General features: G+C 38.8%; 5 protein-coding genes and 1 non-coding gene across 10 annotated transcripts in view; 1 reads left to right on the top strand and 5 right to left on the bottom strand.

Moving 5' to 3' along the window:
• Positions 1-30,319: 30,319 nt before the first annotated feature.
• Positions 30,320-39,908, bottom strand: TAT (tyrosine aminotransferase). Its single transcript, XM_046683541.1, has 12 exons — positions 39,790-39,908; positions 38,926-39,172; positions 38,667-38,771; positions 36,966-37,033; positions 35,739-35,897; positions 35,400-35,538; positions 34,922-34,974; positions 33,972-34,124; positions 33,013-33,141; positions 32,594-32,677; positions 31,803-31,901; positions 30,320-31,371 (listed from the first exon to the last, which is right to left on the bottom strand). Exons 2-12 carry the CDS (start codon positions 39,158-39,160, stop codon positions 31,231-31,233), a joined length of 1,365 nt encoding a protein of 454 aa, XP_046539497.1. The 5' UTR covers positions 39,161-39,172; positions 39,790-39,908; the 3' UTR covers positions 30,320-31,230.
• Positions 39,909-84,722: 44,814 nt separating this feature from the next.
• Positions 84,723-98,918, top strand: MARVELD3 (MARVEL domain containing 3). Of its 2 annotated transcripts, none has more exons than XM_046681777.1 (3): positions 84,723-85,144; positions 87,577-87,704; positions 97,099-98,918. In XM_046681777.1, the coding sequence occupies exons 1-3, from the start codon at positions 84,759-84,761 to the stop codon at positions 97,734-97,736; spliced, it is 1,152 nt and encodes a 383-aa protein (XP_046537733.1). In that variant the 5' UTR covers positions 84,723-84,758; the 3' UTR covers positions 97,737-98,918. The 2 variants fall into 2 exon arrangements, with proteins under 2 accessions (XP_046537733.1, XP_046537734.1); XM_046681778.1 differs by lacking the exon at positions 97,099-98,918 and adding an exon at positions 92,315-93,901.
• Positions 98,919-99,082: 164 nt separating this feature from the next.
• Positions 99,083-172,120, bottom strand: PHLPP2 (PH domain and leucine rich repeat protein phosphatase 2). The gene is made up of 19 exons (XM_046681773.1): positions 171,998-172,120; positions 165,281-165,555; positions 155,829-155,962; positions 140,269-140,459; positions 133,218-133,343; positions 131,734-131,888; positions 129,795-129,941; positions 129,173-129,403; positions 127,822-128,024; positions 124,859-124,919; positions 122,222-122,317; positions 120,758-120,913; positions 118,824-119,024; positions 112,258-112,420; positions 111,931-112,061; positions 110,901-111,011; positions 109,862-110,056; positions 108,198-108,429; positions 99,083-105,672 (listed from the first exon to the last, which is right to left on the bottom strand). Exons 1-19 carry the CDS (start codon positions 172,094-172,096, stop codon positions 104,518-104,520), a joined length of 4,062 nt encoding a protein of 1,353 aa, XP_046537729.1. The 5' UTR covers positions 172,097-172,120; the 3' UTR covers positions 99,083-104,517.
• Positions 172,121-175,996: 3,876 nt separating this feature from the next.
• On the bottom strand, positions 175,997-247,654 carry AP1G1 (adaptor related protein complex 1 subunit gamma 1). Of its 3 annotated transcripts, none has more exons than XM_046681774.1 (24): positions 247,328-247,654; positions 226,674-226,877; positions 215,579-215,703; positions 210,502-210,643; positions 208,759-208,855; positions 207,509-207,585; positions 206,660-206,668; positions 204,238-204,333; positions 203,686-203,766; positions 203,386-203,484; positions 200,631-200,686; positions 199,382-199,495; positions 196,804-196,944; positions 196,014-196,068; positions 192,521-192,643; positions 192,245-192,334; positions 191,543-191,670; positions 190,190-190,294; positions 189,365-189,506; positions 189,044-189,170; positions 185,160-185,267; positions 184,881-185,041; positions 181,652-181,750; positions 175,997-180,205 (listed from the first exon to the last, which is right to left on the bottom strand). In XM_046681774.1, the coding sequence occupies exons 2-24, from the start codon at positions 226,872-226,874 to the stop codon at positions 180,104-180,106; spliced, it is 2,478 nt and encodes an 825-aa protein (XP_046537730.1). In that variant the 5' UTR covers positions 226,875-226,877; positions 247,328-247,654; the 3' UTR covers positions 175,997-180,103. The 3 variants fall into 3 exon arrangements, with proteins under 3 accessions (XP_046537730.1, XP_046537731.1, XP_046537732.1); XM_046681775.1 differs by lacking the exon at positions 247,328-247,654 and adding an exon at positions 234,346-234,366; XM_046681776.1 differs by lacking the exon at positions 206,660-206,668 and having other exon boundaries at positions 247,328-247,653.
• Positions 199,012-199,097, bottom strand: LOC124251645 (small nucleolar RNA SNORD71). Its single transcript, XR_006891836.1, has one exon. It is a non-coding gene; the product is annotated as a small nucleolar RNA SNORD71 (small nucleolar RNA).
• Positions 247,655-253,933: 6,279 nt separating the features above from the next.
• The window catches only part of LOC124251247 (IST1 homolog), a 14,492-nt gene continuing 5,584 nt past the window's right edge, over positions 253,934-262,841 (bottom strand). For both annotated transcript variants that reach the window (XM_046683874.1, XM_046683873.1), the window contains exons 4-10: positions 261,523-261,703; positions 260,898-260,985; positions 260,336-260,419; positions 258,906-259,016; positions 256,521-256,709; positions 255,045-255,090; positions 253,934-254,587 (exon numbers count right to left, since the gene is read on the bottom strand). In XM_046683874.1, coding sequence (XP_046539830.1) covers positions 254,397-254,587; positions 255,045-255,090; positions 256,521-256,709; positions 258,906-259,016; positions 260,336-260,419; positions 260,898-260,985; positions 261,523-261,703 — 890 coding nt within the window. In that variant the 3' untranslated portion in view covers positions 253,934-254,396. The remainder of the gene's footprint in view (positions 254,588-255,044; positions 255,091-256,520; positions 256,710-258,905; positions 259,017-260,335; positions 260,420-260,897; positions 260,986-261,522; positions 261,704-262,841) is intronic.

Raw genomic sequence — 262,841 nt, 5'->3', positions numbered from 1 at the left:
TAAGAATAGTAGTTATGGAGAGAAATTAGAAGGTAGAATCAACTTCTAATTATTTTTTGTGCAAAAATATGCCATTGTATTGTCTGTAAATATTTCTCAAAAAATAGTTTATAATTTACTATGTGATTTAAACCCAAGCTAACTATAAATTAATTTCACTATGTATATTATCATGATTCTATTGAACTACTTTCACAGACAAGCAAAGCAGAATTAAAAATGAATATATGTGAGTGACATAGGCCAGTTGATAAATCTTTGATAGGTATTAGTTAGGGATCCCAAATGCCCTAGCATTTCTGCTGGGGGCTATGCCTCTCTTCTGCATAAATATTCCTGGTCATTCCGAGTAAGGTTATTTTTTAAATGCAGTATTGAGAAAAAAGTAATGACAACCAGAGTAAGGAGATTTGAATAGAGCACTCAGTTAAAGAGTTTCTTCATTCATTCCATACATTTAATGGGCATCTACTATTTGCCAAGGAATGGTCTAGGTACTCTGGATACAGCAGCGAACATAGCAGGTAAAGCCCCTCCTTTCATGCAGCTTATATTTCAGTCTGTTGGGGAGAAGGGGACCAAACAGACATATGTCAGACGATGGTGAGTACTATGAGGAAGAATAAAGATGGGTAAGGAGCTGCAAGTGAAGGAGAGTGCTGTCTTAATGAGGGTGATAAGGGGCATCTTCGCTGTCCTCTATTTGGGCAAAGACTGTCGTGAAGAAGAGACCTGGGGCAAACCGCCCCAGTAAATGGCGACGTCAATACGAACAGAATCAATAAAGGGTCCAGCGAAAACCTGTTTTGTGCTCTGTACTATGCCGAGCATTGTGGAGGATAGAGAAGTACAGACATGACAGTAGGCACAGTACGACAGAGAGGTTGTGTGCTCATGAGCGGGTGGACTCTGGAAACGTGCTGCCTAGATGACTCTGCTATTACGAGCTGGGTGACCTCAGGCAAAGTCCTTAACATCACTTCCATTACATCAAATATGTCTAGTTCCCTCAACTGTAGAGTGGCTAGATAATAGCAGTACTGACTCCTGGGAGGTGCTGGGAGGGCTAAGGAGTTAATATATGGAGCATGCTTAGCAAGCGTCAAGTGCTGGCGTGTAAGCAAGCCCTCACTAAATGTTAGCTGTGAATATCTTGGTAACAACGCTGGTCTTGGCTCTCAAGGACTCTCTTTCATCATTTCTGGTAACATCCTCATTAAGGTGATTAACAGCAGATCATGAGTCCTTTATGGCATTTCTGATCATACTGATAGAATTAGAAGATTGATAACTTTCTGATCTTTTAGCTTTTCTACATCAGTAGTTCTCAACTGGGGGTGATTTTGCCACCCAGGGGACATTTGGCCTGGAGACATTTTTGGTTGTCACAACTTGGGGGAAGGGGTGCTACTGCCATCTGATGGGGAGCGGCAATGCTGCTACATCTACAACACACAGGAAAGCACCCCCTCAACGCACACACCCCCGACAAAGAATTCTCTGGTCCAAAATGTCAATAGTACAATTGTTGAGAAAGCCTCCTCGACATTAATCAAATGATTAATATGTGAAGGATGAAGAGCTGATGATTCAAATAGATTTCTCTTCCATCTCATTGGATCACGTTCAGTCTCACCCAAATGGTGCACCACCAGCCCAAGGCTCCTGGCTGGGGAGATGTCATAAGCAGGGCTCTTTTGGAACCCACTCAAGTGATCTCAAAGGGAGCAGTGGAGTAGACATAAAAATACACAGCAGCATCACAGGAGTCTGAGGAGAGGAAGCGAGCGCAGCCAGGCTTCCTGGGACCAGTCACTCACTGGCCGGTCTGTGCCTTAACTGCTCTTGGCTTATGTCTGCCCTAATTCAGTGAGCCGTGGCCAAAAGAGGAAAGTTTAAAGGGGCAAAATGTGGTCGTTTAGGGCCTCGGGGAAGGTGAGCAGGACAAATGAAGCCAGGCGCAGACACTCTGCTAGACAAATGAGTTGTCTAACGTATCTGGGAAGAGATGAATCTTTCATGAATGTCAGAAAGTTCCACAGGAATTGCAGGATTTAGACCCGTGTTCCTCAACTTCTTTTTCATTATCACCCCCTACCGTCAAAAAGCCTTTTTAGACTTTTTTTCCTAATTGCTCCTCACTGTCAAATATTAATACCACAAATATACTGCATATCTGTTTTTATACTGTGGCCCTTTGGAGGGTCACAAACCACTGTAATATCTAAGGTTTTTTTGCTCCCCAAGAGCCACTTTTTAGCCCTCGATGGTAATACCACATCTGTTGAGAATGCATGATTTAGACCACTGTCCCTAATTTTCTTTTAGCTCCTTTCCCAGCTCCTCTGTCTTCTTAAAGGTATCTTTTCATCTGTCACCCTCCCAAACTACATTCCTTGCTCTCACCAATGATAGTTGTGCCTTGCTCAACAAGAGTTAAATGTGATTATGTAAAGTAACACACGAGAGCAATTTGTAAAGACCTATGGAAACACTGGTTATTATTAGTAGTAAAATAGTAACACAACTAATTCCGATTGCCCCCCTCCCCGCCCACCCTACTCCTAACCATTTGAGATGGTCATTGGCCCTGCTTTCCTAGCCAAGTTTCAAGTTTGCTTCTGGTGGTCCTGAAAGAACAATAAGGAAGCTAGTTCATTGTTTGTTTTTTAAGTTTATGACAAGAATTACTAACAAGTGGAATAGGTACGTGGAGCTGCTGTTCATAAAGAATGAGGTACATTTCAGAAAAAGTTAGCTATTGCTCCACCCTAAATCGATGTGGATTTAAATGGCTAACTACAGACAATGCAAATACGTTGAAAGAAAAGGAAGAAAGGCTCCTGTCCTTTTATGTAGGGGTAAGATGAAAGGAGGGAACTCTCGATTATCTGATCCATCATAGACCCAAATATGAGACCTTACAGATGCAACACACATGTGTACGTGCACACGCGTACACACACACACACACACACAGTATCCTGGATGCAAATAAGCTTGAGAAAGTTGACTATATTAAATTTAACTGGGTTTTCAAATGTAAGAGCTTCCGAACTTCAAATATGTTCATGTGCCTGTTAAGAATGCAATAGTGTACACAGCAGTTCTCCCCAAATTCTTTTCCTTCAATATACCTATTAACCCCTGTCAGGAGACTGTTTTGAGAATGATCAGTCTGAGAAATGCTGAATTATCTTCAGCAATCATAACCCCGGAGGAACCCAATACTCTGGTTTCTCCTTGTCTTCTCCCCAGCCCAAACAAGCAAATATTGAATGGACAACATTATACGAGAGCAGCTTGGTTCGCAGAGAATTTATGATCACTTCAACACTCACCTGCAACCCTTTCCCCCTCTCCATAATAATTTTCCCTGACTGTCTTCTGACCACATACCTTCTCCTCCTTTCCAGAGAAAAGAAAAGCCATCAACACTGAACACTAACCCCATTAGCATTCTGTCCTCCTTCTTATACCGGTTTCCCCCGTTATCCGAAAGTAGAGTGTTCCTGTGAAAGCTTTGCTAAGCTGAAATGGTGTAAAGTGAAGAAGCAAGTACCATTACTTTATACGGGAAAGTTTTTTGAGCATTCTCAGACCCAAAAGATAACCTATCAAATCACGCCAAATAACACATGAAACCTAAAATAACACTAACAGATAGTGAAAGCAGGGATGTGATAAATACACAGCCTATATAAAGTGGAAATAATGGACCCACAGTGAAGTTCCACTTACCAGAATCAGGAAGACAGCAAGCACCCTGGAAGGCTGAGAGGTGGTGGTGGTGATGATGGGGTGTTAGGCTGAGTCGTCGGAGGTTGGGGTGGTGGGAGGGACAGGACACTGGGGTGTGGGAGAGAGAGGAAGAGGGTCATCTATTAACATCTCATCATCATCTAAATCCATCAGGGCAGGCAGGTCCCTAACGTCTACCCCTTCTTCTGTGTCTGCCTGCCTTGATGTTGAAAGCTGAGGTTGGTTGTCTGCTGTAGTTGATGTGGCAGGCTTGAAATATAACAGTTATGCCTGACTGCTTCGCCTCTATAATGGCTCACTGCAAAACAAATGCTAAATGCTATTTTCGTTTTTCACCTTTTTTTGTAAAAGCAAAAATCCTCCTCAGATTTCTTTCAGTTAGCAAAAACAGGTACTAATGTAGGACTTTTGTAAAAGCAAAGTGGTGTAAAGCAAACTTTTTGGGGGAAGCTGTATTGTATTACACTATAGATGTTGTTCTAGCTCCTGTTTAAGACCAGTCTCTTTATCAGAGCTTTGGGTCCCATCCCCTCTCGCCTTTTATAGAACTATACATTTTTATTATTCATCTCTCTCTTCTCAACTCAACTTCTCTTCAACTGAGCCCTTCTCTTTGGCTTTTTAACTTAATAAATTCTCCTCCTTCTTGAAAAAACACTCCCTCATTCCCATATCCTTATCCAATTGCTAAACTTCTCTCCTCACTTTGACAGCCAAAGCAATCTAAAGAGGTTCTACATTCATTGGCTTTATATCCTCACCTTCTGCTTCCTGCTCAACCTACTCTAAAACAGATTCCACCCCTTCTCTAAACAGTTCTAGCTAACAACAGAAATTAAATTCCATGTTGCTTACTCAGTCCAATGGACATTCTCCAATTCTCATTTTACCAAACTCTCAGCAACAGGTTGACTTTATTGAGCACTCACTTACCCCTTGAGACACTGTATCCTGGTTTTCCTCCTATTTCTCTGGCCCATTCTCAGATTTTGTGGAATCATTCTCTTCTACCTAGCTATCAAATGTTGGAGTTACTTAAAGCACAACATAGAGCTTTTTTTCACTGTATACTTTCTCTCTAGACTATCTCATCCATGTCCATGATTTTTTTTTTAAAGATTTTATTTTTTTCCTTTTTCTCCCCAAAGCCCCCCAGTACATAGTTGTATATTCTTCGTTGTGGGTCCTTCTAGTTGTGGCATGTGGGACGCTGCCTCAGCATGGTTTGATGAGCAGTGCCATGTCCGTGCCCAGGATTCGAACCAACGAAACACTGGGCCGCCTGCAGCGGAGCACACGAACTTAACCACTCGGCCACGGGGCCAGCCCCTATGCCCATGATTTTTAAAACTACCTACATGTAGATGACCCACAAAAGTATATATCCAGCCCAGACTTCTCTGAGCTCCAGATCTGTAAATCCAATCACTGATTTGACATATCTTGAACATATCAAAAGATGACTCAAACTCAGCATGTGCAAACACTGCATTACTGATTTCCCCTCCTCCACCCTAGATCATGCCAAACATCTGCATCCTTCCTGGGTCTCCTTCCCCGCTTCTCAACCTGTTGCCACATCAAAAACCTGGACTTTGCACTTGACTTCTTCCACCAATCAATCACCAGCAACTGTTGATTCCACCTCATCAACATTCCTTAAGTTCATCTACTTCTCTTTGTCCCCCCAATCTCCTCCCTCCTGCTTTGTTTGTGCCACCATCATCTCTTTCCTGAACCACTGACTTGTCTTCCTGCCGCCAAGCTATCCACTTCAATCCAGTATCTACAGTGTACTAAAAATCCAGTAAGTCCAAATTTCTAAATGTAGCTTAGAAAGCCCTTCTTGATCTGGCCCTTGCATTCACCTTTAATCACTCCCTTTTAGACTCTACTTTCCCCCCATCTCAAATTTGTAGTTCTACCAATGTGCCACATACACTTCTGGATCTTAGGTCATGCTATTTCTCCCACCTGGAATACCCGATTCTGCCCAATCCACCAACTTCTCTCACTAATTTTTTTGATTCCTCAGTTCTCAACTAAAACATCTCCTCTGGATGGCTTGACCCTCAAGCCTCTGTTGAGTACCACTTGTACAGGCTTTCTATTATCATAGCATTTACACACCATAATAAAAACATCCAATTTACATGTTCTTTGAACTCTTTGAGGTCAGAGACTTTCTTATTCACTGTGGTATAACCAATGCCTAGCACAGTTCCTGGCATATGGTAGGCATTTAATAAATATTTGTTTAATGATTGAGACCTTGATCTCATCTGCTTTATATGTAAAGGTCTCATTCTTTATATAATACCTAGAAAAAAGGCTACTCCCAGAACCTTCCATTCTGAGTAGGACTGACATGTTGAAAGATTATGATAAGAAAGAAACAAGATTTAAAAGTTTCCTGTTTGAGATAAATAAGGGAAGTTCCATCTTAAAGCCAACAGCTCAGAAGTGCTGGGTCAAGTGGGGTGGCAGGAGGAGGGGATAAAGCAGAGATTCAAAAATTAAGCTGATTTGAATTTCTAATAGTGATATTATCATGGCTAGAGAAGCTGCAAACTATGCTGGTTTTCTGACGAGTTGCACGTGCTCTTAGGGTGTAGCAGATGAACTAATCAATCGCCACCTGGAAGCACTTGACAAATACTCGCCTTTGCTTGCTTTACAGTTGGTGTTTAGCCAAATCTCCAAGCAAAAAGTTTCTGGCTTGTTTTTTATTGTCTCTCCATTCTCATAATAGTTAAAGGAATGGCTTGGGGGAATAGAGTCATCTTTGGTTCTTTCTTTTCTTTCACCTTCCACATCCTATCCGTCAGCAAATCCTGTCCAGCTCAGACTTCCAAAATATCCCCTGGATCAGCCCACCTCTCACCATCTCCACTGCTGCAGTGTTCATCCGAACCAACCTCAAATCTCAGATGAACTGCTGCAAGAAACTCCTAACGGGTCTCTTGTCTCTTCCTGCCGTGCCCTCATGGCTCACCCTCCATTTATTAGCCAGAATGACCTATCTAAAGGTTGAATTAGACGTCAATTCTCTCTCTAAAACCCTCCAGTAAATAGCTCAGGTAAATCAGAGAACAGATAAACAAATTAGTAAATTCCTGTCATGCAATACTATTCAGCAATAAAAAGGAATGAACTACTGATCCCTGCCTTATGGATGCCTCGCAACAGCATTAGGTTAAATGAAGGAAGTTTTATATGAAAGAGTTCATGCTGTATGATTCTTTTATATACAGTTCTAGAACAGGAAAAACTAATATATGGTGGGAAAAAATCATAACAGTGGTTGCCTCTTGGGGCAAGTGATTGACTGGGAGGAGGCATGAGGGAACTTTGTGGGGTGATAGAAATGTTTCCTCTCTTGATGGGGGTTTGGGTTACACAGTGCATGAATTTATCAAAACTTAATTATTGTACACTAAGATCTATGTGCTTCACTGTGTGCAAATTTTACCTCAAAAGAAAAAAACTGCAAACAAATATTGAATTCTAGTTAATGAAAAGCACGCCGTAGAATTTAGAAGTTACTGATGTCTTCAACTTACTTTGCAATGCATCCAAAAATACATCAGACTGAAGGATAGATAGATGGATAGATATATGATAAAACAACTATAACAAAATGTTAACAGTAGAATCTTGGTAAAGAGAATATTGGTATTCACTGTGAAATTCTTTCAAATTTGCTGTTTAAAAATTTTCATACTAAAATGATGGGGGGATTAAAAACCTCTAGGGTGACCACACCTCTGGAACGGCAGTGTGAGCGGCTCGTCTGACATTCTCCCCACTGAAACAAATATTTAACTAGTAAAAATTATGAAAAACAACGATTTAAGGTATCTGGATATTGTCGTAAGAGTATACAGCAGTGGAGAAGTGTTTACTGGAGAAAATTTAGTAAATCTTAATAAGAACAGTAAGAGTTTGTGGCATTTGAGCCACTATCTGATCCTATTTCCTCCTAGCTCAGTGTGACAGAAGTTCTACTCCCAGCAGGGTGGCCAGGAAGATAGGGCTCTCCCCCTCAGCTCTGAGCCTAGCACTATGGTTTCACTATAGCAGAGGCAGGTGGCCAGCAGCTCAGCTGTTTTCCAGGCAGGGAAATGGACTGGGGCTCCCTTCCAAAACCCAGTTCCCACTTGCAGGGTGGAAATTTTACCTACGTACAGAAAGCTGACAATATCAGGTCCCAATTTCCTCTGCCCCAGCTCACTCATAGCTTCCACGCCAGGAAGGGCAAACTAAAAAGACTAAGGGCTCTCATTCACATCCAGTGGCCCACTCATGGAGCAAGGCAAGGGTGTCATTTCAGAAGAAGTGGGCCACAGTCCCTCCCCCGACCTGCACTCAGGCACAGTGGCAGAGATTCTGTCCAGGTGGAAAGGGAGGCTGTAAGTACAGAGAGCTTAGCAGCTCTCCCTAAGAGAACATATTTTATTTGGGAGAAAATGTGGGGAAGTTCGTGTCTAAGAGCGTTGTCAAAAATAATGGATATTTTGGTGATAAACAATTAAGAGGAAGCTCTTAGCTCCATTGAACCAGAGGCAACAAACAAAATGGTAGACCAGCTAGAAGTTTAACAGAGTGAACCAGGGAAAGAGACAGCTAAGAAGAGCCCTTCTATGATCAGAATGAGTTCAAAGACTGCCTCTGCAATGGGGCTTGACTTTAGCTAGATCAGACTGTGGAGCAATTTATGTCCCAGACACTATGGAAGGCAATAGAGCAATCAGCTAGCAATTACTAGAGGCTAATAGCAGCTGTGTGTGTTACCAATAACATCAGACCAGCCAGAATTTTAACAGGGAGACCAGGGAAAGAAACAGACTACTGCTAAAACTACAATAATCCCTTGGGGCCAGCCTGGTGGCATAGTAGTTAAGTTTGAGTGCTCTGCTTCAGCAGCCTGGGGTTCACAGGTTCGGATCCTGGGTACAGACCTACACACCGCTGATCAAGCCATGCTGTGGCAGCACCCCACATACAAAATGAGGGAGGATTGACACAGATGTTAGCTCAGGGCCGATCTTCCTCACCAAAAACAAACAAAACTTACAATAATCCATAGTGGTCAGAGAAACTGTGCACATGGTCAAATGTTCACTCTTTGAGGAGCAACATCAGAGACTGCACATTGTGGGGGAAATAAGTTTCTGCAAACTAGTCCAGCTAAGTCACTGAAGAAATAAACAAGCAAAAATCAAGCCCCAGGTGTGAGAGGGATCAATATCCCAAATTGCTGCAATATATTATTGAAATGTCCAGTTTTCAACAAAAAATTATAAGACATGCAAAGAAACAGGAAACTGTGACCCATAAAAGAGAAAAAAAGAGAGAGAGAAGGCAATAGAAACTATCTTGGAGGGACCCAGACGTTGGACTTAACAGACAAAGACTTCAAAGCCCCTATTGTAAATCTGTTCAAAGAACTAAAGGATACTATGCTTAATGAATGAAAGGAAGGTATGTCAACAATGTTTCATCCAACAGAGAACATCAATAAGGAGATATAAAGTATTTTTTAAAAAGAATGAATAAAAATGAAGACACAACATACCAAAACTTATGGGATGGAGCTAAAACAGTGCTTAGAGGGAAACATTCTGCTATAAATGTCAAATTAAAAAAAAGGAAAGAATGAGGGAAACAATAGAAAGAATAAACAAATGGGACTTCATCAGACTAAAGAGCTTCTTCAAGGCAAGGGAAAACAAGATTGAAACAAAAAAACAGCCCACTAATTGGGAAAAAATATTTACAAGCTACTTATCCGACAAGTGGTCAATCTCCATAATATATAAAGAACTCACACAGCTCAACAACAAAAAATCAAACAACCCAATCAAAAAATGGGCAGAGGACATGAACAGACATTTCTCCAAAGAAGATATAAGGATGGCCAACAGACACATGAAAAGATGCTCATCATCGCTAATCATCAGGGAAATGCAAATCAAAACTACACTAAGTTATCACCTTACACCCGTTAGATTGGCAAAAATATCCAAACCCAAGAGTGACAAATGTTGGAGAGGTTGTGGAGAAAAAGGAACCCTCATACACTGTTGGTGGGAATGCAAACTGGCGCAGCCACTATGGAAAACAGTATGGAGATTTCTCAAAAAGTTAAAAATAGAAATACCTTATGACCCAGCCATCCCACTACTGGGTATCTATCCTAAGAACCTGAAATCAGCAATTCCAAGAGTCCCATGCACCCCTATGTTCATCGCAGCATTATTTACAATAGCCAAGACATGGAACTAACCTAAGTGCCCAGCAACTGATGACTGGATAAAGAAGATATGGTATATATACACAATGGAATACTACTCAGCCATAAAAAAGGACAAAATTGTCCCATTCACATCAACATGGATGGACCTTGAGGGCATTATGTTAAGTGAAACAAGCCAGACAGAGAAAGACGAACTCTGTATGACTCCACTCATAGGTGGAAGTTAACATATAGACAAGGAGAACTGATCAGTGGTTACCAGGGGAAAAGGGGTTGGGGGGGAAGGCACAAAGGGTGAAGTGGTGTACCCACAACATGACTAACAATAATGTACAACTGAAATTTCACAAGGTTGTAAACTATCATAATCTTAATTTTTAAAAAAAATTTAAAAAATAAAAAATAAATTTAAAAAAAGGAAAGAAAGATCTCAAACCAATCAACTAACTTTCTACCTTAAGAAACAGGAAAAAGAATAACAAACTAAGCCCAGAGCAACAAGAAAGAAGAAAACAATAAAAATTAGAGCAGAAATTAAGGAAACAGAGGACAGAAAAAAAATAAAAAAGAAAAGAAAAGAAATCAAGGAAACCAAATTTGACTCTTTGAAAAGATCAATAAAATTGACAAACTTTTAGCTACACTGACCAAGAAAAGAAGAGAGAAGACTAAAATTGCTAAAATCAGGAATGAAAGAGAGGTCACATTACTACTGACCTCACAGAAATAAAAAGGATTATTAAGGAATACTATGAACAACCATATGCAACAAATTAAATAACTTAGACAAAATGAACAAAGTCTAGAAAGACACAAACTACCAAAACCAATTCAAGAAGAAATAGAAAGTCTGAAAAGGCCTATAACAAGTAAAGAGATTTAATTAGTAATTTAATACTTCCCTCAAAGGAAATCCCAAGCCAAGATGGCTTTACTGGTTAATTCTACCAAACATTTAAAGAATTAATATGAATCCTCTCAAATTCTTCCAAAATATAGAAGAGGAGGAAACACTTCCCAATTTGTTCCATGAGGTCAGTATTACTCTGATACAAAAACCAGAAAAATATATCACACAAAAACACTATATTCCAATATCTCTTATGAACATAGATGCAAAAAGCTTAGCAAACACTAGTCAACTGAATTCAGTAACATACAAGGACTATACACCATGACCAAGTGGGAATTATCCCAGGAATGCAAGGTTGGTTTTACATTGTGTAATTTTACATAATTACAAATTAATGTAATACACATATTAATAGAATAAGGGACAGAAACCATTTTATCATCTCAACAGGTGCAGAAAAAGCACTTGACAAAATTCAAAAACCTTCATGATTAAAAACCCCGATAAACTAAGAATAGAAGGGAACTTCTTCAAGTTGCAAAAAAAAAAAAAAGCAACTATGAAAAACCCATAGCTAACATCGTACTTAACAGTAAAGGAATGAATGCTTTCTCCCCTGAAGTCAGGAATAAGACAAGGATGTCCACTCATCCTTTTATTCAATAATGTATTGGAGGTGCTATGTAGCACAATTGGGCAAGAAATAAAAGGCATCCAGATTGGAAGGGAAGAAGTCAAATGATCTCTATCTACAGATAATATGATCTTATATATAGAAAATCTTAAGGAAGTCACTAAAAAAAAATTAGAACTAATAAAAGAGTTTATCAAGGTTGTAGGAGATAAGATCAATAAACAAACACCAACTCAGTTTCTACACACTTGCAATGAACAATCCAAAAGTGAAATTTAAAACATAATTTCATTTACAATAGCATCAAAGAGAAAGGACTTAATAATAAATTTAACAAAAGAAGGGCAAAACTTGTACACTGAAAAATATAAAACTGTTGAAAAAATACAAAGTTCTAAATAACTGGAGAGATATCCTGTGACCATAGATCAGAAGACACAATATTGTTAAAATGGCAATACTCCCCAGGCTGATCTATAGAGTCAACATAATCCCTATCAAAATCCCAGCTGGCTTATTTGTAGAAATTGACAAACTGATCCTAAAATTCCTGTGGAAATGCAAGGGACTCAGAATATCCAAAATATTGTAAACAAACAAACAAACAAAAACCCCACAAAGTCCAGGTTTTAAGTTATATAAAGCTACAGTAATTAAGACAATGTGCTACTGGCATAAAGATAGACAAATAGATCAATGGAATAGAATAGAGAGCCCAAAAATAAATCTTTATGTATATGGTCAAATGATCTTTGACAAGGGTGCCAAGACCACTCAATGGGGAAAGAATCATCTTTTCAACAAGTGTTGCTGTGACAATTAGATATCCATATGCAAAAAAAATGAAGTTGGACCCCTACCTCACACTATATACAAAAAGTAACCCAAATGGATCATAGGCTTATATGTAAGAATTAAAACTCTTAGAAGAAAACAGAAGTAAATCTTAATGACCTTTAGGTGGGCAATGGTTTCTTAGATAAAACACCAAAAGCACAAGCAACTGAAGAAAATAGGTAAGTTGGACTTAATCAAAATTTAAAACTTTTGTCCTTCAAAGGATACCATCAAAACGTGAAAAGTTAGCCCACAGAATGGGAGAAAATATTTGCAAATCATATATTTGACAAGGAAATTGTTTCTGGAATATATGAAAAACTGTTACACTCCAACAATAAGAAGACAAATAACCCAATTTAAAAATGGGCAAAAGATATGAATAGACATTTCTTCAAAGAAGACATGCAAATAGCCAGTATGCATATGAAAAGATGCCCAAAATCATTAGTCATTAGGGAAATGCAAATCAAAACCACTATGAGATACCCACTAGGATGGCTAAAATAAAAAAGACAGATAATAAATGTTTGGCAGTTCCTCAAACATAGAGTCACCATATGACCTAGCAATTCCACTCCTAGGTATATTCCCAAGAAAAATGAAAACACGTACCCACAAAAAACTTGTACATGAATGTTTATAGCAACATTATTCATAATAGCCAAAAAATGGAAATAACCCAAATGTTTATTAACTGATGAATGGATAAACAAAAGCAGTGTATCTATACAGTGTAGTATTATCCTGCCACAAAAGGAATGAAGTACTGATACACGCTACAACATGCATGAACCTTGAAAACATTATGCTAAGTGAAAAAAGCCAGTCACAAAAGAACACATATTGCATGATTCCATTTACATGAAATGTCCAGAATAGGCAAATTCATACGGACAGAAAATATATTAGTGGTTGCCAAGGGCTGGGGATGAGAGTAGGGTGAGGGAGTAGAAAGTAAGTATTAACAGGTATAGGATTTCTTTTGGGGTTGATAATCTTCTAAAACTGATGGTGGTAATGGTTGCACCACTATGTGAATATACTGAAAACCATTGAATTGCACGTTTAAATGGGTGAATTGTATGGCATGTGAATTATGACTCAATAAAGCCATTAAAATAGAAAGAAACTTCCAAGGGTTTCCCAACCCACACGACCTTTCTTTCTCTCCTCATTCACTCACCTCTATCATGTTCTCTTCTTTCTACCACTTTCCTGGCCTTTGTTTGTGTGGTTCCTACTTAAAATGTTCCACCCTAAATTATCTGAAGGTGATCTCCTTCTCATTATTTAGTCTCAATTCAAACGAATCCTCCTCAGAGACATTTTTCTTGACCGTCCCAACTAAGGCAGACTCCCCCTCTTCAAACGGTGTCTTTTAAATTCTGTCAAGGAACACAAAATTGTTTGTTATTCAGATAGAGGTTACAGTGCCTCAGATATTCAGCTGATGCGTGTCAGGCAGCCCCTCAAAATCAGGTAACTTTCTGAGCTGAAGCAGGATTGGAGTTTTTATAGGGCAAGGAGAAGAGAGGGGTCTACGGCTATGGTATTGTCCGAAGTTGCAATTTTCTTTATCTGTAACTGCTACAAAACTTTGCAGTTGAAAGGGGGTGGGATATGTTGGAGTTTTCATGCTTCTTTCTCATGATTGTTGGTGCCATCTTATTTCAGTAGCTGTTGAAACATTTCCTTTGAGAGCTATCTTCGTAAGCCCTGTGGGTCATCTAACGCTAGCTAAGGTTCAGGGGGAAGGCAGATAGAAAGGGGGGGTGGGGGGGGGGGGGGGGGGGGGGAGGGGAAGGAAAGGACAGCAGAGAGAGAAAAAACGAAAGGAGGTAAAGATTGAAACAAGGAAAACCACAGTCCGTTTTAATTTTTACACCACTTCATAACACTTCTAAGTACCCAAAATTGTCTTAGTTGCTTGCATGTTTATTGCAAAAATTAATAAACAGAAACCTCATTTATAACGGAGTTGAGAGGCCAGAAGGGAGGGCTCTCGTGCCCCACGTGGGAGCAGAGACCAACAGGAACAGGAAAGACTTCCTCTTCTTAACCAGCAAGAAGCTCAGCCAATGAGAGACTGTCACAGCTCAGCCAATGAAAAGCCAGTACACCTCGGATTCTCAATTACTCCAATGGACTCTTTGCTTACAATAGCCCTCCCAACTACCTCCTCTCCCCTATAAAAGAGTTTCTCCTCCCCTTGCTGCTTGGGACTTGCTGGTGGCTTGCCGTGGTTGCAGACCATGAGTTGGAATTCTTTGCTGATCCCAAATAAACCCATGTTTGCTGGAGAAATAACTGTCTATTTGTTTAAGGTCAACATTTTTTTCTGTCTCACCTACTGCTAGGATGTTTCTGTCTTATTTGTCCATAGTAGATGCTTAATAAATATTTGATGGCTGACTGACCAAATACCACATGGCCATGAAAAATCTAAGATGAAAGCATGAGCAAATTGATTGTAAGTTTAGAATTCTCCCATTTCTCATGACTACAACTAAGCTCTAAGGCAGCTATGTGCCTAGTCTCTATCACCAGGTTGTTTATTAAAATTATAAATTCTACTGGCTGGCTGATGGCACAGCAGTTAAGTTCGCATGCTCTGCTCGGCAGCCCAGGTTTGCCAGTTAGGATCCCAGGTGCAGACCTGTCCACCACTTATCAAGCCATGCTGTGGCAGGCATCCCACTTATAAAGTAGAGGAAGATGGGCACAGATGTTAGCTCAGGGCCAATCTTCCTCAGCAAAATAAATAAAGAGAGAGGAGGAGTGGTGGCAGATGTTAGCTCAGGGCTAATCTTCCCCCAAAAATAAATAAAATAAAATAATAAATTCTTGGGCCACACCTCCATTGACTGATCTGTCTGTGCTTTTAACTACACATCTGTCTGCCTAGAGAAACAAATATAAAAAACAGATAAGAACAAAGTCTTCGTGACAGTCTGGGTAGTGCTTCCAGTGCATTGAATTAGACGCTAGGATCGTTGATTGTATAGGAGAAAACAGAACAAACCTACAGCAACTTTGTCAGGAGGTTTCAAGCTTTTTATTCAAGCTTGCTTTTCTTCTTCTCAGATGCTGCTGTGGAGTCATCGTGCTTAGTTACTTCCGCAACAGCTAGCTGTCAGAATTAGAGGCAAAGAATTTAAGTGCTGGAAGGGACTTCAGGCAATACTTAGCTTGTTTCCTTCTTATCAGATGTTTCCTTCTTATCATCTATATACAAAATATCGAGATTTCACCCTCCATGAACACTTTGCCACTCAAAGCATTTCCCATAGACCAGCATGGTCGGCGTTACCTAGAAGCTTGCTGACACAACTCCAGACCCCATTCCAGAGCTACAGAATTTGCAATTTCAGAGGACCCTCAAGTGATCTGTGTGCAGTCTGAGAAGCCCTGCAGCAGTTTCTGGATATAAGGAACCAGGACCTACATTCTCCATTAGCACTTACCTGCCAGACTGGAGCAATGGAACAAGAATTCACGGGTGAAATGTTTCCCCAAGTGGCCCCTGTAGAATTCAGGGACCTGTGTGTTAGGAAAACGAAGAGAAGCCCAAAGGTTAAAACTCAAAAGTAATTCCAAAACTTTGAATATGATTTGGTTTCTAGATAACATTAAGACATTATTTTTAACCTTGTTAGGTATTCTAATGGTATTATGGTTGTGCTGTATACATAAATAAATAGTCCCTATCTGTTAATGATGTACCATAATAAGTACTTATGGATGAATTTATTTGATACCTTGGATTTGCTTTAAAAGGCGGCAGCAAAAAAAAAGACAAAGAAACAAATTGGGATAATGATGATAATTTTTGGAACTGGGTGATGAATACATAGAGATTCATTACACTACTCCCTCTACTTTTGTGTATGTTTAAAAGTTTCGTAATAAATTTTTTTTTTTAAGTATTCTCAAGTTAGTGATAATTATCAGTTCCAAGAGGCATTTGTGGGAAAGTGTAGTCAGGAATGGTTTTGTTTTGTTTTGTTTTGTTTTGTTTTTTGCTCCAAAGTGAAGGTTGAAGGGGACTGGGCAAGAAGTAAGGTATGGGCCAGATGCCTTGCGTACATTCCTTCATTTAATCTCCCCGTCACAACGCTGTGAGGTTAACCCACTTTAACCAAGTGATTGAGTTTAGCATCACCAACCATGGGACAAACTGGTATTGTATGCCCCCTGGTGGAATGTGTGCAGAAGTACACATCGTCATTGATGTAGTCCTCTTGCTGAAATGTTTAACCTGAATCTAAACAGGAGGCAGCAGTCAAATGCTGAACATGGACATTCTACCTGACAACCAGCCTGGAATCTTCAAAACTGTCAATATCATGAAAGACAAAAACTTTTTGGAGCCACGTGTATGGCTTTAAATTAAAGAAGACTAAAGAGATAAGACATCTAAATGCAATGGGTGAACTTTGCATCCTAGATTTAAAAAAAAAGACTGGAGAAGCCTGTTTGTGGGAACAATTAGAAACTTTGAATATGGACAATGTATTAGACAATATTTTTGAAAAAATAGTACACATATGGAGTGTGACTTAAAAACCACCACCACCACCTTATGAGAGAAGTGATAACCCTCTTCTAGAAACTGGGAAACTGAGGTTCAGAGAGGTAAAGGGATCTGACCAAGAATCCACAGCTGGCAAATGGCAGCACCAAAATGGTGAGCATCAACCTCCAGAGCATGAAGTCCTGCCTGGTGGGTGCTTCTTCCTCCGCAGCATCCCCAAGAGGTAAGAGATAGGACTGTGACCTACAGTGTCTCCAAAGGCATCACCGTGGCTAAGGGTGGTAAAGGGGCACCCCTCATCGTTGTCATGGCGCCAGCAGTAATTCATTCAATCAAAATTTCATTGCTATGTGACAATGATGAGCAAAAACAAGCAGTCCCTGGACTCAAGTTGCTTACGGCCTAGTGAAGAAGACAGACGTTAATCAAATGTTGGAACCACTCAAAGTAGTATATAATAACAAAAGCAGATAAGAGCAGTGAAGAAAAGGAAGCTGGCTGAAACAGAGGGTCAGCAGGAGACTTCTATGAGTTGTGCTTTGAGAAATGAGTAGAAGTTAATGATACAGACAGAGGGAAGAGTGTGAGGAAAAGGCCTTTGGCAAGAGGGAGCAGGACCTTGCAGTAAGAAAGCCCCGAGAGCTAGCAGGCGCGCAGTACAAGATGAGAATGGAGGACAGCAGGCAGGCCCAGACTGTGCAGGACCTTGAAGACCTTGCTAGGGATTTTGCTCAATTTTAAAAACAATGGAAAGTTATTAAGGGTTTAAGCAGGTGAGAAAATCAGATTGCAAGTTCAAAAAAAAAAAAAAAGAAAAGAAAAACACTTCAGCTGCGATGTTGAGAGGACGGCTGGGCAGAACAGATGTTGTTAGACCAGTTAGGAGACCTCCAAGTGAATGGGAGAAAGCAGTGGATGTGCACGTCTGACGTTCAGAAGTCTAGACTAGAGATGTACATTTTGGAGTCATCAATTTATGATTGCTGATATAGATAAGATGGCCTCATAAATGGAGGATTTAGCCAATGGAAACCTCTGGGATTGGATGGTTCTTAAAGAGAAGGCAGCAGTTGATGCAGAAACATTGGAAGGGAACAGTGGGGGGTGTTGAGTGAGGAACCTCAGGGAGAAGTGGGCTGGGGGAGAGCCTTAGTGTCATTCTCACTGCTTCTAGAAGCACTGCATTCCCACCAGCAGTAGTGTCACATTTACTCATGTTGGAGGATGGCTCACGCTCTTCTCCACCTGGTGGGCACTACCACTCCAGGCAGGCCTCTGCCGGCAGCCTCCGCATCTGCTGCCATTGCTTCATGGCAAAGCACTCTGCCCCTGGGCTTCTCTCCTGGTGTCCTACAAATTATGCCATAATTTATGTATTTATTAAGCAATTAACTTATTTATTAACCAATCTCTTAGTGATGGGCAAAATTTATGAGCAAAAAATATGGTATAAGCAGACTATGGAATGCTATATAGCAGGAGACAGAGAGAGAAATTTCTGTGTGCATATATGGAAAGCTCCCCACTTCCCGATACATAAATAATGTTAAAGAAAAAAGCCAAGTCCAAAGCTGTGATTTCATGCTGTCTTTTGTATTAAGGGGGAATATAAATCTGTATTCAAATTTGCGGTGTATATGCCTAGAGAAACGGTGGAAGCATACACGAGACACTAAAAACAGTGACCCCATAGGGCATAAGGCAGGTTGGATTGGAGATGAGGAATAAAGACAAAAGAAGGACTTTTACTATATGAGTCTTCGTTCATACTTAAAATTTTCTGAACCTTGTGATTATATTACTATTCAAAAAATTAAATTAACAAATCTGAAAAAATGTTGTTTTTCCATGTGTTTCATGAGTTGCATATTTCATATTTTTTAATGAAACTGATTTTGCCTAGTGTGATATTTTTATAACTAATTTTTTAGATAATCGTAGATTCACAGGCAGTTGTAAGAAATAACACAGAGGGACAGTGTACGCTTCACCCAGTTCCCCCTCCCACAGTGAGAACATCTTGCAAAGTTACAGTACAACAGTACGACCAGGATATTAACATTGATACAGTCATGATACAAACAATTTCCATCACCACTGTGTGCTGCTTTTTAAATCTTGAAGATGTGTGATCTATTAAATAAAACAACATGTTTTACAACTCAGTTTGTCTAGTATAGTCTCACATTTAAAAAAAAAAAAAGCCTGGAAGGAAATCCTGCAAAATGGGAATAGTGGCCGTCTCTGGGCATGAGGGTTACAGGTGGTTTAACTTTTTCTCTTTTCCTTCTTAGTTTCATGGTTGTTTTTTTTTTTTCTTTCTTTTGAGGTGAAATTCACATAACATACAATTAACCACTTAAAACTGTACGGTTCAGTGGCCTTTATGTATCCACAATGTTGTGCAACCACCTCTCTTTAGTTTCAAAGCTTTTTCATTGCCCCCTAAGAATACATCATAGGGGCTGCTCCTGTGGCCGAGTGGTTAAGTTCACGCACTTGGCTTCAACAGCCTGGGGTTCGCTGGATGAGATCCTGGGTGCTGACCTATGCACCGTTCATCAGGCCATGCTGTGGTGGCATCCCACATAGAAGAACTAGGATGACTTATAACTAGGATGTACAACTATGTACTGGGGTTTGGGGAGGAAAAAAAAGGGGGGAATATTGGCAACAGATGTTAGTCAGGGCCAATCTTCCTCACCAAAAAAAGCATTAAAAAAAGAAATGACATTAAAATAATAATAATAATAATAATATTTTTTAAAAGGCCTAGTGATGGTCGTTTAATAAGAAAACAAGAATATGCCATATCCATTAAGTAATCATTCCCTAACCCTCCTCCCCCCATCCTCTGACAATCTCTAATCTGCTTTCTGTCTCTATAGATTTCCCTATTCTGGATATTCCATACGGAAGGAATCATACATTATGTGACCTTTTGCGTCTGGGTTCTTAGCATAATATTTCCAGGGTTCATTCAAGCTGTAGCATTTATCAATGTCTCATTCCTTTTTATGGCTAAATAATATTCCATTATATGTATATATCACAGTTTGTTTCTCTCTTCATCCATTGATGAACATTTGGGTTGTTTCCACCTTTTGGCTATTGTAAAAACTGCTGCCAAGCCTATCAATGAACAAGATTTTGTTTGGATTCCCGTTTTCAATCACTTTGGATATAAACCCAGAAGTAAAATTGCTAGTATTTCTATGTCTATCTTTTTGAGGAATCAACAAACTGTTTTCCACAGCTGCTAGACCATTTTATAGTCCCACCAGCAACGTACGAGGGTTCCTATTTCTCCACAGCCTTGCCAACATTTGTTACTTTAGCATTTGTTTGTTGTCTTATTACAGTCGTCTTAGTGGATGTGAAATGATGTCTTGCTGTGGTTTTGATTTGCATTTCCCCAATGACCAATGATGTCAAACATCTTTCCATGAGCTTGTTGGCCACTACATATCTTTTTTGGAGAAATGTCTAATCAAGTAAGTGCTGTTTTCAATTGTATCATTGATGATGTATTTTAAAACAAAGGGGTTAAATTTTATATTATTGTTTCTGAATAGAATTTTCTCTTATTACTTATGAAAATTAAAATTTCAAAATGGTATCTCATTGCATTAGTTAAGGTAATGGTAGCTGCTGTAATAAACAAATCTGCAGCTGTCTGATGGCTCCAACACAATTAAAGTTTCTTTCTTACTCAAAGCCCAACATGTTCAGTAACTGCCTCTTCTCCAGGTAGAAGCATATTCCTTCCATTATGTGGCTCTGCCATCGTTTGTTCGTTTTTTTAATTATTTTATTGAGATCATAATGGTTTATAACATTGTGTAATTTCAGGTGTACATTATTATTTACCAGTTTTTGTATAGACTGCATTGTCCTCACCACCTATAGTCTAATTTTGATCCATCACCATACATATGTGCCCCTTTACTGCTTTCACCAACTCTCTTTCAACCACCCCTCTCCCCTCTGGTAACCACTAATCTGTTCTCTTTATCCATGTGTTTGTTTATCTTCTACATATGAGTGAAATAATGTGGTGTTTGTCTTTCTCTGTCTGGCTTATTTTGTTTAACATCATACTCTCAAGGTCCATCCATGTTGTTGCAAATGGGACGATTTTGTCTTTTTTTATGCCTGAGTAGTATTCCATTTTATGTATATACCACAGAATCTTTATCCATTCATCAGTTGATGAGCACTTGGGTTGCTTCCGCATCTTGGCTATTGTGAATAATGCTGCAATGAACACAGGGGTGCATAAATTTCTTTGAATCATTGATTTCAAGTTCTTTGGATAAATACAAGAAATACCCAGTAGTAGGATAGCTGGATTGCATGGTATTTCTATTTTTAATTTTTTGAGAAATCTCCATACTGTTTTCCACAGTGGCCACACCAGTTTGCATTCCCACCAGCAGTGTATCAGGGTTCCCTTTTCTCCACATCCTCTCCAACATTTGCTATTTTTTGTCTTGGTAATTATAGCCATCCTTACTGGTGTAACGTGATATCTCATTGTAGTTTTGATTTGCATTTCCCTAATAATTAGTGATGTTGACCATCTTTTCATGTGCCTGTTTGCCATCTGTATATCTTCTTTGGAAAAATGTCTGTTCACATCTTCTGCCCATTTTTTGATTGGGTTGTTTTGTTGTTGCTGTTGTTGTTGAGTTGTATGAGTTCTTCATATATTTTGGAAATTAACTTTGTCAGATAAATGATTTGCAAATATTTTCTCCCAGCTGGTGGGTTGTATTTTTGTTTTGTTGATGGCTTCCTTTGTAGTGCAGAAAATTTTTAGTCTGATGTAGTCCCGTTTGTTTATTTTCTTCTTTTCTTTCCCTTACTTGAATAGACACGGTATACAAAAAGATGCTACTAAGACCAATGTTAAAGAGTGTATTGCCTATATTTTCTTCTAGAAGTTTTATGGTTTCAGCTCTTACCTTCAAGTCTTTAATCCATTTTGAGTTAATTTTTGTGTAAGGTGTAAGATAATGGTCTACTTTCATTCTTTTGCATGACTGTCCAGTTTTCCCAACACCATTTAGTGAAGAGAATTTCCTTTCTCTATTGTATATTCTTAGCTCCTTTGTCAAAGATTAGTTGTCCATAGATGTGTGGTTTTATTCCTGGGCTTTCAATTCTGTTCCTTTGATCTGTGTGTCTGTTGTTGTACCAGTACCATGCTATTTTGACTACTATAGCTTTGTAGTATATGTTGAAGTCAGGGATTGTGATGCCTCCAGCTTTGTTCTTTTTTCTCAGGATTGCTTTGACTATTTGGGGTCTTTTGTTGTTCCATATAAATTTTAGAATTCTTTGTTCTATTTCTGTGAAGCATGTCATTGGGACTCTGACTCAGATTGCATTGAATCTGTAGATTCACTAGGTAATATGGACATGTTAACTATGTTTATTCTTCCAATCCATGAGCATGAGTATCTTTCCATTTCTTTATGTCTCCTTCAATTTCTTTGAATAATGTCTTAAAGTTTTCAGTGTTTAGATCTTTCACCTCCTTGGTTAATTTTATTCCTAGATATTTTACCCTTTTTGTTGCAGTTGTAAATGGGATTTATTCTTGACTTCTCTTCTCTGGTGGTTCATTGTTAGTGTATAGAAATGCAACTGATTTTTGTAAGTTGATTTTGTACCCTGCTACTTTGCTGTAGTTGTAGATTATTTCTAATAGTTTTCTGGTAGATTCTTTAGGGTTTTCTATATATAGAATCATGTCACCCACAAACAGTGAGAGTTTCACTTCTTCCTTTCCAATTTGGATAACTTTTATTTCTTTTTCTTGCCTAATTGCTCTGGTGTGGTTCTGCCATCTTCAACTCAAGGCTCCTAAGGAGGGGCTGGGCTGGTGGCATACTGGTTAAGTTTGTGCACTCCACTTGGGCAGCCCCAAGTTTGCCAGTTCAGATCCCAGGTGCAGACCTATGCACTGTCCATCAAGCCATGCTATGGCAGGCATCCCACATACAAAATAGAGCGAGATTGGCACAGATGTCAGCTCAGTGCCAATCTTCCTGAGCAAAAAGAGGAGGATTGGCAGCGGATGTTGGCTCAGGGTTAATCTTCCTCAAAAAATAATAATAATAATTAAAAATAAGGAGGCACTGGTTCCATTTGCAAAAGGATTATCAAAGCAGTGCCGAGGGCCCAGTGAGGCTGGAGATCTTGCTACAATGGCACCAACTTACCTTACTTTTAAGTATAGAAATGGAAAAAGCTCAGTTCAGGATTAGATTAATCTCAGGTAGAGACTTTGCATGGTAGATGGTGTAGAAAGATAAGGAAGCTAGGAAGTTGAAGTGGCTGGCAAGAATCCTGGTGAGTATTGCACCACGGGGTATACATTGGAAATAAATGGAAGAGTAACAATGCAAGGGAGTTAATGAACTTAGGAAGAAGGTGTGGAGAGATTAGAGAGATGAACAATGTCAAGGAGGAAATTTGTCAGAGAGTTGGAGGGTGAGGAGGTTGTAGTGAGTAAATTATACATCAGGGCTTAAGATTCCTAAAATGTCTGGTTCAGAATGATGATAAAGAACAAAGGTGTGGCTGTGGGAGTGGGTGGCCATAATGGGCCCCAAGAAGGGCAAGAGACCTTGATGTTAGGGAGTGGGTTGGGTCATCCACAGAAATGTTGAACTTTCCCACATGTCAAGCCCTTAAGTAAACAAAGAAGACTGCATAGAGAGGGTATAAAGTAGTATAGCCTATGTTTTAAAAGAGGATAGTTATTGCATGACTCTGAGAGAGTAGAAATCCTGAAAGGTCAATAATTTAGAGTCTAGACTATGTAATAATAGTAAAAAAAAGGCAATTTCAAACTGGCTGTAGGAGTGGCAGTGTGTTAGGGTGAACGACCAAATTATAGTTAAGGCAAAGAGGTGAAGGAACTATTCTGAAGAGTGGGAATGGCAGGGAATTTCATCTGCCATGGAACAAGGATTCCACGGGGAAAGAATGGAAGGAGGAAGCATTAGGTTGGAGGGAGCTAAGAGAAGTGTGGAAATTTCTATAACAAGATCACAAATACATTACGTAAAAATGTTTGGGTTTCAAAACACCTAGTTATGCCAAATCAAATCTACCAAACGCATTTGCAGATTCAGAGGTAAACTTTCAAGAAACTAAGAGAATCTCCCAAGGAGCACAAATAAAGAGAGGACTGAAAATGAGAACTAGGACCATAAGAGTATGCTTATGTTAACACTGTCTCAGGGACCAAGGGGTTTGGATTTTAACACCAGGAGAGGAGGCCCCCGGCCCACAAAAGGCAGGAAATTGGAATGTAGACTCTGCCTGAAGTCAGGGCCCTCAAAATGCTAAGCTTGAATGAAAGGGTGGATTAAAAAGAAGTCTTCCTTGGTCTGGGCTCTGGGAAGGAAAAACTCCCCCATGACAATTTGTAACCACAGGCACTCCTTCACGTGGGTTTGGTGTTCAAATGTATTCCAGTCGAATGGTCTGGGACCTCAAGTTGAAAAATTCATATGAAAAATGGTCCTAGTGCAGGAGTTTTAATATTGGACAAGGGGAGGATGGGTATTGAGGAATATCTCGCAGTCTGCTGTATCAGTCCCTAATTTTGTTTCAGAGAAATATGATTATGTTTTTTTCACTATAGCCAAGCGGGTGGGTGTGAAGTGATTTTGATTTGTATTTTCTTATTGGCTAATGGTGTTGAGCAACTTTTCAAGTCTTTATTGATCATTTCCTTGCATCTCTTTGAAAGTAAACTTTCTAAACGCCTTTGTCTCTGAGTCTTCCTTCTACACTAGTAATATCTTCAGTTAAACTTAGTGTCTCCTTGTTTTGGTTCACTTAACAAGAAGATAAAAAGTAATGGCAATACATTAGTCTTTATGTTTTCTCATTCATTTATTCACTCATCAAATACGGACTGAGCGCCTCTTATGTGCCACAGGCTGTTCTGGGACCTAAGTATATAGAAGGAAACAAAACAAACAATAAAACTTTGTCCTCGAAGAGCTCACATTTTCTTGGCTTTTTAAATTTTTTCCAGTTTTTTTTTTGAGATATATAATTAACATCCAGCACTGTATATAAGTTTAAGGTGTACAGCATAATAAATTGACTTACATCTATTGTGAAATGATTACCATAATAAGTTTAGTTAACACCTATCATCTCACACAGACATCAAAAAAAAGAAAAAGTGGTTTTCTTCCTTGTGAGGAGAATTCTTCGGATCTATTCTTTTTTTTTATTGGATAAAAAGAAAATATAAAATAAAATTTATCTTAACCATTTTTAAGTGAACAGTTCAGTAGTGTTAAGTATATTCACATTGTTGTGAAATGAATCTTTAGAATTTTTTCATAAATATGAAACTCTATATCTGCTAAACAGTCCTTTTTTCCCCCTCTCCCCAGCCCCTGGTAACCACCATTCTCCTTTGTTTCTATGAATGTGACCACTTTATATACCTCAGATAAGTACATGCCTCAGATGGTATTTGTCATTTTGTGAGTGGCTTATTTCACTTAACATAATATCCTCAAGTTTCATCCATGTTACAGTATTTCCTTCCTTTTTAAAGTTGAATAGTATTCCATTATATGTATACACCACACTTTGTTTATCCATTCACCCATCAATGGACATTTGCATTGCTTCCATCTCTTGGCTTTTGTGAATAATGTTGCTATGAACATGAGTGTGCAAACACCTCTTTCAGATCCTGCTTTTAATTCTTTTGAATATATACCCAGTAGTATTGCTGGAACACGTGGCAGTTCAATTTTTAATTTTTTCAGGAACTGCTATGCTGCTTTCCATAGTGGCTGCACTGTTTTAATTCTCACCAACAGTGCACAAGGTCTCCAATTTCATCACATCCTCTCCAAAACTTATTTTTTGTTTTTTATAATAGCCATCCTAACAGGTATGAAGTGATACCTCTTTGTGGTTTTGATTTGCATTTCTCTGATGATTAGTGATACTGAGCATCTTTTCATATGCTTGTTGGCCATTTGTATATCTCTTTTGGAGAAATATTTATTCGAGTCCTTTTTTTTTTTTTCCTGAGGAAGATTCACCCTGAACTAACATTTGTGCCAATCTCCCTCTATTTTGTATGTGGGTTGCTGCCAAAGCATGGCCACCAATGAGTGGTGTAGGTCCATGCCCAGGAACCAAATCCAGGCCACCGAAGAGGAGGATGCTGAACTAAACCACTGGGCCATGGGGCTGGCCCCTCAAGTCCTTTTTAAAATAGAGTTGTTTGATTTTTTGTTGTTGTTGAGTTGTAGGAGTTTGTTATATATTCTGGATAGTAACCCTTTATCAGATATACAATTTGCAAATATTTTCTCCCATTCCATAGGTTTGTTGTTGCCTTTTTACCTTGCTGTGTTCTTTGATGCACAAAAGTTTTTAAGTTTGATGTAGTCCAATTAGTCTATTTTTTCTTTTGCTACCTGTGCTTTTGGCGTCATATCCAAGAAATCATTGCCAAAGCCAATGTCATGAAGCTTTTCTCTCATGTTTTCTTCTAGTTGTTTCATAGTTTTGGGTCTTATGTTTAGGTCTTTAATCCATTTTGAGTTAACTTTTGTACATGGCATAAGGTAAGGGTTCAATTTCATTCCTTTTACATGTGAGTATCAGTTTTCCCAACACCATCTGTTGAAGAGACTGTCCTTTCCCAGTTGAGTGGTCTTGGCACCCTTGTCAAAAATCACTTGACCATATATATGAGTGTTTACTTCTGGGCTCTCTATGATATTCCATTGGTCTACTTCTGCCTTTATGCCAGTACCATCCTATTATTACCATGGCTTTGTAAAATGTTTTGAAATTAGGAAGTGTAAGTCCTCCAACTTTGTTCTTTTTCAAAACTGGCTTGGCTATTTGGAGTTCCCTGAAATCCCATATATATTTTAGAACAATTTTTTTTCTCTATTTCTCCAAAAAATGCCATTGAGATTTTGGTAGGGATTGTGTTGAATCTGTAGATACCCTTGGGTAGTATGAACATTTTAACAATATTGAGTCTTCCAACCCATGAGTGCCAGATGTCTTTCCATTTACTTGTGTTGTCTTTAACTTCTTTCAGAAATGTTTTGTAGTTTTCACTGCACAAGTCTTTTGCTTCCTTGGTTAGGTTTATTCCCAAGTATTTTATTCTTTTTGACGCTATTGTAAATAGAATTGTCTCCTTAATTTCCTTTTCATATTGCTCATTGTTACCGTATAGAAACATAACTGATTTTTGTGTGCTGTTTTGTATCCTGCAACTTTGCTGAATTACTAGTTCTATTAGTTTTTTGTGTGTGTGGAATCTTTAGAGCTTTCTACATATAAGACGTCATCTAACAACAGAGATAATTTCACTTCTTCCTTTCTAATCTGTATGCCTTTTATCTCTTTTTCTTGCCTATTTGCTCTGGCCAGGACTTCCAATACTATGTTGAATAGAATTGGTGAGAGTGGGCATCCTTGAAAAAGCTTTCAGTCTTTCACCACCGAGTATGATGTTAACTATGGGATTTTCATAGACAGCCTTTATTACATTGAGGTAAACTTCCTTCTATTCCTAGTTTGAGTGTTTTTATTGTGAAAAGACATTGAATATCATCATAAGCTTTGCCTGCATCAATTGAGATGATCATATTGTTTTTGTCCTTTATTCTGGTATTATGGTGTATTACATTGACAGATTTTTCATTTGTTGAACGATTCTTTCATTCCAGGAATAAATCCCATTTGGTCATAGTATATAATCCCTTTAACGTGCTGTTGAATTCAGATTGCTAATGTGCATCTTCTCTGTACTGCTGCAATTTTAGCATATGTGCTGCCAAAGCAAGAACTCCCTGTGGCTTTATCTTTTAAATGGGGCATAATGTACTTTGAATTCCATAATGTACTTTGCATGTCTTATCAAATGAGTAAATGTCTCAAGGAACAAGAATTCTTTTCTATGTTTGAAATATTGACAGAAATTGAGACACACCTGTCATTATTTTCTTCGTGGAACTGGCATCACCCTCTACCTAAAATACCTCAACTGGAACGTCAGAGCAACTGCTTCTTTGGAAGGTGCTGTGCAACTACTTGACCCATGAGGAGCACCCAAATTTGCCGGTTCTATGACACCATATGAAACTCGTTTGTAACTACACCCAAATTGTTTAACATATACGAGAGTAAGAATAAGATGTACCTGGAATTCAATTCTTCTCCAACGGATTCAATAATTCAACCTTTAGGGTACTTAAAATATAGGCCCTCCTGCGCAGCGATGCGCAGTGTCCGGCCCGTAGCGGTGGATTCACTTTTCCGGCTGACTAGAGATCCGGACATAAATGCCAGGCACTGGGGACTGTGAAGAATACGACTTTTTGGGGAAAAGCAGCGGGGACCATACTTTTGGAAAAGTTTGGAGCACGCTTTTGGGAAGCTACAGGGAATTTCTGCTTCTGTTTTACAACTTATCTCGGACTTGCAGGCACTGGCCCAGAGCTGGGAAAAGATTAACAAGTGTTTATAATACCCAGGGACGATTTGTCTCCTTCCTGGAAGGCTCCCGCCAGACGCAGCCCAATTAGGGAGCAAAGGAGAGGGAGACTCTCTCGATGAGGCCCCGGTCCGGGAAAGAGGCTGCAAGACCAAACAAAAAAAAAACCCCGAGAAAAACCAGGACCCTCTTAAAGGTCCAGACCCTCGCCACCAGCTCCGGTTTGCGCCTGCGCCCTGAGCGGCGCAGCCTTGCTTCTCAAAAGCGCATGCGTCTTGAACTGCGCGGCACCCGCACTCGCATTTGCGCCGGCGCAGCCGTGCGTCGCCCAGGCTGTTGGGAATTGATGGCTGTTAGGGAGTAGGTAGAGATGCTTGGCGGCGCCGTTTCTGTGGCAGTCGCCAGTTACCCGGTAGGCGGTGCTCAGGCCTAGGAAGAAAGGTGAATGCACAGCTGAGCGCCCTTGTCTCTGACCTTTGTACACATTTGTTTGTTTTATCCCCAGACGCTCAGACGCCACCATCTCCAGCCGCCGCCATCCGTGAAGCAGCTGAAAATTGTCTCTCGGGGAATTTTAGTCTTGTTTGGAAGCAGCCCCGGCCAGGCAGTCCTCTTTTATTTAGAAACACCCAGGACGTGATGGACACCTCAGAAATGTCATCCCTCCTTTGACTTCCATAGGAAGCTGAATTATAAAATTGAATAATAGTTACTTTGAAGAAAGGAAAGAAAAAAGGAAAAATTCACACACATGTGTACATGTACACAAAATAATCTCGAGGATGGAACCAGCAACTGCTGTGATGACCTCAGTGGGGGAGAGACTGGGTGGCTGAAGGATGGGCATGGGGAGTGTTCTTTTTTGGGGTTTTTTTTTTTTTTTTTTTTGTGGAGGTTTTTTGCGTGGTTTGGAATTTGGTCAATGTGCGTGTATTATTTTTTAAATGTTCATTTGACTCCTTTATCAAGACGTAGATAGGAAGAAAATGTGGAAATTTAAAAAGTCTAAGTAGAATCCAGTAATACTGGGTAAAATTGGGTGTACGTGTGAAGATCAAACCTCTTGTGTAAACCACGAAGTCTTCCTGTTTATTTCTGGACGGAGATGTTTGGGGGTTGCGGCAGGAGGGTACAGGAAAAGAGGAGCTAGGCATTTTCGGAAAATTATGACAGTGGTGGCATACAGGAAGCAAGTCTTTATCATCTCAATCATTGTATATTCACTTTGGATTAGCTGAAGAAAACCGAACGGTAAATTTTAGTGTGAGCTCACTGAAGTCAAACGTGGATTGGAAGGGGACATTTGATGTTTATTTTTGTAAAGGAAATTAATTGGGTGTGACTGGCAGGGTTGAGACCTGAAGTTCCTCTTCTAGATAAGGAAAACTTCCCGTAGTGAGGAATCTCCAGACTGTTTATGGTAAATTCCTGTCTCCAGCCTTGCAAGATAATTTTAGACTCTCTCTAGAGGAAGTAGTGAGGAAAAAAGTAGGCAACTGTGCCCAAGAGGATTTGCAGACAAAAATCTCATACTGAAAGAAGATTCTGGACACTTCTCAGTCCCTAGGTCAACTGAATCAGTTCAACTTCATTCTCCAATCAGTGGTTAATGGATGTAGACAACTGTAGGAATTTGAGATGGGTTGGGAATCCAAAAAGTTGAAAGTGTGAAGTCAAAGGCCAGAAGTTTATAATGTTGCTTCTGAGTTTGCCTTGTTTGTAAATAGGAAACCAGAAGTTGAGCTCCCAAATAAAATATTTCAGGAATAGTGTTTCTTAAATAACTCCGAAAGTCACTACATCAACAAAGGAATAAATGGAACCTAGTGGGTAATGCTTCAATCAGACAGAGTAATGAGCAGTTCTTGGAGATAGAAATTCCCCATAGAGGAGAAAAAACACATCAGAGAAGAACATACTTAATAAAATTTATTTAAGAAAACAATAATTTATGCCCTTGGCAAAATAAAGGATCTTGTTAATATAAATGTTTCTTAGAAAACATATGAAAAGATAATATCATATATATATCAATAAATCAATATCAACATTACAGCAAAAGTAATGATTCTATAACAATAAGTGAGGATATTTCTGGCCCTTAGTGGTATTTCTGGAGGGTCCTCTGATTTCTCCCTTTTTTAGTACAGATGTGCCCTCATTTGAAGAAAAGCTGATACATACATATCTAAATTTAAAAAATTGATCAATTAAAGGATATTTTTTCACGTCACGAAATAATTGTTTCCCCAAAAAATCAACAAAAAGGCTTCTGTAAGGGATCCTTAAAATTAGCAAATTTTCTTAACACATTTAGAATATAATTAACCAAATACATGTGTCTCCAACTTCTTTTGTTATAGCTCTATTGCGTAAAGTGAGGTATACCCGAAGTAAGGCAGTAACAGGGTTGGGCTTCAGATCTGGCTGGGGAGAATGTGTTCTTATAGTATGAGGAAGCGGTTGGGGCACAAGTTCTCTCAATCTTTTGTTTCTCTCACCCTGAGCTCTTAATTGTCTTATCTCTACTGCTTTCTGGTAAACTTTGTTCACCTGGTACTCTCAAGAGAAAAAGAAGAAGTCATGTGGGAGGGGAGCAAATTATGACTTAGTGGGTCACTCCAGCAGAGCAGAGCGAGGAGAGAATCTGGGATTCAGAGTGTGCATGTGTGTATAGTTGGGGGACAGCAGGAGCAATCCTGAACCCTTGACGAAAAGTGTTTTTGAGCCGCCTCTCCCGGTAGGGGTGCCTGACTGCCTGAAGAGCAGCAGGGCCCGGTGCAGCCCTCCCCGGATGGGACATAGACTCAGGAGAATGGACTCGGGCCTATTTGTCACACTCCTCCTGGCTCCCTTCAGCACAGTGGTAGTGCTGCTCACAGAACTCCTGGATCCGGCTACAGGCCTCCAGCATCATCACTTTGGGGACTGTGATTACCACGCGGAAGAAATTCAAGTACTCGAAGCACTGCAAAAATAAGAGCCAGTTATTCTCAGAGCAATTGAATCTCATCCTGGACCACCCTAAAATGGCCTGGGCCCTAATCGACGAGAAGCAGAGAAGCCATGTACTCAGGGCTATCAATTTACTCAGTTCCCATCACTGGGGTGCTAAGCCGGTAACTGAGTCAATTCATCTTAAAAGGAACTTGTGGGACAAGCTTGATTTCCTCTCACCTAGAATGTCTGGCCACCACTTTTCTTCCTGGTATGGATAGGATAAGGATGGGGGAGAAGTAAATTTTAAGTAGAGGCCGTGAGACACGTCTGTTTGAATCTTATCAAATGAGAATACACTTTGTTGGGGGAGAAAAAAATCAGGCTAAAGACCAGCTCAGGGAGAGCTCCTGAGGCTCTAGAAACTGTTGAGAATGTTGTGAGGGAGACACAAGCACTCACCGTGCCCGGGAGGCAGTGGACGGATTGCTCAGCAACTAAGCGTTCTGTGAACTCCACATCATTCTCAAATTCTGGGAAATGTTCCATCTCAATTCCAACCTATGCCAGTAATAGGGAGAGGCGGACTTATCAGGAGGGAAAACAGGCCAACTCTGTATGCTAGAAATTAAGGTAGGGAATGCTCTAAATGATATCTTGGAACTCTACCACTGACAACTAAGAGGTCTAGCACTTAGGAACTCATGAAATTTTTCATAGGGAAGAGAGGACATATTTACATTAATATTGTAGTTTATTGAAGAGTTCCCTTCTGAATGCTGATAAATGAAAGCTGGAAATAGAATGCCAGTGTTTCTCCAAAAACAACTGTTAGCCTTATGGGCCAGGCAAGTCTTTATTGCATAGAACTATCCCACCTGTTGCAAGATACTTAGCATCCGTGGCCCACAAAATGCCAATAGCGCCCCCTAGTCATTCTGAAAACAAAATTCCCTTACGTTCCCGAACACTCCTAGGGAACCAGTATCACTCCCAGTTGAGAACTACAGTGGTATGGAAAGCCTCTATTTATGTCTTATATCTTTTCTGTATCTACTTATAAAATGATTCTCTGTATTGAGGAATTGTTATTTTAAGACTTTTTTTGTGAGGTTAAATCACATCAGTGGGACAATTCAGAAGAAGGCAATCCCTACACTGACTGGCTCAGAAGCCTACCTAGCTGTTTTTGGAAGCCCTGCAGACTGGTTTCCCTTTGCCCTAGAACAAGTGCCTGCCATCCACGTACTCACCATGAGGTACATGGCCCCAGAAGGGCGGACTGGCCGGAGTCCAGGGATGGCAGCCAGCGCACCATAGCAGAGATCCGCATTGGACTGCAAGAGAAGGCAGAGAGACGTCAAGGACCAAAATTTAAGTGAAAGAAAAACAAAGTCCTAAAAGTAGAGCCCACATTTAAGGTGAAGAACCTAAGTTTGCTCTGCTGGCATAAGGAGTCAACAAGAAAAAGCCCTGTTACTTGAGGCTTTGCGCCAGGAGCAGAGTGAATTGCCAGAAATGACAGAAATGCATGGGTAGATACTCCTTCTGCTTGATTTGGAAGCCCCATAATGGAACATTGCTCTGGAAATGAGGACTCGTTATTCCTCACCCCGCTGGTAACATTCCTTGACTCCCAAAGTCCAAGTAGAAGGCCACAGGCTGCCCTTACCTTGAGTAAGCTTAGAGTGTTGTGGTAGAACTCTTGAGGGGTGCGACGCAGGATATTTTTCAGAGCTCCCTGGACAATGGTGCAGGGTCCCAGGATCCGCTGACTCAGCTTCACCAGCCCATCTCGGATCTAAAAGCCCCCCAGCAAACACATTATTTACCCTTTCTGAAGCATCTCAGTTTTGGGGATTCTTGTTCTGACCATTCTTTCTATCAAGTTTTTTTTTTTAAGATTTTTTTTTTTAATTTTTCCTTTCTCTCCCCAAATCCCCCCAGTACATAGTTGTGTATTTTAGTTGTGGGTCCTTGTAGTTGTGGCATGTGGGATGCCACCTCAACATGGCCCGATGAGCAGTGCCATGTCCGCGCCCAGGATCCGAACTGGTGAAACCCTGGGCCGCCTAAGTGGAGTCCACAAACTTAACCATTCGACCATGGGGCCGGCCCTCAAGTTTTTAATCTTTGGGGAAATGATGGTGCCTAGTGGCATTCTTTGATCAGACCACCGGGGTTTGTAGCCCAACTCTGTCACATAGCTGCTGTGTGACTCTGGGAAAATTATGCAGCTTCTCTGTGCCTCATTTTTCTCAACTGTAAAATGGAGATAATATTAGTACTGGCCTTATTGGGTTGTTGAGAGGATTAAATTAAAATAAGTTATATAAAACACTGGGACATCGTAAACCTACAAACAATATCAGGTGTCATTACTGCTATTGTTTCCTTTTTTTGTGTTCCTAAAATTGGAGGCAGATGGAACTTGTTCACAGAGCCACGTACAGAAAAACTGAGCTTCGGAGAGCAATAACTAGTCCTATCTTTAACCAGCATCTTTCCAGTTACCCAGAACTATAGGGCCAAGAATAAAGAGAGAAAAAAACTCACCTCCTCATTACTGTGCATGCGCAGTAAACACGTATAGCCCAAATTACGCATTCGATTTCACAACATTGCTCTTACCTCGTTGCCAAAAATGTCTCTTCGGTCATGGATGAGGATCCAGCCCAACCTCCAGCCGGGAACCAGCCAGCGCTTGGCTAACCCTCCACAGGACAGGATGGGAACGTTGCTGCTGAGAGTGGCCAAAGGCTCAAATTTGGCATCTGAAAACACCTGAGGGGAAGAGGTGCTTGTCATAGTTGTCTTCTTGCTTCCCCTCCTCCAAATTCTATGCCTGCCACCCTCCTCCTTCTATCACTAGGGACAGGGCCTCGGATTTCCGGGTTCACGGCTACCTTGAAGCATGATTGGGATCCCAAGAGGCTCCAAAGGGGACTGTCTAAAGATATTGAGCCAGATGTCTGGTCTGGATTAAAGGAAGCCTAAAACGAGGAAACTGACTGGGAAATAGCCCCGTAATAGGTACAACCTCTAGGGAATGAGTGACTGTTGGAGTTATCGATTTAAAAAGAAAATATGGGTCCACAACCCCTTTTCTGAAATTCCTGGGCCCAGATATGTTGCAGAATGCAGAATCGTTTGGATTTTAGAAAAGTTATGTGGCACATATAACATATATTATGTAACACCCCCAGAGCAGTCTGGGACAGCACTCCTAATCAAACATATTAACATTTCTGCCCCTTTCCCTACACTTTTGACAAATACAGAGAGAGAGATCCATAAATGGGATCAATAAAAATCTACAAGTATCTTTATATCAGGTCAAGTCAGGTTTTTCCACCAAGCGAATTCCAAAAATCTTCAGATTTTCATAGCTTTTTGGATTCCAGGAAACTGGCTAAGGGGTGGTAGATCTAAGTATTTGTTAAGAGGGCTGGGGTGCTGATTTTCTATACTGAAATGATTAGGAGTATCTTCTGAGTATTCTAGATGCCCCTATTCCGAAGATCCCATGAAATAATTTGTAATTGAGATTATCATAGTGATATATCCTGCCCAAAACTCACCATGTCTCCATAGATCTCATCAGCTATGATGGGGACACACTGCCTTGCGGCCACTGAAAATAGGAGAAGCATGCTGAAATCATTTTGAATGTGAATTGCCTTAGCACTTAATATTCACCTGGACTTATTTTACTTTGCGTTTCATGTTTGTGTGTTTCATCTTCCTCTTTAAGAACTATAAATTCTTCTTATACTCTGCCAGGGTACAGAGCCTAAACTTGCCATTTAATTAACTAGGTATTTCTAACCATCTCTTCCACATAGGGGAGTGGTGAAGAGGCAAGTGTTGCCTTTTTCTCCTTCTTTTAGGCAAATCCTACAATTCCAGCGGTGCACTATTCATTAGAGACCCCAGTGGAGCTCCCACAACTCCATCCTAGGCTTGGAACTTAGTGAAGGACTCTTTCTCATTACAGGAAAGAGTTAAAGGGTTCCATCCCCAGCTCCTCCCTTGTCAAATGAAGTCTGCTGGACTCACCTGCCAGAATTTTCTGGAGATGACTTTTACTGAACACTGACCCACAGGGGTTTGATGGATTGTTGACAATGAGACAAGCTGTCTTTTCATCAACCAGAGATTCTACTTGTTTCAGGTCAATTTCCCAAGACTTCTCTGGCTGGGGAGGAAGAAAGGGTGAGACTAAGATGATTCTGGAAAATTTGGGGGGAATACTCACTCAAAGGTGTTACGTAAATAATAAAATGTGTCTGTGGCCTCAACCATGCACTTCGAGATCTTTCTCTGCTAAGGTAGTAGTCATATGTTTTCATGAAGTAATAACTGAGCACTTCAGTCTAAGATTAAAAAGTCATTTACCAATAAATTGTAGCATTTGACCTCAATTCCCATGGATTCAGCCAAAGTCCTGTAGAGAGCAAACCCGGGTCTCGGAACTAGGATGTTTTGCCCTGGGTTGGCCAACACAGCTAAACAAAGTTCAATAGCCTGACTGCAGCCACTTGTCAGAATGACATCCTGTGAAGAAAATGAAAATTTCATTTTGTTAGGGGTTCCCACAGCAATGGGAGAAAAGAGATTGTCAGAAGGGTGAGTGGCAGGGGGACGGCCTGGCTGCATAGTGATTAAGTTCGCGGGCTGCCCTTCGGAGGCCCAGGGCTCGCATGCCCAGACCCAGGCACGGACCCAGCACCCCTCATCAAGCCACGCTGTGGCGGCATCCCAGATAAAACAGAGGAAGACTGGCACAGCTGTGAGCTCAGGGCCAATCTTCCTCACAAAAAACAACAAAAAAAGAAGAGCGAGTGGGGAGCAATAATAAACTTACAAGTTCTAAGTAAATCAGTAGGGACTGTACTAAGCCAAAACTTAAAGAAATTCATATGTTTATGTGTGTCCTGTATCTAAATGTTGTTGAAAATGTTGACCACTTAAAAGAAAGAAATCACTTATAAAAGGACAGTTTGGCTGTGACTGAGCAGACTTCCATGCGAGATCGTTATGACCTTGGACTTTTCCACCTGGTTATTTATTTACTTTTGACCTGAGATTTGAAGCCTGACTCTTCTGTAAAATACAAAGAGCACCTCTTACGTTAAGAAATGTTGACCCCACACAGTGGACAAAATAAGGAAGGGTTGCATTTCAACTTGGTACTGCCCGTGAATTCTATATGCCACAGTACCTCAATCCTCCCACCTGAGTGACCGCAAGGTGAATGGACGAAGCTACAAATTTTGAAAAGATCCTAGTGGTAAAATATAAAATGTTAATTATTTGGTGTTTGTGACATTGTTTTTCAATGATCTTTTGCAGAAAATCAACTATAGGGTGACCTCTGAGTCTTGAGCCTCCTTGAGATAAGACTGCATAAATTGTATGCAGTGGCGTTATTATACTGTAATAACATTAAATATAATCACTGATTAGTGGCCTCACTCTATAAGAAGGCCTCAAATTGCTAAAGGGAAGTTACCCACAGCTTTTGTTCCCCCTGAAACCCTTATTCCTTGTGGAACAGAAGCAAGGAAAAAGGTATAGTTTGCCCAATATTGCTTCAGAGCTGGTACCTTGCCTAAGGCTCACCTTAGCTTCCAGAGGTGCCTCGGGATGATGGTAATAAGAAGCGATCTCCTCCCGACTGGACAGGTAGCCTGAAAGAAAAGAGCAGAAGGAAGAAGGTGGAAATTTTCATCCCGCAACTGACAGCTGAGCTCTAGAGTCAACATGGCTTCACGCTACCTTCCCCGCCTGCTCAGATCCCCGCCACTGTAGATAAGGAGATTAACTTTATATTTATATTTCACAATTTTATAATAAGCACAAATGTGTAAATAATAAGAAAAGCCCCCCCAAACTATAAAATGCTCTGCGCCATCTTGGTTACTATGATTATGTTTTATTTTCTGTAAAATACAGGATTTTGAATATTCCTAAATCCCTTCCAGGGACTATATTTTTTGGAAAGTTGTAATCAATGTATTCAACACATTGGGTCCACTTTAATATTTTTATGTTATATACCCATTAGTGTTTTGGTACAGTATTTTTTCTTTCTAAGAAAGAAATTACATTCTTGTACAATATTTCCAAATGTTGGCTGACAAGCTTGAAGTATAGAGAGTATCATGCAAATTATCGTGTTTTGCAAGATTGCTTTCCAAAAAGATTGTCTTCAGTTAGAAAGGCCAGATGCAATATTTCATAATGTTTAACTTAACAGGTAGAGATGGGTCTCAAGGTTATATAAATCAGCACTTATTGAATTATTAATAAGAAAGAGCATTTTCGTAGATACATATTATTATTATCTGTATTTCCTTCGGCATGAAATGTTCATATCCTTTGGATATTTGTCAAATGGAGACTGGGTTTTGGTTTTTCAGGTTGAACCAGTTCCCTAATCCTTTGGATATAAAAGTCATTGTACAATTGTTTTATAATCTAATCTTTGGTCTTATTTTGTTTAATTGTTTTTTGTATGAAACTTTGTAAAATATAAACAATCTAAAAAAATCATGTCTCTGAGACCTCTTTGGAGTTTTTTTAAAATTCTATTTTGCATGAAACTGGATTTTTATTCTGCTTTAGGAATATGTTTCTATGTGCACATATACACAGGGGAAAAAATATGCAACACCAAAACAAGGTGAAAGATTCACTTATTTTACCAAAATGTTTAGGTTAGAAATATTTAATAGATGGAGAGTATTAAACCGAAATAAGAATAATTTCTTTCTGTCAGAAACAACCTTCTTTTCTATTCAATAGGACAGCCCATTCTTTGTTATTCTTGTTTTGTTTTGTTTACTTTTTAAATCTGAAACAATTATAACTACATTTGAATGTGACCTGGACCATAATTAAAATAAGCCTTGAACATGTAGAGACGGAGAAATAAAGCCAAGGACCTATTTATATAGCTCAATAAGTAAATTAATTTAGGACCTAGAGGGCTCAGTAAACAAGTAGCTGCAGCCAAACTCAAGGCCTTGGTATTAGAATTAGTGATAATAGGATAGAAGCATTATTTGAGAAAAAGTATATGATGGGAGCCTAGAAGGGAGGTGCCAGTAGGCCAAAGGAAGCCAGGAAAGAGGTTGGACCTTGATGGCTTATGTTTAAGCATCCTGAGACCCCTTGCCCCAAACCCAAATGGCCATTTGCCTTAGCCTCTCCTTAGGAACTAGGCATCAGGAAAGCAAGGAGAATTGCTAGCAATTCATTCCTACTGGAAGAGCACTAAAGATCTGGAAGCCACCAGATAGAGTCTCAGGAGGAGCTTACCAATGGTGGGGGCATAGCCATTATACTTCCCCGAGTCCACGGCATCTTTCAGTGCTTGGGTAACTTCAGGATCTGTAGACAGGTTTCCAAACACAGTAGGGTCCCCTTTTCATGGGAGGAAATAAAAGAGCCACCAAGAGGTTACTCTTCCATGCCCAGTGCTCAGACTCACCCTCCACTCCCATCTTCTCCAACCAGCCTGTGAGGATGGGGATGAGGGCAACAACGACTGCCCCTCGGTCCAGTGTCCCCAACTCACCAATTGACAGAGCAATCATGGTTTTGTTTGGGTTTTGTTTCACCTTCATGTTGTCCACGATGGCCCGGATGGGATTGAAAGTTTTGTTGGACATGTCTGAGGGCCTCACGGACCATCTGGCCTTCCTGCCTTTCATTTTTCCTGGTGCAGAGCTTCTCCCACTGATGTTGACATGCATGTCCAGAACTGAGGGCGAGTTACCGCTGCCTGTCATCTGAATCACGTATGGGTCCATCACAAGCGAAGCCTATGGGGAAAAGAAAGAAGTTTCTGTGACACTAAGAACAGACCACCATCCTGAGGGGCTATATTTGGACCTAAACATCAGGGTGATTTCACTGGATGTCTCTTTCCAAAATTCTTTCTTTGTTTTGCTGCTTTCTCATGCAAAGTAGCTTTGTTGTGCACAAGGGGAGTTTTAAGACTTTTCACTGAGATGGAAAATAAAGCAAGAATGCATTCTACAATGTTATCAGAGCATTCCATTGAATACTTATCTCCTGTGAGATTTGCTATATGCAACTGTAATCCCCGTAAAAGTTTAACTAAACGCTCAGTGAAACCAAGGGGAAAGGACATGAATATCCTTTAAAAGTCAGAACTTCTGTGCTCCCTCCTTTCCTTGCAGAGCCTGTCCAAGAGAGTCCCCCTAACACTTCAACAGACTGTGTCTTGCATTCTGCAAAGAAGAACCAGGAAGAACCACTCCAAGTTATTAGAAATTTAGTGTTAATATTATCATTAGTAAAAATAAAGCCCCATCCCATAAGCATCTTACTGCCCTGTGGAAAAAGAAGTCAGTACAACACAAAGAGAAAAGCATACACCCCAGCCACCACCATTAGCTGAGTCTTAAGTCTTTACCTTCCAAGTAAAGAAGAAGCAGTCTGCAGGTAGCTGAGCGGGAAGCTCTCTCAGTTCTTTGGCAAGTTACAGTGACAGTGGAATCAGATGCAATTCCTGGCTCCTGAAATACTTCCCATAAATGGGCGTTGGGCTTGAAACTTTTATGCTATTGGTTAGAGTGAGAAGTGGGCAGCAAGTCCTCCTTTTTCCTCCCCTCCCTATTTTTTTTGCTGCTTCTCACCTCTAACCCTACTCCCACCCCCACTGCCAAATCAGGAATTTGTCCTCACTTCAAACATCTGGAATTCTCTGTGTTAACTCTTTCTGGGAACTTCGTGAGATGTGTGAGAGGGCTTTCAGAGGGGTAGTTATGATTATAATTGGTAATTTTTATTAAATCTTTTTGTTACAAAATGAGCTTTTAAAATTTTAACAGTACAGAAATGTGTAAAGTAAAAAGTGAGAGTTCTCCCTTGTACCTTGCTGTCTGTACACTCCATTCTGACTCCCAGAAGCAGGCAGTGGTAGTGATTTGGCCATTTCTATCTATTCATCAAGATAGGTGATAGATAAATAGATACATACATACATACATATATAACTTACTTCCTTCACCTTGGACTCCTTTCCTTGTCAGTCCACAAAGTTCTACTCCAGTCGGAGCAAACAGGGCAATTGAAGTAAGTTAAGGCTCACTCAACAAAAACCTTAAAAGTCCGGGATCTCTAAGGCAACCAAAACCTGTGCAATTTCATCCTTATACTATGAATTCTCCTTCATTTACCTGCTATGGAGCTATTGGAAGATTAAGAGGCCAGGTGAGAACTAAAAGAAACTTTGCTAAGCAAGCACAGCAGAGAGCTCAGCATCCCATGAGTCTATGAAAAATGCCACCCACTCAAGGGTTAAGAGAAGCCTCGGTGACCCCATGGCTCTGATCTTATCTGTTTATTTACTGAGAGACAAAGTTCTTTCTTCTCCATTTACTTTTAGGTAATTCGAGTCTCCAGTGGGATTGAATAACCTTTGATTTTTCTGGACCTTCTATCTCTCAGTGCTTTGAAGGATTTAGTTAATGCATTCTCTTCCCCACTCCAGTGAAGCAAACATTCACCACCTCATCTTGCAAGTGGAGAAGCAAAAGTGCCAGGCAAGAGCAGAAAGCCAGCGAGGTCTAAGAAAATGTAGGTTCTGAAGCTGGAAGCCCTGAACCCCCTAGATAGATAACCTGGGCTGCTGTGTTTCAAAAGGCAGAATACACAGTCGTGTCTGTCCAACATCCAAAACCACAGGAGAGGAAGGGCTTGAGTCAGCTCTGCTAATGGGCACCCTATGGCAGAAGGCAAACTGCTTGTTTGCTAGACTAAATGCAGTTAAACATTATGTAGATAGGAATATCCTTCACAGGCTGGACAGGACTGCCCTTGTGTACTTGTCAACAGAGTGAGAACATGGAATTGTTTCCAAAACACATAGATCTTGTCAAGAGAGAAGACCACTTTTTTCGAAATACTTTTATTCCACCACCCCCCGTTTAAAATATAGTATATATGTGCTGGAGAAAATCAGGAAAAATGAAAAGCATTTCTAATTCCATCACCACTCTTAGACATTAGTCTTATTTTTCTACTGCAAAGTTGGGATTTTGTTCTATATATATATATATATTGTTTTTTAATTTAGATAAAATTCACATAATGTAAAATTCACCGTTTTCACAATTTCAAAGTGTAAGTAAGATTCAGTGATTTTTAGTTCACTCACAATATTGTGCAACCATCAACACCATCTAATTTCAAAACATTTTCTTGGCTCCAGAGAGAAGCTCCATACACATTAGATAGCCACTCCCATCCTCCCAACCCCTGGCAACCACTAATCTAATTTCTGTCCCTATGGATTTGCCAATTCCTGACATTTCATATAAATGGAATCATTCAATATGTGGCCTTTGGGGTGTGACTTTTTTCACCTAGCAAATGTTTTCAAGGTTCCTTCATATTGTAGCCTTATCAGTATTTCATTCTTTTTTATGGCTGAATAATACTCCACTATATGGATATACCACATTTATTTATCTATTCACCAGCTGATGGACATTTGAGTTGTTTCCACTTTTTGACTATTATGAACAATGCTGCTATTAACATTTGTATACAAATTTTTGTATGAACGTAGATTTTCAATTCTCTTGGGTATATACCTTGGAGGAGAGTCATTGGGCCATCATATAGATAGTTTCTGCATTGTGAATTTTAAAATTATTTCATGAATATTTTCCTGTGTTATGAAAAACATTCCATCATAGAGAAGTATCAGAATTTATTAAATAATTTTCCTCTTGTTGGACATGATATAGAATCTAGTTTTTATCACTGTAAGGACATCCTTTTACATAAATATTGGTTCCTATTTTTTGTCATTTCTTTAAGATAAGCTTTTCTATACATTGACTTACGGCATCGAAGAAAATAAACATTTTTCTTTTACTTTTTTAGTAATTAAAGTATAATATATCATCATATAGTAAATTCAAATTTAGATATTTATAAACTAAACCTTGAACATCTTCTTTCCCCATAATCCCACTCCATAGAGATAGCCACTTTAGCCATTTCTTGTTTATCTTTCCAAGTGTTTCCTATGTCTACACAATACTTACATAGCTGTTTTTGGAGTTGTTCAAAAATATATACTGTATGTTTCTTCTACAGCTGCACTCTCCCTTATTGTAGTCACTAGTCATAAGTGGCTATTGAGTACTTGAAATGTGGTTTGTCTGAATTGTGATGTGTTGTGGTGTAAAATACACATGAGGTCTTGAAGACATAGAAATAATGTAAAATATCTCAGCAGTAATTTCATATTGATTACGTGCTTAAATAATATTTTGGATAGATCGGGTGAAATAAAGTATAGTATTGAAATTAATTTCATCTATTTCTTTTTACACTTGAAAATATTTCTACTAGAAAATTTGAAATCAATACATGGTTTGCATTCTGCTTCTATTGGACAATGCTGTTCTATAGCTTGCTTTTAAAAAAATCTTAATTAAATGTGTGGACATTCTTTCTGTTTTCCTACATAGAGATCGACAATCCGTTTTAATGGGTACATAATGTTAACCATTTCACTCTTATTGGACGTGGGGCAGCTTCCAATTTTTTTTCTCTATTACAAATAAAGCATATTGAAAACGCCTGTTCTTTATGATTGGGAATTTTTATGAGTAGCGTGTAATTTGTCGGATAGTTTCCTGGAAGCAGAATCACATTTCAAATCCTGATAGACCTGCGAAATCAGTCAACTGATGGACTCTCGGAAGAAGAGACAACACAAATATGTCTTATTTTGACAACCTCTTGAGTTCAGACTACTTGCCAGGACAACATATTTTGCTTGACAGGTGACACAGGGAATCACCAAGTGTTACAGCAGGGGTTCTCCAGGTGGACGGAATCTCAGAGGTTAAGACCCTTCCTGTTGATCTTGGTCTTTGCAAGAGTCAAGTCAACCAAGGGTGGGATTTTCTTGATGTTAGAAGCTATTGCGACTGATTTCTACCACTCAAGGTTTAGGCATTCAAGGATCTCAACTCCATATGAGCCTCAGGTTCAAGTCGCCCTCCCACACACCCTTGATGTCCTGTCCCCACCTGAGCGTTAGAACAGGAGCCTTAGGTTGCTCAGATAATCCCCTCGAGGGTAGCAGCAGTGTCCGCCCACCTTTGTCTCGAGTTTTCAGTCCTTATTGTTTGGCCCCTGGAGAATTCTGTTTTTATCTTTGGAACTCTGAGGCATTTGGTTATATTTTATCCAACATTTCTAGATATTTTTGTAACTCGAAGTTTTCTAGGTCATCCTAACCTCAATATTGCCGGAAACGGAAGTCTCTCTCCTTATTAATTTGAAACGTCACCTTTACGTTGTACCAAATTCCTGTATCTTCCTGAACCTTTTATGGAATATTCTATTCTAGAAGGAACATTTTTACAGTTCTTGATACACATTGCCAGCTTGCTTTCAGAAAGACCAATTACCTTCCTGTCGGTAATTGTTTGCAAACCCTGACAATTATTTTCTAGAAAAATCTTTGCCAAATTGATAGGAAAAAAAATGGTATTAAAAAGTTGGTGTCATTTCCGTTCCTTTTTATTTTAGTGAGAGTGGTCATTTTTCATATATTTATTAGCTCTTCTCATTTTGTGAATTACCTGTTCACGTCCCTCACCTGTCTCGCGGTGGGGGGTGGGGGTGGGGGTGGGGAGGTGGTCTCGTCTTTTTCTTGGGTGAGACCTGGGCCTAGCATGTAACTGCAGGGCAGCAAAACAGCTGCTCTGAGATCACTGGCCCAGCCTCTTCTGTCTCAACTCAGCTGGCTCGCACTCAGGTTTACAGGTCAAAGAACAGCCAGCAGCACAGGATTTTGGAGGATGGTCCTGCAAATAGCGCAGCTGACGCAAAACCTTCAGGGCTGAGGGAGTGTGAAGGGGGCAGGAGCTGCCGTATCGCAAGGTCATCCCCATGGACACAGCCTCATTCGGTAGCTGACAGCTGAATCTAGATCAGAAGGAAAAACAGACAAAGCAAACAAGTTTCGTTAATTCCCCTCTTTTGTAGCTCATGTTTTCTCCCAGTGGAAAGCTGGTGGTTGGGGGGCGACAAATGAGAGGACCCAGCTCTGCCTAGGAAGCCTTCCTGTGCCACCAGGTAAACTTCACTGGGCAGCCAGGGCCCAATAAACTGTAGAAATACTCACAAAAACCTACGCCAACCAACCATAGGTAATACTTTCATTTAAAAATCAAACAGCTTTCAATGACCTTTTTCTTCTTAAGTTTAAAACTATTGTGTTTGCCATAGAAAAGTTTTTTTTTTTTTTTTATCATGGTTAAAATAAACATGTAACGTGGGGCTGGCCCAGTGGCGTAGCGATTAAGTTCACATGCTCTGCTTCGGCGGCCTGGGGTTCACCAGTTCAGATCCCGGGCCTGGACCTGCCCACTATTTATCAAGCCATGCTGCGGCAGGCGTCCCACATATAAAATAGGGGAAGGTGGGCACAGATGTCAGCTTAGGGCCAGTCTTCCTCAAAAAAAAAAAATTTAAATAAAACTCTGTTAAAAAAAAATGTAGCATTAAGTTTACCATCTTAATCCTTTTTAAGTGTTTAGTTCAGTCGTGTTAAGTATATTCACACTGTTGTGCAACACATCTCTAGGACTTTTTGATCTTGCAAAACCGAAACTCTATACCAGTTAAACACTAATTCCCGCCACACCCCCACGCCACCTCCCCAGCCCTTGGCAACCACCTTTCTACTTTCAACCTTTCTACTTTGTGATGGAAAACCATATTTTAAATAGTTCCACCACCCAGAGATAAGCACTGTTAACCATATTACCCCCTATAAACATTTTGAAATACATGTTTTTTTAGGTGTACATTCATGGGTTTTATATATCAGAATTTTGTATGCTATGAGTCTCATTTTAAAGGATATTGAACGTTTTCCTAAGACTGTAAAAGTTTTTGTAAACTTGCTTTTTTACTTTTTTCTGGTGAGGAAGATTGGCCCTGAGCTAACATCTTTGCCAATCTTCCTCTATTTTGTATGTGGGACGCCTCCATAGCATGACTTGATGAATGGTGTGTAGGTGTGCACCAGGAATCCCAACCCACAAACCCCAGGCCACTGAAGTGACACACACAAACTTAACCACTACACTGCCAAGCCAGCCCCTAGACTTGCTTTTTTCTTTTAATATCATATATTTTATTATATTACTTTCTGTCTATATTCCTGGCAGGCTATATTGGCTTTCTGGTTTGTTTTTGTTTTTTTTTTAAAGATTGGCCCCTGAGCTAACAACTGTTGCCAATCTTTTTTTTTTTTTTTTCTGTTTTATCTCCCCAAAGCCCCCCGGTACATAACATAGTTGTATATTTTAGTTGTGGGTCCTTCTAGTTGTGGCATATGGGATGCCTCCTCAGCATGGCTTGATGAGTGGTACCATGTCCGCACCCAGGATCCAAACTGGCAAACCCTGGGCCACCAAAGTGGAGCGTGTGAACTTAACCACTCGGCCACGGGGCCGGCCCCTAAACTTACTTTTTAATGATCACCTAAAACCCCAGGCCCTTCATTTCTATACACCTGTTTCCCACACCCTCCTTTCTCTCCCCATGCAGAGTGGCATGACAGCTCACGCTCGCTGGGTGTCCACCACATACCCTTTGACACACTCTCCCTGAGTCAGCTCATAGACCTCACGTCAGTCCCAGGAGCAGGGCCTGTTTCATCCCCGCTTTACAGATGTAAGGTAGTGAGTGGTGAGTTGGAGTTCCTGTCTCTCCATCTGGCTCCAGATCCCACTACACAGGTCTGCCTCACTTTAGAGGATAAAGCAAGTTGGGAAGTATAGTCCTTTCTTCCCTAAATAGAAAAAAAATTAAAGTAGGAAAAAAAACCTTTTAGAGCCAGCTGGAGATAACTTTAAGAAAATAATGAATTAACTATGTGGATTAAGCATGGGCTATTCACCTGCCTTTTATTACTCGTGTCCTTGTTAGTTACTTTGTGTCTTTTCATCCTGAACCATTACCGATGATCGCTCATCTATCGGGTACAGAGGAATGCATGTTTTAATCCCCCTGGTGGACCGTAAGCTCCCTGGGGAAATGCAAGGTAGGGAGCCTTCCTTATACTTCTGCACGTCCTCCTTTAAGTCTGGCATGGTGCTTTATACAAACCGTCCTCAATACTTGTTCACCAGCTGGCAATGAATAGTCCATAAACCAGAGGGAGAGAAATGGTAGAAGGAGGGGCAGATGAGGGGAACCAAAGCATTTGCTTAGTTAGCGAAGATCGGGGGAGGACCCTGCGAGTGATTAGAAGGCTGCACTGGACTTGGATGATTTGTAATGCCATCGTACATTTAGAGAGAGAGCTTTGTGCTTCATTCCCATGTAATTTCTACCAAAACAAAAACCCCACAAACCTGTGAGCTAGATAGAGACAAGGCTGTCAGAATAGAGAGGTGATCTTGATTGAGCTTTTTACATTTTAATTAAACTTCTTATTTTAGAATAGTTTTAGATTGACAGAAAAGTTGCAAAGATGACACAGAGAGTCCCCACATACCCTCACCCAGTTTTCCCCTAGTTTTGACATCTTATGATACCATGGAACATTCTTAGTCATGACTAAGAAATAAACATTGGCCCATTCACATTAACTCAACTCCATATTTTATTTGAATTTCACTAGCTTTTCCACTAACATACCTTTTCCTGTTCCAGGATCCCATCCAGGATATCACATTACATTTAGTGATGGTGTCTCCTGAATCTAATCTGATCTGTGACAGTTTCTCAGACTTGCCTTATTTTTCATAGCTTTGGCAGTTTTGATGAAGAATGTTCCTCAATTGGATTTGTCTGACATGTTTCTCCTGGTTAGAGGGGAAAACCCCTTGAACTTTTAATGTTATAGCCATCCACTTCATGTCAGGGCTCTAAAGGTAGACAAGGAAATAAAATTTTCATATGTTTGCTAACTGAAATGCCTGCTGGCCACTTTCATCTAGCAAATAACAGCATCCTATTTGTTTGTGCTTCGCGCAACCATATAGGCTACTAACTTGTTTATTTTTCTTTAGTCAGAACTTAGCGTTCCTTCATTTGTGCTTGGCTAGACCCTCAATTCCACTGCAATTCTTAGCATCCATCAAGAAAGAGTATCATTTGTACTTACAGAGGAACCACAAAGCAGATAAGCCTAGATTCTTGGAAATAATTCTCTGTTCTTGCCATTCTGATGTTCAGAATAATCTAAACCATGCTTCAATCTATCAGTCTATCTCTAGACCACAATTTCTCATTATTATTGTAATAATATATTATTGACTGTATTTTTTTAATTGAGATGCAATTCATACCATAAAATTCCTCTCTTCCAAATATACAATCATTGGTTTTTAGTATATTCACAGGGTTGTGTAATTATCACCACTAACTAATTCCACAACATTGTCCTCACTCCAAAAAGAAACCCTGTACTTACTGGCAGTCACTTCCCACTTCCTCCTCTCCCCATGCCCCAGCTTGCCCCTGGCAACCACTAATCTACTTTTTATCTCTATGGATTTGCCTATTCTGGACATTTCCTATAAATGGAATCGTACACCAGGTGGTCTTTTGCATCTGACTTCTTTCACTTAGCATAACGTCCTAAAGTTTCCTCCATGTTGTAGCATGTATCAACACTTCATTCCTTGTGCAGCTGAGTAATATTTCATTGTATGGATACAACACATTTTATTTCCCCATTCATCAGCTGATGAACATTGAGGTTGTCCTTAGTTGATTGTGGTTTGTTGCATGTTTGGTTTTTTTTTTTTTTGACTGAGGAAGATTAACCTTGAGCTAACATCTGTTGCCAATCCTCCTCTATTTTATATGTGGGCCGCTGCCACAGCACAGCTGATGAGTGGTATTGGTCTGCACTCAGGATCTGAACCCATGAACCTGGGCCACCAAAGTGGAGGGTACCGAACTTAACCACTAGGCCACGGGGCTGGCCCCAGTGGATTGTGTTTTGATAGCTGCTCAATATTTACTAATTGAACCAGTTCATGGCATCATACCTTGTCTTCCTAATTCTTAATTCCCATCAGGGAACTAGAGTCTAGTGACAGAGATAGACATCAAGCAAATCTTTATACAAATAGATATTTAAAGTCCCATTAGGATAAGTGCCACAGAGAAGAAGTACAAGGAAATTAGCTTGAGTAAGGATAGAGGGTGAAGGAGCCTTCCCTGAGGAAGTTGCATTTAAGTTGAATTGGGAAGATAAGGATTTAGCCAGAAGGGAGGGAGAGAGATTACAAACTGTGAAAATAGCACGCTGAAAGCCTTGATGGGCTAGGGGCTTGCAAGAAAGTGGTGGGGCACTGTGAGTAAGAGGGGAGTAGTAGACAATGAGGCTGGAGTAAGGAAGAGAGGTCTGGCCAGATTATGCTATGGATAAGGTGATCAGGAGCTGTGGCAGCATCTTCTCACCAATGGACAAGTTTTAAACTGTCTTTCAACTCACCATGGCATTTAGAATCCTTCAAGCCGCCCAAAATTAGGCAATTTTTCTTCTAGTCATGTGAGGAGCAATTCTGGTCCTTAATCTTGTTCTTGCACAGGGGTAACATATTCTGGATATTTTGCTATCCACTGGTATGCTGGATATCTTCCCTTTACCTCTTCAGATTCACTCTTTGCCCTTCGCACCCTTCTCTGTGCCCCAGGAGGCTGACCTCAGTGGACCCCATCCATGGGCTCTTTTGGTCATTGTGGGTCACTGGCAGGAGATTTGAATGAGGTGCACAAGGTTGGGTATCCTCTGGCTTCCTTCTGGTTGGGTTGCATCTTCTGAAGACCATAGCTACTATCAGGAGGCCATCTCCACACAGCTGCCCTCTCTGGGTTCTCGCCATCACTTCTCCCCCTTGCCCCTTCAGGTCTGTAGTGGGGACAGCTTCCCTATTGGTTTCTCTAATCCATACTCACAGCTTTTGTGGCAGACTGCCATCCCAAAAAATGGCTGCAACAATACTCCCATTCCACATGCTCTTCAGCAATGTGGCTTTGCTATTTCTCCATTGGCAGGTGGGGTCTATTTCTCCATCCTCCTGAATCTAGGCATACTCTTGACTGCTCTGATCAATGGAAGTTGGGGAAAATGTGCTGCACCAGTTCTGGAGATAGTCCTTAACTGGTCTAACAAGTTTCTACTTCCTGCTGTTGGGAACCTGAGCCTCCATGTAAGAAATTCAGCTTACTCTCTTGGAGAGAGAAAGCACCCAGGGAAGTACTGAGGTGCCATGCAGGTAACCGAGGAAGCCATCTTGGATGTCTAGCCCATCTGAGCCTTCAGATGACACCACACCAAGATCACTATGGCTGCAGGATAAATCGCAAGTGAGATCCACCCAACTATTCCCAGTCAACCCTCAGAACCACAAAAGATCCAAAATAAATTATTTTATGCCAGAACACCTTTGCATGTGATTCCTTTATTAAACTCTCTGCAAACTGCCTAGTTTGTGTGCACCATCTCTTTCCTGCTGGGACCACATAGACCACAATCAAAAGTGTCTGGCAACAGAAATCCCACCTCTAACTTCTAACCTGGATCACAGAATCCTGTGGGTGATACAGATTGGATTAATCCTGGAAAGCCATCAGCTTGAAGTCACCCTGCATACATGTGGCTCTATCTATCTTGTTTTAAACACAGGACCTCAGCCACCCACTTCAGGACTTTTCATGAGCTGCTTTCAAGAGCAGATATAGCAGAACGGGGCATTCTGCTACACAATGAATTATTCATATTCTCAAGAAAGCATCAATGTTTCCTTTTCCAAGCAAAACAAAATGGGTTTTTGTAGCTTCCTCAAGGGTCTTATAATTCATTGGCCAACCCTTGCATTTTATTTCTTGTCCTTCCTGGAAAAATTTCACAGGTGGTGGTGCTCAAAGCAGAGCTCACCATCTCTTGTAAAGGTCTAACTAGTTCTGTAAATAAGAAGAGGAGATAGATATAGATATAGATATAATGTGTATATAAAGAGAAAGAGTGAGAAATGGAAAGAGAGAGATGCTCTTCACATCAAGTCTGAACTCTAAGAAGTCAACTAAAGGGATAAGTTTAAATAATGATGTGAATTACATAACCTTTCTCTCTCTTGCTGACCTTTAATGGGATCCCTGGGCCTAGGAGATCCCTCCTCTAGCTTTTCATTCAGGCCTACATTTCTCCCTGCAGTGAGAGCTCGGAGCCGCAAGACAGGACTTTGCATGAGGAAGAGCATGTCCTGGTAGCACAGCACAAATTTATGCATCCCTTGTCCTGTGCGTTAGTGGGTAATACAGCTTTCCAGGCAAGGTAGGTGCTGAGCTTGGCTTCTGTGCAGCAGAAAGTCCTGAGTAGATCTCCATGGGTCTGCTGTTATGAAGAATTCTATCCGCCAAGAAGCACAGAATTTTCCAAAGGTTAAAGGATTTGCTGCTCATTCCCCAGCGAGGCCTCAAGGCCACCCCTTCACTATTCTGCCTGGAAACAAGTGCCAGAGATGATGCAACTTAGCAAACTTTATCCGAATTTGCTGTTGGGCTCCACGGAAGGGAGAGCACCATCGATGGGGGCCAAACCAACAGTGAATTACCCAAGCCTGGGAACATCAAGTTCCCGCAAGACCATGGGCTAAACAAAGATGCGACGCAATGGAGTGTAGTGTTTGAGAAGAGCGCTATGGGGTTCATATCTCTCTCAGTGGAAGGACTGGGAGAGAGAATAAAAAAGAACAAGACAGGACAATAGGATTTGGATTTGAACCAAGTCAGGCCTGGAGAGGTGGGGCACTGTGCCTACTTGTCACTTAAAGCTCTTCCACAGCAAGAGTTCTGCAATCGAGTTTCATTCATAAACTCATTCATCAATGTTTATGAGCCTGGCTCTGTTCTAAGTGCTGGGGGTACAGCCATAAAAGAAACAAACCAAGTCCCTATTTTCATGGAACTCCTTTGGAGGAAAAGAAGCAACGAGCAAAGACACATATGTTAGGAGACATCAGTGTCATAAAGAAAAGTAAAGCTGGGGGGCTGGCCCCGTGGCCGAGTGGTTAAGTTCGCGCGCTCCGCTGCAGGCAGCCCAGTGTTTCGTTGGTTCGAATCCTGGGCGTGGACATGGCACTGCTCATTAAACCACGCTGAGGCAGCATCCCACATGCCACAACTAAAAGGACCCACAACAAAGAATATACAACTATGTACTGAGGGGCTTTGGGGAGAAAAAGGAAAAAAATAAAATCTTAGAAAAAAAGAAAAGAAAAGTAAAGCCGGGTATGAGATTGGAAGGGGTTGTATTTTGTGTGTGACCATTATAACAGCCACCCCTGAGGTAGTGATGTTTGATGGGAGATGGGAATGAAGGGAGAGAATGAGTCCTGCAGATGATGGGGAGAACAAGTGTTCCAGGCAGAGAGAAGGGCAATGTCAAAGGCATTGAGGTGGAACTGCACTTGGCATGTTCAGGGCATAGCCAGGCGAATGGGCTGAAGTGAGCAAAGTGGAAGATGGCAAGAGATGGAGTAAGGTAATAGTACCAACTACATGGGGTTGCCGTGAGATTTGGTAAATTAACACACATAAGGCACTTAACACAACACGGGGCACTTTCTAAATGTTGGACAAATGTTAGCTGTTATTCTTGCTGGTTCAGGAAGCTCTTGTCTTTTGTACCCTTTGGTCTTGTGCTCCAGAACTGTGTGCACACGTGAGCGCACCTATTGGGTGAAATATCTCGCAAAGAAACTGTCCAAATGAGTCAGTGAGTGGCTTCAAGTACACTAATAACATTTTCTGTTCAACTTTGTATTTGGGGCTAACATTAGATACAGAATATAGGAAAGTTGTAAAGACAGTACAGAGGTTTCTGTACACCCTTCACGCAGCTTCTGCTAATGTTAATATCTTACATAACCATATTACAACTATCAAAACTAAGAAATTAACATTTGTGCATCACTTAACAATACTATAGATTTCATTCAGATTTCGCCACTTTTTCCATTAACGTCGTATTTCTGTTCCAGGATCCCATCTAGGGTATCACCTTGCATTTAGCACTAACAATGTTTTTAAATTACGATTTTATGAAATAATTGTGGTCTTTGACTTCTAAAATATGTAAATGCAAAAAGAAACAGGGCTAGACCATGTTTAAGTTGCGAACCTCCCTATGTTCCCCACCTCCCTTCCTGCCTTATTTTCTCCATCTCACTGATTCTATCTGACATGCTCTCACATTACATCAAATCTGAGATGTCACTGATTGAAAGATGTATCATCATTTTATATACAAAAGAAAAAATGCCAGCAATTATAATCGCAAAATGCTATCAGTTGTAAGATGTATTCCAATTTCTGAGGTATTAACACAGAAAAAATGTCTTGAAATCTATAAAATATGGTATGCATTTTACATGCTCTACTTATTGTCTATTTGCCTCATTAGAATGTTGATTCCACAAAAGCAACATTTTTGTCTTTTTTCTTCCCTGGTGCCTAGCATATAGTAGGTCTCAAAAAATATTTGTTAAATGAACAAGTGAATAATAATATAATACCAGCTAATATTTATTGAGCATTTGTGTCAGGTGCCGTTCAAAACTCTTTACTCTTCTAATTGTGTTGAATATTTTATCAGAATGGGTATTTGTTATAAATGAGCAATAACCCAGAGAGTGATACTTTCCAATACTTAGCCTAACTAGAACATAGAATTAAGCAACTGAAAGAAGGAAAAAAAAGAGTATCTAAGTATTATCTTTAACAATGAACTGAGAATTAAATAATAATAATAACTTTATCCATTAACAAATATTGATCGAGCATCTCTATATTCTCAGTACTCTTGCAAGTTCGAAATACTTTATAAATGTTAATTCATTTAATCCTCACAGCAACAACATGAGGTAGGTACTATTATAAGCTTTAAAAATGAGGAAACCCGGGCACAGAAAGGTTAAGGAACTTGCCCAAGGTCACACAGCTATGAAATGTCAGAGCCAAAACTCAGGTCAAGGCAGCCTACTCTAGTGTCTGTATTCTTAGCCACCAGGCTACACAGCCTTACAGCCACTAAAACATCCTGTCCTGTGTCAATGGTACTTAATTGGTAGTTAAGAAATTAATAAAACAATAAAAATCATTAACTTTTGTGACCAAAGTGACCCCCGTACCCCCTGGTTAATGAAGCCATCCTGTTTTCTGGCTGACCATTATCAGGCAGCAAAAGGAAAGCAGAGCCAACCTGCTCTGGTTGGGTTTTGTTCTACTGACGTTTGTTGAGTGTCCTTGATGTGACAGGCACTGTCCTAGGTGTTGGGGAATGACAGATAAGACACAGGCTGATAAACTGAGGTCTGTAGGAGGTTCAGAATGAGCCCAGAGGAAGAGAGGGGGCTCTGTCAACCCTTGAGCTGAAACCTGAAGGAGCAGGCAGTTTCTCAGGTGGCTGGGCAAAGGAAGGCTGGACCCACTGCCCCGTAAACCTCCTGCCCTCCAGAACCGAGGCTGGATGGGTGTGTTCCTGCTCTTGACAGAATGATTTTTGGTCGCCTGGAACAAGAGATCAGTCCTTGGTCCCTCTCTCCACCACAGCAAATATTGAGAAATGTCAGGCTTCATGACTTCAGTGTTGCATCTTATTGCGTGTGCCACGGTATGGACCTATTCTCCTGCCCCCGACACCCAAAATGAGAATCAGGTGGCCGAGGCAGGGCTAAATCCTGGTAAATGAGAGTGGGGATCAACTAGGGGCTGCCAGGGCACGCAGAAAGTGAGGAAAGAAGTGAAGAAGAATGACCGGAGACTGATCCTGCGAAGTTCCCTGCACACAAGGGCACAGGGCGTGTGGAGATGGTGACGGGAATATTGCCTGACGCCAGATCAATAATCCATAACTAAAGGGCTTGTAAATGCCAGCTGTGCTGGCGTCTCCCAGGAACCCCTGTCTCCTTTCTTTAAATTAATTCATTAATTAGTTAGTTATAAGTACACGCACATGTACGTATATCAGTGTTTTCTCAGATTTTCTATATGATCCATCTATCAAAATGACCAATAAATCTGCTCATGAAAGTTACTGATTTTTACTGCTCTATTGATTTTTTGACTACCACTAAGCTCCCACTTCGATGTCAATGAGCCCCAACATGAAAATTATTAACTGTAATGCTTATGTGTCTTGCAAATATTTGATCAACGTGTTCCAGGCTTGTGCTTTTGCCAAAGTGTGGACTCTGGGAAAGTGTATATATCTCTGCTTCATTTCTTGTTTGTGCATTTCTGAGGGCAGGGGCCATATTTGTTTTACTTGTTTTATAAAGTTTTAGGCAGTCCCACGCACAAGGGAGTACTTAATCTGATTTAATCAAGAGGTAGATGTCTATTTCCAAGAGGAGGTTAAAACATGAGCACATTTACACATCTCAATTTTTTTTAAACTCATAAGACAAACATGATTTACAAGTGCCCAAATAAATCAGACCAAAATATACATCCTAACTAATAGAAATGACAATTTGGGCAAGTTAATATATTTTGGCTTTTTGGCATTGAGTGACAGTTCTCAACTGGGACCCACAATTTGAGTCTGATGTAGGCAGAGTCAGAAGAAAATTCCGGCACAGCAGTAGAACTCCAATTTCCAAGTGCCCTTTATGCATCTTCAAGTCACGTCCCTCTCTTTAAAAACAAAAAATGTTTTTTGTCATGCTTGTGCTTTCCCTCCTGTGCAAAATATGGAAGGATTAAGGTGTAAAGTGACAAAACAGAAAATAAAAATGATAGCTAACACTTACCTAGAACTTACTATATGTCAGTTCCCATTGTAGATATTTTACACATATTAACTCATTTCATTCTTACAACTACCCTATGAAGTCAGTTCCATTATCACACACATTTTCAAGGGAGGAAAACTTTCCATTTCGCTGGAAGAAACTTAGGTCCAGAAAGATTACCTATCTTACTCAAATTCCCAATCTATCAGGTAGTGGATCGCGGATTCAAATCTAGGTAGCCTGGCTCCTGAATCTACCTTAACCACTAACATATACCAGAAAGCGCCCTTCAAGAATCTGCCAGTCACCTTTGTCTTTAACATGAGTAGTTTTGACCTAGGTGCCTAGTAAATGGTACGATAACTCTCAGACTTCTTAAAAGCCACAGCAAAACCACAGGCTGAAAAAGGAAACAGCAACCAAAATTCCAAAGTATTTCAAACTTCCTCTAAGTTATTGGATGTGTTGGTGTATACGTCATGTGCACTTTGGTAACATGATAGCTAAGAATGGAAGCTCCCAAAAGCCTGGGAACCTCTGATGATACTCAAGCTATCTCTCCAGCTTTTTCCAAGCCTCTGGTTCTTACAGTTGCCTCCTCCATATTTGACATCTCGGGGGTAACAAACTCAACATGTGGCTATTAGTCAGACCGGTTAGCACTAGCTGCCACAGCTATCTCTTGTCTCAGTGGCTTAATGCAATTAATGTTGATTTATCCATCACATAAAGTTTAAAGCACACGTTCATGATTCTCTTGGAAAGCTTTCTTCCAAGCAGTGATTCAGGGATCCAGCCTGTTTCCAGGCTGTGGTTCTGCCATTTTCAATGCATAGCCTCAATGATGCCCTGCTTTAGGGGGAGTGGAGGAAGAGAAGACAAAGCAAGTGAATGTAGAGAAGGCACAACCATTCTTAATGGTCTCAAACTGGAAGTGGCACATATCGTTTTCTCTTATATTCTATTGGCAAGAACTAGTTATATGGCCTTACCAAGGTACAAAGGGGCTGGGAAAAGTAGTTTGCAAAGGGCCCAAGAGGAGCATCCTACTAGTGTGTGCCACAGTGACCAAAACTATGTCCATTATGTTCTCCCCTGAAACTGGGTTTTCCCCGATGATTCACTTAGTCACTGAATAATATCCCCATTTGGGTCAGTTATCTATTAATGCAAAACAAATTACCTCAAAACTTAGAGGCTTAAAACAATGACAAACATTTCTTATCTCTCACTGAGATACTATTACTCAGACCAATTAGCACTAGCTGCTATAACAATCTGAGATTTATTATCTTAGTTTCTGTGGGTCAGGAATTCAGAAGCAGCTTAGCTGGGTGCATATGGCTTTTGGTCTCTCACAAAGTTGCACTCAAGGTGTCCTCTGGGACTTCAGTCATCTGAAGTTTGACTGAGGTGGGAAGATCCACTTCCAAGATGATTCACTCACATGGCTGTTGGCAGGAAGCTTCAATTCCTTGGCTGCTGGCAGAAGACCTAAATCCTTCTTCATGTAGACTTCTCCAGAGGGATGCTTGAGTGTCCTTACAATATGGCAGCTGGGTTCTCCAAGAGTGAGTGATCCAAGAGAAAGAGCAAGGCAGAACCCAGTGTCTTTTTTTTACCTAGCCTTATAAGCCACCCTGTCATTTTCACAGTATCCTTTTGGCTACATAGATCAGCTCTATTCAATAAGGGAAGGCATTAACACGAGGAGGCAAAAGTCATTGTGGGCAGTCGTGGATTATGGCTACCTCACCATTCATCAGGTTATATAAGCCAGATACCTAAGGTCATCCTTAACCCGTCTATCTCCCTCACCCTTGTATCTGTCATTGATATCTATTTCTTCTTTTCAATTCTATCAGTTTTGCTTCATATATTTTGAGGTTCTATTGTTAGCTGAGTATATACTTACAGTTTTTATATCTCCTTGACACTTTCATGATTATGAAATGTCCCTTTTTGTCTCTAGTAATATTTTTGTCTTAAAATCTGTTTTCTGACATTAGTTTAGCCACTTCAGCTCATGCAAACTTATTCCTTGCATATACATTTTTTTCACATTCTTTTACTTTCAACCCATTTGTGTCTTTGAATCTAAAATATCTCTCTAGTAGTTAGCATATAATTGGATCTTATTTTTTATTCAGTCTGACAGTCTCTGCCTTTTGATGGAAATGATTAATCCCATTACATTTAATATAATGATGGATGTGGTTGGATTTACTTTGCCATTTTACTGCTTGTTTTCTATGTCTCATGCCTTTTTCATTCCTCTGTTCTTCCTTTACTGCTTTCTTTTGGGTTAAATAGATATTTTCTAGTGTTCCATCTTAATTCCTTTTGGGATTTTTTTATATTGTATTTTTGGAGTTATTAGCAGTTTCTTTAGAGATTATAATATGTCTTAATTTATCACAATCTACCTCAGATTAATATTCACCTAATTCCAATGAAATGTAGAAACTTTGTTCAAACATAGCTCTATTTCTTTGCCATTTCTTTGTGCTGTTCTTGCATTAAATATGTTAAATTTTTATGAGTCCAGCAATACAGTTTGATAATTATTGTTTTATGCAGTTGTCCTTTAAATCACTTCAGAAAATGAAAGAAAAAATACGTTCTGTTGAGTCTTTTACGTTTACCTAGAGTTACCTTTTCCAATATTCTTTATTTCTTCCTGTGGATTCAAGTCACCATATGGGATAATTTCTTTCAGTGTGAAGAACTTTCTTTGGTATTTCTTGTAAGGAAGGATTGTTAGCAAAAAATTCTCTATCTTTGTTTATCTGTAAATATCTTTATTTCACTCTCATTTTTGAATGTTTGTTTTGCTAGATATAGATTTCTTGATTGACCTTTATTTTTCATTTAGCATTTTGAATATGGCATCCCACTGCCTTATGGTCGTCATTGTTTCTAATAAGAAGTCCGCTGATTAATCTTATTGTTTTTCCAGTATACTTGATAAGTCATTTTTCTCTAGCTGCTTTCAAGATTTTCTCGTTCTCTTTAACAGTTGACCATGATGTATCTGTTTACCTTACTTAAGCTTTGTTGAGATTCATGACTGTATAGATCACTTTTCATCAAATTTGAGATGTTTTTGTCCATTAATTCTTCAATTTTTTTCTACTTCTTTCTCTCTTTCCTCTCCTTCTAAGTCTCTCATTGACGATATATTGATATGCTTGATGATGTCTCAAATGTCCCTGAGACTCTGTTCATTTTTCCCATTCACTTTTCTTTCTGTTCCTTAGATTGGATAATTTCTAGTAATCTATCTTCAAGTTGCTTATTCTCTTACCATCTCAAATCTGCTGTTGAGTCCCTCCAGTGAATTTCTTATTTCCTTTGTACTTTTCAACTGCAGAATTTGCCCTTTGGTTCTTTGTTATCATTTCTAAGTCTTTATTGATTTTCTCTATTTGATGAATCATTGTGTTAATCAGGGTTCTCCAAAGAAATGGAACCAATAGTATATCTATGACTATATCTATATCTATACCTATACCTATCTATCTACCTACATATATATGGGGGAGGGATCTATTTCTATACCTATAGAGAGAGAGAGAGGGAGGGAGAGATTAATTTATTATAAGGAATTGTATCACGTGATTGTGAAAATACCTCTGGACAACATTACTCTGGCTGTAATATGGAGAACAGATTAGAATGAGGGTAGATTTCTGAGAAGGTGAGTACAAATAGTTCTGTCAAGAGATGAGGGTAGCTAGGGCTGGGAGGAGGTGGTGGAGATAAAGAGAAGGGAATGGATTCCAGATATATTTAGCAAGTAAATTTGCTAGAATTGGGTGGTTGGTTAGATTTAATCATGAAGGGAATAAGACTTCTGGTATGGCAGAGTGAAGAGCTTGGCAAATTCTCTTCCCAAAAAGCAATGATAAAACCAAATAAAATTGTCAAAGACAATCATGTACGGATTCTGGAAATTGATCAAAGGCAGACAACACATTGAGAAGTGTTTATTTAGGAAAAACTACTCAATATCAGATATGAGCAGTGAGAATATGTGGCATTCTTGTCTGGGGACTACTCCCACCTCTGTACCCAGTTTTTTTGACTGGTAATTCTGCCAGAGCAGGCCAAGTGGTAAAAACAGCAGCTACCCTGACAGAGGAGGCTGACATGATTTCAAGCAGAACATGGAGAAAACCCAATCCCCAGAGGTATGGTAAAAACGGCAGGGATCTTAGTGGCAAACAGATGAGGAAGGTAAGTGTCATAGCTATGTTGAGGGTTTGGGCAAGCAACAGATCAGCAGACTGGCCAGAAAGTTAGCAGGGAGATCAAGAAATGAGACAGTCATACTGGGTCTTGTGATATATATCTGCCATATATCGTCTAGCTAAATAACTCACTCTTATCCTTACGATCTCAGTGCAAACATCACTTCCTTGGTGCAACCTTCCCTGACAACACCTGACTATGTTGCATCCCACTATAGTTCACTTCTCGGCACTGAATGTAAGTGCAACTTCACATTTATGGTGTGATTATTTCTTTATTTTCCATTGTCTCCTCCACCAAATTGTAACCTCCATGAAGACAGAAACCATGTTTTCCCTCTGTACCTCCAGCACTTAACCCATAGTGTGTGCTCAAAATTGATGTGATGGGTGCCGACCCCGTGGCCAAGTGGTCAGGTTGATGTGCTCCACTTTGGTGGCCCAGGGTTTCGCCGGTTCGGATCCTGGGCACAGACATGGCACTGCTCATCAATCCATGCTGAGGAGGCATCCCACATGCCACAACTAGAAGGACCCACAACTAAAAAAAATACACAACTATGTACTGGGGGGCTTTGGGGAGAAAAAGGAAAAAATAAAATGTTTTTTAAAAAATTGATGCAATGAATAAATAAGGATGAATGCATGTATGCATCACCAAAATACACCACTTAATGACAATTAATTAATACTGATAATTAATTAATATTAATATCAAAGTAAGTATAAAAATAAAGTTCTAAACCTTACATTATTGAGAAAAAAAGATTAAAAATATATATTTTAAAGGAAACTTGTAGGGAAAAAAGGGCCTGGTGAACATGAAATTCAACTATTTTTATCACACAAAAGTCACTCCTGATATAGTAGACTATATTTTTTAGAGTTGTTCTGGGTTCACAGCAAAATTGAGCAGAAGGTACAGATATTTCCCAGATATCCTCTGCCCTTACACATGCATAGCTTCCTCCATTATCAACATCACTCCCCAGAGTGGTACATTTTTTTTCCAAGGATAAATGTACATTGACACATCATAATCACCAGAATTTACATCATGGTTCATTCTTGGTGTTAAACATTCTATGAGCTTGGATAAAAGTGACATGTATGCACCATTATAATATCATACAAATTAGTTTCACTGCCCTAAAAATCCTCTGTGCTTCACCTATTTACCTATCTCCCTTCTAAACCCTGGCAACCACTGATCTATTTACTGTCTCCACAGTTTTGCCTTTTCTAGAATGGCATAGAGTTGGAATCATACAGTAAGCAGCCTTTTCAGGCTGGTTTCTTTCACTTAGTGATGTGCATTGAAGGTTCCTGCCTGTCTTTCCATAGTTTGAGAGCTCATTTCTTTTTTTTTTTTTAAGATTTTATTTTTTTCCTTTTTCTCCCCAAAGTCCCCAGTACATAGTTGTATATTCTTCATTGTGGGTCTTTCTAGTTGTGGCATGTGGGACGCTGCCTCAGCGTGGCTTGATGAGCAGTGCCATGTCCACGCCCAGGATTCGAACGAACGAAACACTGGGCCACCTGCAGCAGAGCCTGCGAACCTAACCACTCGGCCACGGGGCCAGCCCCTGAGAGCTCATTTCTTTTTAGCACTTACTTAATATGCTATTGGCATATAGTGGGAAAGCATTGAGTTTCTCAGCATTTAAGTATAATATGAACTGTAGGGTTTTTTGTAGATCCTCTTTATCAAGTTGAGGAAGTTCCCTTCTACTCCTAGTTTACTGAGAATTTTTGTCATGAATGGGTATTAGAGTATCTCAAATGCTTTTTCTGCATCTATTTTATGATCATGTGGGTTTTCTTCTTTGGCATGTCAATGTGATGGGTTTTATTAATTGATTTTTGAATGTTGAACCAGGTTTACATATCTGGGATAAATCCCACTTGGTCATGGTATATAATTCTTTTTGTACATTGTCGGATTCAATTTGCTACCATTTTGTTGTTGATGATTTTGCATCTATGTTGGGGAGAGATATCGGTCTTTAGTTTTCTTTCTTAGTAATATCTTTTTCAGGTTTTGGTCTTAGAGTAATGCTGGCCTCATAGAATGAGTTAAGAAGTATTCCCTCTGTTTCTATCTACTGAAAGAGATTGGAGAGAATTGGTATAATTTTCTTCCTTAAATGTTTGGTAGAATTCACCAGTGAACCCATCTGGGCCTGGTGCTTTCTGTTTTGGGAGGTTATAAACTGCTTGAGTTAATTTCTTTAGTAGATATAGGCCTCTTCAGATTGTCTATCTCTTCTTGTGTGAGTTTTGGTACATTATGTCTTTCAAAGAATTGGTCCATTTCACCTAGGTTATCAAATTTATGGGCATAAAGTTGTTCATAGTACTCCTTTATTATTCTTTTGATGTCCATGGAATCTGGTAGTGATATCCCCTCTTTTATTTCTGATTTAAGTAACTTGTGTCCTCTCTCTTTCTTCTTAGTTATCCTGACTAGAGTTAGATCAATTTGATTTGTATTTTCAAAGAACTAGCTTTTGGGTTTGTTAATTTTTCTCTATTAATTTCCTATCTTAAATTTCATTGATTTCTGCTCTAATTTTTATTATTTCTTTCCTTCTGTTTTCTTTAAATTTAATTTGCTCTTCCTAAGGTGGAAGCCTACACAATTGATTTTAGATCTTTCTTTTTTCTAATATATGCATTCACTGCTATAAATTTTCCTCTAATCACTGCTTTCACTGCATCCACAAATTTTGATAAGTTGTGTTTTCACGTTAATTTAGTCTGAAATATTTTTTAAATCTCTTGAGATTTATCCTTTAATGTATGTGTTATTTAGAAATATTTTGTTTAATTTCCAAGTATTTTCAGATTTTCCAGCTATATTTCTGTTATTGATATTAAATTTAATTCCATTGTGGTCTGAGAGCAGATACTGTGTGATTTTTATTCTTTTAAATTTGTTAAGGTGTGTTTTATGGCCCAAAATGTGGTCTTTCTTGGTGAATGTTCCATGTGAGCTTTAGAGGAGTGTGTGCTCAAGGGGGAAGCTAGAATGACTAATGAGATTCCAAACTCTAGGGAGATCATTAATTTTCCAAGATTCTATGACTTCTCAAGGTGATACAAGCAGGAAGGTACTAGTTTCCTAGGGCTGTGGTACAAAGTACCAAAAACAGGACGGCTTAGACAACAGGAACTTATTGTTTCACAGTTCTGGAGGCCAGAAGTCCAAGATCAAGGTGTCCACAGGGTTGGTTCCTTCTGAGGGCCGTGAGGGAGAATCTGCTCCATGCCTCTCCCTAGCTTCTGGTGGTTTTCCGGCAATTTTTTGGCATCCTTTGGCTTATAGGTGCATCCTCTTGATCTCTGCCTTCTTCTTAACATGTCACTCTCCCTGCATGAATGTCTGTGTCCAATTTCCCTGTTTAATAAGGACACCAGTCATATCGGATTAGAGGCCCACTCTACTTCAGTAACTTAACTAATACAGCTGCAATGACCCTATTTCAAAATAAAGCCACATTCTGTGGTGCTGAGGGTTAGGACTTCAACATATGAACTTGGAGGGGGCATAATCCAACCTGTAACAGGGAGCAAACAGCAGTGTAGATGTGACAGAATGGAAAGATACAACAGCATTGGGCTCCAGTCTTAGTCTGTGGACGATGTGTTGTTGACCTTGGGCAAACTGGGCCTGTTTCTTCCCCTGCAAAATAAGAGAGTTCCTAGAGACATCACAGTTTCTCTCCTAGTCCTGTTGTTCTGAAAAGGCACTGCTGTGAGAAGGCTTAAAACATAACAATTTAAGTTAGGTTTTGGATTTTAAACAAACCATCAACTCAAAAGAGAGAGCTTTTGAAAGGATTGTAGTACGAAGAGGACCAGCACAGAAGGGGCAAGGTCTCTGGGGGTGGTTAGTGGGAAGGGTTGCCCCCACACGTACAGTATCACAGAACCATTGCCTTTGGGCTGTGATCACTCCTAGCCTCTTTGGAGTTGCAACACCCAACGTGTTATGGCTGTTTATTTGATTTTGTGACACAGCCTGTTACCCTCCACCTCCCCACAGCTTTCTTCTTCCCCAGCCCCAGCCCAGAGGAAATATCAAACGTGAACTTACTTTTAGAAATTAATTAGGTCTTGCAAATTTCATCACACCCTGAGAAAATCCTGTCCACTCTGTCAAGGATACAAACAAAAGCAGATGGCCACTGGGCACAGGAATGGCTGGAGGAGACAATACTCAGGACTACCCAAAGGACCATTTTCAGGAAATTACAAATTATTATTTTTTTAATGCCACTCTCACTGTTTTAAAGCACTTTCACAATAGCAAGTATATATGATTGGATGTCAAAGTTACTGGGAAAAAAATATAAAACAGCATTATTTGGAATAAGAGGTGGTAGATTTATGGGTGATTTTAATTTCTTTTCTACACTTTTATCTATTTTCAAATATTTCTACTATAAGTTAGTACTGCTAATAATCCAAAATAATAATAATGACTTTAAAAGATGAAGAAGTTTATTCTTCTGTTCAACAAATGTTTATCGAGTATTCACTACATGCCAGATACTGTCATAACAGTGAAAACGACAGCTCCTATGGAGCTTCCATTGGGGAAAGGGTGATGTTAGGAGGCACAGACCATTTGTCCCTCTGTGTTAAAGTTTGCTTCAAGCAGATTTTTTGGGTAAGTGATGTGGAGGGAGAGATTGCAGCCCGCTGAGGGTAACATGTGCTCCCAAAGAAGGAAGTGATGCTGAATGGAGAGGTTTGACGGTGGTGAGTATTATGCTTTATCTGTGTCTAGATTCTACTGGAAGCTGACTCTTAGTGGAGTCAGAGTTCCACCCTCCCTGGTCCAAGGCTGCCTCTTGCACTCAACTACCTTCCCTGGGACATCGTGAAACCCAAGTCGGGAATCACACACACCAGGATACTGCTGGTCCAGGTGGGGCTGAGAACAAGACAGGATATGCTGCTGCTGTCAGTGTGTGGAAAGCCACACTGGCCTCACTGATCAGCTGATGCAGGCACCATTCCTTGGCAGGACACTGAGTTCTCTCTGAGTCATCTTTTGAGGCAAGATGCTGGACATTTACTGAGATGAAAAGGCTGGAGGAACCTGTTTTTGGTTATTGTACATGTTTCTTTACTGACGTCCTAAGGTTTAGAGAACTGCTAGTTTTTGCTGGCACCTCCTGGACATCTTCACTGGGGGCCACCATGGAAACTATAATGATGCTCAGAGGGCACAACGAAGTGCCTGAAGTCCTGGAGAGGCTGGAATAGAGACTTAATTACACAAGACTTTGATTTGCCAGGGCCATGTTTCAGACCTGGGCCACTAGACTGGTCCTTGGAGAAAACAAAGTGGCAAGACACATTAAAACACAAAAAGATCCATATTCTTGGACCTCAGGAATCTGACTCCTGAGAATTTATCCTAAAGAAATGATTTGTTTCTGCATTCACTCTAATATTGAGGCATTGAAAACATTCCAAATGCCCATGATTGGGGAACAGCTAAATAAATTGTGGTAACACCAATTCCTACAATAAGTACACATCTAATACTTACCATAATCACAACTGGAAAGGTATATATACCATCACAGGAGAGCGTGTGCTATAACAAAGCATTGCAGACTGAGTGGCGTCAACTACAGAAATTTATTGTCTCACACTTCTGAAGGCTAGAAGATAAGGTGTCAATCAGATTCGTTCCTTCCTGGGGCTGTGAGGGAAGGGTCTGTTGCAGGTCTCTCTCTTCAGTTTGTAGATCACTATCTTGTCCTTATGTCTCTTTACATTGTCTTCCCTCTATGCAAATCTGTCACTGTGTCCAAATTTCCCTGTTTTATAAGGACATAAGCCATATTGGATTAGGGCCCATCCTAATGACCTTATTTTCAATTGAACGCCTCCGTAAAGACCTCTCTCTAAATAAAGCCACATTCTGAGGTACCAGAGATTAGAACTTCTGTATCTTTTTTTTGAGGGGAGACACAATTAAACCCATAACAGTGTTTTATCACATACTGCTAAGAGAAATAATAATAACAGCAAACTCTCATTTGGCACTTTCTATGGATCAGGTGGTGTTACAAATACTTTAAATATGTTAACTCGTTCAACCTCAACTAATTTGCTGATAAGAAATTTAAAGCACAGCAAAGTTCTTTTCTCAAGATCACATAGCTAATGAGTGGCAGAATCAGGCTTTGAACCCAGGCAATACGGCTCCAGAGACCAAAAACTTAACCTCCTCATCATACTGAAAAATTTTATGTATGTTATGATTACAATATTAAAATATGTAAAAAATATTTTTGCAAACAAAGCCTTAATAGAATAGGCAAAAATGAAAGTAGTTTATAAATAGGAGAGTGTACATCTTATGATGTTACATTACTCTTACAGTTAATATATACACATGCTTTTACAGACTTTTTATGAAAACAAAGAATGCTTTGACCAAGTCTCCCCAATCTGGGAAAATTCTTAAGGATAACAGACATCAAAAGATGAATGATAATAACCATCTGGGATAGCCAGTTGCCGAGATGGCTCCAGTGATCCTTGCCTTCTGGTGTTCACCCCCTTGTGTGGTCTTTCCACGTTCAATAAGGGCTGACTTGCATGAAAAATAGGACAATAGAACAATAGAATACTGCAGAAGTGATAGCATGTGACTGTCAAGGCAAAGTTCAAAAAAGGCATTGCAGCCTCCACCTTGGTCTCTTGGATCTCTTGCTCTGGGAAGAACCAGCTGCGATGTCTTGATGACACTCAAGCAGCCCCGTGGAGAGCCCCAGATGAAGAGGAATTGAGGCCTCCTGACAGCAGCAGCATCAACTTGCCCACCATGTGAGTGAACAACCTTTGGAGCTGATCCTCTTGCCCCATTAAAACCTAGATGACTACAGCCTCAAAGTCTTGGCTGCAACCTGGTGGGAGACCCACTAACCACTCAGCCCAGGCCCTACTGAATTTCTGGCCCACACTGTTATAAATAGAATAATGCCTCCAAAAATGTCCACATCCTACTGCCTGAAACCTGTGAATGTGTCACCTTACACGGCAAAAGCAACTTTGCAGATATGATTAAGGATCTCCAGATCAGCAAATTATCCTGGATTATCTGGGTGAGCCAAGTCCCCTGGGCCTGAGCTCTAACCTGCCTGGGCTCTAAACCCTCTGCAACCTTTGGAAATGGTGGATAGTGTATGAGGGACAATTCTAATTATGCAAGTGGACAGCTTACACCAAAAGGAGTCCCCCAGGCTCTGAAGACTGGGCCTGCCCTTGACAACTTTTCCTTCCTTTAGAGAAATGGGTGCTTGCGAATGAGGTATAGAAACTGCTTTTTGTTTTGTTTTTGTAGAGTGTTAAGAAAAATTTATTTGACACTTGGAAATGAGGCAAAAGATAACTGCATGTCTTCGATGTCATATGGGGTGTTGTCTCCCAGGCCCACCCCAAATTATGGATTCTCTAGGGGTGGTATGCCCTTATTTGACTCACTGTGTGCTCTTGATTCGGGCTCAGGCTCAAGCTGGATTTTCTTTTGATCAATTGCAAATACTTTTTGTGAAGTAAAGAGGCAAATGATTTCCTGTCTAGTAGAAAGAATAACTTCAAAGTTTGTAGTTCATTGCTGTGTAGACCGGGTGATCAGCTCTTCCCATCTGCCCAGGGGCTAAGGGGTCTCCTAGGATGAAGAATTTTTAGCACTAAACCGTCACTGTCCCAGGCAAACTGGGGCGCTTGGTGACCGTACCTGCAAGCATTAACCAGCCTTGGAGCCGCCTCAGCCGTCTCCTTCCAGCATTCTGCCTTTCATGGGCCAGAAACGCTCTCCCGTCTGCCTCTGAACCAGTTTTCTCATATTGCTCTTATGTCATTAATGAGCTAAATAAATCTTTGACACATCCTCGCTTTACATTTGCATGAGTCATACTTTTCAAGAGTTTTAAATCAGTGCTTTGGCAAGAGAAGGGCTTTCTCTGATGAGGGGGGTAGGGGTGGTCTTGCCAGGAAAGCAGGCCTGAGGATCCATACCGGAGAGGCTGTTTCTATTTTTCTTCCCTTTATTGATCCCCTTTCCCTTGAGCCTATAGATACGCTTAAGTCTCTTTCTCCTAGAAAAACAGCCTCTCTTCCTCCTGGCAACGGCCCTGTCCCTGTACATTCTTCTCATCCAAGAGTATGATCTGGTTCCTTCCTAGCAACCCTCTCATGATCTTTAGCCAAAATCACTGACACATCCAAGTACAACTAAACACTTTCCAATCTTGAATTCACTTAGCTTCTCTGTAGTAAAAAATGTTTATAGCTCCCAATATCTGACACTCACTGAGTACTGACGTTCAACCGAGGACTCACCGAATTTGTCTTTCATTGAGCATTTGCCATTCAGCGACTCACTGTCCGGCCACTTGGCATGATTTACTGATCACTTGCTCCTTCTTGTTTACGGAGCTACACTTCCTTAATATCACTCAAACCTACTTCCTTTCCAACCGCAATATCAAGACCTCGGCTTGGACCAGCTCTCCCTCCAAAATTCCCAGGATGTTATTTCTATACCAAATTTGACTAAGGTACTTCCCTGATGAAAAGCCATCTCTGGCGGTTCCCCACAGCCTACAGTCGCAAACCTAGCCATGCCATGCCAATACATGATTTATTTATAAATTATGTCCATATGCTACTGTACTAATCTATTTCTTACATTATAAATCAGATGTGGAAAACAGAAGTAACCAAAGGGATAGCATTTACAAATTAAATAGAAGTTCTAATTTTCTTCCTGACCCCTCAGTGGAGGTCGCCTGCCCTGGCTTGGAGTCCACAGGCCCACATTGGGAGGTCCAAAGACACATGGCTGACTTCCAAAGCTTCTACGATCTGGCCCTGCCTGTGTCTCCTGCCTCTTTTCCCTTTACTTTGGCCCTTCTCCTCATTCTCTGGTCCAAGTGGAAAGAATTTGAACTTGAAGCTCCCCAAACCCGCCTGCTTTCGACTTGCCGCCCTTTGTTTGGAACACTGTTCCCTGCCTTGGTTCCCTAAGCTGCAAGCCCCTTTGTCTTATTTGTTCCTAAAAGCCTTCCTTAAGTACTCATTCCCTGGGAAGCTGTTTTTGGGTTGCTTCGTCTTTCATACCCTATCCACACCCCACGCACACCTTTTTCTTTATGATATGACACCATGTTCACCTCTCTGCCTCTCTCATTGAGCTGTGAACTCTCTAAGCGGCTATCTTGTTCACTCAGGAGTCCCCAGTGCCTGATAAACAACAATGACAACAACCAATACTTCCATAGTGTTAATATATGCTGGTCACGGCTTCCAGGGTTTTATACATAGTTACTTTATTTAATCCCATGAGATGGGTACAATTATCCCTATTTTGCAAATGTGGACTCTTGGGCACAGAGAAGTTGAGTAACTTCCCCAGGTCACCCATGTAGTGTTCGAAGTTCAGGAAATACTGAACTAAACCGAGCTGTGTGCTTTCTGTCAGCCCTGTGATGAGGGAAGTACAGTCACCCACGCCCAGATGGGGAGGAAATGCTCAGGCTGAGGGAGCCGGGTGCGTGATGTGGGCTGCCCCAGCCAGAGCCTGCGCTGCCCCCTGCTGGCCAGCTCTGCCCTCGCTGCAGGCTTAGCCAGCCAGAAGTCCCCTCTGCCACCTGAGCTTGACTCTGGGGTCTGACATGCACAGGATATTCTGAGGGGGAAAGGGCCAGAAGACCATGGGAAGAACATGTAGGGATTTCCCCTTGATCTGCACACCCAAAGGACCATCTCCCTGACAGGGATGGCCAAATGAAACCCTCAGAGTTAGAACAGAATTGAGAAAGGAAACTCTTTGCCCCCAAATGCCATAGAATGTTCCCAAAACCATTAAAACCATTTGTTTTTTTTAAGAGAAAAATTTAGGAAAGTATTTGTATTATTCTTAGATTAGGCTCTCCTTTAGGATGGAAAATTAAGTGCTAACCTTTATTAACAGATTAGTTCTCAAATGGGGTGCCTCATGGAACTATTCAAAAATACAGATGCTCAGCTGCATTCCAAGCCTGCTGAGTCAGAACCCCCACCACTGCATATTATTTCCCCTCAGGGCTGGCTCCAGGCCACATTTTCCCAAACCCCCAAAGCTCTGAGACCCTATAGCACACCACTTTTCCAGTTTAAGCCAAGGCAATGCCTTTACATCTGGTCTTCAGTAGAAAACTGTGCTATTTTATACTCTGTGAATTGTAGGTAATTTATAACAACGCAAAAAACAAACAAACAACAACAAAAAAAAAAAACAAAGAAAACCGTTGTTTGTAGACATGTAAATTCTATCCTGTCTGGTAGTGGTTCCATTGATTTTCCTTTCCCTCTTTGGAAGAAATCACTTTTGCCTCCTTTGTACACTCATTTCATTATTCCTGATCTGTAAAGGGTCTGTTCTTCAGATTCTCTTTTGAACCAGTTGTAACATCTGCCTGATTCCCTCAGAGATTATTGAGTTAAATAAAGTCTTCAGCATGTGTTCATTTTATATCTGTGTGAGGAGTTGTGAGTCTATGTTTTTTGGAAAATTTTCTCTAACATACCAATGCTAAGTCCTTTTCTTCTCTGCTCTTTAGCCATCCGCTCCTTGCGCTCGCTGCTTTACTGGAAAGTTTAGGGGGGTTTCTCAGAAAAGGGCTCTTTCCCTTGTAACCTTTCACCATATGCATAATGGCTGCCCAAGGGTTCCTGGAAGAAAAGTAGCAGAGTGACCAAAAGATGTTATATTTTTAACTTAGGCAAAACAGAGGTCAAGGCATTGGTTTCTAAATTTCCCTTCCACAAAAACTGAAATAAAAGAACATAAACTAAAATTAAAGTCAAATAAACCCATCAGATTTCTTTTGGGCTCTAATTCTCAAATACCTTATTTGAGAATACTTACTTACTCCTCCCTTGCTCGTATAGTTGATTGATTTATCAAAAATTACACATATTATTGTGTCGGGAGCAAAATGGCGGGATGAGCTGACCCGGGATTCTCTCCTCTCCAAAATACAACAAAAGATTAGAAGAACTGAATTTCAGAGAATAAACATAATGCCAGCTCGTTAGAGACCTACAATACCAAGAAGGTGGAGATCATAACCTTGCTTACACCTTTGGAGGCGCTGGAACGGTAGGAGAGAACATCGCTCCCTCCCCTAGAGTCTGCTATCGCTGCGGCGGGGGTCCGGAAGGAGCGGGGGAGGGGCCGTGCAACCAGGGGATCATCCAGGACTCCTGCTCTGATTCAGTGGAAACCCGCTGACGCGGGGGGGAAGCTTCCGTCCACGGGGACCCTATAAATCAAGGGCCTTGGGAGACCAGAGAACAGAACTGATCTGAACCCAGACCAGCGCGTGTGAGTAACAGCCCCTCCCCCCCAAGCAAACCCAGTGGGCGCAGCCATCTTGCCCCAAGGCGGAGAGCTAACACGCCGCTCTCGACCCCCATCTAGTGGTGACAGGCTGTAACTGCAACTGAATTCTACCACCATGAGAAAAAACCGCTCCTCTACCATCCAGCAATTTATAAAAGCCCCAGACCAGAAGGAAAACAATAAAAACACAGAATTAAGTCCTGAGGACTTGGAATTAGGTAAACTAAGTGATAATGAATTCAGAGCAGCTATAATCAAAAAACTCAATGAGGTAGAGAGAAAGATAGAGAAACAAGCCGAGTTCTGGAGTTACTTTACAAAAGAGATTGAAATCATAAAGAAGAATCAAACAGAATTACTTGAGATGAAAAACACAATGGACCAGATAAAACAGAATACGGATTCCCTGAATGCCCGTGTAGACAACATAGAGGAGCAAATCAGCATAATCGAGGACAGACAGGCTGAATGGCGCCAGACAGAGGAAGAAAGAGAACTAAGAATTTAAAAAAATGAGGAAAATCTCCGAGAGATAATGGATTCAATGAGGAGTAAGAACATAAGGATCATAGGAATTCCCGAGAATATGGAAAAGGAAAATGGAGCAGAAAGTGTGCTTAACGAAATTATTGAAGAGAACTTCCCAAATCTAGGGATCAACGGAGAAATGTGTCTAGAGGAGGGTTTTAGATCTCCTAGATTTGTCAATGTAAAAAGACCCACCGCAAGGCACATAATAGTAAAGTTGGCAAATAGGAATGATAAGGAAAGAATACTCAGGGAAGTAAAGGAAAAAAAGAGAATAACCTATAAAGGAACCCCTATCAGACTGTCAGCGGATTTCTCTACAGAAACCCTACAATCTAGGAGAGAATGGAGTGGTATATTCAAAGCTTTAAAGGATAAAAACCTTCAGCCAAGAATACTCTATCCAGCAAGAATTTCCTTCAGATATGAGGGAGAAATTAAATCTTTTCCAGACAAACAAAAGTTAAGGGAATTTGTAACTAAAAGCCCTCCATTACAAGAAATCCTCAAGAAGGCTCTCATACTTGAAAAAAGAAAAAAGGGAGAAAGGCAACACAATCCACAGACTAGGGAGACCGATGGATAGAACCAGAACAGGATAGCAAATATTCAACTATAGCATTAGGATAAAAATAAGGAAACTACCAAAACAAGGACGATCTTAGCACTCTAACTACAAATTAATAAGACGAGTTGGAATAAAAAATGAAAATAATTATTTAGGAGGGGAAGCGCAAAGGGTCTAAATCAGTATTGATCGAGTAAGTAAGAGACCACCAGAGAATAGACTATATTATACACGAGATTCTAAATACAAACTTCAAGGTAGACACTAAAATAAAGTACAGAACAGAGTCACAAATCATAGATAAGGAAAAATCTAAGAAACCCAGCATAAGAAATTGCAGTATTAAATGGGTAGTCTAAAGCACACAGGAAAAGAAACACAGGAAAACAAGATAATGAGCGACAGATTGACAGCATTAAGTCCACATGCATCAATAATCACTCTCAATGTGAACGGATTGAACTCTCCAATAAAAAGACACAGAGTGGCAAAATGGATTAAAGAACAAGATCCAACAATTTGTTGCCTCCAGGAAACACACCTCAGCCCCAAGAACAAACACAGACTCAGGGTGAAGGGGTGGAGGACAATACTTCAAGCAAATAGCAAGGAAAAAAAGGCAGGTGTTGCAATTCTCATATCAGACCAAGTGGATTTCAAAATAAGACGAGTAAAGAGAGACACAGAGAGGGACAATATATAATGATCAAAGGGACACTTCATCAAGAAGAAATAACGCTTATAAATATCTATGCACCCTACACAGGAGCACCAAGATTCATAAAGCAACTATTAACAGACCTAAAGGAAGATGTTAAAAACAACACGATAATAGTAGGGGACCTCAACACCCCACTCACATCAATGGACAGATCATCCAGACAGAAAATCAACAAGGAAATAGTGGAGCTGAATGAAAAACTAAAACAATTGGACTTAATAGACATATATAGATCACTCCACCCTGAAGGAGCTGAATACACATTCTTCTCAAGTGCACATGGAACATTCTCTAGGATAGACCATATGTTGGGAAACAAGGCAAGCCTCTACAAATTTAAAAAAATTGAAATAATAACAAGCATCTTCTCAGATCATAGTGCTATAAGGCTAGAAATTAATTACAAGAAAAAAGCTGAGAAAGGCACAAAGATGTGGAGACTAAACAACACACTACTGAACAAGCAATGGATCATTGAAGAAATTAAAGAAGAAATAAAAAAATACCTGGAAACAAATGAAAATGATAGCATGCCATACCAACTCATATGGGATACAGCAAAAGCTGTATTAAGAGGAAAATTCATTGCAATACAGGCACATCTTAACAAACAAGAAAAATCCCAAATAAGCAACCTTAAAGCACACCTAACTGAACTAGAGAAAAAAGAACAAATGAAGCCCAAAGTCAGCAGAAGGAGAGAAATAATAAAAATCAGAGCAGAAATAAATACTATTGAAACGAAAAAGGCAGTAGAAAGGATCAATGAGACAAAGAGCTTGTTTTTTGAGAAGATAAATAAAATTGACAAACCACTAGCCAGACTTACAAAGAAAAAAAGGGAGAAAGCTCAAATAAACAAAATCAGAAATGAGCGAGGAGAAATAACAACAGACTCTGCAGAAATACAACAGATTATAAGAGACTACTACAAAAAACTATATGACAACAGAATGGATAACCTAGAGGAAATGGATAAATTCTTGGACTCCTACAATCTCCCAAAGCTCACTCAAGAAGAGGCAGACAATTTGAACAGACCAATCACAAGGAAAGAGATTGAAACAGCAATCAAAAACATCCCAAAGAATAAAACCCCAGGACCAGATGGCTTTCCTGGGGAATTCTACCAAACTTTCAGAGAGGATTTAATACCTATCCTTTTCAAGCTATTCCAAAAAATTAGGGACGATGGAACACTTCCTAACACATTCTATGAGGCCAACATTACGCTGATACCAAAACCTGACAAGAACACCACGAAAAAAGAGAACTACAGGCCAATATCACTGATGAACATAGATGCAAAAATTCTAAACAAAATTTTGGCAACCAGAATTCAGCAATTCATCAAAAGAATCATACATCAGGATCAGGTGGGATTCATACCAGGGACACAGGGATGGTTCAACATCCGCAAATCAATCAACGTGATACACCACATCAACAAACTGAGGAATAAAAGCCACATGATCATCTCAATAGATGCAGAGAAGGCATTTGACAAGATCCAACAGCCATTTATGATAAAAACTCTGAACAAAATGGGCATAGAAGGAAACTACCTCAACATAAGAAAGGCCATATACAACAAACCCATAGCCAACATCATACTCAATGGGCAAAAACTGAAGCCCATCCCCCTGAAAACAGGAACGAGACAAGGATGCCCCCTATCACCACTCTTATTTAACATAGTACTGGAGGTCCTGGCCAGAGCAATCAGGCAAGAAAAAGGAATAAAAGGAATCCAAATAGGGAGGGAAGAAGTGAAACTCTCGCTGTTTGCAGACGACATGATCTTATATATAGAAAACCCCAAAGAATCCATTGGAAAACTGTTAGAAGTAATCAACAACTACAGCAAAGTTGCAGGGTATAAAATCAATTTGCATAAATCAGTAGCATTTCTATACTCCAGTAATGAACCAACAGAAAAAGAACTCAAGAATACAATACCATTCACAATAGCAACAAAAAGAATAAAATACCTTGGGGTAAATTTAACTAAGGAAGTGAAGGACCTATATAATGAAAATTACAAGGCCTTTCTGAGAGAATTGGATGACGACATAAGGAGATGGAAAGACATTCCATGTACATGGATTGGAAGAATAAACATAGACAAAATGTCCATTCTACCTAAAGCAATCTACAGATTCAATGCCATCCCAATCAGAATCCCAATGACATTCTTTACAGAATTAGAACAAAGAATCCTAAAATTCATGTGGGGCAACAAAAGACCCCGAATTTCTAAAGCAATCCTGAGAAAAAAGAACAAAACGGGAGGCATCACAATCCCTGACTTCAAAACATACTACAAAGCTACAGTAATCAAAACAGCATGGTACTGGTACAAAAACAGGTGCACAGATCAATGGAACAGAATTGAAAGCCCAGAAATAAAACCACACATCTATGGACAGCTTATCTTTGACAAAGGAGCTGAGGGCATACAATGGAGAAAAGAAAGTCTTTTCAACAAATGGTGCTGGGAAAACTGGAAAGCCACATGTAAAAGAATGAAAATTGACCATTCTTTTTCACCATTCACCAAAATAAACTCAAAATGGATTAAAGACCTAAAGGTGAGACCTGAAACCATAAGGCTTCTGGAAGAAAACGTAGGCAGTACACTCTTGGACATCAGTATTAAAAGTATCTTTTCGGACACCATGCCTTCTCAGAGAAGGGAAACAATAGAAAGAATAAACAAATGGGACTTCATCAGATTAAAGAGCTTCTTCAAGGCAAATGAAAACAGGATTGAAACAAAAAAATAATCCACTAACTGGGAAAAAATATTTGCAAGTCATATATCTGACAAAGGCTTAATATCCTTAATATATAAAGAACTCTCGCAACTCAACCACAAAACATCAAACAACCCAATCAAAAAATGGGCTGGAGACATGAACAGACATTTCTCCAAAGAAGATATACTGATGGCCAATAGGCACATGAAAAGATGCTCATCATCGCTGATCATCAGGGAAATGCAAATCAAAACTACACTAAGATATCACCTTATACCCGTTAGAATGACAAAAATGTCTAAAACTAATAGCAACAAATGTTGGACAGGTTGCGGAGAAAAAGGAACCCTCATACACTGCTGGTGGGAATGCAAACTGGTGCAGCCACTATGGAAAACAGTATGGAGATTCCTCAAAAAACTAAAAATAGAACTACCATACGATCCAGCCATCCCACTACTGGGTATTTATCCAAAGAGCCTGAAGTCAGCAATCCCAAAAGCCCTGTGCACCCCAATGTTCATTGCAGCACTGTTTACAATAGCCAAGACGTGGAAGCAACCTAAGTGCCCATCAACAGACGAATGGATAAAGAAGATGTGGTACATATATACAATGGAATACTACTCAGCTGCAAAACAGAACAAAATCATTCCATTTGCAATAACATGGATGGACCTTGAGAGAATTATGTTAAGTGAAATAAGCCAGCGAGAGAAAGATAATCTGTGTATGACTCCACTCATATGAGGAATTTAAAACTATGGACCAAGAACAGTTTAGGGGATACCAGGGGAAAGGTGGGGTGGAGGGTGGGCACAAAGGGTGAAGTGGTGCACCTACAACATGACTGACAAACATTAATGTACAATTGAAATTTCACAAGATTGTAACCTATCAATAACTCAATAAAAAAAAATTACACATATTAGAATTGTTTTACTTTTAATGCACCTTATGCAAGATGCCATGGAAAATATAAGGTCCCTATCATCTCCCTGAGCACACAGATTCATCTCTAAGAACTAATGTCATTTATCCAACAGTTACTTATTGATCACCCTCTGTGTGCCATGCCATAATGGCAAACATATCGTCCCAGGGAGCTGACAGTCTAGAGAGAGGGACAGACTACACAAATAAATGCATAATTTCAAATTTTTGAGACAAACAGATGAAAGGCATGTTTTGAACCAAAACTGCAATCATTCAAAAAAGGAGAGGCCAATGTGGGCTACAGTCGTGGAAGGTATTTTGGTTATCTTTGTTGAGTAACGAATCACCCCGAAACTTAGAGACATAAGACAAACTTATTATGCTCACGGATTCTGTGGCCAGGACTTTGGGAAGGGTACAGCGGGGACAGCCTGTCTCTGCTCCACAATGGTAGGAACTGAACAGAAAGACTCAGAGGCTGGAGGTAATTCAATGGCTGGAGCTGGACTCATTGAGAGCTCATTCACTGATATCTGGCAGGTGATGCTGGCTTTCGACTGGGACCTTAGCTGGGGCTAACCACCAGAACACCTACACGTGGCTTTTACCTGTAGCTGGGGATTCCTCACATTATTGTGGTTGGGGTCCAAGGTGGTGCATCCTCAGAGACAGTCAGGTGGAAGCTGCATCGCCTTTTACGACAAGCCTCAGAAGATGTTCAGCGTCAGTTCTGCCACATTCTATTCAGGGCCAGCTTCATGGGCATGCAACCTGTGCAGTCACACAAGGCCCCATACTTAGAATAGCCTCAGCTTGGTTTAATGCTCTACTGTCACCATCTTGAAATTCTTAAAAATATTTGAACAAGGGGCCGCACATTTTCAGATTGCACTGGACTCCACAAATTTTGTAGCCAGTCCTGATTCTCTTTATCCAGGCAGTCACAAAGGCCTGTGCAGGCTCCCAGGGTGGGGATATAGACTCCCACTCTTGATGGGGCAGTAGCAAGAATCTGGAAGAGCATGTGGGACTGGAAAGATTATTGTGGCCTTTTTTAGAAAGTGCAAACTGCCACAGAAGATTTGTGGAAAAGACACAACGTGGACCTTGAAAAGACTTTCTTCCAATTTTGTAAACTTCCCAGCCTCCCACAAGGATATCTTCCAGTCCTTCTAGTTCCACAAAGCCATCCTAGGGAGATTAAAAAGGTGATATTTATCTACCCATCCGTCCATTCAACAAATCCCGATTGAGCATATATTAGAGGAGCGTTGACAGGTGACCTCTGGCCTCACTGGACTTGGTGTTCATAACGATGGGGTGAGTGACAGGAGAAGAGACGGCAAAGGATAAAGCACCAAGGAGCCTGCAGACAAAGTACAAGGATGTTCAAGAGAGCAAGAGACCACTTTCCACTGGGAGGCGTCACAGCTGGCTTCCTGGAGGCCTGCGTCCGGGTGACTCCCTCCACTCGTTCAACAGACTCATTCACTCACTGAACAGGTACCATTTGTCCCATTTGTGTTCCAGGCACTGGGGAGAACAGGGAGAACAAAGTCCCTGCTCTCTTGGAGCTTACCCAAGAGGAGGGCAGCCGAATAACAAATTAAGAAATAAATATGTAATGTTTATTGACTGCAAGAAGTCCTAAAGAGGAAGAAAACAAAAATAGACGAGAGGAGAGGGACATAGTCAGAAAGTCCTCTGTGACGTGGGAACATTTGGGCAAAGCTCTCTGAATGAAGGGAGAAAAAGAGCTGTGTTCCAGGTAATAATAGCAACGACAAAGGCCCTGAGACGGGCCCGGCGGCCCCGATCTCCTCAGCAGAAAGACGGCAGGAAGAAAAGTCTGGAGTCTGCTGCCCAATGCTGTTTCCATCTGCCCTGGCTGCTTGTCCCTCACGCACTTGGAGACAGGAGGCACTGACTGAGCACCATGGAGAGCTTTCCTGCCCACCACGCACGAACCCATCAGTTTCCTTTAAATGTGTAAATGTTTCACATTCCTTTAAATTTGACTCCTTAAGCATTTTGACTACTTGTTATCAAATTTTTAGACAATTACGGGGAAATATCCTTAAGTAGACAAAATAATTTTCTCAAGTGTTTAAACACAAGCAAAACATAACAACCTCGAAAGCTGTACTTTCCAAAGGTTCTCCGATGGGCATGTATTATTTTTATAATCAGAAAAAAAGTTCTTAAAACATTTTAAAGCGAAAACTCAAACATTTGCTAACACACACTGTTGGTGAAGTTACGGGGAAATAGGCACTCAAATATACCGATGGGAGCGTCAAGTCACACAGTCCCTATGGAGGACAATTCAGCAATCTGTATCAAAATTGTAAATGTATATACTTTTGACCTAGATATTCAATTTTTGTGAATTTATCCCATAGGTGTAAGTGCAAGCAGCCAAAATGATGGGCGCACAAGTTTGCTCATCCAGCTTGTTTGTAGTAGCAAAAGATTAGAATTAACCCAAATGTCCATCAAGAGAGGGCTAATTAAATGATACATCCACTCAATGGAGCACTATGCAGCTTGAAACAAGAAATGAAGATGCTCTTTGTTTACCAATATGAAACAATCTCCAAGATAAATTAAGTGAAAAAAGCAAGATCAGAACACAGTGCACTGTGTTATCTTTTGTGTGAATCGGAGAGAGGGTTATACATTTGTTCCACTTGCATTTACCAGAATGACTCACAAGACTATCATTACAACGATAATTTGTCGAGTGGGATCTGGATCCCCTTTACCTGCTGGTGCACCCCCCACCCCCAAGCTGCAATGATGCTGATTGACGGCAATCCACAGCTATCCCTTCTCTGGAGAATTGCCTTCTACCCAGTGGAGAGTCACCTTGCCTGGAAAGGCAACACCCTCAAACCCCACACTCAGGGCAGACCTCAGCCAATGACTGACTGACACAGTGTGCAAAAGACCAATTCTCTTGCCTCAATTGTGGACTAATTCAATGGTGCAATCTGTGTGCCAGGGCTTCCCCACGAGATCAGGCTTCCATAACTGGAAAGTCCAGAGGTTGGCTGACTTCAGTCACACTTTGATCCAGAGGTTCACGGTGTCATTAAGCCTCCAGCTCCATTCTCTCTGGTTCTCCCAGTCCTCATCCCTTCTGTATGCCACCGTTTATCTCAGATCAGGTCCCTCAGGGCACTCACAACGACTACTCGGCTACAGCAGTCTCATCTTGCACAGAGAAAGAGAGGGCTTCTCCTCTGGTAGCTCCCAAAGAGAGAGGACTCTTTATTCTAAAAAACCTCCAGCAAGGTCCATGTCCTCAAGTCGCCCCAGTCTGAATTTGGTCACATGCTCATCCCGGGAGGAGTATCCATGGTCAGAGACCAGGACACATGAGCAGCATTAGCTAAGAGCGGAGGGTGAGATTGGTCTCTCCAAACCACTTGACTGAGAATGGAGGAAGAAAAATCTGTGCACTGTGTTAGGGAGACAAGGGGAGATGGATACCGGAGAGGGAGCGAATAAATGACCACCATGGAGACTGAGGCTTTGGTTTTCAAAGCAAGAGGCAAAACTGTTTGCTGGGGGAGTGAAAAGAGAATTCTGTGGGAGGCTTGAGAGAGGGGGGCAGAAGTTTAGGAAGTTTGTTGAGGGAAATGGGAAAGGAAGAGGACCAAGAATAAGCAAAGAGTTTTGTGGGTGGCACTGGGGGCTCGATAGTGGTTGGGGTCAATGGTAGCCTCCCCTCTCTGCTTGGCTGTGCTTCCCCAGTGGTCCGCTGGCTGGATGTAAAGGTTAGAAAGGTGCATTGACGCACTGATCCAGGGGTGGGTATTCTGCTGAGCAGCTGGGCTGGAAGGACAGGGCGAGGAGGGAAACAAAGGTGTTGATGAGAAGGCAGCTCAGATGATCCATCAGGGATTCAGACTCAGGAGGAAGAGAAGAAAGAATAGGAAGTTCTGTTAGATGGGGAATAAATGGAACCTCTAGGCTCACAGAGCCCTAGTGATGTCAAAGAACAGGTGTGAGTGGATCGAAGGCAGATGTGAGCAGGAGCCAGCTCGCACCAGCTAATGAGAGCCTATTGTTAAATGTTCCGTAATTTGTGAGGTGGTTGTTAAACCATTGGTCCCTTGAACTTGGACACAGAGAGAGTACTTACATTGTGGAAACAAGGGATGTTGAGCTTAAGATTTCAGAGACGGGAAGTTCTCTGTGGTGATAATGTTCTACATTGGGATGGAGTAAGGCAGGGAAGTCTTCTGTGAAATGACGAAGAGTCCAGGAGGCCAGTTCATGATATCATCAAAGCAGAGCAGACACTGAATGAATAAACCCTGTGACAAAGACTTCTGACTCTCCCCCATCGTCCATTCTCTCCCTCACTCTCATGGCATAAAACCCCAAATTTTTAGCCGGTTACATGGCTATACTCGCCAGCTTCCTTTGCAGTTATATATGGCCGTGTGACTATCTCCTGGTCAAAAGGATGCGAGCAGAAGTGATGCCTGCAACTTGTGGGTTCCACTCTTAAAGGAATGAGGAGAGCCCTTCTTGGTCCTCAATTTTCCTTCCTTCCTGTGGGCTGGAATGTAGACACGGTGGTGAGCTATCTTAGACCATGCAGATGAGGGCAATATCTGAGAGTGTCAGAACAACAAGCTGGAAGGAGCCTGGACCTCTGAAAACTTCACAGAGCAGAGCCACCAGATCAGCCTGGACTTTTCCAAGACAGTAATACTTTCTACGGTGTTTAAGGTACTGTTATGTTGGGTCTCTGGCCCACCTAGCCAATCTTTAACCTAACCATGGCAAGACTCAAAGGAACAAAGAATCACTCTCAATATGGGAGTTAACAGAATGTTCCCGTGTGGGGCTTAGGAGTGAGCATTCTCCACCTGAGGGAGCATCAAGGGAAGAAGAATCTTCAGGGAAGAGGCAGGTTAGGCCAGGAGGCAAAGCATTTCAGGCAAGAAAGGTTGTGGGGGAACATATAGTCTCAAAGTTATTAAGTACAAGGAGGGGAAGGTGCCTTTAAAAAGGAGAATCTGAAGGACTCCACCTTATACACGTGATCGAATTTAATGTCATCAATAATAGGACAGACTGACATCTTGTGCCTCCTGATATGGTGTACTAAGAAGGATCCAATGTCTCCTATTTTATTATTCCTGCCAAAAATGTCGAACCTGAATTTAAGCATAAGGAAACAATCAGACAAACTCAAGTTGAGGGTAAGTTTGAAAAAACATTGGAGGCCAGCCTGGTGGCATAGTGGTTAAGTTTGCATGCTCTGCTTGGGCGGCCAGGGGTTTGCCAGTTCAGATCCCGGGCGTGGACCTATGCACCACTTCTCAAGCCATGCTGTGGCAGGCATCCCACGTATAAAATAGAGGAGGATAGGTATGGATGTTAGCTCAGGGCCAGTCTGCCTCAGCAAAAAGAGGAGGATTAGTGGTGGATGTTAGCTCAGGGCTAATCTTCCTCAAAAAAAAAAAAAAAATTGGACTGGACTCTCCTAAAGTGTCAGTGCTCTGAAAGAAGAAAAAGGAACGTTGAGAAACTGTTGTAGATTGAAGGAGACTAAACGGAGACTACAGAGACATGACAATGACATTATTCATATGCCAGGAATAATCCTTGATTGGATCCAGGATCTAAATGGGGGAGAAAAGTAGAGATAAAGCACATTATTGAGATAGTAGAAGAAATTTGGATATGGAGCATATATTTGATAAGAATATTATATTGATGCTAAATTTCTGGATTGTGATCATTGTAATGTGGTTACAAGAAGAACGTTGTTCTTTGGAGATACATGTTGAAGTGTTTAGGGGGGAGAGTCGCAAGTCTGGAACTTATACAAAAATGTTTCATCAAGAATAGTTTAGGGCTGGCCCGGTGGCTGAGTGGTTAATTTCATGCGCTCCACTTCAGTGGCCCAGGGTTTCACTGGTTCAGATCCTGGGTGCAGACCCAGCATCACTCATCAAGCCATGCTGAGGCGGCGTCCCACACAGCACAACCAGAGGCACTCACAACTAGAATATACAACTGTGTACTGGGGGGCTTTGGGGAGAAGAAGAAACAAACAACAAAGAAAGAAGATTGGCAATAGATGTTAGCTCAGGCGCCAATCTTTAAAAAAAAAAAAAGAACAGTTTATAACTATATGGAGAGATAGAACAAATGTGGCAAAACGATAATAATTAGTGTATCAAGGTAAAGACACAGCACAAAAACTAATGAAACAAAAAGGTGACCTGGTATGGGGGGTCTGTTTATTCAAAAAGAGGGTTCCAGAGGCCAGGATGGAAGGTCTGAGGCAGCAAGGATTTGGCCGCTTCACAAACTGTCCTGTGTCTGATTGTTCTCCAGTCTTCCTTGATAGCCATGGTTGTCCAGGCTCAGAACTGGGCTTTGCTTAAATGAAAACCGGTAAGAGGTCCAGGGATTTGGCCCCATCCTCTCTGCTCTGGGAAGAAAGGCTGGTGGAGCCCACAGCAGCACTTCTGTGGGACAGGCGTTGATGTCTGGGCAGATAGACCAACTGACTCCATCCTTCTGGGCTTCCTGCTACCTCACTCCACACTTTTTTTTTTTTTTTGAGGAAGATTAGCCCTGAGCTAACTACTGCCAATCCTCCTCTTTTTTTTGCTGAGGAAGACTGGCCCTGAGCCAACATCCATGCTCATCTTCCTCTACTTTAGATGTGGGACGCCTACCACAGCATGGCCTGCCAAGCAGTGCCATGTCTGCACCCGGCATCTGAACCGGCGAATCCCAGGCCACCAAGAAGTGGAATGTGCGAACTCAACTGCTGTGCCACCAGGCTGGCCCCCTCACTCCACACTTCTTAATCCTCTTGCATTTTAGCTCTAAATGTTAGATTTCCCTGGGGCTCTGCCCAAGGCCTTCTCCATTCCAACTCCTTCCCTCCTTAGGTGAGCCCCTTTACTCCCTCGGAGTGTCTCCAGCACCACCCTCCAGACTCATTCATACATCCAGTTGCAGCTGGACATCTACAGTTGGATGAAGCATAGCCATCTCAAATTTAACATGTCCAAATTCGAACTCTCCAATTTTCCCCAAGCCTGGTTCTCTCCAGTCTTCCCATCTCAGTAACAAGTACCACTATGCACTCAGTCACTTCTGGCTTCTCCTCATTCCCCCACATCCAATCCATCCGGTAAATTCTTCCTCCAAACTACAACCTGGGTCTGCTCACTACTCACCCCCTCCACGGGCCCCCTCACCTAGATGCTTCAGTTGCTCCCTAACTTATCTCTTGCCTTTCCTTTGGCTCCCTGGACTCCAGCCTCCTCGCAGAAGCCTGAGTAATCTTTAAAAAATGTAAATCAGAGCAAGTCACTCTCCTGCTCAAAACCCTTCAATGTTTTTCCATTGCTCTTAGAATGAAAATGCAGACTTGTCACCATGGAGACCATCTGCCTGCTCCACCTCTCAGCCTCATCTCATCCCAACTCCCTCCGCTCGCACTGCTGTTCTTGTCCAGCTCTCTGCATTACTCGAGCTTCTCTCTGGAACATTGTCTCAGCTATCTCCAAGGCTGCCTCCTTCTTATCCAGGACTCAACTCAAATGTCCTCTTCCCAGATCTCTATGAAGAAAACTGCCCTCCCAGTTAAATTTTAGACATTGTCTTCTGTCCTTGTTTATCACCTCTTCTCCCTTTTCCCACACAGGCTAGAACAGAGGCGTAAGTAGAGTTCACCACTGTATCTCCAGCGCCCGCTAGGCTGGGTGCTCACACATATTTCTTGAAAGAATTAATTTACAGGTGGCAATTTTATATGTTTTTAAACATCCTTAGTTGGCAAAAGAAAAAGCTGTCAATTCTGTGTGGTTCGTCATTTTTAAAAACGGTTGTCCAGGACTATTGCAATAGATGAACTGGCCTCAAGCTTCCTACGACACAGTTGTTCTAAGGATAGAGGAGAGGATGGGAGAGAGGGACAGTGGACGGGTGGATGGTTGGGTACATGGATGGATGGGTGGATAGCTGCGTGAGCGAGTGCATGGTAAACTGGGAAAGCAAACCAAAGGGCTAAGTCGAGCGCTCGCTTCCCTAGGCCGCCCGCCTTGCGGGGTCAGCGAGGGGATACTTCAGGGCAGACGGAGCACGGCGAGCGGATGGTCGTCCACTCTCCTGGGTGCAGAGCAGCAGGACCCCTTGGCCCCCTACCCAATACACGCACCCGTGCCGGGACCGGGGCCGCGCACAGCAGCGCCCCCTGCGCTCTCCGGGCCTCAGAGGGGCTAGTGCGCGTGCGCGCAGGTGAGCGTCCCGCCCCGCCCCGCCCCGCCCCGCCCCCGGGCTTGGCCACCTGCCCAGGAAAGTTGTGGATTGTTGCCCTCGGGTCGCTCCAGGGCGGGGAAACGGAACTGGGCCATGGAAGACACTTCGGGGACTCGCGAGCCCCGGGCCCGGCCAAGAGAGCGGGACCCAGACCGGCGCCCCCAGCCGGACCGAGACCGCCACCCCGAGCGACCGCGGGACAGAGCTGGGGACCCCCGCAGGGAGAGAAACGGGGGCGGACGGAGGGATGGCGACCGGGACAAGGGCAGGGACCGACATCCCCGCCAGGACAGACCCCGGCTCGGGGACCAGCGCGCTGGGGAACAAAGAGTTAGAGAAAAGTCCCGCCAAGGCCGGACGCCGGACTGTCCCCGGCGGACCACCTGGGAGGCAGCCCCGCCCCCCTGGCCCGCGCCCTGGGAAACCCCGCAGCCGCCGCCCCAGAGGAAGGAGGGCTTCGGGCGCCGCGGCCCGGAAAGGTGAGGTGGGCTGGGTGGACCCTGCGATCGCAGCACCGAGGACGCGTGGGTCTGAGGCCCCCCTGCGTGTTCTGGGGGCCCCCGGCTGCTTGTCCTAGGAAGCCGGTTTAAAGGAAGACAGTGCCATTCCTCCCTCGGGTGCTCTTAGAGGTGACCAGGGAGGGAAGGAAAACCTTACGGTGCCCCCACTGCTTGACCCGACCCCGAGTAGCAAAGCCGAAAATCCCCCTTGTTAGCAGTGGCGGGCCCGGGGGACCAGGTCAGGAGGAAGAGATCACTTCAGGCAGGAAAGGGAAGGGCTGGAAGGAGATTAGGTAGGTGGGGTTCACCTGAGGCTCCTCCCTGACCTCCCGCCCTCACGTGGTCACAGGACTGCCCGTTGCAGTTTCAGATCCTTGTCCTGTGTCCCAGAACCAGCCCTCCCCAAAGTCCCGTTCCCTGGAAGCCGGGGCCTAATCAAGTCAGCCCGATGACGTTAATAGTTGAATGTGTTGCCCCTTCCAGAGGTGTATGCTTCCCCAAAACAGCTGGGAGAAGCTATGCTTTTAAGCAAAGAACTAAATCTACCTAAAACTCCCCACTGAAGGTCGCAAGGACTGTCTGTCAGGGAGGGCAGCCTGCTCAGAGCCCATGCCTGTTTCAGACCCCACCCTCCTGAATGAACAGCTTTGCCATCCCTGCCTCGTAGAACACAGAGTTCCCAGGAGGCCTTGTGAGGTGACAGCATGGCGATGTCCTGGGAGACTTCGTGAGCTGGGAGAGGGTGAGGATGGAGGGAGGAGAGGAGGTGGTCCTAGGCCCCACACCCTAGGGAGTTGGTCTCTTTTGTCCATCCAACATTTCCATCCAACTCCACAAATATTACTGAATGCTCAGATTATGTGCCTGTCCAATAAGGAGACAGACAGGCCCTTGAGTGATGACTGCCTTCTGGGTTTTGACACCTGCCCTCTTCTCTGAGGAGGAGTCAGGTTCCTCTCTGCTGTGGGACCTGTGGGGCTACGCCCAGTGTCTCTCCCTGTTGTGTCCACACAGCGGGAAAGCCACTATCCCGAGTTTCTATTACATTATCTAAAACCAACTATCCAGACATGACAGAGGGTGTGCCCAGGTACAGTCACAGGCACTAGCTATTGTTTCCCCGACTAAAGTCACATTGCATTGCAACCGCATGACTGGCTTCCTTAGAAACCAGTGTCCCGGTCCCTCCACCCCCAATTCCAGCCCCGACGTGAGCGAAGGGAATACTTTGCTTCTTTTGCTAACAGCCACTTGGTGGTTTGAAACCAAAGGGCTATTTATTTCTGTCTCTGCTCCACGTAAGGAGCGTTTATTTAAGGGATGGATGTAGTGGTGGGGTCTACAGAGATCTCCTCCGAGTGTCTGCAGTCTGGTAGGAGACTGACAGGTAAATCGGCCAATTGCGGCGCAGTGTGAAACTCGCCCCTGCAGAGGAAGCAGAATCGGGAGAACCGAGCTCGGCCTCTGACTGGGCTCTGGAAAGTTTCTGGGAGGAGATAACCTCAAAGCTGAGTTCTGGAGAAGGAGCAAGAAGGGGAGACTGGGAGAGGAAGGTGAAAGGTGTTCCAAGCAGAGAAATAGCTCCCACAATGACGCAGAGGCCCGGGAGTGCAGGTTATCTTCTTTGGGAGCAGGGACAGTTCACGATGGCTGGGTCTGTGAAGGGGAAACTGGAGTGGAGACAGATGAGCAAGGGCCTCCTGTGCTGGGCTAGTCGTTTGGACTTTTTATCCAAAGCTACAAGAGTTTAAGGATTTCACACGCAAGAGATACATGATGAGATCTATGTTCTAGAAGGATCCCTGGAGCCTAGCGAGTAGAATGCAGCCCCCAGCATTGAATCTTGGACAAAGCCCAGGGTATGCTAGATAAGGGGGTGGAGAGGTGGAGGATAAGGAACAGAATGTGCCGAGGCTGCCAGAGGAAGAGGGAGAGATCCGAAGATGTCCAAAGTTGTCTGTATCTCCCAAAGCCTAGAGAATGATGGCCAATTCAGCTCTTTCCGAAGTCTCAAGGGAAGGAAGGGAATGCCAGCCTGGGCATCGGAGTGTTGTGAACACAAACTGGTTTTGAAGAGGGCCTGGTCCATGCTGAACTGAGAAGCTCACGAAGGTGGCTCCCCACCACCTGGTTAGACAGCTCCTGCAGGCTGACCGAGGGGGCCAAAGGCGGTGCTCAGAGCTGCGGGGGAAAGTGACGTGGTTAGTTAGCGGAGCTGGCCAAGTGTCTGGATGCCCTGTGGGGCCACTAAACCAGAGAAGTCTCGGGAGTATGAACAACTACGGCAAATTTTGTTTCTCTTCTGCAGATTCTTTCATGTCTGGGCCCAGCATGAGGGGTCCCGAGTTCTAATACTGAATAAGCTATGGAATTTGAGGCCGCCTAACGGCCATGTCTGTTTTTGGTTCTAGTGAATCGACCTCAGGGAGATACCTGCCCCCGAGCCCCAGGCCTGGACCAGAGGAAGTGGAATATTCCCAGTCAGAGGCTGCGGGACTCCTGGAATGCCACAAATGCAGATACTTGTGCACGGGGAGAGGTGAGCCATTTGGAAGGCAGTGTGGCCATTTGCTGTCGCTGGCGGTTCTGGAAGGAGTCTGAGCTGGTGAAACAAAAATTCAAGCAGACTTCCCTTTTGGGTTCCTGGCATTTTTGTCACCACACCTGTATGAGGTTCTCATTTTCTAAAAAAAAGGGCAGGAACAGCTGAAAGGTGCGGCTAGATTTCCCATGCTTCTCAAACATGCCCCAGGGTCTGCGGAGGCCTGCAGCCATGCCTGCAGTTTTCAGGCTCCAGGTGGAAGTGCAGCGGTCTGCAGGTAGAGCCAGCTGTGAGCTCCCAGCTGTTGGAGGGGGGCTCCTCTGGCAAGGCGGGGTGGGTTAGTGAGGGACAGACACCCAGAGGGGCAGCCGGGCTGCAGCTCATGTCACAGGACAGTGGATCTGATGCCCAAACACTGCATCATGGCTTTTAAACTTTGCGGACTGAGACCCACAGTGAGAAATATCTTTTACATCAAGACCAAGTTCACACACGCAAAAATTAACATCTTAATACTTGTCCTATTATGTACCAATATTTGTCCTATTATATACCAAATGCGCTGATAAGTTCTATTCTACTGTTTCATTGAAAACAAAAAAGATGACACTTACTGGAACCCATACTTAAGTAATATGAAAAATCACTTAAATAATACCTAAATAACTTAACACATAAATCACTTAAAAACACTTAAATAATATTATGCGTCAGCTCCAAGCGTGGTTTCCATTCCCATCCTAGCACCAGCCCTGCCCTGCCAACAATGGAGAAAATCTGGTTTGTCAGGGTGAGCTTTTCTGGCTCACACAATGTGGTGAGAAATTTCCCCGGGCGATTTTGACTAAGGGGGAAAAGTTCTCAGTCCAAGGGAAAGCAATCATGGAACTTATACCTGAAAATGTATCTTAGGATTATTACGATAATATATAGGATTATACAGAACTTTCATTAAAGAGCTTTAGGCAATTCAGCTACAACAGTCCTCACTCTAGTTTACGTATGTTGGTACAACCTTATTACTTTTAATTCTCTCAGCAACTCCTGTGGCTCAGAGAGGTAGAGTAAGTTACCCAAAGTCACATAGCTGTTAAGTGGAAGAGCTGGAATTGAAACTTGGAGCCTGCCTCTAAGACCTGAAGGGGTTTACTTGCTTGACCTTTCTTCTTTTCTTGATGATAAAAATAATAGGAATAGGCCAGAAGCTGGTTAACAGGTTTCTCTGTTGAGGGATGTTTTCCTCTGTAATTGATTTACCAAGAGGAGGGGGCAGAGCGGGAGGCCCCTGACTAGAACACACCTTGGTTTAGGCTTGATTGCTTCTGGCGGTTTGGCTTTGGGCCTAGAGCTTGTCTTTCTGAGTCAAGATCGTGAAACGATGGTTCATCGGTCAGAAGCTAACAAACGAGGGCTTATAAAGACCTCTGGGCGTGCAGAGACCCACATAAATATACAATACGATGCTGTGCAGAGACCCACATAAATACACAATACGATGCTGTGCAGAGACCCACCTAAATACACAATACGATGCTGTGCAGAGACCCACATAAATACACAATACGATGCTGTGCAGAGACCCACATAAATACACAATACGATACTGTGCAGAGACCCACATAAATACACGATACGATGCCGTGCTGGGAGCAACAGCCGTTAAACACCAGGAACTTGTCTCCAGCAGGAAATGCCCGCCGGCATAAAGGTCACCCAAGGATTTTCAGCCTCGTCTTAGAGTAGGTCTTTTGTGACTTCCTTATCGGTGAAATCACGTCCTCCTCCAGCAAACTGGCGAAAAGTGGGACAACTGTGGCCCTCTCTGACTTCCTAGGGAGACCCTGGAATTTGGGCTGTGAGACACCTTAGGAAGTTCAGTGTAACACTGAGGACAGTGACAGCAAGAGATAGGGGCCAGGACTCCTCAGATAGCGAAATCTTTCAGGGCTGAGAGGATAAAGATCAGATAAAAAGCAAGTGCAGATGTCACGTGTGTGTATCAGATCACCAGGAGTCCTGTGCGGGCGTAGGTTGTGCTCGTTTATTATTTGGGGGGACCCGTGAGGAGTTACACGGTCCCTGGGAAGAAGAGGGGCTTTTCCTGCTCCCCCCATTTGCGTTTGGAGCAGTTCCACTTTCCTCTCTTGTTCTTTCCCTCTCCCCTGACCCTTAGTGCTCAAATCATGACGGAGAAGATCATTGAAGGAAAGCTAGGTCAGGATCACAAGGAAGTTGTAACAAAAAACAAAACAAAACAAAAACAAGGTTTATCTCAATATATTTTTTAAAAAAAAATCATGATGTTGTTTGTAACCTTACCTGCAAAGCATCTTTAAAAGTTTAATTTCATTTTCTCCCAAGAAAGTGGTCGTCTCTGTAGTCAGTGGTGCCCGTTTGTCGCTCAGCCTGCAGGTTTAGTCTTGAGATGGCTTCCCACTGCCCATGGGACTTGTGATCATGCTGAAAAAGTTCAGGGGGGACAGTTTTGGGGTTTTTTCCCCTCCAGCTTACATTCTCAATCCGCCCTTTTGTGTACTTATTTAGTACCCTAACCCAGTACTTGTCTGGACTGAGCTTATGTCAAGATTACAAACCATGGTTGACTTTAAGAGTGTTAACTCATCAACAGATCCGAAGAATGAGCGGGAGTGGGAGGCAGGGGTGACCTGACATGAACCTCTGCTATTAGGAGAGAGAGAGGGGGAGAGGTCTGACTCAGAGAGCGAGGAAGGCCTGCAGAGCCTCTGAGCCTTCATTTTTAAAAACAGATACCACTGGACATCCCCCCGCCCCCGCCCCGCAGCCCTGGTGATTCTTTTCTGGTTCTGCTAAAGCTCAAACAGGAATAAGGGGCTTGTGGGGCTCTGGTCCTCCCCACTCTCTATTAGGAAATACGTAGCAGATATTTGCTCCCATATAGCACATACATTGGGAAAGCCCAAATGTCCTTTACATTGGAATTATTTAAACTTATTATGGTATTCTATATATCTTTTAAAAATATGAAGTAGATTTATATTTGCTGAGATAGAAAAAATGTGCACACTATATTCTTAAGTGAAAAAAATAGTAGATAGAGTAAGACCCTGTTCTTACCTAGAACCAAATAAACTAGAGTAAAAATTAGGCATATAGGGCAGAAAAGTCTAGAAGAAAAAATAATGGTGACAGTGGTTATTTTTGTTTTTTTGGATTTTAGATAATTTTTGCATGGTATGTTTCTGTTTTATCCATGTTTCCTTTTTTGTAAATAGGTATGTGTCACCTTTATAAGTGAAGGAGACAATAGTGCTGTTTGCATTTTGGGGGGGGCTGTTGGGAGGGGGGAACTGCGGAGTGTAGAGATAATCCTTGAGAGGCCATCATTTCCATGAGAGACTGTGTTAATGTGACACAGCTTCACACATAGGCCAGCTGGACCCAGGCACAGTATCTGATTCTCTAAATGGCCAGGAGAGGCTGTCAGCCTTATCCCAGAGTCAGCCGACCCCCTAGAACCCTTCCTGCCTGTACAATTCCCAGAATTCTCAGAAACACCCAGCTTTCTAGTCTGCTGAGAAAAATCAGCCACAAACAAAAGGGTCCATAACTGTATGATTCCATTTGCGCGAAATTCTAGAAAAGGCAAACCTAATTCCTAATGGCAGAAGGCAGATCAGTGGTGGCCTGAGGAGGAAGCTGAGGGATTGACCACAAAGGGTTACGAGGGGGACTTTCTGGGCAGATGAAAATGGTCTACATCTTGCTTATGATTGCATGGTAATACATTTGCCAAAATTCATCAAGCTGTGCGCTTAATATGCGTCACTCTGTTGCGTGTAAGTTATAGCTCAATAAAGTTGATTTTAAGGAAGCAGCCAGCTTGGTGGAGGAGCTGGAGCGCTTTCCTTGTGCAAGATAAAGAAGCCAAGGGCCCTGAAAGAATCCAGCTCTGAGAAAACATCCCAGCCCAGAGCTGCTCTTTAGGGAAACTAAAGAAAACAGAGTTACACTTTAAAACATATTTATTGAGTTAAAGTCTAACAACAATAAAACCAGTTATGTTTCTGCAATTCAGTAAACCTCATGAGTTAAATTAACTTAAACATTCCTACTTCTAATACATGAGAACCACGGTTAACATTTTGATGCATAACTTCCATGCTTTTTTCTAACTTCCTTATATGTTTAAGTTCTATATTAAAATTTCCTTCAAACTTGGAGAAGTCTCCTCTCTCGGACTGAAGATAACCACAACACATCTAAAGAGGAGATAACCACTTTTAGTCTTTCTGGCAGGGAAGGGCTGGGGCGGAGAATGTTCCTGACTTTCACGGGGGCTGCTTTTCTTTGTGCTGACTGATTTCTCCCACTGTCATCCTGCACCCGACCCCGGGCAGCTGCTTTGCTCTTTTGAGAATTACTCTTTCCGACCTAAGTACCTCTGACGTCATTTCTGGAAGACCACTGTTCCTTGCCGCCGTCTAATGCTAAACACGCAGCTTTGCCTGCTCCGGCCTCCAGGGGGCAGAATCAAGAGGCGGCTGCGTGGGAGCTGCCACGGGAAGGATAACGCTCAGGGTGCGAAGCCGCCTCTCTCAATATGGTAACCCGCCCTTCTTTTGCAGCCTGCTGCCAAATGCTGGAGGTTCTCCTGAACTTGCTGATCCTGGCCTGCAGCTCTGTGTCTTACAATTCCACGGGGGGCTACACGGGCATCACCAGCCTGGGGGGTATCTACTACTACCAGTTTGGAGGGGCTTACAGTGGTTTCGATGGTGCTGACGGGGAGAAAGCGCAGCAGCTGGACGTCCAGTTCTACCAGCTAAAGCTGCCCACGGTCACTGTGGCAATGGCCTACAGTGGAGCCCTCATGGCCTTCTGCTGCCTCCTCGTCGCCATGGGCGTCCTGCGGGTCCCCTGGCATTGCCCCCTGTTGCTGGTGATTGAAGGCTTGTTGGATGTGGTCATCGCCGGGGCGTACATCCCAGCTTTGTACTTCTACTTCCACTACCTCTCCGCCGCCTATTCCTCCCCGGTGTGCAAGGAGAGGGAGGCGCTGTACCACAGCAAAGGGTACAGCGGCTTCGGCTGCAGTTTCCATGGGGCAGATATAGGAGCTGGAATCTTCGCTGCCCTGGGCATTGGGGTCTTTGCCCTGGGGGCCGTGCTGGCCTTCAGGGGTTACCGAAAGGTCAGGAAGCTAAAAGAGAAGCCTGCAGAAATGTTAGAGTTTTAGGCTTTTTAAAACATTCTGTCAAATGTAAATGATGGCAGTTACTCTGGACCACTGCCTTTCTCAGAATACTTTACTGTGGAACTTGCCAAGGCTTGAAGAGTAACCGGCCAACTTTGGTATGCTGGGTGTAGCCCCAGGTTACGTGGAGCGGCATTCTCTGATGAAATAAGCCCTGGTTCTGGACTCTTCTGTTGGGGAGGGACTAACCAGAATTATTAAAACAAAGCAAAAAACCCAAAACTGAATCCCATGACCCACAAGGTAAAGGCATGTGCCGCAGCAAAGTGCACTTCTTGATTAAAAGGAGATAACCAAGTGAATTTGAAGAAACTTATCTTCAAAGTTCTTGAAAAGCCACATAGACACGAGATAGCATTTCAGCCTCAACTATTCGAAACACAGCTGTTGTAAGCAGGTTAGCCCCTGATTTTTTCCTCTGAACTCTGTGGTCCTTCATTTCCTTAATACTCTAGATGGAGGGGGTGGGGCGCAGGGGAGGCTGCTCCTGTAAGATTTAAGTGGGAGTTCAGCGTGGGCTGAGGAAAGAGGAATAAGATTAATTCACTGAGTTGCACAGAAGCTATTCTCATAAGCACCTTACAATGGCCTGGAAAGCTCAATAAGTGTTTTGTACCTCTTGTAAATGTACCATTGTATGAAGAATTAAACCCGACATCTGGAATTCAGGATCCATCCAGAATAAAAGAAAGAATGCTGCTTTTGGCCAGACAACTTCATGGGTTCTTATTGCCTGGTAAATGGTGGCTTATGGCACAATGCAATATATTCTTGGTACAAGTGAATATGTTTTTTGCTTTATGTGAATCCAATAAAAATCCAAAGAAAAATTTTAATTTGGAGGTGATGGTTCTCTTCACAATACTTTTATAATATTATTTCCTTACTTTACTTAATTGCATTTAAAAGGCGAGTTCCATTTAGGTTTAGAAAAGGGGAAATACATCTATTTGCTTGTATATGATTTTTTTTTTTTTTTGAGGAAGATTAGCCCTGAGCTAACATCTGCTGCCAATCTTCCTCTTTTTGCTGAGGAAGACTGGCCCTGAGCTAACATCCGTGCCCATCTTCCTCTACTTTATATGTGGGACACCTGCCACAACATGGCTTGCAATGGGCCATGGAAGCGGAATGGGCGAATTTAACTGCTGTGCCACTGGGCGGCCCCATAGAAAAGTTTTTTAAAAATTTGGTTTGTTCTCCTCAGTTTCTTCACATTTGCAGTGCAGAGGCAGAAGTAGGTGTATAATTAAGCAGAGTATTAAATGGTCAGCCACAAAAGCTGCCTCACCCAATAAGATTCACAACAAAAATTTGTAACAAAAATCTCACGCCTGTTTCAGAATCTCCACTTCCCTCTAGAGAGCCTTTTGCTGTCTCTCCAGAGACTTGTTCCACCCCACCAGAGAGAGAAACTGCCAGCTCTGGGCATCGCCGTTTTTCTTTTCTCCTGATGTCCGGGAATCTTTCTGCAGTAACAGCATGCTTGGAAACGCTCGAGCCTGTTTGATGTTGATAGCTAAGCTGGCTCAGGCCGGGATGGTACTGTGATAGTGTTCAGTGGCCGTATTCCTTCAACAGACCCAGTATCATTGGACCTGGCAAAAGATCATTATTCCTCTCAATTGTTGCTGTCAGTGAGGTGGTTGACAAGAGCTAGGCTTATTCCACTTCAGCCTAACAGATATGTGCTGCATGGATTATGACTCCACTGTTTTGGCAGACTCTGTCCCAGAAGGAAATGTTCAGTTGTCCACATCTTGTGGGACAGTATTCCTGTTTCCCCTCAGGGGGTGACATATTAACATGCATGCAGAAGGTAAAACCAGGGCAGAGAAAGGTGTTAGGTAGGGTGATGGATGCTTCCCCTGAGTTAGAATGATGTCCGGGTCAGTTCCCTCGCTCTGCTGGAGGGAGAGAGTGGCCAGCAGCTTACGGTGCCTAGTTGGAGAGTGGGCTGTTCTTGTCTGATGTTATTTTCCGATTTAACTTAGAGGAATGTAGCGTCTCAACTGTTGGAGCCCTTGACATCTGTGTCCCCCAGACTTCCTAGGAATTCGTGTGGGCCCAGCAGGAGATAGGATCAGCAAGCCCTGTAGCTGTTGCCTAAGTCCATTAGAGATGCTGCTCTTTAGCTACTCAGTTGATAAACATCATGGTACTCACTAGTGTATTAGAGGGTTTTCCTGGTTTCTGGGAAACATGCTTTCTGTAAATTCTTCCCATTTCTTCTTAAATCTCTCACTAATCCCCTTCCATTTTACAAACCTTACCAAGTAGCATTACCGTCCACTCGTATAACATTTTGTGATTTTCTGAGGATTTTCATACTTGCTTTCATCTGGGCCTCCCCACGGCCCTGTGAGAGAAGACAGGCAGGCATGATCTTCATTTGTCAGAGAGAGTGTCTGAGGCTTAGAGTCAAGGACTTGGGCAAGGTCACGAGGCGGTAAAGAGCGGGGATGTGAACCCGGTGTTTCCACTCTAGATTCATATGCTTTTCTCTTAGTTCTCATCCCAACCCTGAGAGAACGACAGGAGGCCTTCCCCTAGAAGTACACCTAGAAGAGGCTGGGGCCCCTGTGAGTGACAAATGAAAGTTGACCTTGGACAAGAAGACATTCACCTCCATTCACCTGTTGACTGCTGTTGCCTCATGGCATTCGTGGGTTCCTTAAACTTGCAAGAAACCCCTAAGTGAACATCCCAAGTAGCCATCAGTAGGATCCTGGTTGAATAGACTGGTCCATCCATGCAATGGAGTTGGGAGCCACACCACAAAGAATATGGTCGCTCTATTGGAGCTGATCTGAAAACGTCTTGAGGAATAATAAATGGAAAATACAAGATGCAGAACACTGTGTGTGGTATGTGAAAAAAGGCAGGGGAAGGCGGGAGGAAGTGCAGATTTGAGCACTTTTATTTGCATAAGGGAACACTGGAAAGTTATATTAGAAAATAATGAAAGTGGTTGGGGTAGAGGACAGAGTGGACAGGGACATGAGTGAAATTTCTCAGTTTATACCTTTTTAAGTTATTTTGAATTTTAAAAAATGTTAAATTTTTAAATAATTACAGATTCACAGGACATTGCAAAAAGAGTACAAAGGGATCCGGCTTAACCCGGTTTCCCCCAATGGTGACATCTTGCTTAACTATAGTACAATATCACAACCAGGAAACGGACGATCTACAGTTTTACACGCACTCATGTCTGTGCGTGTGTGTGGTTCTATGCCATTTTGTCACGTGTGTAAATTCGAGTGACCACCACCACCATCACCTACAGAACGGTTCCATCATCAGCCGTCCCTAGTGCTCCCCCTTTCCAGTCACACCCATTCCCCTCCCCCCATCCCCCGACAGCCACAGATCTGTTCCCCATCTCTATAATTCTGTCATTTTGAGACTGTTATGTAAACGGAATCATACAGTATGTAACCTTTTGAAATTGCCTTTTTTTGCCACTCATCATAATTCCCTTGAGATCCATCCAAGTTGTTGCATGTATCAACAGGTCATTCCTTTCTGCTGCTGAGTAGAGGGTTCCCCGGTATGGATATACCTGACTCGTTCACCATTCACCCATTGAAGGACATCTGGGTTGTTTCCAATACTTGGCTCTTACAAATAAAGCTGCTGTGAACGTTCCTGTACACGTTTTTGTGTAGATCCAAGTTTTCATTTTTTTTAGGATAAATGCTCAGGAGTACAGTTGCAGGGTCACATCGTTAAGTGTTTATGTTTAGTTTTTTAAGAAACTTCCGGAATGGCACTTTAATTTTTCAAACATATGACTATTAAAAAACACTGAGGAGTTAATGTTGAATCTGACCAGGTCCTTAAAATCAGGTCAGCATGGGGGCCGGCCTGTGGCCGAGTGGTCAAGTTCGTGTGCTCTGCTTCCGTGGTCTAGGGTTTCGCTGGTTCGAATCCTGGGTGCGGACATGGCACCGCTCATTTGGCCATGCTGAGGCGGTGTCCCACATGCCACAACTAGAAGGACCCACAACTAAAAAATATACAACTATGTGCTGGGGGGATTTGGGGAGAAAGGAAAAAAAAATCAGGTCAGCATGGTACTTCTCTAGTCTGACCTACAGTTTTCCTGGATGAGTGATGTCAGTGTTAAATCGCAAATCTCTCTCCTCCTAGGTGTGGTACAGATAGTGGAGGTGATGTTGAATGGGATGGTTCTCATGTGTATCGTGGCCTCCTACTTTGTCCTTGCTGGATTCAGTGCCAGCTTTCCCACCGCCGGCGGCTTTGGGAACAACTATTACTCACCATTTGAGGGCACCGAGCTGGAGCAGGTTCGACAGCTGGACCAGCAGTACACGGTCCTCCGGGCACCTCTGATATATGGCGGTGTGGCTGTTTCTCTGGGGCTGGGTGTCCTCACCATGGGTGTTCTACTCCGAGGAGCCAAGAATCTAACCAAACTGCCAGGGAAGTGGCTCCTTCTGGAGGCTGCCTTCAGTCTCCTAGCAGCAGTGGGCTACTGCATAGGCATTGGCATTTACCTCCACGTTGCCTTGCGGATCAATTCCACAGACACTTGCAAAACAAGAGAGAGGCTCTATGCCCGCAAGGGTCTCACCTGGATGAACTGCCAGCTGGCAGGCACTGATGGAGCAGCAGCCACCTTTGCTTGTCTTCTGGTGATTATGTATGGTGTTAGCGTGGTGCTGGCCCTACGGAGCTACCGAGAACAGAAGCGCTACAAAGATAACCGAGAACAGCACAGAAATTACAGTGATGCACCAGAATATCTGTGGTCTGGAACACTCTGAGATCATCTCGGAACCTAAATGTCAACCCACCTCCCTTGTTTCTCTCAAAAAGATGGGTCCTTTAAAATCACACACGAGCCAACTGTGGTTTTCACCTGCTTGACCTTATAAATGCTCCCTTTGGTACAAATGCAAAGCTAGATGATCGTTTCATTTGTCTGTGAATAAGTCTTTATTGGCTGTGAGCTTGAAAAAATATCTCCAACTTTGCTACAAAGAGCAACATCAGAAGTTTGGGTACACCCTTATGATGGCTCTCCTACCAAATGGCAAGGTAATAATGTTAATAAACAAGTAGCCAGAGAAATTCTGAGAGATGAGAACTACACATCAGGGGTAGCAGGCCCAGTATGATAGTAGAAATATCTTACCTGTCTTAACTAGTTAAACTCACCAAAAGAAACTTGCCATTTCCCCTCATATTTGGTCCCAGGGGAATGATTTTAAAGCAGTTGTGTGGCTGAATTCTAAATGAGTAATTACATCTGACCGTCTCCTAGAGGGAAGCTGTTCTGCCCATGCGGCAGTGTACTGTGACCACCTGGGTCCGCAGGAGCCTTCTCCCATTAGAGATGGGAGGCTGGATGTCTGAGAGGGGAAGAGAGATGCTTTTAGCATGCACATCCATTCTCAGGATTCCTGCAGTAGGGCTGAGAGAAAATGGTTTTTGCCAGCATTCCAAGTTAGTTTCTTTCTTGTTGCGCGTCATTCAATTGGAATTCACTTAATTTTCTTAAATATGAGGCTTCCAAATAGTGAGAAATAAAATTCATAAACTTCTTAAACATGCTCTTCAACTGATTTCAAAGACAAAGCAGTTCATTTTACTAGACTCTAAAGGCTTACAGAGGCGTCTTCCTCTCTGCATTCCCTGACAGCGCCCAGTGAGGAGGCTTCCAAAGGAAGACTGTCATCTCTCAGGACCCTGAATTGTCTTCATAACATAACAGCTCATTAACACGGAGTCTTAAAAACAAAATTCTTTCAATAATTTTAACCTAAAGTTTTACAGCTATTCCTATACTTTACAACTAGTCACAGATTTTCAGTTCGTGTCAAATGAAACTAGAAATATACACGTTCTTATTATATAGGTTTTTTTCTAATTGTCCTCTTGCTTTTCAATAGCTTTTTTCATAATATCATTGTTTTATCTTCATATTATAAATGAGATTAAACTAATAAATTCAAACCAAATTTTTAGTACATTTCTAAAAAGAATCTGATTTCCACAATGCAATTTTGACGTAAATCTGATTCTCTATACAGTTAGTAAGAAATCAGCAAACAAAAGCCCGTTTCAACACATACCAAAATGACTGTTAAAAAAATTTCACTTGTCATTTTCCTCTAACGTGTTGGTCATTTTCGCTGACTCTTCTCTCCCCCAGCCCACCTCCAAATCCCCTCCTCCCTGCAATATATTACCTTTCCTCTCTCCTCTCAAATCCTTCCGATAGCTAATTCTTATTGAACCTATCCAAAGGATCAAAACAAAACCTCATACAGAAATAGGAAACTAATTACACTTTTACAAAAAGTAAAGCTTGGAGGAAAATAATCAACTGCAAATATATATTGCTAGGTTAAAACACAAACACTTGTGACACAGGTGCGTGCACTCTATCACTCTTAGCCTTGAGGCAGTGGCTAGGTCCTACAGAGTTTTCACCGAGGGTAGAGACAAAGTTTAACAGCAGCAAAAATCAACCTATTCCCCACCTTCCCCCTCAAAAGAATACCCACACACACTATTCTCATCTAGCATTTATTCCCTGAAACATGCCCCTATTAGATCTTTGCCCATGTCTGGGTCTTGTGCTTGATAAAATGGGGACTTTGGCCTATCTGACCCCGATAATGTGCCCAGGCCCAGTGCAATACTGCTCCCGAGATCCAGCTCCACCCTAGTGATTGGAGCCCAGCCATCAGGGTAATCATAACACTCCATGTTTGTAGTTTCATAACATTCAAGATGCTTTAGCAAACCTTGTCTGATTTACTACCACTTGTCCAGTAGGCAGGTCAAGATGTATTATTTGCATCTTACAGTTGAGGAGACAAAGGTTCAAGAGGGTCAAGTGGCTCACTCAACAGTTGACATTTCATTGACTGCTCACTATGTGCCAAGTCCAGTACTAAGGCAGCATTGTTTGCATCATCTCATTTAAGCTCACAAGTAACTGATGAGAGAGAGAACTATTATTTCTGAGCCAAAAACTGAGCCTTGGAGGGGTTAAGTAACTTGCCTACAATCAAATCTTTTAAGTAGCAGAGGCAAAACTCAGACCCAATGAATTACACACTGGAACGTTCTGAGTGACTAATGTACTCTTGTGGCCATTGGCGTACCAGGGAATTAATATTACACAAAGAAGAGACACACTCAGAGAATTTCACTTCTGCCACCCTGGAATAGGGAGCTGTGTGTCTCATGGAACTGAGGTGTTAATGTGGATGGTGTCATTGAGCTCAGCACATGGAAGGTGCTCAATGAAGAGTTGGTGAACCAAGTGTTAAAATGTTCATTCCGCTAGATGAGGAGGAAACCTGCAAAATGATTTCAACTTGACCTTTATTTGGAGAGGTAAAATAAGCTTGCTTGGAAGTCCAGAGACTATGGGAGGCAACCAATGGGTGGAAGAGGGAGGAACCACCAGAGACTTAACTGGATTATAAACATTTTGTGAGCCAAAACTCACCACTATGTTTGAAGTTCTGACTCCAAAGCCATTATGGCAAACCTGATGGCCGGATGATCCACTTAGCTCCTTCCTCTGTGTCATCATCAGCTCTCCAACTTATTTGAGGAGCTGTAGGTTGTTTACAATTGAGTTTCCTCTAGTCAGTTAATAACCTGCATGCAAATAAGGACCGTTTCCTGTCGTTGGGATTTCTTTAAACATAAACCAAGTCAGAATATAATGTTTCTCAATGTAAAAAATCTTTATTGCTATTTTGATTTAAAAGGTGATCAAAAATATTTATTCTTGCCTTAACTCATAGCTTCATAGTGTTATGAAATGTGGTTTCATTTTTTATCTTCCTCTAAAGAAAAAGCAGAAAATTCCTAAAGGTGCTTTTGGATAAGAAACTAATTCTACATACAAGTTAGAGAAAATTACAGTTTCATGCTAAAATAAAGTACTTATAACATAAGAGGTGTTCCATTCTAAAACAAAGCCATGAAAGAGATTTCTTTTCATTTTATTTATTATTATTGTTATTATTTTTTACAAACAATAGATTTGCTGCAACATGCTCTGGCTCATATTATTGAATTAAAAAATTTAACACATTTCAAAAATATCAAAAATACACTATAATGAGTCTTAGGACTACAATACGACAATGATTGCACAAAACCATAGATATGAACTCACTGTTTGGATGACATCCATTGGCAACAGTGAGAGAAAACCCTATAGCATCTGGGAGAAGTGCATGGAATTTAGAATACAAGGAGCTTATGTGTGATTGAAGGATCACCAAATGAGGGAAACAGCAGGATTTACTGTAGCTGCTTTTCTCAATCTAGCAAGTGCTTACCCAATTATGGGGCAAAAGTCACTAACTGGAGAGAAAGATTAACTTGCCTCCATGATCGGGGGAGTCTGAAAGGCTCTACCCAGAGGGAAGTAAAAAGTGACACAAGACAGTTCTATAGTGATGCTGCAGACATCACTGAATGGCTTGGAGACTATTTAATAATTGGTACATTTATCAATAACAGCCAAGTGCTCCCTTATGGAGGTCTCTTCATTAATTATTGAGTAGATAGAGAAGGTGAGCCTGTGGCTTCCAAGTACCTGCTTTTGCTGAAGGTCTACATGGAAAGAAGAGCATCATTTGATATTCAGTAGATCAGCCAAACCTAACTGGCTCCATCTCCTGGAAAATAGCACTCGCTACAAACAATTATAATAGCACCCAATGATTACCAAGCTGCTCTTGTTGGCTCTTCTATACACCAGGAAAATGAACTCATCAACTTATTGCACACATAGACTCTACAGTAGTATAATAAAGCCCTCACTTGTATTAGGAGTGGTAATTCAATGACTCTATGGTAGCACTGTAGCTTTATGACATTCCTGCATTCAAATTTTCAAATACATTTCTAATCCATTAGGATACAAATAAGACTCATGTATTTTTCTTTCTTCCCTGGGATTCCCAAACTGCTCCCATAAGCAGGAATGATGTTCTTTCAGAAATTCTCTTCACTTCTCTATTAAATGGGAGGTACACACAGAGACCTGAGAATCCTGCAGAGGCCAGAATCTCTGGGCTAGAGATCATCGGTGCTGTCCTGGGATATTACCTTCACCTGGAGACAGATTACTGGATTTCACCACCTGACAACCTAATCAGATCACACAATGACTGTAAATGACCTCATAGGCCAAAAGAGTTCTCTATGTTATTTTTGGTAATGTGCTATGGCCTTGTTACCTTCTATTTGAACACAGAGCAATTACAGAGGGAAATGAATGAAAGGAAGTTACAAAAAAGAATAACCAGTTTTGGTATAGCCTATATTAAAGGTTTTCAATACAACCTAATGTTTCCTGAAAATAAATCTACCACAAGAACACTTGGAATTTTTAGAGTTCTTCTGACTAAAAAGTAAATACATTTACTTCTGGTAAAGTCATTTCAGAACTGGGTTTTGTGATGGTTCTAATAAGTAGGGTAGGAAACAATAAGAAAACAAGAAAAGGGTTCACAGATAAAGGACAATTTTTAAGAGATTATACTATTAAAGTGGTATATTCTCAAAATAACTTTCTTTTTTAGACAACATCACTATTTTGTAAACTCAAAGGTACTGTGGTCTGGGTAGGAAGATGTTTTACATCACCCATCACAATTATCTTGGGTTCTTCCTTCATTTCCATTTTTTCTATTTTCCCATATAAAAAAATAAGGCAGCAACACACTATTGTGCCCATCTTTCTAACAGCACTGAAACTTTGTATGAGCCACTATGTTCTCCACTTTGACTCAAGACCTGAGTTCTACAATTTTTTAGTAGCTGACACAGGGAAGTCAAGTGTTCCTGACAATCTGGGGACTCAAATTCAGATTCTCGAGGGGTTGAACATTAGACAGCCATTGGAATGGTATGGAATCCCCTTAGAGTGTACCTCACCGACACACGCACATGGGTAGGGGGCCTCTGAGAAGATGAAGATATGTAACCATTTGTGGACAGGTTCTCTGGTTTTCTACTATGGCTTCAACAAAAACTTCAATAAAACCCCCTATATTTATGTATATACCAACCCTATCTTTAACATTTTGTTTCTCATGAAACAAATTAAAAATGGTTCTACCCTATTTTCTTTTGATGAAAGTATTCTAAAAATTCAAAGCATATTCCCCATTGGGTAGAATCAAGCAATGTCAAAATTTTGTAGGAATAAATAGGAATTAATTTTCCTAAGTAAATCTTCTAAAGGAAAAGGCAATAGAAATATGGAAGGACTTGCATTTTGCTAGGGTTATGTGGAATGTGCAAAAAATATGGTAAACCAGGTTTTCTGTAAGTGTAGGACTTTCTCAATTAAGTCTTTCTTGTATTAGTAATTGAGGCCAGTACTCTGAAACCGTGTGAGACGGATAAGCAGTTTTCAGAGGAGTACTCTGTTAAACATTAAAAAGATGAACTCTCACCTCACTTCCAACATTTCAGAAAACTATCCCTCTGCTCTAGAATAAGAGAAGGAACTTGTCTGACTCTGAGCTCCATCCATCTGTTCTCATTCAGCCTCAGTCTGTTCAGTCATCTGCTATAACTCAAGGTTACTTGGATGCAGGCAGCATCAGCCTCGGCCCCACATCCTAGGAGGCTGACTGCCAACTCCATCACATGTTAGGGAAAGAGGCCAATCCCCAAATGCCTCCCTTGTGATCTGCTGGGAAAGTCCTAGCAGGTGTCACATTTATCAAGGAGTTATTCTGTTTGTGATGTCGGGGGACGTAGTCTCAGTCCTCACTCCTTGCCCATCTTCATCCCCAAAAGAAGATCCTACTCCAAGTTTCTCAGGAGCATTCAGAGTCTGATTATCTAATAGTAAAATCAATTCCCCAGGGTCCTTCCTAGTACCCACAAAGAAGGCTCCAAAACCCGATGATCATTCTGCCTATGGACAAAGGTGCTGGGCTGCCTCTAAGAAGATTGGCTCGAGTGCAGATTTGAAAATTAAAAGTTCACAGTCAACAAAAAGTGCTCTCATTACATTACATACATAAATTATCTGATTGGTTCTACATTTCCAATAAACGTCATTTCAATAGGCTGTATTCTCGTAGAGAAGAATGAAAAGCCATGTGACTAGTCACATCACATCCCATCAGTTAGGTTGAGATATAAGTGATTTCTCTGTCACAGAGATCCATCAGCAGCAATCAGTAAAGAGAATCAATCTTCAGTTATTTCCTCCACAGAAATAGTCCCTTTCCTGCCCAGGGAGGCAAATTCTCAAAATTATCCTAGGAGAGAAAGGGTTAATGGCAGGTGGTAGGACTGATACAGGGCAACATCTGCTTTCTCCCCAGTAACTCTGGGAATTCCAATGCAGGTTAAATGTGAAACTTAACACTGATGGTGTTTACTAGCTTATCCAGAGCAAGACCCTGATAGCTCTCACCACTTTTGGCTCCAAGTTCTACGCCCCTTATCTATGGTTTAGAAATGAAGAGGCAAAATGCTCTGGAAGGGTCCCCACCCCAACACTACACAGTCTTCCCTAGTGCTGTGGCTCCTGGGGGAGGATCACAGTGCTGTGTCAAACTCCTCCGGGAGCTCGGTCCGATCCTCTTCACTGGGCTCAGGCTCGGGCCTGCTTTCTTGGTGGTGTTTCATTTGCTCCTTCACTTCTTCTTCTAGGTCACGAGGGACAACAAACTGATCCTCTGGCTCCAGCTGAGTGGGGGCAGCAAAATAGCCAGTTTTCTTCTTGGGTGCTTCTGTGGCCACTTCAATGAGGTTCAGGCTATCTTCTAGGGGCACAATAGAGCCATTGGAGAGTTTCTTTCCATAGAGACAGGAAGTGGAGGGAGACTTCTGTAATTCCATCTTGTCCTTGCTCACTGGCAAAAGTATGCCACTATTCACACTATTCTGTCTTCGGATCCCCAAAAATACTCCTCTAGCATGTTCCTCAGGACATGGGGTAGGAGAATTCTCTCTAAGAGTGGGAGAGTTCTCAAGATCCCTTCCCCTACAGCAGTGGATATCTACTTCTACTTCTACCTTGCTGCCATTTGTTATGACCCCTTCGACGGGCTGGTCATCATCACTATCTAGGCCATTGTCAGACTGGTTACTTGAGAAAGTTGCACAAGAAGGCTGGCGCTGAAAAACCCCAGAGGTGGGTGTTGGATGAAGGCTGCAGCGCCTCTCTGGTCTTGGAAGCAAGCCAGCATCCAGGCCAACAGTGTTATGTTCGTCAGAAGCAGTGGATCCCACCTCACTGCTCACCTCTGAAGTTGACATCTCACTGCTGAACTCAGAGGCAATACCACTACTGGAGGAAGGAGTGGTTGGCTTGGGAGGGTCCTTGACGACGGTGGTTGAAGCAAATCCCCCAGGACCTGGGAGGGTGAGCCCATTCATTTCACAAGTGCAGCCTTCCTCACCAATGTTCAAATAAACCACCATCGCCCCCACATTGTCCTGACAACCATAGCTCTGGGCTAATGTGCACAGTTTTTTGGCAGCTGCTAATGGGTCTTGTACATGGCGTACTGCGTTGACAGCTTCTGTATATGACAAATGTTCCCACAATGCTTTGTTTCCCAGAATCAGCAATTCATCTTGAATGGTAAGTGGCGTGGAAGATATGTGGGGCTTGGGGAGGATCCAAGGGTAGAGGTATGTGCAGCCCAGCATCCGGGTGCAGCAGGTTACCCCATTCACTTTGTTGTCCTAGAGACACGCAGAATGCAAATTTTGAGAAACAAGCAACAATGACATACAATTTTATATCTTTCTAGATCAAAATGCTTAGGGCTCTACAATAAAACAATTGACATGTTATATATTTTTTCCTAGGATATGTATAATTTTAAGTGGACTTACAAAAATAAATGTATAGAATTCTAAAAGGACAAAATATCATATGGTTACTACACCAAACAGTTCAGAAGACTGAAGCTAAAACTGATTAAGTAGCTAAAAGCCACCTCCATCTCAAAAGATATTTGCTCTAACATGCAGTACAGGCCTCAGCATGTCTTTAAATAGAGAAACATCCGTTAGAAAAATAATAAGCAGAACTGTTATTAATTCTCCATTACTACTATTCTCAGAAAGGCCAAAACTCAGATGGGTCACTAAAAATGATTTCTCATTTAAAGGCACAGTTGGGACTGAAAAGATTCAGGAAGATATTAAATGGCTAGGAGAATCTTGGTAGCTAAAGCATTAAATAATCTAAAAAGTCATTTAGCCTAGAAAAGGAAAGTCTGAAATCTGTAGCATCATTTACCTACTCTATAAGGACTGTACCAATAATGAACAGCAGATCAAGTCACAAGTGACAGAATTCTAAACTTAGAGAAAAAGGAATAACCCTGGTTGCAAGTTGGGAATGTTCATCTGCCAGATACTTTGTACTGATTTCTTTTCAAGATAAAACCAAATAAAACCTCTAAAGCTGTCAATATATTTATTTCATAGTTGCAGTCATTCTCTGGGTGAAAATACTAACTCTCTCATTTACCAGAATTTGTCACAAACTCTACATTTTATTTTTCTCATCTGTAAAATGGAAGTAAAACAACTTCTTTCATGGGGGTTATGGTAAAGATTAAATAAAATAATGAAAGTACAGTGCTTAGCAAATAATAAGCAAACAATAAATAAATGTCTGTGGTTAAAATAACATTTGTAAAAATATTTCTTATTTGTCCAGGACCTCATAAGAAAAATCTAAACAACATTATCTAAATACTGTAAAAGTAGACTAATCAAACAAAAAGTTATCTTTATCTTTCATTTGTTTTGACTGAAAGACCTTCCTAAGACTAATGCCTCGTAGTTCCAGAATCTTCTAGTATCAACCACACTATAATGATACTCTTTTTGTTTTGTGCTGCTTTGGATGGAATCTAATATGGATAGTCTTTTTACAGAATTCTGACACAACAGACAGCCCAGAAATGGACCCACGCAAACACAATGCACTGATCTTTGACAAAGGAGTGAAGGCAATTCGATGGAGAAAGAACAGTCTTTTCAACAAACACTGCTGGGACAACTGAACATTCACATGCAAAAAAAGAAAAAGAATTCAGACACAGAGCTTACACCTTTCACAAACATGAATTCAAAAGAGATCATAGACCTAAATGTAAAACACGAAACTTCTGGAAGATAATAGGAGAAACTAAGTGACTTTGGGTTTGGCAACAAGTTTTTAGATACAACATCAAAAGCATGACCCATGAAAGAAAAAAAATGGTAAGCAGGACTTCATTAAAACTAGTAACTTCTGCTCCTCAAAAGACACTATTAAAAGAATGAAAAAATAAAAGCCACAGACTGGGAGACAATACTTGCAAAACTTCTATCTGATGAGGACTTGTATCCAAGATAGACAAGAACTCTTAAAACTCAACAATAAACAAACAATTCAATGAAAAATGAGCAAAAGATATGAACAGAATTCTGCTTTGCAGTAAACAATGTTCACATGTAAATCCTAGTCTCTTTGAAAGCAAAAATGTTATGCTAATTTCTAAAAAGAGAAAAGCTATAAAATAGTAGAGATACTGATGCTTTACTATTAAAAAAAAAAAACCCAGGGGGCCAGCCCGGTGGCACAGTGGTTAAGTTCGCATGTTCTGCTTCTCAGTGGCCTGGGGTTCGCAAGTTCGGATCCCAGGTGTGGACATGGCACCGCTTGGCAGAAGCCATGCTGTGGTAGGTATCCCACGTCTAAAGTAGAGGAAGATGGGCATGGATGTTAGCTCAGGGCCAGTCTTCCTCAGCAAAAAGAGGAGGATTGGCAGCAGATGTTAGCTCAGGGCTAATCTTCCTCAACAACAACAACAACAAAAAATTAAAAAGCCCAGAGCATACTAAGCCATATAATATTTTGAAACATTACATTTCAGAATGGAGACATCAAACTATAGAACTTTTTCTTCTTCTGTTTGGAATAACAAACCATATGAGGTAGAAATCAACCAAGGGGGACATTTACATTCATTTTACATGTAAGCTCTACATCTAAAGGATCACAAATGAAGATTTTTCATTTCTAATTAATTTGATTTTTCTTTTTGCGAGTTATTAACTGCTCATTAGATTTTCTCCTAGTACTATTATCTGGTTTGGATACAATTTACAAGGCTTGATGGGAAGAAAATGGACCTTCACTGCCTCTATGCAGAACAGCATTCTCTAGATTTGAGGAGTACAAGTGACTGGTGGAGAGTGAGACTCACCTCTGTTATGATGGCTTTTTGGTCCTTCACCCTCTGAGCCTCTTCTGAGTCCTGTTCCAGGCTGAAGACTTTAGAGAGGGGCACTGGTTTCCCACTTCGGCACAGGACTGCTTGGCATGTGCCAACGTTGGCCACTGTCAAGCTAAAACTACTTGTTGGGTCGGCAGTGTCAGGGCGGATGTAACAAAGGAGAGCAGAGGAGCCCAGCTTCTGGCCAGCCATTCCTAATTTCCTATTTAGAAAGAAAGGAAAATGAAGACATGGTAGCTAATTTTAGAACAAAGTGGCAGTCCTTCATGTCCGTGATTTCCTTGTTTTTCTGCCATGTGACTGTGAACCAGAATTATCCACCTGAAGGCAGTCTCTTGCTATAGGTGATGATGGTGAAGAGAATCACGTCTTCCATGCTTAGCTGACAAGGAAATTTTACAAAAAGGGTTGGGGAAAAGGAGACAATAAGGGTACATCTTTCTCTACTGCCTCTGCTTATGTCGGCTCATAGACTACAACGACCTAATTCAGTGGCTTCCAACTTTAGAACATCAGAATCACCCAGAAGGCTTGTTAAAACACACATTGCTGGGCCCACCCACAGAGTTTCTGACTCAGTGGGTAAGGGGCTGGCCCAATAATCTGCATTTCCAACAAGTTTCTGGTGATGCTGAGACTGCTGGTCCTAGAACAACACTCTGAGAACCACTCACTTAGGTTGCAAGTTCCTTGAAGGAAAGACCATAATTCTCCTTGTATTTCTCCCATGCACAAGGCATCTATCCCCTAGATGGCTACTATCAGAAAGATCTGGTTTCAAATTCCAGCTCTGCGATTTAGAGGCTATAGATCCTCAGCAAGTTAATTCTTCCAGAAATTTTTATGATAAAATATCTACCTCTTTGGCTTGTTTTGAAAATAAAAGATATAATAAGAAAAATGCTTGGTATAGTGCCCAGCTCTTGGAAGATGCTTCATAAATTGAGTTCCCTTTCCAAAACCCTTTATTTTGCCAAGTTCCTAGGCTCAATTCTATTACTGAAAAATAGTCTCCTTTCCCAATATCTTTGCTTTGTGTTATAATGACAGATAAAATCAGGTTGGGCTCCAGGCTGCTCCATTTCAACTTTGATTACACAAGTTTACAACCTCTCAGTGGTACATATCCTCTATGCAGCCCACTTGGCGTGCAAGATGCTCCATTAGCTGCTAAGAGATTTTCAACAGTTTGGTTATATAGGGTTTTTGTCCTTAAGTGGCTTAGACTTGAATGAGAAGATTAGTTGGTAAATCCCCACTAATAAGTATTCTAAACACATGAATCTGATCAATGCTTAACCTTTTATAGGTCACTGACTCTTTGGCGAATCTTATAAAAGCTTACCATTTCCTTTCCCCAAATCTACAAATGCATATACACACACAATTTTTTGTGCATGATTTCTGGGCTTTCCAGATCCTCACCAGTCTTTGGGTCAACAGAGAAAACAGATGGCTCCAGAGACTCTTTAAAGAGCCCAAACTCCACATGCCATGCTGATAGAACGGTCACGAAAGGAGCAAGGTCTCACCTTGCTCTTGTACCTGTAATTTAGACCCTGACTTTCTGGCTTACTGAGACATATTTTCCAAAAGCGGGACTGAGTTAGGGATTATTCAACCCACCTGCTTACCTGTGAGATACCAAGAAGGTGTTAGCCATGAAGACTGTGTCATTTGCTGACTGCTGAACCTCTTCCAAAAGCACGTCTGCCATGGTACACTGGAGCAGGCGAGGGAGCTCCTCATTTCGGTCCCCATCGAACATGCCATACACAGCTCCAACCCCCTCTGCAAAGTTATCCACAGCTAGGGCAGATACACACAGCCTATCACAGAAATACAGAAGGACAAACATCAAAGAATTATTCTTGGTAATAGGTAAAGGATTGGTAAAGGATTATTCTCCAGTGTGCCTTCTTTAAAAAAGTATTAATTGAGGATTGAGAAGAATAGTAGTAAATCCTAATCTACACATGAAAAAAATGTTAGATAAGATAAGTATCATCTGAAAGAGTGATGTCATAAGAAAAGGGGGAATTCAGCCACATCCATGAGCAGTACATATTAGTTTTGCAATGCTGCCAAAGGCTGGACAGATTAAATGTTTTCTCTTAGTAGTGATTAAGGACTAGTATTGTCAATGTCCTTCAGCCGAAGACCCCCAGGAGCACACCTGTGGTTGAATAAGTTGGGTTTATTATGCTGTGCAGCAAGGGAAAATGCACACCGTGGAACTCTAGGGTATATAGGTAAGACAGTATTGGAAAAACCTAGTAGAGAGTTTCGGCTTTGGTTGGGTCATTTCGGGGAAGTCTAACAAAGTGGGGAACCATACTAGATTGGGTGCTGTCAGAAAGCAAGGCCATTCTATGGTTGGGTATCTCAATAAATCTTATCTATAGGGAAAGAGGATAAAGCTGTAATTGGTAAAGAAAGTAGCAGTCACCCATTTTAGCCAGGAGAGGGGATGTTTGGTATTTTATGGACTGTGCATTCATCTTGTTTTTGTCTCAGGGGATCATGTTCTCAGGATCTTATCTGATGCTGCCATTCTGTGATTTGTCTATGTCCAAAAGAAGAACGACACAGCCCAACTTTCAGCATCAGATCAGTTCCTAGATCTCAGGGGCTGCCTTTTTTCCCCTCAGTCTCCAGGGCCAAGATACTCACTTATTTCTCTGCCCTGCCATCTCAGCCAGTCCATGGCTCCAGAAGGTAGACGTAATTGTAGAATCAGTGGTTGGCAAAGGTTTCTGATCAATTTTTAGGGTTGTGATATGGCTGTGGGAAGTGGAGGAAGGGAAGATTAAACCATATGCATTTCTGTATTTTACAAAAACAACCCAACAACAATATATGTTTTTATAAAATAATCTGTTTACAGACCAAGATTCATTTCCAGAGAGAATTAATGACACTAAAGAGAGACTGAAATGACAGTAGTGTGCTGATCCACTGGCCAAGGAGGAGGAGGGAAAGGAAGGAAAGGGGTAGGAGGAAGAAATAGGGGTCAAATATTGTTACAATTGATGCCGTTCATTTCAGTGAAAAACTAAGCACAACAAGGATTTCTACGTTTCAGCCAACTGTCCACTTAATATTTTGATACAATGAAGTCTTGGTACAATGAATGAGCTTGCATTGTCTCTTAGATGTTGTAATGTAATGTGATCTGTGCCACCTAAAATATCTATGCCTGGCATGTAAAAATATTCAGTGTATGGCTAAGCAGTAGTCATCATGCTGAGTTCTAATATAAATAGGCTGACTACTGGATAGAACATCCATCAAAAATTGCATCAGGGGCTGGCCTCATGGCCGAGTGGTTAAGTTTGTGCTCCGCTTCAGCAGCTCAGGGTTTCGCTGGTTCAGATCCTGGCCACAGACCTAGCACCGCTCATGAAGCCATGCTGAGGCAGCGTCCCATATAGCAGAGCCAGAAGGACGTACAACTAGAATATACAACTATGTACTGGGGGCTTTGGGGAGAAGAAGAAAAAAAGACTGGCAAGGGATGTTAGCGCAGGTGCCAATCTTTAAAAAGAAAAGAAATTGAATCAAAGAAGAGAACCAAGCGCTTTATGACCGAATTCATTCTATTCCTTTAGTTAATCAAGATTTCCACAGTCCTTAAGAAGACATACACACAGCTGGTAGCACTAAAAGCACATGCAGATTCAACTTCAAATTTTCTTCCTACCTAAATGTGTCCAACGTCTTGTGTTCCAGAACCAGATTTGTATTTCCCGTCAGGTCAAGGTCTTGTAAAGTAGCAGGCAAAGCCTCAGGAATCAGGATTTCTGTCAAGTCATTGCAGCTTAGGTCTACAAACTGAGAGGAAAATGGAGAAATTAAGTTAATTCTTAATTCCCTAATGCTCACTCTCCTACTGTATCCTCAAAGGGAACTTAATTTCTTCCCAGGAATCAATTAAATATACTGTGATCCCAAATTGCCACTTCCTTTTTCCTCATTCACACTCTTGCCATTTCTCCCAAAAGCACATCATTCCAGCACATAAAAGTACCTGGATCTGAGGCAACTGCAGTATTTCTGGGAAAATGCTGATGTTGTTGGAGTGTGCGACAAGGGTGTGCAGCCTTTTACAGTTTGCTATGGTTGTGGGAATGGTTTTAAGCTTGTTGCCACTTAGGTTGAGTTCCTCCAACTCCTCCAATTTATTTAGTTTGCTGAAAAAGAAACACCAAAAATAACATACTGCACCTGAAATAAGTAGCTGCCAAGCAAGTACAGTAGCCACAGAGTACAGAGGTGACCTGGTCCACTGCCAGGTGACTAGTCAGAATGAAACAATCAGATACCAGCAAAGGGAACAAACAGCTCACCATGGTGACTGCTCTTGCTGAATCTCAGCCTAATCTGCCTCCCAGTGTGTTTCAAGGGCTGAAGCTTCCCTTGCTTCTCTTACAGCTGTTGGATCTTGTGGGCATGAACATCTTCCTATTATCTGACTTACAGGAAGTGGCTGAACCAGCATGGACCTAGGTTTGGTAGATTAGTTATAGTACTTGATTTGCCACTAACTAGTTGCAAAATCCTGGGTAAGTTAATGTCAGTGGACATCAATATCCTCAGCTGTAAAATAAAGAAGTTGTACGAAATCATCACTAAGGTTCATTTCAGTTTTAAATTTCTACAGTGACTTATTCGTAGCACAATCCATCTTCTTAAACATTAACTGAGTGCTTATTATACAGACAGCACTGTGCTTGGCACTGTGATGTGATTCACACTCTTCCACAGGATTGAGCAAAAGTTTCTACACAGCAAGTGAAGTATCTTAAGATGGCCTAACACCTTTATCTAGATTATTACAAATCGCTCTGATTTCTTTTTATCTATTTATTTAAAAAATTATAAAAATAATAAACTGAGCCCAGCCCTGTGGCTGAGTGGTTAAAGTTCTGCACGCTCTGCTTCTGCAGCCTGAGTTCGCAGGTTCAGATCCTGGGCGTGGCCTTACTCCACTTGCCAGACATGCTGTGGTGGTGTCTCATATATAACAAAACAGAGGAAGATTAGCACAGATGTTAGCTGAGTGCTAATCTTCCTCAAGCAAAAAAGAGGAAGATTGGCAATGGATGTTAGCTCAGAGTGAATCTTCCTCAGCAAAAATAATAATAATAAACTGCTGTAACATGGAGAGAAAGTTTGGAAAATGAAGAAAATAATCAACAATAATACCACCAATCTGAAAAAATTACTATTCTCACTTTACTGAATTTCCCACCAAATTTTCATATGCAGATTTGTTTTATATAAATTCACATCCTGCCCTTTTCATTAATATATAATAATTTCTGTTGCTAGAAAATAAATTCACAAATGCTTTTACTAACTAAGATCAGTAAATTAAAATTTTCTTTCTTATTACAATAGTAATACTCAGTGAAAAAAATTTAAAAATAGAGACAGAAACAGAAAAAACAGAAAAAGCAGAAAATCAGACAGAAACAGAAAAAAAATCTTTTAATCTCACTACCAGAGATAATCTCTGATGACAATTTGGTGGACAGTATTCTTGTCCTTTTAAATGCAGGAAACTATATTTTTCAAATTAAAAAAGATGCCATATTATACATATTGTTTTATAACTTGCTTTTTTTGTTTTTACTTAATAATATATTCAGAAATTTCTTCCATTTCCATACCTCACACTTTTCTCTCATACTCCTCCCTCCCTGGATCTTTCTGACTTATGAACAGAAATGCAGTACCCCAATTTCAATCAGTCTCTTGCTGAGCACCCAGAAGTGTGCTAGATTCTGAAAATAGTCCAAAAAACACAGAAGATCTGGACTGTGCCTGTGCAATTACAACACTGTTCAGGAGATGACTTGCCAGTGGATTTATTATTCAGTATAGAACATATGTTTCCTTTAATATACTCCTAACTTCCATTTGTTTTATTATCTGTATTCAGATTACTCTAATTTTATGTGATCTCCTGTTAATTCTTATGTTTACTTCTAACTTCATGTTTTCATATTCTTTGATGTGTTTTAAGTTTTATATCAGCCTGCTTTTGACCCCTCCAACAATAAGAGTGTCATCAAATTAGGCGGAATTCATTAGTTTCAGAGTATTGCACCTGATATCTCACAACAGCTTCATATACTAATAGAACTTGTCAGTGGTCTGTCATTTTCACTTTATATGAACACATTTGAGTCCAACTGAATTAACCTGATAGGATTTCAAGAAATCTGTCACATTCTGAAATTAAGATTCTGTATACATGTTAAAAGCCATGGTTCAAATTCTTTCAAGGAAGCTATCAAGTTTATCCCACTTGTCTCCTCTAAGCTCTAAATATCTCACTTCATAAATTTTCACAAAAATTACAGGATAAGTTTTCTGAAGTTAATCATATTTCTAAGAAAATTTGTAAAATAAAATCAGAATCAAAATATACAGTTTTGTTTTATTTAAAAGTCCAGGACCAGGCGGCTTCCCTGGGGAATTCTATCAAATTTTCAGAGAGGATTTAATACATATCCTTCTCAAGCTATTCCAAAAAATCAGGGAAGATGGAACACTTCTTAACACATTCTACAAAGCCAACATCAGTCCAATACCAAAGCCTGACAAGGACAGGACAAAAAGGAGAGCTACAGGCCAATATTGCCGATGAACATTGATGCAAAAATCCTCAGCAAAATATTGGCAACCCAAATACAGCAATACATCAAAAAGACCATACAACATGATCAAGTGGGATTTATTCCAGGGACACAGGGATGCTTCAACATCCGCAAATCAATCTTAACAAAATGAGGAATAAAAACTACTTGATCATCTCAACAGACACAGAGAAAGCATTTGACAAGATCCAACAGCCATTTAGGATAAAAACACTTAATAAAATGGGGATAGAAGGAAATTACCTCAACATACTAAAGGCCATATATGACAAACCCACAGCCAACATCATACTCAATGAGGAAAAACTGAATACCATCCCTCTGAGGACAGGAACAAAACAAGGATGCCCACTATCATCACTCTTATTCAACACAGTACTAGAGGTTTTGGCCAGAGCAATTAGGCAAGAGAAAGGAATAAAAGGAATCCAAATAGGCAGTGAAGAAGTGAAACTCTGTTTCCAGACGACATGATCTTATGTATAGAAAACCCCAAAGAATCCATCAGAAAACTATTAGAAATAACTAACCACTACAGTAAAATTGCGGAGTACAAAATCAACTTACAAAAATCAGTTACATCTCTGTACTCTAATAATGAACTTACAGAAAGAGAACTCAAGAATACAATTCCATTTATAATTGCAAAAAAAAGAATAAAGTATCTAGGAATAAACTTAACTAAGGATGCAAAGGACTGATACAATGAAAACTATAAGATATTATTGAAAGAAATAGATAATGATGGAAAGAGATGGAAAGAGATTTCATGCACATGGATTGGAAAAATAAACATAGCTAAAATGTCCATACTACCCAAAGCAATCTATGGATTCAGTGCAATCAGAATCCCAATAACATTCTTCATGGAAATAGAGCAAAGAATCCTAAAATTCATATGGGGCAATCAAAGACCCTGAATTGCTAAAGCAATCCTGAGAAAAAAGAACAAAGCTGGAGGCATCACAATCCCTGACTTCAAAATGTACTACAAAGCCATAGTGATCACAACAGCGTGGTACTATTACAAAAACAGGTGCACAAATCAATGGAACAGAACTGAAAGCCCAGAAATAAAACCGCACTTATACAGACAGCTAAGCTTCGACAAAGGTGCCAAGAACATATAATGGAGAAAAGAGAGCCTCTTCAATAAATGGTGTCAGGAAAACTGGACAGCCACATTCATGCAAAAGAAGGAAAGTAGACCATTATCTCATGCCATACACAAAAATAAACTCAAAATGGATCAAAGACTTGAAGATAAATCCTGAAACCATAAAACTCCTGGAAGATAATCTAGGTAGTACACTCTTTGACATCGAACTTAAAAGGATCTTTTCGAATACCATGTCTTCTCAAAGGAAACAAAAGAAAAAATAAACAAGTGGGAATTCATCAGACTAAAGGGTTTCTGCAAGGCAAAAGAAACTAGGATTAAAACCGAAAGACAACCCACCAATTGGGAGAAAATTTTTGCAAATCATATATCCAATAAGGGGTTAATCTCCATAATATATCAGGAACTCACGCAACTGAAGAATAACAAAATAGCCCGATCAAAAAATGGGCAGAGGATATGAACATTTTTCCAAAGAAGATATACAGAAGGCCAATAAACACATGAAAATATGTTCAACATCACTAAGCATCAAGGAAATGCAAATCAAAACTACACTAAGAGATCACCTTATGCCTGTTAAAATGGCTATATTCACTAAGACTAAAAATAACAAATGTTGGAGAGGGTGTGGATAGAAGGGAACCCTCATACACTGCTCGTGGGAATGCAAACTAGTACAGCTACTACGGAGATTCCCCAAAAAAACTAAAAATAGAACTACCATATGACCCAGCTACTGGGTGTCTACCCAAACAACTTGAAATCAACAATCCAAGGTAACATATGTACCCCTATGTTCACTGCAGCACTATTCACAATTGCCAAGACATGGAAACAATCCAAGTGCCCATCGACTGATGATTGGATAAAGAAGATGTGGTATATATGTACAATGGAATACTACTCAGCTAGAAAAAAAGACAAATTCATCCCATTTGCAACAACATGGATGGACCTGGAGGGAATTACGCCTAGTGAAATAAGCCAGACTGAGAAAGACAAACATCAGATGATTTCACTCTTGTGGAATATATACAAGCACATGGACAAAGAAAACAGTTCAGTGGTTACCAGGGGAAGGGGGGTGGGGGTGGGCACAGGGGGTGAAGGGGAGCACGTATGTGGTGACAGACAGGAAATAATGTATAACTGAAATTTCACAATGATGTAAACTATTATGAACCCAAATTAAAGATAAAAAGGGCAAGGGATGTGAATAGACGTTTCTCTAAAGGAGGTATACAAATGGTACAAATGGCCAATAAGCACATGAAAAGATGCTTATTAGCTACTAGAGGAATGCAAATAAAAACCACAATGAAATACCACTTCACACTTACTAGGATAGTCATAGTCAGAAAGATGGACAAGAGAAAGTGTTGATGAAGATGTGGAGAAACTGGAACCTTCATACATTGCTGGTGGGAACATAAAATGATGTTGCCGCCTTGGAATAGTCTGAACAGTCAAAATGTGAAACATCGAATTGCCATATGACCTAGCAATTCCACACCTAGTATATACCCAATAGACGTGAAAACATATGTCCATACAACAACTTGTGCACAAATGTTCATAGCAACATTATTCATAATAGTCAAAAAGTGTAAACAACCCAAAGGACATCAACTAACGAACAGATAAACAAAATGTGGTATACCCATGCCATGGACTATTATTCAGTCATAAAAAGAAATGAACTTCTGATACGTGATATACCGTGGATGAAATTTGAAAACATTATGATACATGAAAGAAGCCAGATACAAATGGCCAAATATTGTATTACTGCATTTACATGAAATGTCCAAAATAGGCAAATCAATAGACACAAAAAGTAGATTACTGGTTTCCAGGAGTTGGCGGAAGGGGCAATGGGGAGTAACTATTCATGTATATAGGTTTCTCTTGGGGGTGATAAGAATGTTCTGAAATTGAAAAAAAAAAATATATATATATAGTTTTATTTTTATTCAAATTATATCAAATGTCATTTCCCTATGTTCTTAGTTCTTGAAAACACAATTTTTAATGACTACTTTCCTGGTATAGATGGACTTTTCTGGTGTCAAATTTTCTAAGTATTTTTTTTTATCAAATGTATTTTGAAAGATAGTTATTTCTCCACTGACCCTGTTTAAAACTTTGACAGAATTAAACTTCTCTTATATGTCTTCTTATAGTTGTATCCTGCTAACTACTATTCATCTCTTCCTCCAGGAAGGCCAACCCCACTCCCGGGCCCTGTGCAGTGGCAGCTAGCTACCTGTGCCTATCTTTAACATCCTGCATTAATTACACTGCATTGCAATAGCCTATATATTTGCCTATTTCCTCAATTTGATTGTAAATTCCTTGAGGACAGAGATTGTAACTCAATCACCATTGTTTCCCCAGCACTTACACAACACAGTATTTGACATACAGTAGGTATTTTATATATATATATATATATATAAAATGAATAAATTAATGGACTCAACAGTATTTTATAAAACAGTGCTGACAAGAGAAAAGAAAAAATTGTCTTCACAATTTCTTTTATTTCATAAGCCTGTACTTTCCTAGGTTGAAAATTTCCAGACCATTATTAAGTAATTAGGACTAAGAATTAAACACATTTAACCACTGGTTACTGATACTTAAAAACTAGGTACAGATTTTCCCGTTTGACTAGTGGAGTCACAGCATCAGTAAGTCACTCAATATAAAGCAAGAGTACACAGTATGATAGCTACAATGTAGTCTGACAAATGCAAAATTCAGGTCATGTGTCTGAAATGACCAAAGGCTGCACTCATTTACCTTGCAGGAAAAGTCTGTAGCTGGTTGTTTGCAAGATGCAAGATTCGCAGGTGTGGGTGCCCGACCAGGATGGGCACACACTGATCTGTCAGGAGGTTGTTGGTCAGATAGAGCAGCTGCAGTGCACTCAGACTCTCCTCTCCAGCACAGGCAGATGGCAAAGACTCCAGACTGTTTGCAGATGCATTCAGGTATCTGAGACTGATAGAACACACACAAATCATTTGTTGCCTTCTTATGTAAAACCATCATGCCATCTCAGAATGGAACACTGCCATCCCATGCTCCCAAACTAGTGACAGAAGTAATTTCCTCCACGTAGTTTTCCCCAATTGATTCTACCCAGCGAAAGTTCCTTCTACTCAACTCATGCAAGCCAAGTAGAGAGGAAAGAGTACAGGCATGGTTGTGTTCCCAGGCTTCTGTAGTGGCCTGATGCTAACCTAGCTTCATCTTTTTTAAGATTTTTACATATATATCGCCAAACTGAGTTCCGGAAAGGATACACCAAATTATACTTCCACAAGGATAAAAGAATATCAATTTGCTCACACCACTGTCAACACTGAGTATAATAATTCATTTTAATGTTTACCAATCTAATAGGTAAAACACGTTATGATTTAAAATTTGCCTAGCATGGCAAATTTTTATTGGTATACCTATTTTTTTATATACCTATTTGGTATATACCAAAGAATATGCTCACAAAGGGGCAGCTAATATTACTAAATTTGTTGTATGTTCTTAAGTCTTCTTCATGTTATGTGATCCACATCCCTAATTATCTGGTAAGCTGTCGAGCGTACTGAGGCTTGTGTCTTTGTATGTGCCAAAAGTGCTCTGTGCAGAGTTAGTGTTAAAGAAGTATCACTGACAGCTGGCTACAGCTGCTGTGCAGAGTTAGTGTTAAAGAAGTATCACTGACAGCTGGCTACAGCTGCTGAGTAACTTCCTTACTACAGATTCTAAGGTTGTCAACTAATTTTATTCAAGCTGTCATTAGAATCAAATGCAGTTTTATGCATTACTAACAAATACTTGTTAATTAACAAATGTTACTGCATTAAGACCCCATATAAACTTTCCAAAAAGAAAATTTCCTTCAAACATTTTTTAGAATTTCCAAAGATTTTACTTTTAGAAAAGTCCAACCAAGTGTATTATAACATTAAAAGATGTATAAGCTACCAAACAAAGAACAAGCCAAATGCTAAATGCTCTTTGTATGTCTCCTGTAGCCTTATCTTAAATTACTGCTTATCACTGTTTTCTCCATTTCTAAACTGAAGACAATATTGCCCTCTTCATACTGCAGAAGACTATAATTAAAAACGAGCTTTCATTTAATAGTGGTATACACATTAGATAAACCTGATTACAGGTATTAAAATAGGAAGGCAGACTATTTGTTAATTTACAGTAAGAAAGCAAATAACACCTTTTGGAGTAATGTTACCTTTAAATACACAGTTTTCAAAGCAGGTAGTAAAAAGTGTTGCAAATAGAGAATGTAAGTAAATGATAGCTTGGTAAAGCTAGAAATAAAAACAATTAACTTTAGTGGCATGTCCTTTTCGATCTAACGCAAAAGCTGAAACTTGCCCGAGGAAACTGTAACTTCTCTTTAAAGGTCATAGCTGTATTCATTTTCTGAGATGAAAATCTGAACTTTTCCAACCTGTTTAAGTTGTTTACAACACTAAAACTTCTTAAGTATTTGATGGGTATTTCAACTTTTGAGTTAAAGATTACTGCCTCATAACACAGTGTCATATTTTATTTCACACAAATTGCAAATAAGCCTCCACCCATAGCTGGACTATGAGGTAAACACTCGGTAAACATAGTTCCAAAGGTCACTCCAATGACAAGCCAGTGCAGTTTGTTTAGCCAATGATTCTGCTCTTCTAAATAAAATCCAGAGTACTTACTTTAAGGCCTTGGAGAAGAGGGTATCTGGCAGCCTGGTGAGTGAGTTATGCTGAACATCCAGCACCTCAAGGGGGATGTGCTCCACCAGTACCGGAAGGTTTTGCACACGATTGTGTCCCACCATCAGTTTTCTAAGACTCAAGCTACTAAGAATTCTAAGAGGGAACAGTACAAAGAAACAAATAAAGAAGCTACTTAAATCTTTCTTTCTGAGTCAGCCCTTCGCTATTTAACTGAAATCAGTAAACTAATAGGAACATATTCTTCTAGACAATATAATTACCAACAAGTGCCTGAGCCAAGAAAGAAGCCACGACCATATGTTTACCCACCACCCACCAGGAAGTCATTAAGGTTATTCTGGGAAAAGGTGAATTAATGAAAGCAAACAGCACAGAAAAGATCTAAACAAATAAAGAATTTATAGAATAAATCCATTTAGATTTTAAGTCTAGACAGCACCAAAAATTCAGTGAATTTATCAGTATTAATATAACTGATTATAGTAAGTTAATAATAACAAAATTTACTATAACAAACACTGCTATTTATTGAGTGCTTAAAATGTGCTAGGCCATTTAACTATGAAGTTCAGAAGGGTTAAGTGACTTTGATTTGCCAAAGATCTCACACAGAATGCAGTAAATGGTACAGTCAGGATTTGCACTAAGAGCAGACTCCAAAGGCTGTGTTCCTACCTACGATGCTACAAAGCCTCTAGTTTAATTTTAAAGATTCCATTAGGTGATAACCACACATTTTACACCTCAGAACCTTTGAATATACCATTTCCCCCCAAATACCTCTCTCTTTCTCCCTCCACATAGAGAAATCCCATCATCTTGTAAAGGTCAATTCAAATAAATATTCTCCATGAAGCATTCTCTAATTATTCAAAGTTCTGAATTTCTAAAATATTTTATTTATACAGTGTAGTGAAGAAGAGTGAAGGCCTTGAAGAATGACTACATTCAAATGCCAGTTGCCATCACCTCCTAGTTAAGTGCAACCTTGGGAAAGGTACCCAGCCTCTCTAAGTCTTATTTCCTTATTTGTAAGATGAAGATAACAGCACCTATACAATACACTTGTGAAAGGATTAAATAAGATGATAAAAGTGAAGTTCTTAGAACATTTCCCAGCTCATAATAACTCATCCAATATCTTATCACCGACCTATGCCAGTAACTCTTGTTACATTTTATCACAGTTATCTGTGCACACGTTACCTCAAAAATCTGCTTACTAAATTCCTTGCAGGCCAAGACTATGCATTAGCTGTTACCCTATTCCTTACAGCACTTCACACTGCCCTGTGCTCAGCAGGTACTCACTATTTACTGAACAAATAAATGAAAGTACCTTAGCAAGGCAACCCAAATCTAGGAAAACAATTAAATACATGCATATAAACACATATTGTAATACGTACATAGATAATATATACATTAACACACACATACCTCATAGGAACCTCTGTCAGAAGATTATAGCTCATATCTAATATTTCTATCTTTTTTGCTTCACAGGCCCAGTCAGGGACACACTCTAGCAGGTTTCTGCAGAAAATAAATAAGGAAAAGGTATCATTTAAGATGATGAATGGAACTAATTTCTTGTCTGTAATATGTCTGTTAACCAGCCCCTGAGCCTCTTGAGGGCAGGAGCACCATCCCCAAGGCATCCCTGGTAGCCTACCTGTAATACAGTAGGTGCTTAATGAAAGTTGCTAATAGAAGGGTGAAGAGAGAATATGTATATTGGATCAATTATGCCACATGCACAAAGAATTTCAGCAGTAGGAAAAGATACATGTCGTGGGATGGGATGAGGAAGAGATGAGGAAAGACTTAATAGAAGAAGCAGCATTTTAAACAAAGCATCAAAGATGAGTAGGATTTCTACAGGTAACGATTGGGGGGAAAGAGAAGCAAATTCTGGGGAAATGAACAGAATGAATAAAAGTGAGGGAAGAGGGACAAAAGATAACTAAGGGAGGAAAAAGTTTCCAGATCATTTAGAATGTGAACTCAAATATTTAGTAGAGCACTGGACAGATACTTAGTAAAAGGAATTTTATTATCAGATGTTACTTAGCTTCTCTAGACTTCAAAGTATCTACTGACCAATTGATCAATACAATGAGGCAGAAGAAACAAGTGCTGTAAGAGAAATGCAGATGCTGTCATGACGGCTTAGTGAAGGATGCACTTTGCCTGAAGTGGATCAAGGCAAGCCCATAAGAAATAAGACATCTGAGTTAGAATTTGAAGGATGAATGACCTAAGGTGAGGAGAACATTCCAAGCAAGAGATGACAACCTGAGCTAGAGTAGAAACAAGAAAAGAAATGGCATGATATATGTGGGGACTAATAAGCAGTTTGGTGATGCTGGAGAAGCAAATATGGAACAGAGAATGGGAAGAAACAAGGTTGGAAAGACCTAAAATCATGTCTAGAAGGTTGTGACTTTATGCTGCAAGTATAGTGGGATCACTGGAAGGTGTGTAAGCAGTGGGGAGACAATGTCAGTTCTCTACCCTAAATAGCTCTCTCTGTGGATACATGGAGGTCTGATTGAGGAGGTTATATTAGTAAAAGGAAAAATAATCAGAAAGCTGATTAGAATCAGAACTCCAGACAAGAAATGATATGGACCTAAATGAGTGGTAATATACATGGAAGGGAGGGGAGAGAATCCAGAAATATTTAGGAGGCAAAAATCTACACGACTTGGATGTGGATTAGACATGGGAGTCGAGCAGAGGGAAGAATCAAAAATGACTTTCAGGGGACCGGCCCAGTGGCGTAGTGGTTAAGTCCACACACTCTGCTTTAGTGGCCCTGAGTTTGCCAGTTTGGATCCTGGGCGCAGACCTACGCACTGCTCATCAAGCCATGCTGTGGCAGCATCCCACACAGAAGAACTAGAAGGACTTACAACTGTGATATACAACTATGTACTGGGGCTTTGTGGTGAAGAAAATAAAAGAGGAAGACTGGCCACACATTAGCTCAGGGCCAATCTTCCTCACCAAAAAGAATCATCAGATCTAGGTGTAATGAAATTTAAAAAAAAAAAAAAGAGAGACTTTCAGGCTTCTAGCCTAGATGATCAGGGAGAAAATCATATCAATAAAAAGGACAATAAGCTCCAAATGAATTGTGAATTTATAGTGCTGTACATCTGGATATGATTTTCTTCAGCAACGATCAAGCCCAGTGGAGAAGATAAATCTTAGTACTGATTCATGTTGGAGTTTTGCTGGAAAGATATGACAGAAAGAAATGGATGGAAGGGAATCTACAATGATAGCTTAATAATAATAATGATAATAAAATAACAGTAAAAAGAAACCTGGATATAATAGTCAGTATTTCTTGAGAGACAACTATATGCCAGGCACTATGCTATATATTTTGGTTTTATTATCTCATTTAATCTTTTCAACAATCCTGACCATACAGGACCCTGTCCACTGCCCTGTCCACCTGCTTCTAGCACTCTATATGCACAGCACTTATGGTGCTGCTCTGCAATTGCTTGTTTGATTGCCAAAGTCTCCACCAGACTGTAAAAATCAACCACTGAATCCTGAATGCATAACACAGTATTAAAAAATGAATGAAGGAAAGAAAGCAAACCTCATTTATATTTATTCTTGACCACCAACAAAAGTAATAAAATCCTGAATATGATATCTCTCCGAAAATCAGACCAGCATGGGTCACAAGAGTATCAAAAAACGAAGAGAATAAAAATTTAAAAATAAGCCACTATCTAAAAACCAAAAATTATCTGATTCCAACTGGCAAAAAGGAAATCACTGCCATGAAGGGGTAAAAGGTCTTCTTTGTTTGCATCTTGTCTTAAATCAATGGACTTTAAGAATGAGCAATTCATAGGTGCCTTTCTATTTCAAGACAACCTTTCCTTTAACTACAGAGTCTTGCCATTAAACTTATTTCTCCACCCATCCTTTGACCCTTCTCCAGGTTATCCAAATACTTCATATTTAGATTTTTTGTACCTCAAAACTACCAAAGTATCCACGTATCTCTCTTAAATAAAGAACCAAACCCTCATGAGACACACTCACCGGGAGAGTTCTAGAGAACTCAGCAGACTGGGTACTGGATAGACATTCACTGCTGTCAGCTCTAATCAAAACACAAATAGGTTGTTAGTGACATTCTCCAAAGAAGAAAGTAACTGAGAGTAAACAAGGGAAAAGTGGCTTAGCAAAATCACCAGAGAGAAAACTGAGATGAACTAAAGATTAAAATCACTGGGTAACTCACACTGACTAACTTTTAACTGCTTACTCCCAATCTGAAAACCAATCAAACAACTAACTGAAGGATCTTGTGTATCGCACTGGATTCAGACTAGATCAGGCCATTGTTAAATGTTAACAGTAACTACTTCATTTTTCAATGTGAAAAATTAATAACTGGATTTTCATTGGCAATATTTTAACTTTTAAAGTAAAACAAATAGAGAAAAGCACAACAATCAAGTGTATAGATCGATGAATTTTTACAAACAGAACATACTGGGGTAACCAGTGCCCAGATCAAGAAACAGAACATTACCAGCTCTCCAGAAGCTTCCCCTTGTCTCCCCTTCCAGTCACTGCCCCACAAGGGCAACACCATCCTGACTCACAATACCATAGAATGCTTTTGCCTATTCATATAAATATACACATATAGCATGTATAATTTTTTTTGTCTGTCTTCATCCACACTCCACATTGTGCTTGTGAGATCTGTTTATATTACTGCATATGGTTGTAGCTCATTCATTCTCATGGCTGCATAAAACTTAAGTGAATATACCACAATTTATTTTTCCATTTCAGAGTTGATGGCATTTAAGTCTTTTCCAATTTGAGTTTACTATGAATAGCACTTCTACGTACATTTTTGTTCATGTCTTTTGTGGACTAATATAAGCATTCACAATGAGTATAAGCTCGGGAGAGAAACTGCTAAGTACACAGGGGCTGCTTATGTTCAGTTTAACAGAAACTATCAAAGCTTCCCAAAGTGGTTGTACCAATTTATACTCCCAAGAGGTGATAGTGGTATTTTCAGTCCTCTTCATTCTAGTAATTCTGGTAGGTGTGCAGTGATTCGCACTAGGGTTTCAATTTGCATATCCCTGATGACCAGTGAGTGCCTTTCCCTATAGTTCAAACAAGCCCTGTTTAGTACAGTACTGTGATAGAATCTCAGTTACTAAGAAGGACTGCATGTATGTCAGTGAGATCTTTTCCAACAGGGCCAGTAATTCAGATTCTCTAGAGACATTAAGAATAAAGAATAGGCCTGATAAAAATACTTCCATGGCAAAGGACTTACTACCACCTCACAATATCTATAAACAGCACAAGTCAACACTCATTATTAGCTTTGACACTATTCTGACCTAAGCTACAATCTGAAGCTAATATAACAAAAGGCAATGAAAAGAGAAGTCCTTAACTGTCTTTTATCCTAATAATATATTTTAGAGATAAAGAAAACTAAAGAGAATAAAACAATGAACACTCTTTCACCCATCATCTAGCTTTTAACAAATCTTCACATTATGCTTTATATGCTTCAGACTTTTTTTTTAGGAATTAAAACACTGCACATACTGAGAAGTAAACATCATCCTGAATATAATTTTTTTCATTCCCATGCATTCTTTCATACTGTTATGCCATACTCACAGTTAAGAAAACAACTTTTTTGTGTGTTTTAAAATGTGATGTAACTATCATAGTGTACATATAAATACGCACCTTTTTTGCTCAAAAAATGTTTTTGAGATTTATCCATATTAATACACAGAGCTTTAGTCATTTCCACTGTTGTGCAATGTTCTATTGTATAAATATTATCACTGTTTAGTTTACCCATTTTCCTATTAACAGTCATATTTTTTCTTATTTTTTTCACTATAACAAACAATGCTGTGGTAAACATTCTTGTACCATATCCTTGTGCACATGTGAGTGTCTTCAGGAAATAGTCCAGGCAGGGAACTGCTAGAATACCGGCTATGTGCACCTTCGACTTCTCTAACACCATCATACTGCTCTCCAAGGTGGTTTTTCTGACTGACCCTCTCACTGGCAGTGTATGAGAGCTGCTGCCTCTCCACATCTTCAGTAGCACTTAGCGTTATTTTTTCATTTGATGAGTATTAAATGGTATTATCTATATTTGCATTTCTCTGACACTTAGTGAAACTGAACATCTTTTCCTTTCCTTCTTTAAACACAAAAAGTAATTGTAACTTCTTTGGTAAAGAAGAACTCTCCATAAAAAGAATGGCTTCAACAAATATGAGGCCTTCTACATTGAAAAATATTCCTGGAGCAAATCACCATCTAAATGAAGGGCTTCTCATTCTAGAACTGAGGCAGCACAAGATTGTAGACTACAGATTGGCAAACTTTTTCTGTAAAAGATTAAATATCTAGTAAATATTTTAGGCTTTGCAAGCCACATGGTCTCTCTTACAACCACTCAATCCTGCCACTATAGCATGAGAGCAGTAATCTGTAAACAAATGAATGTGGGTGTGTTCTAATCATACTTTATTCACTGTAATTTGAATTTCATATAAATTTCCAATGTCAAAATTATTCTTCTTTTGATTTTAACCCAACCACTAAAAAATGTAAAAACCCATTCCTTGTGGGCCATACAAAAACAGGTGGCAGGCCAAATTTAGCCCCTGCGCTGTCGTTTGCCAATCCTTGTTGTAGACTATTACTGATACTCTATTTTGAACATGCTTGTCCACCCTCCTAATCCTCTATTATTTGCAAAATGCCTCTTATTATTCTCACTTAGTGAATATCAAAATATCCTGCAATATCTTTATATGCATATCTCAACCACATAAGTGTTGACAGCAAACTTAAAAGATAAAGTTAGATCTCAATGAACCTCAAACTCCACTTTGCAGAGTGGCTGAGGAACACCACAGATGCCATTGTTCTTTCAAAGCTCTGACGAGAGGTACAAGAGAAAAAAACAGGAGGCTGGATAGAGAACTCACTGTTAGAATTGGCGTATAGAGTTCGAAGGGAGAAGCCACTGAGTGTCAGCTCCCTCAGCTGGTTCCGCTCACAATGCAGCTGCTCCAAGCTACACAAGGAGCTAAGATCTAAGTCAGTCAGTTGATTGTCCCGCAAATCCATGTGGGTGATGTATTTATTTCCCTCCAGATTTTCAATAACCATGGTTTTCAAATGGTTCATCCTTAATATTCAGAAATAAAGGAATCATTAGAAATAAATTCTACTAAATGTGCTTAGTAAAAGAAAAACAGGAGAGGTATAATCCCTTTCTCTTTCCTAAACAACTTAAGAATTTCACTATTTGTAGTAAATACATATATAAATTAAATAAAGAGAAAGAAAAAAGGGACCATATCCACAAACAGTTAAAAACTTACATTCAAATACCTAATAAAGTTATGTAGGGACAAAGGAGGAGGACAAAGTTACAAGAAGATGAACATAACGTTTTGGGTTACTGAGTAGCAAAGCAGTCATGGACCACCATGTCAAGAGCAAGAGGAAGCAGCCATACTTTCTCCCATTGCTCTGCCTACTCTCTCTAGTAGATTCACATTACATCAATGGAGAGGAAAAGAATCTGTATCTATATAAAATAGTTCAAGGGCAAATTATAAAAAATGACTTCTTGGTTCTCTTCTATACAAGTATAGAAGGCACACTGGCCTGTTCTCATTTTCCTGTATTTCAGTAAATTTTTCTGTTACTATGTCTTTACGAAGGATATCAATGGCTTTGTGTAACTGATAGAACATCCAGTATGTGTCTTTTACCAGCTTCCTTTAGGAAAAGATTAAAACTAGAAAATAAAACTCTTATAGAAAATTATTAGTAGCAAATCTTCAATATTTTAATTATAATACAATGGATGTCAAGAAGAAACCCAATGATTCAATAGAAAAATGATTGCGTTTGTAGAAAACTACCAATAAGTACATAAAAAAATGTTCAACCTCACTCATAAGTAAATAAATGCTGATTAAAACAATAAAATACTATTTTTTACTTACTACACTGCCAATAAGGGAAAAGATGCTAAAGTCCAACACTGATAAGGATATGAGGAAATGGGAATTCTCATAAAATGCTGCTCAGAGGGTAAGTCAGAACAACCTTTGTCAAAGGCAATTTCAAAGTCTCTATCATGTGGTACACCTACCTCATTCATAATCTGCCTGCTACTGAGTAAAAAATGAAGCTTTACTAAAGCTTTGAAAATATACACTGTTCTAAAATCTTAATGTTTTAAAAAAGTCTCTATAAAGAGAAAACACTTAAAGGTCCTTCAGAGGTCAATCCAAAGGAAGATATGGTAAAGAATGACCTTACCTTAAATCAACATATTTGATATGGCTCATTCTGTTCAGCACCCCTAAGTTTAGGACTTCCAGTTGATTTCCTGCCATAACCACTTTATCCAACATAGTGAGTTTCTCATAAATCTCAGGAACTTGACTAAAGTTGTTGAAGGAAATTCCCAGAGAGGAAAGCTGTTGCAGATTTCCCAATTCTTCAGGTAAAGTAGTCAGAAAGTTGCCATCAAGACAGAGGGTTTGAAGACTGTAGGAAGAAAAAAAAACAAGACTACATTATGAAGGGTTTTAACTGGAATAGATAAAACAAGAATTAAGAATTCTGACTTATGTCACTAATTTATTATGAATCTGATAATGATAAAATGTCCGAAGTCTATCTAGGGTGACTTAATAAAATGACTTACACATAACTGACATGGGTGGTCTCTCCAACATCACAAATAGTCAAAGCCTCTGCCGTTGAAACAGAGGGACTAGTCCCCGCTGTAGGTAAGTAACTGCTGCTGACTAGAATCCTCAGAATTACATGATTTATTTCACTACAAGAGCTCAGGGTACTACCTTCACTCCAAATGCCAGACAACTTCCTGATTCTGCAAGGGAAAAGACGAACCTAGTAAAAGTCAGATACTTACTTTAGTAGATTGCCAATCTGACTCGGCAGGTCATGAAATCCATTACAGGAAAGGTTGAGCTCAGTCAGGGTAGAAATCTCACATAACAATACAGGAAAAAATCCAAGTTTATTGTGGGACAAGTTCAGGCCCTTCAGCTGAGAGAATCTAAAAAGCAAAGGTATAGATTATACTATTGAATAAAAAAAACATCTGTTTTAAGTGTCTATCACAGAACTGTTTTGCAAATATTTATTATTGAGCGCTCACTACGTGTCAAACATTGTGCACGGCACAGATGCTAAGATGACTAACACCCACCCAGTGCTATCAAGGAAACTAGGTCTAATATGATGGGAATTCTTCTTTCTTCCCCCTAAAAAGGCAGATAATCTTGAAGAAAAGTTCACATTGGTACAATTATTTTATATCAAGTCATACTTGATATGCTTGAAATCTCTTTATTAACTTTCTACATGCAATATACAAAAGCCTTACAAAAATTAATCAACTCATGGACACAGGAAAAGCTAACAAACCCCCTTATAGGCAACTTCTTTTTTCATATTGAAATCATGTCGGCTCAAATGTTACTTGAAATGAATGGGCCAGTTAGATCTTAAAAATATGTATGTGATATGGAGTTTTACTGTAATGTGGTCTGATACACAATATGAAATGGTAATTTTTAGTGCTAGTGTTTTGTTTGTAGAAGTAAAAGTATCTATATTGTCTTATCCAGAGAAAACAGCATCGTAGATTGGATCCACAGGAGTTCTCTGGTGATTCTACTTAGAAGTAGTATGCTTCATTATTATACTAGCGCCAGAGGGTAAGGCTGAGGTGGAGTTCTCCATGTTGATGACCTGTATCACCTGCTTCTAGATTTGAATCCTTGGTACCTCACTCTAATGTTCCTCTTTCAAATCTTCAACTTTTGATTTCCAGTTGTCCTGACCTTGAGTACTGATTGTTCCTTTGGTTTGGGGCCTTGACTTCAGAATTCCTAATCCAGCCCTCAAACTAGATTAACCTTATTTTCATAGTGACTCAGAAGGAAACACTAGAAATCCACTTCCTTAAAATTATAGATTGTTTTTATTTTTACATAGCAATATTATTAAAATAATTATCTCATTACTAAATACAGGCTTTTACTTGAAAAACTTTGTAAAACATATCAGATGAGATAAAAATCATAGTGCTTTCTGAAAATCCTTCTAGAAAATTCACTTACTAAGGAAGTATATAAAATGTCATTTCAACGTGTATTATCTTTTTAATTACCATGTAATTTGAATGCTTTACTTTCCAATTTCTCCCTTCCCCACAAGAAGCCCAGATAATTATTTACACCATATATTTATTCACTTCCATCCATTTTTAAAGAGAGGAGGGAGATGAGATGGGTGGAGGGTGGATGTGGGGAATATATTCTAACAAAGAAGATGGAAAAATATATGGGTCACAGTCCCTTACGAGTGAAATGGTTCCTTTATTAGAAGAGAGAGGTTTCACAGCTGACAAAAAGCTCAAGAGCTGGCAGAGATAAAAGCCCTAACTTGGGAATAGAATTCTTGAAATTAAGCCTATTTCCTTTAAGTCATTTAAGCTTGATACTTTTGATTCAAAAACTTCCCATAAACTGAATCTTTCAATTTACCCTGGTTGGAGATCACGCATCACTGTCAATGACTTACATAAAAAGATTATCCAGATGTATAGCAGTTCAGTGTTGCCTCTATAACAGAATATTTGCACCTATCTTCCATTTTATGGAGGGGGGAAGGGGAGTCAGAAAATTAAGTGAATAAAAAATTTTACTTCATCTTCAAAATGGAGGGGAAATTTTTGAATATATATATAATGGTAAGCATGTTTACTTACAGATACAAAGCACTAAGATATTGATTACGATTCAGTTTTAATAAGTGAATCTAGAATCCTATTTTCCACATACTTGTAGAGAGTGTCAAGGCCCCCTGGTCTTTCTAACTGCATGAAGTTGTGTCGCAAGTTGAGGTAGGTGATATCTTGACTGTAGAAGAGATGCTCAGGAACCTCCTCAAGGCTGTAACATGAGAGATCAACAGTACTGATTCGCTGGGACACCACCTGAATAAGGCCAAAGAGAAGAGCCATCTGAGCCAGCACTGAACGTCTCCCACCTAGCATAGGATGGAATGGCATTTACACAAAAAGGCACTGATTAAAAGGATGGGAAAGAAAAAAAGGTAATGAGATCCAATTATTAATTTATAAAAACCAGCTTTTACTTTTTCCTAAAACCAGAGCTGCTTAAAAAACACCAAGTATAAGCTGTAAAGTGCCTACAAGTAAAAAGTAAAAAAATACAAATATAAGGATAGAAAGTTAACATTTCATGCAACAAGTGAAGTTAAGATGATTCAAAATGATTGCATAAAACTTTGGGAGGCAGTGTGATATTGAAGGACATAGCCTTTTGTAGACACATGGGCTCTGTTACTTACTAGTGCAGTTTCTTCATCAGTCGTGTGAATAAAATTAAGTAACCAAGAACACAGCACACTGCTTAGCATGCAAAAGGTGCTCAAAAAATACTAACTTCTCTTTATAAGGGCAGAAGAATGGAATAGCTACTTAAAATAGAAACTAGTTTTACTCAGAGCAGATTTTATTACCACCACAATGTAAATACAGAAAATTCAATATAACCAAAACGAGGTTTATATTTCTATAATATGCTAATAAAACATGTGTTGTGAAAATGGGTCTAAAAAACCAAACAAAATATCACTGGAAAAGTCATTCATGTTCTGATGGCATGTCATTATACTGGAACAATCTTTTATGCAACTGTTTAGCTCCAAAAAAAAGTGTTAAAATTCTGTAAAAATAGCTAGGAGAATAAGAGAATTTGGAAATTGCAATGCAATTTTAGAGCATTTCATCCTTAAAGACTAAAAAAGCAGAATGATGCTGAAAAGCTAATCATCCTCAGCATACAGGAATAAGCGTTTGTGACAGGATCACCGGTCATGTCCCATCAAGAAGTTGAAACTTGAAGTGGTTCATCAAAGCTGTGCTAAACGTACACAGATCAAGAAGCACTAGGCTCCAAGTCAGGGAACGGCTCTATCACTGACTACCAGGATGGAGGGAAAGTCATTTGAATCTCACTGTGTCTCAATTCCTTCAAGGCCCTAGCGTCCTCACAGAGATGGTATAAAGGTAAATGTACCTGGAAAGACTTTTGAAAGCATTTTGTACTATGCAAATATAAATAATAAGTTAAGGATCTGGTGGAATTCCACGATTTCACTCATTATATACTCAGAAAGGCCTAGAGTAATATGCATAAAGATTATAGTTTGCTCGCTTGGGAGTAAAGTGTTTCAAAATACACTTCTATTGGGCTTCTACATTCTTATCTCCACATCAGGACGTCTGACAGCTCATCACCTTGGACGCTTGCCGCTGCCACCTCTGGTACTCAGCTAAGGTCTCAAAGCTGACATGATAGGTCTGAGCTTGGGCTCCAGCTGAACTGAACGCAAGTGAGTACTGCCGTCGCTTCACTTCTTCTACCTGAAGAAGAGCGGGGGAGAAAATCAGAACCAATAAAAAAAATCCTAGTCAAAAAGCAAAGGACAATAACAAGACAAATAACTCAATTTTTAAAAATAGGCAAAGGATCTGAATAGATATTTCTCCAAAGAAAATAGAGAAATAGCCAATAAGCACATGAAATGATGTTCAATATCATCAGTTATTAGATAAATCCAAATCAAAGCCACAAGATATCACATCACATCCACCAAGATGGCTAAAATAGAAAACACAGATAATAATGAGTGTTGGATATCAAGTATCAGCAAGGATGTGGAGAAACTGGAACTCTCATACACTGCTGGTATGAATGTAAAATGGTGCAGCCACTTTGGAAAACAGTCTGGTAGTTCCTCAAAAGGTTAAACATAGAGGAAACATGTGACCCAGCTATTCCATTCCTAGGCATATACTCAAGAGAACTGAAAACACATATCCACACAAAAACTTATACATGAATTATAGCAGCACTATCCATAATAGCTGAAAAGTGGAAACAATCTAAACGTCCACCAAGAGGTAATCATATAAACAAAATGTGGTATATCCATACATAGAATATCATTCAATTGTAAACAGGAATAAAATATTGATACACACTACAACATGTATGAATCTTGAAAACATTATGCTAAGTGAAAGAAGCCAGTCACAAAGAACCATAAATTGTATGACTCCATTAATATGAAATGTCCAGAATAGGCAAATATAAAGTAGATTAGTAGGTGCCTAGAGGTGGGGAAGGAATGGGGAGATGATGGCTAAGGAATGCAGGGTTTCTTTTCACAGTCATGAAAATATTCTAAAATTGATTGTGGTGCTGGTTGCACAATTCTGTGAACATACTAAAAGCCATTGACTTACACATTTTAAATGGGTGAATTGTATGGTATATGAATTATATCTGAATAAAGCTGTTTAGAAAAAGCAAAGGAATATTTAACAAGTATGTTGAAGGAGTAGGACTCAGAGGGCGTAATCATAAGTAAATTTGTTTATTACTCTTTAAGTCACAAAATAGTCTCAATTTGATAATTAAATATTTGTTGAATGAATACATTCTACTGTTTGGGATGCTAGAGACAGGAGGGTAAAAACCAACAAAGTCCCTGCCCTCAATGGAGTTTATATTAGAGAGGCGACAAACACTCTAACACCAAAACTGTGACACGATGTAATATATAATGAGTAATACATGAAGAAAAACAGGGTAAGGGCTTGGAGGAGGACAGGGTGGGTAGTCTGAATTATGAATAGGGCAGTCGAGGAAAGACTCACTGAGGAGGTAACAAGGGAGCAAAGACCCTAAGGGGGTCAAGAAGCAAGCCATGGAAATCTCCTGCAGGAGGAGCATTCCTGGCACAGCAACAGCAAGTTCAAGTCCCTGCAATGCAAGAATGCATGGCATGGTTCACAACAGGAGTCTTCAGGCTGATGTGATAAGAGCCAAAGTTTCCACTTCAAAGGTAAGACTGTTCCAACTCTTTCCCCTCAAAACTGGAGCACACTGGGGGCAGCTTCCTGCTTGCAAGGGGTGCCCTGGCCTGGTTTTTGGATTCACCTCCTCCCTTACTTCCTAGGTGCTGGGCTAGATGCCATCTCTGATCCCCTCCAGGGTTGAAGTGGAAAAAGAGGAAGGACAGGGAAGATAGAAGCCCAAAAGTTCCTTCTAGTCTAGCAGAGTCATAACCTGACTTCGCACTCTCTGGGCCTAGCAGATTTTAAAGGGGATGCTGTCCCTCAATGTGTCCTTTTGAGGGTTCTTTGGGTACTCCCCACCCCAAACCAAGCAATGATGGCTTCCCACTGACAGATCCCTTGACCTGGCTAATGCATGCTTTTCCAGCAGTTGACCACTCCCTCCTTAGATCCAAAGGAATCTGGTGGTCCACTTACAGCCTGTCCTCTGGTGGAGCCTGTTTGCTCCTCCAGGTGGCCCTACTGGACATGTTCTAAGAGAATCCACCCATCCATCCAATGGCTCTCACTCTCTCTTCAACCCATCTGGGTCACATATTAAAAAAATCCAAGTAATACACAATGATCCCAACATATGAGCTAGGCTTTGCTCTTTCACCAAAGCAGCCAGGTAGCCTATTTCTTATCCTCGAGACTTCCCAGTCAGAAGGCAGGACACCAGTCCACTATGTCCCCTTACTGCAGGGAACCCATATCAAGCTTTCTTGAGTCCTGTTGAAACCTCTTTCACTGAGGAAAGAGGCAGAAACCTCTTCCCTTCCTATTTGGGGGGCGATAGGGATTCACAGTACAACTCTCTTCAAAGAAATTCTCCCCCAAACTCCAACTCAACCTATATAGCTTTGATTAGGGTGAAGTCTTTTTATAGTTATAGAACCACTTACATCTTTGTCTGACACCTCACTTTGGTATGTCATAGCTACTGAATCTTGGTGAGTCAGCTGGAAACTTTCAAGTTATACTCATAAATCATTAGGCTTCTGGTGCCAAGTAAAAGTTGAGTCAAATGGCAGAAATACAAAATACTTTAAGCAAAAAAAGAATAATAAAAAAGATCCAATAAAATTAAATAACAACATTCAATTGTGATGCTCACAACATGACCATTTTATATAATAAATCACTGAAATTGAATGAATCTGTGTTAAAATAAAGGATTTTATTGAAATGAAGAATAGATGTTGTTTTAGAATAATCGTTTAAATATTATGTGATGTTTGACACAGAAATACACAGTCATATATCAAATAGTGAGACAGGTTTGTAAATCCCCCACAACTTCAGAATTATTAAATATTCATGGTGAAATGTTCCTTTCCTCACTTTGCAGTGAGCCTCTTTATCCCTACTAACGCTTCTGCATTAAAGTCTTTTTTGGGAGATAAGTTTTACTGAGGTATAATTTACATAAAATAAATTTGTGATTTTTTTTTTTTAATTCACTAAGTGAACATTTTGATGAGTTTTTATAAATAACACAGTTGTGTAACCCTATTACCCGCAAAATTTCCCTTGTGCCCTTTTGCAGTCAATTCCCTCCCTCCACACCCTGGCAACCACGCATCTGTTTTTCTATCATTAGAGTTTTTTGCCTTTTTTAGAATTTCACATAAATGAAATCATACAATAAATAGACTTTTGTACCTGGCTTCTTTCACTTAGAATAATGCTTTTGAGGTTCCTCTTTGTTCTTGTGTGCATCAGCAGTTCATTCCTTTGTATTGCTCAGTAGTATTCCAATATAAGCATATACCACCTCCGTTTATCAATTCACCAGTCAATGAACATTTGGGTTGTTTCTAGTTTTTGGCAATTTGAATAAAGCTGCTATGAATTTCCAGTCAAAGTCTTTGTAAAGATATATGTTCATTTCTCAATACCTAGGAGAATTTCTGGGTCATCTGATAAGCATGTTTAACTTCATAAGAAATGAAAAAACTGTTTTCCAAAATGACTGCAATCCCACCAATGACGTATGAGTGTTTCAGTTGCTCCCCACCTTTGCTAAACTTGGTATTCATCAGTCTTTAAATTTTAGTCATTCGAGTGGTGTGTAGTATCTCACTGTGATTTTAATTTGCATTTCCCTAATAACTAATGATGTCAAGAATGTTTTCATGTGTTTATTTGCCATCTCTGTATCTTCTCTGGTAAAGGGTCTGTTCAAATCTTTTGCCCAGTTTTTTGTTAGGGTATTTTTCTATCACTGAGTTGTAAAAGTTCTTTATATATTCTAGATACAGTTCTTTGTTGCATATGTTTTATATGATGTTAATATAACCACACCAATTTTCTTTTGGTTGCTATTTGACCAGTATAATTTTTCCATCATTTCACATCCAACCTTCTAAGTTTTAGGTATGTCTCATAAACAGAAAGTAGTAGGATTTTAAATAACAATCTGACAATCATGATTATGGTGATTACTAATATATTTGGATTTATTTCTACCACTATAATTTGTGATAATTTATCATGCTAATTATTTTGCTCCTTTTTTCTCAACTCTTTTCCTGCCTTTTAGCATTACAGAATTTTTTATATTTTTTCCCCTTCTACTTTTAGTGATTATTCTTAAAATTTTTTAATTCATGCTTGACAATTTTTCTAATAAAGTTTAAAGTTACTTTGTGTTTCTATCCTTTTATTCCAAGACTGCATCACACTTTACTTATCAAACACACCACTGCATCTTGAATACTGTTCAGGGTAGTTTGAGCTTTATTAGTTCATATTTATATTTAAAATATATCGGCCGGCCCCATGGCTGAGTAGTTAGGTTCACGCGCTCCGTTTCAGTGGCCCAGGGTTTCGCTGGTTCAGATCCTGGGCACGGACATGGCACTGCTCATTAGGCCACACTGAGGTGGTGTCCCACATGCCACAACTAGAAGGACCCACAACTAAAATATACAACTATGTACTGGGGGAATTTGGGGAGAAAAAGCAGGAAAAAAAATCTTTATATTTAAAATATAAAAATCTTTAAAACCTTTTATAATCAATACTAAATTTATTACCATATATTAGCAATGTCTGCACTCATCATTGTTTCTTATATTCATTGTTCACACCTCCCCTTTGTTGTTTTCTTGTTTCTTTTCCTTCCTTCCTTTTTTGGTGGGAGGTTTGTTTTTTACAACCTTCAGTAGCTCTTTCAGTGAGGATGTGTCAGCTCAGTAGTCTTTGCATGTCTGAAAATGTCCTATTTTGCCTTAACTTCTGTAAGATAATTTAGCTGGATATAAAATATAGGTTGACATTTATTTCCTTTGAGCAATTGTGCAAATAGTCCTCTGGCACATATTGTTGATGAAAAGAAGACTTGTCAGACTGTCAATTCTTTTTAGGTAATCTTTTTCTCTCTGGAAGCTTTTATGATTTTCTCTTTGTCTTTCATGTTCTGCAATGGTCTAAGTGTAGATTTATTTTTATCTATCCTACTTGGTATCCAGCATACTTTCAATCTGAACACTCATGTTTGTCTTTACGTCTAGAAAAATTTCAACCATTATTTCTTCAGATATTGCTTCTCTGTTCTGCTCTACTCTCTTCTCTGGAACTTCCATTAGATACATACCAGCACGTTCCTCGAGGGCTCTTTTGTATTTTTTATCTGTGAAATTCTTCAATACATCAGTTTATTACATTCAGCTATAAAACAGTGGCTTAAAAAAACAGAGTCAGTCCAGGACTGCAACAGCAGCTCCATAATGCCATCAGGGATGCAGGTGCCTTCTACTTTCCAGATGGCCACACTCAGCATATGCTTGCAGTTCCCAGTCACCATATGACCATTCCACCTCCAACACTAAGGGACTGTGTTCCATAAAGGAAGGAGATGGGGCAAAGGTTCAAGCCATCCATTTCTGTCCCATTTTAAAGGGCTTTCTCAAAAGTTCCACCTGGAAATTTTTGTTTTTATCTACTAGCCACCACTAATTACAAGGGAGGTTGGGGAGATACAGTTTTTGATCTTGGTCATACTGCTACTCTGAGCAAAATCCTCTTCTATTAGTGAGAAAAGAGAAAAATGGACAAGAATTACTTGAATGGAAGGTTTGTTTTTTCCTTCTCCTTCTTGTGCTGTTTCCTGCTTCCTCTCCACCAATCTCCCAACCTTGTCCTCATTCACGTTCTCCCTTTGGAGAAATTTTACTTACTTTTTCACTCTGTTCTTCAGCCCCCAAGATCAGAACCAGGTCTCATTTTGGTAGTGGTGGGTTCCTGCCCCATGGTTGATACTGGAGTTACACACATGAATTCATTAAGCCAGTTGGGGCTTGTTCATTTCCTAGTTGCAGGCCACATAACTGAGTCCTTCCACCTCTTTAGGACCACAGCTAGCAACAAGCCTTGTTTCCAGGCAGTGGTTAACAACAGTTTCGGGTTTGGGGTTTTGGATTGGTTGGGTTTTTTTTTTTTTCTCTTTTTCCAGAAGCAAAGAGTACCACTGATCTCCTGGTTCTAGACAATCAGCCTGGACCAGGTTCCCTCTGGTGAGCAGAGCACTTTTACACCCAAATGCTTATAGGAGCTGAACTCCTGGGCTGCTACAACCTTTCAGACCCAGAGCCTTCAGACCTACTCACCACTTACATTTCTATTCTACATTTCTAAGCCCAGCTATGTCTTTTTATATATATTTCTTTTTAATATATGTATTTTATCTATATTGCTGTATATCTGGATCAGATTGGATATCTCACAGCACGAATTCACAAAGTCATTTTGTCTGGACGGTCTCTTAAATTCAGAGAAATTGTTGTATGATATTTGAGATTCAAAATAAAAGAAATAAAATTATGTATAGCTTCATATAAATATTAACATATCTGTTTTCAGTCATATGTCATTCTGTTTGGCTAACTTGCAACTGAACTCCTTTCCTGTGATGGGGAATTCTCTAGTACAGTTGTAAGAAATGGCATGCCTCCCTGGCTGCTGGATAGGGGCTTATAACCACTCCAGACTCTGAAGTTTAGTTTAACGGGCAAAAAAGAGAAACTAGAAAGAATCTATTTCGGTGACGGCTGCTGGCAGCTACATCTAGTTTCCAAAGGCAGCTTCTAGTGGTAGCATCCTGTCTACTCTTGGTGTTACCAGTGACAGCATCTAGTGCCTAGCAGTGGAGGCACAGTGCCTTCGACAGGTAGGTTCTGTAGCAGAATTTGGGGCATGGATAGCCTTTGGACCTCCTAGACAGCCTGTGATGTAAATAGATCTGTTTTATGCTTAAATTAGCCTGAGTTGGTTTCTTTTGTTTAAACCTAAGAACTCTACAGAACAAACTTTGTGCTATAATCCTTCATAATGCTCATATCGGCTTCTTTGAAAAGATGTGGAAAAAGCTTTGAAAAGCATCTGTGATATCTTTTAAATTAAGATGATCAAAGGAAGAATAGTTCATCTTTGGGAGTCTTACCTTTCCCCCAACCAGAGGCAGAATGTGCATCTTTCCAGTTTGACAATCCTTCACTGAGGAAACGATGAGGCAAGTGCCACAGAGCACAACGAGACGTTCAGCCCACTTATGCAGCTGGGTCTTTCCCTTGCGTACATTATAGATGCCAGACAGAAGGATTCGATCCAGATGATCCATCTGGCATGGTTTTTCTGAAAAGAAAAGAGTACTTCAGAAACCACCATTAAAGTAGCATAAGAATACTGAAAGGCAAAAATAAAGTATTATGTGTCAACATTCAGCATACTTGTTTATAGATTTAGGTAACCAAACAATGTAAGTGTTACACCACAAGATCTCAGTCCTAAAATGTTATCCATCACTAAAGTTTATATAACAGGAGTGCCATGAATTTTGGTCTAGAGAGCAAGATTTTATTTTGGATGCCACTGTTAATCCTTCCAACAACCATATCTCTCCTGTACACAGAGAAAGGCAGTATGGCAGAGTGGTTAAGATCGTGGACTCGGGATTCAGACATTCAAACCTGAGTGTGAATCCTGGTTCTGCCATATACTTTGTTTCCTTGAACTACTTAATCTTGCTGAGCTTGACTTTCCTCATTTACACAGTTTAGATCTTAATACTACCCATCTCTGGGGAGTTCTCATAAAAAATTAAGATAATGAATGTAAAGTAAAAGCATAGTTTTAGGTACAAAAGTATGGAATAAATGACAGCCACTATTCTTGTGATTAGTCTATTCTAGAAGGAAGAAATTCATAACTATGGGAATACTCTATTCTGTATACAATCCTCCATCTTTCTGCTCTTCGTGAGGAAAAGCTTATGGCTGAAACTTCAATCAACTATCCCAATCAAGGTGGCAGAAGCTGATATGTGCATGCAAGAACTTCTCTTTCTTTTTTTTTTTTCTGCTTTATCTCCCCAAACCCCCCTGTACACAGTTGTATATCCTAGTTGCAGGTCCTTCTAGTTGTGGGATGTGGGACACCGCCTCAACGTGGCCTGACGATCGGTGCCATGTCTGCGCCCAGGATGCAAACCCTGGGCCACTGCAGTGGAGCATGCGAACTTAACCACTCGGCCACGGAGCCGGCCCCAAGAACTTCTCTTTCTTTTAGCACCCTCCTCCCTATTAGAAATCTTTATAAGACTGAGATACAGTGAACAAAACAGCACATTATGACAGCAGAGATCTTCTCAGCTAAAGCACTACTAAAAACAGACAAGTAACTCTACACAGAGATGAACAGAAGCAGAAATAGTATGACGTGGTGCAAATAGCAATAACCTGAGAGTTGAGAAAACTAGGTTGTACTCAGTATTATTACATAATTGATTATGGAAACTTGGGCATCACTTTGCCCTTTTAACTATGTGTCCTATAGATAACATCAGAGGAAATGGACTAGATTACTTCAAAGCTTTAAAACTTTGTATGTTAACACTAGATATATGGGAGAATCATTTCTCCTTCTATTCTAGGCCAGTACTTTCATCTATATTCTAAATTCCACCTTCGTTGGGAGTTTGGTTCCTCTCTCTTCTCACTCTTCAACTTCACCTTCCTTATTGTTTCTATCAAAGCTACAAAAGCACTAAAGTTTTCTCCCATTCCCTCCAAGTCTCAACTGTAGAATTCCTTTAGTTCAGTGGTTCTCCAATTTCTTTATCTGAGAATTAGTTTAAACTGCAGAACACCAAGACTCATCCACAAAGAGTCTAATTCAGAGGGCCTGGGATGAAACATGAAAATATATTTTTAACAAGTATCCCAGGTAATGTAAATGCAGATGGCCCACAAACCATATTTTGAGAAGCTCTGTAAGTTTATTCTTTGAGGCTCTTTTCTTCTCATCTGTGCTTCTATATTAGCAATCTCTGTTACCTCACCTCCTATTTACTCAATTTACTTCAATCTGGCGTCCACCTCTCAAACTGCACTATTCACATGTTGATAATGGCCCTCAAATTTCTATCTCCTGCCCTAGTATTCTCTTAGTTCTGATCTCATATATCCAATTGCCTGCAAGACATGTCCAACAGATGTCTCTACTCACCTCACATTTACAGATTCAAAACCAGTATCAGACTGGAAAGAAAGAAGTAAAACAATCTCTATTTGCAAAAGATAGGATCTTGCATATTGAAAATCCTAAGTGAGGCAGAAAAAAAGACTTTTATAACTAATAAATGAGCTCAGCAAAGTTGCAGGATACAAGATTTTTAAAAAATCAATTGTATTTCTATGCATTAGGAATAAACAATTCAGAAGTGAAATTAAGGAAGTAATTGCATTTACAATAGCAAAAAAAAGAATAAAATGAAAAGAGGAATAAAACTTACATACTGAAAACTACAAAACATAGTTGAAAGAAATTAAAGAAGACCTAAATAAATGGAGACATCCAGTCTTCATGGGTTGGAAGACTTAATATTGTTAAGATGGCAAAACTCCCCAAACTGATTTACAGATTCAATGTGATCCCTATTGAAATTCCAGCTACCTTCATGGTAGAAATTGACAAAATGATCCTAAAATTCATATAAAAATGCAATGGACTCAGAAAAGCCAAAAAAAACCCTTGAAAAAGAGCAAAGCTGGAGGACTCACATTTCCCATGTCAAAACTTGCTAAACAGTAAGGACTTGGCATATAAAGTACAGTACTGATATAAGGATGGCCAGAGAGCAATGGAATAGAATTGAGAGTTCACAAATAAAGCCCCATATTTATGGACAACTGATTTTTGACAAGGGTACCAAGATAACTCAATGGAGAAAGAATAGTCTTGTCAACAAACGGTGCTGGGACAACCCAATATCCGCATGCAAAAGAATGAAGCTGGATCCCTAACCTCACACCATATACAAAAATTAATTCAAAATGGATCATAGACCTAAATGTAAGAAATAAAACTCTTAGAAGAAAACATAGCAATAAATCTTGTGACCTTAGATGAGGCAATGGTTTCTTAGATATTGACAGAAAAAGCACAAGTGACAAAAAAGAAAATACATATAAATTGGATTTCATCAAAAATAAAAAACTGTTGTCCTTCAACAGATACCATCATGTAAGTGAAAAGATGACTCATGAAATAGGAGAGAATATTTTCAAATCATATATCTAACAAAAGTCTTGTATCTAGAATAAATAAAGAACTGTTACAATTCAGCAAGTAAACGCAAATAACCCAATTAAAACACAGGCAAAGGATTTAAATAGATATTTCTCCAAAGAAGATAAACAAAAGGCCAAAAAGCACATGAAAAGATGCTCAACTTCATTAGTTACTACATAAATGCAAATCAAAACCACAACGAGAAACCAGTTCGCACCCACTAGGATGAATACAATAAAAAAAGACAAACAATAACAAATGTTGGCAAGGATGTACAGAAACTGGAACCCTCTTACATTCCTGGTGGCATTATAAAATGGTGCAGCCATTTTAGAAAACAGTCTGGCAGTTCCTCAAAAGGTTAAACACAGAGTCACCATATGATGCAGCAACTCCACTCCTTCATCTATATGCAAGAGAACTGAAAACATACGTCCACACAAAAACTTGTACATGACTACTCATAGTAGCATTATTCATAACAGCCAAAAAAGTAGAAACAACCTAAATGTCCATCAACTGATCGATGCAAAACAAAATGTATATCCACACAATGGAATATTATTCAGCCATAAAAAGTAGTACTGATACATGCTACAACATGGATGAACCTTGAAAACATTATGCTAAGTCAAAAGTCCAGCCACAAAAAACAAGTATGTATGATCCATTTAGACGGATTGTCAGAACAGGTAAATCTATAAAAAGAGAAAGTATGGGGCCAGCCCCGGGGCCAAGTGGTTAAGTTCGCACGCTCTGCTTTGGTGGCCCAGGGTTTCACCAGTTCAAATCCTGGGTGCAGACATGGCACTGCTCATCAAGCCACGCTGAGACGGCATCCCACATGCCACAACTAGAAGGACCCACAACTAAAAATACACAACTATGTACCAGGGGGCTTTGGGGAGAAGAAGGAAAAATAAAAAATGACAGGGGCCAGCCTGGTAGCGCAGTGGTTAAGTTTGCATGTTCTGCTTCAGCGGCCCAGGGTTCGCTGGTTCAGATCCCAGGTGCCGACATGGCACTGCTTGGCAAGCCATGCTGTGGCAGGCGTCCCACATATAAAGTAGAGGAAGATGGGCATGGATGTTAGCTCAGGGCCAGTCTTCCTCAGCAAAAAGAGGATGATTGGCAGCAGATGTTAGCTCAGGGCTAATTGTCCTCCAAAAAAAAAAAAAAGACAGAAAAAACAGAAAGTAGATTCAAGGTTGCCAGGTGTTGTGGGAGTGGGGAATGGGGAATGACTGCTAACAGATATAGGATCTCATTTTATGGTGATGAAAACCTTCTAAAACTAGATAGTGATGATGCTTGCACAACTCTCTGAATATACTAAAAAGCACTGAATTGGATACTTCTAGAGGGTGAATTTTATGGTATGTGAGTTGTATCTCAATAAAGTTATTTTTTTGTTTTAATCTTACTATTCTCTCCAAACCTGCCATTGCATTTATATTCCCCATCCTGGTTAACCTCATTACCTATTACAAAGTTGGTTAAATTATGTAAAAATGGGACTTCATTAAAGTTTATCATACTTAATTGTCTAACAGTCTCTTTGAAAGTTTACACGAAACAGATATTAAATCAATTGATGTATAATTTTTTTAGTCTCTTTTTGCTTGGCCAAATTTCTTTATAGTTTATTACACAGAAAACTCCTAAATCTATCCACTACCACTCTCAAAAGGGAATATTCAATTTTGTTTGGGGTAAGTTATGTGTATATGAAATAACATGCTGTTTTATCATTAATTTTAGAGGGTTTGCTAGACACAGAGCGCCTCAAGTCTCTGATATTCTGAAAGTGATAAAAAACAGAATTGGGACGTTCTAATAAGTATTTGGAGTGTCTAATAGTTCTAATTAAAAAGTAGTTTTACAGGGGCTGGCCCCGTGGCCGAGTGATTAAGTTCACGCGCTCTGCTGCAGGCGGCCCAGTGTTTCGTTAGTTCGAATCCTGGGCGCGGACATGGCACTGCTCATCAGACCACGCTGAGGCAGCGTCCCACATGCCACAACTAGAAGAACCCACAACGAAGAATACACAACTATGTACCGGGGGGCTTTGGGGAGAAAAAGGAAAAAATAAAATCTTAAAAAAAAAAAAAAAAAAAGTAGTTTTACAATCTCAAAATCCAAGATTCTAAGTGGAAAATTAGGGATAATTTTAATTTCCTTAAATGTTTATACTTTCAAATGTTCTATAAAGAAAATGGATTGCTTTTATAATTAAAAAAAAAAGTTTCTAGAGCCAGCCCTAATGGTCTAGTGGTTAAAGTTCAGCACTCTCACCACTTCAGCAGCCTGGGTTCATTTCCCAGTCTCGGAACCACACCGCCCATCTGTCGGTTGCCATGATGTGGTGGTGGCTCACATAGAAGAACTAGGACTTACAATTAGGATATACAAACCATGCATGGTGGGGTTGGGGAGGGGAAAAAAAGAGGAAGATTGGCAACAGATGTCAGCTCAGGGTGAATCTTTCCCTACAAAAGAAAAAAAAAGTTTCTAAAAAAAAGAACCAAGGGTAACCCTGTAGCAATGAGTATCTCTATTGCCCAAAGTATAATCTCTAAATATAATTTTTCATTAAAATGAACCAGGAGTCCTTAGAAAAGTGGTTTATTCCTAGTCTGAGTCAGATAATGAAAAGATGATCTTAGGACATCTTGTTGTCCAAGAACTTAATGGAAAATCCAGAATGCTATTGAAGACTACTGGGGTCATGTTGGAAGGACGCAGAGCCAACTTGAAAGAGCTCACAGTAGTTGAGAAGGGACAAATTGAGCATCAAAAAGAATAATGGCTATAATGAGTTGAAACAAGTATATTCAAGCCCATGAGATCATGATGATACTCAAAACAAACAAAGAATAAAAAATGAAGTCAGACAGACTGTGAATATAAATTGAAAGTCAAAATAATAAAGCTTCTAGAAAATAATAAAGGAAAAGACTGTTAAATTGGACTATATTAAAATGAGGTACTGGGGGCTGGCCCGGTGGCACAGCAGTTAAGTTCGCATGTTTTGCTTCGGCAGCCCGGGGTTCACCGGTTCGGATCCCGGGTGCGGACATAGCACCGCTTGGCAAGCCATGCTGTGGTAGGCGTCCCACATATAAACTAGAGGAAGATGGGCATGGATGTTAGCTCAGGGCCAGTCTTCCTCAGCAAAAAAGAGGAGGATTGGCAGCAAATGTTAGCTCAGGGCTAATCTTCCTCAAAAAATAAAAAATAAAAAATAAATACTTCTTTTAAACAAAAGACACCATTAGGGTTCTAGTTCTGAGTAAGATGGAGAAAGCACACTCTATCTTGTCTCTCCCACTGAATGTACCTATAAAACCTGGACAGAATACATGGAGCAGCTAAATGAGGCCCCTGAAAAGTAAACAGTAGCAGGCAGATTAGGGAAGAAAAACAGAATTAAAAATACCACCTAACAGTAGTGAGTTTACCATTTTTTCCTCCTCTGACATCCCCCAGCCAGGACTCGAAAAAGCTCCAGACCTAGAAGTGGGCACTGGTGTGGACTTGTAGGAGAAGCCCTCAAGTTCGGTCGTGAAGAGTGGGAAAGGGGTCCCCTCATGCCCAGAGAGCAGGAGAAATTCCTCACTTTTCCTTTTTTTTCCATTTTCTTTATTTTCTCCAGCACCAGGCCCCAGGAGTAGCTGCAAGGGTGAGGGACACAGGCACCTAAAACTATGAGGGGGATGAACTTCCCTCTCTGACTGGAAGATATGCAGTCCCAAGAGACAGGGGGTGAAAACCTGTTGTATTTTCCGTCTCCTCCTGTGCTGGGCCCTGGAGTTGGGTGCAGTTGTGGGAAGTGCCCAACAGGATGGGTTAAATAAAGGCCCAAGACTTATTGAAGAGGAAGGAGTGCTGGAAAACAATCCCATAAAGTTGTCTCTGAACTCCTGGGCTCACCCTTGAGTCATACAATGATCTTAAACAGCATGCCAAAAGCTCCGAAGATGGAAAGGGGGTAGAACCAGAGAGAGAGAAGAAAAAGTGCTATGCTGAAAAGTTATTTGAAGAAATAATAGGCAAAAACTTCCCAAATGAAAGACATAAACTTAGAGATTCAAGAAGTTCAGTGAACCTCAAACAGGATAAATCAAAGAAAATTAAGCCCAGACAATTCATAATCAAACTGCTGAAAACTAAAGACAAAGAAAAAATCTTGAAAGAAGTCAGAGAAAATTGAAGCACCATTTATACCAGATACACTGAAGGGTAAAAATGAAATATTTACTTACATTAGAACAATAAAAAAGGATACCTCAAAACAAATTTCAAACTTGCAATAGTCCCCCCCACACCACACAAAAAACTTCTGCTATTTGAAGTACTTTAGTAGAAAAATTTCAGAAGCAGTTGTGGCTAAGCAATTCTACCATCTGGTTTCATGGTCCCAAATAAGTCTTCTTATATCTTTAGGCCTTAGTTTCCCAAGTTTAAGACCAAGAAGTGGGACTAGATGATCCCTAGTCCTTCCCAGTGCTTACATTTTACGGATTCCTCATATTCCTCTATTTCTCCAACAACCAAATGGTGGAGTATCCTAGACCTTAAAAGGATGAGATTTAGAAGTAGACAGATTTATCTGTTTCTTAGCTCTCTATTTGACTTCGGCAACTTACAACCTCTCTGAAATAATAACACCTACCTTTAGCGTTATAAAGATCACATGAGAAATCTATGTAGAGTGCTCAGCGCTTTCGTAAGTACTCAACATACAGTAAGGGTGTAAAATAAATACTAGTTATTATAGTGAAAGTTCAAGTTCTGCCCTAAGCCTCCTTCTTTTCCTATATTTAAGTATTCTCTTTCAAGATATCTTAACAACTTCCATGGCTTTAACATTCTCATGTGTCTGACTCCCAGATCTGTACTTCCTAAACTCTAGTTCCACATTTCCAACTATCTGCCAGACATCTCCACTGGATACTTACCACCTCTTAAAATTAAACATGCCTGCAACCACGTCATCACCATTCCTACAAACTGCCTCCTTCTTACAACTCAAATCCTGTCATTCTCCCAAAGTCACTGAGGCTCAAAATCTCAGTCAGCTCCAACTCTTAGGTTTTCTTCTTCACGTTCCTTTTTCAATCAACCATTAATTCTTACTGATTATTCCTTCAAAAGTCTCTCCTATGGGGACCAGCCCAGTGGTGTAGTGGTTAAGTTCAGCATGCTCTGCTTTGGCAGCCCAGGTTCATGGGTTCAGACCCCAGGTCCTATACCACTCATATAGCCATGCTGTGGCAGTGTTCCACATACAAAATACAGGAAGATGGGCACAGATGTTAGCTCAGGGCCAATCTTCTTCACAAAAAAAAAAGTCTCGCATATGAATGATTGCTTCCCATTCCCTAGTTTAGACTCCTTTTAACTCACACCTGAATTATTATCCACACTGGTGCCAGATTCATCTTTCTCTGGCTCACTTGGATCCCATCACTTCCTGCTGCCATCTGGCAAATGAAGGCTAAACTCTTCATATTGCACTCAAGGCCCAGAACAATCTGAACTCTATATGTGATTCACAGAACATGCATTGAAATTTCTAATATCCCACTTCTGTCCTCCTTTTCCTTTCTGCTTATTGGAATTCTGTCAATTTTTAAAGAACCAAGTCAAATACTACTTCTTCAGAGAGACTTCCCTGATTCTAGAGATCTCCCTGATTTTCCAGAGAAGAACAGCGACAGGGAACTTCCCTATCAGCTATCAAAATATATCATATAGATATATTAATTAAAATAGTCCTACATTAGCACAAGACAAATAGATCCATGTAACAGGACAGGGTCCAAAAATAGACCCCTGCCTGTATAGGAACTTAACAATAATCAAGGTGATGCTTCAAATCAGTAGCGAAAGGATGAGCTATTCCATAAATGTTGCTGGGACAACTGGCTATCCAGCCATGGAGAAAAAAGTAAAGTTAGATTCCTACTTCATATTTTAAAAATATAAAAGCACTAGAAGAAAACACAGGATCTGTTTATGACCTAGGATAGGGAAGGAATGTAAATGCATCAAAGGAAAAGACTGACTAAATCTAATTAAATAAAACTTCTGCACAACAAACGAAATTAGAAGACAAGTTACAGGCTGGAAAAAAATTTTGTCATAAATATAGTATCCAAAGGATGTGTATATTCAGAATATATTCAGAAGCCCTTTAGATCAATACAAAAAAATATAAACAAAAATTTGCATAGAAATATCAATGGGTAATTCAAAGGAGAAGAAATCTAAAGAGCCAAAGAAAATATGAAACAATATTCAACCACACTAGTAATCAGGGAAACAAAAATTAAAACAATGTGGCCATCATTTTATCCATCAGATTAGGAAAAATTTTAAATGCCAGTACTATTAAAAGATGATACTGTGGGCAAGAGGGTACTCTGATATACTGATGGGATATACATTTGTTCTGCAGTAGTAATACTTTAAATGTGAATATCCGATGACCCAATAATTTCATAATTTCATATTTAGAGATCTACTCTGAAGAAACACAGGTGCATAAAGATGCAATTTTACTACAATGTTGTTTGTAATAATCAAAAACTGGAAATAATGTAAATTTCCATCACTAGGAAATAGTTTCATAAATTACAATATATACATGATATTCACTACTATGCAACTTAAAGAAATACATATAGAAGACAGTTGAGGAAACAACTCCAAAATATACTGTTAGGTGAAAAAAGCATGAAGACCAATACCAAATAACATCATTTATGTAAACAAAATGTATTTCTACAAATACACATTACATAGAAATAAGAGCTTGAAAATTCTGAACAGGTATATAGCAAATTGATAATACAGTCATGCATCACTTAAGGACAGGGATATGTTCTGAGAAGTATGCCCTTAGGTGATTTTGTCATTGTACGAATGTCAGAGTGTACGGAAGGAGAACAAAATTTACCACCTCAAAATGTCTCTTTAACATCAGGATTATTTTAGGCTGATTACTTTTAAGAAACAAAAGACCCAAAGGTTTTCTTATTATGTCCCCCTTAACTGCCTAAAAGAATTCAGATTAAAAAAAACCTGTTTGTTGGGCTCCTTTCTGTGTTTTTCTATTCTGTGTGGCCAAAAACAAACACTGGTTTGCTCCTTTTCACCTCTCTGTGAGTTGCCTTCCCTCCCTTTGAAGTCCCTGACTCTCCCCAGCCCCAACATCATCTTTTGTCTTTAGCTGAAGATAGTATTTAAGGTGAGTGCTTTGGCCATTTTGGTGAGTTATTCTTTTTTCCTGGGTTTCTCTCATGTATGCTCATTAAACTTCTGTTTGTTTTTCTCCTCATCTGTCTCATGTCAATTCAATTCTTAGACCAGCCAGCAGAGCCTAGAAGGGGAGAGGAAAATTTCTTCCTCCCCTACAGTACTTACACAAACCTAGATGGTATAGCCTGCTACACACCTAGACTATACGGTATTAATCTTACAGGACCACCACCATATATACAGTTTGTTGTTGAGTGAAACGTCGTTATGCAGCACATGACTGTAGTGGTTATCTATTAAGCAGTGAATGGGCTCAGGAACTGACTATAAGAAATTAAAACACTACAGATAATGAGACTATATTCACAGTTTACTTGTGTAATTAAAAATAAAATTTTTAAAAAGAAAAAAAGGTATGGATGCAATAATTACAAATGTGCAACATGCATATAAAATAAGACTAAGAAAATGCCCAATCATAAAAGCAATTGTATGAGGGTGGTGGAATGTTTTTTAATATATTACTCCTATAGTTTAACAATGAAGCTTAAAATATGCAAATTAACATGAGATAGTATTTTTTGCAATTTGGGGCAAAGATTAATTGTAACAATAATACCTAATGTTGGCAAAGGTGTAAGGAAATGAGTACTCCCAAATTCTACTGATTAAAATGTACATTGGTATCACCCACCTGTGCAATTTAGGAATATTTAGTCAAAATTTTTAAAGTATATAGTAGTCCCCCATCCACAGTTGCACTTTCTGTACTTTCAGTTACCCAAAGTCAATCGTAGTCCAAAAATATTAAATAGAAAACTCCAGAAATAAACAATTCATAAGTTTTAAATTGTGCATGTACTGAGTAGCGTGATGAAATCTTGCACCATCCCACCTCATCCCACTGGGACGTGAATCATCCCTTTGTCCAGTGTATCCACGCTGTACATGCTACCGGCCTGTTAGTGACTTAGTAGCCATTTCAGTTATCAGAGTAACTGTCATGGTATCGCAGGGCTTTTGTTTAAGGTATCCTTATTTTACTTAATGACCCCAAAAGGCAAGAGTAGTGATGCTGGCAATTGGAATATGCCCAAGAGAATGCTCCCTTTAAGCGAAAAGGTGAAAGTTCTCGACTTAATAAGGAAAGAAAAACATCGTGTGCTGAGTGTGCTAAGGTCTACGGTAAGAATGAATTTTTTATCCATGAAACTGTGAAGAAGGAAAAAGAAATTCATGCTAGTTTTGCTGTCACACCTCAAATAAGTATGTACATATAAGAAAAAACATAGTATATATACGGTTTGGTACTACCTGTGGTTTCAGGTATCGACTGGGGATCTTGGAAGGTGTCACCCACGGATAAGGACAGACTACTGTATGTAGTGACTCAAAAATTCTACTTGTAGGAATCACGTCCTCCTTCTTCCATCCTAGGGGTCAGCCACTCTCCTGACTTTTACAATGATCATTTCCTCGCTTTCTCTCTATTTTTGCCACTTACATATGCATCCTGTATTAGTTATAGCAGGTTAAACTACTATAACAAAAAGAATATAATGGCTCAAACACAATAGAAATTTAACTCTGTTAGGGTGGTGATTGTGAGTTGCCAGGGGGCCACTCTATCAAGAAACTCAGGCTGATGGCGGCTCTGCCATTTTCAACGTGACTTCAAATATTGCTCTGATGATTGCCATTCTAGCCCATGGAAGAGGAAAAGAGCACTAAGAAGCATGTGTGGGAGGTTTTAGGAACCAGGTGTGGAAGTGGCCCACAACAATTCCACTCCACACCACTGAAGAAAACTCTGTCACACATGCACACCAACTGTGAGAAAGGCTGGGAAATGAGGTGCAGCTGAGCTGTCTGTGCCCAACTACCATTCTATCATTACGGAAGAAGGAAAGAACAGATTTTGGTGGGCAGAGAGTAATATTGCCACATATCTCTAAACAATATGGCTGAGTTTTGCCCACTTTTCAACTTTAAATGAACGGAAACATACCATGTGATTCTTTTGTATCTGGCTTTTTTTGGTGGTGTTTATGCTCTTTGGGCAAAACTGTCTTGAACAGTGTGTTCAGAGAATATCACAGAAAGAAATGCTCAGGCTGGGAGTTGTGCTACCTGAGCTATACAGCCCCAGAACTACAACTTCACCAGCAAATCACACCTTCTAGACTCTGCTTCCTCATACACAAATAAGGAGTTGATTAATGTGTTCTCTTAATCTCCACAATGGATCACGCTACCCATTCATCTTTAGTTGAACATATTCTCTCCACAGCTTTTATATCATGAATTTGCACTCAGCCAGGCATCTCACTCACTCTTCCCCCAGCACCTCCTCTCCAGAGAGTGATAACTAGTATTTGCATAATGGCTGCTTGGAGTACCAGCTACCTTTTATATCCTGCAAACACAGCAACATTAACTGGTTTGAACTTATGCCCTTATGACCCTGGCCTCATTAACACTATATTCCAACTAAGTTAACGCACCAAAAACTCTACACATGAAACATTTAAAGCTGATTACTAAGCTATTTGCTTCAAAGAGAATACCTCAAAAATATCTTTTCTTCTGTTAACAGTGGTTGTCTCTGGATTTAGGAACGGGGTGGTTGGAGGAGCAAGGTGAGAGGGAAGCAGACTTTTTGTGATGGCTATCAGACACGTCCACAAATTCTTTGATACACCTCTCTTCAAAAAGTGGGGCTTAATTCCCCTCTCTGTAATGTGGACTGTATTTAGTAGCCTACTTCTAATAAACAGAAAGGGGTGAAAATGATGGTAACTTATGAGGCTAGGTCATAAAAAACACTGAGGCCTCAAGTGTGTGTGTTTCATCACTGGGAGAAGCTAGCTGCCATGTCGTGAAGACACTTAGCCCTGTAGAGAGGTCTACATAGCAAGTAACTGAAAGCTCCTGCCAAAGCTGGTGAGGAACTGAGACCTGCTACCAAAAGCTAGATGTGTGAGCCATGTTAGAAGTGAATCTTCCAGCCCCACTCAAGCCTTGGGATGACTACAGCTTCAAGTAACAGAGTGACTACAATCTCATGAGACCCAAGCCAGAACCATCCAGCTAAAGTATTCCTGGATTTCTGACCCACAGAAACTGTATGAGATAATATTTACTATCTTTTTTTTTTTTTTTAAAGGTTGGCACCTGAGCTAACAACTGTTGCCAATTTTCTTTTTTCTGCTTTTTTTCCCCAAATCCCCCAAGTACATAGTTGTATATTTTGGCTGTGGGTCCTTCTAGTTGTGGCATGTGGGACACCACCCCAACGTGGCCTAATGAGCAGTGCCATGTCTGTGCCCAGGATCCGAACCGGCGAAACCCTGGGCCACTGAAGCAGAGTGCGAGAACTTAACCACTCGACCACGGGGCCAACAGTAAATATAAAGATATTTACTATCTTGTTAAGTCACCAAGTTTTGAGGCAATTTGTTACATAGCCAAGAGATAACTAATAGACTTATCAATATATATTTTTTTTATCTTTTGTTTTTGGTGCCATATATATTTTTTTTCCAAAAATAATTATTTTCAAAAATAATTAGCTGTAAAAACTTCTTTCCCAAACATAATTTTCTCACTCAAATTAAACCAGCTTCTCTAAATTAATAGAGCTTACTTTTGGAAATGTTCTCTGGAAAGAGTCCCCCCAAAATACAATAAGTACTACAAATCGGTACTCTTTAGACTCTACTGGAAACATCCTCTTACAGGTACATTAAGATCCTGGGCATGCTACAATTTATCAGGTGGTGGTAGAAAATTAATGTAATCAGTGCCAAAAATTGCAATATAACTGAATGCAAACGCAATCTCAATGGTTAAAAATGAGGTCACTAGCACTTTAATGCTCAACTTTCATCCCAGAATGAAAATATATAATGAAGAACTCATGTTCAACCACAATCAGATAAGGAGCATGTTACTGTTCCAAGTTGCTGAATTTTTTTTTTTACACCAAGTTTTATAGTAATAGAAGGGTGTGTTCTTTAAATTAATCTTAAAAGACTTTCCTCAGTTTTAATCAAGCAATTATTCTCCCTCCATAAACCAGCAAAGGAGAGAAATTAATGGAAATAAAATGAAATTAAACTTTTAAGGAACAACATGTCATAAAATATTGTTATGACGAAAAATTATAAATAAAATCTCTTGTGAAGTACAATTAATAAAACTGGCTTGTGATATTATGTCACAAGAATTCTATCAAGAAGTATACAGAAATTAAATCAACAATTTGAGAAATGAGAGCAGGGAATCTTAGTAAATGGTTATGCCTACATACACTAATAATTTAGTTATTAGTTCAATTGTTTGAGAAGTGGGTCATATTAATTCAAAACTGTTAGTTGTTAAATGGCACTTACTAGTTGTATGACCTTGGACAAGTTACTTAACTTCTCTGTCTCAGTTTTCTCATCTGTAAAACGAGATAATAGTTCCTATAGCATAAGGTGGTTGTAATGAGTAAATTGGGTAATTCATAAGCATAAAAGCACATGGTAAGCATTCAATAAATGGTACTCAGTAGTAGTGTTAGTAGACTATGTATATTTAGAAAATAATATTCAGAAAATATGATTTTAATAAATCTAAGTTTATTATTATAAAATCAATCCTTATTACTGAAGTGATCACATAAAAACTAGTTGATAGGGGAAAAATGCATCAAAAGAGAACAGAAAGTAAAAAATACTAGATTTCAAGCCCACTAAATTCAACAATATATACATTTGACACATGTATTCATCAAATGTTAAGTCGTATATGATAATGACCATCTACTTCTCAATATTCTTGAACTATCCAAAAGTTCATGGGCTTCACAAGGAACTTGAAAATATAACTGACACTAAAGCACTGATTTGATCAAGATTCTGGCAAAGGCATAAAACAATTCTAGTAAATTAGCAAAATACCAGAAAACAAAGAGCAAAAAATAAAAAGGGAAGATATATTTGGCTAATAATTCTAAGTCTTCCCTTAACCACGCCCCTCTCTCGTTTTTCAACTACACTAGTTAACTGGCTTAAAAACAGCTTTTGATAAAATACTTCTTAAAGTTGAAGAGAGAATGAGGCACGAATGACCAATTTAAAAGTAGGCAGCATATCTACAAAGCCACTGACAAACTCTTACCACCATAGAAGCGCAGCATACAGCCGAGGTCAGGATTCGTCGCCTCCTCCTGTATGCGCGCAGGATCGTCAAATCCCAGCCTGGACAAGTAATCATAAACCATCTGAAGAGGTCGTTCAGTGGGCTCCAGTCTCCTGCTTACACAATTCAAAAGAAAAATATTAGTAAGTAATAAAAATGACATTTCATTTTTTTAATCTTTTAACATCCTCTAGATTTTTACTTCTATGTCAAGATTTTCTTTAATATCATACAATACAACTAATCTAAACAAGTGGTGCTCAAAGATTTTGGTCTTAGGATCCCTCCAGAGTCTTTGAGAAACTCAAAGAGCTGTTGCTTACTATTGCTGTCTAGTGAATCAGAAATGAAAATTAAGAACTTCCAAATATTTTATTCATTTTTAAATAACAATAATAAACCCATTATATGTTAACGTAAATAATATTTTTTGAAAAATATATTTCCCAAAATAAAACAAATTTAGTGAAAAAGGCACTGTTTCACATTTTTGTAAATCTTTTTAATAGCAGGTTTAATGGAAGACAGCTAGATTCTCAGATCTGCTTCTACATTCAATCTGTTGTGATAACACACTATGTAGCCTCTAGAAAACCCCACTGTATACTCATGAGAGACTGAGAGTGAAAAGGAAAATTAATGTCTTATTTTAATTATGAAATAGTTTTGACCTCAGGTACCTCTTCAAAGAGTCTCAGGGACCCCACAGGGTCCTTTGAGAATCTCAGTTCAAATTTAAAGGCAGTGATGTTATGAGATACAAAAGATTATACTTGGCCACAACTGATTTCATATAAGCTGCACACACAATTAGAGATGTCGACTTTGGTTGCCTACTATGTCCCAGGTACTATATATTTCCACTGGCTTCATAGATGATTCTTCCATAAAAATTAGGAATGAATGGGCCAATAATTCCCCAGAAATCATTCTACTACATGGTTCTGACTGAAAGCTAGAGTAAACTCAGAATGTCTAGTAATCATTTGTGGCCTCTGGTGATACTGCATTTTTAAAATCATACAGTCCTAAAATACTTAAAAATATTTAAAAAACAAAATGATTGATGTGTAGTTTGATAGGGGCTACATCAATAGTAACAGCAAGACAGCTCTTTGATAATTATTTTATTAGAAAGCAAATAGTTGTAACTCCAGTGGCTAAGAGTACAGGCTTCAAAAGTCAGACTGCTTGGACTTGAGTCTCAGTTCTGCCACTTATCAACTGCATGGCCTTGGGTAAGTTATTTAACCGTTGTCTTAAATTCCTTATCCATACAATGGCAATAACAATAGCACCTAACTCATAGAGCTGTTATTAAATTTATTTACCTATTTATAACAAGATACTATATAGTTTGTAAAGTGCTTAGCAAAATATCTCGTGTTTAGTAGTGTTCAATAACATACTGACAATTATTTAAAAAACTCTTAGGACCAGAGTCAAATTTTAATTAGAATAAAAATATCTTCCCCATCTGAAACAACCACCAAAAAACAAGTAAAGGAAAACCTACGTGTGTTCAAAAGGTCTTGAAGAACATTAGTCTTTAAGTCATAAAAGGGTTCTGTTTAGAAAACTTAAAAATTGTATTAATTAGAAGAAACCTGATACACCCTGCACCGTGGCAAAAAGACATGAGGAATATCTGTGTTTTGTGGTTAAAGGACTAGAAAATACTGTTGGGAATAAGATTTAAGTAAAAAATATCATGAAATGGGACTCCTACACAAAGTTGAATATAAACAACTGTAATTTAGGAATGGAAATCATACTGATGAGTGAAAAAAAACAAAAATAAAACAACCACCTGGCCCCTCGTGACTGCTCAGTTCTGACTTTTAGCTTCCATAAACTCAGAACTACTACATGGAGAAGGACCAAAGAACTAAAAGCCTACAAAGACCAATAAATATTGAATTTAATAGAAACGGAAAATAAACTTTTCAGAATAAAAACATCAGTCACAATTAATCTCTAGTCAAATAAAATAAAAATTCACAAAGGGCTATGACAACATTAGGTATTTTCCCAGTACAACAGTAGAAGTCTTCTAAGAAGGATGCATTTTAAGAGGGACTTCTAATAAACTGCATCCTGGAGGGTCAATCAGCCATGTAACATGAAGACTGACTGAAGGATTAACTTGAAGACAAGGAGACCAAGGGCATAAAGAGCTATCTATATCTTCCAGCGTTAAGAAGGATTAGATTTACTCTGGATTGCTCCAAAGAATGGGACCAGGAACAATGAGAAAAAATTGCTCAGGTAAATTTGTATTAAAAAAAAGGAAGAACCTTAATAATTAGAAATGTCCAGTAATGAAACAGACTGCCTCTCAAAATAGCTCACAAAGCCCTAGAGAGCCATCTGTCACAGATACTTTAGAATAGATTCCTCTAAGAATCCAGTTGGGCCTGATGATCTTTGGGGTCTTTGAGAACTCAAGAGTCCATGAGGTATCCAAGACACCTGCCTAATATAATGCAGATTCTACCTGAACTTTGCTATTATTTTTAGATACAGAGTTCAATGTATTTAAATATCATAATTCCATATAATGACCACAGATTCAGGTCTAAGAAATAATAATTTCAGGCCAAACCTCACTAGCTGGATTTTTCAATTTCTCTCTAGAAAACCAAGAGAAATGGAACAATCCTAATTATGACATGTTTTACATGATCAAATTTCCTTTCCTAAAAAGGCTCTGCAGATTTTGAAACTCTCTAAAAATTTCTGCCTAAAGAAAGTAGTTTCCCTGGTGGAAGAAAAAAAAAATCAAGAGAATCTCAACATCTGCTCTTATTAATTTAGAATAAATGAGTAAACAAGAAATATTTCAAGAACTGCAAAAACAAGTAAAATGAAGGATTAATTCCATTTACTCATTAAACTCATCTGCTTAAGAGAATAGAGAGTATGGGGGAGGGAAATGCTGCAACATGCTTACAGATCAATTTTGTGTTTCAAAGTTCCAAAAGTTTAACAGGCTGGTGATTAGCTATTTGTTAAATCTCTCACAAATCAAAGGGAAATTATATACTGCAAACCAGGTATAGGAGAGAGTAATGTTGGCAATGAAACGTTCCGTTCAGCGTTTGAAATATCTCTACTACTGCTTTAAGGAGAGACAATAAGACTACTCATAATAGTTTTAGTTTGCTTCTAAGGCTTCTAGGTGCTACTATAGTCCTTGTAAGTCTGAACGTACACGCATATAGTTATTTCTCTCCAAACCAGTCATCCAGTATAGTAATGCTATCAACAGCAGTTTAAAAAGCTTTTAGCCAAGAGTAGCTAAAGTTATTCTAAACAGTGCCCATAGTTAAGATATATGTAAGAGAAGAGTAAATTTCATCCCAAGTATCATTTGACAAAAATTCTAGTTGATAAGAGGAGGCAAAAGTACACCTTATGAAAACCCAACACAGGGAATAATACATTGCATCAAAGACCCTAACAAAGCACAGCAGCATTCTCTGTATCAAATTCAAAATTAAAACTCAATCCCTGGCACCTATAAAGGTAAAATCTGAAAATGTTAAGACCAGTAATATAAACAGTAACAAAAAGGATACTTCAATGAATGTCTACTTGACGCCTCACACTATGCTGGAAGTGTTTTACATTTTACAAAGCTACGCCTGTTTTGTAAATAAGAAAAATGAGATTCAGAAAGTCATACATTAGCACATAATGGCATCAAGGTTTGAACTTGTGTTAGTTTCATTACAAAGCCTAGCTTCTTTTAGGCAAGCTACATTAAAAATAAAATAATTTATGCAGAAGACAGCTCAAAGCACTTTAAGTATACTCATACCAAAAAAAAGTTATGTTTTAAAATTACTGTATTTCATTGGTCTAATACACTATCATTTTAAAAATATACTAGTTTTTAATGCATCACTGTTGGATAATAAAGAATCTTAGTAGTCCTTTCCCTGGTTCCTGGGAGAGAGATTCTAAATCCTTGGAACCTCCTGAGTAACGGGAGTATCTTAGTTATTCATGAGCTCCCTGGACCAACCCTGAGTCTATGCTAAGGGTTCAGATGACTCAGGATGGGGGCTGGTTACCAGAAAGACCAATCATGTGAAGAGAGGGTTGGGGCTTGGAGCCAGCCCAACCTTCGGGGAGGAGAGGCTGGGCCTCCTCCAGCCTCTTTCCACCTTGGAGTTGGAGATTGAGTTCAAGCATGTGGTCACTGATTCAATCAATCATGCCTACTCAATAAAACCCCAATAAAAACTCTGTACTGAAGCTCCGTGGAGCTTCCTGGTGGGTGAACACATTTTATGTGATGGGAAGGTGACACAGGGAGAGAGCATGGAAGTTCTAAGTTCAGGACCCTCCAGACCTCGCCTTATGTGTCTCTTGATTTGGTTGGTCCTGATTTGCACTCTTTCTACTAAAACTGTAATTTTAAGTATAGCGCTTTCTCGAGTTCTGCCTCCTTTTAGTGAATTATTGAACCCAAGGGGGTCACAAGAACCCCCAAATATGTATCCAGTTGGTCAGAGGTGCGGCCAGAGTCTGAAGTAAGGGCAGTCTTGTTAGGGACCATGCTTTTTAACTTATGAGTCTGTGCAAGCTCTGGGTGGTTAGTGTCAGGACTGTATTGCAGTTAACCAGGTGGTACTGTAATAACCAACAGGAAAGAACACTGCCAATTAAACTATGATCCACAAACAACTGTAAGATACAAGCTGATTTCAGAAGTACTAAAATATAAAAACTAAACAACATTTTAATAAAAACAAATTAAATATTATTATTTAATGTATAACTCATTCTTTTAAAGTTTTAAAATAGTATGGAAATATGAAGCACAAAACAAAAATAACCTCTTTTTTCCTTTCTCAGAAGTAATCAGTTCAGTATGTATCCTGAAACAGGATTTTTCATTCCACTTTTATAACATCAAAATATGGTAAACAAAATTTCAGTAACTTGCAAGAGGCCACCCAGCAAGTCAGTGACAGAAAAGGATGTAGAACTCAGGACCCCAAATCCCAAGGGTATTATTTTCCCTTATACATATCTTATTGCGTCTCAGTTTATCTGAAAAGATTGTCTATCAAACACAAAAATCTTAAGCCATTATGATGACTAAGAATAAAAGTAAATATATGACCATGAGCCAAAGGGCACTCCATTTTGTCACATAAGGTCTCGTTACGACTTTTCAGACAGACGGCAATGATTACACCAAGCTTCACTAGTGAGCCATTTATCACTTAAACAGTTCAACTAAAAAGACAGACGAAACATTATCATGCAAAGAGCAGTGACATGGGAGACAATACACTTGTGCTCCAATGACACCTCTAGAATCAGGGAACTAGCTGCAGGAATGTGCTTTCAATCTACTCTCCCTGGGCCTGTTTCACGTCTATAAAATGAAGCGAAATGGTTTCAGTGATTCCCATGGGGGAAGTTATTCACCTTTTGGGGAAGACAATTCTTTGTTGTACAAGACTGTCCCATACATTGAGGATATTAAGCCTCGCTATCCCTTGCCCCCTAAATGCTGGTAATTCTCCCCAGTAGTTGTGACAGCCAAAAACCCCTGCCCCCATACATACTTACAAATGGAAAGGGCAGGGGGTAGAGGGGTTGCTAGGTTGGGTAGACTTCATTTCCCTAGTAGATGATCTTTCTCAAGTTCCTTCAAGTGCTAAAATTCTATAACTAGTAATCCTTCACTTTTACTTAAATGACAAGTCCATGACTGAAAAAAAGAATGGAAAGAAGGAAGTCATGGGTGATTTAAAAAAAACACAGGGTGATTTTTGTCCCAGTAATCCAATTTCTGGGACATAGCCCAGGGAAATTAACAGTGTAAAGATTTAGGAGCAAAGGTTTAGTCATCACAACATTACTTCTAAGAGCTGAATGATGTGAAACAACCCAAATACATAACATTTATTGAGCACTTGTTAGGTGCCAGACATCATTCTAAGTACTTTACTTCCTTGTTACTCAAAGTGTTAGCACATCACATAAGAGCTTAATGCAGATTCTCAGACGCCACTCCAGACCTACTGAATCAGAATCTGTATTTTAACAAGCTCCTCAGGTGGACATTAGAGTTTAAGAGGCACTACTTTACAAGTATTAATTCATTTAATCTTCATAGCGTGTATAATTAATTTAATCCTCATGGCAACTCTATAATGTAAATATTATTATCCTCCATTTTACAGCTTAGTAAACTAAGGCAAAGAGTGTTATACAACTTGCATAGTAACTGTCAGAGCCAGGATTTGAACCCACACACTCTCATTCCAGAATCCAACCTCTAAACCTTTATTGCATATTATTTCTCAATTTTTAAACAAGTTATAGTATCTCCATAAAATGGAATATTCTGTAGCAATTAAAACTAGTGTCTAAGGAATTTTTAATGACACAAGGAAATTAACTGAAGCATGCAGTAATAAGATTGAATATATAGTATGGACCCAATATGTAATTTTTTAAAGTTACATACACACTCACTTTGAAAAAGATCTGGAAAAAAACTGTTGCTATGAAGAGGCAATATGTGAGATCTGGTGTCAGAATGCCAGAGTTCAAATTCCAGCTCTACCACTTACTAGCTCAGTGATCTTAGGTGAGACACTTAACCTTTTTAAGCCTCATTTTCCTCATCTATAACATGGGAATAATATTTCCCTCCAAGATCCTTGTGAAGATTAAATGAGGCAATCTACAAAAAGCATTAGCATTGAAAATTATTATTATTTTTCTTTATACGTCTTCATTTTTCCAAAATTTCTACAATGAATACATATTATACTTCAGTAAGCAGCAAAAAAAGTTATTAAAAAAGATAATGCCGGGGCCAGCCCAGTGGTGCAGCAGTTAAGTTCACACGTTCCGCTTCAGTGGCCCGGGGTTCGCTGGTTCGGATCCCGGGTGTGACATGGCACTGCTGGGCAAGCGATGGTGTGGTAGGCATCCCACATATAAAGTGGAGGAAGATGGGCACAGATCTTAGCTCAGGGCCAGTCTTCCTCAGCAAAAAGAGGAGGACTGGCAGCAGATATTAGCTCAGGGCTAATCTTCCTCAAAAAAAAAAAAAAGATAATGTCTTAGATCATCAACTATTTTATAAAGGGCTATTCAAAGAATGTACCAATTCCTCTAACTAGATAACATAGGACTGAACTCAAGCAGTTAACAGTTGAGTAAGAGATCTAAAAAGAGATCTTTTAAATAAGTATGATTAAATAGTGAAACTGAGTAAGGGACCTGTGCCAGTTCCTCTGCCGGAGTGCCTTTACTTGGAACAAAGTCCACCATCTATCTTGAATGATTTATGCATTCTAACTGCCTGGCAGTACCTGCCTGACCTTGAACAGGTTACCGGGATCTCTTGAAAGCCTCAATTTTCCTCATCTGAAAGGAATGATACTACCTCCCTTGGAGTTATTATGAGGATTTAATGAGAAAATGTGTGTAAAGGACTAGACATGCTGACCAGTAAAAGAAAGCACTTAATGTTAGCTAAAATCTATCATCATCATCATTCTTTGGCTCGATAAAACTTCTTGAGTTTCTACTCCAGCAATGAAAATATATTCATTTCTTCAAATCACAGTTCAATAGTGTTTTCATTATTTTCTAATCAATTATACCTTCAGAGAGCTATTTCATTACAAAATCAAGGCCAGAGCTAAAACTCTCCATTTTAAGTAGTTTAGATTCACAAAAGTAAATTATATCACATCTGGATTAACTACACAAGCAGTAGGAGCAAGACAATTCAGGTAGGGTTTTCTCCACATTTCTAGTATCTTTGTACACATATGCATTAGTATACATATGAGTCTTATATTTAAATACAGGAACTCCATCAATCACTACCAGCTATAATGTAGGTCAAGGCTTCCACCTGATAAAATTAGATCGGAATCAGTGTTAAGATTTAGAAAAGCCTAAGGATCACTCAGTCTGATCCTCTCGTTTTACAAATGGATTTAGGAAATGTAGTTAACTGGTGAACAAGGGAAACATTCAAATGCTAATCTACTTTTTCAAGAATTAGTCCAAATCCTAAAAGGAACACATAATAAACCTCAGTTTAGACTTTTAAAATGACATCAATTTTTAGCTTAGCTAAGGTGTTACTATTATTACCACATTTTTAGGTGTAAGTGGGAGCTTGCTTTCTCACTTTCAACAGTACCGAATCCACAGCGTTGAATTTGGTTTCAAAACATTTACTTATTACAGGGAAGGAGGAGGAGAGAAAGTCAATGGTCAGGCACTTAAGGAGCTCTTACTTGCCATCTAACTCAAAGAACTAATAGTAATATTTTTAAAAAGCTGAATCAAAGAGTTCATATGCATAATATAAGACTACTATGAGAATACTTTTTGTCTTCAAGTTTATATAAAAAATTTTAAAGAAAACACAAATGGCTTTTAAATCTATGAAAATATGCTCAACTTCACTCATTAAGATAAATGAAAATTAAAACAAAATTCCTACCAGATTTATAAAAATCTAAGTCATTAGGCTTGAAAAAAGATTTGTCCTTGGAATGTTGACTTTGATTCTCTTATTCAAAAACCGTTGACAATCATTTCTATTCACAAGCAAGTATGCGCTCATGCATGAGTATGTGTCTATATTTATATATAAAATTTAACACTAACATGTTCTGGAGAAAGTAAGGGGGAAATAGGTATATTTTTATATTATTCACCAAACTTCTGTGAAGAGGAATTTGACAACATCTATCAAAATTATAAATGCACATATCCTTTGCCCCAGCAATTCCACTTCTAGGACTTTATCCTACAGATGACTTCCACAAATGAGAAATATCACAGGTACAAGGATATTCACTGCAGCGCTGTTTGTACAAGCAAAACATCGTAACAATCTGAATCTCCATTAATAGGAGATTGGCTAAAATTATGATAGACTCATAAAATAAAATACTATGCAGCCATTAAATAAATGAAACCATATAAATATTAGTATGAAAAGATCTCTAAGAGAGATTAAGTCAACAATGTGTTGCATATAGCCCCATTAGTTTTAAAATTTATATACAAATACTCATGCATGAGCACGTTTACTTCTCACTCTATTTCCCTTTATACATTTCAATTTCATTCTACCTCTATGTATTATTTTTTCAAAAAATAACTTTTAAAATATTTATTTTAAATTTATATATCCGACCTATGGTGTAATCCCAATGAAGTAACTATCAAATTTTCCTTCACTGACAGTTTTTAAATTCAAGAATCATAAAGTCAGCATTCCAAGGACAAATCTTTTTTCAAGCCTAGTAACTCCATAATCAACATCAGTTCTAGCATGATTAAAATCCTAAAGCCCACTTCCAAGCAGAAACACATATTACTTACCTTGCAGCAGAAATAGAATGGTAAAACTCAGACCTTACCTGACCAGGTCTCCATGAAGCTGTAGATAAAGACTTTCTCTTCCCTCTCCAGCACATATTTCTGATGCTGGGGTCTCTACTGTGCAAAGGACAAGATGTAAGTCAGAGGAGGACGAGGCAGAGGAGGTGGTGGTTGCAGTGGCAGTGGTCGTGTCGGCTCCATAAAGGTAAACACAGCCTCTCTTCACATCTTCTCTCAGCCAGTCTCTTTCTCGGGAACCAAATCTGCTTCTCCTATTCAAACAATTTCTGCTCCCATTGCGTTTCATATTTCTCTAAAAAACATCAAGAGAAAGAAATCATTAGCTAGAACGTCTGACTGAGGTAGACGTGTCCAGTCCTCACCCCACCTTTCCACTCTACATTCACCAACACTGTGCGCGAGTATCACTTCCTCTCGTGGAGGCTTCCCCATCTGCCATGCCCATTCTTAACCTGGAAACTTAGTTTTCTGTACTGCCAACTGTTCATGACTTTGTCCATCATCTTCTCCGACCCTTTCTTTTTTCTTTATGTTTTCAGAAAAATGTCAACAATAATAAAATAACTGTGTACCTACTACTACCCAACTTTCACAAATTTTAATCTTTTCATATTTAGTTCAGATTATTCTTTAAAAAATATATGGGGGCTGGCCCCGTGGCCGAGTGGTTAAGTTCGCGCGCTCCGCTGCAGGCGGCCCAGTGTTTTGTTGGTTCGAATCCTGGGCGCGGACATGGCACTGCTTGTCAGACCACGCTGAGGCGGCGTCCCACATGCCACAACTAGAAGAACCCACAACGAAGAATACACAACTATGTACCAGGGGGCTTTGGGGAGAAAAAGGAAAAAATAAAATCTTTAAAAAAAAAAAAATATGATATATCCTTACAAACATGGCTGAAACCACCTGGTACCCCACCACACTCCCACTTTCCTCTCTCTCCCCAGAAACAAACACTCTACTGTATTTGGTATTTATCATTCCATGCATTTTTATATGTTGCCATATATGTACATAACTATAAAACATATACAGTATTGTTCTATGTGATTTAAAACTTTAAATCCTAACATGTTTCACCCTGCAATTTTTTTATTTGGTTCAACACTGGTTTAAAGATATATCCATGTTAATACACCCAGCTCATTTATTTGAATAACATTCCGTTATACGAATACATTGCAATTTATCCATTCTCCTGCCAATGGCATTTAGTTTGTGTCTAATTTTTCACTGTTGGAAACAATGCTGCAATAAACATTTTTGTACTTGTCTCTATACCCAAATTTCTTTAGCTTCCTGACCCTCTGCCTAATATCCCAAATAAGCAAGTACAGAATCAAGACAATGTTACACAAATATTCTTTCTATTCTTGTCATGTTTCAAAAAAATTACTGTTGTGGGGCCGGCCCAGTGGTGTAGTGGTTAAGTTTGCACACTCTGCTTCGGGGGCCCAGGGTTCAGATTCAGATCCCAGGCAGAGACCTACAGGCCATGCTGTGGTGGCATCCCACATACAAAATGGAGGAAGACTGGCACAGATATTAGGTCAGAGACACTCTTCCTCAAGCAAAAAGAGGAAGATTGGCAACGGATGTTAGCTCAGGGCCAATCTTCCTCACCAAAAAAAAATTACTGTTGCATTTGATAATTTAGGCATGTGAAATTTATATACATTGTGAAGTCAACATCATCTCAAAGCAAAAACAATTGCTACAGCAATATAACAAGTTTTTAAGGATCAACATTTACCTGCTCTATTTTTATGATGGGCCATTTCTGTTCCCTTTAATAAAACAGAAATGTTCACTAACAATTACACTGACATACCTTTCCGGCATCATTCCCCATTGCCTTTCTCTCTGTTTCAGTCATATCTAACTACTTATAACTCCCCAAACAAGCCAACTATTTCACAATTCTGTGACTTGTCTGAAATATTCTCTTGTCCACCTGACTAGATATTCTTCAAAACTCTACTCAGATGTCACCTTCTCTACGCAACCTCCTTCCTCCCCATTCTACCCCCTACCTAGAAGAATTAATAATTCTATTCTCTCCTCAGCAGAACTTCTTCACCTTGAACATACTTTTATTTCTATGTGGATCACAATGGGTTTAATTATTTATTTGATATTTCTTCCTATCTTCTACACTGAGAATCTATGATAGTGCTTTAACACCTGTAGCACAGAGATGAAGGCAGAATTCAGCTGACATCACAGAAATTTATTCCCAGTCTGTACTTCAGCCCAATGAGCTCTGGCAAGAAGCTGAACAAACCTAGGGGGAAAAAATCTCCATTTTTACTGAGAACACTAAAATCTTTTCTTTTTATCAGGCACAAAGTAAATAAAATACTTTCGCTACAATTCCTCATTGGAAAACAGAAATATCTATAAATAAAGCAAATTTGTCTATATGTGTGTGAGGAAGACTGGCCCTGAGCTAACATCCATTGCCAATCTTCCTCTTTTTGCTTGAGGAAGACTGTTGCTGAGCTAACATCTGTGCCAATCTTCCTCTATTTTACGTAGCATGGCTTGATGAGCAGTGCTAGGTCCGTACCCAGGATTTGAATCTGTGAACCCCTGACCGCCACAGTGGAGCATGCAAACTTAACCACTATGCCGCCAGGCTGGCCCCACAAATATTATTTTTGTAATTACTGAGTTTAATATTTGAGGATAATTGTAGCACCTAAAATCAATTTCTAAAGGTGGTAAAGAAAGAGGAAGGAAAAATTAGAAGGTATTCTCATGTGGGAAGAAAGAAAAACAAGCGTTGTTTAAATTTAGCATAACACAAGTAAATTGATCATTTTACAGATTTTAGGGATTTGAATACAGCTATTCAAACCCATGAGGATTATTACTGATTCTAACTTTAGATAAGCAGGATAAACCCTCGCTACAAGTAGGATCTAGGTCTCTCTCTTCTCATCAAGAGTATTTTCTCAAGGCAGAACATCTCAGAATTAACAAAGGGCTTTCAAGTACTTATTTTATAAACACAGGGGCCATCACATTTGTACCACTAAATAATTCTAACCACTGAATAATCAACCACCGGTTAATTTTAAATATTCCTTATTTTTTAATCTTTGAGAAAGATCAACTGGTCCACAGGAAAACAGGATTCTATATGGTACAGTAGCATTTAAACAAAGAAGCTCTGCATTCCGTACTCAGTGGAGAGAAATTTAGCTCACTGCTATTTAGAGAGACAGCAAATAGACACTATTCCACAAAACCACCAAAAAGTTTCTTTGAAAAAATTTCCTAAGGTCACATAATGGCCCACTGACTTTTTCAATCTTAGAAAAGTCAAGAAAGACCCAGGAAGTATTACACTAGCTCATCCATTTTTCTTCTTTAAGGATTTTTAAGTCATTTTTAAATGTGTATATATATTTCCCTTAAGGCTATAAACTCCTTAAGAACTTTACATTTTTGAAACATACGTGTTGTTGGTCAAAGAATGTATCTCCTATTTATACGATATATTGCACCCACAGATACACTACTGAGCTAGAACTTCTGTAGATACTCTCTTAAACCTGTTCAGTGCACACTGAAAAGGCCTAGATACCAAGCAAGCATGGCCTTCTAGCAACAATCTAGATGGACTGCTTAGCTATTATTAGCCACTGAATTACCTAGTGCTTCCTTCTCCACTGCCTAAAGCCATCAGGTAACTGCTGGAAAGGCCAGGACTGTCCTCTGAGATGCTTTCAGCATCACTACTCCACTGGAATTACTACACTGAGAACATTTTATTTCCTCCATTATTCTTATATAAGAACTGTTGACAAACTTATTCAAAAGGGAACACAACTATAACCACCTCTCACAACAAACAAGTCTATAAAGAGCACATTTAAGACTTAAAAATATTTCTAGAAAGCAAAATGCTTCAGAGTAAGCCACGAATTAAGTATCCACTTCAGCTTTATGCTTTTAACTCTCTAAAAATGAAGATAATGAGGGCTGTGATGGGTTCAAAGGGGATATTAAATGCCCATATACAATGAACTCTGAGACATGCATGGTAACACGGTCTGGTAAAGTAACTCTCCATACTCAGCGAGTTCTAGTAGAATGTGAAATAACCTGAAGTAGGAGATATGTTCCTGCATTCGAAATTTTAAAACATTACAGGCTCATCTCCAGGAATATACATGTTAAGGAATACTTTGGAAGGGGTGAGATAAGGACAGGAAGAATATTTTGGTTCATTAAAACTTTCTGGGTATTAATTGATTTTTAAAAACCATATACACACATTATTTTGATAAAAACTTCAAACTATTATTGTAAAAACAGATCTCATAACATTCAATGACTATATTAGTTGTAACTTCATTTCTTCCACAAACTGAGTAAAAAAATAATAATCCCAAAATTGGAGAAAACATCTGAAAAATTTATGCTTCAAAGATACTCCCAATATCCTTAAGAGTATGAAAAATATTAGACTTATAGTCCAACTACAACTATAAAGGGATACATTCTAAAAAATAACTTGCTAAATAAATCTGGGGGCAGATTTTGAACCAAATTTTCCAATACCCCATACAGATGCACCAAAAGTACACTGGCTTAGTCATATTACCTTTTTATGAAGACGCATGTTATTTGATAATAATGATGTTCATGATTTGATATTAAGTAAAAAATAGTTACAAAAAAGAACAATAAGCCTTTCAAAGGGTCTTCAGAGAAGAACAAGTAGGAGATTATAATTCAAAAAGTCTTCTACTCATTCTTTTCCAGTTTCGCTTGGCACAAAATTCAACCACTCAGCTATAAGGGAACTTCTGTATGTAGAACACACAGCACCTATTCTCCATAGCTGATCCCATTTATTTGCAAGGATTACTTAAAGTGTTGACCATATGCAATAAAGCAAGGGATGCAAGGGCCTTAGACACTGTCAGCCTCCCACACCACCAGCTCAGTACTATAATAAAGATCAATTTCTGGAACCTTTCTAACGGTCCCAGATGGGAACCCCAGGAAACCAGTGATAGGCTGGACCACTTCCTGGAAGTATAGAAAGGTAGCTAGGACCATCAATAAAGATCCTCATTTCTCAATTCCTTCCTTCTCACAACTCACTCCCTCCTCGCCAAAAAAAAGTTATTAAAAAAGCCAAGGTTGTTTACCTTCTAGACCAGAGGGCATTACCTATCTCCCAGACCTGCTATTTTCTGATAAACCAGGCCAGTAGAACTTTTTTTTTTTAGTTTATTCACGATTTACATTTTTTGTGACCTTAGAGTTTTAAATAAATATCCAAAAGCCTTTGAGTAATTATATTTGCAACTTACGGTTAAAGTTACAACAGGTATGTACAAGGTGTATTCAGAAGTGGAGGTAAACTATGAAAAGTTATTTCTCTAAATCACTGCATTAAGATTGGGAGGCAGCAGCATAAAAATGTTTTATATTTTACAGAGTTCTATTTTATGTTGTTTCATGGATTCACCAGATGCTTCAAATCTATTATTTTTTTCAGTGTTCTCATCTTCGTGATGTCCTACAAATAATCTTAAGAACGTAATGCTCACTCTCAATCACAAGTGACAACTATTACTTAATGTATTTTTAATATCCTGTATTTCTATTGTTTGGCAAAGTATTTTTAAAACATACAAAATCTTCTAAATTTTCTTTTCTCTCTTCCTTCTCCTTGGCAAGTTTAAATCCTGCAGATTCCTCTTCTAGAACTCTAAAAGAAATTCCATTCTATCTCCAGGGTACCTAGTTACATATTTGACCTACAGAAAAAATTTCTCTCCAACTATGGATTTCAAGGCTAGTAGAAAACTCCATCCAGTTAGTCTCCCACAACTCCTCCTTTTAACCATCTTCACTGTCCCCTCCCCACCCTGCATTTCTTGTGTTTTTAAACTTCATGTCATCACCTTCAAGGCTCCACTCTCCCCCTTGCCTGCATCTGCTTTCATTTCCTCCCACTCCCCCCAATTCCTGCCAAAAAGCCCCGCTAGCTGCCTGTTGCATAACTGCTCCCCCATTACCGTCTCCCTGGATTGTTAGCCCCGCTCCCGCAAGCAGGAATGCCCCTTTTTGTCCAACCCCTGCTCCGTTCTGCGAGACGCCCAGCGATTCCCCGGGACTAAGCTCCTCCGGGGACTCTCTCCAGGCTGCCGCCTCGGGGCGGGCAGCCGGGTCTTAACTTGGGTGGGAAGCCGGCGGGCAGAGTCGGCCCGCCCCGCCGGCGCGGCCCCCAGCACCCCGCGGCGCCCGGCCAATCACCGCCGCCATCCTCCCGCTGGGGTGATGTCTTCAGGTGTCCGGGGAGAAAGCCCTGCGTACTTCCAGCCCCGCTCTCGGGCCAGCAGCGACCGGCCCAGAGCGCGGATGAGGGCGGCAGAGGCGGGCCCCCGGGTCCCGAAGGAGCCGAGTGGGCGGCGGCGGCCGGGTGGACGCCGGACCCAAGGCGTGGGCCTGAGAGGCGGGTGGCGCGCGGCCAGGGATGGGCAGCGGTAGGGACAGAGGCGGCCGAGGCCTCAGCAGCGGCCTGGCGCGGAGGCCTGGGCGGGGGCCGCGGCGCGCCAGGGGACTGCGGGAGGGCCGAGCCGCGAAGCGGACTGACTGACGCGGGGCGGGGGGTCGCCGGCTGCCTCGGCCACTGCGCGGGGCAGGGATGGCCGCTCCCGCCCTCGCTCCCTCCCCAGCCCGCCCGCCCGTTCGCCTGCTCGCCTCACCTTCAGGACCCGGATTCCGCCCGGCCGGCGGCTCGCGAGCGCTTCGGGCGGCTCCGGGGGCTCGAGCGGGCCCGCAGGCGCCGGCTCCACCTCCCCCATCCGCGGCGGCTGCACAGGGACGCCCGGCCGGCGCGACGGCGCGCGGAGCCTCGGCGGCGCGCGCGAACAGCCCTGGGCCCCGCCCCCCGCGGCCCACCGCCCCGCCCCCGGCCCCGCCCCTCCCGTAACCCCGCTGGACCTGCGTAGCTGCGGGCTCGGCGTGGGCTCGGCGTGGCCCCGGCGCCCGCCGGGGAGCCGCATCGTGGCGGGCTGGCTGCCGCGGGCCCCACGGGCGGAGCCGGCGCTACCACAGGGCTGGGCCTCCGCTGCCGGCCGCCCTCGGTTTGGGGGACTGAGGCGCAGGGAGGCTTATTTACTGCTATCCTCGCCTCCTAAGTACGGGCTGGACAAGGGGCAGGGTGGGTCTGCACCTGTCGATAGCGATAGGACGCTGCCCTCCGCAGAGGGTAACTCTTGTAACTTACCTCTCCATTTCCTCTCTTTCTGCTTCAAAACTGGCTTGTCACTCTCACTGGCAAAGCCATTGAACGAATTGTTGAGAATATTCACCTTAGCCAGGCCCCTTCTCTTATTAGAGATGCTCAGACCTTCTTCAGCAAATTCGACCCAACCCCATGTGCAAAATGTCAACTCACCTCCCAGTCACATTTTAATTCCCTTTTCTCATGTAGTAAAATTATCAGAATTCAGTTCTCTGTCTCAAGCAGTAATATGGTCTGTGAGCCGTTTTATTATTGCAAGACTAATTCAGAAAAATCTTTAAAAGTTAATTTAGGGGCTGGCCCGGTGGCACAGTGGTTAAGTTCGCAAGTTTCGCTTCTCAGCGGCCAGGGTTTGGTTGGGATCCCGAGTGCGGACATAGCACCGCTTGGCAAGGCATGCTGTAGCAGGCATCCCACATGTTAAGTAGAGGAAGATGGGCATGGATGTTAGCTCAGGGCCAGTCTTCCTCAGCAAAGAGAGGAGGATTGGCAGTAGTTAGCTCAGGGCTAATCTTCCTCAAAAAATAAATAAATAAATAAATAAAGTTAGTTTATTTTCTTTTAGTTCCTGCATTGATGATAGTTTTGTGGCCTGCCAGTGGGCCAAATTTGGAGTCAGAAAGCTTGATTCCAAATCCCAGCTCTACCTCTTATTAGGTCTACACCCTTGTGCAAGTCACTTGATCTAAGCCTTTGGTTCTTAAGCTGTGAAATAGAAATTAATATCTGCCTGATAATTAGGAAGATTTTGTGAATGCATACAAAATACTTAACACACGGTAGGGATTCATAGCAGCCATCATAATCTGAGTTTCCAAATTTAAGATTCACTCAATACCTCAGAAAGTACTCTCCTTGTTAATTCTGCTCTGAAGTTTCCCAGGAAACTTTCTAAACTTCCAGATTTTTAGGTCTTCCACCATTACACAGATGTTGATGAACCTTCAAGCAACTTTTAAGGTATTAAGCAGCAAAAACCCCATAATTTCTTGAGCTTTGAATAATTGGTAAAGATGGTATCACCTATTATGCATTGCTTCAGCTTGCCTAGTCCAAGTAAACTATGTTTAGAATATTTTAGTTGTATGCTTAGTACAAGTGTTTGAGATCTAACAGTGCAGTCTGTGCCCCTCTCTCCTCTAAGATATGTATGCATTCGGAGATATTTTGAATTCCAAGACAAAATTTGACTCTTGCAAAGATTCTAACTCTGTACAAATTATTTCTTCTGTAAAAGTTTGGTCACTATTTTCTCCCTTTATATGAGTTACTTTGTATATACCAAAATTCCAATCTCCAGTAATCTTTCTTTGTTCTCATTTTAATGAATTAAAAATGGTTTGTGAGCCTGGTGTAAGGTGAAAAAAGCTCTTAGGTTGTCTAGCTCCTGGGTTTTCCTTCTACCTTGAAATTACTTTCAAGAAAGCTACTCAAAGTAGTTGGATTCCCATTTCATTGCTTACTGGGTAACTTCTACCAGCAAGAACACTTGGTGTGGAAGGGATAGGCACCAATATGGAGACAGAAGTGGACTTGACCAAGGGCAGACAGGCAGTGGAAAGAATAAAAATGTGGTTCAGAATTAGTGTTCCTAAAAGCCTGTTTCTTGAGGTGTCACACATTATCTTTTCCAGATCTCATGAGCAGAAGCTCTTTATTGATTAAAAGGGAGAGACTTTGGCCCAGGACTAGCATTTGAGTTCATGCTAGGGAAGAGCAGTAGTAGATAACTGGTTTGTTTTTTAACTAATGGGATAGTGGGTTAAAGCATCAATTCTGAATACAAGCATATGCTAAAAGTTATGTATTTACTACTTCAACAACAGTAGTACCTCTTTCAAAAAGAAAAAAAAAAGCTACCAACCCAGATGTTGCAGGAGATAATTTATGATGCAGTTCTCTTTAAAGGTCTCCATGGTTTAAGATCCAATTCAGTAAGTAGTGACAACCAGTTGATTCTCAGTTCTCCTTTCAAATCATGTACTGTCGTTAACATTTTATACTGTTTCAAAGGTCACACATTCATGTTCTCCCCCAGTTCAAGGCAGTGTGCATTATGTATGCCAAGGGTTATGTAACTACAATTTCTGGAAATGTTAAACAGCTGAGACTAACCCTAAAAATAAATTCCTCTGGGATTTTTGTGCAAAAATCCATCTGCCCTCACTGCAGGTTCATCATTACAAAAATCACTGTTTGAATCAAGCCAAGAAACAGAGAAGTCATTAGACTCCCCTCCTCTCTGTATCCATCCTATAAGCAGCTGTGCATACCTCTCTCTCCACCTGGCAGGGAGAATGACACACATACACACACTTTATCCCAGGAGCTTTTCCTAATCCTCACTACAAAATGGAAAGAAGGGCTGGAGAAGAAAAGTTCACATCTATCAGATTTGGTAAAGGAGCCATAAGAGCTTACTATATTCACTTATTTATATCTACTTCCCACTGCTTCGATGATCACAATGTCATCATTAGGCCTAAATTCCTTGTTATTCTACCACAGGTTGAGCAGAGTTAGATATTCCTTATCTTAGTTCCAAATAAACAGGCAGAATTTACCTGGCTTCAAGATTTGAAGGAATTTTTTCCTTGGACATTTTGAAAATGGAGACAACTGAACTAGGGGAGGAAACGGCCTGGAAAAGACTTAAAATGATAAAAATTAATTTGGTCCTGGACTGAAGTTCAAATCTGAACACTACTTATTGTACTGTTATGTAAATGTCTGGAGTCTATTACTTGCTAAACTTTTCTATTGTAGCTTTTGTATTTTCATCTAATTACATGTAGATGAAGCTGTCAACTAAATTTAATATTAGACACAAAGATGAATTTTACCTAAGCCACATATAAGGAAAGATTATAGAAGTGTCACTTATCAAACAGTGCCAAAGGGCACTTCTGTATAAACTTGATAATAGCCAAGGCCTGCATCCTTCTCCTTCTCAATCAGGGAACTGGCACAGTCTCCCCTTTCTCAATCCAGGGATTGTCAGGAATCATCTGAGTAATAGAAAACCTACAGCTTCCAACTTCCAACTACTCTCACTTCTATGGAAGAATTCACATAGAATTGATCATGAAATATAATTCATTTTGACTGGTCAAGCCTTCCTCTTCTCTGTCACAGATATACTGTAACAATCCACAAAAAGAAGCTTATAACCAAACCCATGACCACCCCTAATACACATTTCACCTTGCTATTTCTTTGCCTTGTGTGAAAATTCACCTAAGTGGAGAAGATAAGCACAGAAATAATCATATAGTTAAAATTTCCAATTGTACTTTTCACTGTAACTACAAGTTTTTTTAAGTTGTTCAAATTCCTTTCTTGGTGAGATTTCTGTGTAAAAATACCATTAACAGGTCAGTGAGTTTAGTTCAAAGCTCTGGAATAAGAATTCATCCAAGGCTTCTCTAATCCACTTGTAAGAAGCGAGGAAGCAAAATTTAAATCATTGAGTATTGACTTTTTATTATTAGTCACTGTTCATAATTTGTTTCAACCAAAAGACAATACACACAGCAGAATTCTAATGCATCCCATGTAAATGTTTACATCCATTTTATTCCTCACTCGCCTCTAAGACTTATCATTTAATTTTAAATTTTTTTACATCTCAAAAATATGTCTGCAATAATTAGAACTTCATCAGCCGTCCCACTTGGAAACAGCCTTTTAATATTTTTACAGTAAAGAAGATGTGATGGGGCTTAATGAAAAGGCAACTTACAACATTATGAAAGAAAAGGGACTTTACAGGGACACAGTGGGAGTTCACAGAGGAAAGAGTTCAGCTCTTTCCCATGGGGCCCCCAAATAGAAAACAAAAACAAAACAGACAAAGCGCAACAGCAGGTTCCAAAAACAAAAACAAAAACAACTCCAATGCTCCATCTTGAAGCCAGAATCAGCCTCGTGGAAGTCTGTGAAGCAACCATGCAAGCTGCCTCAGCATTTTCTTTAACTGTTTAACTGTTCCAGGTCCTGGAACCTGGAGATGGGACTCATTCACTGCTATTGCTTGAAAAAGATTATTCACTTCCAGTTCTACAGGCAGCCCCACCCTCCTGAGCCAAAGCTAAACAAAGTGTTTTTAACTTCAGGACTTTCTGAGCAATTTTCCCTTCAGTGATCCTCCCCACTCCCAACTCATGAGTACACAGCCATGTACTACCTCTCCCCCAACCACAAAGTTCACGAATATCCACTTTTTGCTCTCTAGCTCTCTCTCAGTTTAGAACAATATGGATAAAATACATTCAGTAGAAAAAACTATACACATTCAAGCTCCTTCTTTCTCCTAGTTCTCATGACCCAAATATTTTCCAATGCGGAAGATTATGAAGTTGAACCTCAAAAACATTATCCTCTAACTTCCAACTTCTTCTAGAAAAACATAAAAATGGAAAGCATGTTATATAGCAGATGTAAATATTCAAATTGTTAGTGCTGGACAGTTTTAAAAGTCTATTTTCTTATATAAATGGGACAAACAAGAGGTACGAAGCACATCTTTAACCTGGCAAGAGGAAAGAATCTCCTCACAAATGTTACATTGAGGAATGTTTCTTTAAATGAGAAAGACCTGAAAATGAACAGATGATCACTATACACAGCATAAAACATTCCATGACTGTCCAAATCACCTCAAGGTTAACAGCACCGGAGCATTGTGGGAGAAGCTTCTCGGGTAGAGCACCCTTCCTACAGTTTTTTGAGATTACTAAGATGAATTCTCCCTTAGGATTCCTGGGAGGAGGGGAGGGTAGAGGATAAACGACTCTGCAAGAGGGAAAAAATGAGGTAAAAGTGCATGTGAAATTGTCCAAGTAAGTGTGTGTAGGCTCACTGCTTATCACCCTGGAGTTATTAAAACAGCCATGGAAATCACTCTTTCCTCACAATGGCTCTGAAGTTTGTAAATCTATCCAAACCTGCTTCCCCTTGAATGGTTATACTAGGGAAAGAAATCACTGAAATGTGCAAGCATTCATACAAATTAAAGAGATTTCTCCTTTAGCAGCAAGGCCAAGTGAGAGGAGAACTAATTCTGATCCTAGAAACTAAGGCACGCTGAAGCTTTCAAAGATCCAATCATTTGAAACAGTCTTCACAACCATCAGTATCCTAGGCAGTTATGTGGCCGCTAGTCCTTCAGTATGGTGCTCAGGTTCACTGTTAGAAATCACTTCATCTTCTACACAGCACCCTTTGTGTTAAGGCCATGATTTTTATCCCTTCTAGACAAAGCTATAGATGATCCTATAACTGTACCTCAAAACTATGATCACCCAAGGAGATGCTTTGTGACTAGAGTAGATCCTTTCCAGCTCCATTAGCTAGCACTGTCTTACAGCATGATCTTCAGCAGATTTCTGAGATTCAACTCAGTTCAACTAAAGAAACTTGAGCTGGTTAACTATAAACGTGAGAGAGAAAATAAAGCCTCTACCACAAAGAGGAATGTTAGACAAATTCTATTCAAGAAATCCACCGATATTATGTTAATCCTATCACATTTCACAGCATTAAGTATCCATCCAATGAAATCAGTCTGTAAAGAAACCTTTAAAGGCTATTTATCATTGCACAGGCAGAGCAGTTGTCCGAAATATACACTAGTCCACATTTACTTTACTAAAAACCACGCACAAGATAATATCCTGTTCTTGACTCAGTTAACCATTTACCCAGTGGAGTGCGTTTTAGCAAATCTTGCTCCTGTATATTATTAAGACCAGCAGGTTTTCCCTTTGGAGCCTTTAGTTCAACTCCAGTCTGTCAAATGTTAGGAATAGTCTAGCATCTGATACAGAGCTAGATTTGACAAGACACTGAAGATTTTAAGTAAAGGCTTGGTGAAATGGAAGAAAAAAATGGATATTTGTACCCAGGTTTAAGACCGAAGCCAAAGTATTCATTATACTGTACTCAATACAGTAATGACTACAAACATTTTAAGAGCAAAGTGGGCCTGACTTTTCCTTTCTTCCTTAGTATATCCGACATGGCACCTGTGCACCTGAACGTACACAGTACATTCAACATGTGCCACAGGAGATTCACCTTACCTCATTCCAGCAACTCAGTGTTAAGGTTTGATAACACAAGGGTCCTTCCTAACAAGCACTCGGCACTCTCACTAGTTTAAAAGAAGCTCCAGACCTCAAGTCTTTGATGCAGATACTCATGAGATTGGCCTCTCTCAAGAGACTAATCTCCCAGACTCAGGTAAGGATATTCCTACCCTATGGTGTCCATAGGACTTCCTCTGACATAGGGGGCAAGGAAGCTACAAGGCTTCAATCCAACAGCATAAAGTACAATATAGGAAAGATTTCTTTAACCGTGTGGTCTTTATTTCAGTGCCAGTGTTACAGATACAACACAAATGTTCCAGTTAGAAGAAGGAATTCAAACGGAATGCCAAGGTCCAAGCCAGGCTCAGGAAATAAAAAGGGAGGTTTGGAGTAAGGAAGAAGATGACTCCAATATGCTCTAGGATGAGTCTGATACTCACTCTTCCTATGGGCAAAGGTGCTTTTGTTAAGGAGTCTGATCTTTAAAAGTAGTGAACTCCTCTTTCCACCCATTTACCATAGTTCAACAGGCAAGTTACGGGCTTAGAAGAAACTTTAAAATTTATGGTGAGAATAAGGGCATTAATAACTATTATTATATATACATCTTTTAGAAGTTGTCCACTTTGCACTTTAGGGGGAATCAATTTTGAAAATCATGGAGAATGTTCATGACTACAGCTATAGAATGGAGAGAAAGGGGAGCTGGAAGAGCCTTGGAAGTTTCTATTACAAATAGAGCACCATATCCTTCATGCCACATCTCAACAAAAGCTCTTTTTAACTGCATCTGTCCAGTGTTTACAAATAACCTCTCAAGGTCTGACCAGTTCTTGGTATCAAACATACATACATATGTGTGTCTGTGTGTATACAGCAATGCTCAGAAAAGGCTACCAGGAGCCTAATGCCTCTTTCAAACATTGGGGGAACCAGTAGAAAAAGGCAGGGCTCCCTAATGTTCATTGTTACATTTCCATTCTGAATGCCAGATGTAAAAAGCGCCTGAAGATGGTAACCCAGCTAGTGAGGAATAAATACCCCACCTTGCCCAGTCCACAGAGAAACACAGTAGAAAGAAGGGGCAACTCTTTGCTGCAGAGACAGAGTGAGTGTTTTCTTGTCATGGATTCCAGTCCTCTCCTCCAGACCAGCTGCTTATTTCCTCAGGGGCCCAGGGAATGTTGATTCTGGCTGTAAATGTGGGAGGGGTGGAGAAGTGCGGAAAAAGGAGAAGAGGAGGAAGAGTGCAAAGTAGCCTCCAGAAGCAGCCGGCCTCAACAGTGGAGGAGAGGAAATTAGTCTTTAACAATGCTTCAAGGTCAGCAATAACTTCAGGAAAATCCTCCTCAACAGTTTTCTTCAGCTCCTTATGCCCATGGTACAGTTGGGGGGGACTTGCCAGCAATCACAACCTCCTTCCCAGAGTTCCTTTGATTGAGTGGGATAAGCATGAGAATGGTGCCAGACCCTCATTGCCAGGACTGAGGGGGAAAGTTGTTCACCTCTGCTAGATCTTGCATTGCTGAGCCCTTGTGATTATATGTGAGCTTGATCCGCATTCGCAGCTGTTGCTGTGAGAAGAAAAGAGAATCACAAATTATACATTGAAATAAAATCTCTAGAATCTCTCCAGTCCACAAATAAACTTTTAATCTTAGAAAAAACAATCATTTTAAAATAAAGCTGTCTCTTAAAAATAACACACAGGCAAACAACAAAAACCACCTAGTACTCTAGCTATTAGCCAAGGAGCCAACATCATGCAGTCAAGCAGAGGAAATCCATCTCCAGAACCCATCGCTGGCTTCAATCCTAGAACTGCATTAATAAGACAGAACCACTTGGGAGCATTTTCATAGGAATATTAACTGAGTGCTTTTCAAAAAGATTCAACTCGTGTATCCAAGTTTCTAGAAAAACGAGGTAAATACTCATCTTATGTTCTATATTCAAATATACTGTTACTTTGTCTGTAAAATCTACAGTACAGTCAAGCACTGCATAACAACACTTCAGTCAACGACAGACTGCACATACAACAGTGGTCCCCTAAGATTGGTACCATACAGCCTAAGTGTGTGGTAGACTATACCATCTATGCTTGTGTATGACGTTCACACAACAATGAAACTGACTAAAAACACATTTCTTGGAATGTATCCCCATCGCTAAGTGACGCATGACTGTAAATGTAAACATAAACTCATTTCATTCCCAAGGCATAAAAGAAAAAAATGAGTTAATTTACAAGTAATAGCAGTAGTTTTAAGAAAAGTCAATTATAAGTACTTTTTACTTTATATGGCAGATTTCAAATATTAATGCACTAAGAAAATTTTTACTCTCTCTAGGTATCAGATCGTCAAAGGAATTTGTGCTTGTGCTACAGGCAAATACTTAAAATACGCTGGATAGCAGAGTGTTACAAGAGGAGAAAATCATACTGGTATTTATGAGACACTACTAGAGATCTTTCAAGGTGAAGCAATTCTCTGAACCATTTTCAAAAACTGAAAACTAGTCAACTGATTACTATTAAGTGAAGTCAATTTACTTCTTTGAGAACATGTAATAAAAAAATATGGCTTAATTTCAGTTTCTAAAGCTATTTTTCATTTGGTTACTTCATGAAAAATTCTCCACTTTTGCTATGCATACTTAATAATTACAGTAGTAAAGGTAGACATTTAGTTCAACAAACGTGCTTATCTCAGACTGCAACTTGTGTAAAGATTAAAATATCTAAGCTTTTTCTGTCCTCTTGCAAAAAACAAGATCTTTAAACCTCTAAATAGAGAATTTTTTTAAAGCTGCATTTTAATAAGATGTCACAAAACTATTTAATGTGTCTGGGCTCCATTTATTATCTACAAAAGAATAAGCAGGTTAGACCAGACGTTTTCATAGATTTCTTCTAGGACTTATAAGTCAAAAAATTCAGAGAAACAAAGCACAATTTTATTTCAGGAAATTTGCTTACACCTTGTTCAGATACTATCTTCAAATGTGCTACTCACCTTCTGTGGGTTCAGAACTTTAATGACTTGTGTGATGGTCCCCGTATTAAATGCTGGGACAATGCTGCTGCTAGGAGACAGAAGCTGCAGCTGGAATGTCTACGGGAAACAAAGGGCACTCTTCAGAAAAAGTAATACACATAATACTATGTCAGAGATGTCGACAAAAAAAAAGTCAGATACACAGATGATGGTTCAGGTAACAGATTTACTTACTACTATTACTATTACCTACTACCACTATGTACTATTTATGTTCTATTTGTTTTCCAGATATCAGCAATTCATAGTATGTGGGCTGACTATCACTTCACGGTGTTTAGAAAAACCCACTGGTAGGCGTTGATCATGAAAACTACCAATGAGCCATTCTTTCCTTTCTGGCTGAAGGATCTTCAGCCTACTACTTTTCAAAAGGTGACCAATTTTTGTTCTGGCAACCTCACTTAATAGTAACTGATCAACTATGCAGGTAAAAGAAGGGATGCCCGGGCCAGCCCCATGGCCAAGTGTTTAAGTTTGCATGCTCTGCTTCCGCGGCTCAGGGTTTCACCAGCTTGGATCCTAGCTGCAGACATGGTACCACTCATCAAGCCACACTGAGGCGGCATCCCACATAGCACAACTAGAATATACAGACACATATTGGGGGGCTTTGGGGAGAAGAAGAAGAAAAAGAAAGAAGTTTCACCAAGGGGATAATCCCTGAGTTCGATTAAGAAAAAAAAAAAAAAAAAAAAAGGATGCCTGTGGCTAAAAAAAGCTAAAAAGAAATAAAAAATTAAAAACCAGCATACCAGTCACTAACTACAGGCTTTCATGCTTTCATCTATTTCGGTGGTTGAGATCTGGAGACTTGAACTTTTGTTTTCTAAAGGCTGCATAATCTGGAATGTGTCAAGGTCTACTCCTACATGACAGAGGTGAAGGAAAGGCTGGAAAGAGCCAACCTGTTAATATGTATGTGGAACACATCAGGATCTATTCAGTAGGGACACAAGACCCCAACGGAAAAACTACATGCAGAACTAGCCTGTAGCAAAAGATGTGGAAAAGCCAAATGCCATAATTTGTTGAGTGTTGGTGGGTTTTGTTTGTTTGTTTACAGGGAAGAGAGATAAAAGTGCTATGAGCAAGACAGGTAAACCACATTGTCAGCACAATATGGTATGTATGTAGCAATTCTACATACTACAATTTAAAAATCTTTCCTGAGGGGCCGGCCCCATGGCTGACTGGTTAAGTTTGCGTGCTCCACTTCGGCAGCCCAGGGTTTCACCGGTTCTGATCCTGGGCACGGACATGGCACCGCTCATCAAGCCAGGCAAAGGCGGCATCCCACATGCCACAAGTGGAAGGACCCAAACTAAAAATATACAACTATGTACCAGGGGGTTTTGGGGAGAAAAAGGAAAAATAAAATCCTTAAAAAAAAAATCTTTCCTGAAAGTTTATTCTTCTAAAATATTAAAGAGAAGGAGGGAGAGATAAGGAAAGATGAGGGGGAGAGAGGAGGGGAGGGAAGGAGGAAAAGGTGAGAAGAGAAGAGAGGAGGGCAGGGAGGAGAGAGAAAGAAAGGGAGTGGAGGTGGCAGGAAGAGGGAAGTCTATCTAGTCTTCTCTAGAGCTAAAAATTACAAGAGTAGAGATTTAATCTCAACACACAGACTTACTATTTTGGGTCTTAGTCATAATTCTATTGTCAAGATAAATTATGTAAGCTAAAATATTATTCATTTATTTACATTTACTTCATTAAATGTAAGATGCCATTAATTGTAATTCACATCATTATTTTATGTGCCACTGAGAAAGAAAAAGAGGCTGCCAATTAAACTACGACAAGGTATCAATTTTAAAATGCACCTCAATTTCAGAGATAATAAAAAGTAAAAATAGTAATAGTAGAATCTATGAAATATGACACTTTGAAGTTCGAGCTACATCATAATAAGCAAATAGGCATTGTACAGCACCAAGAATAAGGCCAGACTTTAAGAAGCAGAGATGATATGTCGCAAAAACAGCAGCCTAAAGTAACAAGTATAAAACCATAAGTTGCAGTAGTTAATATTTACTGAGCACCGAACACAGGAAAAGTGCTTGAAACAGTACCTGCACATAAAACTGTTTATTCCTTAAAGGAACCCTATGAAGTAGATATCATCACCACCCCGCTTTGCAAATAAAGAAACTGGGACACAGAAGTAACTTGTTTAATGTTGTACAACTAATATTGAAACCACTTCATTCTACTGCTTCTAAAACGCCTGTATTATTCTGGCTCCTAAAAGATGCAAGTAAAGAAGGTTGGAAAAGTCAGCAGTAACCACAAATAAAAGGTTTTCAATTTCTAAAAATGTGTCGTCTCAATGTCATACTTCACATGTCACTGCAAAGATTAGATTAGCTTAGTCTACATTAGGGGTTGGCAAACTATGGCCCACAGGCCAAGACTGACCTGACATCTGTTTTTATAAATAACGTTTTCTTGAAACAGAGCCATAATCCTTCATTTACATACTGTCTATGGCTGTTTTTGCACTCTAACAGCAGAAATGAGTAGATGCAACAGAGACCATGGAGCCTGAAATACTTACTATCTTGTCTTTCACAGAAAAATTTTGCCCACTCTTCATTCTAAATTTTTCTTTATTCAAAACTTTTCATTATTTAAAGATGGACATAAACACTCCCTAAACTAAGATTTGGTATTAACAAAACTTCAATTTATGAAAACAAGTAGTCACTGTATCAATAGTAAACTAGATGTTAATGAAGGAATGTTTCTCTCATTTATATATCAAGAGATAAAAACTTTTTATTCTGATCCAGTGACTAGACCAGAATACCAAATTGATAAAGTCCTTCATCTTAATTAACTTTAATTCCATGTTAGAATTTGATTTTTTGTCTTTACCACTGTATTACTGAACCCCAACCTATCCTCAATGTCCTTAGCATTAACAAACCATCTTGTAGAATTCTGCTCTCTCACTACTATTAGAATGTCCTTTCTTTATCCTATAATACTAACTGTAAGAATATTTATGATCAAGTAAAAAGTATTCACTAAAAATCACATGCTTCAATGAACCATAATAGCTACACTGTTGTTAGTTTGGGTTAAATCTATAAATTTAATTTTATATATATCCCTTACTGAATGCATGAAAACAAATCAGCCAATTTTTAATCAAGGGAAAAAGGCAAAGAAGATATTATAGTACCTTTGGTACTGCAGCCTGGAAAACAAAGTCCGTCATGTCAAGCTCTGTGCTGTTGGAGGCCTGTATCGTTATCACTGTGACACTAGGGTTGGTATTTGACCGTTCAAAGGTGAACTCTATCTTCAAGCCATTCTTACTGTATGCTGTGATGGAGGGGATGCCTGGGAAAGCACAGGAAAATCAGTCTAATTGTAGACAGTCTAATGCTTGCAGAATTATTATTTGCTTTTTTCAATAACTACCTTGTTGCTCTAATGATGACAACACTAGTAATCATACCTGTAGCAATGTCATTGAAGAGCGGCTGTGATGAAAGCCCATCCAACAAGAAAGGGGGCTGTGATATCTGTGGGACTGAGGCAGGGGCAGGAGCAGCAGCTGGAGCACCTAAACGAAACATTCCAACATTAAGTCAGTCTTAGCCAGCATGACAAAGCTCACCGAGAAAAAACAGGAGAAAATTATTATGATCTCAGCTTAAGGGAAGGATTCCAAAAATAGGACGCATAAAGCATAAACCATAAAGAGAAAGAAAGAAAAATTCACACACTTTAAAATGAATAACTTCTGTTCAGTAAAAAATACTATAAAAAAAAATAGACCACAGGCAGGAGAAAATGTTTGCTACAAAATAACAAATGGATGGGTATCTAGAACTATAAATATCTTCTAGAAATCAATAAGAAAAAAACCCAATTTAAAAGCGGTAAGAGATATAAACAAGAAGTTCACAGAAGAGGGAACATGAATGAAAAGGGCATCTTATGAAAAGAGATACTCAATCTTACCAGCAATGAGGAAAACAGCACTTAAAACCACAATGAGATACTACTTCACATCCATCAGAATGGTGAAAATTTCAATGTCTGATAATACCAGATACCAGTAAGAATATGGAGCAATGGAGACTCCCAAACCTCTGTCACAGGACCATAAACTGGTACCACACCAAACTGGAGAACAAGGTGGCAATAGTAGAGCCGAACACGAATATACCCCTAAACTAAAGTTCCTCAACTTCAAAACTAATAAAATTTTAGGCTAGATGATTCTTTGTTGTGGGGGGCTGTCTTGTGCACTGTAGGATGTTTAGCAGCACCCCTGGCTTCCAGCCATTAAATAATAATAGCATCCTCCCAGTTGCGACAACCGAAAATATCTCCAGATACTGCCAGCACCTGGTGGGCAAAATCTCCCCCAGCTGAGAACCAATGCCTTTCTTAAGAATGCTTTTAATTCTTGCATATATGTACACAGGGAGACACGAACAAAAAGTGTGCATTGCAAGGTAGTTTCTAACAGTGAACTACTAGAAACAATCAAAATGTCTATCATCAAAATAATGGATAAGTAAACTATGGTACACTGACAAAATAAAATACTATACATATACAACAGAAACACACTTAACATAGATTATTCTCACAAATACATTGTTTAGCAAAAAAGCAAGGTACAAAAGGACACGCAGTTGGATATCATTTCTAAAAAGGTAAAAATTGGCAAAACAATACTATACACTATATCAAGAAATGCACAGGAATGCAAACAAACCAAAGCTAAATACTGCTCTGGGATAGACAGTAGTTACCTCTGGGATCAAGAGGGAAGGAGACGAGGGAAAAGTACACATGGGATGTCAACTCTTAGAATAATATTTTATTTTACAAGCTAAGTAGATCAAGCCATTTATTGAATTTTATAGATGTTAAATATTGCATAACAAAATTTTAACACACACACTCTAGAGAGGGATGGTATGGAGTGGAGGGAAGAAATCACCAGATTACCATTTTTATTTTATCCTTCCAAATAAGAACAAGTTGAAGATCATACAATAGAGGGCAAGTGATAGAACATGACCAGGAACTGAGAGAAATCAGGATTCTAAGAAGAGGCATAAGAAAATTCAGCAAAATAAAGAGAATGCATTTTATACTTAAACAGATTTCAAACTACCTATGGAAATTAACTGAAAGTACATCATTTTAAAAAACAATAACAAAATAAAGGTTGAAATATCTTTTAAAAGAAAATATACAAACTAGAAAAAAACATACTAAAAATTAGCAAGGAAGGTAGAAATACAGATGGCTAAGCAAAACACAAGAAGCTAAAACAAATGTGAACACCACAGAATGTGCACACAGATTACCAATGAAGTACACAAAGAAATATTCATATAGGTCTCCTAGTTTTTATAAACCTAATCTAGTAATTTTCTCATAATTCTTATTTACAAAACAATTTTAGAAATGTGTTCCTACGGAAAATCAGAGACTATCCAAGATATATAGGTAAGATATGGGTCCCTAACTCCCTCAAATTTTAGCTTTTTTCTCCTGTAAAGGTACAATAGGTGGTTTTGGGAAACAACAGAAACTCACTGCTCCAATTCCTCTAAAAGCACATGCTAATTTCCTAATTCCCACTGATTTAAATTACTAAGCATTAGGATATAACTGTAATACTGGCTTAAAGAATCTAGAACTCAAAAATTTTTAACTTAAAAATGTAACAAAAATGGAAAAATGCATTTAAAACACATTATGAATAAGGAAAAGAAAATTTTTAACATTTTATCATTTTGCTTTTTGATATAACACTGGGAAAACAAGAAAGTAAGAACAAAAAACATTAAGACCTCATGATAAATGAGTTAGGGATACAAAAGGAATGTGCAAAAAGGAAATTCAAGTATAATGCAAATAGGTGGATAAATATGAAACATTTCCTGTGATTGAAAAAATAAAAATTAACAAAATAACAAGGACAATCTTTCATCTGTTAGCGCTTTTTTAAAATGATAATACAAAATACTCATGACCATATAGTGAAACTGGTGGCCATATACATTGAGGATAAGGTAAATAACATTTACCAAGTGTCTACTATGTGCCATGCATGCACTGAATAAGCCCCTTTCCTCACAAATATCCTCTGAGGTAAGTATTTATCATCCTTATCGTAAACAGATTCAGAAAGACTAAGTAACTTAGCCTAAGAAAGTAAACCAAAATAAGGACAAATTGATATAACGATATTTGTTGAAGCATTAGTTATTATAAGAAAAATCTGGACGCAAACAAAAATGCTCAATAGTAAGGAAGTGAGTAAATAATGGTGTAAACTTATTGATGAAATGTTAGACAACCATTTAAAGTATAATTGTGAAGACTATGTACTAACATGGAAATGTGAGTATGTTAAGTAAAGCATATCATCTATACACTAAGTTTTAACTATGGGGTTTGTATTGTTTCTGCTTTTCCGTATATCCAGTATAGCTTTTGGCATCTGAAGATTTGAATAGACTATCTGTGAATGACTCAAAAGTACATAGGAAGTAACATTTTGAAATTTTGTTAAGACACAGATATAAACCATAAGCTCTGGAAGGCTGCTGTGTAAGGAAAAAATCATTTAGCCTGTGATAGCCAGTTTATATGACCACCCAAAATCCTCATCCTACGGCTGTTTTCTACTTGAGGTCATGTATGCTGTGACACTCCATTATACTTTCAAAGAAATCACTTAAGATAGAAATAATATCCTACAGCGATACTCTTGGACTCAGGGGTTTATAATGCTGAACATATCAATTACAAATGTCTACTCCATAAACAAAGATAAGAAAAAATATTCCCAAATGAAAAGTTATGTTTGAATATTATAATTATGGATGATTTTCTCTTTCCATTGCTTTAATAATAGGGAGGGAGGAAAGGAGAAGAGAAGGGAGGGAGGGAGGGAAATAGTAGGTTAATATCTCTCCATTCTCCACAAATGGTCATAGCTCTTGAAAACCAACCATGAGTAGAAAGAAACCTAGAAAAAGTAGTATCTTGGGACACTACTAAAAGCAGAGGTGACTTGGGATATACTTCTTTTCTAGCCTGAAAGAGAAAGTCCTTTCTATTTTAAAATACTATGAGTAATTTATTCTCCCAAAATTAAAAATTGGACTTTAAGGAACCCCTAGGAATTATCTCAAGAGCACTGTTACTATAGCAGCTTATATCCCAGATGTTGTGAAGATTCTAGTCTTGCTTCTCACTTAGTGTCTCCCATCTTCAATTGAATCATGTGTCTATGTTCAGTGTAGTTTTTCCCCAAGGCCTTTATCCCTATCCAAGCATTAAATAACTCCAGTCTGGCCTCACCTGTAAGGTTGATGTCCCCCAGCAAATCAAGAAGTTCTCCACCAGCAGAAGCTGGTTTGCTTGTAGGTGCAGTTGGAATAACAGGTGTTATATCATTTCCTCCCAACAAATCCAATAAATCATTGGCCTAAACAAAAAAATTAATATTTCAGTTGATTAGTCATTGGTCTAATCTACATCTAATGGAATGTTCTTTCAACACTTATAAATAAGGAAGAGAACCATCAATCAATCCAGGAACACTGAAGGGAATCAGCTAAGAGATAGGTTATAAGGAACTGTAGGATCATCAGGACCCCAGATAAGCAAGTGAAAAGCTACCTGGCTTGTGGGCTGTGGCCCAGAGGGTGGTGGTTTGGTCTCTAGTGGAGCTGGTTCTGTCTCCCCATTTGTCTGCACAATCTCAGTAGGGCCATTCGTGGTCACTTTTTCCATGACAGGCATTCTCTCAAGCAGGGCAGACCTAGAAGAATCTGAAGTGGTTAAATTCTAGGCAGTTAACCTAGATTCCCTACCCAAAATAATCACTGCAACTATATTGGAGCCAAACATGGAGAGCTATCTCCCCTCCCCATCCCCCAACACACACACTAAAATAGAAGGTGGATTACAAGAATACATGACCTAAATTCTTGGCTGGATTAAGGGCGGGCAAGAAACTCTGAATGGACAAACTGTCCATCTAAACCCTAAGAGATTGGGATTTCTCAGTGGTAGAGAAATTGGAATGAAAGAAAGGTAAATCAGCACATATTAACGGTCTCCAATCAAGAGGATACTGCATAACAGAAGAAGGGGGAAAAAAGGATGACATGCAACAAAATGTTAATAGTAATGATACTTGAATGAGATTCCCTTGAAAAAATTCAACTCCCACTTTTTAACCAAATAAAATGGAAAATGAAGCAAACTTTCCTTACCAAAAGAAAAGGGAGAAGGGGAATGAAAGAACACAGTTAACTTATTTCTTTAGAGGCTAGGCAGAATAAAAGATGGACAAAACAGAAGCAGCCAAGCAGTTAGAACTAAATAGGGTTGTGAAGTCCAGTTGATAAAGCATGAAGAATGAATCTCCTTTATGGATCATCATGACAATTTGCTCAGGACGCTAAGAGGCACATGCATTGCTTCATTTCTTTTGCTTACCTCATATGGTCATATTTCTTAAAAAGTGCGTTATATTCTACTGCCCTCTGCTGGAGTTCCACATCAATGCTGCTTCCATAGATGGAAACCACTTTCTTAATTCGGCTTTGGGATAAAATGACAAACAAATTCAAGTACCCAAAAGAAAGTTCATAAAAAAGCAGAAAGAATAATGTATAAACCAGAGTTTCCTGGTTAAAACTTTGAAGTAATTATCTTTTCTTAATTTACATAATTTTTCAAACACCTTCCTTTATCTTCATTCATCCAATTTACACCTCAACACATTCATATACCATTATATTCTAATTGGAATGCTACATTTTTGTCTGTCAAACATCCCATACTCTAAAATTTGCTAGACAAAGGTACCAATTATTAATTTGCTATAAAAGAAATTGATACTGTTCATTCTCTTTAATAACTTTAAAATAAGCTTTTATCAACAAAATGGTCACAGCATCAGGGTTCTATCAACAAAGGGTCATAATCTGACACCAAATTCTTCTAGTTCGCAATCTGAAGAGTGAGTCAAAAATACCATTTTTCACAAGGCCTTACATTAAAAAGCAGAGCAGAAAGTCTGGGAAAACTAAGTTCGTCTTAAATATAGTTGGCTGGGAAATTGATTCAAGAACTGACTTTTATTCGAAATAGTAAAGAGCAGAATTTATAGATTTAAACACCAAAACTCTCAGGATTTTCTTTCTATTTAGACATTTCAAAATATTATAATAAACCAGAACCCTTAATTGGGGAAATAACCTCTCAACTTTAAAAAGAAAAAGGAGAAGTAGAAGATAAAAACAACAACAAACACACACATAGCAACAGAGATTGGATTAGTGGTTACCAGAGGCAGGGGGGGCGGGAGGAGGACGAAAGGGGTGATTACGTACACATGTGTGATGATGGACTATAATTAGTGTGGGTGGTGAACATGATGTAATCTAAACAGAACTCAAAATACATTACAATGTACACCTGAATTTTATATAATGTTATGAACAATGTTACTACATTAAAAAAATAAATTTAATTAAAAAATAATCATAAGTAAATAAAATTTAACTGTTTATTAGTGATATTAAAAAAAGAAGAAAAAAGGCATTAGAAATCTGATTTTCAAAACATATTTTTTCAAAATAATCAATGGTGGGCTGGGAGATGAAAGGGAGCAAAGTATAGATGAAATAAGAATTAACCATGAATTAATAATTGCCATTGTGGAATAAGAGGTATACGCAATTCATTTTACTGTTCTCTCTACTTTCGTCTTTGAAATTTTCCATAATAAAAAGTTTTTTAAAATTACAAAATAACGTGTTCACCCTACTTCTTCTCCATACTCACTTTACAGTACAGGTGAATCGAGTAGAAAGCTTCATAATGGCAGTGAGGGCATAACCTCGTGTCACAGAGGTGGACATATTAGAGATTAGGACACTTTCTAAAATATCCAACACTTCATCTTCTGTTACCTGGGGAGGAAAACAAAGACAATATGGAATGTATTGTAACAATAAATATATAAATCTGATATCAAGTCACAGGATGCCACCAGAAAGAAAATCTACCAACTCTATTAAAGCTTTTAACACAATCTGTGTTTTGCCAGGGTAACTGTCCAAGCTGCTCCACCAACCAGAAGCAGGTAAGAGGGTAGGTAAAAAAGAGTAAAAAACACCCCTTGGGGGCTGAGAGGCATATTATCGCTTCAAGAGGCAGAAGTAAGGAAGAAAGAAAAAGACACATAGAGTTCAAACACTGTTGCCACAATTTCTCCTAAAGCCAGTCCTTTAATGAGCAAATGGAATCAGGGATACATGTCTCCATTCTTCCTGTTTAAATCAGCCAGTGATAAGAGAAACAATATAATTCAGTCTGATGGGGTGGGGAGTGGATCCTAAGCTTCTACCTCAAAAACTGGCAGATTTCTCAATACTTCTTTAAAAGGTTTTGAAGGAATCAACCTTAACTTTTCATTAAACACTACCCTCTTATAACCAAAAACATGATATTTTCCTGTCCTTAGCCAAGAGTGACAAGGGGTACCTGAATAGGCTCTTCCTCTTCACATTGGCCAGATACTAGAAGATCTCCATATTCACCTATACACCATGCAGCTACTTGTACCAAAGGTTGCTGTCAAAAGAAAGTCACCGTTTGTCAAGGACTTCAATCTTTGCAAGGATTAACGCAAATCATAGGTCATCTAATCATAAACGTCAAAACTGAGGCACATCTACAGTGTTAGTAATAAGGACATACCAGGATAATAAAGTATAATTTCCCCTCTAAAGTAGAAAAAAAGACAAATGAAATACTTACTTGAGAATAATCACCAAGAATTGCTTTGTACAAGCGCTGGACAGTATAGGCATGCATCTCCACACTATTGGTTATTAACTGGATCAAGTTGGGGACTGCATCATCACGAACATAGCTTCCTGCCTAAAAGGAAATGCAGACAGTTACCCCCAGAAACACAGAGTAATGATAACAAATGTTAACTACTATTGTTGTTGTTAAAAGGGGACTACAGTCACACATCCCATAACGACATTTCAGTCAATGACAGACTGCATTTACAATAATGGTCCCACGGGATTGGTCAGATAGCCTAGGTATGGCTACACCATCTAGGTTTGTGTAAGTACACTCTATGATGTTCACATAACAACAAAATAGCCTAACGACACTGTTCTCAGAACATATCCCCATTGTTAAGTGATGCATCACTATACTACAAAACACCCCCAAAGATAAAGTTGATTCCAATTCTCAGGTTCATAAGCAGCTCAACTTCAAAGTCTTACTTATTTAAAGGAAAATTCTAAGTTTTTTAATTTTATAAAAAAAATAAAATATTCTCTTTATCCAAAATAAAAGTAAAATATAAAGGTTTAAAATTTCAAGAAAGACTTTTTCTACTCAAAACAGATAAGGCCTAAGATTTCAAAAATTTAAGACGTACATTCACTGGAAATTTAATTACAACAAACTCTCCCTTCCCACAACTCTCCAACAGCAATGTCAAATTCATATGGGCTAGCAATAGTAATCATGTTACTTTGGGGGATGGTGAGGGGAGTGTACACAAGCAGTTCAAAAGGACATCTTAAAAAAGGTAAGAATTAAATAGCAGCTTTTTGAAAACTTGAGTTTATTTAAAACATCACACTGCCCTTTAAAGACTAGAGTTTACAAATATTACAGGACCAACCATTAGTCCTGGGAATGGGAAATATTTTGTTATTTAATTATCCACATTTCTTTTTAACCTGGTCTCTTCAATGTCTTCTTGACTAGTGAAATCTAGTTCAACCATGGAACAAAGTAAAGCTATTTAACCTACGAGGAAACTAGATGTGGCCTTGTCAGAGCATTATGACAACCAGGCTGCACAGGATATACAAACAGTGGAACCTATGCCTAATATCAACCCACCCTGGTAAATATCCCATTACTGGACAGAAGAACAGATCTGATTTACAAGACTGAAAGCAGGCCTAACCATGTGCACTTTGGAAAGGAAAAAGAAAAAAAGAAAAAGAAAAATTCCCAGGTGATTGGGATACCTACTTCTGTTAAAAAACATAAAGACAGAGGGAGAAGTTTGGGAAAATGGTGGAAAAGGAAAGGAGAGAAGCTAAAAAGCAGGTAATTTGTGATGTGACATAGATATTTACATTTCTTCAATAATGGGAGAAAGCAGAGTGTTTTCACTAAGAGAAAGCAACAACACAATCTAATTGATATTTACAGACTACTTCATCCAACAACAGCAAAATGCACATTCCTCTCAAGCTCACATGGAACATTCACCAAGACAGACCACATTCTGGGCCATAAATACCTTAAATTTTAGAATAGAAATCATATGGAATTAAACCAGAAATCAGTAACACAAACATAGCCGACAAATCTCAAAATAATTAGAGATTAAAGAACACAATACTAAATAACACACGGATCAAAACATCAGGAAGAGAAAACTATAGACCAATATCTCTCATGAATATAGACACAAAAATCCTTTAAAAATACTAGCAAATCAAATACAACAATGTATAAAAAGAACTCTATACCACAACCATGTGGGATTTATTCCAGGTATGGAAGGCTGGTTCAACAATCAAAAATCAATTAATGTAATCCAGCATATCAACAGGCTAAAGAAGAAAAATCATATGTGCATAAGAGAATATAAGTCAACTGGAAGGATGAAAAGCAGGAGCACTAAAAAAATGGTTTTGAATTTTGATAAACATTTTTCTTGAGGAGTGCTAATTTTTCTCTTTTGAGATTAACAAAAACTTAAGAAGTGTGTCTTGATTCACATCTTTTGTTAGAATATAATTTCTCCATTGTTAAGAACATTTAAACTTTCACAAAATTAATTCATTGTAGGTAAACTACAAAACTAATACATCACAGAAAGAATTCTACAGCCACATATATATCACAATTTTAATGGTATCATTCCTTCCTACAGATGTTTCATATTTACTTAACCAATGCCCATTTGGAGACTTCTAGTTGTTTCCAGTTTTCCTCTATTATAAACGAGACTGGGATGAACATTTTTGTAGACACATTTTGTACATTTGTCCTTTTATTCTTCCAAGATAAAGTCCCAAACTTGAATTAATGAATTAAAAAACATAAACTAAGATATTTGCTACATGCTACTAAACTGTGCTCTGGAAAGATGGCACTATTTATACCCACATAAAGTGAAGAGGACTACCTATCTATTTTCTAACTAATACTAGGAATTAGACTAGAAAGTAATGTGAAAAATTATACCCCTTTTATTTTATTTAATATTTCTTTATTAGTGAGGGTATTTTATCAATGTTAACCAGTCATTTCTTTCTTCTTTTGTGAACTGACTGCTCGAATGCTAATTTTTCCATTAGAGTGCTTGATTTTTCCTATTAACTGTAAATTATTTATAGAATAAAAATATTAAAATGCTGTCATATGTTACAATGTTTTTCCCCTACTTGTCATTTGCCTTTTAACTTTGTAGATTTTTTTCCTTTTGCTATGTAAGTTTTAAATTTTATTGTGGTCAAATTTCTGAATGTTTTTCTTTATGGTATGTACTTCTGGTAACATAATTAGACATATATAGTTACATTTTCTTTATATGCCACTATACCTTCATTTTTACTCTTAAATCTCTAGTCCCTATTAATTGAATGATAAACAGACAAGCTCCAAAATTCTGGAAGACTACCAAAGAAAGAACATCTTATAAAACTGTAATTTTAAATCCAGTCATTCAAAATCTTCCAATGGCTTCCTATCATATTCAAAATAAAATCCAAACTCCTGTGAGGCCCTATATAATCTAGCCCCTGCATCAATCCTACTGTTCTCTGTCTCTCACTCTACTGGCTTTGCTTGCCTTCCTGTTGCTCTCCAAGCAGACCAAGCTTGTTGCTACCTAAGGTCTTTGCAACACCTGCTGATCCCTCAGATTAGTATACCCTTCCCCCAAATCTTTGTGTGGCTCCTCATTTCACTAAGTTCTCTACTCAGATTTTACCTCCTGAGTGACCTGCTCCAACTACTCTACCTAAAATACTTGGCCCATTGCCCCATATCCCATCCTCTTCTGGCATCATTATAGTCCCTCATGCTGCTTTAGAGTTTCTCATAGCATTTTGCCTTGCCTGACAGTACAGTACATATTTCCCCATGAATTTCCTTTCTTCCCCACTACAACATAAGCTTCATGAGAACAAGGGCTCTGTCTGCCTTAATCAGCACATCCAGCCTTAGTGTATATTGACTAAAAAGAGCTACTTACCGTAGTCAGAACACGCATAATTGTGTCTATATGCCACCGTTTGGAAGGTGCATACCTGAGAAAATAATGGCACCAGGTGAAAAAACTGGAATCTGTAAACTATACTGTGCTCAGTGACTTTCAAAAATCCTGCCTACAGTCTTTTTTAGGTTCATTGGTTAAATGATTATATTTGGAGACATTTCACCTTCAAATCTAGCAGCAATCCCCATTTAAAAGGGTGATGAAATGGCATATTGTCAAACTCAGATGTTTCACAGAATAATGCAATAGGAGCTGCCAAACTGAGAAATGGTACTCTGTCTCCAGTTTCTCAGAAAATAAATCATAAAGTCAGGGCCAGAGAGGATAAAGAAGAAACTTCGAAGAAAAGGACTCTTCCTGGACACAGGCAACACCAGGACAAGGAACTCATTCCCTTAAATTCACAGTGGAAAGTGGAGACATAACCATACCACCAAAATCTTGAGGTACTTCTTCCTAAAGTTTTACACAGAACCACAACTCAGATGCTGTAAATTTTCGATTCTCTTCATAAAAAAAGGCATCATAGATAAGAGGTTAAAGAACAGACATAGGAGGAGACTTTATAAAAGTAGGATTTTTTTTTTTTGGTCTTAGCATATTTAAATGTTAGCTATAGTAGCCTTCTCAAAGCTAATTTCTAATTGGGAGTATGAAATAAATGTTACATGTTTTAAACATGTTTATAACATTTTCCCCATATTTTAAAGATGTTTTTAAAAATTTCAAGAATCTTTTACCAGTAAAGGTAAATATTAAATCTTACTTTTCTGCAGCAAGAAAGATTCCAGATGCACAGTCTGCTTTAAATTCTGGTTCACATGAATCCAGAAAATAAAGTAATTCCTTCATCATGCCTCGGATATTATTCCCATTTACCAGGGCAAAACTCAATTCCATCGCACGCCTTGCAGAGGGAAAACAAAACAAAACAAAAAACAGTTATGACATTTACAGTAGGAATGAAACAAAGACCTAGGTGTGTTCTCTCTGAACACCAAGCACTGGCAGATGTGTTAATGTCTTCACACAATCTTATGATCCCAATCTTCACAGGTGACACAACCAAAGTTATCAAAGTTAGGTTTAATATTTTGAATCTTCATTCAACATTTTTCTTCAAATATTCCTAAGAGATACACTACTAATGACCAAAAAGGTAGTTAGGGTTCAATAGTCTATTCTACAAAACTGAAATTTAGAACACCTAAAAAGGGTCACAAAGAGAGGAAACAAAATTATTACTCAATGATCTCTCTCTCCATTATTCCTTAAAAATGTGATAAAGTCACTTTTATTACAGCCACTTTCATCCAAAGATGATGTATCATAGTTTACATCAAAAGCTATTTGGAAAATTAGAATAAAAACAAACTGTGAGGGCACTATGCTAAGTGAAATAAGTCAAACAGAGAAAGACAAATACTGTATCATATCACTCATATATGGAAGTTAAAAAAGCTAACACATAGAAACAGAAACTGGAATGGTGGTTACAGGGTCTGGGGCCGGGGAGAAGGGGAGATGTGGGTCAGAGTGTACAAACTTCCAGCTAGAAGATGAATAATTTCTGGGGATCTAATGTATAGAACAGTGATTAAAGTTAATAATACTATATTATAAATTTGAAAGTTGCTAAGAGAGTAGATCTTAAATGCTCTCACTACAAAAAAGAAATGGTAATTATGTGATCAATGCAGGTGTTAACTAATGGATGATGATAATCATTTTGCAATATACAACTGTATTAAAGCAACACACTGTACACCTTAAACATACACAATGTTATACGTCAATTATATCTCAATAAAGCTGGGGGGAAAAACTGAAAGAGAGAATGAGGGCTATGAAAAGGAAAAAGGACATATGCTATGAGAGCAAATAAAAGTTTCTCTAACTGCCAATCAAATTTGGCAACCAACGCAAAAATGGCAATGTTTAACACACAAAAGTTATAAGGTTGCTATATGCATCTTTTTATATTTGGTCCATAATTTCAAACATGGCATATAAACTGACTTTCACAAATACCAATTTAATAAGTAGAAAATACTTTCATCTTAGCTAATTTACAAGCAACAAAAATTCAATCCTTATGGAAACACAACAGGAGCTAATTCTTACGCACTACTTAAGTACTTTACTTAATTATTACTTAATATGCAGTTAATCCTGCATAGCCCTATGAAATGGGTGCTCTCGTATCTGCATTTTACATATGGGACAACTGAGGAACTAAAAAGTTAAATAACCAGACCAAGTCTATTAAGGGCAGAGCCAGGATGTGAAATGAGTCAGTCTGGCTCCAGAGTCTGAGCTATTACTGCTATACAGCCTGTCAAAGAGACACAGGTTCTATTTTGAAATGCAAAATCGAGCAACAAGCTACAGAGAAACAACACAATAGGAGCCATAACGCCTGATTTCCATTTCCAGGTCTGCCCCTGTACAAGGGGTAAGGTTTAGAGTAAGTCATTTGATTCCTTTGGGACTCCATTTTAAGTAATCTGTTAGCTGAAGATAGAAGTGATTGCCTAGTCTCTCTAACTGGCTTGTTCTGAGAACCAACCGAAAGGGTGCTCATAAACCTTTTGCAAAGCACTATGTAGAAGTTATTGTTACTAAGTCTAGGTCTTATCTTTAGATTGTCCAAGTACTTAGCACCTGTTCTCTACAAATAAAAGGAACTCAATATCAACAAATGTTTATTAAATGAATGGTTTCAGAGATCACTTCAAATCTAATTTGTGCTGGATTTGAACATACAGCCAAAAGGTCATTAAGGCCAGCTATAGCTAGGTTTCACAAACACCTACAGTTCTTTTCAGAGGAGAACCAGAAGAGTTACTTCATCAAGGAAAAAAATTTATGCCTTTTCCAAGTGCTATCTGCTGCCTAAAAGTCATTCCTAGATGCACTGTTCTAAGAAACATGGTTGCCTCTAGTAGCTTGGGGCATAAGTACTGTGAGAAAACGTGTGCTGTCAGCAGTTTGAGTTTCAGCATCGTGATAAAACACTTAGCCGATGGATCACTCCATATTTTCATCCTCCAACACACAAAGCACAGTACTTTTGTTAAATAAACTTTTGCCCAGCTTATCTACATCTGTTTTATTTGTCAAAGAACCAAGGATAACTTCAGTGTGCGCTAAAGTATTCTTTATTGGCCTCCTTAGTTGACCAAAACTTCTCTCTGCCAATCCTTTCTAAAAAAAGAATTTACTCAGCAGAGAGTTCACCCGTGAAAATGATGTTTAAAAACATAAATGTCAACATCCTCACTTTCAAAACTATTACGAAGTTATCAGATGGCAGGGGCAGAGAACTATCAACAATCTGTTACCGTTTTATTGAGACATCCAAATCTTTTAGACAGTCCACAATAGTGCTTCTGTGCCTCTGCACGGCATTATGATCTGTCTGCACAGTCTTCAACAAAGATGTCAGAGCTACGTATCTGGATGAAACAAAGTTGCAGAAGAACAGAATTAAAATGTAAAATTCAGGATAGCTCTTTGCCTAAACAATGACCAAAAAAAGTCGAATGACTAAGGGAAAGCATACGTTTTTAAACATTTAAAAGAAAAGACTAAGTATAATGGCAACATTTTAAAGGAATAAAAGACACTATAATCTATAGTGGCAACCAGGAGAAGCCCTGTATTTAGATTTGCGTTCATGGTTAAAGTCCATTTAAATTTCTAAAGTCGATTGACTCAATTCTTTCAAACTCTTCCAAATAGTACAACAAAATAAGGATATAGTGTGCCTTTTCAGGCCTTAGCTTCAAATGCAAGAGGGAATAATTTCAATTTTATTATTTATATTTTCTCTTTTATTTGATACTGGTACCAAAACTGCCCCTACAAAAATTTGAGTTTAAGATCCAATTATTTAAAAATTCTTTTGGAAGGAGAAGACAATTCAGGGTACCACAATGATTATTTCCACATTTTTTTCATGCTTGACATGATAAGAAAGAAAATTTTCTCCTGATTGAAAGAGAAAAAAAGGGAAGCAGGATATACTACATAAGAGAAAGTAACAAAATAAAAGATAATAGTGATAAATTCATCTACTTTAAAAAACTAACTGGAATTCACAAACACATTCCAAGATTTGCAACCTGACGCTGTATTTTTCTTCTTAATTTAGAGCAGGGGGCAGTAAACTATAGCCTACCTGCAAAAGTCCAGCTCTCTGCTATCTAGTTTTATAAATCAATTTTTATAAGAACACAGCCACATTCCTTACATACATAGTCTATGGCTTCCTTCATGCCAAGAGGCAAAGTTGAGTAGTTGCCACAGGGACCTTAACACCAACAGAGCCTAAAATACTGACCATCTAGTCCTTTACAGAAAAAGTTTGCTGACTCCTGATTTATAGTAATAAATAGGAGTAAAAATTAAGCCATGAAGTAAATCCTCAAATTCTTAACAAACAGTAGTTTTAAGACCAGACTAAAAACAGAAATCCTGAGTTGAACTTCTAGATACGTCACTTAATACACATGTGATCTTGAGCAAAGCCACTCTTGAAAACACTGAATTTGTAATACCAAAATGCAAGACATTTTTCAGTTGACTTACCTAATATTCTTGTCATTGTTCAATAAGAAACGACCCAGGATATTTATGGCTAGGACCTAAAGAAAAACAGCATAGGTTAAAAATCTAGGAAAATTAAATATTTATATTGTTTAAGGATCACTTCCTGGCCTCTGATGGGTACAAACGATTTAAAGGAGTAAAAAATCATATCCTATTTCAAAAGTAATTACTGGAAGATTATATTTTAAAGTTTTTATATTGTTAGTGAAAGAATAATATTGGTACAGCCTCTTTGGAGGGAAATCTGACAATAACTATAAATATTCAAAATGAAAATATATCTTCTCCTTCAACGATGCCACTTCAAGGAATTTATCTGACAAACATACTTGTACATATACACAAAAATCTACTGCAGCACTATCTGTAATCACAAATGATAGGAGACATCCTAAGTCTCTATTAATGGCAAATTTGCTAAATATACTATGGCACACCCATACAACGGAATATTATACAGCCATTAAAAAGAGTGAATTCTGACTTATGTTACAACATGGATGAATAGAAGACATTATGCTAAATCAAATAAGCTGGACACAAAAGGAGAAATATCATACGAATACCATATGCTTCCACTTATATGAGGTACCTAGTGTAGTCAAATGCATAGAGACAGAAAGTAGAAGGGTGGTTGCCAGGGGTTGGGGGTAGGGGATAACGGGGAATTACTGTTTAATGGGCAGAGTTTCAGTTTGGAAAGACAAAAAAGTTCTGAAGATAAATGATGGTGTTGGTAGCACAACAACATGAATGTACTTAATGCCAGTGAGCCACTACAGACTTAAAAATGTTTAAAATGGTAAATTTTATGTTACGTATGTTCTATGAGAGTTTTTTTTAAAAAAATGAGAATGGTCAGGGCCAGCCTGGTGGCGCAGTAGTCAAATTCGGTGCACTCTGTTTCGGCAGCCTAGGTTCTCAGGTTCAGATGCTGCGCATGGACCTACACCACTCATCAAGCCATGCCGTGGTAGCAACCCACATACAAAAAATAGAGGAAGATGGGCACAGATGTTAACTCAGGGCCACACTTCCTTAAGCAACAAAAGAGGAAGACTGGTAACAGGTGTTAGCTCAGGGCCAACAACCCTCACCAAAAATAAATAAAAATAAAATGACAATGGTCTCTACATGTGAATATGGCCTAGCTCCAAGATAATGTTAGGCGAAAAAAGTAAAGTGCAGGACAATATATATGCTATGTTACCATTTTGTCTGAAAGATGAGGAGAGGAAAAGAACTAACCTAAGTTACTTTGGTTGTTATTTGGATATTGTAGTGTTAAAGACAAAAAGAACTATACACAAATACTGTACTGTAGTTAGTAAATTTGTTTCTTACAAGACTATGGGCTGGCAATTCTTATGTTAATAAATGATTAAAAGAATAAATAAATTCATGAAGGAGAATTCTTCCCTATGGAAGAATTCCAATTATTTAATAAGAAAAAAATGAAGAAAATAGCAAAGTATCATTAGAACACCACCCTAGTAACTGTTGTAGACAAGATCCTTTGATACATACTAAAATCAGTGGGCAAAAAGTCTGAGGAAAACAGGATATTTGCATCGTCTCAAAGCGTCTCCCCCAAAATATTTTTAATTACATAGGGAAAAATAACAACTTTAGAGTAGAAAGACACAGCAGACACCACCTTAATCAAATGACCAAGGTTAATCTCACCAGCAGTGAGACAGACAGTATGTACCTCCTGATATGATACTGAGAAGGGTACATCACTTCTGTGGTAGTCTCACCAAAAAAAACATAACTTCAATCTAATCACAAGAAAATACCAGACAGAGCCAAATTGAGGAACATTCTATAAAGTAACTGATCAGTACTCTTCAAAAGTGTCAAAGTCATGAAAGGCAAGGAAAGGTGGATAAAGTGTCACAGACTGGAGGAGACTAAGGAGACATGACAATTAAATGCAATGTGAGATCAAGGATTGGCTCCTGAAACAGAAAAAGGAGACTAATAGAAAAATGGATGAAATCTGAATAAAGTCTATAATTTAGTTAATGGTATGGTACCAATATTAATTTCTTAGTTTTGATAATTACACTATACTTATATAAGATGTTTACATTAGGGGAATCTGAGTGAAGAGTATATGGCAACTCAACTATTTTTACAACTTCTCTACACATCTAAAACTATTTCAAATAAAAAGCTTTTAAAATTGGACAAGAAATAGACATGTACAGACATTTAAATATAGATAAAACATCTCTGAAAAAATACATTAGAAAATGATAACAGTATTTCCCACTAAGGAAGAATTGACAGTCTACACATGAAAGCTACAGGCAGACATTTTCTTCGCTATGTACCTTTTGTATTGTCGGAGTTTTTTATTTTATATGTTTATTTATTAAATAAAAACAAATATTTAAGAAGAATAAATGAAGTCAAACATGATGTCTTGTTTGAAGCAATGAGTACAACTCAAATTGTGGCTCTAGTGAAAGCTTATTCTGAAATGATTCCTTCACTCAACAATGTCTATATATCCAACTATACCTAAGATCTTCCAAATTTTATTATAATCAATAGTAAGCCTTGTATGGGAGGGAGTGATACTTCAGATACCAAAAATACAGCATTATACATTCTGCATCATTCTTTCTGAAAGTTAATCTCCAAATGGAATTCACTTCCAAAGTACTAAAGTCCAAGCCAATTATTCTAAATGAAAAGTTTAGGGAGAAAATTTAAAAAGACTTACTCGCAGTCCACTCTCTGACTTAATATCCATGATAGTCAAAACCGTTTCATAAAGAATAGCATTTCCTACATTTTTACTAGTCTCTGTATTAGTGGCAACCTGAAAAGACACAGAGGGCAGTACATAAGTGATAAAATAATGCTTCCAAACAGTATCCAGAGGTAACAAGAGATATTTTGTGACTGATTATAGCCACCAATGAGGAAATACAAATAAAAATTGCTCCACATAATCACAGTCATTCTACTGCCTGCTAAACCACAATGAATATTCAAAATAATACAAGCCTGGTCTACTCACCTGTGCTAATATATCATTCATAGCTTCACTTGAGTCATCATCATTTCGTCCTAAAATTCTTAATAACCGCAAAATTCGTACCTAATGTGCAAAATATGAGAAATGACAACAGATTAAATCTGGCACAAAGGAACTTTGCTTGGTATGAAATTCAAATAACTTAAACGAAGTCTTAGATGCCACTAGAAATGGTCAAAATTCAAACAGAAGAATTTTAAACATTATCTTTAGAGAAGTTATATATGTTTCTACATCTTAATGAAGTTATTAGACAACCCATACTTTGCCACTCCATAGCTAAAGGATACTGCCAGCTGTGGAGATATATTATATTGATAAGTCTCTATGTAGTACATAATTTTGACTATTACGACTAATTTTACTCTATTAATCTAATAAAATACAGAATTGTATTACTATTCATTCATGTAATTAGTTTAATCAATTAACTACCAAATTTCTATCAGACACCAACTTAACAAGAAAGAAATGATCTATTTCAAAGGTATTAAATTCATATATCATTTATTTGAAACTTTCTTTCAACCTCACCTGCAAAAAGGGGTCACTGATACCAGAAACATCATGTTCTGGTGAATATCCGGACATGATGAGGTTCTTTAGAATACGAACTAATTGGGGCACAAGCTGCAGGGAAGACAGATGCGTCAAAAAAACAGTGAACATCAAAGAATTTCTCATAAATAGGCAGGTAATTGGCTTAGAAAAAGAGTGCAAGGGTCTGAGTCCAAGTAAATTCTATTGATACAACATACTGTTGATGTTAGATAAATATAACTTAGAAGTGTTTAGGCCAAAAACTCAAGAAGGAATATGTATTATATCTGAATTAAAAACAAATTATACTTTTTTACTCCAGAGTTATATATGCAAAGATATAACAAATAACAGTAGGTCAGAAAGCCTATGGGAACCAAATAAAACAGATTCTGCCTATGGGACATACTGCATATGTACTTTTACACAACTTGACAGGCCTAGGTGGCACAAACATGTTCAGTTTTTATCCATTCAAACATTTGGATGTAAAACATTATCATACCAAAAATACTGGTGGATCTTATTAAAATTTTGGTTTTAAAACATACTATCTCAGAGAAAAAAATTCTCTTAAGATAGGGCTAGTTATGTCCTTTTCCAACAAAGAACAGGGAATGCAAAAGCCTCTAACATTGACCAAGTGGAAAAGACAAGAAAAATTATTATCTTTCACCTTAAGAAGATACCAAGGCCATGAATAATTTCCTTTCCTTTTTCTTAACTCATGACACAATTTTCGGTAAAATTTAATTTTGGCACTACATTATACAAACTGATTTGTTGCATGTTTTCTTGTCTTATCTTACTTATGAAACTGTATATTCCTTATGGTCAGAATTCCCTTCTTGTCTTTCCCCTACTTTGTCCATTAGTGTCACAACACATAGTAGAGGCAATTTTACTGCCAAGCTGAACTTAAAGATGCTTTAAATATTATCATTCATTTCATTTCGTTGATCAGTCACTTAATATTAAAACCCTACTCCAAAATGTTTGCCATAATAGGAAATTTTCCAGTCTCCAACTAAAAACTCAACGTAGTTATATAAACAACTCTAAACACATAAAATTAAGAAGTGTCCAAAGTGAACTGAATCACACCTCTTTTGGAAGTAATCAGAACGGCCCCAATTTTGCTACAACTCAATCATTTTTTTCTCATTGTATTCAGACACTGTCATCTCCCTATTCCCCAACTCTAAAAGGAGGTTGAGATTGAAATAAAAGCCAAGCTATGCCCAAGGTATGTACTCAAGACATTCACAACACTAAGGGCACTTCTAAATACACGAGAACATAGTCTTTGTGAATTTAAATAAGTTTGGCCATAACACTTCAGAATTAAGTGATTCATAAGTTACATAAACAAAAATCTAATCTGAACAATTCCAAGATTAAAACAAATCTAAGCCGTAGAGACATGTAAATTCTAAACAGAATCCTCATTAAACCTGTCAGCTGTGGGTCGATTTATATTAGAGGTATGAATAATATAATTTTACAAAGTTCTTTAAAATATAATCAAACCAGGATCATCTAGTTACCAAGCTCTGCACAAAAAGTGGCTCACCTTGCAAACCTCCCAATGGCCTACTTTTTTGTACTATATATATGCCTAATGATTTTTTTAATCTAGTTTATTTCTTGGAGAAGTCCTTTTTCCTTGGGCTACTAAATTTAGAAACTGTTTTATTCACTGCCAAAAGACCAGCACATCACATAAGATCACCCTGGGACGAAAAGCACAAACGTCTAAGTGTTCAGCATACAAATTCTTGGAACCCAGTTTTATTTTTCAGACAAAAATGCAAATTACTAAAACTGATGACAAGACAAACAAAATAAGATGACAAACGGAAAGGGTGCAGCCATGAAAATCAGTTGATGCCTACCCACTCTACCTCAAAATCCTTTTAATATTCTAAAACTTCTGGTAAGATTAAGTGCAGATAAGAGGGAAATAAAAGCTCTAGTCTGAACTGAAAGCTCAGAAGAACACATGGAGCTTTTTAAAGTATGAGGTTACTCACATATGACTCTAAAACATCTACTTCAAAAAGAAGCAGTGTTTTGTGTCAAGGCTCCAAAGTGACCTGGAATTGCTATCACCAAAGCCACTGGGAAACTGCTCAAAGTTTCTCAAGTGAAGGAAGATAAAGGAAAGGCAGAGAAGGAGGCTTACAATTCAGGAAAGGCTGCAACTGAAATCCAAGGCTGACTCTGGAGTAAGGAGTTTAAGAGACAAGACAAAAACTGGACTAGGGAGTTAGCCAAAAGTGCTAGAACAAATAACAGTATTAAGCACAGCTTCAGCATTAGTATATTTTTAAAAGCCACATTTGTGGATGGATACACAAAAGCTACTAAGGACCTAACATCAGCATGCACCATCTAAAAGAGGGTTAATTCTTACCTTTTCATTCTAACATACAGCAGGATTCCAAACAGACAACAGGAACAAAACATATAAAGCAAGCATTAGGGACAGATACGGGTCTCATACTATTTTACAATAATTTAATCAAGACATGAACATCTAAGGGGGGAAAAAAAACCCAAAAAGAACTGCTATTAGAACCTCATTAGATCTAAAGTACAAAGTAAGCCCCGTTTATGGAGTGAACTGCCCTCTATAAAAGGAATTAAATGTACATAACTACCCAAAGAACAGTCTTTCTCTGAGTTCTCCTTACTATTTCCTTCTAAAAGTAAGTGGAAAAAACAAAAATTTCCACTTTAGAATGCTATAAGAAAGAGAGGGAGGGAGGGACTTAAGAAAGCTAGGGACTTCCTTCACAGGAGTCAACAGCCTAAAACGAACAGTGGGGGACCCTGTGTTACGTAAAAGTAATGGCAAACTTCAGTTTGGAGTTCTCACCTTAAAAAAAATGGAAATTAAAAGAAACTACCTGCCTTAAAAAAAAAAAAAACATATACACAAACACAATTCCTGTTTGTAATTTGACCTCAGGTTACATTTCCTGACTTCAATGTGAAAACAGGAGATAAATCACATGAGAGATTACTGTCTGCCAACAATGAGAGAAGACTTCTATTATGAAAGGGAAAACACTGTACTATTGCCAGCTCTTATAAGCCTGAATCTGGCTTCCAGCCCTACTACACAGCAGGGCTGGGTAAGTCCTTTATTCAGCTCCATAGCTTCCTTTCAAAAGAAAATTCATAAGTGAGAAAAACATGTACTTTTCAGGAAAATTATTTTTCAATCAAGAAAGGCTTAGGCATACAGAATGGCACTTACCTTTCTGAAATGTGCAAGCATGTCTGGGCTTCGCTCACACATTTCTGTGAGGAGGACTACAGACGTGTGAAGGACACCTGAAAGAAAAGAGCAAATGAAAACTAAAATTGAGGCTATATTATTCAACCTCATAGAACAGGGCTTTGAGTTCTGAAGGTCAATTCCAAAAGGATAGTTGCCACTTTTGCTTTTTAATCTCCCAAAGAATCTAAGCATTGAGGTGAATACAAAGAAGGTATTTAACAGATGCTTGCTGATTTAATAACTGGTCAAGTCAGTCAAATCAGAAGATTTTAAATTATGTGACCAAAATAATTGCTAAAAAATTACAACCAATACATATGTCTCTCCATCTGAGAAGATCCATTAAAACATGCTCACAGTCAGTATAAGCTAGGTATCATCTGCTCCACACTTTATCAATAAGCTCTTAGCTGCGTTCTGATAGATAATTTGAGAAGCAAAAATCTTAACAGGATTTTAAATTTCCAGATAAAATGTATGAAAACTCCAAGGTAACTGTGGATGACAAAGTGAATTTGCTTGTTCCAGAGTAAAAAGAATCTCACAATAGTTTTCACTAAATAATAAATAAGTGCCCTAACATTCATTTGTTCAAGTATATTTTGAGCCTTCTAGACACAGGACTGAATTAATCAAATTAAATATATCTTACCATTTTTTTTCTCTTAGCATTTAGGACACATGAATTTTCTTTACTCAAAACTTGTTTCACTGACTTCAAAATAAGAATAAAATGTTTGGGAAAGAATAGCCACATTCCATTGAATTTCTCTCCAAGTGTTATATAAATATATCTGAGTTCCCAGTACAAATTCCTGTTACACGTAACCTAAAAAAATGTTCATAAATCTTACGCTCTTACCAGAAGGCAATAAAGAAATAATTTTTCTTCTATTATAAAATAGTCAAGAAATCAAAAGGTTTTATACGTGAAAATCAAGGCTAGGATCATTTGTACATTGCACTGAATTTTTGTAACTGAATAGAGTACTTTTAATACAGTAAAAGAGGACTAGAGATGAAAAACAAGTTCATTATTAAGGAATCAATCTCTAATCAGAAAACTAGGATATGAGAGTAGAAGACAGATCAGCCCTTTTCTGGAAAAGTATCTAAGTACCACAGAAAGCCAAGTCCACTGCGCTGAGACAGAGGCCAACACTGCCTAAGCCTGTCTCCTTCCCTTGCTCCCTCAGTACTTCATCAGTGCATCCAAATCACATTACCATGGTTCTTTTCATTCAATAAATTTTTTGTTGCTGGTAAAAACATCTCCATAAGTTCAGGAACCTTCCTGATGACATGAACAGCACATAGTGCTGCCTATAAAAAAAATAAAAAGGACAAAAGATTTATTTCAATTAAGTCAAGGCTTATAAAACAGTCTTATAAAAACAACAAAAAACATTATCAACCAGTTGATCTACTAGAAAAATAAGGAAGAATGAAGTTAGATATCAGATTTATTATTTATTAACTGGTTAGGGCTTTCCAATTTATACTATTAATCGCATTAATGAGAACCTCTAGCTCACCTGTCCCTTTGTTCACATATTGCTAAATATGTGGACAAAAACTTTTTAGACTAGACCATGGTTAACATGACTTTATCAAACAAGTTAAATATAACTCATGTGGAGTTTTGGCAAAGTAAAAAATAAAGACTTCCATCTGTGATAATCATTCTTCTAAGATGATCAAAAAGTTTTATAAAAACATCATGCAATTCAAAGATGTATACTGCAGATGCTTAAACCTGCTGTTACTTTTAATAATACCTATACCTTCCTCAATGCACTCTCTGAGGACATCAAGAGAATCATTTGTAAGCTACGTAGCTAGTCTCTACTAAAGAAAAGATGGTCTTAGCTTGTTCACTGGAAAGAAAGGTACATTCAAAGATTAATTTTTGTTACTCCCCTGCAAAGTAAGCATAACTACTATTTGTTGGAGTTGAATACCATGCAAGTTTAGATACATTAATAAGAAAAGATTTCAGCTAATTCTTCCCATGTTCTATTTGGAGAAAAAATGACTTTTCTCTTAATCTGCACGAATGTTTTATTTAATTAAATAATATACTTTCTGAACAAGAGCAGCTTTCATATCCTTTAAGAGAAAGGACTGGCTTTGGGCTGCAGCTATCATTAAAGTATATGATCCTGGAAAAGAGCTTGGCCCTTTCAATGTCTCTGTCTCACACTGTTAACATAGAGGGACAGAGACCATTTAATATAGAGGTACCATAAATGCTAACCAGAGGATAGCATGTGCTCACTTCTTGGAATTCTAAATTTTATACCTTTTGTTTAAGAAGGCTTTAGGGTTCAAGGACATAAAATAAAATGTTTATAGCAATAAATAAAAGCAGATAGAGAATAAGATCATTGTCTTCCATTACTATTCCATTTAGACACACCAATTCTTCCATTACTATTCCATTTAGACACACCAATTTTAGAAAGTGTGTTCTAGATCATTCTCTAATAATTATCTAGGTCCCAATGGAACTGCACTTCCAGAGATTCAAAGGCCCTAATACAAAGGCATGGGCACTAATAATTAGGATAAAAGTAAAATTTGTAAAGATCTGTTAATTATTACTTTGTCTTAATACTGTCTAGAATCAGGTAATTTAGGAAGTAATTAGGTATGCCATCTAGGATATCGAGTAACATGTGTTTATAAATCATTGCCTTGCAAAAAGATGAATAAAGAGAAGAATTAAAGAGTTCACAATGACTTATCAATTGGAGAGTTAATTCAAAAAAAGCTCTCTAAAATTAGTACAAAAAATAGATTTTGATTTATAAACACTTGACTCATATACAATCATTAAAAATACATTTACCGCACAAAGAAAGATATGTTATATTATCATCAAAGCTTTCAACAATGAATAATTTGCCTTCTCATCTCCATAATACTCCCTAATCCAAAGACAGACATTTGGTTTCATTAAAAGTTACCTTTTTTCTTAAGTAAGAGTTGGAGGTTTTCAGGAGTTTCTCTACCTCTCCTGCAAGATCTCTGCACATCTCTGAGGAGCCCATGCAGCCGAGGGTACAAAGTGCTAGACCCTGCACATACTGCGTGCTGTGGTTAAGATCACTGCAAAAGAAAAGAAGGTGAAAATGAACACACTCTGCCTGGTGCTCCCCATGAAGAAGCTTCACAATCTAATGAGGTGCTCAGAATGATTCACGATTTCTCCAATAAGAAAAATAATAGGATTATTTGTTGCAAAAAAAGTTTATTCTAACTTTATTACATATTATCAATACAGTAAACTGACAGTCCCTCCTAATAGGCTTACAACCCAATGTTTCCAGATACCAAAGCAACAGAAATTGGACAACACGTTATCTGTTGGACAATAAAGACAACCCACTTTAGAAAACTCAACAAACCATTGAAACTAAAAACTAGTAATGATAGCAATATGAAGCATAATTGTATCTTTAAAAGATTTTTATTTTCTAAGATTGGCACCTGAGCTAACAACTGTTGCCAATCTTTTTTTTCCCCTGCTTTTTCTCCCCAAATCCCCCCAGTACATAGCTGTATATTTTAGTTGTGGGTTCTTCTAGTTGTGGCATGTAGGAGGCCGCCTCAGCGTGGCCTGATGAGTGGTGCCACGTCCATGCCCAGGATCCAAACCAGCAAAACCCTGGGCCGCCAAAGCAGAGCACGCGAACTTAACCACTTGGCCACGGGGCCAGCCCCCTAAAAGATTTGTAATATGTTCTACTAACTACAAAAAAAGAGGAAGATATACATTAACCAAAATCTTTTTTTAAAAACATCAGAAAACACAATCTCTACTGCTAGAGCACTTAAGACAAATTAAACATCACAACAGAAACACTCTGAAACCTTTGATCTTATGGCACAGTATTAACCTTCATGTTACGTTAATTTTTACACTTTTATTTATTCAAAAGAAGGGAAAAAATACTAACTAAAAAAATTAGCTATTTAAAATACCTTCAACTAAGTTAGATATTTATAGAGAGGCTCACTATCTGGTGATCCAGATACACAAAATCCTATTTCTAACAGGCATTGATTATTGTACAAAATTATTTCCAAACCAGTCAGGAAGTACACCTTCAGCAAAAGGTGAAATGTTAAAAGCTTGAACCAGTAAACTCATCCATATATTATAGTCAACTTTTACACTCAGAAGCTGAAGTATTATAAGTTACGCTACTTCTACCAGCTTTAAAAGCATTTTAGTATCCTTTAGTGCAGCGGTTCTCAAAGTGTGGTTAACAGATCTCTAGAAGTCCCCAAGACTGTTTCAGAGAGTCCATGAGATCCAAACTATTTTCACAATACTAATTCGTTATTTGTCAACCATACTAATATTTGCATTGATGGTGCAAAAGCAATGGTGGGAAAAAACTACTGGTACATTAGCAAAAATTAGGGCAGTGGCACCAAAGCGTACTAGTAGTCATTGTATTCACTATCACACACTCACAGAGGAAGAAAGTTAGTATCATTTAAGACTGCCCATGAAAAAGCAGTAAAAATGATTAGTTTTATTAAATATTGATTCTTGAGAGCACATTTTTAAATATTCTGTATGATGAAATGATGAAACAGGAAGTATGCATAAAGTACTTCGCTGCATACTGAAGTGGCAATCTCAAAGAAAAGCACTTGTTCATTTGTTTCAATTGTAAGCTAAACTATGAACTAGCTGCTTTTAAAATGGACATCGTTTTTATTCAAAAAATAACTGATGGACAACTATAGTTCATAAGATTTGGGTATCTGAAAGACATTTTCTGGAAAAGGTCCCCAGTAAACCTATCACTTTCAAGAGCAACAACTGATGATATTTGCTGCCAATGATAAAACTCAAGCTTTGAAGTGAAAATTAGAATTTTGGAAACTTGTATTGCTACCATGAATTTAACAGTCTACCAATAATTTAACTCAGTGAACCATTTCTTTCCAAATGCCTTAGGCATGGTGTTACAAAATCATGCAAGAATAAAAGATTCATTTAAAGTGCCAAGACAGACCAATGGGTTTTAATTTAACAAAGTACCCAACTTCACTGATAGAGTTGCAGGTTCCACATCATAACTAATCCTTAAGAAACTACCACTTGTGGAGTTTTGATATAGTATCAAAGAAGAATTTCTATAGCTATTTGAAAGGCTATTAAAGTCCTCTTCCTTTTTCTAACTTCATTATCTGTGAAAGGCTGGATCTTCTTCATGAACTTCAATCAAAATATAATACAAGAAATTGAATGCAAAAGCAAATATGAGCATCTAGCTGTCTTCCATTAAGCCAAATATTAAAGAGATTTACAAAAATGTAAAATAAGACCATTCTCCTCACTAAATTGTTTTTGTTTTAGAAAATAGTTTATTTTTTACAAAAAATGTTATTCATGTTAACAAGTAAAGGTCATTATTGGTAATTTTAATAAACTAACAAGTGGTTTTAGTCATCCCTGAAGAATAAAGACAGGAAAAGAAGGTAAATTGTAAATTAACCAAGTTTGCTACTTTTCACCAATTTGAATATTTAAGATAAAAATTACTGGTAAAATGAAGCTTGAGTATCAACTATGGCTTTACCATTTAGTCTCTCAGTTCCCAAGAATATTTAGTTGTTTTTCATTCATTTTTCAATGATTAAGAATATCTGCATGTTAATTAAAATTATACTATCACCTTATGCCCTTCAGAATGGCTAAAATAACCAAGTCAAAAAATAACAAATGTTGGAGAGGTTATGGAGAAAAAGGAACCCCCATACACTGCTGGTGGGAATGCAAACTGGTGCAGCCACTATGGAAAACAGTACGAAGATTTCTCAAAAAATTAAAAATAGAAATGTCATATGACTCAACCATCTACTACTGGGTATCTATCCAAAGAACTTGAAAGCAGCAATTCAAAGAAATTCATGCATCCCTATGTTCACTGCAGCATTATTCACAATAGCCAAGACATGGAAGCAACGTAAGTGCCCATTGACTGATAACTGGATAAAGAAGATACGGTGTGTATATATATATACAATGGAATACTACTCAGCCATAAAAAAGGATAAAATTGCCCCATTCACAACAACATGGATGGACCTTGAGGGTATTATGTTAAGCGAAATACGCCAGATAGAGAAAGACAAACTCTGTATGATTCTACTCATATGTGGAAGATAAACATATGGACAAAGAGAACAGATTAGTGGTTACCAGGGGAAACGGGGGGGTGGGGGTGGGCACAAAGGGTAAAGTGGTGCACCTACAACATGAGTGACAAATAATAATGTACAACTGAAATTTCACAAGGTTGTAAACTATCATAACCTCAATTTAAAAAAACATAATTTGCATGTTGCTAGCTCTTAAAAATATCATATCCAATTTTTAAAGATTTAATCCCAAAATTTTTAATATCTTAAGAGTTTTTCTAGGCCAGTGAAGGAGGCAAACATTCATTATGCTGGTACACTATGACCAATAATACAAAAAAAAGCAAAAAGTTCATGCAAAAAAACTCCCCATTTATTAACATATTTAAAAATAAAACAAAACTGAATGATCCAAAGTCTTTTAACCAAGCTTAAACTGAAGATCAATTTCCAATTAGCAAAAAAGTAGCTCTCTCTCAAATACACTTGGGGCTTGACTCATTAAAATTAAACACAAAGAGTACTACTTTGCCTATGTGCCTCATTCTTCCATTTTTATCAACCTACAAACCTATACTTGAGTTTGATATTAACTCTCTAATATGAACTTGCTGCTAGGCAGAACTGCCAAATTATCAGCACGTGATCGAGGGCTTGAGTAAAAAGGGCAACAGAGCATGCAAGAACAGAAATTAAAGAAACTCTCAGAGGCCTGTCCAGAGGAAATGTATAAGAGTCATGCTGAACATCAACAATGTAACTTCCGTGACACCAAGGATTTCTGCCCATTTTTTTCATTCTCCATCACCAGAGCTACAACAGCTCCTGGCATGCAACAAGTTCACAATAAATATTTATTGAATAAATGAATCAACTAGATTTTCATTATTAATATTTATTTCAAGGCCAAAAAAACAAGATTCACTCAAAATTAAATTCACAGACTCAATGTATTTACACGTTACATGCTATATTTACAACCAAACCATAACTTTCTTTTGAAATTTTCCATTATCCATTGAGAAATTTTAAAATAGAGAACTATTTACCACAGGTAAGTATAAGAGTTCAATGTCTACAAATTTATTACCTATATCTTCCTGCTTCTACTTTCTGTCAAACATACAAATACTGAAAATGAAGAGCAATCTAAAAAAGGATATTAAACTGACAGACAAACCAAAATCAAACTGAAACAAATCAAAACGTACCTTTAACCAACAAGGCCATGAAAACTTCCATAACTTTCTACCAGAAATTTATTATAAGAGAGATACTGGGAAGACCTGCTAAGTCCCTGCTCAAGCCTTCTAATTTCTCCATACAGCAAGCATGCCTTGGTTTGTAAGTTAATCAAAAATGACTGGACTAGTAAATCAGTTAAGCAGCCATCAAAGATAAAAAAGACTTACACACAAAAATTCACAGGGCTAAGTTTAATTCCATGCAACTGAAATCTTGGATTAGCTCGCTGGCAAGCAGGATCTCTCTTATTACCCTTAAATGATACTTACTCAGAATATACCCTGGCAATTCTTTAATAAATGTAAAGTTTCGTTACTCGTGGTATTCAAAGTCCCAGAAATATAAGATAAGAAAGCTCAGATTTACCAATGCTTTTTCTATTCTCTAAGGCCCAAATGCTTATTTCATTGCTAAATTGTGTCCCTATGCCTGAAGATGTACAGCAGTACCATCATTAAATTATCTCCTACAAAAGTTTTAATCCTCTGCTTAGCCTCTTTACATATAAGCTACAGAACCAAAAGCAATTCACATGTATTCTAGACAGTAAATATAAAATCAGGGAACATAAGTTCTTGATATCACAAAAAATACCTAATAGAGCAAAGCAGTTATTAGAAGGAAGGTAAGACTTACTTCTTGATACAGTTGGTCATGAGAAGATGGACATCTTGTCTTTCGTCTAACAGCAGCATTGCCCCTAAATAGCCAATGCGTTTGTCTGTGAATTTCTGAGAGGCGATAAGCTTGAGGCACTCCAACTGAAAATAAAAAAAAAGGAAAAAGGGGAGAAAAAAGAAATTAAGAAATTGCTACCAAAATCTAGAAAAGCAATGTCTTTAACTCAAGAGTCAATGGGTGACTAAAGTAAACAGATCTAACCGTATCATCAAACTACCTAGCTAAAAGGCAAAGATTTAAGATCTTTGGATATCATGATAATAATAGTCAAGTTCTGGAATAGATCATCTTGTCAAGGTCCTATGAAATCTGTCATCCAAGTCTGTGAAGTTTAACTTAGTTCTACAGATCCACACAAACTAGTAAAGTACTATAATAAGATATTAATAACCCTAACTCCTAACTTAATCCCTAGGTTATACTAAATATTAAATAACAAATATATTAAGTGAGCACCTAACTCATGTATGTATTTAAGGTCTGGTTCCTATTTTGAATATCAAAAAATTCAATACCTAGAAATACACCCAAGTGCCAAACACTATGCTAAACATCAGGAACGCACAATTGTAGAAGAGAGACTGACTAACTTTAGTATAATGTGGAAAGTGCTATATTTCGGGCTTGAACCAAGTAGTATGGAAGAGGTGAGGGTTTAAGAACCAAACATAGAAGGAAAAAAAAAAAGCCAGAGGAAAACTCAGTAGTGGAATTAACCTAAAATGTTTTATGTGATTTTTCTTTACATAATTGTTAAGAAACCTAAGACCTTAAGAATCACTGCAGTTAAATAATTTGTCTCTCTACTTAGCCTTTTTTTGAACATCACAATCACTTTGATATACTTTATCATTCCATCTCAACAAACATGGAAAAGGCCAAACATGTCCTCCAGAGCAGTGGTTTTCAAAAGGTGTACACAAGTTAGACTCTCTAGAAGGGTTTTTCAAACCATACTCCCATTTAGAATCACTGCATCCCAAGGAAAGGGGCTCAAATGCAGACCTGTGGACACAGGAATCTAAGATCATGTCAGATTACTTTCCATAAAAATTTGTTTAGTAAGTTCAAAAGTGAAATTGAGGAAAGTAAAAGAATTTACAAATAAAATTGTTTCAAGCTATTTAAAAACTGCTCTCTTAGGACAGCTTGGTGGCATAGTGGTTAAGTTCCCGTGCTATGCTTCAGTGGCCAGGGGGTCACTGGTTCAGATCCCGGGCACAGACCTACGCACCGCTTATCAAACCACGCTGTGGCAGGCATCCCACATATAAAGTAGATGGGCATGGATGTTAGCTCAGCACCAATCTTCCTCAGCAAAATGAGGAGGATTGGCGGCAGATGTTAACTCAGGGCTAATCTTCCTCAAAAAGAAAAAAATTGCTTTCTCAATGTACCTGCATTAAAAACACCCAAAGGTAGTGAAATAACTATATTATCATGAGCAAGTCAAAGATGCCTCCAAGGGAGAGTAATCAGGATCCTAAAGGAAAACTGAAATGCCTTCGGAGATTGACAAAGATTATGTAACATCTCTCCCCTTCCCACTATACAATCAATTTAAATCTAAAAAAGTTCTGAAATACAAGATGATGCAAGTCATTTTTCCAAGGTCAGCAGAAAAATTACTGCTAAGGTGAATGAGAAAACCAAGAGCCAAAATGTTATTTTAAAAATCTTACTGTTTTAAACGGAAGGTTTTTAAATCTTCCCATTTAATAATTCTACAAATATCTTAGCAGTGAAAGAAAACGTTCCAGGAACCAAGAATCACTGAATTTTCATCATCCTTATTGAATCACGCCTCTGGCAAACACCAGGCATTATACAAATAAATTACCCAAAAACGTTTTATTAAGATGAACTAATGAGAAGGACATATTCTTAGGCATTAATATTACTTGTTATTTTTTAGGACCAAGTTTTATGATAGTCACACTACAAGTCATCAGTGACCAGTGAGTACAATTTATTGCTTTTTAAAACTCACCTAAAAACTAAGCAGCAAAAAGAAAAACTAAACTTTAAAGGGTCAAACACTAAACTAATTCTTTTTAATATTCCCCATTTGTACAGTGACTCTGCTTCAAAAATAAGCATTTTATTTTTGAAGGTGACAAATTTGAGGGGTAAATATAAGATTATATGACTGGAAAGGGCATCTGAAATACATCCTTCAACGAAGGATTAACTCTCATCACATTTCACGCTTAGGTGTGGTGGCCAGCAATAGTGCTGAGAAGGTACCATGTTTCACCTTTCAGAATGTTATCAAAGTTTTCAAATATTAAAAAAGAAAAAGGATGGAGGGGAGTACAATAGGGTATGGGTAAATGTGAAGGGAGGGCATCCATTTTTGAGCAGCAATAGCTAAAACACAACTCAACACTTGGATGAATTACAGAACAAAAGAAAAAGAGTAATCAATTAAATGCATCCACCCCTTAGGTAACAACCTTAAATCCATCCTGTACTACTCCTCCTCACTTAAAGCTACCTGAAAATGCTATCTGAAACATTCATAATCCACAAATCTAGCATATGCTTTACGACCATGGTAAACAGTCCAGCTTTTAGATTTACACTACTACAGAGAACAAAAAACTTTTGCTTTTACTCCAAACTCTGTGAGCAAAGGCAAAAGACAAATGACAAACTTGGAAAAAAATATTTGCAATTCATTTCAGATATGAAATCCTATATAACAGGATCCTACAAATTGATTTCTGAAAAGACCAACAAGCCAATATAAAAATGGACAAAGAAAACGGACAGTTCAAAGAAAACAAAAGTAATTCAGACATACGGAGTTCAATCTCCTCATAAAACAAACGCAAATCCAACTAGCTAAATTTACTAAAAAAATCATTGAAGTGTACACTTGAAAAGATGAATTATATGATATACAAAATATGCCTCAATGAAGTTATTAGAAAAGAAAAAGAAATGCAACTCAAAACTATACTGAGATACTACTTTTTAATCCAATAGCAAAGATAAAAAAATAGTTTAACAGTGTGAGGACATCAGTGATGGAAGTATAAACAAGCTGTAGCAAGAAAGATCTTGCCTTGCTAAATTACAAATACACATACCTCTTGACTCAACAATCTATTTGTAGCAACTTATACCACATTTATATTCACACATGCAAAATAATGGATATTATTCAACTATAGTATTATTTTAAACAGTAAGACTGGAAATAATGTCCATTAATAAGGCATTAGTTTAATAAATTATGATTCACACATATAACGAAATACTGTGCTGGACAGACTACTATGAGCATGTCAAAAAAGCTAAAAAAAAAAGGAAGCTCTTTATATATTGATATGGTCTAATCTTCAAGATAGATTAATAAATGGACAGTACAAACAGCATGTTATATATTTTAAAGGGGAGGGAGTGAGAATATATATTTCCATTGCCTAGTGATGTATAAAATACCTCTAGAAAGACAGCCAAGAAACTGATACCCCTAGCTGCCTACAAGCAGAGAAGCTAAGTGACTAGAAGAGAACAGAGAACAGTTTTTTCATCATATATCCTTTTGTATCTTTTAGATTTTACATCAATGAATTGTCATTATCTATTCCAAAGATAAATAATATTGGACTAGGAGAAAAAATTAAAAATTGTAGGATAATGGGAACTTATACCTTAATTTGCTGTTAGACAACTTATTGAAAAGGAAAAAATAATTTAGGAAAACCATTTGTTCCCCCTCCAAAGTTGAACAACATGTATTCCAAAAAATAAAAAAAATTAAGTCTTCGAATTTTATGAAAAAGACTTTGAAAATTTAAGGCCAGGATCTTACGAAAATCTAACTCAGTAGATGGAAACAATCAGCCTTTTTTTAGATAACTTCATAATGAACAATTACTGTGCTATTCTATTATACCTGTGATGCTGTAGGAACTTAAGAAATATGTTCATTCCTTATCTCTAATCCCCACAATGGTTGTGCTTTTTTCCGCTGACAAAGTTATTTCATATTCTTCACCTACTATAAATTTCTCGCTTGTCAACAACACTCTTAACATACTTGCTTTTCCATAGCAACCTTCTCTGTCTCCCCCAATCTTCCATCTGAAAGGGCTGATTGTGGTAAATCTTTGCCACTCACTGATTTTTTTATATTTACTTTCCAACTGTTTTGAGACACGTGGTTTTGATTTATTTTTTTTTAAGTATTGGCACCTGGGCTAACAACTGTTGCCAATCTTTTTTTTTTTTTCTGCTTTATTTCCCAAACCCCCCTGGTACATAGTTGTATATCTTAGTTGCAGTTGTGGGATGTGGGATGCCACCTCAACGTGGCCTGATGAGCGGTGCCATGTGCGTGCCCAGGATCCGAACCCTGGGCTGCCGCAGCAGAGCGCATGAACTTAACCACTCAGCCACGGAGCCGGCCCCACGTGGTTTTGCTTTAATTTAGTAAACTCCTGCTGGGTACAAACCAGTGTGCTAGACATTCTCACTGATATAATTAGAAGGGCACATAAAACAAAACCAACATTTGGACATATATCACAAAGTATGTTATATATACTGTGACAGTTATGCACAAGCTACTGTGAAAACAAGTTAGGAAGGGCACCCAATTCAGATCAGAAACACTAAGAAAACATCAGAGCAAGGTTCCTATCTCTTCACATAATACATAGTGGAATAGAAAGAAACCATGCCTCTCCAACCCTACTTCTAGCTAAGAGACCTAAGCAAGTTATTTCAACATCCTGGGCCTCAGTTTCCTCATGGCTAAAGTAACTGAGCCACATCATGGAAGACCATTAACAGTTGTCCTCTACTCTCTGCTTTCAAGGCAAACAGTAATTCTCTCCAGCTGATCCTTTAAGTGGCCTAAAGAATTCTCAGCAGCAGCATTCCAAGAAGCCACAAGTAACAAGCCTAAGAGACTGAAGTTATCAGCCCCCTTTGGAAAAAACACAGTCAGTGGCTTAAGAAGTGGTTCCCAAATCTGACTGCTCAAAATCATCTGGGAGATTTTTGAAAAATATAGGTCATCCCCAGGATATTCTGATGGAGTATATTTTAGGTAGAGCTTGACAATTAAATTTTATAAACTTTTTCTAGATGACAATTGTTCCAATTTTCTTTGAATTTCAAAGTAATTTTAAAAAGAGAACTTTATTAGGTTTCTGGCTCGTTACATTATTCTGAAGCAAGTACAACTAGTCTTTTATCAACATTTAATCTGGTTGCCCTTCAGAAAAAAGCTGCACCCATTTTGTTAGCTTGTAGAACAATTTCCCACAAGGTCAAATGCACACATACATTTACTTTTAAATTTAACATTTGAGCTTTATGATGTGAACAATCACCTTGATGAAAAGATGCAATAAAAATTTTGTAAACATGAATGGATCTGCAACTGATTGGTTAGGTCTTTTTAAAAGTTACCTTTATTTCATTTTAATATTCCGAAATAACTTTCTAATTTATACACACACAGTCACACATTTTTGAACAAGCTTGTAACTGCTTTATCAGTACGTAGCCTAGCAACATAAAATCTATACAGACCAGAGCCTGTTTTTTCATTCTTCTGGCATAGGGAAAAAAACAACCCACAAAACACTAACATTCCTACTGCATCCCATTTTTTTCTCTTGAGAAAATTTATTATGAAATATTTCATTCAAAAACACACAAAAGGTCACATAACACTTATTGACCCACCAACCAGCTTTATCAAATCTTAACATTTTACCCCATTTATTTTATTTAAAATTTTTTAACATTACAAACTCAACTGAAGCCTTCTCCATACTCTGCCTCAACACCAGGAGTAACCAAAACTTAAAACCACTGTTCATCACTGCCACGCCCTATGTCCTTACTACACACGTAGAAACCATTGCTTTTGAATGTTTTAAACTTTATATACGTATCATCCCATATTCCTACTCTTTCACTCAACATCTTTTGAGTATTACTCATTTCCAGACAAGAAGCCTCTAAATCAGTCACATTCATTGCTCTATAGTACCCAACTTGTGAATATATCACAACTTACCTACTCTTTTTGTGAGCACAATTGTTTCCAACGTTTTCCTCTTAGAAACAATGCTGCATTGAACACTCTTATAAATGTCTCTTTTTGAACAAACAGGGAGCCTTGATCAGATTCAGGTTTTTCAGTTTTTGTTTTCATTTAGCAAATATACTTCAAAGGTGGTGATATGAACTTTCATCAAGAGGCTTATAATTATTTCTGGTGATTGTCTCTCTTTTGTGACATTAGCAGCACTGATGATCATCAGGGGCTGCAAAATGGTAATACTGTAATTTTTTCATTCCTTCTTAATTTCTTAGCTAGGCTATCCCCCTAAGGAGTAACTTCTGTATGTACACCATTGGGTTATGAATAGTTCCTTCAGAAAGAACTTACCAACAATTCCTTCAGAAGGAACTGCTGGTAAGGAAATGCAGAATAATTGTTTATTTCTTTCCTTTTATTTACTAGTTCTCAAAATAATGAGTCTGTTTCCTGGTATCCTTCAAAGATAACCAATGGAGTTTTTAAAATTTCTGAAAATTATTATGAACTCACCAATAGAAACTCAGTATGTTTCAATTACAATTATTATTCTTATTAATGATCATATTTTCTCATTTTGGGACATGACAGCCTCTTTGGTGGCTACTAAATCCTTTTAACATTACCTCTGTAGTCTTTCTTGCTTTCTGGCACAGAAAGACAGTACAAGCTTATTTTGTACATTTCCCGCCCCAGATTTGGGACGAGCCATTTTTCCAATGGTCCCTGGCCCTATCAGAGTAAACTGGTATTTGAAGACCACAATCTGGGCTGAAGGGTGCTCAAGATAAGGATGCCTACTATCGCTGCTTCTTTTCAATATTGTACCACACATACAGTGTAGTAAGGAAATAAGAAAAAAGAAAATATTTAAGAATGGAAAAGGGAGGAAACTGCCGTTATCTGCAGACAATAGTATTGACAACACAGAAACAACGAAGTCTACAGGGACTTTTAGAACCAAGTTCAATAATGTTGCTAGGGAGACAAATATATAAAAATCAATTATATTTCTATATAGCTACAAAATAATTATTAAAATTTTTTAAGAATGCTATTTGCAATAGGAACAAGAGCTCCAAGGAGCCCTATGAATAAATTTCACCAAAGATGTGTAAGACCTTATGGACAACATTGTAAAACTAGAGAACCTAAGGAAGGGGGGTGCTATACTATACTGAGGGAAGGGAAGACTATTGGAGCCAGGTAATTGGGTACAGCAGGCCAGGTTGGAACTGGGAAAAAAACAAGAGAATGCATGCCCAGCCTGGAGGTGGTCACTAGCCTATTACTGTCATGTGAAAATGTGAATCCAGTGTTGTCAAATTCTTTGATTTTCTAAGAGAAATTAGAAATGCAGATTTCTACGAGATGTTCCTTGGTTTTTATATGTTAGCAGCAAATTAAAAACAATTTTAAGGGGCTGGCCCCGTGGCCGAGTGGTTAAGTTCACACGCTCCGCTGCAGGCGGCCCAGTGTTTCGTTGGTTCGAATCCTGGGCGCAGACATGGCACTGCTCATCAAACCACACTAAGGCAGCGTCCCACATGCCACAACTAGAAGGACCCACAACAAAGAATATACAACTATGTACTGGGGGGCTTTGGGGAGAAAAAGGAAAAAAATAAAATCTTTATAAAAAGAAAAAACAATTTTAAATATTTGCAAGAAAAAAACACATCTGTGAAAGAAGGTGGCCCCCAAGCCACCATTTTCTACTCCTGCAATCTACCCACTTCTTTAGATACTCCACTTTATTTCTGGGCTGTGTTTAAGCCAGACATGTGATAGGTTACAACCCCATAGGAAATCTATCACTGCTTTTGTTTTAACAACATTGAGGATACTTGTCTCTTACATTACTAACAGACTCCTGGACAAAAGACCCACATAAAAACATCTCTTTCAAAATTCTGTGCTTTTTCAAAAATTTTTGTTTGCTGTCCTTGAGGAAATGGTATAGTCGGTAATATTTGAGGGTTTGTTATGCACCAAACATGAACGTTTAACATTTATTAATTTACTTAATCTTCATAATAACCCTACAAAGTAGCATTAGGATTGTCCTCATTTTACAGACAAGAAAGGTTAAGGATCTTGCTCAAAACCACACAGACAGTAAAGTAACAAAGCCAGAATTCACATGCAGGCAGTCTGGTTCCTGCAGTTGTGCTCTTAAATTCTGGTAATTACACCCACATAACTGAATGTTTTTTTTCTTGTCTTAGCTGTCTCACTAACCACAACAACACTGGCCTTGTGTTCTGAATTCTTCCTTCTCCCAGCTCTTACTTTCTACTATTCTTTTTCTCTTTTAAATAGATGCTGGTAACATAAGCCATTTCAAATCCTTTGTGCAAGGCAAGGCTAAAGTAATTAAATAAAATAGTTAATAAATTTAATGCAAATAGCTATTTATAGATTTAAACTAAACCCAAAGAATGAATAGGTTTTGAAGTGATACATGGTTGAGTTCTAATCCTCTCCCTAATATTTACTAGCTGTGTGAATTTAAACAAGTCACTTAGACTCTGAAGTTCAGTTTCTTCATCTGTAACTTGAGGATATTACCACCTCATGGGTTTTACTGTAAAATTTACATAAGACTTTTTCAATGTGGCTACTAGAAATTTTTAAATTACACATCTGGCTCATATTTTATTTCTATTGGACAGCATCATGCTAGATACTGCAATAAAAAGTAAAAAGAAACAGGTGAAATTAGTTTTAATAATATATTTTATTTAACCCAATATCTAAAATATAATCATTTCAACATATAATCAACATAAGAATTATTAGCTATTTTACATCTTTCTTTTGCACTAAGGCTTCTAAACACAGTATGTATTTTACACTTACAGCACATAATTTGTACACTACATATCCATCAGAAATATTTGAACTGTATTTAGATTTCATAGAATTTACAATTGATAGATTCACATACCCAAGTTGTCTAAAACATACTCAAGAGTTTTCCAATAACTGCATCAAGTACTCCCCAAAACTTTATTTTCCTTTAATATTCCCCTCAGTTGAACTAGCCACATTTCAAGAGACCAATGGCTACACAGCTAAGGCTATCATAATGAACAGCACAGGTCTAACAAATAAAATGCAATTAAAGAGTGGCCAGTTTTTACACATAATTAAATGAAAAAGGCACTGTGATTCATACAGGCAGATGAGAGAATTAGATATTAACTTTTTTACGGGTACATTACAAAGGGAACTCCAATGCGCAGGGTACCAAATTACTGATATGGACAGGGCCATGACTGATTGAAATAGAGGAAACAGAAAAAGGGACTTAGAATTATGATTTCCTATTCCCACTCATAAAAATATTTTTTCTACCAATATTTTAGTACAATTTCCTTGAGTATTAACACTTCCACCTAAGAATTAAATATTTTATCAAATAGTTGCCAAACACCCAAAAAAATGCCACCTAGACAGACCTGGAAAGTATATTTTATTTAAAAATGTTATAGAAATGAAATCTTAGAAATATATAGAGAGCTCTTTTACAAAATTAAAAATCACCAAAGTCTTAAATCTATCCTATGATTTTAAATTCAAGAGTTTGTCCTTAAAGAACCTCCTTGGGAGTATGTCAAACTACTGTTTCCATGATGTTAACAGTTACCTCTGAGTGGAGAGTTTAAGAGTCTTCTCCCCACCTGACTACCCCTTATAGCTCAACACATCAGATTTCTGTAAATCTAACCTACTGTGTCTACCTAAAATCAACCAATGAGAATATAAGAACACCTATTTGGTTTTTACTAAGTATGTTATGCACTGCATCAGTAACCACCTGGATCAATTTTGATGTGGTAAAAGCATATAACACGTGTATACATAGGAGACAGCTGTTGTTTTTGCCTACCTAGTATCTGATCCTCTTTTCCTCTGATATTATTAACACTTCAATTTTCCTTTGGGGAATTAACACTCTCCCACTCTCAGTCATGTATTTTAGAGAGGCTGATCTCATTCCCAATCCCAAGATGACCATAAAACTAATAACCCAAGTTAGTCTGGTAAGATTCAATTTCATTAATTTTTTGTTTTAACTCAGGGGTGGGGGAATCTCCTTCCACTGAAGTTACTGAGCTGAACAGAAGACATACTGGTGGCCACCTTTCCTGATAAATTAAATATATCCAACATTAACAATAGTTATCTTTGAATAAAGGAAATATGAGTGGGTATTTTCCTCCTACTACCTAGTGTTGTACATTCCTTCTTTTAATTTTGCAGTCTTTTCCATAAAGACTATTCAGCATATAATACAATTCTTAAATTAAATGAAATAAAATTAACAGCATTAATAAGAATTTAAAAACAACCCATCCAATCAATCTGCAACTCAATCCCCCTCATCATGTATAAATGTGGAAAGAAGAAAGTACTTAACACCAAGCATATCATGCTCAAAGCCCAAAGTGGCTATATCAAATAATACACATTTGTGTGTGGGAGAGAATCAGGAGGCAGCGGCACAGTGGTTGTAGCAATCAAGGAATGAGGTAATTAGGACAAAATCCTTAAATGCCATCACTTGGCAACCACCTAACTGCTTTTACTTAAAAATATCTGTTCTGAATGTTCATCCTTATAATATCGTGCACAGAGAAAATAATTAAGGAAACATTTAGCAAACGTTTTCTTACTTATAATCCAGGCCCTGTGACAGAAGAACCACAATCTACTGTCTAATCTTTAAGTTAGGTAGCTGCCACCATCAAAACATACTCTAATCCACATAAAGAGAGATTCCCAATAGAAAGGACAATTGATGGCAATAGCATGCTTTTCCAGGTCTGCAGCCTTCTCTCTCAATTCTACCCTCAGTTCCACAATGATCAGACTACAAGGCTATCAAAAGTATCCTGTTCTCCCTGACAGTCTTTGAGCTACTGTTATTCAAATAAGAGTACCCTTGCTAGATGTGGTCTCAGCCCAGCCTACCTGTCCAAAGTGAGCAGGGTAGCCCAGCATGTGCATATATAGTAATTTTGCCACATTCCGACACCGGTATGTATTGTCTTCTTCTCTAAAAGATGATCGGATTGCAGCACATTCTTTCTGGATCATTTCTCGTTCTTCGGCTTGGGTTCGGGCTGTCCGGATGGTCCGGATCAGCTCCCGCAATCTGATAGGGGCTGGCATCCTCTGGATATGGAAAGACATTAAATAAAGATGTTCACATTTTTTACTACCAAAATCATTTACACAACTTCCCACATAAATTTCCAATTTTTAAGAATTCAAAACTTGCTAAATAAAAGCCCAATGATACAAAGCTTCAGCAAAGCTATTATGTACAAACTCCTCAAAACTCAGTAAATTTCTGGAAAGAATATAAACAAAAATGTTAAACATCAAATTAAGCAAAATAAGACATAGAATACACCAATATGTAAAGTCCATCACTAACATCAAAATACGTTAGGAACTAACTCAACCTCAATCTTTACTCACTCCTTAAAGTAATAAAGGCCTATGCCTAACCTTCTCTAGAGAAGATAAATATTTTCTTTTCAGTTGTTGTTAAACTCAACATAACTCAACAAAGTATCAAACGAATATTGAATATGATCACAATCAAAGCTCAATTCAACAAAATGAGAGACTAGGAGAGAAGCCCAATCGTCAGATTTAAACACTTTTCCAAGAAACAGTAATCATCTCAGTACACCGGGTACTCTTTGAAAAAGGGATGAGGGAAAAAATAAATCAATCTTAGAGGATAAGACTGTTAGTGTCATAGTCTCATGAATATTTTTTAAAAGTGAAAAAAATAATGGACCTATAACAGCCAAAACGATTATGAAAAAAAAGAACAAAGTTGGAGAATTTGCACTACCTAATTTCAGGAAATACTACAAAGCTACAGTAATCAGAACAGTGTGAAACAGAATTTAAGGATAAACTTAGAGAGTAATACAGCAAAATAGAAAAGTTTAGGACTAGATCCACACAAATACACTCAACTGATTGTCAACAAGGGGCCAAGGTTATTCAATAGGAGAAAGGGTCGTTTTTTGACAAATGGTGCTGGCACAACTGGATATTTATATGGGGGGAAAAATATAACCTAGAACCCTAACCTCAAACAATATACCAAAAAAAAAAAATTAACTCAAAATGGGTCATAGACCTAAATATATAAGCTAAAACTAAAAATCATCCATGAGAAAACACAGGAAGAAATCTTTGGGAACTTAAGCAGAGATTTCATACAAAACAAGCACAAAACATGTAAGAAAAAATTAATAAATTGGACTTTTAAAAATGTTAAACTTTTGCTCTCCAAAAGATGCCATTATGAAAATAAAGCAAGCCATAGAAAGAGAAAAAAGACAATTCCTATCTTGCAATGGAATTGTATTGGGAATATATAAATAACTTTATAACTCAATAATAAGACAATCATTTAAAAATGGGTAAAAGATCTGAATAGACATTACTCAAAAGAAGATATATGAATGGCCACAAGCACATGAAGAGATGCTTAAACTCACTAGTCAGGAGGGAAACGCAAATTAAAACTATAATGAGATACCACTCCACATCATTAGAATGCCTAAAATTAAAAAGACTGGCATACCAAGTGCTGACAATGATATAGAACAAATGAACTTTCATAGACTGCTCGTGGGAATGCAAAATGGTTCAACTACCTTGGAAAATAGTTAAATATACACTTAGCATATGATTCAACAAATCCACTCAGTCTTTAGCCAAGTATTTACCCAAGAAAAATGAAAATATACGTTCTCACCAAGACTCATACACAAATATTCACAGAAGCTTCATTTATAATTGCCCAAAACTGGAAACAACCCAAATGTTCATAAACAATGAATGATAATGGTATACCCATACAAAGGAACACTTCTCAGAATAAAACAGAAGCAATACACAACATAGAAGAGTCTAAAAAAATATTCTGCTGAGCAAAAGAAGCAGGCATAGGAGAGTACATATTGTATGATTTCACTTATATGCAACTCTAGGGAAGACAAGTCTAATCCATAGTGATGGCAAAGAGATCAACAACTGCCTGAGGTTGAGGGTAGGGATTGGGGACTGACTGAGATGCAAAGAAACCTTCTGGGGTGACAGAAATGTTTGTGATGAGTATATACACTTCTCAAAATTCATTGAGCTGTACATTTAAAACAGGTGCATTTTATTGTATGTATATTATACCTCAATAATGTTAAGAAAAATGACGATAAAATTAGATAAAGATATCACTACAATCATCTTCAATAACATATTGGCTGCAGAATCCTTAAAACAATGATTCTCAATGATGATCTAATCCAGCATACCAGGAGGATATCCCATTCCCCTCAGTTCACTTTGCCATCAACCCTCAAGGTAGGGATAGTGCATTAGGAATTTAGAAAAGTTCCCTAGGTATTAATATCCTCCTTCATATTGGCCCTCCTAGGAAGATTGTGTCCTCTACACTACATAAAGCTACCTGCATAACGTTGTTTTATTACTTTTTAATAGAAATACTTGAGGGTCTAGTGTTTGAAGTTTACAAAGCACTTTTACATTCATTATCTTCATTATCTCATTTGTTCCTTAGAGGATTCTGAATTAAGGGCAGAGATCATTATCCCCACTTTGCCTATGAAGAAACTTGGTCTCAGAGTAACTATACAACTTGCTTAAGATCACAAAAGTAAAGGTGACAGGTGGCACCTGAACCAGGTCTTAGAACTCCAAGGCTAGAGTTCTTCCCAATACTTAAAAAATGAACATCATATTTTACAAATGAAATTTTATTCTTGCTAGAATTTGTTTTAAAATACTCCAGGGGAAAAAATGTACTGAGAAAGAAGAGAGGAAGGGGAAAAAACATGAAACAAAGTGGGCAAAATGTTGATCACTGCTGACAGTATATGAGGAGTACATGAAGGTACATTATATTATTCTCCATTTTCACGTATATCAGAAATTTTTCATAATCAAAAGCTTTTTAAAAGTCAAAAAGCATCAATAAACAAGGTATTTAAATCATTAAACATTTTCATAATAAAAAAACAAATACTTAAATTAGAGATCTATCTAAGGAACTATTTCTTTCACAATAACCATAAGTACCACACACTTTAGGGTAAAATAATATTAGGAGTAAGCAAAACCAATATACTATATAAAATATCAACATAGTGGAATATAACTAAGAAAAGCATAAAGATATTACAGCTCTCAGAGGTTAAGAACTAAACATAAAATCAGTTTTTGACTGTCCAAAGCCCAGCAATTGTACTTTCAAAAAGAATCCTCATCACCATTAACTCTAACTTGGTGTGCGGGGAACAAGAGAAGTCTATGGCAACTAAAATCACTCAAGATCAATTGGTAATACTCTACTAGAAAATAACTTTTCTCTATGAAGACTTCAATGATTCTACAAAGTAAACAAAGACTATTAGAAAAAGCCTAAATCTCATCCCAAAATTTCTAGTTCAACAGGGAAAATCACAAAAGTTTACGCCAGTTGAGAGAAAAACAAGTTACCTGGAGCAATTTCTCAGCTATCAGCCACAAAATCACAGAAATATATGTCACTAGGTTTTATGCAGGAAATTGAGGATCCAGAGTGTTAACTACCCTGTACAAGGTTACAGAATTAGTTACTAGCCTGACTCATGTCTCATGATTCCCCCATTCAGCACTCTTCCTCCTATACTAGGCTGCCTCTAGCTTAGAGAAAAGCAGCAAGTTTTTTCTTTAAGCTGTGAGAACTTAATTTCTTTATATATCAGAAAAAAAAATCTTAATAGGCATGGATGAACAATAAAAGTTAATTCACACAGTAAAGAATTCAGCATATTTCAGAATACATTCTAAGATCAAAATTAAACAAAAAGTTCTGGTTCCAGGGAAGCTGGAGTAAACAAACTCCAGGAAGACTCCTGTCTCTCCCTCTGGATGCAATTATAGATCCTGGACAAAAATGTGTGTCACAGCTACCTGAGGACTCTGAAAAGTAAATGACAGTGAGCAGACTGGAGAAAGACAGCAAAAGAATTTGAAGTTCCATCAAATAGGCAAGAGGTTGTCATTTTTCCTCCAGTAGTGCCCAGCCTGGACCCAAGGGCAGCCCAAAGCCCAGAAGTGTTCACTGGGAATAGATAAGGAGCCCTAAAGAAAAACCCTCCTGGGGGCTGACCCTGTGGCCGAGTGGTTAAATTCGTGTGCTCCACTGCGGTGGCCCAGGGTTTCGCCGGTTTGGATCCCGGGCACGGACATGGCACCACTCCTTAGGCCATTCAGAGGCGGCGTCCCTCATAGCACAACCAGAGGCACTCACGATGAGAATATACAACTATGTACTGGGGGGCTTTGGGGAGAAGAAGAAGAAGAAAAAAAAAAGAACATTGGCAACAGTTGTTAGCTCAGCTGCCAATCTTTAAAAAAAAAAAAAAACCCTCCCAGGTCCAAGGAGGAGGAACAGGACAACGGAGGAAATTCTCTCTTTTGGCTTTCCGTTTTTTTCCTTCCTCCACCCCTGCCTGTAGGCAATACTGCAATGGTGGTGGCTGTAACAGAAAAGCAATGGCAGTAACAGCCAGGCAGGCACCTACCTAAAAACTGGGGAAGAGGAAATCTTCTCTCTGACCAGAGGAGCTGCGATCCTAAGAGCATGGAGTAAATCACTCTCTATCCTCCCACTGCTTGACACGAGAGTGAATTCACAAAGAAAATACAACAATCCTAATGGCAAATATACCTAACAAAAGAGCTAAAAAATACACGAAGCAAAAACCGAGAGATATGAAAGAAAAAAAATAAACCACCAAATATAAAGACTTCAAAATGCCCCCTACGTAAATGATAGAACTATGGATAGAGTATTAGCAAGGATATAAAAGACCTGAATGCTATCAATTAACCGGATCTAATCAACATTTATCAGTTCATTTTCTTTTTTAAGTTTGGCAACCTGTGCTAACATCTTCACCATTTATAGAACAATGGAACCAACGACAGGAGAATACACATTCTTCTCAATTGCATATAGAATATTCACCAGGATAGACCATGTCCTGGGTCAGTAAAAAAAGTTAATAATTTAAATGAATGGAAATCATATAAAGCATGGTCTCTGACCATAATGGAATTTTAAACCAGAAATCAGTAACAGAAAGCTAAGTAGAAAACTCTCCACGTACTTGCAAATTAAACAATACATTACCAAATAATCCATGGGTAAAAGACGAAATATCAAGGGAAATTAGTAAATGTACTGAACTAAGCAAAAACATAAACACACTTAGCAAAATTTGTGGTAGACACTAAAGCAGTGCTTACTGAGAAATGGATAACATTAAATGCCTGTATCGAAGAAATATCTCAAACTAACAATCTAAGCTTCTACTTTAAGAAGCTAGAAAAAGAGCAAAATAAGTATACAAGTAGAAAAAAGTAAATTAAAAATTAGAAATCAATGAAATTAAAAACAGAAAAACAATAGATCAAGTCAATGAAAGCAAAAGCTGGTTCTCTGAAAAGACCAATAAAATTGATAGATCTTTGGCTAGAAGATAAAAGAGAAACCATACAAATTACCAGTATCAGGAATGAAAGAGGGGATATCGCCACAAACATTAAAGGATAATTAGGAAATACTGTGAACAACTCAATACACATCACAACTGGACATTCATACGCAAAAAAATTGAACCCTGACCTAAATCTCACACCTTAAACATTAACTCAAAATGGGTCATAGATCCAAATGTAAAACATACAATTATAAAACTTTTAGAAGATATAGGAGAAAACCTTCATGACCTGAGGTTAAGCAGAATTCTTGGACATTAGACAACCCATAAAAGAAAAAAATGATAAAGCTGGACTTCATAAAAATTACAAACTTTTATGCTATGAAGAACACTGTTAAGAAAATGAAAAGACAAGCTACAGACTGGGACATTTGTAAATCACATACCCAACAAAGAACTTGTATCCAGAATATAAAAGGAACTCTCAAAATGCAACAGTTAAAACCAACCAACCAAATTTTTTAAAATGAGTAAAAGACTAAAACACTTCACCAAAGAGGTATAAAGGTTATAAACAAGCATATTTGAAAAGATGCTCAACTACATTAGGCATCAGGGAAATGCAAATTAAAACCGGAAAAAGATACCTCTATATACCTACAAGAATGGCTAAAATATCAAGTGCTGGTGAGGATGCAGAGCAAATGGAACTCGCATACACTGCTGGTGGGGATGCAAAATGGTATTGCCACTCTGGAAAACAGTTTGGCCGTTTCTTATGAACTTAAAACATATGCTTTCCATATGAATCAGCAATCCCACATCTAGGAATTTATCCTAGAGAAATAAAACTCTTGTTCACACAAAAACCAATACATGAACATTTAGAGCAGCTCTGCTCATAATTGCCAGAAACTGGAAACAAAATGTGGAAAAATCCATAAAATAGAAGACTACGTAGCAGTAAAAAAGGAACAAAGCCTATTGCTACACAGCCATAACACAAGCTCTAAGGCATTATGCTAGTGAAAGAAAACTCTCTCAAAAGGTTACATATTGAATGATTCCATGCATAGGATATTCTCAAAAAGACAAAACTATAGTGATGGAGAATAGATCAGTAGCTGTCAGTGGTTAAGGCTGGTACAAAAAAGGGACAGTATGAAGTTGTTTTTCTGAGATGATAGAACTGTATCCTAATTGTAGTGATGATTACAGAAATCTATATACATAAGTTAAAATTCACAGAACTATACAACCCCAAAAAAGTCAATTTTACTGTATGTTAACTTAAAAGTTTTTTAAAAGTAAACAAAAAAGCCCTTCAATTAAACAATTAAGATCTATTTGATCAGTCACAGTAATATATACCCGGGATATAAAGTAGACTAGAAAGTTACTAATTGTTCCAAACTACTTAAAGGCATATTTAACCATTAGTGAAACAAAACATCTTGTAAAATCTTGAAAAATACGTTGTGTGTGATGAGTGTATTGAGATATGGTCATACTGTTCAGCCTATAAAAGATAACACCAGGGGCCGACCCCCTGGCCGAGTGGTTAAGTTTGCACGCTCAGCTTTGGAGGCCCAGGGTTTTGCCGGTTGGAATCCTGGGCACAGACATGGCAGCACTCATCAAGCCATGCTGAGGCGGCACCCCACACAGCACAACCAGAAAGACCTACAATTATGTATTGGGGGTCTCTGGAGAGAAGAGGAAGAAAGAAAAAAAAAAAAGAAGATTGGTAACAGATGTTAGCTTAGGTGCCAATGTTTAAATAAATAAACAAATAGGGGGCCGGCCCAGTGGCGCAGGTGTTAAGTTTGCACGTTCTGCTTCTTGGCGGCCCAGGGTTCACCAGTTCAGATCCCAGGTGCAGACATGGCACCACTTGGCAAAAGCCATGCTGTGGTAGGTGTCCCATGTATGAAGTAGAGGAAGATGGGCATAGATGTTAGCTCAGGGCCAGTCTTCCTCAGCAAAAAGAGGAGGATTGGCAGTAGTTAGCTCAAGGCTAAATCAATCAATCAATCAATCAATCAATCAATCAACAAATAAAACACCAAACCCTTATTTAAGGGATGGATGAAGGCAGTTCTCACCTGCAAAATGAAGTCATTTTTGGTGCCAATAAACTAGGGATGGGACCGATGTGGGACAGGGAACTAAAAATGGCCCTACTAATCTGAACCATAAAGGTGTCCAGTTATCTAGAAAGGAGTTCCTGAGTGGCAGGTTGAAAGATGGTGCCTTCCAAACATGGGCAGGTCAGAAAAGGCGCCTGTAAAACTACATCCGTTTTAGACTTCTACACAGGTGAAACGAGACTGAAGGAGAAGATAAGACTTTAAAGAGGTGAAGAGGGGCAATGACAAATCTTCGGGAATTTGTATTTCTCTTTATTTCTCCCAGAGATACGTAAGAGAGTCTACTCTAAAAATTCCAGCCATTTCCAATCCTGCAAAAGAAAACAACAAGAAATTTGTGTCTATATTTTGGACAAAGCACTGAAAGGAGGGAGGCAGACCACAGCAACTATGCACCGGAAGCAGCAGCAATTAAAGTAAAAGAATTACAAGCAGAAGGAAAAACCACCGGGGTATGGAACTGAGCCTAGTAAGCTAGCCTCTCCCTCCGCCTCCTCCTCAAGTTTTCTTACATTAATAAACCTTGGAGATTATGATTTTATATTTTGAAGAAAGATTTTGAATGGCAAGTCAAAGTTCTTAAATCAAGTAACTACTCTTAAAAACATATTAAATATTCCTCAAAGGTCCTGTAAATCATAGAAATACAGAATTCCACTAAAGAACATACTTAAAAGAAATATTAGAGCCAAAACAATAAAAGAAAGATCCTAATAATCATCTACCACTGTCAGCCAAGCAACCTAAGGCAAGTCATCTGACCTCTCTAAGCCTTTGTTCCAGCAACTGAAAAATAAGGGCACAGAAATTAACTCTAAAAATCTATGAAAACAAGTATTTAAAGATCACATTACATATCATTGTATTTTCAGTTTAATTTTAAAAGTACGATTCTTTATAAATCAAACGTAGTCCTTTCATAGATCAATGCTGTCAAGCAGACCTGTACAAGGAAAAAATAAACCAAACTTCAATAAGGAGCAAACATATCATACACTATACTTAACTGAAATACAGCCATTAAGTTTCAGAATCTTGAATTCAGAAAGCAGCAGGATCAAGGTCTTTACTCAAGAAAATGAAAAAAAAAGTTTAAACAATTCAGGTCCCATCAGACTACAGTTATAAAACAGAAAATATCCTACATGACATCAACATAAGCATCATTTAAATTCATTTCAAAGTGGGAAGAGAGAATGTAAAAAATACAGAATCAGAAGTTAGTTTCATGCACCTCTTCCTTCTCCTCCTTGTTCAATTCAGTAAGTCACACTAACCCATAGATGACCTAAGTAATAGGGAAACATATTATACCAAAAAGTGCCAATCGCTAATCCAACAAATATTTGCTGAGCCTTCTCTATGCCAGGCATTGTAATAGGTGCTGGGCACTGGCAAGGACATAGCCTCTATCCTTAAGAACTCAAAAGCCTAGTGAGGTTATAAACAATTATGAACCTCAATTAAAAAAAAAAACCAAGCGAGGAAAATAGATTTTTACAACTCCAGCCATACAATAAGAAGAAGAAACTGCTGATCAATGACAGATCAGAAAATTATATTTATGGTAAGACAAATTTTGCCGTGGCCAAACACATTCAATGTATTTAGAAATTTGTTCTTTTATGAAATTACGTGATTTCTGGATCAGCCCAACAATTCCAAAATCTCATGTAGAAAGAGATCTGTAGCATAGTACCAGTCCACAATTTCTCATCCAAAACCTTTAGGGCAGAACTCAGAATTTTCTGAATTTTAGAAAGGTAATACTGTGTAGATACTATATGTCATAATTCGCCCACCATGTCTGGGATGGCAGTTCCATTATCAAACAATACTTCTGCAGCAACACATATGAATATGCACACCAAACGAGAGAAATAAATACCTCAAACAGCCTCATGTCTGGTCGGGTCAGATTTTAACACCAAAAGAATCATGAAGAACTCCTGGTTTTCAGTGTTTTGGAGATTTCAGAACTGAGATAAGGGACTGGGGACCCTTATCCTTATCCAATGACCCTTATCATTGTGTAAAATGATGACCCTGAAGTAAAATTACCTTGGTTGAATTCCAATTCCACTACTTATTATTAGCTGTGTGTCCTTGAGTAATGGCTTAACCTCTCACAGCTTCAGTTTCCTCATCTGTAAAATGGGGAGAGTACCTACCTTAAAAGACTGTTCCAAGAATTAAATGAGAACACATGTTAAATACTTAGCACAGTGCCAGGCACATAGTAAGCACTAAACAAATGTTGGCCATAATGTTGGCTATACAAACTAGCCTTGAATAAATTAATTTTGAGCAAAAACAAGTCGCAGATATGCAGTATTAATATTTATAAAAGCTTAAAACACGTAAAAGAACCTACTCTTTAGAGATACAAAAATGCAGTAAGAGAATAGGCACATGCATATTAAGGATAAAGATCAAAGCCAACAGTGGCAGACCTGGAAGGGAGGAGAATATGCTCAGGGACAGGGTGACACCCAGGAGGCTCCGGCTCTATTGGTGACGCTTTATTTCTTAGATAAGGGAGTGGGTAAGTGAATGTTTATTATTATTCTCCATAGGTTTCATGTCTTAAATATTTCATATTACAAATTAAATTCAAATACATCTAATAGCTATGGAGTGAATGTTGCAGACCACATAATCTGGAAAACATAACCTACTTGGCTTCTATTACAATGTTGATAGATTTCCTTGTTTTTTGAAAGTTTATACTTGCTTTCCAAAATACTCAAAACCACAAGATTCCTTAAAACGCAACAGGTTAAATACCTATCATAAATAACAACAAATTCTATCTTTTTTAAAAAATAAGATATGAATATAATATATAGTAATGACTCAGCTATACAGAACATAGCTGAGAATCCAAAACACATTTTTATAATCTCATGCAGCCAATATAGAGAATATCAAATCAACACACTAAAACATCTACTCTACTTGCATGTTCTCATTCAGCCTGTTCCAGAATAGAACAAATTAGAAAACTAGAAGGGAAACAGAAGAGGGTAGGAGCAAGGAAATAGAAGTTGTTTTTAGGAAAGGACACTGATGGTAGTTAAAATGTCACCTAAGAGCAAGGGAAGAAATGAAAGCAACAGCAACACAAACAAAACCTACATATTGCAGAAACAAGCATTCAAAAACCTAGTAGCAAGATTAATAAATTCCAGAGATGTGTTATACAACATTGTGCGAATAGTTAACACTATTGTATTACGCAATTGAAAATTTGTCAAAAGGATAGATCTCATGTTGTATTCTTACCATAACTCAGAAAATACAATTTGTGCCCTTACATTATACATTTCTATCCTATAAAATTTTTTAAATGATTAATCAAAAAGGAAAAGATCAAATCACAGGTAAATCTTTGCCTTTGATTTCCACAATAATTGCCTTAATTTATATATTTTTTTTAAAAATCCAAAATTAAAGCATTTATCGTAAAGACACACACAGCACAGTAGTCCGAGGCCACTTAGTGTGCTAGCAAAAAGCATTCAACTGCCCCTAAAGTCCTAAGAGTATTCAACGGTTTTATTCAATGCCTAAGTGTCCTTATGTTTTACATTCACATGGCTTATACACTATTCAAAATAAAATGTCCCTCTTTTTCTTTTTAAAAATGAATAATAAAAAGTAAAAATACTTATTAGGACAATAACAGAAAGGGAACACAGAAAAATTAAAAGTCTGACATTTTAAGGTTCAGAGATTGTAGATAAATGTATTTCTATTTCATTAATGGTTATTTGATAAATAACGATGAAAAATCTAGAGGAAAAAAAGGAAATGTGAAATTCATTTTTGAAAACTTTCTATCCAAAGTGGTTAAACAAAATTAGGTTTGGGAGCTTAAACTAAATTAGGAGACTTTATATGCCCAAAGAGAGATCAAAATTATAAATGTTTATTATAGGAAACAAATTTTTAAACTACAGAACAAAAACCAATAACTGCATATGTTCCAACTCTCCTAAAATTTATCCCAAAAATGCAGAAAATGGTTATTTTCCAAAATCTCCACAAATTCCTTTGAGGGATAAACGTTTTCCTCATACAGCAATACCATCCCCAGACCATGATTACCATTTTTTCTTTGAGATGCCTCTTTTTCCCACTCAAGTATAAGCTCCCTAAATGCCAGATCCTTGTTTGTCTTATTCAACCTTGTATTCCCCTTGCCTAAAAGAGCAGGAACTCAATAAATACTGTATTTACTGAATTCTAGATGCTAGAAGTGTCTTATCTAAAGAAAATGTACTTGTTCTTTCCAAAGCACACAAAATAAAGGTGCAATGGCTGCTCACCAACAGCTACAGGAAAGGCATCAGGACTCAACTCAGCCCTCTATTCTAGCCTGTTTGGTTAACTTTCTTCCTACTTCTGAGCTTACACTACCTGGCTGTAAGCTCTGAGCTACTGACAGCCAACAGTTAACAACATATGACGAAAAAGCTGGGGCTCCTGCTGCTATGTGGTCCTTCTTCCCTTAAACCTAAAGGTATCTGAGCTCTAAATTTAAAAAGAAATTCTAAATTAAAAGCAATTTTTCAATATTAAAATTACCTCATCTATCCAACAAAAAACTGTACTTAAAGTCTTTCTTGCTAAACAATGAGAAAATACTCAAGAAATTAGATTTCAATTAACTTTGCCACTGATTACTGAGTAAAATCTAGTCACAGATTTCTAAGTATGGCTGAGAATGCTCAAGGGACCTAAGTTAACATTAGGCAAAACTCTCCAAAAGAAGCTACCATGCTTTCTCTCTCACATTCTCCATATGGTCTCTATTTTTATATTATGCTCCACAGAGAACCCCTACTTCAAATTTTTATGTCATATGTATATCTGAATTGCTTTAATGCATTTACAACTTGCAAAATACAATAACCAAAATAGTAAGAAAGCTTAAACCAGACTGGTCAACAGTATTATACTTCAATCAGACTTTTACTTTCTAATATACCTTACAGATACCGCTGTTATTAATCCGACTTAGCTGGGTTTTTTCACTGTCCTTGTGTTTTTTGTGGTTTTCTTTCTTTTGGGAGAAGCAGGGTAGGGAGAGGGAGGCAGTGCCTATCTATTTCCCCTGTATGAAGAAATGTCTTCATAGAAGGGAAATGTTCTACAGCGTGAAGAAAAGGAGAGACCAGTGTTAGCAGTCACTGTTTGAATAAGAAAGATTAAATCTGAGGATAAGCATTTTGGTCACTGGAGAGGCAAACACCATTGTGGGACAGGGATAGCGCTCTCATCAGGTTTCACCATGGCCTAGAATGACAAAACACTCAAGACCATCCAACTTTTTATGCTCTGGTTTCAGGTTCACAATGCAACTTTCTGCTTATTAATCGCCTTCTCAAGTAGCTTGCTTCCCAAGTACTTCCATACAAGGAACAGGGTGCCCTGGAAAGTAGATATAGGTAATTTAGTAGGAAAGCATGGCCCCTTGTCAATTAGAATATTGTTACTCTAACTTACACATCATTGAGTTTGATTAGGCTGAATCACCCCTAGGTGATATACTAAAATGTAATTTCTGGATCTTCAAAGCTAAGGAATAAGCTGTGAAATGTGTGACCACAGGGAGATACCACCACACCAGGTCTAGGCAGCCAGCTGGCATCCCTCTAAGAGGTCTTAAGCTCACTTCTCCCTAATAAGCCAAAGTAATTACAGGAATCTTCTCTTATGCTTAATTGTCCATAACCAAAATTCACCAAAACTGAGATTTTAAAAATAAATGTATGTAAATGCAAATATGCCTACAGAACAATTCAATCGCATTAAGATACATGAAAAGCAATAAAGGCCAAATAAATAATGATAGATAAACATGGTCAACATCTAATTTGACAATAATAAAACAAAAAGCAATTTTTCACTCTCCTAATCCTAATATTACTAGCAAAAACATCCTGAGGAGTCCTCAAGTATCAAGAATTGTCATGAAATTCTCAAAACAAAATCTTATTTTTTCAAAACTATGTCCCAAAAGGTATAATAAATGTTAAGGGAGATTATCTGTGATACCCTTTTAACTTCTGTATATTTTCTGATATCCTTCAAATAATCAATATGTGTAACTTCAGCAATAAATATTGCTTTTAAAATTCAAATTAACAAAAACCATAAAAGATAAATAAAGCAAAACTGCAAACTTTCAAAATAATAACATGGTATTCATCCTAAAAGGACAGAGTCACATTTATCTAAGGGCATTTTTCTACAGCATGACATGAGAAAGTTTATTAGAAAGTGATTTAATACTAAGATAACAAATTTTCCCTAGCATAGTCTTCATGAATTCAAGTTGTTAATTCTGGATACCAAGAAATGTGGGATATGGAGGAGGTGCAAGTCCAGAGGAAATTAAAGATTCATTTTTAACCCATGTTTCTGACAATAGCTGGAAATGGAGGGGGAAAAGTCCAACTGTCTGACAAAAGCATCAAAAACTATAAAATATTGGGGCTGGCCCCGTGGCCAAGTGGTTAAGTTCGCGCGCTCCGCTGCAGGCGGCCCAGTGTTTCGTTAGTTCGAATCCTGGGCGCAGACATGGCACTGCTCATCAGACCACGCTGAGGCAGCGTCCCACATGCCACAACTAGAAGAACCCACAATGAAGAATACACAACTATGTACCGGGGGTCTTTGGGGAGAAAAAGGAAAAAATAAAATCTTTAAAAAAAAAAAAAACAACTATAAAATATCTAAGAATAAATTTAGCAAGAAAGGTATAGGAACTAGATGAAGAAAACTATTAAATCTATGAAATCTTTATTAAAGAACCTAAAACAGGACTGAACAAATGAAAACTCATCATAACAAGGAAAAATTATCATCATTAAAAAATATCAGGCCTCTCAAAATTAATATATGAATATAGCGCAATTCTAAACAGTGGGCTTTTTTGAGGTTTTCTGAACTCAACAGAATTATTTTCAGTCAATATAGATCTAAGAATAAATGTATAAGAATAGTCAAGAAAATGAAAAAGTACAGTGTCAGGAGCTTTTCTTAATAGCGTAACTTTCTATAAAGTTATTATACTCAAAACAGTTAAAATAATGGTGCAGGAAAAGAAAAACAGAATGTCTAGAAACAGAGCAAACACATACAGGAACTTAACATCCCATTTAAGACCTCCTACTTTACACCATATAAAAGTTAATTCTAGATGAATAAATACATGTGTCATACGACAAAGAATTAACATATGATAAGGTGTTCCTACAGATAAGAAAAGAACAAAAACAACCTAAAGGAAAAATGAACCAAGGACATGAACAGACAATTCTCAATAAAGGAAATTCAAATGGCCAAAAAACCTATCAAAAGAGGCTAGCTCCAGTAACAGGAAAACTAAAATTAAGACAAAACTGAGAGACCATTTATCACCTAGCAGATCAGTAAAAATTAGACTAAGTAATTACATTTAATGATGTGATGTTACGGAAAACCCACTGCTAGCGGAGGTGGAAATTATGACACCTATTTGGAGAGTAAACTAGCAATAATAACATTTAATATATACTTCCTTTAACCCATAAATCCCACCTTGGAGACTCTAGCTTGTAGAAATAAAAGCATCAGCAAATAAGGTGACATGTACAACGATGTTTACTGTAGCACTGTTTGCAGCGGCAAAATCTAGAAACAATCTCAATTTCCACAGGAAAAGAACTGAATAAACTGTGTATGATACATCCATACTATGAGACGTAATAGAGATGTTTAAAAGAACAGTTTAGAATTATATTTACTGACCATGAGGTGCTAAGAAAAGCTTGTTATAGAGTAATATAGAAAGTATGATCTCCCTTTTGTAAAAACAAAGAATCCCTATATACGCACATTTATTTTAGTAAATACAGTACTTGACCAAGCATGGAGAGAAATATTGATGTATACCCATAAGCTGGTAAAATGGTTGGGGAGTAACAATGAAAGGGCGAGGGGAAGGAGCTTTCTTTAAAGTATGTCTTTAGATTTTTTCACTTATTACAATGGACACCTATTATTTTGCAAATTAACTAAAAACCCTCAGCACTATGAAAGTAGATTATTCAACTACAAGAGGAGAGTCAGTAACAAATCACTGAACTGTCAACATATTTCCATTTTGGGGGAAAAGATTGAAGTTCTCAACTTACTATTAGTTTCCTCAGCATAATGAATTACATAATAGGTATTGAACAGAAAGAAAGATCACGGTACGAAGAGTAGATTTTTTTGCTGCCACTTGAAGCTTTTGCATAAATGTTTGAGGAAATCACAGAGAGAAAGGGATAATGTCATTTTGGGAATTAAACATCTAAATAACATCTTCAAAGACTTGGAGACAAGGTTTTGTATGTTTTGTAAACCTGAAAATAAACTTCACTGACATCAACTCTACCAGTCACGAGGAAATCATCTGCAGTAGATTCCCATAACTCAGTCAGAACCCTGACTGCTTTTGGTTCTAGCGTCAACCAATTATCATGTATCTGAGCACCCGAACAATTTTTCCATATTATTTTCATTCATTATCATCTATTCTGCGGAGTAACTACTAAGTGCCAGGCACTGAGCAATGTACTAGGGATACCATAAATTACATAGTTCTTGTCCTTTGGAAGCTCAAGGAAAAGTAAGACAATTCAACAAGTAATGAAAAAAGTGCTACAGCCTTTCCCAAGGGGAAAAAAGAACTACACCTCTTTGCCTGGGGGGTAGAGAGGAAGGAAGAACAGGCTCACAAGGTGGAAGGAAGAAAAGCATTTTGGGTATAAGCAGAACAGGTACAATGAGAATGAAAGAACACGGAGCATTCAAGGAACAGCAAAAAGTTCAGTGTGTAAATAAAAATACAAACAAATGCTAGTAAAAATCAAATTGTAAGCTACTTCCTCATTCTACTTTTTTAAATAATCAACACCATTTATTAAACTTTCATCATAGAGAGTTTCTAAAGAAAATACAGAGCCCATGCCTTCACCGGAAGAGAGAAATACACAATTTTAAAACATCACATATATTGGGTACTATCAGAAAAAGAGGTTCTTTCTTCTTACAACAGTTTTCCTTCAATAATCATACCAAAAGCCTAGCATTTACGAAGATTCAATTAACTATGTACAGGGTGCCTAACAATTTCAGGTAGCTTCCCCATTCACCTCAAATCAATATTTTCACCATATTTTAAAACTATTATGTTTTCAAAAATTTGAAAAAGTGGCAAGGGAACTAAATCTTATGTGCAGACCTCAAAAGGCTTTAAAAAAATTAACTTCCCTTCCTTTTCTTCAGCTTGAAACTGAACAATTTCCCAACAGTGAGGGTTAGTAAATAGCTTCACTAAATTGTACTGTAAAAACACTAATGGAACTCCATTTACTTTGAGCTGTATAATTGTGTGATCATTTACAAAAGTTAGATCTTATAACTAAACAGTGTCCATTATCTACTGTGACAATCTTAATTTTAATCCAAAGCCTTGAAAGGAGAGTGCAAATATTTTACAATTCTATAGATCTAAGTTCATGTCTTTCTCATATTTGCTCTTCCCAAGAATCATAACATTAACCTCAAAGCCAGACAAGCTGAAAACCTAAGATGCTCAATACAACACAAATATAATCAGCTACAACAAGCAAGCTGGAGTGAGCAAAGCAACTGCGTATCGGGTTACACTGTGACTGTTGTACTCTAACAACAGAGAAAGGGGGCTAAAAACTACTTGCCTTTAAGATGTCTTTTATTATTCATAAAGTACAAAGGTCACATAAGTTTTCTCCACCTTTTGAAAAACTATGATGATTTTTTTCCTTCTAAGCCTATACTTCACTGACAACATTTATAACTTATTTTCTCTCTCCAATGGTCTAAGTAGGCCAAAACAAAAGGCAAAACTTCCAAGTACCTAGTGAAAAAAGCATTTCTCATTTCAATCATATTATCCTAAACCTTGTTGTTTTATACAAAAGTGTTAGTTAATGCTGACTCAAGAAGTTTGGCAAGTGTGTGGTTTTTTTCACTTCTGGACCCTTCAGACTTTGACAAGAGATTATTCTCCTGGTAACTAGAACTCATGCCATATTAAGTATTTTGTGTTACTCCTTCAGAGAGGAAAAACTTTACACATATTTTCAAGGTAGAAAAGACTGCCTTTACTGAAATTAAATTTTCCACAGAAAAAGGCAAATGGACAACTCCTGACACTTTTGACAAAGATATGATTTTCAAAACCTCTAAGCCAAGAAACATAAACGCTTGGATAAATCTATGTTCTCTTAATTTTTAAATTGCTTCCTACTTTAAATAGTATCCTGCATGAAAGAAACTGAATAAAAGTAACAAAGGAATGAAAGAAAGCCAAATCAAAAACTGAAAACAATTCATAAAGCAAAGACTGAATTACAAGCACCAAAAACAACTAAGTTGCTGAAGTTTAAAGAAAGGTAATAGTTTTAGATTTTCTGAAGCTAAATCTAAATAAGGGTTTTAAAGTTTTGATATCAATTAAGTCCTGCTGTATACACAAAATGTGAAAATCCTCATCTAATGCAAATAAAGAGATTAAGTATTTCGAAAATCTGTTTTGGTATGTAGTTTCCCAATTTAATTTTTTTAATTAAAAATAATCTTTTGGAAAATACTTGTTCAACTTTTTCAATGAGTATAAAGAGTTTCTGTAAGTCACAAAAAACGTGGGTTTTTTTTTTTTGTACACCACTGATTTCAAGACTACTTTTTAAAAATAAATAGTAGGATGAAATATCACCAAGGCATTGCTGATAACTTTTGTACTTTATAGTTTCATCCTAAAATTCACCCTCAATCTAGACCTGCTGTCAGTGAAACAGATGAGATAAAAGAACAAGCAACTCCTCCCAAAAGAAACTGAACTGAGGTTTCCTAAACAATAATGTTAATTTCAAGTATAATCCCAACGATTTTAGACAAAGCAGACATTCAAGTATGTGCTGATCACTCAAGGTGCACTAAACAGCACTTTGCTCATAATTTGTAAGGCAAAAGGACATTTTCTCTAACTGAATGCAAAATACCTAAGAATGAATGACATTTAAAAACCTGTACATTATACCATGAAATGAACTGAGTTAAATAACATCTATCTGATAGCTCTTCCAATACCTTGTTTGAAAAGTGTAACTCAGAAATGAAACATTTCAGTAGCAACTACAAGGGGCTACTTAGTAAATTAATGAACATTCCATAGATGTTGAGTGTTTGACAGTTCCTTTAAAGCAAAAGAGAAACTCCATAGTTTCAGAGTAAATACACAAATAGTAACCAACATATTTTTCAAAAGTCTCCTTAAAACAAATAACAAGAACACCGACTATCAATGAAAACATTCAGTCTTCTACTGGGACATCATACGACCAGTACAGGAATTATCCACCTGATAACCTGATGATAATAATGCATTTACACATGCATTAGAAGTATTAAAAGATTTGATCCAGTGCAAGTTACAAATTTAAATTTCAGCATTCACTAGGCTGTAATCTCAAATAAATTCTCTTTTGCAGATGTAAAAACCCAAGATGAGATGAAATAGAGGTGATTCAATCACACTCATCTAACTTGAAATGCTGGAAATAATTGGTGAATTACCGTGAAATGCCTTTTATTCAAGCATGCTATACTGCAAACATACTTTAAGAGCAGAATAAAAGTGATGAAGATATGGGTACCTGGAGAGTCTGTATTTTTAAAACAAAAGTTAAGTTGTATACGGTCTAGTAAGTATTATGGGGAACCGTAGAAGTGAATATTTAAAATCCAACTATTCCCAGAAAAATCCAATACACTAAGTCCAAGTATTTTTTAGAATCAGTCAGCAAAAAATCATTACTGTACACAAGACCTGAAAGTTAAGATCACTAAGAAATCTTCATTCACTCCTCTCTTCTGTTAAGTAATCCCTACAGCAGCCAAAAAAGTTACTTTCCTTTCTACTTACGTCAGAATAAGATTCTTCTACACAGGCAGATTTCCATGCCCATGGATAAATAACATCAAGAAAAATTTGTGTCCATAAGTACCAAAAAAGCTAAGTGTTCAGAACATAAAGGGAACCCATAAATGCGAAAATATTTGACAGTCTACTGCCCAGGCGCGCCCCCCCCCCCACCAAAAGCCATTTAATCAGCTTTATAAACATTTACTGGTGAAGTACACTCTGAGCGAGTGGTTCGACGGATTTCCTAACAGGCAAACATACAACCGTCCCGACTCTTTCAGGTAGTCGGGAAGATCGGGAGAATTATTGGAAACGGACGTCCGCAGGATCTGGAGTTGGAGAGAAAGGTAAGCACTGTACTCGCAGGTGAGTTGCAAAAAAAAAACCCCGGAAAATTGGGAAAGTTGGTTGGAAGGTTAGAGGAAGGCGAGGCCGATGCCCGGTTTTGAGAGAACGGCATTGCAGGTGTAGACAGCAATTAACTGAGCATTTGGAAATACTAAAGAGAGTTCTACGAAAGACCTGACCGGGGTACAAGATACGAGAACGCTGATACGTGGCTCAGAGAAGACACGCGGGGGTGGGACCCGCCCCGCTAACCCCAGTCTCCCTGAATGAGCCCTCAAAGGAGGATCGCAGCCTGAGAAAGTCAATGGGTCCAAGGAGGCCCGCACCAGCCGGGCAACGCCACAGCACGGAACGCGGCTGCGAGCGAAGCCTCCCGGTCGGAGGCCTCGGGGTCGGCCCTCAGTAAGTCAGGGCAGCCCCCGGGGCTCCGGGGCCCTCTTGGCCCAGCCTCTGTCCTCTCTTCTCACCCCCCATAGCCTGGGACGGGACCCCTGGGACTGACAGGAAGCTTCCGGCCGAGCGCTCCCCGCAGGCGCGGGGCAAAAGAAGCAATATGCTCCTAGCGCCGCGAGTGACACTCACCGGCCCGAAACCTCGAATGAAACCAGCAGCTCCGGGGGCGGCGGCAGCAGTGGCAGCAGGAACCGAACATCCAAAATGGCGGCTCCCTCGGCCTCACCACCGCTACTGCAGGCGGAGGGATCCTTAGGAGGAAGGGAGTTTTTAACTAACTTCACACACTATGACAGAAACTTCGGACCTTATCTTCCCCCCTTGTCGATTCCGCGTCCCCTAACTGTAACTTCCCGTGCCTCCCCACTCCTATTATCCAAGAACTCGGACCCCGCCGAGGACTATTTGCCAAGGAGGAGGTGACTGCTCCTAGCAGAGCGACGCAAAGCGTAGCAAGGGTCGGGGCTGTCATTGATGACGCGAGACGCTGCTGCCGAGTCACCGCTGCGAAGAGTCTGTGCGGGAAAGATCCGGCCGACGCCGGAGCCGACAGACATTGGTTCCGCTTGGGGGGGGCGGGGGCCGCTGGACTACCAGGAAGCGGCGGGGCCACCTGAAGCGGGCGGGCCTAACAAGGTGGTGAAGGAAGCGGGAGAGGCGAAGTAGGCGGACGCGGAGAACACAGCCAGGTTGAGCCAGTCGTGATCCACGAGAATCCCAAACTCTTTCCTGTCACCTTTGAGATCTTAGTTTTCTCTTTAGGTAACGTCAGGAACATGCTCTATATGATCTTGGATTCTGTGGTTTCATGGTATCTTTGCGACGTATTTATAAAAAGGATGACACAGAAGAACAGATTCCAAGCCCAGTATCACTGCTCAACCTCATATATTGGACAAGTCATTTAAACCCTAAGGGCCTCAGCTTCCTTATATGTAAAAAGAAAAGATTTGGTCTAGTGATAGCTGAAACCCTTCCGGAGTGAGCTTTCTGACTGTGACTCCATCAACTAATGACCTGAGCCAAAGACAGTCCAACCAGACCGTTCCTAGCTTGATAAATAATTACTAACATCTGACACGAATATTTTCCACGTGAATGTAAAGAGAGCCAGGCTATCTTGGCCCAATTAAAGGAAAAGTGACCTACCTAAAATAAAATCTTTCGGATAGATTGGTAGTAAAGCACCCCCGAAAGTGAATAGAGCACAGCACGTGGCTGGATGCCAAGGAGATCCGAACTAACCACAAATCTTGAGTTTAGGACCTGCCATAAACAGGAGGTTGTCTTTTTTTCCTTAGACAGCCACTTTCATGCAGGGTTTAAAAATATTTTACAAAAATTGAACTGAGTAGGCCCGCCTGTACAATTTTGTTCTTCAACTACTGGGGCATGTTAAGTGGCTGGAAAGAAAGGCGGCCAAGGGCGTAATAATAGTAATCATTTTTTATTAAATAGTGATATCACATTGTTCATAAAAACATCTTCATGTATATAATCATTGTTAGCCCTCCTCCGACAACCTCCTGAGTCAGACCGTTCAAGCAATTTAGTTTTACAAATAAGGAGACTGAAGCTCAGAAAAACTGACTTGCTGAAAGACCGTCTCTCTCTCCTCCTCCACTGGGGTTCTGCTGTGCGTGAAACCTTTCGAACTAGGAAACGGTACACGCCCACTCGCCCCCACCCCCACAGTCAGGGTGGAATCAACTGAGAGCAAATGGTTTGGGGAGCAGAATGCTTGTAGAATTCAATCGCCTCATACCCGCTCCAAGCACTACTGTGCGGTGCAGCCCTGGATCACATGGCTGGTAAACAGCAGTATAAAACGAGAACACTACAATGATGCCACAACGCAGGTTCCTCCGAGGTATAGCTATGCGTGAACACATGCTAAAGGACAGTTTGGGGCTCTCATAAAAGTAAGAAGTTTGCAGGTTGCAAAGCGGTTAGCTAAAATATTCCGTTTGCAAGTCGAAAAAATTTGCTTAAAGGTCAAATTTAAATGTTTACCATTATGAACCACAAAAGTTAAACCATCTTCTTAAGAAAGAGGAAGGAGCTTTTTTCCTACCATGCCAAATGGCAGAGCGTTAAAGAGAAATGACAGACATTATAAAATGTATACCCCCTCCATGTATTTTTTTTACTTCTATTTATCTTTATAATCACCAACCCCCTCCTCTAATGAAGCTGAAAATTAAAAGCAATTGACCCCATATATAGTATGGTCATCATTATCCTGGGATCTTTGGCTTCGGTGGCTAGAGATTAAAGTTTGGGAAGACTTACTCCTCATCTACTCAAATGTAATCCCTAATTTCAGATAAATTAAAACATATCAATAAAATGGCATACTATGCTGCCAATAAAAATGAAACTATCACTCTATCTTTATTATGGTATAGCAGATTTTGAAAAACATTACAAAACGGTATTATAAAATAAGCTTATAAAAATGTATATATATATATATATATACACACATAGAAAAAAGTTGAAGAGCCTAAAACTAAAATGTAAAAATGGTTATCTTTGGGTGGTGAGATTATAGAGGATTTTTACTTTCTTTACTATGTTTTGTTTTTGCAATGGACATGCCATACTTTTATTTGGAAAAAAAAAAAAGACTTACATTTTGGAAACAAAAAAGTCCTTATCAGATAATGCAGTTTTATGTGTCCAAATGCTGAAGGAAATTTTTCTTTTTAAAACAGCAACAGCCGCAAAGGATTAAACGTCTAGGAAGAGATAATGGCTAGCAGAAAAGATCATTATTTCTATGGTTTTGTTTATTATGGATAACTTGTATGCTTCAATTTAACAAATAATAACAACAACAAAGAACAAAACGGAAGAGGTATCAGCTAGGAATTAGACCACTCAGATGCCAGTCCTGGCTGTGTTTAACTAATTTTGTGCCCTGAGCACTATGTTTTAACATCTCTGGGCCTGTTTCCTCATCTGTTCAATATTTATTTATGACTAGTCTTGTTCCAAAATGGATTCGAAGTGGCTTGTTACCAAGAGGGATGAAATGGGTGAAAGCACTTGGAAAAGTATCAAGCATCATGAAAATATAAGTATAAAAACATTTTATGCCACCTCACAATTCAACTAAAGCATTTATTGATTGCCCACTACAAGTAACAGTAGTGCATTGTGTCTTACAATCTACAAAAGTGTTTTCATATACATTGGTTCATTTGCTCCTCACCCACCCTGAGCTTACAAACCATGTAGGCATTATAGCATAGTAGCTAGAAGTGTTGGTTTCTGGTCCTAGGCTGCCTGGCTTTAAAACTCTGCTCTTCCTTTCTTTATTTGTGACCTGCAACAAGTTACTTAACATCCCTGAGCATTTCTGAGTTTCAGTGTACCTGTCTGTAAAATGGAGGTAATAGTAGCATTGGCATCTTAAAGCTGGTGTGATAAACAAATGAGCTGATAGACTTAAAGTACTTAGAATAGCGTCTGGCACACGGTAAGGGCTCAATAAATATTAGCTCTCTTTAGGGAAAATATTGTCATCTCCACTTTAGAGATGAGGAAACAGAAGATCAGAGATGATATAGGATTTGTCACACCTTCGTACAGCAGAGACCAGACTCAAATCGAGGCCTTCCATGTTTGGATATATCTTTTAGCCCATATAGTAATCATTCAATGAATGAGCTGCCTGAGCCCTTCCACTACACCACACTGCCCTGGTTGCACAGAATCTATAATAGACATTTCAAAAGTGACTGTTCCTACCCTCCAGGTTATTATAATCTCATTGAGGAAAAATAGGTTTTTTAAAAAATCCTCAAACACATAAAAATATCACTGATATTATTACTCAGCAGGTATGTCCCAGTTCCAAAAAAAAAGAAAAATGAGAGGTTTCCAGAGCAGTGAAAGGGCTTTTGGAAGACATGCCATATCAGTTGGAATCTGTGGGACTAGAAGGGGACCCTCTCTCTTGGTCTTAGCTGCAGTGGTGTTCTAAATGACTCAGTGTCAACAGCTGAAGCCATATAACCTTACAGCTGATGGGGAAAGCTCTCTCTGCAGAAACGCAGTCATCGTCCTTCACAAGGAACTCTTCCTGCATCTCCACGTGCCAGAGACCTCAGCCGAGAAAGGAGAGTGAAGAAGGGATGTAACCCTGTAGGAAATACAGTGACGTGAGCCAAAGAGGCAGCTCCACTGGCCTGTTTTGTTATCATTTGAGTCACCAGAATCTATAAATAAGCCTGAAAGTCAGAGAGAAATTAGTCCTTCCGTTGTTTATGTAATGTTTTCAAAAAAAGTTATTTTTACAATTCTTTTAAGCATAGTCCCTAATCACAATTTATCCTGGCCTAAGAAAAGGGTTTAGGAATTAATCCTTCAATTATGACAAAAGTCAGAAATGATGTAAAAACTAAAATTCCAACAGTTAATTCCATACACTTTGACCTCCTACCAAGAGCATTAGAAAATCTACTATGTTCCTTCAAAGTGAAGCCAAAGCCCAAAGGATATGAGGCTCAGCTAAGCTTCCTCTTTACTTTAGTGATTTTTTTAAAAGAGGCAGCCCAAAGGGCCACCTGAGATGTTTTATGTCGCATATTTTATTTTTTGTAGAGTAGTTGTACTGGCTTGTAAATGATTCTGTATTATGTTGGCACTTTTGGAGTTAAACATCTCATCAGATATGAGACTGCAGCCAACTGAAACCCCATCTTGAGGAAATGGTGCCATTCTCCCACTTAAGGAAGACAAAACTGAGGCCACTGGAGAAGGAGGTACCATCCAGAAACATAGCAGGGCTTCTGACTCATTATTCCTACTCAAGTAATTTATTTCCTTAATATGGCACCATCATTTGCCTAGACGGATCCATGGTAAATTGGTTTTGTTTTCCTTTGGGTGCGTAGCCCTATCCTTGTTCCTCTAAAATCAGTCAGTCTTACAAGTTGCTTTAAAATTAGCCTGGAAAGTCCATGGCATGTTGGGACATCCACAGTAACTGGGGCAGCCAGTCCTGGTACCCAGTTCAGGAAACACCAAACTCCTTCTGCATCAAGCCACTCACACATGCCAGAGGATGATCTAGGACTGGAACAGGTGCCAGGCTGAGGCGCCTTACTCCCCAGGAGAGGCAGCCAGCTTGCTGTGCAAGTGGGCCCCTAGCCTTGGATTTGGAAAATCCTCCCTCTAACGTTATATTCTTGGAAAAAACTTGTTTTTTTATGAGGAGGGGAACATCCTAGAATGAAACATTTCAAACTGTTTTTTTTAAAGAAAGAAATTGGTTTATAGGCATCACTCTCTTACCTGAAAAAGGGGCAATGTAAACTTTCCTGGACACATGAAATAGGATTCTGAAATAAAGATTTTTTTTTTTTTTTTTGAGGAAGATTAGCCCTGAGCTAACTACTGCCAGTCCCCCTCTTTTTGCTGAGGAAGCCTGGCCCTGAGCTAACATCCGTGCCCATCTTCCTCTACTTTATATGTGGGATGCCTGCCACAGCACGGCGTGCCAAGCAGTGCCATGTCTGCACCCGGGATCTGAACCGGGGAACCTCAGGCCGCAGAGACGCGGAACGTGTGCACTTAACCGCTGTGCCACCAGGCTGGCCCCTGAAATAAAGATTTTGCATAACCAATCATTTCATTCAAAAATTAATTTGGCATTTTACTATGAATCTAAAACTGCTCTAAAAAATAAAATCTATTACAAAGAAAAACAAACAAAAAATACCAGTTACACAAGAAACAAACAAACAAAATAATTAATTTGGCCATCTTGTTTTCTCACCCTCTCTTTCATCGAGTCTCATAGAATCACTAATATTTAGTCCACTAGAACTTAGCAAATAATAGAAACTGAAAAGGAAATGTTATTTATTGAGCACCTACTAAGTGATAAAGAGCTTTACATACATTATTTCTTTTAATCTTCATGATTGTGCCCATTTTATGGGTGAGCAAAAGGAGGTCCACAGCTAATAAATTGCAGAGTCTAAATTTGAACCCTGCTATACAGGATTCCACTGATTTCCTGAAAACACTTCTCTCATTCACTCTCAGTGTTTGCACATTCTTTCAAATATTTATTTTTAAAAAAGACACTTAGGGGCTGGCCCTGTGGCCAAGTGGTTAAGTTCGCGCACTCCACTGCAGACGGCCCAGTGTTTCATTGGTTCAAATCCTGGGCGCGGACATGGCACTGCTCATCAAACCACGCTGAGGCAGCGTCCCACATGCCACAACTAGAAGGACCCACAACTGTCGGTGTCGCAATCCAACGTACACATCAGGATAGATGCGGAGAGGGCTGATGGCCACTCTGAGTTTATTATAACCAGCATTTCAATATATACATAGCTTACATCTGTTAAACATACACAAGTGTTCTGGATGAAGTAATTAGCGAATGCCAAGAATTCTTAGCGATTTCTCAAGGAGCCCTCCCTTGGCCTCTGTTTTGATATTATCATGTTATTGCTGTGCTCGTATACTTTCTCTCGGAGCATGCAAGGCCTCCTAGGCAATGGCCCCTCCTGCTCCCGATATCGTGTCTCCATCTGTGCCCCCGGGCGGCCGATGCCTGTCTTAGGTTGCCTCCCCTTGGAGGTCTTACCCGTCATTGGCTAACCGGCCTTCTCACCTCCGGGTCACAGTTTGTTGGCAAGATTTTTCCAGTGATTATTAACCCTTCCTGTGTCAGGGGTGGCTACAACAACAAAGAATATACAACTATGTACTGGGAGGCTTTGGGGAGAAAAATAAAATAAAATAAAATAAAATCTTAAAAAAAAAAAAGACACTTAGGCCTCTAGTTTCTAGGCTCTTTCACGCATGTCTGACAAGAGATACCATTTACCAAAAATCTTATAGCTAGCAAGCATAAGAGGCAGATTTAAATACACTCCATTCTGTCTCCCTAGAAAAAGAGATAATTATGAGAGAAATAAGGATCCAGGAGAAAACAAAAGTTTTTTTACTACAATTAATAAAAGTCTATAGATCGGGACTCTTCATCTAAGAATTATACAATTTTAAGGGACAGGAATAGTTATATTTATTACAGAAAGTGAACCATAGAATTTAAGAAATGGAAGGAACTGTACATGAGAAAACTTCAGACCCACACATGGGTGGCCATGTTAAAATTTGTGCCCAGGAGCTCTGATTCCCAGGCAAATACTCAATCCAGGACTAAGGATTACGTGGTTTTCTTCAGTATTTCAAGTCTCCGGTCAAGATCTTCAAAGTCAACTTCTTCAGAATCATAAGGGTCAATGGATAGGCTTGCTTGAGGTTTTACATCAGGCACTTCAGGCAGTATAAAGTTATCAAAACCAATCTTGGCTCTTGATTCTGGCTTTAGAGAAGTTTGGGGGTTGAGTCCTGGACCTGTTCATTTCAATAATGTAATTACAAGTCACAACAATAAAGTCCTCCAGAAAGAATTCCCAGCCTCAAAGACAGTAGCTATTATTGATTTTGAGAGTACAGCACATAATATGGCTGGAAAACTGGACAATTCCTCCATCATGCAAATGGTGGTAGTGGTTACATTTTGTTCACAGTCTTATTCAAGGGCAATTTGGACTTTTTAAAAAGGCACAATTTTTCATAACATGTGCCAGGATGATCTAGAGTGGTAGTGGTTTAAAAACATTTTTTTGTGTTAAACATCTCTGAGATCCACATCCACCTTGAAAACTGTTAGCTACTACAAAGGAACACACTGTACCCCTGGTAAATCACTAATAAACTTCTCTCACCAATGGGGGAATAGTCTTATAACTGAAATATCTTCAATAAATTTCAAGCAATTCTAACTTCTACCAGCATTCCCTATACTTACTAGGAACCAGGGAAGAAAGCAAATCATTCTTCTTATAGGAGGCATTCTGAAAGAAAAAAGACCACTGGGAAGTAATGGGTTTGAATTCTAAACACACATTTTGTTCACAGTAAACTTTCCATAAATATTTCTTAAAATTAATTTTATCACAGTCAAGCTTCCTTCGTGTTTAAGGTTAAAGTTTTTTTATGCCTTCTAGAAATGAGCCTTAGAGTGACTATGGGTTTTGCTTCCTCTGTCACCTATAGCCTCAAACAAGAATCAGGAAATCTTTTATCTTTGAGTCTGGAGATGCTAGTTGTGGAAGATGATTCAGTTTAATAAAATCAGAGGACCCTTTCTCCAACAAATAAATGGCAAGAAAAGAAGGAGAGGCAGGAATAAGGAAGTGCTAGAGATTAAAAGATTTGAGACATAACAAGCGAACAAAATATGTGAATTTTTTTGGATCTTGATTTCAACAAAATAACTATAAAACTCATTTTTGAGACAGGGAAATTTAATATGGATTGAGTATTATATGATATTAAGGAATTATTTTTCATTGTTTTGGGCATCATAATGACTGTTTTATATTATAAAAACAAAGAGTATGTGTTAGAGTTATACACTGAAGTATTTACAGGAGAAATTATATATATAATGTTTGAGATTTGCTGTAAATTCTTTCTCTCCCTCCCCAAAAAAAAGTGTTAGGAAGAGAGAGATAGATGAAATAAGAGCAGCAGTATGTTGATAACTGTTGAAAATGAGTGATGGAAATTCATTATATTATTCTCTCTAATTTGGTATATGTTTAAATTTTCCATAAAAAAGTTTGCTTTGCTTTATTTTTAAATCAGAGGACTTGCATTCCAAGAGTAGAAGCTGAGCAATACACAAGGTGTGGTTCAGACAGATAATTTCAACCAGGAAAATCAGAGTTAAACTATGTCTGAAATATAAAATCTTAAAAAAGAGCTTCATGGCGTCAGAAATACCTAGCAAAGTGAGAAGAAAAGAACAATTTCTCCTTACCTCATACTGAAGGAACAAGGAGTAAAGAAAATTAATGCCTATGGCTCTCTAGTTTTCACTTATTTGACTTCTCCAAATTTGTGTGTACAAAGTTATGAGATTTTTATACTGTTTTCAAAAATAAATTGTTTTTGCTACAAATAAATTGAATATATCTAATCTGAAACATGAGTCTAAGCCACTGTACATTAAAGACTTTAAAATTTGTCCAGCTCATAAACACGTTCTTTGCAATCTATATTATGGTACTGTCAAGAGGTTGATGAAAGACTGTAGCCCTATTTTCTCATGAGTTCAGCATAAAAACACATCAAATATCAGCTAAATGATTACAAATATGCCCCTCAACCTTAAAAAACTTCACAAAGATCATTTTACCATTCAAAAGGCCCATTTAGAAATACATTCTAGCACTATTTGTAGTCCCATCCCAGATTCAGTTTCCCTATCCGTACTGACCTGTCTTTCGGGAGGAAGGGAAGAGAAACTAGGGGCTGGGGATGGCACAGGTAAGGGCCCTGGTACAGATATTGGCGATGCCCCAAGTGTAGGACCAGTTCCTGCTACAGTCCCACCTCCTCTGTCAAGGGCACCTTTCTTGACATCCTTGGTAAATCCAATACTGATCAGGTCTGCTGGGCTTTCAACCTGAAGTAAGAGGGAAAGAATCACATTGGGTTCTCAATTTATTACACATTTGTTTATTACATACCTACTACATGCCACGCACTCTTGGAAGCACAGGGGAAGAAACGGTGAGCAAAGAGACATGGTTCCTGCTCTCGTGAAGCTTAGAGTCTAGCCTAAGTCAATGACAGGTACGGCCACCTTCAGGTTTTCTGGCCCATGTGCTTCATCTTTTTCCCTCTTTCAATGACTATGTTGTAAGAACCTATGAGGTCAGACACTGGTACACCAATAAATAAGAGCTAGATGTAAATATGCATAGATATGTCTACAGGAAAGTTCATCAAACTTCAGCAGTGGTAAACTCTGGATTTATTCATTCACTTGACAAAATCTATTGACCACTTAATGTAAACCAGGCACAGTACTAGGGATGCTACAGTGAACAAAATAGACAAAAGTCCCTGTCCTCATGGAACTAATATTCCAGTGGGAGAGACAGATAATAAACAAGATCACTAAGTGAACTGTACAGTGTGTTAGATAGAGATAGGAGAGAGAAAGAAAAAATATAAAGCAGAGAAGAGGGAAGAGGTTGACATTTTAGAGAAGGTAGCCAGAAGGGCCGCACAGAGAAGGGAACAAACATTTTGAGTACAGACCTGAAGGAAGTGGGGGAGGGACCAGGCAGATAGCTAGAGAACAAAGTGTCCGGAAGTACAAAGGTCCTGAGGTGAGAACCAGCATATGTGTTTGAAGAAGCACGAGGAGGCCAGTGTGGCTGCAACAAAGTAAACAAGGGGGAGAGTGGAGGGAATGAGGCCAGAGAGAAGAGGGGAGAGTGTGTGTAGGCAGCCTCGTTGGTTATAGGAAAGACTTTGCCTATTATTCCAAGTGAAATAAAAAGCCATTGGAGGGCTTTAAAAGAAAAAGAGTGATGTGATCTGACTTAGGTCCTAACAGGATCTCTGACTGCTATATTGAACTTCAGCTAACGGAGATGAGGAGTAGAAGCAGGAAAAACAGTAAAAGGATCATCCAGGCAAAAGATTATTGAGGTTAGATCAGAGTAGTAAATGCGTCAAGAAGGTGAGTGGATCTGTCAGCCTGGAGCTCATATCAGCCGAGAGGCCTTAGCAAGTGAGATACATGTGGAAGTCCTCACCATAAACATGGAATTGAAAACCATGATATTGGATGAAATCACCTAGAGAGTAGGGAAGAAAGAAAAGAGGTCCAGAGCCTGAGCCCTTGGCACATCACTGGTGGCATTTCCTGTGGCTTTTGCTTCTTCACAGTGCCTTTCTATATTGTCTAAATTTTTCCAATGTGGCATTTTTCAACAAACCATGTAACTCTTTGGAAGAGAAAAAAAGAGTGAAAGAGTCCCTATCAGGAAACCCTCAGGAGCAAAGCATCAGAAAAGACAAGTGTGCCCCTTAACCACAATCCAACATGGCACATGCTGCCCCAGCAACTGGAAGGCATTAGGGAGAAATCTGTCATCCTAAAATAGTCCATGACCACCTTTTGGAAGATTAATCCACTCTCTGTGACAATGATGATGATGATAAAAAGCCAAATTTGATTATATTTGCTTCATGCCAAGCATTGCATTTAATTTCCTTGTATGTATTAGCTCATTTAATCATCTTAAACACTTATGATATTTGTTAATAACTATTGTTATCCCCTTCTTACAGTTCAGAGAACTGAGTCTTTGAGAGGGTAAGTCACTTGCCTGAGGTCTCATGGTTAATAAATGGTGGAGCGAGGTTCTGAATATGGGTTATTTCACTACTGAACGCATACTCTTAACCAAGATTAAATGATAGTGCCTTGTGCCTTCGGATTTTGTAGCCTTTATTCCAGAGCTCTTTATTAAAATGCAAAATATCCCTGTGACAAAGCTGAGATCTTAAGAACTAAAAATGTTTTATACACTTCTGAGTATAACACTTTAGGTGCCTTTATCTTTGTTTTCTACTCTGTTGTTAACAACTTAGAAGGGTCATCTGATAGTTAGCAGAAGTCAAGTTCTGTTAGGAAAAGTATGTGGGCAGAGAAAAGGTGCAAATGTCACCTGCTTTACAATCCTGCCACATTCCTAAGTAGAAAAAGCTACTCTGGAAGCCACATTCCTAACTAGAAAAAATCTTCTGGTACACAATAAGAATCTCAGCTTTAAGTCAATCCTCCCTTCTTGAAAGTACTCACCATATTGGTTGCCTTGGATTTATATGGCACATTATAGTTCTTAGCAATTTCTATCAGGTACTGTTCCACTAGAACCTGGGGTAGAGTGTTCACACTTAATTTACACATTAGCTGCAAAATAAAGAACATAATGAATTTGGTCACACACATACCTACAAGATAAGAAACAAAAAAGGGTTTAGGTAGTCTTTCACCTTTGAATCATTGTTCTTCATCTTTCTAGTCTCTGTAATGTCAGATGTATGATTTTAAAAAGATGTATAATGGGCCTGGACCCATGGCTGATTGGTTAAAGTTCTGCACACTCTGTTTGGGCAGCCCGGGTCTGTGGGTTTGGATCCCAGATGTGGACCTACTCCACTCATTAGCCACACTGTGGCATTGTCCCATATACAAAAAAATAGAGGAAGATTGGCACAGGGCTAGTCTTCCTCAAGCAAAAAAAGAGGAAGATTGGCAATGGGTATTAGCTTTGGGCGAATCTTGCTCAGCAAAGAGAAAAAAAAAAAAAGATGTATAATTTAGCAACAACAAGGTAGGGCCCTGATTGTATCATAAGACAGTCTTGTCCTGGGGTGAAGGGATCTCAAACCAAGTAGAATAAGAGGAACAAAATAAACATAAGAAAAAATATTTTGAATCAAGAATTCTGATTTTATGACAAGTACTTGAATTATGTCAGAGGTGATATTCAACATATTCAAAAACCAGTACAGCAAGGCACTAACCAGTCTGAATGTACACCCTGAATGATGAGAATGTCCACCAGCCTGAAACAAACACTTCAGCCAGATCTCTGTGTCCCAGCTGAATGTCTGTCCTGAATTATGTATGCGTGGTCATGCTGTGAAATATTCAAAAGTTGAAACTTCAAAGTTGCATTAACTTCTTTCATATTACTAGGCCAGTTAAATTTAGGAAAAATGTATACTTCCTTAATAAAGAAATCAGCTCAGAGTCAGCCCTGATGGCCTAGCAGATAAAGTTCAGCTTGCTCCACTTCCACAGCCCAGGTTCAGATCCTGGGCATGGAACCACACCACTCATCTGTCAGTAGCCACGCTGTGGTGGCAGCTCACAGTGAAGAACCAGAAGAACTTACAACTATACACAACTATGTATCAGGGCTTTGGAGGGACAAAGAAGAAAAAAGGAGGGAGATTGGCAACAGATGTTAGCTTAGGGTGATTCTTCCTTTGCAAAAAAAAAAAAAAATTTTTTTAAAGAAATAAGCTCAGTTTTCTTGATCTAGCTTTTTGATAAAGATTTGAGTTCTCTAGTCCAAGATCTTCATCCAAGTTGCTCTGATTCCAATGCAAAACTTATTTCTAAACATCTTTCAGTCTGCACAAAATTACATGTTCTGAGCTTGTTCAGCTTTTCCCAGACTTGAGGTTTAGAAAAATGTGTGTCTCTGGAAATGGTACTACCCGAGAGCTGACAGTTCCAATCTCATTGGTTCGACACAGTTGACCATATTCTTGGCTGTACTTTGCACACAGCTGGTTAGACACCTGCAGCAAACCATCACCAAGAAAGAAATAAAGGCAAAATTCATGAAGTTATGGTAAATTTACTTTAGATAAAGAAACACCAAAAGAGCAAAAATCACTTTCATCTTACCTCATTGGAATCGTGTTCTTTTAGCATCAAAACAACAAGAATAACAAGTGCTTTGCCCTGTTTTTAAATATCTGATAAATGTGAAACTGAAAACTTTTAATTCTAAGCACTATAAATTATGGCACCCCTCTCCCTCGCAAAACAAACCCAGTTTCAAGTTTTATTTTTTTAGGTAAATTTTGTTTTCCCACCATTGCCATGAAAAAAGTATTCATTTTTCACTTAAAGACTAACAGAACAAAATACTTTTTGGTTAACCTTTAAGAGAAGAAAGGATTCCCCAAATAATCCTACAATTCTGAATGAGTAACACTAGTGATATCCTCATCTACATTCATTGTACAGGCAGTTAAAATTCTTCAAACTTACTATTTTCAACTCAGGCACCTCTGACTGGAGGCGAGGAGCTGCCCAGATTAGTGTAGATATGGCTTCAGCCAGACCAGAATCCAGTTCCCTAAGGAAAGCATGAAATTATGAAATTCAGGGCTTACGTCTCCCTGTTTTCCCTACTTCAAAGGTAGCCCATGGACATGTTCAAAATATAATCTTAAATGATTTTTAAAAATGAAATTAGAATATAGACCTATATGTACATATATGTAAATATGAACATAGATATACACGCATACATGTGTGTGTTTATACACATACAGATATACGTATATAGACTGAAAGGAATATACCAAAATTCTTATTTCCAGATTTGGTGATTATGGATTCTTTTGCATCTGTACTTCCCAACTTTTCTACTACAAGTTTATACTGTATCTTTACAGCTCAAGGGGGGAAAGACAACTATTCAGCTCTAAAAATGGCTCTCTGGAGTGACATATTCTCTTCAAGCAGGGCTAGTTCTCCCTAGAAAAATTAGACACAAACTTCTTTGATACAGTCTCAACAAGTTAGAGCCCACCCTCTTCCTCACTAGGTGACAGGGATGCCCTGACACTCCTTTGAGCCTGAGAAATGACGCAAGTTCAACAGATCTCACTTTGTGGCCTGGATCAAGCCAAACCGAGCCAGCAGCAGGTCACAGTACAGCTCCAGGATCTCCATGGCCTCCACAAGGTAGTCTTCTCGGATAATGTGCTCCACTCGGATCCCAGCTCGTTCATCCTTGCCGGCAGCCAGATGGTCAGCAACCTCCTTCCTTGCTTTCTGGGCCTGCTCGGCTGCAGCACGAAGCACACATACAGAAAAATGAATGTGCAAAGAGGAGTTTGTTGAATAAAAAGGTGGGTTACATGATAGTGTGAAACAAGGTTTTTATTTTTAAAAACCCAAAAATATCCACAAGATATACCATATATGCATAGACAAAGTTACCAGTGAACGAGGTCAGTGGTTCTTCAAGTGCCATCCCTAGATCAGCAACATCAGCATCATGTGGGAACTGGACAGAAATGCAGATTCTTGGGGCTCACCCCAGAAATACTGAACCAGCAGCTCTGGAAGTGGAGCCCAGCAATCTATGTTTCAACAAGCCCTCTGGATTCTCACAGCTGTTACAGGTTGAGAACCACTGCTCTAGGCGGTGCTTCGACAGGTGATCTTTATTTTATCCTGTCAGCTAAACTTTATGTTCTAAAATATTCCACATGGGGCTGGCCTGGTGGTGCAGCAGTTGGTTAAGTGCGCAAGTTCTGCTTCTCAGTGGCCTGGGGTTCGCCAGTTCGGATCCTGGGTGCGGATCTGGCGAGGCTTGGCAAAAGCCATGCTGTGGTAGGCGTCCCACATATAAAGTAGAGGAAGATGGGCACGGATGTTAGCTCAGGGCCAGTCTTCCTCAGCAAAAAGAGGAGGACTGGTAGTGGTTAGCTCAGGGCTAATCTTCCTCAAAAAAATAAATAAAATAAATAAATAAAATGTTCCATAGTGAATTGTAATAAAAATATTAGTTATTTGAAAAAGGAGAATGCACGAAGTGTTCTGCATTAAAAAATGTTTTCATATATAAAGTTCCATTTGATCCCTGAACACCTGCGTGAAGTTTGTACGTTATTTGCATTTTACAGCTGAGGAAATTGAGATTCTGAGAGGTTAAATGGCTTGTCTGTGGTCACATGACTAGGAGTGACAGGTTGAATTGGAACTCAAGCCCAAATCTTCAGCCTGCAAACTCCTATGCTTTTTCACCACAGTGTGTCATAAAATAAACAAGTAGAGTCATGTTGAAGTAACAAACGTAACCTGTCCCAGGCCAAACCACCATGATACGTAAAGTCTTACCATCTTGTGTTACCAATTCATGACCGAGCCTGGGGAATTAGGCTCTTCAAAAGCCAGGAAAACCTGAGCCTCCAAATTATA

This window comes from Equus quagga, chromosome 13 (assembly GCF_021613505.1).
Source record: "Equus quagga isolate Etosha38 chromosome 13, UCLA_HA_Equagga_1.0, whole genome shotgun sequence".
NCBI lineage: Eukaryota > Metazoa > Chordata > Mammalia > Perissodactyla > Equidae > Equus > Equus quagga.
This window is presented reverse-complemented; position numbering and strand designations above follow the sequence as displayed.

Bases quoted from the DNA above. Each gene is read 5' to 3' on its own strand.
- PHLPP2 (XM_046681773.1), bottom strand. From the start codon at position 172,096: ATGGGGGAGGTGGAGCCGGCGCCTGCGGGCCCGCTCGAGCCCCCGGAG. The intron at 165,556-171,997 runs GTGAGGCGAGCA...GATGTTTTTTAG, and splicing joins GCGGAATCCGGGTCCTGAAG to AGAAATATGAAACGCAATGG. The intron at 131,889-133,217 runs GTGATGAGCTGT...GGCCTTATTCAG, and splicing joins GGCAGCGGCAAGCGTCCAAG to GTGGTGTCCCAGCGAATCAG.
- TAT (XM_046683541.1), bottom strand. From the start codon at position 39,160: ATGGACCCATACGTGATTCAGATGACAGGCAGCGGTAACTCGCCCTCA. The intron at 35,898-36,965 runs GTGAGCCTTAGG...TTTTCTTCACAG, and splicing joins AGGCACCTCTGGAAGCTAAG to GATGTCATTCTGACAAGTGG. The intron at 31,902-32,593 runs GTGAGTACGTGG...TTACTGGCATAG, and splicing joins CTGGGGCCATGTACCTCATG to GTTGGAATTGAGATGGAACA.
- MARVELD3 (XM_046681777.1), top strand. From the start codon at position 84,759: ATGGAAGACACTTCGGGGACTCGCGAGCCCCGGGCCCGGCCAAGAGAG. The intron at 85,145-87,576 runs GTGAGGTGGGCT...TTTTGGTTCTAG, and splicing joins GGGCGCCGCGGCCCGGAAAG to TGAATCGACCTCAGGGAGAT. The intron at 87,705-97,098 runs GTGAGCCATTTG...CTCTCCTCCTAG, and splicing joins ATACTTGTGCACGGGGAGAG to GTGTGGTACAGATAGTGGAG.
- AP1G1 (XM_046681774.1), bottom strand. From the start codon at position 226,874: ATGCCAGCCCCTATCAGATTGCGGGAGCTGATCCGGACCATCCGGACA. The intron at 189,507-190,189 runs GTAAGCAAAAGA...AGATTCTTCTAG, and splicing joins AAGAAATATGACCATATGAG to GTCTGCCCTGCTTGAGAGAA. The intron at 181,751-184,880 runs GTACTATAATAT...TGTTTCCCGTAG, and splicing joins TCCAGGCTGCAGTACCAAAG to ACATTCCAGCTGCAGCTTCT.